This window comes from Magallana gigas, chromosome 2, assembly GCF_963853765.1.
Source record: "Magallana gigas chromosome 2, xbMagGiga1.1, whole genome shotgun sequence".
Classification (NCBI taxonomy): domain Eukaryota; kingdom Metazoa; phylum Mollusca; class Bivalvia; order Ostreida; family Ostreidae; genus Magallana; species Magallana gigas.
The window spans coordinates 8,276,286-8,536,608 of NC_088854.1; the positions used below are offsets into that span (position 1 = coordinate 8,276,286).

Consider the following 260,323-nt stretch of genomic DNA (forward strand, 5'->3'; position numbering starts at 1 on the left):
AGAACAAATTCTGTAAAAATCCCAAGTGTTTTGGCATGGTCGCTGCTTGACAGGTGTTTGGAACAGTGAACTGTTTAACAGATCGTCGACCCTTTGGGGAGAGGTTATTGTTGCTACAGAACTGGATTCCTTTCCTGGAGTCTCTTTGGGAGATTTTAGCCTCTCTCTGTTTGGGGTTGAGCTCAAATGTTCACAAAAGTCTCGACTGTCAAGTTCATTTGAAACAGAAGATTCATTCATATCTGACAGGTTTAGTTGGTCCACCCCCTGGGTCAGTCCAGTGATATTGTCTGTACTTAGATCACAAAGAACAGCATCCTCTGTCTGTACTGTTAGCTGGATGACCTTCATTTGACATATCTGCCCAAAGTAGGTCAAGCATACCTCACTTTCCAGTCTCAAGCACTTACAATCTAAATTGACAAATCAAAATCAATTTGAAAATTAAAATCAATCTTTAATGGAATGCTACACTTTGAATATATTATAATACGCACAATCATGTACATGATTTTTGTACCATGTTTGAAGTCTTTGTAGCATAATTTGATTTCTTTACTTTGTTTATGACTATTTGGTTTTTATTTAATCAATATGCTTCTTTAAAAAAAATGCTTTTACTTACAAAGAGATTTTTGAAGGTAATTGATAAAATCTTCTTCTTCATAGAATTGTTTCCAATCTCTGAAAAAATTAAAAAAAAAAATTAATAATAGAATGTTACGATATGTCCAATTTGACATTTGGGCAATAATGGTGCCCAAGACCCATTGATGAGGACAACATTTCTTTTAAAATCCCTTACTCATCACATGTTGCCTGTTAAAGCCCTGATTGTTAGTCAACCACTATTGGTTTGTTTGTATCCTTCACTAAACATATTAGTATATTTCTACATAGCAAAGGCCAACTTTTTCATGTCAGAGTCGTGTTGCGGCTGGTCCAATAATTTTTATATTGAAAGCAGACTGATCAACTGCTTAAAAGTAATCACAACTTGCACTTGTTTATTAATTTGTTAAAATATATATTGTTTTTAAAGCCATTCTTAAAATTTGATGTCTTTCTGGATTATTTCTAATATTATACAAACAACTGTGCTACGATTGATGAGTCTCAGAGATTGAATTAATGAAATGTATCAACCTCGTGCAGGTTCTGATAGATGGATGTTTATTGTTAACGATTTATTTTAATGAACTCAAAATGTTTTGCTGACTAAGCCTGAAATTTATTTACTCTCTGTTCGGGCAAGTTTATCATGAAAACTATCTTTCCAGATATGACATTTCACTTGCCCTGGGAAAAGGGAAAGTGTAATTCTAGACCCCTGCATTAAGGTCCCTGATTTCAGTATACCCAACAGCATTTACTTACTTTGGTTTGAGCCTTGCCTCTGCTGCTCGAACAGGACACTGTGTAATGGATTGTACAGTCACATGATCCCCTGAACCAAGGTGGAGTAAAGTCATCAAGTCTTGTGTCAAAGCGACTTGTGAAGAGGGAGAACTGGACGAAGGCCAAGCAATTCTTCAAATTAAATATATCTTGTGTGGTGAAAAATATTCTTAATACCGTTCAGTAGGTTTGACATTCATAAATAACAATATGCATATATAAAAATGTGTTAGTTCGAAATCTAAGCAGTGTTATTTTCATTGCTAATAGTCTCTACACTATCGAAATACAAAGCATACATGTATTTCAGATAATATTATTTTTAATTATCATTATATTAATAATAATATATTCTTGTGCATTTATTCTTCCTCAATATTCATTCCATACAACACTTACCCGACATGTGTCTCCTGAATGATACATTCTTGACCAATGGAGAGTCCACATAAACTCATCACAGAGGGATGGACAAGGACCACATCCTTTTTAGTGGCTTTCGGAACCGATGGTTCTACTGTTGATGTTATAAAGATACAAACAGAGCAATCACGGGAAATCATCAAAAATTGGATCATAATCATTTACTGTCTACATATATGAATGATAGCACAGGATAAGATTGCTACTTACCCGTGGCGACAGAAACAACACCATGAAACACTGCATCCTTAACATATGCATGCGATAGTGTGTGATTTTCAACACCAGAACATTCGCTAACGTGTGTACTTAAATCTTTACTATGAACAATACAATGACACTTAACACATTCGTGAAACTCGACACGATTTGATTTCGATTTTGCAGGCATGCTGTACCAACAAAAGTCGGATATTCAACATTTGAAATATGCATAAAACCGGATACGTTTTTGTTCCGGAAAAATAACGACAGGGAGACACTTAGTCTCGTTCAACCAGACGCTCGGCTGTCTCCGTATGTCTCTGCTCGTTGGAGATTTACGGAGACAGCCGAGCGTCTGGTTGAACGAGACTTATAGACACTATCATTCAATCATATCCCACTAAAGTTAAGGAACTAATGGTCTTTTTATTGCCTAAAACTTATACTATCCAGGCACGTAGCATCGGGGGGGGGGGGGGGGGGGGGGGGGCGGGGGGGGGGGGGGGGGCCTGGGCACCCCACTTTTTCTCGCAGCAACGCATTGCATTGTTTTGAAATTTACATAGATAAAATTGAATTAACATGGAGTTGCCCCCCCCCCCCCACTTTTTTGGGGAGCATCACGGTAAGAAATTGATATGAAAGTAGGGAAATGAGGAGTGAAATTGAAGTTATATACTCGGCCCCCCCATCCCCCCCCCCCCGCCCCCTCGCCCTCCCCCCACACCACGGATTAGGATTTTGAAGATTTTGGGAAACTTTAATTTCCCCTTTTTTTTTTTTTTTTTTTTTTTTTTTTTGGCTTGTCAAGATTTTTTGGATGAGTGTGGCCCTTTCAAAAACGAGATGCTACGTGCCTGCTATCCATGTATTTTGTATTTGTAACAGTTTGTATATGTGGTTTCTTGTTTTTCTTCTTTTTTTAAAATTTACTCTCATCTGGTAATTTTCCCAAATGCATTTGCTGCCACGGTAGATTTTATGCTTGTTATATATTTCATAGCGTACACCATGTATTGAAATAAAATACTTTTCAGAATATGCATGCCCCCTTCCCATTTTTAGCACTCCGTAGATAAAACATACAATTTTTTCTCCATATTGACTTTATCAAATGTGCAAAAGAATAAAAAATATTCGTTTTTTTCTTTTCACCGCTTATATAAAAACGACAAGTTTAACACATCTTTTTAAGTACATAAAGCAATGAAAACACTTAATACAAGCATGCTTAAAAAACTTTTTTTCATAAAAAATGATGACAAAATATATGATGAAAAAAAATCGTTTTTAATATGTAGTAATTAATTTAAAAACAAAGTAATAAAAACAAAGAAAATAAACGATACAAAGACAGTCTACAGAAAAAATCAATCAAATAGCCGGATATATGAAGAATAAAGATATAAAGCAATTGAACATATTTTGGAAACAATAAAATAATGCAATAATGTGTTGTCTCTTGCTTTTGAACTCTCAAAATGTTTGAATGGTTATACAATTAAAATAAACACGTTTATTACGCCAATGCAATACAATAATTGATGTTTTTACCACTAAATTTTTTTCTGAAATCTACAAAATCCTTGATATTTTTATTTATCAGTTGATAATGATGAGGAACTTTGTTGCCATGTTGCCAACCAAGTCTAAACTACGATCATGACTAATGATAATGATATAGTTGATGCGGGATGTCAGTTAGATAGTCTTTATCGAAGATCTACATGTAAAGACTCAGAGGACAGATAAATAGGGATGCGAACTCCGTGAAGCGTTGCTGGTCTCCAGGTGACCATATTGATGTCCCAAATCAGTGGGTTCTGAAATCAAGAGAGACACGTTGTTGGTGTAAATAGTCTACGGCTAATAATATGCAAAACTCTTATAATCCGAATTGGAAGAATTTCGAAAATACCCCTATACTAGATTGTTTCCGTATGATTGAACTATTAATTATGTAGCACTTCTTATATTACAAATGAAATCAAGTTATACAATCGATCATGTCAGGTTCTATATGTGGAGTGATACTCCCATTTACAATGACAATTTATCAGACCAGATGCATAGAACTAACTGACATACCCAGATTTAAGGTGGCGTAGTTATTACCCTGTGATTCTTCCGCCGGAAGTGTTCCCTGATATGCAGCATTCACATGGGACTTAGACGATTTGCTTTTGCTAAAGAAAAGTGTAAGTAATGATATTAATGACTAATATTATAAGGGGAATGGGTGGGGTGGGATATCAAACCTTTATTTTACTATAGTATTTTGCTCTTAATTATAATGTTCATATAATAAAGAAAAAAACCAACAGTTCTAGTTTCTATGATATGAAGCTATTGGGTCCTACCGAACTTTGTACAGCAATGCAACGATGATCACGATGAGGAACATCAAAATCACTCCGAATACTATAGCTATGAACACAGCATAGTTGGACGGGGGCTGAGAACTAATTGGTTGGGGAACGGATATGAAAACAGTTGTAGCTACATTAAAGTAAACAATAGATCGGTTTTGACGAACTGCATGGCATATTGATAATAATTTGAGATAAAAAAAAATTGTTATTTTTTTTCCCCGCGCTGTCACACGTTAAGAGACACATCTCTTACTTTGATTGCAAAATTCCCCTTTCCATCCATCAACGCAATGCAGGCAGACCCCTGTCTGCACTTTACACAGATCATCTCTGCAGTTTTGCGGACAAGGCTCGGCACAATCGTCTCCGAACACGCCCGTAGAACATCCTTTATAAGTACATATTTTGCCATAAGATTTATGTTTGATTTTCTCAGCCTTTAAGTTTGGTTAAGTTTGATATGAATTGGCATGAGGTTACATTAGATAATTGTTTTTTGAATAAAAAAAAGGTGTTGTATTTGAATTAAAAACTGCTTACTTAATTTGTTCCAAAAATTCATATAGCTAATATTAACATGTACATATGCACTGTGGAACGGTTAGTAGTGACTTCAGTATACTACAGTATACTAAACTGAAAAAAGACTGGTTTCTAATGTATGCCCACCAAACACCTGGACCTCGCAAAGTTCAGCTATGGTCTGCTCCGCATTTACCACGCCTGGAGGAAGGTTCGATCCGCTTACTGTTCTCTCGTTATAGTATGTGACGTAACGCCCGTGAATTTGACATATGTGATCTGATTGAAGTGGAGGTTTGACGTCATCATTTTTATAACATAACTGTCCATCTGTTGGGTCGCACTGGGTGTTTGATATATACAGTGCAAACCCAGCGTGATAGTCCACTCTTGTGTTTACTACAAATCAAGTATTAGTACATAAAAATACATATGCACAGATCTGTCTTGATGTTAAAAAGACAGTTACCCGTTGCCATGGAATCAGATTAAAAATGTTAAAATGAGATTTATTCTATGTTTTAAAGCCGAAATAAATGATTATTAGTTTATATGTTTTATACACAATACACAAAATGATGTTGATATGGTTAGAAACACAGGGGAGAACACAAAATTCTTGTTAATTTGAAAAGTTGAGATTATTGTTTAAAATTATCAAATTTCAGTACAACTTTGTGTGTGTTTAATGAAAAATTGCCATAACTTTTATATTGAACAAATTTAAGAAACTATTTATATCAGACAACGTAAACATTTCTATGGGAAAATGTAATGAAATTCGTAATTTTTGAAAAATCCAAAACAACGACCGTTCTTTTTATCCAATGTTTGTTCTCCCGATTTGCCTACTCATGCATACGCATGAATAGTACCTTTTTTTTAAACCACCAATTATTTTAATAAAATTGTTACATGCGCATAATTAACGCGCATGTAACAATTCGTTGTGTTACCCATGTAACAATTCGTTGTATTACCCGTTATCAAGTGATTGCGCCCATGAGAAAAGGGTGCTTATGACATTTTTGACAAAACAGAGAAATAACGTTACAAACATGACTTACGTCATAACGTCGTCTGAAAAGCGTAAATTATATAACCTGTCATTTTCATCCCGTAAAGTTTTTATACCTTTTCCTAAATTTAATTTTCAGATTATTTCAAATAATCTCATTTTTTACTCTATTTGCACACAAATTTGATTAACTGCATGTATTTCCGTTTTTCTCGATATTAGCTTATTGCTCCAAATTGGCTATGATTTGGTGAAGTTTTACAGAAATATTTTGCTATTAATTTTATGTGTCTGCTTTACCTTTTTTTTCAAGCGCATTGATAAAACATGTTTACATCACAAATAAAAAAAATAATCTTATTTTAAAGAAAGGTAATCATTATTCAGACCACAGACTGTTGATTCCTTATTTTACGCAAGTACTTAATTCCGCGATTCAGCAGTTTTCCATCAAATTGCGAGAACATAAAATCGCGAATGCCGAATTTTTATCATAGTTTAATATAGGTTACATATGTCAAAAAATAAAAGCGAGATTTTAAAATTCGCGATATGCGCTTCTCGCGATTTTACGCGGATATTAATTACATGTAGGAATCTACGCTAATAGTGCGTGGATTATGAAAGCAAAAAAAATGAACCTAACAAATACATGTTCTTGAATCGTCTTAATTCAGCAAGTACCGGTGTTTTTTTTTTTACTTTCAACTTATTTTCCTAAATCAATTTCTGATAAATTACTAAAAATGCAGTTACTAGAAACATTTCTGGTTAAACAAGCTATAAGAACACGGTAAAAATCTACATTGTATTTAAAAATAAGACAGATGAAAGTCTGCAGTTCTGCACACATCTCATAGATTTGGTAAATACTTGTATTGTTTAATTTCTCATAAGTTTAGTGCTTGTTTTTCCTCACACACTCATAATATTAAGTAAAACGCTGCATTTACATGTACAAAATGAATCTGATATGCCCTTAAAAACACAATTCCTTGTCATTCGGCGCACCTCGGCCGATTCCGGTATAGATGAGGTACGAATCTGCCGAGGTGTGCCGAATGAATTCCTAGTTTTTATTCTTAACGAGGGCGAGTCTACGTATTTCTACCCTATATATTTTGATGATATAGATGTATCTCGCATGAAGTTTTACTGGTATATCAATTGTTTTCAGATAAAAAAAATATTAGCGACCCCGATTTCCTATGTAGTCTTGAATGTTTTCAAAGTTTTAGAAGTCACTATGGGAATTTGTTGAAAATGCGCTAAATCTCACTTTTTCCGCATATATTTTTTAATCTCTGCCCATGATTTTTTTCGACCGATCGATTTAATGTTTAGAACTGGATCGTGAGGGTTTCAGTTCTGTCAGTAACTATAGAGCTATGATTCACACCTGGTTTTTATGAATTGGAGGGGCAAAACTGGGTGTGTATAGTAAGCCCAAATCAAACAAATAAATGCTTTCTCTGGTGATTTATGCACGATATGAAGGTGGCAACATTGCAAAAAAAAAAAAAAAAAATAAATAAATAAATATAATTAAAATAAAACGCCCTAGCGGTTAATGTATTTTTTTCTGCGATGATCGCTACCGTCATAACCCGCATGAATCATCAATGAAAGTATTTTGTTGTTTCTATTTACATCCTCCTTTTAACAGATTAATGAATTGATCGTAAATAGTAGGTAAATTAACCAAAACATTATTATTAATGTACATCAATACGTTAAATAAACGGAAAGGGTAAATCATCTTAATTAGGAGGTTGAGTCTGACATCATCGTGATTCTTTCGTGCAGTCCAGATTTGTCCTCGCTATGTGTGTAAGTCGATTAATGTTTCGACCAATTGATAAACGGGGTGTGTATATTTCAGTCCTGTCAGTTTCAACAGAGCTATGAATTCCAATTAATTTTCTTTAGAAATAAAGGGAATCATATATACTTGGTTGATGTGATTATAAACAAAGAAGTTAACCCAATGTACAACTTAATAAAAATACACCATTTCATGCATGTTCCTATCGGCTGTATTTTTGTTAAAAAGAACGTTTTAAATAGAAGTTTTTTCTATTGCTATGTTAATATTTAACTTTTGTTTTTCATTCTTTCCTTATGATGTCGATTTTGTTTTTAATATTTTTGTATGTGTTTTAAAGGTGTTAAACAGTCAAAATCTTTAGTGGTCCGATTCAATATAATGAACACGAGTGAATTTAAATATGCAGAAAGTCACTATCTGGATGTTGGTTCCTGAGAATGATTCAGAAATGATGTAATCATACTCTTATACTTTTTAAAAAAAATTAAAACTTCCTATTTCAAGTTATATATTTAAACAATGAGCCAGAACTAAAATGGTCATGGAATAGTATCAAATATATAGGAAATCTTGAGTGACTTCTATTACCTCTTAATAATACATTGACATAATTTCTAAATATACGTTACAAACAAAAACTAGACGATAAACAAAATTGTACATTATGTTCATGCATGTTTCTTTTAATACAAGATTCTTTAAGTCGCACTCAGTATGCTTAAAAAAGTGATAAACTGTTATCGTGCCAGTACCTACGGTGTCGCAAGAGTTCGGAATATTTTTCCAAACATGAGTAGCCAGTGAAAATGTATTACTAAAAATGTTTGACATCATAATTACAGCCTATATTTTTACTACCATATATAAAATTATTGACTCGCTATTTTCTGCTTTAATATCGATAAATCATGATCGAAAAAAAACTGTATAATATTATAAACGTTGAACCTACCTCATGATTTTTATCGGAACTTATTTTTTAATTCGATTAGTATTAATTAATCAATAACTTTGTGATCGTCAAGACCAATCTCGATACTTGTTCATTTTCTTGTGACCATTACTGAAGAACTTGAGAATATCAGACGGTTTCACGATCCCGTCCGAACCTTGGCTTCATTTTCATATTTATTTTAGTCGATGGAGCGGATTCATTAAATTATTTACGACTTTGATGAAGTGTGTAAGATTTACAAATGATTTTGGAATGTCCATGTAGGATACATAAAGACTAATTATACAGCTTGAATACAGCGCGCTGACGTGTATTTATATGCATGCATAAGCTTTGGATTATGGGTAATGGACGGTTGAGAGTTATCTTAAACCGATGGTGAAATATACATTCAAAACACGGAATCAATCTCTGCATACTGCATGTTTTCTCTATGATGCTAAACCTACATATTTGCTGTGGAATAGTCACACACAGATGATAAGTGTCTGGATGTTATTTTTCAGGTGTGGGCACGCCCGAAAAAAGCAAAGCCGGGGGGGGGGGGGCTTAACAATTGGAGAAAAACAATCACAGTAGTGTCTAGAAGCGACCGGAAAGTAAAAATATCCCACATACACTAAAAAATACCTTTTTAAATTATGTAAAATTTATCAATATTGGATGGGTGAATATCTGATCCAGGGAAGGGGCGCTCTTTTACATAAATTCTGCATAAAGTCGAATGGAAAAAATCTTTTGAACAGAAAGAGTGGTGTAAAGGGCATGGTCCCAGCAGTGGTAGAATTAATTATTTTTTTCTTATTGTGTTTTTCTGTGAGTATACCGGTTAAAGTCTAGTTACTGAAAACTTCAAAAGAATAGTTCAGTGCTGATACTATAATTGCATCAAGTTGTACAATGGATCATGGATTAAACAAAATTGTTACGTTACTTCTGATATTGTTTTCAAAGTTCATTACTAAAATATGACTTATTTAATAATGCCACGAAAATCGCATAATTTATGTTGTTTAAGAACAAAAGCTAATAATATATTTTAGCTAGTGATTAGTTATATGGAAAACACATTATTTATATAAATGAAATATGTTCACATAGAATACGCCACTAACTAGTTTCTCGTTGATATCCAAAAATAAACTGAAACTATACAACCGCCATTTTTTTTTTAATAATCACTTTTCACTGGCAGACAACTGCGCTGACAGTAGAAATATTTATGATTTAAAAAATACCCAATAACAACAAACCTTTGTTTCTGAAATAAATGAATAGCATAGATGCAAGCATACAACTTTATGCAGCAATGTGAAAAGATACTGATAACAAAGTACTGTATTTTACGTTTATTAAACGACTAATTCACAGTAATGATTTTTGACGTTGCATACTTGTATGTGAAACACGACGTCATGATTTTCCTATTGAAAAAGCATCACTGTAAACGGGCAAAAAACTCTACTTAGAATTAGCGTATAGCCATAAAAATTTAGATTTGAGAATTTAAGATGTGTTTAATTCAATTATGTAAAAATCTAAAAATGTGCAAAAAATGTCATAAGCACCCTTTTCTCATGGGCGCAATCTTAGTATGTTGCTAACGCTAAGGTACCTAATAGAACTGATTATAAACTGCGTCTAAACCAAATTTCTGTATTTAACATGACAGCATTATAAAAATATATGTCTAACGATACCACTTTACCATTTGCATCACTGTCGTTTCGATAAAAGACTTGGATATCGTAAATACTCTTAATTTCTCCTAAATCTACTCGCCACCAGACTTCCTGTTCGAAATTCGTGCGCATGCAGCTTGAAACACTTTGGTCCGTATTGTTGTCCACGGCCAGGCCGGAATGTTTGCTTCGTTCAATGATTGAGCTTTGTTCAGTTTTCCTATTGACCGCCAAATTTTCTGAAATTGGAAAAAGAACCCACTTACGGTCGTTTCTGATTATAATAAAATAGTATAATAAAATATTTTTTTAGTGCATTATGTTGGTATAAGGTAGCTACATGTAGCATTGAAAAAAAAATACTCAATCTGCAATGCTAGCTACTCTCATAGACCAAATGAAGCACCAAAGAAAGCATTTTATGGTTTATATACTAGTAAACATTTATTTTTTAATCATTAATCAATTCTTCATAAAAATTGAGGAAAAGTACGAAAATTATCATTATTGTCGATAAAGGAAAAGGAACAGCCAATTTTCCATACATGTGAAGTTTTCATGGTAACTGCAGCTACTTGAGAGTCCGCCAAAGTCCGTGGAATTCGTGCTCTCAATGTAGCTTTAGATTCAATCAAACAAGAAATTATCCACGCAAAGTTTACAGTATAAGTACAAAAAAAAAACACATTAATGAGTGATGTTAAAGTTATTTACTTTAGCTACAAGAATTCAGTTGTCATTAAAAAGCTAAACAACACATAAAAAGCAGTTAAAAATGTGTATATTCTTACGCAGACAGTAAAGTCATTTCATTGGATCGCTAAGAGTTTTGTTATGTTATCCATGTATGAATAACAATCGATTATCGTAAGAACTAAAGGGGAAAAATATTTGATTGATGTAAATACATGTTTATCGCATTAACACACATAAAAGAATCACAATGGTTGAAGCAGTTGATGTAGAGGAATACAGAACTTACCATAAGTTTGGCTTAGTTCGAAAATCACAGAGACAAAGAAAATTAAAGTGATGTTAAGCATAGCTGCACTAGTTAGTTTTAAAAACGCAAATTAATATGCACGTTCAGGAAAGTGATCTTCTCATTATGAACAAGAAGTTAGTACTTAATGATACATACAACAGTGTGAAGTCAATAACACGCGTACGGAACAAGAAGTTAGTACTTAGTGATACATAAAACCATGTGACGTCAATAACACGGAAACACTTAAATGTACAGATAGTTTTTAACAAATAAAATGCATGAATCTGGCCCGTTGCCATGAAATTAAGACGAGCTCACTTTTGATCTCAGTCTCACTTTAACAAAAGCAATATAAAAAGTGGAAATGTGTTGAAGTTAAGATTTCTGACGTCAAGACTTGAGGTTACGTCACGATTACGAAGCCATGCAAGTATATAGGCCCTATTTATAGCTACAAGTTGTATAAAACTAACACAACTGTTATATGGCATGTGTTCTCACTACGTAATTCTTTATTTACGAACTGCATAACAAGAAATGAAATGAAAAAGAAAAAGAAATGATGTGAAATGATTCATTTCACATCTTGTTTATTAATACCGAGCGCAGCGAAAGGCGGGCGAAGCCCGCCTAGCGAAGCGAAGATTAATAATCGTAACACGTATACAACGTGTAGAATCACACATAAGGGGGCCGTGATCGGTGTAACACGGGGGCCGTGATTTTGAAGCGGTGAAGGTAGGTCATCAAGTATTTAAAGACTTATTATGTTTATTAAAACCAAAAGTATCGCACAGAAGACAGTGATTATTGATGAACTACCTCTAGTAACATGGGAGTTGAGATATCTCTGGAAAAGCTCAAACACTTCAATAATATGCAGGTGGGGTAGGCGCCACGTATTATTTTCAGGGTGTTTTATTAAAAATTTCGAATCCTACCGCAGAGCTTCCAAGTTTTTTCGTCCAAAATCATTCCATGTGAATAGAGAATATACATTTATAAAAGAAAACCAACTCACACATGTGAATTGAGGAGTATTTGATCGAAAACCCGATGTGGCGTAGGGGGCTGTGATCGTGTGGGGAAGGGGGGCTGTGACTCTTTTTTTATTTTAGAAACTGTCAAACAAAAATCCATATGTCAACCACTAAGAATATAATTTCTTTATCAATGTATATATCTATCATAACTATTTTCAGTGTAAATATATAATATATTATATTTTCTCAAAGCGCTTTGCAAAAATGGCGATTCACTGTCACAACAACGTTACGTTACGATCTCAATCTTTAAAACAGTATTTTAGCGTTACTATAGTTTTTAAAAACACCATGTGTAACTTTTGAATGTGCTTTATACTTTCTGGACTATATTGCGAACAAGATATAAAGGTTAGATTAAAAATCAAATACAACCTTCGGAAAATAGAATGATAATAACATAGTTACAGTAGCACATTTAGGCACAGTGGAGGGGAGGGGGGCATATATGTTGAATTACTAGGATTGTTTGTTTGTTCACCTTTTTAACCAGTCTTTTGAAACCTGCATCGACCGAATTAAGACAGCTATACTGTTCTGATTTAACCCAATTTTAGATATATCAAAAACGAACACTGTGAATTAAATGTAAAGCTTTGTCTTTTTAATAACAATTGAAGAAATTGTAACTACATGTGTATAAATATATGTGCTGTATGCAATAATGAAGTTTTCTGTCAAAGTTTTTCCTTAAGCACGTCGAAAAAAACAAAGATTGTTTAATTCATCATTGTCGAAAACATGCGATCTGTCTCGCATACGCTTGCTGTCCATAGAGGCAACTCGGTGTTTTTTCCGTCTCACGAACAAATCATGCTATTTTTCCATTTTTACATTTTAAAAAAATTCAGTCAACCCAGGCTTACATCTGAAATTATAAATCCAGTCGTTCTCAATTAAAATATTTTGGAATTATTTCATTTTGGATCCTCGATTTAAAAAAAACCCCACATTTCTGGATCTGTAATGTGTTTATCGTTCTCGGGATATTAAATTGAATTTAATATCAGCGCACTCACGCAATCTAGATAAAGTTCTATCCATACATTTACTTATATGTTATACATTTACTTTTATGACATTTCTTATTTTAAAAAAATACAATGTTTAAAAGAATTCCTTTTTATTAATCCCCTGTCACACCGGAGCTGCGTCCTCATGGCGATGCCGCTGCGTCCTTAAATAACTAAAATCGCCAAGGTAAACGCAGTAGAGTCTCCTACAGCGCCGTAACAAAGCAACGGCATCTTCATTTGTCGCGGTAGGATCGCCTAGAATATTTTAGAACGCCATGCGACGGCGTGCACTTTGAACACGCACAAAGTACGCGCCGTGGCTCTGCGTTCTATGAACACGCCGTAGAAGCGTAGTGAGGTCGCCGTGACAGCGCTGTAAGGTCCCTAACAGCGCCACGAGAGCTTCGTTAGCACGCTCAAGGATCCCAGCTAATCGCAATGTATAGTACGCAGTCATTAGTCAATTCCACTTGCACGGAGACCTCTCGGAGTCCTTTGGGATCTCACCGCGTCTCTATCGCGCTCTCACTGCGCATCCACAACGTTTCAACGAGTTGTTTTTCATTTGTCTATGTTCACACAGCGACCCATAGAGCTGTTGCTGCGATTATCGCGCTCTGTTGTCGTTTCTTCTGCGTTTATTAGCGTTTGTACCGCGCTCTCACGGCATTTCTAGTGCGTTGTCAGCCAGAGCACGAAAACTCGAACAAGGGCTGATGTACAATAGCAAGCGATGTGGTATTATCAAACTATGTAAAACTATGTAAAAAGTAGCATTTGCGAATATTCCAGGATTTACCAGTTGTAAATTCTTGTTCGTTCCCATACAACTATACAAATTATCATTAACCTACCCAGAAGAAGAAAACGTCTTGTGCACGTAGTCAGCGTGCTGAGCACGCCGTGGACGCGCGGTAAAAACTCCTAGTACGTCGTGTGCGCTCGGCGGAGACTCAGCGAGAGCGCAGTCAATTGCCAAGTAGAACTCTGTGGAAACGCGTTTACACGCCGTGGGAGCTCCGTAAAAACGCCTCGGTCGCCGTCAGGACGCCTTGACATCTTCACTTGTAAAATTTTTAAATAAAATTGTACATTTTTTTTCAGAATTTTTCTTGCGAGCCTACTGCGATTCCATGAATTTTACAATACCGTGAACACACTGTGGGAACGCAACTTGGTGTGACAGGACCACAGCCCCCTACGCCACATCGGGTTTTCGATCAAATACTCCTCAATTCACATGTGTGAGTTGGTTTTCTTTTATAAATGTATATTCTCTATTCACATGGAATGATTTTGGACGAAAAAACTTGGAAGCTCTGCGGTAGGATTCGAAATTTTTAATAAAATACCCTGAAAATATTACGTGGCGCCTACCCCACCTGCATGTTGTTGAAGTGTTTGAGCTTTTCCAGAGATATCTCAACTCCCATGTTACTAGAGGTAGTTTATCAATAATCACTGTCTTCCGTGCGATACTTTTGGTTATCAAAATCGATTTTAATTATACATAATAGGTCTTTGAATACTCGATGACCTACTTTCACCGCTTCAAAATCACGGCCCCCGTGTTACACCGATCACGGCCCCCTTATGTGGTATTCCACACGGTGTGTAAGTTCTTCTGATGTTGGTACAAATATCAAAAACACGAATAAGCACGAATAAACAATGAAAGTTTCTATTTCCAATGGCACCGAACACAGGCGTGTGTGCATTTATTTTTGGCGGACTTAGTAATGTAGAATGATGGCAGAATCATCTAGAGATAGAAAATGTTATGATGTAAGAAACTAAAAGAAAAAAAAATATAGAGATACTTAGCTTGAAACATTGGGCGAGTGAAGAATTATCACATCTTGGAAGGAACGATTCCTCTTTCTATGATCCACTTCATCACAAAGATTTTTCAAGTCTGTTGTTGGCTGACCAAGTTGGATTACCCACTTGTTGATGGAAAGAAACTTTCGATAGATGAATCAAATAATTCTTCGGGTAAGATAAATTATTTAAATGGGAAATTAATTACTTTTGCATGATTATTCCTAGAATTATCCCAGATTACACAAAAACTGAATCAGAGCTATCCTTTTGCTGTTTAAAAAAAAGTAAGGTTAATTCCACAAATAAATGAAGTAGTTTTCTATAGAAAAATAAATAGAAAACAATTTTCAGACACTTTTATTTTCAAAAATGTTGTAAATAGTCAGGCACTGATCCTAAAACATTGGATAAACAAGAGACTACGGGCCACATCATACATGTATATGAGCAACAGTGTTGTTTGATGGAAGTATACTGTATATATTTACATTACATACAATCATACATTTAGTTATTTCAGATTAAAATTTTCACAATACTAGTAGTGGATAAATATGCCTCATGTAAAATTCTACTAATTTTGGTAGCATATTTGTTACATATTGTTCATTGAAGTAAATCCTCTCAATGAAAATGTTGTCTGACTTTGCCGCTGTCCATACTACAAAGTCCACCCAGGGGAGTCCAATGATGGCCATCTCACCTTGAACCTGTGCATAGTACTTATGCGATTTTTCAATGTAGGACTCAATTCACCAACTTCGAGACAAAACTTTTTTGAGTTCATTGACATAATATCTGATATTCCCAACAATGTTACATTTTGTCCTGAGATGGAGTAGGGACATCTAATTTCTAGCAGCTCAATGCTTTCATTATCAACCACTCTTCCATCACTGGAAGCCCCTAGAAAAGAATGTGTTGAACATAAAGTAAGACCAGACTCTTGTTCATCAATTTCCATTTGAATAGCTCTTCTGATCTGTAGGTAGTCTTCCTTAGTATCCATCTCGTGGTCAACTCCCCACTGGACTGCCAGAGGTAGCTTAGAGTACCTTCAATCATAGAAATTAGTTTCTAATATCAACATTCACTAAGTTTTTTGTTCTATTTTTGAAATAAACAATGTCAGTATTGTGTTGTATTGTGCTACTTGGACAGTGAGGAAAATTTAATTACTTGTCTAGATTCGATCCATATAAAATCTGTTGGATAAGGGATGTTGGTTTGTCTCCTGATTGAAGAACATCACCAAATATGGAACTGGTAATCCTTCCGAGATGAAGCTTTTTCCAGAGGTCACTAAGTCTCTGTGCTCTTGTGTGTTTCTCTATATAGCTCACTAACTCCTGGTCTATCATAGGTGGTGGCACTGACAAATTACAAAAATGTCCTTATCGAGCTTTTTAAGAATTCATGATTGTTTGCATTAAATGCATTTTTTGAAATATAGATTGTTTCTATTATTGTATTGTATTATTTTTTTGTTGTATTATACAGATTCGGTAGTTTAAATGAGAAAAATATACTGTGCAATGCTTGTACATGTATTATTGATTTTCATTAACTCAAAATATATGTCACATTTGTACACTTGTGTGCTTTATCTTATCATAGACGGAAGTGAACGATACCTTCGGAAGTTGAATATTGTTTGATATCGGTTCATAATGAACAGCATTAAAAGGGGGCATGTTTTCCTTGAACGGCACTCCGGCTCCGGCTCCAGCACCATCAACGGCAGATAACGACTGAACAACTGGAGTTAATGATACTTCTGGTGCTTGACTGGATAATATGTCGCATATTAAATCATCTTTCTTCGTTTTCTTTGAATTTATACCCAGATCAGATGCTATGTTACGTAATACACTTATGTTTGTTTTCTTCAAGTTTTCGCGGGTCTCCATACTTGTTGCTAATGTAAACAAGGTTACGGTTAACAGGAAATGCTTGTCACTCGTAAAGGAAGTGAAAAAAAAAACCATAGTGTATCATAAAATGATTTTATTCAGTTTATTTTTATTATTAGTTAAGTTGGGTAAAACTTACATATTTTCGATTTTTTAAAAGCATATTTGGCAAAAATATAAATCTTTGACGCTTCACAGAACAACTCGTGCTTTAACCACTCGGAAGTTCTTCTGCGCATGTCTGCATATATTATTAAAAGGGTCAATTGCCGAAGACAAAACGTGTACGTTTTACGTCTGAAACATGAAGTCATAATGTAGACTGAGCACGCGACGTTTAGTTAAACTTTGGCCAATGATTTGAGTAGGCAACCAGGTGGATCCTACTGTGTGCGTTTCAAATAAATTTTGTTCTACAAAAAACAAACTGCACTAGTACTGTGTTGAATCTGCGCTCGGTCCAACGGTCACACCGTTTACATATTAGTGAATAAAATAAATGTTAGCATTCATTCAAATGAGTGCAAGTTACAACCGTTTATCTGAAGAAATGTCCTCATTCTTTAGCTTTGCAAGATTTTGAAATAACTTCAGTAAGAGTAATTTCCCCTTTTTGTGACGTCAAAGTTCACGTTGGCTAAGTGTCGTCTGACTCTTTAAAGCTCCCCTGAGAAATAAAAGTACGCGAAGTATACTGTTTTATTTACTTATTTAAAAAGCATGATGTTCTCAAAATTACTTCTAAAACTTTTACTTTGATTATCCCGAGAACGTGAGGTTGGAAACCATTTGTTCTATGAATTGTGGGTCAAAATTTACTGACGCCGAAAAAATCTATCGGATCAATGTGTAAACCTTTGTGACGTCACTCGATTATTTTTGATTGAGTGTACTGAGGTGAACTTTAGAGGTAACATTGATTGTATGTCGTATACATCGCTATTGTTTTTATTGTCTTGCTGGTTCTCGTGAGAGTGTGAGTGATAAAAATTGCCATGATTACAGGGAACTACTGGGACGATTAAAACAATGCATTACTGGTCCGAATTACTGACGCCAAAAAAATCCGTTGAATGAATGTGGAACTAGTCCGAATTTTCTATTCACACATCCCTTGCCGGTAGAGCTCGCTTCGCGCCGACGAGCTGCACTCACTATTATTCCACAATATCTTCTCTGTCTCATCCCTGCGAATGTGTTCGGAATGTTTTCTTTATCGTTGCTAAGTATGTAATAAATTCAGAGGTGCTCGAATGAAAGTTCACGAGACTTCACCGAGATTTGTTCAGTTCGTGTGAAATTTCGAGCGGATGTATAAATGTTCGGATCATATTCTCAAAATACGTAAGTACTTGTCGATTTTCATATCATATCCTATTTTGATTTATGTTAAAACATCAACATCTTTTAAGATGTATGTCTTATTTTACCATCTAGCGGGTTTTTTTTTAAATTAAACGATGATATTCAGAACAGAGTTATCGTTCGTGTTCAACCATGTGTAGATAATATAAACATTGGGTTGCTTGATAAAATCATAGCCATTATGATGCTTGTGGTGTGCAATACCATGTTTTAAAAAAAATAATGCGTGAATGTTTTGTATAAAACTTAGTATATCGAGCCATTTTCAAGGTACATTCTGCATAAAATAGTACAGTCTGTTTCACTATTAATGTTATTACTAGGTCAGGCGCGGATCGAAAAATAATTCTTAGAAGAGATCTCTACTACGCATGTTAATTGTCGCAACAGCTGAAAAAAACTATTTTTTGTATTGTCACATTTATTTCTAGAACACATTTTATCCACCAATTAATGAGGATAAAGTATAAAATCAATAAACCTCTAGAATATATATTTGACTACAAGTACCTAGATTCTCTAAAATTGACTATAAACACGAGGCAAGATTTTTACTGCGAAACTGAAAGGGTAAAATAAAACCACGTGATCTAAAATTTAAATGACAATAACATTCGCAGTTGTGTGTCTTGCAGTACGAAAAATGCTAACGTTAGAGTGAATTTTTGAAAAAAGCGATCTACATTAAACCCAAGGTTTATTACAAGTACACATTGATCCACATGTTGATGTATATTCATGAAATACACCGAGAAACATTATTTCACCGAAACTTTATATTTCGAAGTTTGTAAATGCTTTACTCAAGACCAAAAGAGAAAATAAGGGATGAAAAACCTTCTTTTTTTTAAAATGAAAACATCGTAAAGTGCGAGGCACGCTACTAAACAAACAAGTTGAGAAAACAGGATTATCAACAGACTCGTTTGAAGTCATCTTTCCGTAAGTTCTATGGTCGATACAACAACCTTGTCAGCAAATACAATCTTCTACTGGGTCGAATGCTGACTGACTTTTTCCGTTTTTTCCCGATTATGACAAAGAGCACACGGCGGGTGTGACTGGTCAGCAAAGGATGCGTACTCCTCCTAAGCACCTGATCCTACCTTAACTTTACAGAGGTCCGTGTTGCTCTGCTTTAAATTTGTATTTCGTTTTATGGATTTTTGACACTTTGTTATTGTCATTTTTATCATTTCAACATGAACGATTAAGAAAGTCATTTTTTCTTTGAGGAACGAATCTGCGAAGCGGTTAAATCTTAACGATTATAGCTAACTTTTTCTCGTGATTGAATCCCGTCTCCATGCCATTGGAGTGTTTCATCTTACAAAGCATCAAGAAATTCCAACCGACTCAAACAGGTTCTAACAGGAAATCACATGCCATACCTCTACGCTTGGTGGCCCTTAGCTGAAAAAACTGTATACAATGGAAAGTTTTCGACGTCTTAAATATGTAGGACATGTTAAGGGAAACGCCCAAATATCTCCACAATTTGAATATCCATTTAAAGGCTTAAGCGACGGAAAAGTAGTAGATGAGATACTAAAAATTGGCTAGTTTTTAACAAGTCCGAGTACAGAACGAGTACGCACGCTTTCGCGCAGCGTTTCATTTGTATTGTGACATCATCTCTTTGCTTTGTTGACGCCATGGTGTGATAGTTTTAATTGCAGATATTCAGCAAAATTAGTTGAAAATAGCTCGTTAGATGCGTAAAATTGATATTATATTGTGAAATAAACATAAAAGTCTCGAAGTATAACTTATATTTGGGCTCGGGTCGAAAATGTGAAGAGGGTTCAGCAAGCCTAGCCCTCTGTCATGTTTTCATAACCCGCCTAAATAGAGCTTAATTCAGATATTTCAAGACAGTAACCATGTATTTTATATTAATGACCCTTAATATGTGATGTTATATATATATTCATGTATTACTTAAATATGTCTGAATGTTTTAATAATACTATAAAGATCACCATTCCCGTCTTTGTCAAATAAAAAAAGCCATTATCTGTCAAACTGGGGAATTGGGCATACAAAAAAAAACAACTTTGATAAGACCCCTGGAACAAACCAGGAGGTAAAAGGTTTTTTTTATTTGACCATTTGATGCCTTTTAGCAATAACTTTTAATATGTAGAGCAGAAAAAGAAATCCCTATGACAGAAATTAAAAAAAAATGTTAAAAAATGTGCAAAATTGATACACTTCAAGCAAAATCACATAGGGTCCAATGTTAAAAATTAACAAACTTTGAGATGACCCCTTCAACAAACGGTGTGGTAAATGTCTTAAAATAATAATTATATCAGTTGAAATTCATTTAAAAAATTTCATTCAAAAATTTAGGGCAGAACAAATTAGACGCGGCCTCGTTAAAGAAAAGCAGGAGTTGATGGAGTAACAAGGGTGTTAATAGCAGACATATTTGGTAACATGTTTAACTTAAACAAATCTTTGATAATACGAAACTGACACACTGGTATTTGCAGATTTTACATACAGTTGTTACAGGTAATTTTCAATGTAACACTTAAACTTGTTGTTCATTTATTTTCTTTTTTTAAAGAAGCTTATTATTTCAAGATGGCGCCTTGGTAAATGTCACCTCTGTATTAGCAGACTCGTTTGCTTATTCTCATAAAAGAGAAACAATTTTCATTTCTTAATGACTGGATTTTCCCCCACACACACATCTTTAGTCATGCGTCCAAATCTGTTGAAGATGTATTGATTTATATCCTTAACAAAAATACTTCACAACAAGTTTTTACGCATTTACATGACATCATTAAAATGTACACATCGATATTTTCATTCAGTCAGAAATACCATGAAAATAAATATAAGTACCAATACCAACAAACATTTGTGAAAGTAATTGGTAATACATATTATCAACACAAAATGCTTATTTCCTACCATTGCACTGCTCTAAACTTCTATTTTCAGAAATGATGAGGTCGATCCGCGTCTCTATGCACTGAGTTCATGTCAGGCTTGAAATTCAATTCATTCTTGAACAAACAAGTGCAGGTTTAAATGCAGACTGAAAATGAATTTTAAATTAACAAGTTAAGAATTACATTGATGGTAAGATACTATTTTCTGAATTCATTTACATTGGTGCTTGTTGTCTTGAAGCATAAGGGTAACGTTTCAAACGCAATGTCAAGTGTATAACCTTTTGTATTGGTGTGTCCATGTGTGAATGATATATCATGAGATAAATGCACTCTCATGTAGGAGGAGAGCAAAATATCACATTTCCGTGTTTCCTATAGAACAACTATTAATATGCATTATTTATGACATAAAATTTACCTCAGCCCCTACCCCAGAATTAAAACAAATATGTACGAAAACAAACCAATAAAAAATATCTGAACACAAAAATGATAAACTGAAAACAAATACTCAACTAAAAACAAATAGTCTTGTTTTATTAGCATACAAATTAGAATCTTTGAGAACAATCTGAAATCGACGCCTTTAGTTATTTATTCAGCTTACGTAATAACTTATAGAGTGTTGAGTTCACAGTTGCATTGTACCTTTATTTATGCTTTAAATGTTTTTTATGCAATTATTCAACGCATACAGCACTGTATTGAGCGTTGAATTCTCAGAAGTATGCCTTGCATTATAACTGGTTTGTATGCTCGACAAAACAGCAGTACTCTTTAGGAGAGATGACTCTTATCATCATCAGAAGTTTTTAGACCTTCTCGTTGGGAAATTTGTTACCTGAATTTTAAAAATCAAATCGTGAGTAAAATTATCAGATTTGTTCGATAGATTATCAACTAAAAACATGTACTTTGGATACAAGTCGTATTGATAGTATTGATTTTTTGGGAGTTACCCATTTTACGTTGCTAGTATTATTTATTTCAAGTATCCTATGATATTAAAAATTCAAACAAAAAAGAATCAAAAGGTAAAACTAGAGTTAATTTAAAAATCTTCTTATTTTAGACTGTGTTGTTACGATAAAGTTTGATGCGGCTTGTTATATTAGTTTAAATTTTCGAATTTGAGGGAAAATATTTTTTTGCTATCAGTCATGCAAACGATGGGTTCAAGTAGAAAGTTTTATTTAGTGATCCACATTGCAGAGAACTTATGCTTTTTTTCTTTGTCTTCAGTGTAATTTATTTTTTTTAAATGACGCGTTTACAGATCATTTTATTCTTTAGTATGAAACACATATACACTAGTTTTGTTATCAGTAATCAATTGATTTTTAAGTTTGTGGCCTTGAAAATGACGCCCTTGACATTATATTCATCTAATTTAAATAAAGAAGCAGCGATCATTTAGAGCGTCTTCCGTGTGTAGTGAAGATACAAAGAACATTTAAAAAACACAAAATTAGCATTTTTACACGAATATGTGTTGAAAAAATTATGAAATGACTGGTTTTCTAAAGTTATTTGATAGATAAAATGCGCATGGTAATTTTGATGAGTTTTTTCATCTTTCATATCGACATTGTTCGTTGCAGCGTTTCAAGATTTTATCGAAAATATGAAGTCTTTCATCCTATTTGAAACATTAACTAACCTGTATAAATAATTCATGAGTCAGTGTTCATTTGCAGTGAAGGTTCATTTGATATGTAATATCTCACTTGATTATTTCAAGGGTAGACTTTTTCGTGCTGCTTGATTTCTATGCATCAGGTAAATCCAAATGTAAAATTCCTTACTGAATTCTCTTTTCCTCGGTACGGTGCACGGTATAAATTGTTGTACCCTTCTTAATTTGTCAACATACAAGATGAAAGAAAACTTAAACTTATAGATCTTTCGACGTGCAACTTACCTATGTCATTATGCAACAAAGCTCTAAAACTAATGTGTTATTTGTTACGGGTGAATAAGGTTTAATGGCCGTCCATTACCAACATGTTAGAAGATGCAACCTGTATAAACATGCAACTTAATTTTGTAAACATGTAAATTAATAATGTTAGCACAGTTTATTTAGAAATACAATCTAATGATACAAACATGCATTTAATTTGATATCCATCTATTTACATATGCATACATCCTTTTTTGAATTTTTTTGGTTTTCATCAAAATACCTTGCGTATTAACTTGCGCATACTTATAACAACTAAGTATTTTTATGAAGTATAGTAAGAAGTGGATCGTACTCATATACTCACACTAACTAATTATATATGATAAAACCCAAAATAAGTACCAAGTTGACCATTGATGATATATTTCGATGTCGCATTAGTGAGTTGTCTTGAATCATTTATGATATCATTATGTATGAAAACTATTTCTATTTTGCTAACATGCATTTTTTATGCCTCTTTTGTTAGTTAAAACGAGATAAATTATCTATCGGTTATCCAAATGCATCGTTTATTTTCATTTACTATTCTAGTCGTGATTGCCATTTGACATACCTCCTTAAGTTTTAGAGCTAATATGTTAGAGACAAAACTGATCATTTCATAAAGTTAATAGACATATTAATCTCAAAGATATATAGCCTAGAATGTGCATGAAGAAAATCATATAAAACAGGGCTTGATTTTAAAAACAAAACGAAGACAGGTGTACTGTAAACCATGATAGTAGTTCTGCTCTGCCACTTCTTAGTATTGCTACAACTCAAAGTAAACAAATTTGTAAAAAGGATAGGGATTTTAAACGTTCAATATTCGATAATGCTCTGCTTTGAAAATAAATAATTACATAAAGATACTTTTAAGACAATAGTCAGCACCTTATATCTTCTTACTGAATGAAATCTTGCGTAATAAAGAGGGCTTTAATTGATATTAATTACAATGTAACTGAATAATAGTAAATGCATCAAAATGGTACTCTTTTGTTGAAAAAAAGAAAGAAAAAGCCCATCATCAATTATTTTCCTGAAACTGTCAGTATATGTACCAATTTAAAAAAGTGTTGCAATGCGTTATATGTGCACGTAAAGTAATATTTTTCCGTAGCTCGTATGGAATCAGCTATGATCGGACAAGCTGATCACAGAATTCACTCATTTGGTTAAAATTAACTTATTTGAGGTTATATCAAAAATCTTACATCACTGACCCATACTATTGATCAGTTTGAATAAAACCTCGAAAATTAAAATTTTCTTTTGCTTGTTGATTCTTTATTACCCCCGCCCCCATCCCCACAAAAAAATCAAAACAAGAACAAAAACAAAACAGCCTTGATTTATGCAAAAAGTTCATCTGAATAATGACGTGATGTAATTTGGACGTTTTTCTCCGCAAATGTTTTAAAATATTTGTTTGAAAATGAGCAGGTGAAAAAAGCGAGATATTTTTAAGGTCAAGATCTAGTAAATGATTCCAGAGTTCGTTTTGGTTCTAGAACCATTATGAACGTCATAATTGATTTGTAGAATCTTTTTCCCGTACTTTAGGCTTTAAAGTAATTATGTATCATTTAATATTTATTCGTTTGATGAGATATCGGCGCTTCTGATTGGTTGAAAAATTTCTTTGATACCTGCATCAATAAAATTTTCGCCGGATCTACTTTTCTGAACTGCTCTGATCTAACACTATTTATAGAACGGGAATTTCCAAGATAAACACTGTCAACAAAATGTAAAGTTGTGTCTGTTTTATTGTCAGCAAACAAAATGCAAACTTGTGAATATAAAAACTTGAAAGTTTAACCTTCAAAAATAAACAAAACACTTTGTTTGATTCACGAAATAAAAAATTAAGCGTCTTCTCACGATTTCGTCTGCTTGAGATCAATCAACATTTACAGCGAGGCTGGCTGTTCCTTTTATGGATTTCAATATTATAACGAACATATAGGCATATAAACTTTCACGGTAACACTGCTGTTCAAATTTGGTAACGATAATTTTTAAATTTACACACATAGATGATCGGTCATCAAAATAAGCGTCGTAAAGAAAAGCTATGAGTAATGCATCAACTCCTTCGGTGAATTCCAAGCGGCAGATAATATATATACCATTTAAGTACATCACTAGCTATCTAGTTACCACAAAGTTTACAAAAGTCGCTTACACATACTATTCTTTGTCGACATATCAGCTATTTTCGTCCACGATCGCTTTTCCTTGGATGGTTATGTCCAGTTGCATATTCCAGCGATCTCTGACACATGAAAACTATTATAGTTTTTAATTAATACGAGTTTTTCTGCACAGTGAATGATATCACAAGCTATCGCATGTATTTTCCTTTCGTTTTCAATTCAGCCGGTTCAGATTTTAACTCACTATTTGTGTTTAATCCATTAAATTCAGCCCAGTAGCTCTGCATCAGCTGAAGGCGAATCCATTTTGAATATTGTTGCTGTTGTTGTTTTGTATTCATACGCGCCGCTTCATTTACATTATTTACATTTTTGATCAATGACACTTCACATTTTTTTTATTTGAAAATGTTTTATTAAATGATAAGAAATGAAGATAATAATTTTTCTATTGATCGACGTATCAAAGAAAAAATTGACCGGAAAACTTTTTCATCAATGCGCTACGCGCATTGATGAAGTTTTCCGGTCAATTTTTTCTTTGATACGTCGATCAATAGAAAAATTATTATCTTCATTTCTTAAAGAAAATTAAACAATTTCCAGAGATCCTATGTTAAATTATGGAAAAAGTAATCCCGATACCTATATTTAATTTGACATAATTTTAAAGAGGAGGTGAAGAGCTTGATTAATTCCGTTTTTGGAGAGACTGTAGCCATTCTAGATACATTTTATTGGTCAAAAATAGACAAAACTCTAAAATTTGTTCCTTATTTCATTTATATTTCATTAAAATGACGGTTTAAAACATGATATTTTTTCATTGTGTTTACCAAATATTTAAGCCCCAGGACACCCTATCAAACAAAGCTATTGTTATGAACCATTCTTGAAAGAATTTATATCTTAAATTTTATAAACTTGTAGGCACCTTTCATTTACTAGATCTTGACCTTAAGTTGAAATTTCATTTCAAAAAATGTCAAGTTAAATGCACAATAACGCCAAAAAAGTTATAGACACCCTACTGTAATTTTGTTTTGATTTTGTGTTAAGCTGTGTGTGTAAATATAAAAAATACTTTAAAAACTTAAAAACTTGTATTTAAGATCCAGCCCCTTTGAATAAAGTAAACACAGAGAAGCATTAACGTTTATTTTTGAAAACGAATCTATTTTTTAGGTCTGTACTTTCATTGATTACACTGTGTCATTGTATATATTTTCTAGATGTATTTTCTATTTCTTAAATATAAAATGTTGGCAAATCTAAATTATCTATATTATGTATAATTTCGCTATATCAGAATATGTTACATATCAAATGGTACAGGTTTTTATGCAGGTCGGGGACTTTTTTTTTGGTAGATCAGGAGCAAACCATATTAATTTCATGATAAATAATTAAATGATTGGGTATTTTGTTTTTTGTTTTTTCAGATGACACGTTCAATTTTAATTCAGTCCGCCATATTGGCTTGGATAGTTACCATTCTTCTCTCAGTAAGGATTTTCTTCAGAAGCACAAATTAAAACCGTGGTCCATATTTGTACTATTCTACATATACATTAAACTTTTTAATAGATTAATTTTTATCCTCAGCAATTTAATACCTTTGTGTTTGGAAATAATTTATTCACATGAATTTTGTTTTTATCATATTCTATAGATCGCAAGTGGGCCAATGCTAAAGATGTCTTATTCAATGGAGGACTATTCCAATGGTCTCAATGTTCATAAAAGGTTACAGAACTTGAACATCATATCCAGTGATTTTGGTGGCATCAAAAATACAACCAAGCAATTTTTTGCTTGTTTGACCAGTTTCTTAGCTTGTGTCCTAGGTCTTAACATAGTTGTGACAATTTTGACGATCTTCCCAAAAATGTTCTACAAGAAGATTTTATACGCAGCAGTCGTATTCTTTTCTTTAGTATGTATTCAGCATACCTTTCTCAACCGAGCTTAAATTTATTAAATGTTTAAAACTCTTATTATATTGACAGAAGGAAAAACACTCAGGTATTTTCAAAATAAATCGAACGTTTTTTTTTAAATTACAGTTTACCGCTGTCTTCATAGGTTTGACCATTTGGTCGGTTTTACTTTACGTGGATCTGAACGATGAACAAATCGATCCTAACACCAAAACGGTAATGTATATGTAATATATTGTAATATTTTCTCATGTGATATTTTATTTTGTTGACTTTTTTCATTACCTCATAAAAAGAGTTTCTAACTTTGATTTTTGACACATTTTTCTATTCTGTTCCTTGTGCTTACATCTCATTTTACACCTCTCATATCTGCAGTGTATGCAAGAGAGGGATTAATATAAGCCGTATGGCTTGTTTTTCGATCTTACAATTGTAATTATCATCATGTAAATGTATTTGAATTTATAATGAATAAATATTGTTTAAACTAAACGGTAATGTTCTTTCAATACAACCTCAGCTTTTTAAAAAGTGTGAATATAATTCAAACAACATCTTTTTTTTTTTATCAAAACAGAGTGATTTGCATGGTCAAATGATGTCTTCATTAAAAGACAATTTTCGGAGTGACAACTTAACCACTGGAACTAAGATCTCCAATGAGTGGAATCACCTATTTATGGACGTAAGTGAATGTAAAACATTTCAGTCACACACTTTGAATCTTCTTTCAAAAACATTTGTTTTATTCAATATATCAGTATAAGCTAATCATAGAAATATCGTTTGGATTGGTTTAACAGTTTGAAATGAGGATTTTTCGTTAATTTTCCATAAGAAACATTTTATTACTTTAAAAAATAAAAAAAAATCTGAACAGTTGCAATTGTACGCGCATCTGCATTCAAAACTTGTAGTCATAACTGATAACCAGTTGCTCTTATGTACTCCGTAATTCATTTTTGTTTTAGTTTTGCTCTTAAAACTGAGATGATATCATAAAAATATTTAGTGGAGAGTTACAGTCGGTTGCTCTCCGATCGAGGCTTAAGGTTGCACGAACTTTTAATTACACGAATTTTAATGTGTACGATAAGAATAGAAAAAGGATAAAAAAAAAAACCCCACACAAACCGCCATAATAAATAATATTCTAATAAGAATTGTAATAATATTATTTTTTTAGCACAGAAATGGTACTATTCTAAATAACATACCAGGTATATATGCGATATATAATCTTAGTACATAACTACTTGTGATATTTGTTTTTATCACGTAAACACACCCTGTTTCTGTGTGATCTTTTCCAGTTTATGCTTTGCACATGTGCGACGCCATATAATTAGAAGCTTGGGTCTTCCGGTTTTATTATGAAGTAAAGAAAAAAACTGGATCATGATTTCAGCTTAGTATTAATCTAAAATATTGCATATGAGAAGTCTCAATCGTTGCACTTCAAGCCAATTTAGAACCTATCATCAATTTTCAAATAAATTTTGAATAGTCCATAAACTCTGACCCCTTTTTATCTCTCGTATGAATAATCGAACATACCAATTATGCAAAGCCAGTTTGCATTCGGTAAAAATTTGAAAATTATTGGACATTCTAGATTACCATACATCGTTTCTTTCAGTGTACGTTATGACGATATGTCTGGATATTATTGTTTGTATCACATGTATTTTTAAAAAGCTTATTTTTTCTAATACTGAGAAAAAGAAAAATCTTTTTAAAGGGATGAAATAAGAGACATACACTCTATTGTCAAGTATATTTATGCATTCGTATTACTAGACCTCTTAGGCACAGTGCTATGGCTATGCATGCAATATTTCAGTTCGAATGTTGCGCCGTGAACAAAGTGGTTGGAACTATCAACGACTTCGAACCCACCTACTGGTGTAGGACAGAGGGGAGTTGTCATGCTACCTCCTCGCAGATACCAAGAACGTGCTGCAAAGGTTATACAGAATATGATTATCAAAATGCTCCTCCTGAATGTAAATCCTCCGTTGAATCCGGCTCTTACTATGACAAGGTAACCACACTCACAAATAGGAAAAATATAATGTTAAAAATAAGATGGAATAGATAAAAGAAAAAATAGGTAATAGGAAAGGAAAAGAAAAGAGAGATGATTTTGAATGTGTAACAACTTTTTATTCATTTTTTTTGGTCGTGTTCACCTGTTACAAAGATAGACTTCATGCTGCTTAATATTAGTTAATTATTGAGTTACTTGTTTACCCAAGTAAATTGATATGGATGATGATTTGATAAGATAATTGATTCTATTCTGTGTACATAAATTGTGTTTAATTGGTTCAAAGTATGATATGTATATTATGTCAATAATTGTTTCAAATGTAAACTAATGTTTTAAGAATTCTTACAAAATAGAAAAAAGCAATTAAGATATTTTAGTTTTTTCGGTAAAGATATCTAATAATCCTTATTTCCTTTAAAGGGTTGTTTCTCTGTCATCATGAAAGAGGTTATAAAGGAAAGGATTAACTTTGATTCTTTTACCGATGACTTTCTTACAGAGGGGCTAAAAGTAATTTTAGTCATGGTGGGTATATTTACTTAGGATTTTCGGAAAAAGGAAAAAAATTTCGGAAAAAGGGGAAAAAAATTTTTGTGAAGCCATCTACTGTAGATTCCCAATGAAGCGCGAGGAATTAATATCTGCTTAAAAACATCGCTTTTATTTTTCGGACTGATGTAAACTTTAGGAAACTGTGATAAAAACTTGGCGTTTGCCATTTTTATACTCTCGCCATTAGACGCAAAACGGATCAATCGCAGAATTAAGTACTAGCGAATAATAGAGTCTACAGTATTATATCCGCTTATTGACCTACACTTCATCCAAAAAGAAAAGTTACATGTGCAATGTAGCTGTCAAATAAGTTTCTGAAAAGTCTATCCATATGTGGATAGAACGCTTTGACCAGATCGATATTAACTGGCGGCAAAATATTAAAAGTATATATCTATTTATATATTTATTTATTCGTAGATTAGTTTTCTATTTTTTTTTTCAATAAAAGTCTTCTTTTCCGTGCAAGAAAAAGGGAAATGCGGAAATCGATTAATCTTGTCACATCATAACTGCAAATCTCTAACTTTACGGGAAAATTCGGAGTGGCATGCCATATGATGTCTACAGCATGTCAACCCAAATTTTTACCTGTAGACGGATCTTCGGCTAGTGACATCTTACATTCCCAATTTTATCATACCCCCGCTACGAAGGGGAAGGGAATATACAGTTTAAATCGTTGTGTGCCTGTCTGTCTTTCCTTCTGTCTGTGTCTATCGGTAGCCAAAATTTCTGTCGCATTTTTTCAGCAACCATTTATCGCAGTTGCTTGAAATCTAAAGACTTTATATGTTTAGGCATGCATTAAAGTGGGATCCATTTTTGTACCAATTAGACTTCAACTTCTTGTTAAATGACGATTTGGTTTATTTTTAGCCTAAATGTAATATTAAATTTGCGATAAAAATGTCTATTTCTCAGCAACTATTTATCGCAGTTACTTGAATTTAAACACATTATTTGTTTAGTCATGTCATATGGTGAGATCTATTTTTGTACAAATCGAACGTCAACTTCCTGATAAATGACGACTTTGTCTTTTTAAGCCTTACCTTTGAAATATTTCTCAACAACTATTTATTGCAGATGTTTGAAATTTTAAGACACTCTTTGTTTAGGTACGCCATCTGGTGGGATCTATTTTTTTACTAATCAGACATCAACTTCCTGTTAAATGACGACTTTTTTTATTTTTAGTCTAAATTTTCGTCAAAGATTTCTCAGCAACTATTTAATGCAGATGTTCAAAAATCTAATACACTCTCTTTTCAGGAATGTTATTTGGTGGGATATATTTTTGTACCAATCGGAAGTCATCTTTCTGTCAAATGTCGACTTTGATTTTCTTATTCAGATCAGAGCAGGGGTATTACTAGTGAGCATTGGCTCACAGATATCTTGTTTTTTGAAACTTGAAGAGAACAGAATCATGCGTGTTTACTTACTTAGAACATACTTACGTACTTACAATAATATTTGAGCATGCTCAATTCCAAACATGTAACAGCGCTGTATCAACGGTGTTTCAACTTAGGTATAAGGTGGCAACTTAAATGATTTCTTAACCTTAAACTTAAACCGTTGTAAAATCCCTGTCACATCAGTGTTACATCCTCATTGAATTCCTCGGCGTCCATGAATACTGCAGATCAGTAGAGTCTGACACCGCCGCAACAGCACGGCGACATCTACAGTTGGGTCGCTTAGAACGCCATGCTCCAAAAGCGGACAATGTCTATCTCGATCCTTTGCTCAAAGAGTAAAGGATACATCCTAACTTCGAACACATAGGTGTGACATATATTTCTTCAATGATCAAACCTATGCATTTACTTTATTTAGCAATAATAAGTTAAACTAACAGCAATACCATAGTATATCATTGTCCTAGAGACCACATGTTATAAAGGAAAGTGAAAATTAGCAGTTTGTGCCGTTGAATATATGTTTCGTTAATTTTGATCAACATGACCATATTTTTACCTTATAATGTAAAAAGTCTGCAAATTCCTATAAGGGTTTGCCTGTCCGTTACCTTTGTTTATAAATATGATCATACTTGAAAGCCGCGTATACTGCAGTTAACCCAACTAAAAATCATCAAAACCTAGAACCTAATCATATTTTCGTACGTTTTCGGAACAGAAACATGCAAATTTTATTGGGATGTTCCAACTTTGTTACATGAACTTATTGAATGACTTTATAATGATAAAAACTTCATGTATGTTTTCAGTGGACCTGTTCATTCATAAGCTTGTTTGGAATGTGTCTTTTTATTGGCATATGTTTGACGAAAAAAGGTAATGCCAAAAAAGGTAATGCCGAGAATGGAGATACTTCGCAAACTGGGAATGCATCACCGAAGACCGAACACTTGTATCCGAACTATCAAAGATCTTCGCAAATCTTCACAAAACAAGAACGCATCAACTATGACCGACCAAACAACAAATATGACAGACACTGGCAAGATATCTGTTACAGTTATAGATATTAATTGTCTATTATCATAAAATGATTAGTTTTCAAAAACTATATTTGTAAAACTATTTTTATGAGCATCAACATAAAACCATATACCCATCCCCTCCCCCTCCCCCTCCCCCATTTACTCACCCCCTTTCTTTATCTATCCTCTCTCTCCATAAAACCCAATCTCATTGCACGTTTACATACAATACATGCCTTTGTTTGTAATCTGCGATATACATATATGTATTGTATAGTCTTAGATAGGCATATTTTTGTGGATGTAAGTTTTCTCTACTATATATTGTGCTCAAATCAAAATAGAGAAAGCAAATATTATGTACTTATCCTATGTTTATATGTGCTTTGATATTGATATGAATAAAAAAATTATTTAAAAAAACAACTATGACTGACCACTTGTATCCAGATTAACCAAGAAACAAACATATTGATTCAACTATGACTGAACTTGCCCATGGACGTATACGACACAATACTTCATATTTATATATATATGAATGCATAAAAATAATTGGAAACAATTTAGTATCAGCTTTTTTTGTATAAGAAGTTTATATTAAAAGCCAAAAATTTCTTGAAGCATGGTTGGTTGAAACTTTCAAATTACACCGATACAGTACACATCGTACCGGTGTACTGATGAATTTTGAAACTTGTAAACCATTAAAGGCAAAGTTTTCCCATTGAAATATATTGTGGTTATCACTTATACATGGTATATATTCTACTATACAAAGAAATATGCATATACATTACGGATTTCAACTTTATTTGGATATCCTAGTCCAATAATTAGGATTTTCAGGTTGTTCTTAAATTGTATAGGAAAGGTTTTTTTTTTCTAAACAAAATCTAATTGCAGATATTAATAGTTCATCTAGATGTATGATATATAGCAACATTATTACTCATTTTTAACTACAATGTTATTTAGAAAAATCCATTCCTTGTATTTACAAGAAACAAATTAGTAAAATTTGCTTCATCACATCACATTTAGCTATAAAAAGTGGACGCCATTGAAATATTTTGCGTATTAACCGAATATTCGAATTTTGAAGATCTGAAATTAAGGATGAGTATCACTTTGTTTTTAGATAATAGTTCACGCTATTAGAAATTAAGAATTAGTTATGTTGTATTGTGTTCTCCATTGATATGATTATCATAATACATATCTATTGTTACTATTACCTGTATACAGATTGTTAATCATATTATTGCGGTACATATTTTGTTTAATATAAACAATTTTCAGTAAGATGTTTATCTTCTAAAACTTTTTAAATTGAAACTTAATCATTTATTTTGAAAGAATACACAGAAGATGAATGGCTGTACTGTCATGGCTTTATTATTAATAAGTATGATATAATTATTACAAATTTAAGCACAGTTAATTAAACACAGTTGATAACAGATTACACAAAATATACAAGCAATTCAGATATTACAATGCAAATGTCAAAACAACGGATGGCGCCGATCCTCAACTGGCATTTGGCAGCCATCAGTTCAATTCAATGTCAATGAGCCATAAATTGCTGGTAACCCTGGAAGGAGGACAGCAGTTAACCAGCGATGGCTTGTATAGCAATTCTGCCATATGGATCGCTGAGTACAAGCATTGAGACCAGCGATCCAACCGCCATACGCCATACGAACGGTAATTGGCATACAAGACGAAGCTAACAAAAATATACAAAATTCTTCAACTGCAAACGTTGCCACAAGACAACATTAGCAACAATGTACAAAATTCCTGATCAACTGCAATCGTTGATACAAGACTAAGGATGAAAACAACAGGGCGAACTGCAAGACAATAGTTGGGGGGGGGGTGGTTGTGAGGGTGGAGGGGGTGTTGTGAACAAGGACACTACGAATGGTGAGGTTTGAGCCATGACAAGTACCGAGCTATACGGGATTGGGATATTTTCTGGAGTTGGACGACAAAAATTTAGTTAAAGCAGCTTTTATGGAGTTTATGAACAGTGAATTGCCTAGGTTGGACAGGTGTACCCCATCACAAAAAAGTTTTGTTTGGTATGACTTAATATCAGGGTGCATAATCAATGCGCCCCGTAGTACACGGCGCATAAATGACCCAAGGGAGCAATTAATGCGCTGTCTACCGTTTTCAGCAGCAATGTCAGATATCATATGTCGCTAGGATTGACGTGGCAGAATATCCGACCATATAAGTAAGGTATTGGGCATTAATGTATGGATTTTGGGGAGTAATGATTTCATTTCGATCTGTAATTTTTTAAGTGATTGTAGGCCAATACTGTTCCCCCCACAGTGGATAACCAGTGCGTGAGGGGCGTTACCATTAAACCTATGTAATAAATTGTTCAAGTAAAGCTCCAGGTCTTCCCACTTTAAACCGCTGTGGCCAGCCCATATGACATTGATGTGTTGAAGGTCCAATTTTTCCCCACAAGTGGAATTAGAGTATTTCTGTGCCCTGGAGATGATTGAAGAGCCAACGATCCATACTGTCCGCAAACCTGCAAGCTTAGCTTACAATTAGTAAGATTCAGATGCTTACAGGTAAACAGATTGCGGGCGAATATAAGATTTAAAAGCGTCTGAACGCCATCTACCCTTAGATTTGATTATGTTCTCTGGGATGCCCTGCAAGTACATGTGGGTTGCAGCACCAATTCTAAGTGAGTGGGATTTGAAAACTGAAGTGTCTATGTTGAGAAATGCCAAGGCCCTTTTGAAAACTTGGTTGAATTGGTAGTAAGTTAGAGGGGAGCCATCAATGTGACACAAGAGCTGACCTGGGTATTTAGGTCTAGCATTCAAATAAGAGTGCAAGTTGTTGAATAGCAAGTGATTGTCATCAGAAAGGGTTATGATTAACGCTGTACCTGCACCATTCTGGTCAGTTTTGGTTTTTCCCAGAATTAATTTAATTGAATTACTTGAGAACAAAGTGGTATGGATGGTTAGAGCATTGTTTGTGTAATCTCACCCACACGCAATATAGCAAAACAAGCTAAAGAGAAGGCTGATGCAAACATTTTTTCTTCAAATGTATTGGCACACACATGCGGCAGAGCGTTTCAAATGTTTATAAGGGTTGGGAGGGTTATGGGGCATCTAGAGTATCTTGACTGAAACATACGACGGAAACCCGACAGCAATTTCTTAACAATGAAAAATGAGCAAGGGTCATGATAGCTATTAATCTTTAAGTTGAAACCGATTCCTGCTAAGTAAGATCTAGCTGTTGCGTAAGATGTGCCCTTACATGACAAGAATGCTATATAATTAATAAAATGATCAAGGGGGGGGGGGCACAATTTGGGCAAATTGTGTTGAGATTGGAACTGAAGGAAGGAATTGATGCCTTTATCATATGTTGCTTGGGTATTGTTGGAGATGGAGTTTTGTAGCAGTTCCTCTACTTTGGGTTTAAGATGTTGTAAAACTCCCTGGGTACTGGACAAGGATATTGGTCCGCATGGGGGGCCAACTGCCTGAATGTGCGCCACTGGAGACGAGATATGACATCGGGTATGTTATTTGTGCAGCCAGGTACATGAACACATTTGATCCTTTCGGATTTTGATGACTTTTGATTTAGAATATGGACCACTGCTTGGTTGTCAATGTTCAGAATAAGCTTTTAAGATTCAAGTGAATGACCCCATGTGAATATGGCTAAAACTACGGGAATGAGCTCGAGGTAGGTTATATCTTTTCTTATGTCTGATGACCAGTGCTGGGGTCACTGAATGTAGGCCCAATGCCCACCAAAGATGACACCGCAACCCAAGGAGCCTGAGCTATCGGATGCCATAAGTAGGGTATCTTGATCTGATTAATCGGGGTCTGACAATGGGGTTGAGCCATTGAAATTTGCTAGAAGCTAGAAATTCGAGCCAAACCTGCATATCTTGCTTTAGAGTTTTTGTTACTCTGATATAATGATACGGTTTAGCTGCCTGAGATAAACTACTATACATTCTCCTGCAAAAAGCTCTGCCTGCTGGAATGGCTTTGGTTATGAAAGCTAAAGACCCCGCTAACGACTGCATTTGTTTAAGGGTGATTTTATGTTTAGAAATGGAACTAGATAACAAAACTTGGAGGGCTTTGACTTTGTCAGGGGGCACAAATATAGATTGACTGATGGTGTCGATGCCAAAGCCTAAAATGTAATGCTAGTAGGGCCCTCGGACTTCTCGTGCAAAATAGGTACCACCAATTGCTGGCATACTTGATAAAATGTATTCATTAAGTGGAGGCAGGTATTGTTATTTGCTGGGCCCGCAAACAAAAAAATCATCGAGGTAGTGGACCATTGTATCGACATTTGCTGTAGTTTGGATAATCCAGTGCAGTGGAGCAACCGAAAGGCAAACCTTTATCTACGAAGAAATTGTCTTTAAAATGAAAGCCTAATAATGGGAAGTCTTTGGGGCAAATTGGAAGTAGTCGGAATGCATTAGCTATGTCTTTTTTGCCCAGCAAGGCACCACGGCCTAATTTGCTAATCATTGCAGTTGTCTCGTCAAATGACGTGTACTGAACCGAACATTGTTCAGGGTTGATGAAATCATTGACACTTTGGCCCTGTGGTGCGGACAAGTTGCAAATCATTCGCCAACCCCCTTGGTTTTTTTTGGTACTACCCCGATTGGACTGCAGCGAAGGTTTGAAATCGGAATATTTTTGAAAGGGCCCGCAATACGACCCAACTGAACTTCTTGAAATATTTTTTGTGTAACTGGTCTGCATGGTAATCGGCAGATAACATGTTTTTTGATATAATTGAGGATCTAATGCCTGTGTAATGAATGCTAAAGCCAAAATTAAATCCATGAACAAGTTCCCTAGCTATGTTACGATCAGGATATAGTTTTAACATGTCTTGTAATACACCAGGTTTAACCGATGTAGGCGCTAGGTCCCACAGGTCTGGGACGCAAATTGTGTTGTGCCCTTTGCTGACGCACAGGGGCAAGTAGTGGTTGGGGGTTGGGTCTGGGTTTTTCGTAACGGTAGGGAGAGTTTGATAGCTGGGGCGAATATTTACAAGATTGTTCTGGGTGGGGGTTACTGCACTTAATGCAACTGTGCTGGTCTTAGGCAAGTTCCCTTGTAATTGTACTCAAAGCATTTAAGAGACCTCTGAGTGGGATTTGCTTGGGTTTGTGGGGACTGGACCACATACAACAGCCAGAGTTCTGCGTCTATACAGTGTCCAAAGGGAGTAATCGGTTGCGGGAGCGCTTGAGCCTAAACTGGATGTCGTAATCCAACCAGCTGCTGCTAGAGGACCTAGAAGCTGCAGTACGGACAATGTTTATATATTTAAGGAGCTGTTGGGTTTGGTCGGGGAATTTGGCCAGATAAACACTGGTAAATATGAGGAATGCGTTGGTCCAAGTTTCAACATTGGCGATCTTAGCTTTTTTATGTTTCGGCTTAATAACTATTTCCCCATTAACTAAAGCCAATTGTTGCTTTAAAAATGCAATTCACATGTAATTTTATGAACAACAATTGTGGTTTTTTTTAGATTTTCACATCTCAAAACCAATCCGTCCGCGGACGCTAATCATGGAAAAAACTTGGAAAGGCCTTATAATGTACGGATCCTAAGAAAAGTTGTCTCTGGGTGCTTGGCACTGCCGTTCCTTTTGTTGTCTTGATGAAAAAGAGGAAGCTGCTATTTTTGACATGCGCATGTGCGCAAAGATTGGGTGAATCAGGATTATTATAGTCGGGGGAGTTATCTCGCTTGCCACCATATGTGCATTCTTCTTCGATAAATCGAACTTACCACACAGGGTAGTAAGTTCACTTATTTGAGCCAGATAAATAGACATAAGTTTTTTTTACCTCTTCTTAAAGAACGATTCGATATCGGACAACATATTATCCAATAATAAAAAGATTTGTAATTAACATGTAACAGAAAAAATGAGTTTCAGCATCCAAGCCTGTGAAGTGCATTAACATCACCAAATACATTAAGTATCCAAATTTGGTAAAGATTGAACACAATTTAGTAATATCTTTCTACTAAAGAGCTCCGAATTCTTTAATTAGCTCCAAAAACCATGACCTCCTCCAGTTTCCGAAACCTATGGCGCAAATTCAGTATTCAAGCCTTTGGAGTGCATCAGAATCGTAAGATGGACCTGCCATGAAGAGTTGGTGAAAATACGACTATAGTAATAACTAAGCTGTGGCCATCAAAGAGCGCATGCTTCAAAAATCTTTCCCTGTTCCAGCATATGAAACCTAGTTAATTTAAGTTTAATATTTTAAGTTTTAAAATAAGTATTAATTTTAGTTTTTTGTATCATAAAATGCACTAGCCATGAAAGTTTGGTAATGTAAAGGGAAACCCCCAACAGAAGAAGAAACGTTTATAAATGGCCACAACCTGAATACTCATTGGAAGGTTTAAAGCGACGGAAAAGATGTAAATGAGATATTGAACGATTCATAACAACAAATAGTTTGAATTGAAACAGAAACCTTTACATTGTTTTAAACTAAAGACGAAAGATTGGTACGTGATAAGTAAAGAAAGCACCACCCCTCACCCTCTTATCAGTGGAAAATAATGTGTTCTCCAGAGTAGTGATACAAATTATTCCATATAAATGTTTATATTGAGAAGACACGTGACTCCATTCAAAAAGAGTCTTGGCATATCATAAAGTTCCTGGACAAACTGGTCAAAATTGTGAAATTCCTATTTATTTCAGTCATTTTAATTTTAGTTCTGGTTCAGGGTAACAAAAGGAGCTATTCACAGTTGCACAATATCTTGATTCCTATGTTTGCTAGTTTAAGACATCATAATAAAGAAAACTCTGAAAAAGATAAAAAAAAAAATATTAATCAATCAGATAAGAATTAAAATGATGATAAGATAGTATTTTTACCAGTTGGTGTATATCAACTCAGTATAGTCACATCATCATACTCAGCATAGTTTCCAATCACTGGGTTAAATCACATTTTCGTATTGATGGTCAAACTAATACATCATTTATCAAAATGCAATGATATGAAACATGAAAGAATGACCTCTTTAATCGGAGGTAAAATTTGTTATCAAACAGAATCTAAGAGGAGAATCTGAAATCAACGACTTCGATCGGTTATTTTTAATGCTTCATCATTCAGTTTTCCCATTCAGATAATTTCGTAATAAATTACCTGTACTTCATATATTAAAAGTGTTAAGTTCACTGTTATATTGTGCCAATATTTATTTAGCTTCAAATGTTTTTCATTACGTTCAATGCTTACAAACACTATTTTGAATTCACTGGAATATGCCTTGCAAATTGAATGGTTTTGCTGCTTGAAAACACAGGACTTGTGAACACATAGATTACGTAATCGCTACGAGATACGACTTAAAACAGAACAGGAAGTTTATAGACATTTTTGTGAAAAATACGTAGGAAAAACTGACAAAACCTGAATTTTACAAATCAGAACGTGAGTAATTATGCCAATTATTACATACTTTGATCAAATCATCAATTTGAGACGTGTTCTTTGATATTAAACTTTCGTTTTGGTGGATATTGATTTTAGGGAGTTACCCCTTTGTTGCTAATATTCATATTGTTATAGTATTGAAAAATTTAAACGAAGTGGAATCAAAAGACAAAACTCAAATTTATGTAAAAGTTTATTATTTTGGTACATTTATTTTGAATAAAAGTTGATGCGGCATTGCATGGTAGTTTTAGATTTGGAATTTGAGGAATTTTTTTTTCGTTTAATATCAATAATGCAAACAATTGGTTCAATAAAAAGTTTTATCCATAGATCCGTCTAGAAAACTAGTGTCTTTGTCTACAGTGTTTTAATAAAAAAAGAATGGTTTTTACAACATATTTTATTCTCTAATATCCAACACACATACACGAACTTTGCTACCCCTGATCAATAGATTTTTTAGTTTGAAACGTAATTTACAAGGACCTTGACTTACATTAGATTCAGGTAATTTAAAAAACCCAGAGATCTCTTAGAGCGCTTCCGATTGTGTTAAAAAGACAAAGAACTTTATTTCAAAGTAGCTCTTTGTCACAACTGTATTTTGCAACGAATAGCATTGGTAAATAAAGAAATGAAAGTTTATCTTTAGCAGTTTCTGTTGCATAATGTCTTGAATTAAATCTATTTCATGAAGATCAAAAATGAGAAAAAGGCCGATGATATCAATAGAAAAATTTAACTGTAGATTAGTTTTCCAAACATATTTGATAGATAGAAGGGCATGACAGTTATAAGGTTTATTTTTTTTAGTCTTTAGAATCAACATTTGTTTGTATATTTGATTTTATCGAAAATATTGTCTTTCATCCTCTATTAAACATTGACTGAACTAATTTAAAACAAACTATTCATGAATCGGTGTTTATTTGTAATGTAGATTCATACAATATTTAATGTCTCACTTGACTTTTGCCAGCGTCGACTTTTTGTGATGCTGCTTGATTTGTATGTTTTTAGGCAAATCCAGAATTTCATTTCAGACTTTCCTTATTATCGGTACGGTGGCAAATTTCTTTCACCTTCTTGATTTTTGTTAACATATGAGATTAAAGAAATATCAACTTATAGTTCTTTCGACGTGCAAATTTACTATGTTATTATGCAACAAAGGTTTAAAAGCCATGTGTCATCTGTAGAATATAGTTAAATGGCCGTCCACATGTGACACCCAACATGTGAGAAGATGCAACCTGCATGAACATGCAACTTAATTTTGTAAACACGAAAACTAACAACATTAACGTGCCGTTTATTTAGACATGCAGTTTAATGATGTTTACATGCATTTATTTTGATATGCATCTATTTGTGTATGCACGCATATCATTGAGTTATTTTGGTTTTCAACAAAATACTTTAGTATCTTGCGTATTAACTTCAATGCATGTTCATGTACATAGTTATATAAATTAAGTATTCTCATAAAGTATAATAGGTGCTTGTTGGATCGTACTCATAAATTTACATTAGCTAATAAGATATGTTAAAAGCCAAACTAAGTTAAACATTAACCATTAACAATATACTTCTGTGTTGCATTAGTGGATGGCTTATAACCATTTATGATACCACTATGTATGAAAAATATTTCTAATTTTTTCTTGCATTATGTCTCTTTTATTAGTTAAAACGAGATTATTTAATCGATGGTGTCTTCTTTGTTTTTATCAGTCTTTTGTGTACGAGGCTGGATTGTCGTGGCTGTTTTAGACTTTATCTTTATAAATCCCCTTCGAAGAACTCTGTTAATATAGGATTTAAAATACATTTAAAATTTAGCTAACATTTATGGTATTTTTTCTCTACTCAATGAATTTAGTTTATATTTTTACAAATCCTTTTTTACAAATTTTAGGTAGATCTGAAGGTTAATTTTGTATACCACCCAGTCTCCTTAAACAAAATTCTCTCTTAAACACACATGTACAAGAACTATAACATGCTGTCATATGGAAGTCCTTTTTGAAGTAAAGAGGACACATTCTAATTAGTTTATGCCAAATGTGAAGAAAAGGAAGTGAAATATGTTTTATACTTTTGAAATATATGCATCCTTGCCAAATGCTTCGTTTAATTTTGTGTAATTGATATATATATATATATATATATATATATATATATATATATATATATATATATATATATATATATATATATATATATATATATATATATATATATAATTTTCCTATCTAAAAAGTAAATTTTTCATGATTAATTCTGTGGACCACTCAGCCCCCTCAAATAATGTTTAATCTTAAAGGCACGTGCGTTTAAGGACCATGACATCTACTTTTTCGATGAATGGGGACACATTCTAGATAATTTATATCAAATGTCAAGGAAAAAAGTAAACAAAGAATGATGAATTTAAGACTTATGAAATGTATGCATTCCTTCCAAATGCATTGTTAAATTTTATGTACCATAGGATAGTCTTGATTGTTTGATACATTTGGAAAGCTTATTAAGTTTTAGATCTAATATGTTATAGACAAAACTGATATTTGATGAAGTTTAGTTAATTGATACATTAATCTTTATGATATACACTAACAAATTTGACTCCAAAAATACAGATTTCGCATGAAGGAAAATCCACTAAAACAAGACTTGATGTTTTTGATAAAGACAGAAGTAGGGATACTGTAATTATGATAATAGTTTCTGTTCTGAAAACCCCTTAGTAATGCTACAGCTCAAAGTAAATTAAATGGTAAACAGGAAAAGGATTTAAAGAGTTCAATAACACTCTACTGTGTTAAAATAAATAATAACACGAACATATGAAAACGAAAATTAGCTCTTTTCATTTCCTTATCTAACAGAATTTGATGCAAATTAATCCTTTCTTTTTACCAGGTAATAAAATACGAGGATTGCGAAATTATTGAACCAACTCGAAAATTTCCTTTTTACGTGAAAATAGGCATAAACATAGAAAACAATTCGACAAATAATTGAAGAAAGATGAAAATAATATTTCATTTTTTATGACCGTATAGAAACAAGTTTGTGGTCGAATTACCCGGCGCAGACATAAATTTTAAGGTTAAAAACTTAAACAATTTCTTCCTAAGTGTTGGTAGACCAACAATTAAAAAACTCATATATTATATGGTCATTTTCATATTTATTGTGACTAACTTTTGTGCAAGTTTCAATAGTTTTCAAGTTAAAATATGGCAAAAGTACAAGCAGGTTTATCAAGCAAAAGAACTCTGACCATGATATTTGTTAAAATTTGACGTCACGGCGGCGCAGCCAATCCAGCTCAAATTGGTGAGAATCTTAGAAGAATACCTTTTTAGGCCAATTAATTGCTTAAACAAATACTATACAATGTAAAGGGGTCAAGGACTTCTTTTTATCGGATTTAAAAAAATTAATTCAATCAAGCGAACTAAATATATATTACTTGAACAAAAAAAACTGAAATCGACAGATCTAAAATATAAACAATACGACAGTAAAAACACAGAAAGTTGACTTTTGGGTAGATTTCTATTCATAAAATATAAAATACTGGAGAAATTATGTAAATGTTCATACCTTAAAATGAAAACAAAAGACGAGAAATTAAAAAAAATAATCCATGTTTTCCGTTTGTGTGTAAGACGTTAAAAACAAAGGAGCAAGGAAATGCGTTGAAATGACGTTGTGGTGAGTTTGGGGTTGCTCCGGGTCACTGGCTTTAAGCAAGTTTGACAGCTTACCAGGAATGATCTAACGATATCTTTGACTGGAAATTTTAATTCATAAACGGTATCCTGGTTTACTTTTTTAAATTTTACTTTTTAAATTTTAATGGTTTATCTTTTTTCCCAAGGGAGTAAGGGTAGATGTCTCAACAATTTCCGAACAGCCCTCGTATATGTATCAAAATCTATTATAGCCTAGGTGGCAAGAATTTATCAAACAAAAAATAAACATTTTTCATATTTCAATATATTTTGAGGAACGTAATTTTTTTTCTTGTTTTATGGACACATGTTTGGATAAATAATCAATATTTATCCAAAAAATTAAGGCATGATCGGCATGTTATAAATAAATAGATTAAATCTCACTCTTTTGTTGCTTTCCGAAATACATGTACCAATTATGAGTAAATATTTTCTGGTAGGGAAGGTGCATTGTTTACTTACATTTAACTTCAGAATAAAAATCTTGTGCAATAAAGGCAAACTTGATATCAATCACAATGTAACTGTTTAATAGTTAATGCATCGAATTGGTACTTTAAAGTTATCCAAAGCGTTGTATATGCACATATAGTAATATTTGTCCGATGACAGATACTAAATCAGATGTGGTCGGACTAGCTGATTACAGTTTGAATATCGAAGTGAAGTAATTTGGACTTTTTTTTATCCCCATATAGTTTAAATTAATTTGCTTGAGATTGAACAAGACAAGAAAAAACAGGAAACAACGAGTTATCTTTAGGTTGAAATTTCAGCGCAAAAGGTTAACTAAGATGAACCATAACGCCAAAAAGCATTTGAGTTTATTAATCTCGAAAACGAATTAATTCTTTTCTAGACCTATACTTTCACTGTTTACACTGTGTCATTTCATATAATTTTCTAGATGTAATGTTTATGTCTAGACGTCTATGACATCTAAATCATGTTTAATTTTCCTATGTTAAAATATGCTACATATCCACCGATACAGATTTTAAGCAGATGCATTTTTTGTAGATCAATATCAAACCATCTTTATTTCAAAATAAATGGTTCAATGAACAGGTATTTTGGGGTTTTTTTCAGATGACACGTACATATTTAGTCCAATCCGCCATATTGGCTTGGATAGTTACCACTCTTCTTTCAGTAAGTATTTTCTTCATTACGAAAATTTAAATTTTTATCAGTATTATTCTTAATTTAAATATAAATTAATTTTTGTCTTCAACATTTAAATATTTTTGTGTTTAAAAATCATTTATACACATCATTTTCTTTTAAAATTTATATAGATCACCAGTGGGCCAATGATAAAGATGTATTTATCAATTGAGGACTGTTCCAATGGTCTCAGTGTTCATAAAAAGTTACAGAAATTGAACATCAACACATCCAGTGATTTTGGTGGCATCAAAAATACAACTGAACTATTTTTTGCTCGTTTGACATATTTCTTGGCTTGCGTCTTAGGTCTTAGCATAATTTTGACAATCTTGATGATCTTCCCACAAATGTTCTATAAGAAGATTTTATACGCAGCAGTCGTGTTCTTTTCTTTAGTATGTATTCAGCATACCATTCTTATTCAAGCTTAAATTCATTAAATTTTTGAAACTATATCTTATAGGTAAAAGGAAAAACACTTAGAAAGTTTTGAAGTTAATCGAACGTTCTTCTGTTACAGTTTACCGCTGCCTTCATAGGTTTGACCATTTGGTCGGTTTTACTTTACGTGGATCTGTACAATGAACAAATCGATCCTAACACCAAAACGGTAATGTTTTTTCAATACAACCTCATTTGTGATATGGGAATATTATTCACACATCTTTTTTATCACAACAGGGTGATTTGCATGGTCAAATGGTATCTTCGTTAAAAGATTACTTTCGGAGTGACAACTTAACCACTGAAACTAAGATCTCCAATGAGTGGAATCAACTATTTATAGACGTAAGTGAAAGTAAAGCTTTTCAGTCACAGACTGATTTGCCACAAGAAACCGTTTAATTAGACAAAAAAAAATCTGAACAGTTGCAATTTTACGTGCATCTGTATGAGATACTTGTAGAGTCGTCAGTGAAATCTACTCCTTTTTTGATTTACCTTTGCTCTAAAAGCATATATTTTATCATAAAAAAAGAGTTACAGTTGGTTGCTTTCGGATCGAGACTTAAGGTTGCACAAACCTTAAGTATATATATTCTTTTGTGTACGATAAGAAGTGAAAAGGATAAAGAAAGCACACTCAAAGCGCATTCAAATAATATTTTATTAAGAATATTCAGACTAGTCTATAAACTCCGACCCAATTTTATCTCTCGTATTACTAGGCATGCAATATTTCAGTTCGAATGCTGCGGCGTTAACAGAGTGGCGGGGACTACTAACGACTTTGATCACACATCCTGGTGTACCACACATGGAAGTTGTCAGGCCACCGCCTCGCAGATACCAAAAACGTGCTGCAAAGGTTTTACAGAAAATGATTATCAATACGCTCCTTCCGACTGTCATTCCTCTGTTAGCCCCGGCATTTACTATGACAAGGTAACGACACTTAAAAGGGGGTAAAAATACAATATAGAATTGAAAAAGGAAAATACATGAGATATGATCTGGAATAAACTTTTATTCAATTTTTTTTATCGTGTTCACTTGTTACAATGATATGAGACTTAATGGTGCTCAATATTGATCAATTATTGGGTTACTTGTTTACCAAAGTAAATTGATATATGTGTATACATGATTTTTTTGATAAGATAAGTAAGTCTATTCAGTGTACATAGATTTTGTCTTATTGGTTTAAAGTGATATGCATATCTAATGTCAATAATTGTTTAAAAAGTATACATGTACTACTATTTCTTACAACATAGGTAACAAGCAATTAAGATGTTTTCGGAGTTGTTTTCGTAAAGATATCTAATAATCAATATTTTCTTCAAAGGGTTGCTTCTCTGTCATCAAGAAAGAGGTTATAAAGGAAATCGATTCTTTTACCGATGAAATTCTCACAGAGGGGCTAAGAGTAATTTTAGTCATGGTGGGTATATTTTAGAATATACCCATATATTATATTTATATGATATTATATTATCTATATTGTTTTAAAACATATATTTTTTCCTCCTATCGACCTACACCTCATCCAAAAAGTTACATGTGCAATGAAGCTGACCACTAAGTTTCTACAAAGTGAACAGAAGGGGTGGAACGATGCAGCACATGGTCTCAATTCATTCCGGATTATTTAAGGAGGCTGGGGGGGTCCAAAAAATAATTCTCCAAAATTCACCAAATGCAGAAATGTTTCATATAATCTTAATTTACATTTTAATATGGAAGACCACATCACAATCATCGTTAATTTTATCATTTATTGCATCTGAAGAAATTGCACGTTATGTAAAAAAAAAATATGAAAAATATTTGAATCTTGATTTACATTTTAATATGGAAGACCACATTACAATCATCGTTAATTTTATCATTTATTGCATCTGAAGAAATTGCACGTTATGTAAAAAAAAAATATGAAAAATATTTGAAATATAAATAAAGGCAAAAACATACCAATAACATCACAAAAAATTAACACAATAAGAAAAACTTAACATTATTTGTTATAAAGAAAAATATCACAATTTTACCCAAATGTCATACAAAATGTCATACAAATGCAAATATGTAAAACAAAAAAAAGTAGCCACAAGATTATTTCCAAATCTTAACATAATAATAATCAATACATATGTAATAAAGATTGAGCATTTAAAAAAAATTTCGATGGGGAAATTAAAAAAAAAAATAAAAGGAAAATATTAGAACAAAATATTTGAAGTTTTACAAGTTACCTCCCGTTGAAAAGTTAGAAAATGCTGAAAAGCAGCTGAAATAATTTTTTTGCATCTTGTAAACCTTGGTTTACCATCAATTGACTCTTTAAATAATGCTTCAATACCATCATATCAATTTCTTTCAAAAGACAATTTCAGTACATTGTTTGAGTTATAGAACATTCAATTGAAAATCGTTTTTGTATAGAGATAAAAACGCTTTAAAATGGCAGCCTCGTTAAAACAATTTATACATATTACCCAACAAAACTAGCCTTCTGCCTCTTAACTCATTCAAACAGAGTTTACATTTAGATTCGTTAACAATAAACATTGCTTTCCAATTTACAACTGATTATCTCATTTTCAAATTTGCCAAGTATCCATATTTGGATAGAACACTTTGAGAAGATCGATATTAACTGGCGGCAAGATCTTAAAAATATATATTTAATTATATATTTATTTATTCGTAGATCTATTTTCTTCTTTTAATTTTTTTTTTCAAGTGTTCTTTTTTGTGCTCGAGAAAGGAAAGTAAGGAAATCGCTAAATCTTGTCACATCGGAGCTAGATCCCTAGCCCCACGGGAAAATTCGGAATAACATGCCGTATGTCTACAGTATGTCAACTGCATTTGTACCCGTAGACGGATTTTAAAGCTAATCACATTTAACATTCCCGATTTTATGTTTTGAATCTTGTATAGAAGATTTGTACCAAATAAGGGTTGTTCAGGAATTTTAATCCGTCCTCACATTTGAGCATGCACAATCCCAAGCAGGCAACAACGCTGTCTCAATAGCGTTTCAACTTAGGTACAAGGTGGGAACATTTATGATCAAGTTTAAATGTTTATTTCTTAATTTAACCGTATCATTCTAATTGTTATTTATGTTCCCCCGAAAAGTAAGTGCAAATTATAAACAAGATCAGAGTAAACCTGATTGAAAAAAGTGAACGGAGTTATTAGGATGTGCGTTTTTAGAATTAGACAGTTTTAGTTTACACTGAAAAATAAATTTAAAATGCTGTGGTTTTGTGTGTTTAATAAGAGTTAATTTCTGTCGTAGAATGTGAGCCGTCACGTTGTTTTCACGTTGTTTCTCTGTCGTCTTTCAAACATCACCTCGCAACAGATTTTTAATGTTAAACAACTTAAAACTATCAAAACCAATGTTTATATAATCCAATTTCTACTTATTGTTATGGGACAGAATCATGGAAATTTTATTCCGATGATTCATCATTGTTACATGAACTTGATAAATGACTATAATTATCAAACAACATGTATGTTTTCAGGGGTCCTGTTCATTCTTAAGCCTGATTGAATTGTGTGTTTTTATTGGCCTATGTTCGACCGAGAGTGGAGCGAATAGGCAAACGAAAAATGCATCAACTATGACCGAACATGCCAAACACTTGTATCCGGATTTGCAAAAAAATAATCATAATTACTCATCTATGACCGACCATGCCCAACACTTGTATCAGGATTTTCCAAGAAAAAATTATAATTATTCAACTATGACCGACCATGCCCAACACTTGTATTAGGATTTACCAAGAAACAATCAGAATTATTCAGCTATGACAGAATATGCCGATGAAAGGGTACGACACATCACTCCTCTATGAAATAAAAATGATTTCATAGCAATATTTGCAAATAATTTGGAATTTATTTAATGTGTATCAGTCCTCTTTATAAGTAGTTTATATTAAAAAAAAATTACCCGAAGAATAGTTGGTTAAGACTTGCGATTACATAGGTTTATCCACGGTATTCATTGTACCGGTGTTCAAAATAATTTTATTAACTGGTGGACAATTTAATGTAAAAAACTTTTCCATTGAATTATGGTTTGTGGTTTTCTTCTTATTCACTATACATTCTACTATACAAGGAAATATACATATATATTATGGATGTCAAATTTATTCGGATACTCTATTCGAATAGATAGAGCTTTTAGTTTGTTTTGAAAATGTTTAGGACATGTTTTTTCCAAACACAATAATGCTTCTGCCACAAACAACCAATTTATAGATAATGGATGATTAATAACATAATTGTTCGTGTTTTTCAATTTAATAATGTTGTTTTTTATTTTATCTAAATACCCCTTAACAATGTTCTTGTCTTTCCTTTTTTTTCTTTTCATTCGATGATGCTTATTGAGCTAAACGTATCAAAAGCTACTCAAACGTGTCTAGTTTTAAGGTCAAGATCTAGAAAATATATCCAGAGTGTCTTTTTGGTGCTAGAACCATTATGACATCATAATTGATTTGATGAATCATTTTCCCGTACTTTACGGCTTTAAAGGAATTATATAGAAATTGAAACAGTTTCTTGACATTATATATCAAACTATGGGAGAAGTAACACCGATACCTGTATTCAATTTGACATCAAGAGGCCAAGAGATTGTTTAGGGCCGATTTTTGAGAGACTGTAGGCATTCTAGATACATTTCATTAGTCAAAAATGGACAAAACTACGAGATTTGTTACTGAATTTCTTCTTATTTCATACAAAATGACTGTTCAAAACATGATTTTTCATTGTGTTTACCAACAAATTAAGCCCCGGTACACCCTATAAAACAAAGCTATCGTTATGAAGCATCATTAAAAGAATTTATATCTGAAATTTCATAAACCTGTAGGCACCTTTCATTTACTACATTTTGACCTTAATTCGGATGTGTTTGAGAAACTTCATAAGGAAATATCCCAAAATGAAATAGAGACTGCAATATTTTACCTTAAAGAGACAAAATCCACGGAACAGACTCATTTATCGATGAATACTTTATTAAATTTCAGCAAAACTTTCTCTCTTTTGTACATATTTTGGCTTACTGAATTTTACAATCTGCAATTTTACCTAAAATGTGGGCCAAATCAGTAATTATTACTATTTTTAAAATACGGGTCAATCAAAATATTTTTTTTTAAAAAGTGACAGAATAATATATTTACAGGGGCATATGTCTAATAGGTTGCTTCGGTAAATTTTCACTTAATTTCTAAATAATAGAATTATAAAATTGGCTAATGTAAACATTGTTATTGCATACGCTTAATGTGGGTTTTACGAACTGCAAAGGCTGTTATTTTGTATGTCTTAATTTTTTTAGTATGTTTCTACGCAAGAAAAAAAATGATTATATTCTTTAATAGACACCAGAAAAGCATTCGTCACTGTACAGCGCTTTAAATTTTCGCAGAACTTGGAATGTGTGGTATCAGAGGAAAGATGCTAAATGTTATACGCTATAAGTTCTTTGTATAATAACATGAACTCCTGTATTACGTCAGCAAGAATGTTATCAGATGTTTTCAAAGAAATCACTTGGTCTTCTTCCAAGGCAGGATTTGTTCCCCCTCAAAATTGAGTTTAAAAAGAATTGTAATGTCCATTAACAAGTACAAGAATCGAATCTTTTTACGTTGATGCATGCTGATGACATTTAAAATGAAATTTACAAGATCATTTGTTGCTTCAAAGACTTCATAAAAGCATTCATCACTGTACGGCGTTTTCAACTTTTGAACTGATTTTCAACTGATGTTAAACACGTTACATGATTACGCATAAAATGGTGGGATCTGGCCATTAATACCGATAAAACTAAAATTGTTGTACACAGAAACAGAGGTAATAAAGTACAAGAAAACAAAAAAGGCATAATATGCACACTGGCCAAATAAAAGTTGTAGATAAAATCATGTGTCTTAGTGTTTAATTAAACTATAATGGAAATTTTAATGTAACATAAATACAATTAACCAATCAAGGTAGGAAAGCAATGAACTATCTTAGATCAAAGAAAAGTCAATTAATTTTAAATTTTAAATCAATTTTCTCTGGGTGTTTTTTACATTTATGTTAGTAGCATTTTGAATAACGGATGTGAAGTTAAGTAAACCACAGTGCATGTAATAGATTAAGAAAATACCTTTAAAATTTATATAAAAAAAGGTTTTGTGTGTTAGAAAAATACAGATACGTCTTAGGTGTGTTTAGAAACCGGCATGCTACCATTGAAGCTATTTTCAAATTCTTAAGTTTAAATTAAAACTTAAATTATTACAAAATAGAAATTGTATCATAATGTCACGTTATGACAAAATGTTAGAAGAGTATGAACAAAAATGAAATAATACCACAAACAGAGTGTCAAATGTCAAAGACTAATTGTTTGAAATTGGATTAGGCTACATCTTTTTTACCATGACAAAATATGGTATAAAACACATTTTTTATTTATAAAGGAAAGAATCCTTGACATTTTTGGTGCAAAATCTTATTGCAGATATCATTTGTTAATCAAGATGTTATATACATGTAGCAACGTTATTGACCATTTAGTGAAAAATAACTTGTCCATGTATATACAAAAACAAATTAGTAAAATTAGAATGTCATCACATCACAATAAGCAATACAAAGTGGACGCCATATATTTTTTTGCGTAATAAGAGAATATGATAATATTGCAGATCCGAAATTGAGGATGACTATCAATTTGTCTTAATAAGTCAAAGCTATCAGCAATTTCAAGCAATTTATTTTAAACTAAAATACATGTTTAAATTTTAACATCTATTTTATGTAAATAATGTTAAAGAACTCTGTAAGTTAGGAATGGTTTTGCACCAGATTATCTCCAAAAAACGCAATGATTGACAGGATATTATTCAAACAACTGCTGTACATTCTACATTCTTCAACATACTATTACCAGTATGCAGATTGTAAACCAAATTCTTGCTGTACATATTTTGTTTAAAATACATAATTTGCAATAAGAAATCTGTCTTAGCAATATTGTAAAAACGTTTATCATTTACCCGTGTCAGATAAATAGATGAAGTTTATATTACTTATTTTAAAAGAATAATTCAATTTTGGACAACCATCTTATTTAATGATAAACAGATTTAATAAAACAAAGCTCGAGTCTTGTTATTGTTTACATATGTGATGTGATTGATATGAGTTTTAATGGAGTAGTGTTGTTGGGTTTTTTTTAATAATATAGTATTATCAAACATAAAATTTTAATCTCAAATTGTGTTTACGTCCCTTTAGAACATTTTTGTTTAAAATTCTTTGTTCTATCGGCTTTTCATAAAAATAAAATGCTTGAAAATTAAACAACAATCCAATAAGCTACCTGTAAGTGTCCATTATCAAAAATAATGGTTAAAAACGTTTGTTCTTTAAGATAATTGACGGAGACAGGTAAGACTGTTTACATATAAGACAGCTTCAGATGAATTTAAATAAGACAGTACATTTGCCAAAAAATAGTTAACACATTGGGAAAGGTATGAATAGCGTGATACAGCATAGAAACACTAGCATACTTGTAAATAATATTATGATATTGTATTTCTCTACACCATATATTAAAAGGTAATAGCTTTCCAAAAAGCTTGCCTGACTAAACAAACTTATTCAATTAAAGCAAGCATGTATCAATTAGGCTATCTTATCAGTTATGAATTTTAATTTTCGCTGCTGATCATAAATTTATAAAAGGAACGTGCAAATTTAAGACGAGATGTCAGTCTTTTCTTCGATCTAGAACATGTACATATATATCACTTGAAATTCAATTATTTCATAAAGTTAAGAAAAGTGTCTGTTGCAAAAGAAGCAGTCCCCCCCCCCACCCCAACCCCGATGCTACGTGCCTGTAATGTAAACACACGGTTTGCTTTGGGGTATTCGCATGATCCCATCGGACTCGTCCACTAATCGGCGCACAAAAGCTATGAATGAGACATTATGGCGCGAAATCCCGCTTTACCATTCATGATTCACGCAACGGCTGAGATCTTGATCCAATTGTTTGAAGGTATCACACCGGTTATCCAACAATCAAAATGAACTTCAGTTGTAGTTCCATATATACTTCAGAATTATTTTTTTCCTCGACTGCATTTTTACATTTTCCTTTATTCAGTTTTAAAAATTTTGTACCACTGAGAAGGATATTTCATGTATTTTGTTAGGTGGTGATCTTTTTTCACAGGGACTACTTCTTTCAGGGCACATGCAGCAGCTTCCTGGGAAAGTGGAAAATGGAAAACACGTGGTTTTGAGGGTAGGCCTGTTTGGAGCTAAATATTTTGTGAAAATGCCGTATCGCTTGCCCTTTTTATGGTGTTAGCTGATGAGATAGGTAACAAATAACATTTCCTCCGAATATTTTGTCATAAGAAATACAAACTGATTTTTAAGAATGTTCCCCTCTCTATAGTGATATATAGTTAAACCAATTACCGGTGTGATACCTTGAAGGGCTGTGTGCTAAATTGTAAAATTGCATGCAGATGCCAGTTTTCAGTATTTTATGAGTTATTTTATGTCAAATCTTGTTGACAGAAATTAGTTTCTGCAGTCTGAAGATAGAAAAATGCTTTTAAAATTTTGTAATGAAAAAAATATGAAAAATGATGATTTTTGGTGTGGAAAACATATAATTTTCAATATATAATAATAAAACCTTTGGAAATTGATGAAATGAAGTCACTAGAGCTTAGACTATTGGTTTCTGTGTTCTAGCTGCTGTAAAAATGTGCAAATCAGTTGTTGCAGTCATATATGATGCCCTCAGACTTTGTCGTAAGAGTATGCAGTGACTAGTTTTTTATCGAATGACCAATTTTGAGCTTACGTGCAAGTCTCAGAATTAAGCGACAAGTGCGAAACATTGCAAAGAAGAACATGAACATTCTATCGAAGGATTATTTTGACAAAAACTTTAATTTCTTTGATTTCTGCTCACGTTATGTGAGATTTAATTTCATTTCCTACTTATTCATGATTCAAGGAATGAGAGGATTTGGACAAATATGTGCTATGTTTATGTTTATTTTACATTGAATATCCCATTTGTAATAATTTAAGGCAAACCATGCTTTAACACCATTTACAAGATCACACAGATGCATATTTTGTGTAGAAAATAGGTTTCATGCATTTAGTTGAGAAGGTCATTATGAGTCAAGTATATATAATATCATCATGATTGAATCTAGGAGCTTAATTTTCATGGTTTTCATCCTTAAGAACTAATGAATTTCAGTTTACCAGAAAATGTTTTTATGCAATATAGCAAAAATAAATCAGTTTCTACCCACATTTTAAGGGGAGTTCCTTATTTACAAAATACAAATACTGATATTTATGTTTGAATTACCTAAAATATTGAAATATTAGTCATTGTTGAAATGTTTAAAGTCTGTCCCAAGTTATTGCTTCCATCACTTTTTGATGATTTTAAATAAAATTACACATACCTGTGCAAGAAATACAGTTGAAATCGTTAAGGAAATATATCCAAGATATCGTCATTGAACAATTATCCCTTTCCACTCAGAAAAATTCACAGGAACGAAAACAGATTCCTTACGGAGATTTATAATGGGGAATGTTTACATCTTTTCTCCATTCGGAATACACTCGGAATGCATCGCGCAATTTTCTAACGTTATCATCCGGGCTTATTAATGGCTGTTGCAATGCAAAATCACCGTAGACTTTCAATTTCGGGATGTGTATTGAAACCTGGAGTGGTAGAGGGGGTGTTTCAAAACAGATAATCTGGACATTTTTTTATATTAGTGGATGAACTTAGTTTGAGCACAAAGGTATTTACTTTTATTGAAAAATCAAGCAAAAAGTGATGGAAGCAAAAACTCGGGACAGAGTATAGAAGGGGATATTACTATTTTTTATATGGTAACCCCAGCACACTTGTTCTATTCTAAGTAATGAAAATAATTTGAATGGAATCATATCATGTAACATGTATGGGTACAATATAGATGCCCCACCCATATCCACAGCTATGGGGGTTGGTTTGATTCTTTTTTTAGTATTGTGATATGGCATGCACTTGTGATTTCTCTTGTAAATATGCTTCAGAAATGCATTGCTTCATTGAATTACTCCATTTATGTGCTTATTGCTCTTGCTGTAAATTATCTAAGATGTGTCAATCATCATTGTTCAGTAATTCTCTTCAAATTCTATAGGGATGGCCTGATGAGGGGTACAATTAAGTGTGTCCAATTGAAATTTCATTGCTTCTTTTGCTCTACATATAGAATGTTACATAAATCACAGAATGAAGTTGCATCCCAGTTGTTTCTTTTATATTTCTTATCAAAGCAAGATTTATGGTTGTCAGAGCAGATTTGAGCTCCATTACATGCTGATATCCTTTTAGCTGTCCTGTGTTACCATGCTGCTTTTAGATAAAAGTGAGTATGGCAGTGTGTAGACAAGTAAACAGGCTTTATCTGATATAAAAATTTACCAGATACAGATTTCATTTTTTACCTGATAATCCACAATATAGTCATGAAATGTATGAACAATAGTGTTAAATATCTTCTTTGTTATGCAATAATTGTACAATGAAGTGATTCTAATGGAATATTTTTATTTTGATGTAAAGAAAAATGTATATGCTCTGATTTGGTACCAAGAAGATTTTTATCTCATTGTTTTAAGGATAAAAATTTGCTTCGGATCATAACATTGCTTTGGTGTGAAGCTCCAAATGTTTCATCTGTGCTATTTTCTTCAGTCCGAGTAAGAGAGATAAATCCTCAATACTTAAAGAAATAGAGGGAGCTTGGTGACAGGGTTTTAGGGATTTCGTGACAGTTGATTAAGAATTCTTTCGTGCAAATTTGAAAGGGAGGGGGTCTGACATCTTTAATGTCCCTTCAATGAACTCATACATTGGCAGAGATGCACGGAGAGGGTGTCAGATGAATATTTTGACATTTGTTTTGTAACATCTACAAATGTGAATAATATACTTTGGATTGGATGTTTTGGAAGAAATATATGGAATTAACAAAGACGCTTGATTAGTAATTGTTAAAGGGGCATGGTCACGATTTTGGTCAAAAATTATTTTTCCGATTTTAATGTTTGCAATGCTCCAGTAAGACATTTTAATAGGCAACCAAAATTTGAGTTTCATTTGATGAGTCATAAGTGAGTTACAGAGCTTACAATTCTTCTCTAGGTAAACAAAGCGTTTGTTTACATTTTGAATGTTGAAGTGCAAATTCCAGTTTTAGACCTAAAATGAATGTGTTAATCGTTAGAAAGTGTTTATTTATGCTCAAAATGAATAATAAGGTAGACAAACCAGCTTTTAAAAGATTTTTAATGTAATATTGAACCTATGTAAACAAAAACAGGGCACGAGCCTTGTTTACATGACGAAAAATTGTAAGCCCTGTATCTTGCTTAAAACTCAACGACTGGCACCCAACTTTCATTTGATCATTAGAAATGCATTCCTAAAGCATTGCAAATAATAAAAACAGAAAAATAAAATTTGACTAAAATCGTGATTATGCCCCTTTAAATGTAGTAATGTACATTTAGTAAGACACGCGAGTTATGATGATCCCTTTTTAAGATAAATGAAATCGCCCAACTGAACGAAAATCGGACCACACCCCGCATTGGCGATTTAGTTCTTCCAGTAAACATTCCAGCTGTATAAATATATATTTGTTTTAATCCAAACTGATGACTCTCTTGTAATAATGATAATCCAACCCCAATTATTACTTACATTGTATAGTAATATGATACAAATTGTTGCGATGACCCCCTCCCCCTATTCCACCGTTCAAATATGGTGGAATGCTGGTATATTTTTAAATCAGGATTACACACACGTGCACTGCATGGTGAACATCGGTTAATCTTTTTTGTGAAATATCATGATATTGCTTGCTCCCTTTATCTGCGTTGTTTCGGAGAATGCAACTTTTAAACCTTAGATATGCCTGAAGTCATAACGTCAGGCAATCACGAAAGATCCAATTAACCAAATTAGATATATTCTTATTTACTGTTAGGCCTACCACAAATCATGTCAGATATGTCCAGAATATAGTTCTAGACAAACTTCACTTTACATTCTTTACTTATCCTAAAATTAGTTTTCGATCACCCTGACCCCATCCCTCCTTGAAAAGGTCATAAAAAATAAATTTTGATCTTCAACCTTCTTTACACCCCTAAAACAAATTTGCATCATAGCCTGTAAATGTATTTTTTGTTTATGGTTGGCTTTGTTTAAATAGTGTATGGGGAATTAAACTTAAACTAGGTACTTTACAAAATATAATCAAAGTACTGAAGAACTGACGGGAGTTGATTTTGTCGATGTTTATTTATATTAAAATCAATGATATGTTATTTTGCATGACAAGTACATGTATACGTATAAAAAAAATAGTTTCTAATTTGAATTACGCATATTTTTATAATATGAATTTTTGAACTTTTTCGACTAGAATGTCGAGAAACCTCCATATGAATCATGTTGAATAATATTTAAAGATAAAATTAATTCAATCAAACTATGTTTCAGTGGTAGAAATATTTCTCGAAAATTGTATGTATCCAAGCAATATTGAACTCTTGTCTCGTTCAACCAAACGCTCGGCTGACACCGTAAATCTCCGACAAGGGTTTACGAAGACAGCCGAGCGTCGAGTTGATCGAGACTATATTGAACTCTGGCGTAGGAATACATACGACTACAAAAAATATTTAAATCGTTCGTACCATTTAAAATCTGACTATTTCTAAGGTATTTGTAAATAAGTTTCCTTGAAAAACAATGCTTTAGCATACATTACATCGAATTCATCAATTATTTTCAAGAACTAAGTCTTGTCAGGAGCAATGATTTGTGCTGAGGTCCAAACACTGTTTCACTTTCGGTTTGTCCGAGTGACTGCATAGGAGAGTTGATTAAAAATCAACTCCCAAAAATGGAACAATCTTGAATAAGTTTAAGAAATGACATTATGCTACTTACAAAGCATGATATTAAACACTAAGTGAGGCATATTTTGTTCCGTTTAGTATCATCTGAGATTGAAAAATTCTGTGAATTTGCTTTATTCAGAATATTAAAGTAAGTCCAGTCTTTTGTGATGACATAAGTTTTTGTAAAAGTTTTAATTAAATTAAATTTGTGCACTATAATTTAATAATTTCATGTGAATATTATCACACGGATTAATTAATATCATAATTAAGTTGAAGATATTTTTAAAGCTGAATTGTTTCTTTAATTTCTATTTTGTTTATCATTTTTTCTCTTTATTGTATGTCCAAATGTTATACCATTTCTTATACCAACAATGAATTTCAACATCTGTTTGTAATTATAGCTTTCTTACATTATTGAAAAAAATGTTAAAATAGATAAACCAGTTGATGCCCACTTGGATTTTACTTTGAAACAAAAAGTAAGACTTTCTGACGCTAAAAGGTGCTTCCTTTTATGTTTATCTGGAATTTCAAAATATGTGATGTGTTTTTTTGCAAAATTATTTTTATAATTTGAGTTGAAGTCAGTTCTGTTTTTCAACTTTCATCACACAAATTTAGGAGTATTAAGTTACCTTAATGTTAAAATTAATAAACATTTAAATCAAATGTAGAAGACATCATCATCTATTCAAATCTGGTAAAGAATAAACTGAAAAAAGTTATATTTGTCTACAAAATGCAACCTGCTCCAAAAACTTTAAACCGCTCCAAACACCCTAGTCCAGCATCCAAAAACTACGTCTTAGGCTCAGCATTCAAACCTGTGAATTCATCAGTATCATAAAATGCACCACCTATGAAGGTTTGCTGAAAATAGGACAAATATGGTGGCATATTTCTGCCATCTACGTAGTTTTAGTCAACATAACATATCACGTCAAGTCGAGATAACTATCTCGCCAAGTCAAGATAACTTTCTTGTTTCTCAACAAACTCCGACTTCTTTTTTGTCTAGTCTACATAAGCTATCATATTTTGTTGTGATAGCTATGAGATAATTTATATTGTATCTTGACTAAAATTTGTTGGATTTGCAAATGCTGCCATCCACAAAACGAGATGATACATGTATAACAATTGTATAAACGTGTTTTGGAACTCATTGTTCAATATTCCCTTACGTTTCTAGAAAGGCATTTGTGCGTAGTCAAAATGAAATATACCGAATTGCCCGGCAATTGGTGTCTGGTCAGTTATCTTTTAGTTGATCTTCAGTTGCAAAATTCATAAATGAATCGGTAGTTAACATGAGTATATAAATATGCTGACTATAGAGCTTTATGCACCTTGAATAAAAGACTAATGACGCAAGGTTGATATTGAATTACATGTTAATTAGATTAACTCATACAATTAAAGATTATAATACTTTTGAAAACAATATCCAGAAAACTATTTAATATGTTTTAATTAGCAAGGAAAACAAAACAAAAATATTAGGATAAAGTAGAAATACACACAATACATGTAGAACCATATACGGAAGGTAAAAACATGTTTATTTTAATTCTTAGCACAACACTTTCAATTTCATGTAGTTTTAAGTGTTAAAGACAGTTCAACTTTATAAATATGATGAAATGACGTACAGTGTGTAATAATAGGGAAAATGAATATCAGCATATTTAATATATATTTTGAAGACAGCCTTATAATTTTCATTTATATTCCTCGATGCAGAATAAAGGAGTCCTTGGTAATGAGTTCCAATATTCTATTATCAAATATCTATTCATAACTTATCTTGTTTTGTGAATGGCAGTATTTGCAAAGGCCATGAGTTTTATTCAAGATACAAGATAAATTATCGAGATAGCTATCCCAACAAAAAGTCGGTTTCGGTTAAGAAACTAGAAATTTATCACGACTTGATGAGATAGTTATTTTGACTTTACGTGGTATACTATGTTCACCAAAAATAATGTGGGTGGCAGAAATATGCCACCATAGACCAGTAATAATTTGGTTATGACCATCACAGGGCACCTGCTCCAAAAACCTTGACCTACTACAGCATATAAAACCTATGGCTTATTCAAGCCTGTCAGTTGTATATGTATCACAAGTTTGGCTTTAAAAAAAATTACCGTCTTTAGAGCAAACTCTTAACAGCATTAAGATATAAAAGACAATTTAATTATTTTTTATATAAATGTCGCCTTCTTCTCCAAGCAATGGCGTGCCGAACTTTAAAAAAAATTATTTCAAAGTAGTGCCAGTTTCAAACATTACTACACCTTTTGGTTTAGAAAGAGATTTCTCTCCAGTTAGGACTTATTTTTCTTTGTATATTGAATTTTGTTCAAATGAATATAAAAATCAAACACTTTTGTTCTATTCCAGTATTTTTTATTAAACAAAACATGTAAAAACAATGTCTGTAATTGACTAAAAAAAATATGAATAAAACTAAAATATTATTGTATTTTAAACATAAGATAAATCATATTAATACTACATGTTTGTGTAATTAAAAATATTAAATTTATATACAAGTAAAACCCATATAACATTTGTTGAGAATCCGCTATCTAAAAGTATGTGGTAATTGCGGATACCGGCAGAGCATGCGCAATTTAGATTATAGAAAAAAAAATAATGCAGCTCCTCGGTGTATGTATAGTGGAGAAGGACAATGGATATGCAAATATTTTACATATGGTGGTTACGTGTCATTATAAATGCAACTTGTTTATGATTTATTATCTTTTTAAGAAGAGTGTTACTTATAAATAGCGCCTTGGTAAATGACGTCTCTTAGTTAGCAGACTCTTGTTCGCTTATTTTCATCCAATCATGGGTACATTGAAAATAAATATTAGTACCGAATCAAATGTGAATTGATGTGAATTGATGGACAATACTTATTTCAGACAGTGTTCTATCAAATACCTTTCTGCTGCTCCAACACTTCTATTTTCAGTTTTGAGGTAGTGTTTCATGACTACACACAATATCAATTTACTGAGTTCATAATAGATATGTAATCGGATTCATTCTTGAACAATCAAGTGCAGGTTTAAATTCAAACTGAAAATAAATTTAAAATTTTGTCAGATATGAATAACATTGATGAAAAGATACTTTTTTTTTACAAATTCATTCACAATAGTGGGTGTTGTCTTGAAGCTTAAGGGTATAATTACAAACTAAGAATAAAACCTTTTGTATTAATATGTCCTTGTGTGAATGATAAATTATGAGAAAAATCACGCGAGAATGAATCATCATTGAAATATTTAAAATGCACTATTGTATAAGAGCAAAGGAAAAGAAAAATCATATGTCTGTGCTCCGTATACAATACCACTAATACTCGGCATTATTTGTCGTTATAATTGGTTCTGACCTCTACCCTAAAAAAAAAATACAAATCCAAAACAAAGAGACATGCTTTTTAAAATCTGATCACCAAAAATCAATGCTAGTAACTAAAAAATAATTGTGTTTATTAGCAAACAAATCACAATCACAGAGAACAATCTAAAAACAAATCAACTACTTTCGATATGGATCACCAGAAACATTAGACGGTATTCTTAGAGAACTAGATTTTTTTGCGGATATATCAGGACTAAATATTAACTTTTCTAAGACAAAGATGGTGTGGATAGGAAGTAAAAAATTCTCAAAAGAAACGTTTCATCACTCGAGATGGAAACTTGATTGGAACAATAAAAACTTTGACTTGCTAGGGATAAAATTTTCGGTAAACTTAGATGATATGATAAACTTAAATTACAATGTAAAACTAGACAATATAAAAAAAACTAATAAAGCAGTGGAACCTACGTAAATTAACAATATTAGGAAGATTAACTGTCATAAAATCCCCTATAATTCCAAAAATGAATCATTTGATACTTACATTACCAAATCCAAGTAAAGACTTCTTAGAAAACTTTGAGAGAGAATTATACCTTTAGCTTTGGGGAAGCAAAATACACAAAGTAAATAAACAAACTATTATACAAGACTATAGATCTGGCGGTCTTAAAATGGTAGATTATAATGACTTTATTCTGGCCTTGAAGTCAAGCTGGATAAGGAGACTAACTCACTCAAAATCTATATGGGTTAATTTGTTAGAGACAAGTCTAAATACAACAGTGAACAATTTATGGCTAAGAGGAACAGACTTTCTGTCCAGACTTGGTAATATAATGCATAACTGTTTTTGGAAAGAAGTATCATTTAATATTTATTCGTTTGATGAGATATCGGCGCTTCTGATTGGTCGAAAAAATTCTTTGATACCTGCATCAATAAAAATTTTTGCCGGATCTACTTTTCTCAACTGTTCTGATCAAACACTATTTATATAACGGGAATTTCCAAAATAAACACTGTCAACAAAGTGTAATGTTGTGTCTTTTTTATTGTCAGCAAACAAAATACAACTTTATAAACATAAAAACTTGAAAGTCTAACCTTCAAAAATAAACAAAACACAATATCTTATTCACGAAACAGAAAATTAAGCGTCTTCTCACGATTTCGTCTGCTTGAGATCAATCAACATTACTGCGAGGCTGGCTGTTCCTTTTCCAGAATAATTATAACGAACATATAGACCCATACACTTTCACGGTAACACTGCTGTTCAAATTTGGTAACGATGATTTTTAAATTTACACAGTACCCTACATGATCGGTCATCAGAAATTCAGAATAAGCATCGTTATGAGTAAAATGCATCAACTCCTTCGGCGCATTCCAAGCGGCAGATACTAGTATATCATTTAAGTACATCACTGGCTATCTAGTTACCACAACGTTTACAAAAGTCGCTTATACATACTATTCTTTGTCGACATATCAACTATTTTCGTCCACGATCGCCTCTCCTGGCCTTGGATGGTTATGTCCAGTTGCATTTTCCACCAATCTCACATGAAAACTAGTTTTATTACGAATTTTTCTGCACAGTGAATAATATCACAAGCTATCGCATGTATTTTCCTTTCGTTTTCAATTCAGTCGGTTCAGATTTTAACTCACTATTTGTGTTTAATCCATTAAATTCAGTACAATAGCTCTGCATCAGCTGAAGGCGCATCCATTTTGAATATTGTTGCTGTTGTTGTTTTGTATTCATACGCGCCGCTTTATTTACATTATTTACATTTTTGATCAATGACACTTCACATTTTTTGATTTGAAAATGTTATATTAAATGATAAGAAATGAAGATAATAATTTTTCTATTGATCGACGTATCAAAGAAAAAATTGACCGGAAAACTTTTTCATCAATGCGCTACGCGCATTAATGAAGTTTTCCGGTCAATTTTTTCTTTGATACGTCGATCAATAGAAAAATTATTATCTTCATTTCTTAAATTTTATAGCTGGCAGAAAATAATAAACATTTCAGCCCTTAAAAATGAAAACATTCACAGTGAACACATATGGTATAACCTACATATTAGAATTGGTAGTAATTCAGCTTTCCTAAAAAGTTATTTTAATGCAGGCTTCATATTTATAATTAATCTTTTTGATTCAGAAGGCAATTTCATAAGTCCTGAATCCCTTAATAATTTACATGTAAATACAAACTTTTTAGAATATGCTGGACTTAAAAAGGCTGTGCTGGATAGAATTGGTACTTACAATATTAAAGAGGCAAGAATTAAAATACAACCACATATACCAAATACAATTGCAATTTTCAAGAAAGCAAACAAAGGCTGTAAAGATATGTATAATTTTTTAATAAGTAAAAAGAAAGAAACAATCAACGCAGTTTATAAATGGCATGAAGAAGGTTATAGATTTAGTGACTCGGATTGGGGTAAAATTTTCGAGCTTCCTTTTAAAACTACAAAGTAATCTAAATATCACTGGTTACAATTTCAAATATTACACAGAATAATTGCAACAAACTACTTTTTAACGAAATTAAAACTAAAGGACAATGAGCTTTGTACATTTTGTAAGGTAGAAGTGGAAACCATTGATCATCTTTTTTATGATTGTCCTAATGTTAAAGAGATATGGTGTGCAGTTGAAGAAATGTTTTTATCAAAGTTTAATTTTCCAATAGTTTTTGATAAGATAGGTGTATTATTCGGTAAATTTAACAACAATATTATTTACAAAGTTCATAACTTACTAACACTTGTTGTGAAACAGTTTATTTTTGCCTATAAATACAAAATGGTACCCAAACTGGATATGAGTGCATTGTTTACCATAATAACCAATAGATTACTTATTGAAAAATATTTACTTTTAAAAAATTGTAATTTCACTCAGTATGAAAAACACTTAAAACAGATTTGTGATCTACTCTGACTGATGAAATTTTCAATGAAAAATCGACTTTGATAAATTTATGTATGTCAATAGATTGACAATTTTACTTATCAAAGTGCTCCAATACAATGTTTCTGTACATAATACTATCAGTCTTTCTTTCTTTACTTTCTCCCCTATAACTTTCACTAATTGTATATTTATATGCATATATATTGCTATATATATATAAGACACTGGCTAATGAGAACTTTTTTTTTCTTTGAAATTGTAATTTCACTTGCTATTATACCAATGACATGTTTATATGCAATTGTGAATTGAAAATATCAAAATAAAAAAATTATAAAAAAAAAAAAACTACTTTCGATATATTTAATGCTTCATCATTAGATTTCCCATGCAGGTTTCATGTAATGATAATTAACTTTTACAAATATGTACATGTATCTCATACATTAAACGTGTTGAATTCACAGTTGCATTGTACCTATATTTGTTTAGCTTTAAATGTGTTTCATCATGTTATAATTCAATGCTTACAACTATTTATAAGCGTTGAATTCACAAGAATATGCTTTGCACAATAACTGGTTTGTCTGCTCGGCAACACAGCAATTGGGCACACACAGATTATGCAATCGTTATGTGACATGACGTAAATCAGAAGAGGAAGTTTATAGACCGTATTTTTGTGAGAAGTGTGTAGGAAAATCTTACATCTTAAATCTTACACCTGAATTTTACAAATCAAAAAGTGAGTAATTATGACGACTGACAAATAGTTTGATAAAATTATCAATTAGGAGGTGTTATTTGGTTAACTTTCGTTTTGAATGGTATTGATTATTAGGGAAATACCCTTTTACGTTGCTTATATTCATTTTGTTATATTATTGAAAAAATCTAAAGAAATGGAATCAAAAATTAAGATTAAATTTACTTAAAAGCTCCTTGTTTTTGAATGTGTAATTTACGATGGAGAGATCCGCCATGTTATATTAGTTTAAGGTTTGGAATTTGAGGATTTTTTAAATCAATCATGCAAATAATGGGTTCAATAAGAAAAAATTATTCAGAGATCAGCATTATAGAAAGGGGTTTTTTTTTGTCTACATTGCTTTAATAAAAAAAATTATTTTTACAGATCATTCCATTCTTTAATATCAAACACACACATGCACGATCTTTGCTATCACTGATTAATAGGTTTGTTCAAGTTTGCGACGCAGTAAACATTGACCTTGACTTACATTAGATTCATTTTATTTAAATAATAAAGCAAAGATCTTTTAAAGCGTCCTCGGTGTTTGATAAAGAGACAAAGAACATTTTCTAAAAGTAGCACTTTGCCGAAATATATGCACTTAAGAATGTCACTTATAAACAAAGAAATGAATGGTTATGCAAAACAGTCTCAGTTGAATAATTTCTTGAATCAAATTCATCTCATGAAGATCAGAAATGGGCACAAATGGCCGATGATAAGAAATAAATTTTAATTGCAAACTTTTAAAGATATAAAGACTTTTATTCTCTATAAACTATTCACGAATCGGTGTTTTTCTTTTTATTTTATGGTTTGTTATGTAGGTTCATATAATATGTAATGTTTCACTTCACTTTTGACAGGGTCTACGTTTTAGTGATACTGCTTACATTGTTTTAATATTCATTACAGAATTTACCTCATGGATAGTGTGGTGAATTGCTGTAGCCTATTTGATTTATATCAATATAAAACACCAACTTATAGTTTTCCGACGTGCAGCATATCTATGTTATTATGCAACAAGGTTTTAAAAGTCATATGTTATCTGTTACGATGGAATAAAGTACGTTATAATTGGCCGTCCTTATGTGACACCTAACATGCAAGAAGATACCACCTGTATAAACATACAACTTAAATTTATAAACATCAAAACTTAATTATGTAAACAGACAGCTTACGACTTAAACATACAAACTGATGTTTTCAACATGCATTTAACTTGATATGCATCTATATCTATATACATGTACATACATTTGAATTACTTTGTTTTTCATCAAAATATCTTGCACATTAACTACATGTACATTGCATGTCCTGTGTACATACTTATAACAAATAAATATTATCACAAAGTATGATAGGAGTTGGATGGTATTCCAATATTCATATTTGCTAATAAGATATTCCCAAACTAAGTATCACGTTCAGCATTAATAATATACTTCTATGTTGCATAAGTTAGTGGTCTCGAGCCATTAATGATACCATTATGTATGAAAAATATTTCTATTTTGCTCACATGCATTTTTGAATGTCTCTTTTATTATTTAAAACGAGATAAGTTGTCTAATCGGTTTCTATTTCGTTTTTTATCAGTCTTTTGTCTAAGTGGATGGCTAGTCATAGCCGCTTTAAACCGTATAAACGATATAAAAGATATAAAAATACATTGAATCTTAAATTTAAATTCCAGGAATTTTTCGTTGCTAAATAATTATAGTTTATATCTTTACAAATCATATTTTAAATGTAAGTTAGATATGATGGTTAATTCTGTAGACCACCCAGCCTCCTTAAATAATGTTTAATCTTATGGGCACCTGTAAAGTACATTGTATACCTACATATAACTTCCAATTTAAATTCGTGCGCATTTAAGACAAACTTAATATTGATTACAATGTAACTATTTATTAGTAAGTGCATCAAACTGGTACTCTTCTGTACAAAAAACTTCAATTATTATATTCATGAAACTTTAAGTACACTGTGCATGTAGCTGTTGAATAAAGTAATGCAAATATTTTTATATGTACACGTAGAATTAGTCCGATGCCTCTAATTGAATCAGCTGTGATCGGACAAGTTGATCTCAGAAATAGATTCATTTTGTTTAAATTAACGTATTCCATGTTATATCTAAAATCTTACTTCACTTACCCATACTTTTGTACTTATTTTTTTTTTCTTTTCAAAATTTGAGACCTTGAATTTTTAATGTCTTTTCCCTGTTGAATCTTTAATACCCCCCCCCCCCCCAACAACACACACATAAATCAAAACAAACATAATCAAAGTACTAAAGTACTGAAAGTCGGGCTCTTTTGGTGTGTCTTTGTGCATATTGTGTTGTAAAGACTGAAAATCTCTCTCTCTCTCTCTCTCTCTTTCTCTCTCTCTCTCTCATGCTTTTAATGTCGGCAAAGCGTCAGAGAGCGCCTACATTTTGTAAGCGGCTATAAACAAAAATATGTCTGTCTAGTAGAAAAAAGTTCAACAGTTGCTGCCTTGAATTTTGCAACAAGCGTTTTATATTCAATCCCCATTTCTTCAACGCGCAGCAAAGTAGTTCATGGAAATTCATGCGCATTGTATGTGTCCAATATGCATAGTCTTGTTTTTAAAACACGTTATTCATAAGAAAACTAAAAAAGATAGACAATTCTCTCGAAATTAAAAAAGAAACAAAATGCCAACACTTTTGACAAAACGTGGCTCTTTGTGTAACTATTTGGTATAGCGGAAGCTTTTACTTTGACGCTGTTTGGTTACTTTGACGCTGTTTGGTTTTTTGTTTACTTTTGAAGTTGTGCTATTTATAGTAACATTGGCGATTTGCCTGCCTACAGCCAGGACTCTGTTTTCAGCAGAGCCCGGCTAAAAAAGCATTGATTAATGCAAAAAGTTCATCTAGATAATGAAGTGATGTGATTTGGACTTTTTTCTCCTCAATTATTTTAAATTGTTTTGTTTGAAAACGAACTAGTCAAGAAAAATTAAAATAGAAAAAGTGAGTGATTCTTATGTCGAAATTGCAGTGCAAAAATACGGTTAAATGCAACGTAACGCAAAAGGGAAGTTAGAGACACCCCACCAATATTTCTGTTTTGATGTTGGGTGAAGCTGTATGTGTAGATATTAAAAAAAATGAATTCTTTTAAAAAATTTAAAGACTTGTTTTTAGGATACAACCCCGTTGAATACAGTAAAAATATAGAAGAATTTCAGGTTATTAATTCCAAATACAAATCTACTTTTTCTAGGTCTACATTTTTACTTTTTCACTGTGTCATTGTATTTATTTTTCGAGATGTATATTCTATTTCTTAAATGTAAAATGTCAGCAAATCACCCCATGTAAATGATGTTTAATTTTTGTATGTCAGAATACGTTACATATTAAATAATACAGGTTTAAGGCAGATGTAGTAAAGGGGCATTGTCGTGATTTTAGTCAAAATTCATTTCCCTTTATTTTTAGTGTAAATTGAAATATGCAGATTTGATAATCAAAAAAATAATTGAGTGTTAGTTGTAGAGTTACAATCAAGATACAGAGCTCATAATTCTTTGTTTTTGTTTACATTGATCCAATATACCAGCAAAAATTATTTTTTTACAGCTGATGTTTCTATCTGCTCGTTCGAGCTTTGTATATAGCTTTTTACTTGACGATCGACACTCAAGTTTTTGTTAAAAAATTAGAAATGCATTATTGAAGCATTGTATATATGATTGGCATTTAGTGATAACAAACATTGTTTAAAAATCAAAAGTCCAAAGGAAAAATACGAAACAGGAGCAGAGCAAACACAGACCTCTAAAAAATTGGAGGTAGGATTAGATGCCATAAAGGAGTGAGCATCCTCTGCTGACTGATCACACCCTTTGTGTGCTTTTTGTCGTAATAGGGAAAAACGGTAAATTCGTAGAAATGGTGTGATTAATTATGGCTTAACAATAAGTATGAAAATGTCAGTCAGCATGCGACCCAGTGGAAGATTGAATTTGCTGACAAGGTCGTTGTATGAACCATAGAACTTACAAAAAGATGACTTTAATCGAGATTGTTGGCAGTCTTGTTTTTTTTTTAACTTGTTTGTCAGAAGTTTGCCTCGTTTAAGGGCCTGTTGATGCGTAGAACGTGCTCATGCGTATCAAATTAACTGAAAGGCAAAAACTATATATGCAGGTGATAGAGGTATATTGGTACATAAAAAAGGGAAGTTTACTATAGAAAAATTGAAGTCATCGCGTTTATCATAAAGTTTTGTTATGTTACCATTAATATCCCTTTCCAGTAAAATATCCAAATATGATACAGATGAGTCTGTGGTATCTTTTTTTTCAAGTTGACTGGAATATATCGAGTCGACGTAAGAATGCAAGTAACAATTATTAATTGATAATACGTCGTCGATATACCTGGATGTAGAGTTGACTAACATATGATTTTGGAGTAATTCTTCCTTGGAAAGAGAGATATAAGTTGGATTGCCACTTGCGAAATTAAATCTAACTTCTAATATACAATTTATATGAGTCTTACAAACAAAGACAACGTTGTTTCCTGCTTTGTCAAAGGAGACCAGTACAAACTGATCATGTAATCTGTCTAGTTCTTTTTTCACTTCTAAATTATCAAATATAGAAGGATAGACTGTTTTGTATACTGCACTTGAATGGCTTAATGCTAATTTTTAACATGCATCGAACACTTTTACTGCACTCTGACAACATGTCAATGTCTCCTTTTTCATGTTTGGCACATCGTTTGGCGTATTCCTCTACAGATTTCATAGTATGTATGAAATTAGACTGCCAGTTGAAATATCAGGGTTCCCTAAATTTTGGACCTTTAAGAATAAACGATTGTGTACTATATTAACGTAACCAGTAATGACATGTTCAGCAGGACTATAGTTGAAGGGTGAAGAACAAAATGTTGGATGACTATTTTGCAGGTGCTCGATATTGAGACATTCTAAAGTTGGTTTTTTTTCTTTGTTATTGAAAAGTAGATCAGCAACAAACCCTCTTTTTTATGTTAGATTATCTAATGGTTTGGTAATTTTTTTTTCAGATGACACGTTCAAATTTCATCAAATCCGCCATATTGGCTTGGATAGTTACCATTCTTCTCTCAGTAAGAATTTTCTTTTAGTTGTACTAATTAATGTCTCGATCAATATTATTCTACATGTACTTTTAACTTTAAAAAAATATTTAAAATAATTTTGTGTTTAAAAATCATTTATACACATCAATTTTGTTTTCTTCAATTCTTCTAGATCGCTAGTGGGCCACTGATAAAGATGTGTTTATCAATGGAGGACTATTCCAATCGCCTCAGTGTTCATAAAAAGTTACAGGACTTAAACATCACAACATCCAGTGATTTTAATGGCATCGAAAATACAACCGAACTATTTTTTTATCGTTTGGCCATTTTCTTGGCCTGCGTCTTATGTTATAGCATATTTTTGACAACCTTGGTGATCTTCCCACAAAAGTTCTATAAGATGACTTTATTCGCTGCCCCAGCAATTGTGATCCTTTCTTTAGTATGCATTTAATACACCATTTTAAGTACAGCTTAAATTCAATAATATTTAAGATTTACTTTAAAGACATAAAGAAAAATACTTAGGTATTTTTTAAGTTAATCGAACGTTCTTCTATTACAGATTACCGCTGCCTTCATAGGTTTGACTATTTGGACAGGTTTACTTTATAAGGATATGTACCGTGAACAAATCGATCCTCATAACAAAACGGTAATTTTCTTTCACTACAACCTCAGTTTTTTTAAAGTGTTAATATAATTCAAACAAGTTTTTTTTTATAAAAACAGAGTGATTTGCATGGTCAAATGACATCTTCATTAAAAGACAATTATTGGAATGACAACTTTACCACTGGAACTAAGATCTCCAATGAGTGGAATCATCTATTTATAGACGTAAGTCAATGTCAAACATTTCAGTCACACACTTTAAATCTATTTACGAAAACGTTTATTTTATCTATCATATAGGTAAACACTTATCATATAAAATATTATTTGAATTGATAAAACAGTTTGAAATAAGGGTTCTCATTTCATTTTAAACAAGAAACCTTTCACAAAAAAATCTGAAACATTTAATGTGCATCTGCATGAGATACATGTACAGTCATCAGGTATATTTAGCTGCTCATATGTTCCGTTATTCATTTTCTACGTTTGTTTTTAAAGCTGGCCTGATATTTTCAAATATTTGGTCAAGAGAGTTACAGTTGGTTGCTTTCAGATCGAAGCATACAGATGACAGGAACTTCTAACTGCATGAATTTTTATTGTGCACGATAAGAATAGCAAAAAGATAAAGAAACCGCACCCAAAATACACTCATATTATACTTTGTTTTACAAGAATTGTCACAATGTTCAATTTATCGTGGTACGTTTTCTTACTTCCCGTGCACATCAAACACGTAGGCATTGGCCAATGAGTGCAAAACGCAAAACAAAACGAAATAGTATATCAGATATATGCGATATTCGATCCAGTAGGTAACAACTTATGATTTTCTTCTTCACATAAACACTCGGTTTTTGTACAATGTATTCTAGTTTATGTTTTGCATATGTGAGACGCCATAAAATTAGAAGGGCCGTATTATAACGATGAGCAAGGATAGCAGGTTTTCGTGTGTGTTGTCTGATTGGATATTTTTTTCTAACGCAATGTGTTGTATTCGAAATGCCTTTCTATAATTATATTATTGCGTCAAACGTTACATGAATGAAATATGTTGTGTGACTATATATATATATATATATATATATATATATATATATATATATATATATATATATATATATATAATTATATATATACAATTTATATCTCTTGTAAGGAAACGGCAATTCAAACATACGAATCCTGCAAGGACAGTTTGCATTCGGTATCAATTTGAGAAATATTGGCCATTCTATATCATAATTCATTTTTTCCTTTCGTGTAGCATAGCTGCAATGGATGGAAATTACTGTTTGTACCACACGTTGATAAAGCTATTTTTGTAAAAATGCCCAGCAAAAAATCACATGTATGCAAGGGGATAAAATATGAAACACATATTTTAATTGCAAGCATTTATACATACGTATGATCTCTCTAGCATAGTATGATGACTAGGCATGCAATTTTTCAGTTCGAATGTTGCGGCGTAAACAGAGTGGCGGGGACTACTAACGACTTTGACCACACATCATGGTGTACCACAAATGGCAGTTGTCAGGCCACCGCCTCGCAGATACCAAAAACGTGCTGCAAAGGTTTTACAGAGTATGATTATCAAAATGCTCATCCCGACTGTCATTCCTCTGTCAGCCCCGGCTATTACTATGACAAGGTAACAACACACATACACACACAAATAGGTCAAATATGATTGTGAAATAAAAGAAATAGTAAGATATTTCAAATGTGTATCAACATTTTATTCTCACAATTTTAAATTTGTCATGTTCGATTGAAAAAAATAATATGACCCAGAGACATGACGGTGTTCAATATGAATTTTCAATGGGTTAAATGCAATTAAAGTAAATATATACAAATGATGCGTGTGATTAGATATTTAATTCTATTCGAGTTTAATTTTGTTTTATTGGTTTCAAATATGACATGTTTAGTGTCAATAATTATTTCAATTGTATATTAATCTTCCAATAATTTTTTACAAAGCATAGAACAAGCAATTAGGATGTTTTTCAGTGGAGAAATAAAATATTTCCTCTTTTCCCTTTATAGGGTTGCTTTTCTGTCATCAAGAAAGAGGTTATAAAAGAACGGATTCAATTTGATTCTTTTTCCGAAGACATTCTTAGAGAGGGACTAAGAGTGATTCTGGTCATGGTAAGTAAATTCCTAAAGAAATTTGGTGAATTGTGAAAGTTAACAAAACCCATGTATATCTAATCCTATTTCTACCTTTTGTTTTGCAGAATCATTCAAATTTTTTACATGAACTTGATGTGTGATTATATATCATAACTTTTTGTATGTTTTCAGGGGTCCTGTTCATGCTTAAGCTTGCTTGGAACGTGTGTTATTGGCATTTGTTTGAAGAAAACTACTTCAAAACCTAACAATGGATCAACTGCCCATGGGTATGTAGAGCTCGTGTGTCCAACTTCGCAAACTAACAATGTATCAACTACGCACGGAAATCTTCAGCCAGTATGTCCAACTTCGCAAACTAACAATGTATCAACTACGCACGGAAATGTTCAGCCAGTATGTCCGACTTCGCAAACTAACAATGTATCAACTACGCACGGAAATGTTCAGCCAGAATGTCCAACTTCGCAAACTAACAAAGAATCAACTTCGCAAACTAACAATGTATCAACTACGCACGGAAATGTTCAGCCAGAATGTCCAACTTCGCAAACTAACAAAGAATCAATTGGGCTGTAACATTACCAGAATGTGGATCCGACTTCGCATACTAACAATGCATCAACTGCGCCCGGACATGCCAAAAACTAGATTTCGGAGTTAAACGAAAACGATTATTCTGATTCAATTGTGACTAAACATACCGATGAAAAGAGGCAGCAGATTACTGGATTGTGAAATAAAAATGATTGCACTGATAATATAATGAGAAATGATTTGATTTTTTTTAAAATTATTAGCTGTCTTCAGAAAATGTTTATATTTTAAAAAATATACTTGAAGAATAATTGGTTGGGACTTTCGAATAACATCGGTATGTCCAATTTTTTTTTTGGTGCTGGAGTTCAAGATAACTTTAATACTAAAAACCCATTTAAAGACTAAAGATTTAAATTTAATCTTTAACTTAAGTTGTATCGTCGGAGGCCCTAACTTCGCTTCAGCCAATTCTCGCCAAGGACCATTTCTCATTTTTAAACAAAATCGATGTACATGTAACAATGCACTGGCGAAAAATGGTCCTTGGCGACAATTGGTCGGATGGCCGCACGGTTTTGGAGGTGTGTCCCTTCTGTTTTTCTCGCGTATCTCTAGAAACTTAGTACGAGGTTGATAAAATAATATAATATATATAATGCTAAGTCATACGAAGAAATAAAAGTCCTTTATATGTAGGCTATTAATAATTTTGTGTAACAAGTTTCACCGATCTACTAATGTGGCACATTTTCTTAGGTAACAACTCATGTGCCTTCGAAAATATATATTCTATGTACAAAGAAATACACAAAAGATATGATACTCTAGTCAGTTGATCAGAGTGTTTAGTTAGCTTTAATACTAAGTACCGTGTTGTTGGTTTTTTTTCAACAAAGCAATGTTTCTGCTAAGAACAACTTATCTTTACATCAAAAATATTTTACAACTCATAAATACTTGTACTTAATGCGTTTTTTAATTAAATGCTTTTAAATTAGATTGAAATAATTTATCTTAATGCCCCTAAACAAATGTTCTGGTTTTTCATTTCTTCCTTCAAGTTACATTGTATGCTTTTTGAGCTGTATGTCTCACAAAGCCACCCAAATGTCGCTCGTTTAAAGAAGGCTGACTTTGGGGGGGGGGGGGGGGCTAGAAAACTAAAATATTTATAGAAAAGTACTATATATCTATGATATGGGTCAAACTTGGCCCCATAGTTCGCCATTTTTAAAGTGTTTCCGGTACATTATTATAATGCTATTTTTTTTTTTAGAAGAGTTGATAAACGATATATTTTGTAACCATTTATTTGATTTATTTTCACTCACTTTATCTTTAAGAGCCATCTCAAAATACATGTATATAAGAAATTGCAATTTTTTGCACTTCGAAGCAGATTATAGAAATGATACACATTTCCTCAAACTGTAATATGTAATTAGTAATATTGATTAATATGTAGAAATAAAGTTCTACTATCTTGTTATTTAAATTCATCATATGAAGATATCAAAACAAATCAAACGTTTTGTTTGGAGTATTACAGGTACAAACGTAGACTGGTACATTGGATTTAGTCAAGAATTATGAAAAATACCCAAATGATAGCGTATTTCTGTGTGTAAAACTCCCAGATCGTACAATTTTTACTTTTGTCAATATCTAATAACATTTTATTACAAAGCTTCGTTTTATTATAATAGTCATGAAGCACAACAGCATTGCACACCTACATAATAACCAAACAGCCGTTTTAAAAATAAAATTTTCTTGAACAATCTAAAAATAATTGTGTTCTGTTTACTATGAGTTGTTTTTTAAATTGTATCCCATAGAATTATATTTTTTAAAAGATATGAATATATACGGTATTATTCTAGGATGTATAAAATAATAACTAAAGTTGTTTTTTACAAATATCTTATTCAGTAATAAACAGATTTTCTATTTTCCTGTAAAAAACCTTTTTGTATCTTGTTTGAAATGTATTTCATTTTACTATATCATAACCCCCAATCCGAAGTAGAGGGGGTTATACTGTTTTACATGTACCCTCGAGTGTCTGTCTGTTTGTATGTCTGTTCTTAACAAATTTCTGTCGCATTTTCTCAGCAACTATTTACCGCAGATGCTTGAAATTTTATTACACTTTTAGCTAAGGTATGACACATAGTATAATATTCTTTTGTACCAATCAGATTTTAACTTTCTTTTAAATGGTGACTTTTTTTTTTCTCAGCAACCGTTTATCGCAAATACTTGAAATTCTAACACACTCTTTGTTTAGGCTTGCCATACGATGGCATGCATTTTTTTAAGCAAATTTGCTTTCAATTTCCTGTAAACTATGGACTTTGCTTATTTTGTATATTTACATCAGAACGGAGGATATCACTTCTAGTTCACAGATATCATGTAGCCTTATATATCTTTGATTTTGTTTCTTTATTTGGTTTATTTTTGGCTTCTTTCATTACCTTACCTTTGTGGTAGAGGTTGAAATATAATCCATAATATTTCATTGTAATGTAATTTTAAATTACGTGGTTTTATTTATTCCGTACAAATACATGTATACCCAAGTCAGTGTAATAAATTTTCAGACGTATCCATTTTTTTGTTTTGTTAATTTATCATAAACATTAATACGTGTTAAGAGTTTCAGCTTGAAACTTTACAATATATTATGTTTATGACATACTTTATGAGAAAAAATATATTTATTAGCTGATTAGTATTATTGTTGTTGTCCTGCACTTGGTTACATATAATCCCCAGCTCTTTTATTGACGGTTCACCAACAATCCAGAAAAAATAAAGGGTCATGTTTTATTTTCCTACAGTATTTTAAAATTCGCGAGATGTGCTATAATTTCTTGCTTTTAGCATTAGGATGTGTGTGTGTGTGTGTGTGTGTGTGTGTGTGTGTGTGTGTGTGTGTGTGTGGATATATATATATATATATATATATATATATATATATATATATATATATATATATATATATATATATATATATGTGTGTGTGTATGGGGGGGGGGGTTATATGTGATATCACATGATAAAGTTATAATGTGAGGTTCATCGTGAGCGACAACTGCGGACATATTTTTCTGTTCAAAACAACACTAAGTAATTAGTGTCTTCTGTTCAGTTTTATGAAAATGCACTGTTTGTGATGTCACAATTAAACTTGTGGAAGTCTAATCGGCTTACTATATGTAGATTCTTAATCTATGGGTATTCTTGTGTAAACAAACGTTGCATTTCAATTTCTTGGGAGATTTTTTAAAAATCACTCTAAAACAGGGCAAAATATGATTGAAACTGTACCTAGTTCTTTAGTTCATAAAAAGAACATACATAGACATATGAAATATACCTTATAAAATGTATTGCCTGTTTTGCTTACGAAATTCTTAATCAATTCATTTTTCGAATCAAAACGTTTAAGATATTATTTAATTATGGGTGTTATTTTAATCATCCCCAAAAAGCAGTGAAAGTTTAACAAAGTAATTTAAACATACATTGCAAAATTTATGTGAGATGTACATGTTTTAATTAATAATCACGATCGGAATTATAGGTTCACCTTTCATATGTATTTAATAAAAGGAAAGAAAGAAACGCCAGTGTTTTATTTCCATTTACTAAACAATATTTAAAAAAAGCTACAATACGTATATAAAGCACTAAAAATGGATAGAGATACACGACTATCAAATCTTAAGGACAGCCAGTCCGTTCTTCAGGACAAGAAATAAATTACATAGAAAAAAGGAAAACAAAATCTAGTACTTTAACTTACACTACCAACTTAATAAATTTTAAAAGAAATAGCAACTACATTTTATACGGCTTTGTATTTCAGTGTAGGGATTGTGTAGACCGTGCAACCGACTGCTCTGGTGTAATCAATCAATCAACATTGGGCATCTTTCAAGTGTCGAATCTTGATTTTAGATAGTTTGCTAGCTCTATAGTTTTTCTAGTAGTGTAAGTTGTGATGCAAGATTTTGTTTTCTTTGTTTTTGTCCTTGGTTGTTCCGAAAAATTGACAATTTCAGTGTTTATTTGTATATATGTGTGACACATATGTGTATTCTGTGAAATTCTCATTGTACAATTATGTACTGAAATGCATGTTTTATAATCATAATTAAAAACCTAACAACATCAGTATCCTAGTTTAATGGTCTCTATATCTATTTTCATGTATCTGTCCTGATTTTTTTCCTTGAATTCACATGCCTCTGATCTACACAGCGTGGTTTTTGTCTCCAGTCTGGCAGCAAATTACAAATGCAAACACAACTGCCAGTAACTGAAAAAATAAATCAAATTTTATAAGCATTTGTAACCTAAAAAAGTTTTAAAAAATGAATTATAGATTAAAATGTGCAGCTATATCAAGAAGTTGTGGGTATATATTTACCTCTATTAACAAAATGGTAATACCAACACCAACAAAAATGTTCCCGTATGTCGTTATCTCATCCTTTAAAGCAGCGTAACAACCCTTTAAACAAAACAAAATTTGAAAGTTTATATGCGTCTAAATGTTTTCTTCTAAGATATACTATTTTTAACGCAATATTAGCTGCAAATTTTAGGGTTTTTTTTTTTACGGAAATGTTATTTTCTACTAAAATTACAAAAACTATCACGGTTTTAAACTTTCTGTAAGCCGTATTTTTGCGGGAAAAGCCATGAAGAAGCCTTAATAGGAACAAAATTGAATTATTGTCGTCCTGCCCCCCCCCCCCCCCCCACCCCGTTTTTCTCGCAGCAACTAATTTTTGGGAGTTGATTTTAACCGAAAGTGAAAGTGTTTGGACCTAAAGCACAAATCATCACCGCTGACAAGTCTTAGTTCTTGAATATAATAGAAAAATTCGATGTAATGTATGCTGAAGCATTGTTTTTCAATAAAACTTGTCTATAAACACTTTGGAAATAGTAAGATTTTATATAATACGAACAATTTAGATATTTATGTAGTCTCATGTTTTCCTACGCCAGAGTTTAATATAGTCTCATTCAACCAAAAGCTCGGCTGTCTTCGTAAATCTCCGACAAACAGAGAGGCTCTCTTGCTTGTCGGAGATTAACGGAGACAGCTGAGCGTCTGGTTGAACGAGACTTGAGTTCAATATCAATAGTGCTTGGATCCATACAATTTTTAGAATTGTTTGGATTACTAATACATAGTTTGAAATCTATCTTTAAATATTACACAACATTATTCATATGGGGTTTCTCTAAATTCTTGTCTGAAAAGTATAATTAATATTCATATTATAAAAAAGTGCGTAATTTAAATACAGACTATACTCTGTCCCAAGATATTTTGGATTCACTTTTGGCTCAATTGCTTGATATTTATAAATACCTCAGGATTCAAACGATATTCATTCAAAAGTATGAAAAATTTCCAAGATTTCTCAGTCAAAACGCTCCTGTTAGCATATCAGGTTTCAATACAATGCTAAAAAATGTGATGTCTACGGAGATTTTGTATTGCAGCAAGCCCGGATGATAACGTTGAAATATTGCGCGATGTATTCCGAGTGTATTCCGAATGGAGAAAAGATGTAAACATTCCCCATTATAAATCTCCGTAAGGAATCTGCTTTCGTTCCTGTGAATTTTTCCGAGTGAAAGATGATAATGTGACAATGAAATTATCTTGGAAAATATTCATTTCAACTATTTCAATTTCACTTTTTCACAGGTAAGTGTATTTTTACTAAAAATAGTCCAAATGCGCGGCATAAATATCTTGGGACAGACTATAGAAACTAATTGCCACGCAAGATACGTTGATTTTAAAATAAATGATAATCAATAAAATCAACTCCCGTCAGTACTTTAGTACTTTGATTTTAAATTTACATTTCAAAAATTGAATTATCATGTAGTTCCCCCTCCCCACTTTTTTAGAAGTATGTAAAATATTAATATGAAAATTAGTAAATTAGGAGTGAAATTGAAGTTAGATAGAAGTCATAGATATATACGCTAGCCTTTTTTTTTTTTTTTTTTGCTTGTCAAGATTTTTGGATGAGTCCGACCCCCTACTTTCAAAAACGATGCTACGTGCCTGAATTAATCTGCTATATATTCCATAGAAGAGAAATCTTTCTTCTGACAAAAGTTTTTTTTTTTCAAATCTTATTTATCGTGAAAGTTAAATGCAGATTCATAATCCTAGCAGATTTTTACAGCATAAAAAATTCTAAAAAATACAGCTCATATTGCTTTACATTGGGGATTGCAATGGCTACATATATTGCTATTAATTTTTTATTACGTACAACATTGCAATCCTTATTAAATGTCGTATATGATAGCTCGAAATCGTATTTCAATATTTGATCTTCGCATTTTGCAAACGTCTAAAGGACACGTAGCCATGTAACAGACCTTTATATTGTAATCTGCAGTGCCCGGTTGACACGTAGAAAGTTTGGGGTTTGTCTTATAGTTTGAGGAATCCGCTCCGATGCAGCATGTTTTGGGGATTACGGTAGTCGGGGAAAGACCTGTAATCCAAGCGGGAGTACCGGTGCCGAAGTCTGTTTTAATATCTACAACCCCACAGCATTGTAGCTGATGGAGTAAATGAAAAACAGAGGTAGAGAGTATATATAAACATGTAAATAGCATTAGAAAACATAAATGAAAGCTGTATGGTATCACAAATCATGTTTTAGTTCAGTAGATATACTAGTAAACGAAAATAGTTCATACTGGTAACTAGATTTCATGCTTGAAGTATACTTACTGACATGAACATATAGTTCCAAGCATTTGAAACAGCATTACTGCTGTCAATAGTGTCTGACTTGTAATTATCTTTGAGGGACTTCAACATGCCTTCCTTCACTACGTCTTCAAACTTTAATTTAAATCACAAACAAATATATATAATGAATATTAGTTCTTTTAATTATGTTATATTATTTACTTACTTATATATATATATATATATATATATATATATATATATATATATATATATATATATATATATATATATATATATATAACTTCATCACCATGAGAAGATAATATCTACCATTCAATATCTTATATTGTTATACTTTCATGTTAAATACTGAAATCTGATTGGTTTAGACGCAGTTCACAATCCGTTCTATTACCCTCAGCGTTAGCAACGCACTTAGCAACGGGTAACATTACAAATTGTTACATGCGCGAAAATTATGCGCGTACGGTTCGCCGTAGAATTCACGTTATTCCTATGTAAATGCAGTAAAGTTTTCTTTAAAATTAAGACATTCAGTATAATAAAATAAATAGTGCCTGTTTGGGAGGGTAACAGTTGAAATTGACACCCCTCGAAAACCATTGTCAACCTCCGCTTCGCGTCGGTTGACAATGGTTTTCTCGGGGTGTCAATTTCAACTGTTACCCTCCCAAACAGGCACTATTTATATACTAATAATTCACTTCCTACATTTTGTTAAATCACATGGTCTCTTACCCCACTCTTCATAGTAAACCAGAGGGCAATCGCTGCGATTTTCATCACAAAGAGTATCATGACAAGAACTGCATACTGCAAAGAAAGCACAATTGTTACAAAACTTGACGATGACCACATGAATTGTCAACATTGAAATATTGCAATTTTTCATCAATTTTCCTGACTCTTACATAACGTAACGAGAAAGAAATAGGTTTCAATTAACTTATTTAGAATATACGATTACGATACATTTTGTATATTATACTTACAGTAACCAGCATGCATTTGACCTCACAACACGCCCCAAACAATCCAAGACCGGATACAATAAGAATGAAGGCCCCTATAACTATAAATAATATGGCCAAACTGTCCACCAAGTTTCCCAGTTTGTAACTGGCAACGGTCACGCCATTCAGCGCGGGTTTGACGTCATCATTAATGGCGGAAACATTGACCTTCATCAGGATTCCAAGGACAAAGAGACCAAGGCCGAGAATCTGTAATAAACAGAAAGAATAGTAAGATACGGGTCAAAACTACATTATACAATGCATATGCTTACAAAGAAATCAACTGTAGCTAAATTTAAAAGCTAAATCGTCTCAAATTTGTTTTCTATATTAAACTATAGCACTTTTAAAAAGTTTAGTCATTTTCTATTACAGTTATATACAAACTCACCTTAAATGTGCTTATGGGAAAATTAAGCTTTAACAAAAACGTTATATGGATATGCCTAGAAAGGAAGGCATATCCATGACTTGAACAAGCAAGATTCAATATAATCAAAATGATTTGGAATGTTCGGGCGCAAGCACTAACACTCAAAGAACGATTCCTTATTTCAACTCAAAAAGAACATCGTCGAAGATTATGGTTTCGAGCTTTCAATATTTAAAAAAAATGGATAGATTCAAAGACGGTGATCTAAAAAAGAATTTCTGATAAGGCTCTGATCTGAAGTTTACTGTCGAATTTTGCGATTTAATTTTTCAGATAAGTGTATACTGTTTCAAAGGTATTGTGCTGTGTCTTATCTCCTTCTTATGTCGACAAAACAAACAGAATGTCACAGAGTTTCAGAAGGTAACGTCCTACGAAATAAGATGCAGATCTACCTACAAAGTCACAGTGATGCCATAAAAAATAGATTTCATTAATACTAAAATTATATACCGGTAGTTGAAAAAAATTATCAACAGTAATTGTTCGAAAAAAGAGTGCATACTATGAATAGGCCCAGGTGGATGGCTTACCATTTCTGAAGGATAAAAGATATCCTTTTTTAGTTTAGATACAAAAGAACCCTAATTCACTTATCCAAACTAATCAAGTACTAATTACACCTTAAATACATTGATTTCTTGAATACCTTGATAAGAATAAATGTTATTTTGATTCAAGTCCGTTTAATACTTTGCACTACTTTAAAGTCACATTTGATTTTGATTGTCATATTATTGTAACAATCACATACCCCATTCTCACCCCTAAGAATTAAGTTTGAAATTTGTTCTTTATTCAAATATGTATAATTTTGATTTCCTAAAAGTGTATGATTATGAGATTGGCGAAATGCAGAGAAAATGTAGAGCATACGGATGTTTATGAAACCTGCAAATAAATTCAACAAAATATTCAATATCGTCGAAAGTGGATAATAGTCATAAAGAATAGTTTACCAATTAATTGTTACCATAACACAAAATTATGTTATACTCACAAAAAAGAGAATGTTGATAGCAACAAGGAATCCTTTCCCGAACTTTCCACAGCCGGTTAGTCCCATGGCGTTGTTTTCAGTAAAGAAGGAGGTTAAATCTGTTCACATTTAATAGATTGGAACTTGAATCTTCTATAATTTTAATGTATTACATAATTTGATGCCCGTTGTATAAATTCATAGTCATAATCTTGCTAAAATGTAAGACCTTACCTATAGCTGTAGTAACCTGTCGCCCTTTCTGTTATCTTTCAGAGAGAGTTAAAAGACCCGTATCGGATATGTTCTTTCTTTTTCAAAAGGAACGTTGAACCACGTTATCAGAAAATATTTAAGGGGGAATTTTGAACCACCGCTTCAAAGCAAATGTCCACAAAGTTGGTGCATGCATGTTAAAGGTCAGGATATACCTTCATCTACCTTTCACGTTGCATGTATTACTCTTCTGTTGCCAAGAGGAAATAATGTTGTTCATCTGAACAAAAGATTACATCGAAGTTGGACCAAAGTCTATTCATAAAACATAACTTTTTAATGTTAAATGCCATTTATGTTACTAAAAAAAACAACATTTTCCATGAATGATTAATTGTAATCATTATATTTTAGTTAATACATTCTCTTGGTTATCAAAAGTTTGATTGTGTGTGTGTGTGTGTGTGTGTGTGTGTGTGTGTGTGTGTGTTAATTTAAAATGAAAAAAGATGGTCAGAAAATCTAGTCATCATCACCATATTTAAATATATTAACATAGAATTCGCACCTTAGCAAATCAGGAATGTTACATAAGACGCATATTATTGATCAATCCCTCCCTTTCAACGCTCAATTCCTTATCTCGTTTTCATTTAAATAGACCTTTTAGAAATAAACACTTCATATGATTGTTTGTAACTAACGTAAAGTTTTAATATGAGCCCGTCTTATGATATCGCGGCAGTTAAATCATTTTGTGGAAAAATCTATCAATACTGAAATATACCCAAAAACTAATGTTATTGGGGGATTCCTCTATCGTATACCTCAGTGGTGTTCAGTGTGCCTCTGTTTACAATGTCTAAAAATATCCCGACATCAAATGTCAATTTCAGCGCGTGCTACTATTCGTAAACAGAAATACCGCGATGCCATAGAACCCGCGATATAATAGGAAACTACAATACTAAATAACAATGTCAACAAATATAAATATATTTCGCAAAAGTCTCAAAGAAATAAAATCAAAATTAACTGTAGAAAATTAAACACTTTCAATTTGTTGGAAAACCCATAATACATGTATGTACATGTAATATATTCTACATGTCACAATCTGGCCGTCTAGATGTGGACGAAATAAGGAATCATTCTTTTAGTATTATGAGGTGATAATTTCGGTCGGGGCGTGATCAAATCCGATAAAGCCCGAAGGGCTTTATGACAGATTTGATCACACCCCGACCGAAATTATCATCTCATAATATTCAAAGAATGATTCCTTATTACTTATATTTATATAATTTTAAGCCATCGTACGATCATATATTTAAATATTAATAAGCAAACCCCGCTGGCGCCTCGATTTGGCGTCATTTGTATTATGGGTTATATAGTACAAAATCGATACGTAGTGTTATCACAGGCAAAGACTGGAAAATGTAAATATATATGTATAATGCTCATAAGTAGTCTATGCAGTCATTCAATGTGTTGCTTTAGTAATCATGGTTATCTAAATTTAAACTTAGTAGTACAAGACCTTAAGTCATAATGAAATTGCAAACAATCTCGGGACTCCCTTTTGAAAACTTATGACGGAGATAACAAATCTTTAACAGAAATGAGTCATTAATCTTTTGTTGTATTTATAGAGAATCGTATGGTATAAAGAGCTTACTTCATTTCACACAATATCTGCTAGATAAATTTACTTACACCAAAAGACCGTAGCAATTTTTAACGACACTGATAAAATGAAACGCCTTGTCTTGAAATATTCAAAGAAATAAACTCCAATAACATGCAATGTTTACGAAGGTTTTCAAAGATAGCATATTTTAAGTTCTTACAACAGTCAAATATTCCCAAAATTTCTCAAAATTCTGTTTGAACTACAAGATGCCGTAAATTTTATTCAACTTTGGCTTTATTGAGCAAGTCACCTACAAATATATAAATATTATAAGATCCTTAAACATCAATACATTTAGCTCTAAACTGCAAGGATACACCTATCTAGTATATGGCTGTACATTTCTGCCACAATTTATGTGAAAATTGCAATAATATAAATGAATTTAACAGTAGCTCAAATACCAACGGATAGCAACGTTGTGTTCTCTCTCAACAAATGGTCCGGCCAAAGGACAACCCACAAACAATACAAAGAGAACATTGATTCTCACCCTGACATTCAAACCCACGTATAATCCTGGGATTGGCCGGGGTCTGTAAACGATACATTATATAAATAGTGCCTGTTTGGGAGGGTAACTGTTGAAATTGACACCCCAAGAAAACCATTGTCAACCGACGCGAAGCGGAGGTTGACAATGGTTTTCTCGGGGTGTCAATTTTAACAGTTACCCTCCCAAACAGGCAGTATTTATTTTTTTTATTAAACTTTCATGTTATTACTAAAATCTTATTGGTTTACACGCAGTTGGTAATCCGTTCCGCTTCGCGTCGGTTGACAATGGTTTCCTCGGGGTGTCAATTTCAACTGTTATCCTCCCAAACAGGCACTATTTATTATAGTGTTACCCGTTGCCAAGTGTGTTGCTAACGCTGAGGGAAATAGAACGGATTATCAACTGCGTCTAAGCCAATCAGATTTCAGTATTTAACATGAAAGTATAGTAAGTTAAAAATAGTTTAGTTTCATTCCTTGATATCTACTGAAACACAAATGTTTATATATATAACCATATAACCTCTTTTGGACAAATAATGATTGATGTTAATAATTTCCTGGCCATTAGTAAAAAATCGATGTCAGTGCCAACAGCTGAACAATCATACACATTCGTGGATCTACGCGGATGGGGTCGGGGTACAAACAACGTTAGTAAATTAACAACGGTTTAAGCTGTTAGAGATAGACAACAAAATGGACACCACATTCTTCATATTATAAGAAATAAGATTTTAAAAAAAGGAGAGAGAGACTCTCTCTCTCTCTCTCTCTCTCTTTCTTTATTTACACATATCATATATTTTTCCTACTTGAATTTATTAGGGTTTTTATCATTTTTGTTGCTCGTCAAATTTAGTAATTATTGTTTTCCCTTAGTTTTATTTGGGCAGAGAATGTGGGTTGGGGAAAGGGCCGTAAGAGGCAAAGCCGGGATCGAGTAGACCCGCAAATTAATGTACCGATATGAGAAGATAAAAAAGGCTACGTATTGCTAGACATTCAACTGAATTGTAGTTATCATTTTTCTTTACAAAATAACAACGACGCCACTGAAATCTGAAACTATGACTTGACTTTTCCCGGGACATTCATAGTTGTATCGATTGGTTTCTTTTCAACTAATTTTTCACACCTGTAATATCCGGTTTTGAATGATCGATTCTTCCTGATCTCCAAGTGAGTGAAAAATTCAATATGTAGCTCAATAAGAACGAAATGCTTAAACTAACAAACTTTTAAAGAAGCAGAGTCTAAAAAAATTGCCATGCTCTGTGTCTTGCCTCCTTATTTATCCCTGTAGCAACATTGCTACACGGGAAGCATATTCAAATACAGTACTGCGTAACAGAAAGGTCTTTAGCTGTTTAGAGTGACAGGTCACTGATGGTGAGTTATGGCAGGGGACATGTTACAAACGTTTAAAAACTGCTTAAAGTGAAATAAACGAAAAGCTGAGTTCGGTCAACATGGAGTCTGACGAGCTAAATCTCCAGGAAATGCTGGTAAATAAAAATAAAACGAACAACGATGACTCCTTTATACGGGACATACAGGACAACCTGCCTTCATCCTCCATCTACGTGTTCTTCTTGTCGATTTTCCTGGCCCAGGCCTGGGTTATTTACATCACTCTTTACAACTCACGGGTATTTGGGTTGGTAATTACCTGGATTCTCAACAAGTTTGTCAAATATGGACACATAAGTTTTGGTAAGTACATGTAATATTTGTTATCTTGCTACATATTTTCTGCATTTACGGCTAAAACAATAGAGAATTTGAGATTTCAAACATGTATGGGTATGAGTACTTGAACTAGGGGAATCACCTAAATTCTTCGCGCATTACGTCATCAGTTTTTGTGACAACATGGTTTCTACACGTTTTCTAAACTTGTGTCATCTACAGGAAAGTACAAAGTGTAGCTTTTTACAACAAATAAAATCTTATTGATGAGTGACTGTATTCTACATTATATAGATTTAAACTTTATTGGCATGAAAATTGATAAGAAATTTACCATTTATTTGGAATTAACTAAATAAATTCATGTCACAAAACTGCGTCGATCTACGTACATGTTTATATCCTACAAGTTAAAAAGTCTCAACTGATAAATTACAAAAGCGTGTACGTGTAGTTTTAACACATGTTCGCGTTCCCGTACGTGTTTTAAATCTCAACCTCTCTAATGTTTCCAAAAGGACTTCACACATATACCACAAGTATCATTATTATTTGTATAATGTAAACGGTTGCCAAGCTCCTTTAGTTTATATAAATTTTACATCACTGAGATTTAATGCAGAAAAATATTTTCTATTTTAGGATCATTTTCCTTTTCTGTTTTGTCTGGAAAAATCATGATACGAGATTTCCATTACATAACTGAGGATTTCTCAGTGAGAATACAGTATGGGTGGATTATATTCAAATGGTGGCAGAAATACATTCCAAAAGATCTTACTGAAGGTATGTTGTTTATATTAAGTTTTCCATATGACTATATTTTGAATGATTTTGCAAACTATCAATTAAAAGATTTTGTTGTGTTGAAGTATTTAGAAGCAAGTGCAATTACATGTATTAGAATATCAATATTTTTCATAAGTTGTATAATTTCTTAAAGATATAACAGGAAGGAAAGGCAAATTTATAAATTTATAACATGCATCATTTTCTTTCTTGGCAAAGTACTGTAGATTTCTTATTTTACCTGAGTACTTATAAATTCTGCAATTCAACCATTTTGCATCAAAGTGTGAGAATATAAAATAGCAAATGCCAAACTTTTATAATAGTTATGCTTAGTTTATATCTAGATTTATAATTATCTGGATTTTAAAATCCACAAAGTGTTCTTCTCACAATTTTATGCACATATTAATTCCTCGCATTTATTTAGGTATCTACAGTATTCTTTCCATAAGTGAAGTAACTTACTTCAGTCAATAAAATAAATGGTTAAAGTTTACTACCAAAATCTGCATGATCTTTGTTTTCAATTCAGAATTTATAATATTGCAATATCATGTCTGTTATTTAGGTAAGTGTAATCTTTTTAATACCGGTAACATTTTACAACTGTTAATCACAACAGTTAATCATACATTTTTGTTTTCAAACTAATTCTAATCATTGATCAATTGTATTTTTAGACTTGTCACACATGGAAACAAGGGTTCAGATGTTTTTAGATGGATTTCAAATACATGTCTACAATAAAGTGGGCACATACGACAGACTAGATAAATTGTTTGGCAGCAGTGCAAATTTGACTGACCCTGTGGAAGCAAACTCTAACACTAAAAGCAGGTAAATAGATTGATTTCACAGGGGTTGTCGATATCTTTCTAATTTCCCCACATGCCTTTGTAAACATGAACAATTTTGAAAGGAAGACATTCTATTTGACAAGGAAATATTTATGAATTTTATGTTTGAATACTTGCAAAGATTGATGTATATATTTAAATAACCTTGAATATCTGTGAGTTCTTATGTGAATAAGTATATAAAAAAGTAATGTCACCTTGATTACAGCTTACTGCTCTAATATGATATTCTTTAGGTCCGCTCTACACTGCCCTATAGTTTAACTTAGCATTTATGTCAGTTAGCAGATCATTGCTTCTTATGTCAGTCATCACCAATGATTTAATCTCAGAATGAAATCCTAGTAATAAAAATTCATTGCTTTTTTTTCTGGTTCATGCAGATATATAGATTGAAGAATTTGCTGGAAAACAATACAAAATCAACACTCTTTAAATTCTCCTAAATCAATAATGAGTACTGGTCAAATACATCAAAATATTGTTATATGTTAATATTTGAAATATTTCAATCCTGTCTGTATGAGTTGTTAAAATGTAGTTAAGGAATTCATTTATTAATACATGAGCAAATTGGTTTAAAATACTTGATCTTACCAGATTGTTAAATGGATCATGAATAACAATCATTTTATTTTGGAAATTAATATTCAGTAGATGTAAACATTTGATATTTTAAATTGAGGTATCAAATGGCAAATAATATTAAGCCTTTCACAATTAAGTTTTCAAGTAATGAAAAACATTCAGTATTGCCACAGTTCATGTATGATCTTTATTTCTGTGGCAATTTTCTCCTTACATTGTATATAGTCAAAACGTGCACAGGAGATGATTTAATTACCTGAAATTGGATGCACTCTATTTAAAAATTAATTTTATAGTGTAACTTATTTGGGTTAATGAACTTAAAATATGCATTTCTCTTTGACTCCAGCGCTACAAATGTGTCCAATATAAACTGGAGGGATCTCATTCCAGTCATCAAAGTGGAAATGTCATCAGTAAGTCCCCCACTGCTTTCAAATCAGTCCAAATCAAATTTTAGAATCATTTGCGATTATTTACATAAAAACATAGTAGAAAGACATCTCTTCAATATGAAATATTATTAATTCATTTAGGCATATTTTGTTCATGAAGATGATATTTTAAGCTTTTAAAGTATTAATGTTTCTTGTTTTATTAAGTAAATGTATACTGTTGCGATATAGCGAAAAGTTATGTTAATTGTTATAAGCTATCTTTGCAAATTATATTAATTTTATGTTTGTTGTGGTCATAAAGATTTGTGAATAGTTTTCAAATGATAAGAACCATGTAATTTATGAAAGACATATGTGATATTATTTTCTATATGCAGTATGTTCATTTGATATATTTTGAATATTGTGTGTACATACATGTACTGTAAGAAACAAGATGGCTAATTATTCAACAAATTAAAAACTGGGATGGAATATAATGAATATTAAAGATATTCACACAATTATTGTAGGGAAGAATCATTTTTGGAAACCACCTAGTTCCACATTCCCTGATCTTCAGTTTTGAGGATGGTCACTTTACCTACACCACCAAGCCAGCTTCCACTCCATTTGACCAGTTCATGCACGACGCCACGGGGAAAGCAGAGAACTTCAAGCTCATGTTTGTACAGAGCAACAAGTACACCGGCCCTTTAGATGAGTGAGTTAATATGTCCCCTACATACTTTATACAATCATGCAGGAATTTATTGATAATGAATTTTTAAAAATCATAAGATAATTTCAGATGTTTCACTTATACGTGTACAATACATGTGAATGAGTTTAGTGTGTGTCATAAAATTTCATTTTTTAATGAACATTTATTTTTGAAACTTTTTTACTGCATGCTTTGAATTCAGAGCACCAAGATACATGGGAGAAGGATTCATAGTTCTACAAACCAGAAAGATTGACATTCATTTTTATATGGATGAACCAGGTATTGTTGCTACAAGTAGTCAATCACGTTGTTTCCTTCTTTGTCTTTTTGCATTAATTAGCTGTATAAGTTGTAATTGTTGAATGACCCTTTGCAATTATTTCCCCCAGGAATCGTTCCATATGAACCAGAGAGTGTGGAGCTGGCTGATGGAGAAACCGTGGTCCGCAGGACGTACCCCTGTCTGGGAATGGACGTAAAGTGTGGCAAAAACACAGACATCAACTATGGCCCTTGGGTTGATAAACAGAGGTACATTGTTCTTTGAAATGCTATTATATTATAAATTGTTCCTTTTAATATGTCTGTCTTTTGGAGGGCTTAATCGTGATGTAGACTCACCTATTCCTCTGGATGTCCGGTCTTTCTGATAATCTGTTTGTGTCTGGTTCATACTCTGAGCAATATGGCAAAGGCATAAGACTGTCAATTTCTTTGTATTTGATTCTTTACATATGGTTAGTTGAAATTTAAATTTTCTTGTTTGTGTCTGGTTCATACTCTGAGCAATATGGCAAAGGCATAAGACTGTCAATTTCTTTGTATTTGATTCTTTACATATGGTTAGTTGAAATTTAAATTTTCTTCATAATTTTTTTTTTCAGGGAGTTGCTATGGTTTCAAAATTTTGGTCTTTAATTCTTTGGAGGATTTATGTACTTTTCCTCTTTGTTCCTTTACAGGGAATGCTGTGGTTTCAGTCTTTTGTTTCGAGCTATGTTTTCGTTCCATTACAGAGAGTTGCTGTGGAAGTTTTTCTACCCCGCCGACTACCAGGACATGGTCCCCACAGAGGAGGCCAAACCGGGGGAGTACAGGAACTACAAGAAGTTTGAATTCATGATGAACCTCATGCAGACTTCAACCATCGACATCCTGTTTACAAAAGATTCTGTAAGATTGGAGTCCTGTTACATTTTCTTTTATACTTAAAAAGGAGATTTCAATATCAGACTGTGTTTAAGGAAAATGGAACTTTTTCATTGTACATCCTATTTACATTATACTTATTATATGTACTGTGTATTGTCTTAAATTTTTATAGCATTTGGAAAAGATATCTAGTAAATTAAATGCATATTGACAATTCTGAGTTTACATTAAGAAAACTACTGGAATGATAATTACTGGCAAACATCACAATTTCTGTGCACAGTGAACCTGTGTACTACTTGTATGTACTAATATATCTGATTATCAATTTCTGATTGCAGGAGACCCAGGCCATTCACATGAGCACCAGTCAGGGGTCGTATGTAGAGGTCACGGTGCCCTGGATCACCAGCCCCGATGGTTTCACCAGTACGGTCCATGGTCAGTTGCTACTGGTGGATGCCACCACTAGTCTACAGTACCGCTCACTGGTCGAGTGTGAAACTTTTGAGGTACTAACATAATATACAAAGTACAATGTGTTTTATGTTGTAGAGCTCTAGGATGTGTATACATAAACTACCACTGTCTTAGTGAATGATTACAAAATGTCAGTTTACTGTGACACTGTTGATATGAATGTATTTATATTGATTTTCATTCATATTGCTGTTAAAAGATCTTATTGAATTTGTCCATATAACAAAAAATTAACTGAATTATATAGCGAAGGTCTAAAGTTTGATATTGTTTCACAAACCTCACTCACAAATTTCATGTATAGATTGTATAGATAACATTCACTTAATAACAAAGTATTTATACCTGACAGTTTACAGTGAAGGCATCCTACCCCCCCTCATGGAACAGCCATCAGGACTGGACGTGTGATTTTATCGCCTGCAAAACCGCCTTTTGTCTGATATTTGATCACAAACATTTTTTCTCAGGTAAAGAGAATGACATCTTTATAGTCAATTGTACAGTAGATTCTTTTAGAATTTAAAGCAAACAATTTTTGATAATAAAATATTCAACATTCTAAGTTGAGTTTATTTTAAATATTATTTAAAGTATTTAAAGTCAAACTTCACATGTACATGTATTTTAGATGTCGCAAATACATTGTACAAATAACTGTTTTTAAATCCAAACTCAAAATTATTCTTTTATATGCCTTATAGTTAATCTTAAAAAAGTTTATAATTGAATTTTAACACCTTGTGATTTTTTTTTTAACAGACCTGATCAATGATTGGTCAGTGAAGACGGTCCCGGACCTTTATCACTTCGTGCCGTACACCTGGACCATTAACTTTCAGATCAAGGAGTTTGAGCTGATTCTGGTGACCAATGAGTACAACTGGATTGACACCTCCTCTCATCAGCCAGAAAATGGTAGCCATTTATCGGTCATGCATAATGATAGACACTTTACATGAGCATGTAAAAATGTTTCTGAGATAATTTTTCTTTCAAAATCTTAATTTACATTGACTAGCCCTTCCATGTAAATTTCTTGCTATGTGAGCATTGATTGATTACTTCTACTTACAGCACAGATAGCTTTCTGTGGAGATCTTCTGGACATGTCCCTAGTTTTACCCTACACCGACTTTTTACCAGATACAGTTCATGTTGGACTTGTCTTCAAGGTCAGTGATAAAGTCCCATCAGCAGTGTGTAATATACTGTGAAGTTATTATATATAGCGTGTACAATATTTGGCAGAAATGATTTTTTCAATGAGTTAGGTTTGATTTGAATTAGCGTATTCTGAGTGTGCCTATTCTTGCACATATATGAATGGCATAATGTGATGTTCTTAAGTTAATAGCAGAAGTGGCTTTAAGCCAAAAACATTAAAAAGAATACACAGCCAAATGTAATGTTTGCAGAATTGTCCTCTTTGAATGTTCTAAAAACTATTAATAGTAATTGCTTTTGATTAGGGAGAGAATGCATTTTGTCGCCTGTATCTGCCTGTTAACAACACAAGCCGCCATGTTCTGGAGGCTTTGTCTAAGAACGTGAAGCTGATGGATCGTAATGGGAAAATCATGGAGGAACCGTTCGGTTCAGAGAAAAAGCAGTGGAGAAGGATGACTCAAAGGAGGTCTGAAATTATACAAGACATAGGTTTATGATAAAGTTGTGTGTTATGTAGAAAGTTTTGCTGCAATGCAGTTCTCAACAGTTGATTTGGTGCTCTGATCTGAAATTCTTGATTTCAGCTGAACTCTAATATTTTATTTCTTGATGCCAGTATACATTTCTGGTAGTTATTGAAAGATTTTTAAAAGCAATGTTTATCAGAATTATTATGATAAATTCAGAGCACAGACCACAGTTTCTCTTTTGATTTTTGACAGTGACGGCTGGGTTGACTGTTGGACCACCTCCAATGTGGCCATCAGCATTGGCTACAATTACCACCCAATGCCTGTCCTCCTCCAGCAGGCCCCGTCGGATGAAGAGTCCCTCACCGCCCCCCTCCGACCCTCCAAGTACCTCCACCTCCAGCCTCCAGACAACTTTGACCCAGGAGAGATGGATTCTGACTTGATTGCTGTGGAATTAGAGGTGGCTCCCTCTATGCTTTGTGTTTATGGGTCATTGCTGAGAAACTTCCTCCATGTCAAGGTAACATTGCTCTTCTTTTGGTTTCCATACAGTATCTATTAACATACAAGTAAACAACCAGGATATTAATATCAATGGTACAAACTACAGATATAGGAATTGAAGAAAATGGTAAACTGTTAAGAAAACATCATAAATTTTGACAAATTAATTCTTTTTCAGGAAAACTACTTAGGAGAAGATCAGAAGTTTACAGATTTTGAAGATGCAAACCAGACCCCTAGGAAGAGTGGACAGGGTAATCTAGGTCCCCTGTCTGAGGAGAAGTATTCACAGCCAAAGCCATTTGATGAGAGATATTATCGTCCATTTGCTGTCACTGTGTCTGTAGCTATACATGAAATTCATGGCCATCTAGTGAAGGTAAATAATGATCTATACATCTACTTTTACTTTCAATCTACATACATGTACATGTACATTTTCTTCAAACATGCATGTCAGACAATTGTGTACACATGAAGTTTATATGGATATTTTTCAATGAAATGTATATTTAGTTACCTTCATGAAGAATACATAATTGATATACTGTAGAACTGTAACATGGATGACTTGCCATGCCCAAGTATCATGCTGGATAGACTGTGCTTTGAGATGGACAAAGCGTACAAAGAGACCAAGCTTCAGCTACTTCTGTCTCCAGTCATCCTTATAGCCAAAGACACAGTGTCAGTAAGTGTCATTCCATTGTGCCTGGCAGTATTCTAAAACTATTTACGTTAACAACAAAGAAGGAAGATTTCAAATTTGCTTTTACATTTGTCTGATATACATTATTTCTTAAAATGCATTTACTTGTGAATAAAACTTTATTAAATTTTTATGTACCGGTAAATATTATTTTTTAACTTTAAATTCAGTTTAATATGTTAAATCCTATATGTACATTTTGTAGTTGATTGACCTTTTATTTTCAGAGGGAGAATGGCTCAAAACAGCTCAACGAGGGTCATCTTGGGTTGTCAGGGTTACAGGTCAGAGGTCATGCTATGTTCTCACACGAAGGCCTGCCATTGGACAGTGAGACGTTGGAATATGGTTGGTTGGTGGAGGCCATCATAGGGGACTTCACTGGCAAACTGACCTCAGCCCAGGTAATCAAAAGTATTTCTATCAGTTTCTTGTGGACATTGTATATGTATTAGCTGTTTTCTTTTGATATTTACTGACATTTACATGCAAATATGCAAAGATAAGTTTCTTATTTACATTATATTTCTGAACAGCTTCAGAATCTGGTGGAGTTTATCCAGACATTTATCATGTTGGTGGAGGACCCAGAAAACAGCATGGAGCGGCCCCAGCCCCATAAACTGTGTCAGCACATGCTGCCCCAGCCCCAGTGTCGCATGCTGACCCAGTACAACTTTCCATGCCCCACTTCAGAAGAGATCAAGTATGAGATGGTCCGACTGTCACTTGACTCTGTCAACTTCTGTCTGGTGGAGAGTGGCACTGCCCTCAATGTACAGGTATGGGGAGTCATCTTACCACCTCAACCAAAAAGATAACAAAACAGTTTGGTGCTGTCTTCAAAGTAATTGGGTTTTTTTAGCTCACCGAGACGAAGTCAAGGAGAGCTTATGCTATACCCTCGGCGTCGGCGGTGGCGTCGGCGTCGGCGTCGGCGTCCGGACCTGGTTAAAGTTTTTGTTGCAGGTCCTGTATCTAAGCTATTACTTGTCCTATCTTCACCAAACTTGCATGGATGATGCATCTGGACCTACTTATGGACTTGAAAGACTTGGATGCTGAATCTGGGTCCTAAATTTCAGATGCTGGAGGAGGTTAAGGTTGTTGGACCAGGTTAAAGTTTTTGTTGCAGGTGCCCTTTGATAGCAGTATCTTAGTTACTGCTGGTCTGTACTTCACCAAACTTGCATGGATGGTGTGCCTTATGATACTGATGCACCAGACAGGCTTGAGTGCTGAATCTGAGCTATAGGTTTCGGATGCTGGAGGAGGTTAAGGTTGTTGGACCAGGTTAAAGTTTTTGTTGCAGGTGCCCTTTGATAGCAGTATCTTAGTTACTACTGGTCCTAACTTCACCAAACTTGTATGGATGATGCGTCTTATGATACTGATGCACCTGACAAGCTTGAATGCTGAATCTGAGCTGTAGGTTTCGGATGCTGGAGGAGGTTAAGGTTTTTGGAGCAGGTTAAAGTTTTTGTTGCGGGTGCCCATTGATAGCAATATCTAAGTTACTACTGGTCCTAACTTCACCAAACTTGTATGGATGATGCGTCTTATGATACTGATGCACCTGACAAGCTTGAATGCTGAATCTGAGCAATAGGTTTCGGATGCTGGAAGAGGTTAAGGTTTTTAGAGCTGGTTAAAGTTTTTGTTGCAGGTGCCCTCTGATGATTAATCTTAGTTACTACTGGTCCTAACTTCACCAAACTTGTATGGATGGTGCGTCTTATGATACTGATGCACCTGACAAGCTTGAATGCTGAATCTGAGCAATAGGTTTCGGATGCTGGAAGAGGTTAAGGTTTTTAGAGCTGGTTAAGTTTTTGTTGCAGGTGCCCTCTGATGATTATATCTTAGTTACTACTGGTCCTAACTTCACCAACCTTGTATGGATGGTGCGTCTTATGATACTGATGCACCTGACAAGCTTGAATGCTGAATCTGAGCAATAGGTTTCGGATGCTGGAGGAGGTTAAGGTTTTAAGAGCTGGTTAGATAAAGTTTTTGAAACAGGTGCCCTCTGATGATGATATCTTAGTTATTACTTGTCCTTACTTCACCAGACTTCCATGGATGGTGTGTCTTATGATACTGATGCACCTGACAGGCTTGAATGCATAGTCTGGTTTCGGATGCTGGATAAAGTTAAGTTTTTAGGAACAGGTCACATGTTTAATAGATGATAGCACTATTTCAAACTTGCATAGTTGATTTAACTGTAATATGAATGAATCGCAGAGGTAGCTTCAGATGCAGAGCTTGATCTCCATTATCAAGGATGCTAAAAAATAAATCTTAGTTATTACTGGTCCTAACTTCACCAAACTTGAATGGATGGTGTGTCTTATGATACAGATGCACCTGACAGGCATGGATGCTGAATCTGAGCCATAGGTTGCGGATGCTGGAGGAAGTTAAGGTTTTAATTGCTAGTGCCCTCTGATGATGATATCTTAGTTATTACTGGTCCAAACTTCACCAAAATTGCATGGATGATGCGTCTTATGATACAAATGCACCTGATGGGCTTGAATGCTGAATCTGAGCCATAGGTTTCGGATGCTGGATGAGGTTTAGTTTTTTGGAACAGGTCACATGTTTTATAGATGATAGCTTGCATAGTTGATTTAACTTTATTATAAATTTAATGCAGAGGTTGCTTCAGAAGCAGAGCTTGATCTCCATTATCAAGGATGCTAAAGAAATCTCCTACCTCACTCAAACCAGCTCGATAGATAGATGTGTTTGTTGATAAATGATATAACATGATTCCTATGATAAAGTATTATATGATATGAAACAATATTGTTTGATATGATACAATATGATATCATATGTTATATTATAAAAAGTTATACGATACAATATGATATTGTATCAATTTTTTTGATATTTTATGATATGATTATGTATCATGATATTGTTATGTATAGTATTGTATATTATGATACAATATTGTATAATATTATATTGTATTTTTAATTTATTATTTTATCACATGATACAATTACATAAGATATTGCAAAATATTATATTGTATCCTATGATACAATATTGTATATTCTATAATATTGTATCATACAATATTTTATAATATGATATTGGTTTCAGTAATATAGAATTATATCACATGAAATTGTATTATATGATATTGTTATATTATATAATATTGTATCATACGATATTATATGATATGATATTGGTTTATATGATATATTATCATATCACATGAAATTGTATTATATGATATTGTAATATATTTTATTGTGTCATATGATGCAATATGTATAATATAATAATGTATTTTATAATATTTTACCATATCACATAATATTGTATCATTTGATAAGATACAATGTTGGAATCAAATTATATTGCATTATATGATATAATATCATATAATGTATCAAATATGTTTCAGTTTCATTCAATACAATATCATTCTATATTATACAATAAAATATCATGTTTCAGTGTTATGATGTATTATGTAATATGATATTGTAATATGATACTATATTGTATTATATTTTATGATATTGTATTATGTGATCAAATACAATAAGGTATAACACAATACAATGTCATATCATACGTTACAATATCAAATCTCATTATTGTTTATTACGGTATTTTATTTATTATATGATATATATTATATTAGAAATATGACATGATGCAATATTTAATTTTATATCATTGTATTGATTAACATATTAACATATGATTATCATAAAAAAATCAGATATCAGATGATATACGATATTTTGTCAAAACAGAATCCATGAATATCCAAGATCATAAAGTATGATTTTCATATAAAATGATAAAGGTGGTCTTATGAAGGTGATGTCTCATAAGGGTGATGCTCCGTCTCGGTGAGCTTAGTAATCTATGATTACCTATGTTTTAAATTAAAAATTAGATGTACAGGTGAGAGTAGTCATCTAACTTCCTCAACCAGAAAGGAACGATGAACAACACTCTTAAACACAAATGTTCTTATTTTTTAATAAAAATGATTTCATAAGTTGTCCCCAATATTTGTGTACGGTTATTTTGATTTTAATAAATTAAAACATAACATGTATTTTTTAAAAAAAGTTTTGAGATTGATGTCAATCAATTATTTTAATTTGAAGAACATTGACTGACATTTAATAATTCTCTGTAGGTCAGTACAGTGAAAATGTCAACCTGTAACCTTCATGGAACCAACACCAGGGCAGGAATCACCGGGCGGGTCGAGAACATTTCACTGCGACAGTTCATCGCATCATCTGTCCTCAAATACCAAAACACTCACCCAGAAATATGGCTGGAATCTGGAAGCTTGATATTCGGACCTCTTGATGCTGAAGCTGCTATGGCTCTGCCAAATCCAGATTTTCATGTTCTGCAGGACAGATTTTTAAGAATTCATGACAAAAAAACAAAACGGTTGTGGTTTCTTTGGTCAGTGAATGAACTGAAAACTCAGCCAACTGTTGTTGGAAAATGTGGTTGTCATGGAGGATGTGCATTTTTTGGAAGAAATAGGAATGGAGTTGGATTTTTCAGTCATCGAAAAACAAAGGAAGCTACCTCTAAAGCAGTTCTACAGGTGTCCCCTCAGGGACAGGACCCAGGGTTTGGACAGAGCTTGTTAGTCACAGACAAGCTTGTGTTTGATGTTTTACCAAATAATGGGGAACTCTCCCCAGCAAAGAATTTCTCTTTCACAAGGGGTTATATGAGTGATGTATTGACTCCTGAGTCTCCCGGAACCAACATTACTGTGATAGAGGACCGCTCACTGAGCCACAACAGCTCCACACTTACTGTCAGCAAAGCTGAACAGGATGCTTCTCTCACTGAAAATAAGGATCATGTGGACTCCAGCTCAGTGAGAGCAGATTTCTCGGACAAGACTGTGAGTCCAGGATCAGAGTCCCTGCCACAAGACTCACTCACTAGTCCCGTGTCGGAAACACGCAGTTTAGTATCCAGACTTAGCAGCATGGAAGAGGGCCTTGCCAAACAAATGCCCAGTATCTCTAGTTCTCCTCTGTTGGAAGGCAGGCGGAAAGTATCTATGGACTTGGGAGATGTCCATTTAGCAAGAACTTCGAAGTCTAATGTTTCTTTGCCATCATCAAGTAAGAGTCTAAGACAGGAAAAGACTTTTTCTGTTGTGTCATTGGAAAGTGAGAGATACTATTCGGCTGAGGAAGACAATCTGGAGAACACTACCGCTGTGTCTGGTGGGAGCATTGATGACAGCATGTTATCCACCGGAAGTCAAGATCAGACCCTGAGATTGGCAGAAACTGATATGTTCAATGAGACAGTTGTACCAGGAACAGTCAGGAGGCCAGTGACAGAAAGACAAGACAGTGAATCAACCACAGGATCCTCCTCATCTTTTGAGTCAGCTGCCACAGATCAGAGTGATTCAAGTGATGATTTGGATGAAATGGACTCCCCAGAATTCATGGAGAATATATCCATGGTTGATTTACATGGACAAGTGAACAAACCAATCACACAGTCTCCAATACTCATGAGCTGCTACTCTGGTCACCTGACTCAATACGAGTGCAAGGATTGGTCCTCTCCTCAGCCAATCCAAGGATCTGGTGAGATGAAGCATGACCAATCAGCTTACTCCTTGTCCTCGGCCTGTCATTCTCTTCAGTATATTCACAGTCCAGCATGTTTACCACATTTTAAGAGATTGAGACAGGGGTTTTCTCCTGGACTTATGACTGCCAAAGAAAAACTTGTCTCTAATGTTCATGATCAGGGGACTGCTGTAGATGGAAAAAATTCACAAGGTAAAATTTTACACATATGTAGAAATTGGTATTCATTTGTTTTAATTAATTTTAATGTATTGATAAAGTTGATCTTTTTAGGGGATACAGTGGAAGAAACACTTTTGGAAAATGCTTCCATCACAACAGGGGTAGTCAAACTTCATGGATCAATGGATATCACACTCACTCCCCTATTTCTGGAATCTTTTCAAAGGTAACATTAAAACATCTTTCTGGTTTATAACAAAATCTAACTACTAGTAGTACCATGGGACCAAGTCTTGGCAAGTACCACTTCTTGCCATTTCAATGAACAGTTACAATAAAGCAAGCAAAATTAAATGGTGGAAAGTGAAAGTACTTCGCAAGAATTGGTCTTATGCCAGTAAGTCTCTGAGACTGAATTATAACTTATTTTAATGGTGGATAGATATACTGAGGCTGTGACTCCCACTCTGATGTTGCTGCACCCCTCCTCTATTGTTGATGGCCTACACAGCCAGTGTCTGGAGCGCCTGAAGCGTCAGAACCGCTTGAAGAAGGGCAAGACATCTGGAGAGGAGGACACAGAGAAGCAGGTCCCAGAGAGACAGTTCAGTACGGACAGCCGCAATCAGGAGGGGGAGATGAAGACCTCCAGTATTCAGGCCCTACTCACCGTATCTAAGGTTTGTTGAGTCACCCAAGAAAGCATGTGCATCAGTATCAGTCATTAACAAATGTTTAAGATCTTGATTTTTGTTCATTTGGTAACAATATACATGTACAAGTTACTGAAAGTCATCGATCTATAACCCTAAAGTAGATGCCAGAAAATGGTTCTTAGATGTGCAGTTTCTGTTTTCATGGTTCATACACATGTTAGTATATGGATATTATTTATGATTAATCTGTATTTCTGTGGGTTTTTTTTTTTTATAATGTAGATCAACATTTGTGTTCTACAAGCTGGTATAGTAGAGGAGGTGATCTCTTTCTCTGCCCTGGATAACCTTCATGACCTGACGTGTGTATCACTGCTGGCTCTATGTATCGACAATGTGGAATGTCAGCTACTCTCCAACAGTCACTCGTGTAAAACTTTCACTGATGTCTCCCAGGTCAATAACCCACAGATGTCCCCAAAGAAACGGGCCGGCCGAACAAACACTGAAGTCAGTTTTGCAGAGAGACAGACCGACAAACAGCTGATAGAAGTGTGTCGGGAGGAGGATGTAGGAACATTGAATATAGCCAGAATCCATCTACAGTTACAGAGACTGTTGAAAAACAGCAACTACCTGGATGATGATATTCATTTGACAGCTATCCCTGAACACAGGTCGAAGGTTCTGTTTAAGTTTGATGAGTTCCCCTTCTCTGGGCTCATGAAGATGAGGAGACACAGTAGTGCTCGGCGCGAGTCCATGTTACAGTCCCCAAAAACTCGTGTGGGCAGGAATGCATCGTTCAGCAGACAGTCAAGTCGAGATAGTGATGGTAGAGGGGGAACTCTTCCCAAACTTTTCAAACAAGGTAGCATCGAAGAGGAGAAGAAAACTCCTAAGCTCAAACGTCAGGAAAGTAGGGAATCTTACCGAGGTCATGATCGAGGTATCGGATACATCATGTTCGAGTGTGGCTTGGAGGATATCAAGGCCACTGCAGTTAGAAGACTTGGCTTCAAAGACATTGCTGATGCAGATTTTCTGAAGAAAATGGACAATATTTCCCGTAAATTGGAAGACATTCAGAATTCTACCAAACAGGACATTGAATGGCATCTGGGAGAGAAGAAAGAGCCAGTGTCTCCTACCAAGAAAGCACCCCCGAAACGTCAGGATGCTACAGAGGAAGCTTCACTTCATTCCTGGGATTCAAGGTAAAATATTGTTTATATATTTTTATATTTGATATAGATAAAAGTTGGCAAATATATATGAATTTGGAATATCCAGATACTGTACTTAATAAAAAGTAAGTTTTTGTTTAATGGTGTCTCCATTTGCCTATCTGACCGTTCCAGTACCTTGCTCTTTGAATTTTTTCATGACGAGAGTTCCCCCCATCATCCTTTTGAGAATAACACTATCGTATATGTTGTAACCAGAACTCCCCTTAATAATATTTTTAATTTTAAAAAATCATTGTTTTCAAATGGGTTAAATGTTAAAAGCAGATGGATATTAAGGTGCAGATTTTTTTTTCTTTTTCACTCTTTGGTCATAAATCATATACTTTTATTTCATGCTACTCTCTATACACAGATTATCATGAAAACTTTGACTGTCTGTTGTGTATAGTATGACTGTATGACTGGTCACATCATACAGATGTATCATAAAAGATGTAAGAACTGGGCATCATGTAATTAATTTTTCCATTCTCCCCCCAGGGTGTCCATTCCCTCCAGCTGTTCCAGTATTGGTGACCCTCACATTGCTGAGGATCTTGAGGGTGACGCCTCCAGTGGAATCCTGGAACTCAAAACCATCTGGCTTAACTTCGCTGCTCCTCCTCCAATCTCCATCAAACGGAAAGTGGACTTCACCAGGTTATTTTTCTACATTATCATATTTTAAAGGAGAAAACCTGAATCTAAAAGAAAGACTTCGATTTTCTTTGGTGCTTGATGCAAACTCTGTACTGCACTAATGCCTTAAACATTAAAGCATCTAGATTGTTACCTACCAGATCTATTAAAAAGAGAATGGTTCGTAAAGGATCTCTGCAGATTTAGACATAAGCATGTTTTGTTAATTCTTGGTTTAATGTACATTTCATATGAGTTTCCCACACCATTTCATTATGGGATACATGTGCTATTTACTGATGACCAAATGAGTTTCCCACACTATTTCATTATGCAATACATATGCTATTTACTGAACACTGACAGGTTGGACTGGAACTTGCTTAGTACTGCAACCACTGCCATCAATGCCTGGCTGAATCCTGCTGACCGTCTGATGTGTGAGATCCGCTGTATGATGCTGACCCTCACTCGGAGAACCAGTGCAGTCATCGCCTGTATCATGACCAATGCACTGGAAGTAGAGGGAATCAAGCTCCCAAACAAAGTAATTTATCCAGTCAAACATTATTACTTTCATTCAGAATTTGCCTAGATTATCCAGCACTCATTTCGTATTTTTTTATTGCTCAGTAGAAATCAGATATTTTTATTTGGCTCTTTAGAGTAAGTACAGCAAAGTAACAACCCTAGCCCAGATTCTACAAGAAGAACCTTCTTGTCAGCTCCTCACAGCCCTGAGGCGGTACCTTAACAAAGTGGGAACAAAGCCAGTGGAGGATGCGGTAAAATCGGACACCATGCCTCAACTGATCACCATCCAGAAAGGCATCCTTGCCCTCACCAGGCAGTGGAAGAACCTGCTGTACATGCCTCAGACCAAAATGAGTTTCAAAGACCGGAAGAGTATGAGACCGTACACAGTGAAGTTTGCTGCTCCAGAAAATGGGGAAGACCATGAGATTTCTTTTGATATGGATAGCAATACTGAGTTACTGGACACAGTGGATGAGCGGGCCTCACTGCTGCTGTCAGAGGAGAGGTCTGTCCACCAATCCGCATCCATCCCAAGTCTTGCAGAGCACGTAGAGGTTCCTGAAGGGGAAAGCAGGAATTCCTCCTTCAAAAAAAAATATTTTGGAAAACTGCACCAGACTGGCTCGGGAACTCCCCCAACTACTAGTTTGTTTGACTCACCAGTCAAAACTAATTTGTTTAGTAAAATCAGTGCAAACCTCCAGACCCCAAATTTTGCCAGGAACGATAGTACCTACAGTTTCCACTCAGCAGCTGCAAGCTTAAACAGTATGGAAGACACTCCTCCTCCAACCCCAATGAAACCAGAATTGCCCAAGTCCTCCATCTTGAAAAACAAGGAAGATAAGATCAGTGATCTGTACCAGTGGATGTCCATGCAGAAGGACGACTTCAAACAGCCTTTTGATGATAACCCTACAATAAAGCGGCATGACTCTTTGATCAATGCATTTGGAAGTGCTTGGAGTCAGGAGGACAGCAAACTGGATCTGACAGATGAACAGTTTGCTACCCTGACGTCCATCATGCAGCTAGCAGATGCACAGAGCTTGTTCAGACCTTTCTTACAGAGTGTGGGTTTACATGTTGAAGGAGTCAGACCCTCGGCAATGATGAAGAAATTTGGTGGAGCTCTATCTTTGGAAGGGAAATTAAAGTTCTTGAAGATTGAGATTTCTGATTCAGGAAGAAGAAAAGGGAAAGGAAAGAGCAGGAAACATCGCACAAAATTGCTGAACTTGACAGATGAAATGCCAGCTTTCCTCTGCCAAGATTTCTGTGTTAGTGTTGGAATGAAGGATGTAGTAGATTTTGAAACCAAAGAGTCAGGAGAAGCTTTTGATCCAAACTGTCAGCTTAATTTTGCGATGCACAAACTTGAGGCCAAACCAACAACTCTACAAGTAAACTTCTCAATCAACTGTAATTCAGTAACACAACATGTAGATATGCCTCTCCTAAGATTGATTCATCAGTTTGTAACAATGGCTGAAAATGTGGAAGAAACAAGGAATGAACTGAAACAAAACCATACTGCTGATGACTGGACCAAAACACACCGAAAACAGGAATCTAAGGGGTCGAACTCCAGTGGTGATACCGATACATCAGATGGACCTAGCCCAACAGAAATGGTCCAAAGTACATGGAAACCAGAGGCAAGGTTGCCTGTTTCTGTTAAATCTGATATATTGGAATCAGATTCATCTCAAGAATTAGGTAAAACAGCACCAGGAGGAGTTGAGGGTAGAGATGGAAGGGGGAACCAGTCCAGTTGTGTCCTCACCCCTCCTCAGTCCCTGAACCTCAGTAAAACTGTTGCAATCGACATTGAAGAAACGTCCTCACCGGCAGTGACTGAGAAAACATTTATAGATGAGCTCAATGCTACCACTCCCAAGTGTTGGAAGACCCTGTGTCATCTCCTGGAACTATATTCCACCATGCCAGAACCCAAGACAGTCAAGAGGAAGCCATCCTCAAAGTTGCCAGTAATTGAGGAGGAACCAGAGGCTGAGGTACAGGAGGAGGGTGAGGAGCAGCTGGAGACGCCCTCAGACACGAGTAAGACAGGAAACCATGCCAAGCTTGAGGAGCTAGATGAGGAGGAGAAGAATATTGGAATGCCCCGTAAACCACGGCCATCCATCAGCCAGTCCAGGTTCAAACAAAGTAAGATGTTGTATAGAACTTCATTATGATATGATATAAAATAGCAGCATGGATAGCGTCTATAATTTTTATTCAAAATGTAATACAAAAACAAATATTTGCTGTTCAGTTCCTCTGAATTTTAATAATATTAATGATGTTAGGTAAAGTGATCAATGACATGTATCAGATGACCATGAGAAATTTTTTAAGAAAAATACATTTATCTCTTATGATATGGTTGTATGAATTTTACTGAGCTGGTTAAGCATCCATATGTCAGAGTGTCACTTTTAAAGCATACTATATTTCCCATTAAACTTAAACCAGTTCAGTGTAACTTCATTATGTACTTTTATCCTGACAGGTATCTATGTGGGGGAAACAATTCCATTGGTTGTTTTTGGGATTGCCAAAGTACAGGAAGTGAAGATCCTAGCTGTTCTTAGTGGTCTTAAACTGGAAGCCTCACTGAGAAATGTCCACGCCAGCGGTACATACAGGGAAAAGGTCAAAGGTCAGTGGTCAACTGCACATGGGTTTTCTCAGGGTGACAATTTCACTTGTTGCCTTCAAATACAATGGGTAATTTGTACCAGTAATTAAATTTATGTTTGATCTTGTATATCTAGGTTTTGTCCAAAGGAAGTCTTCAGAATCGTCAGTCACTGCACACATCGGAAACACCCTTGTCCAGCTATTTGAGGGCATCCCCCCAGAAATGAAGTAAGAGATGTGATAGGTAGAATACATTAGTCTGGTGGGAGGGGGGAGAGAGGAGATGTAAAAGTATGGGACAGAGGAGTTTGAAAATTAGGTCTATTTAAAATAAGGTTCATATAAGCCCTTATGGGACCAAGCTTTTGGCTGGATGGGGCAGTGCAAGGGAGAAGGGTTAATTACCGTAACCTCCATGAGATAAAGATTGTAGAGAAAGTTATTCTAAGCTTATGTAAAATATGGTCTAAGGGAGGTATTATAAGCTTGTATGGAGAAAGGTTCTTAATCCATAAAAGTACATGTAAGTATTGGATGGAGATATTAGAGGAAGGTAATATATTTTTGTTTTGAAGACGGGATAAAGCTTTTTGGTAGAGAAGAATTAGAAATAAGGAAATGGGACTGTGGGCCAGATATTTCCATAAACTTTTTGATAGAATCATAATATTCTCAAAATTTAGATAGATTTTTTTTTATCACTTAGAAATAGATGTATAAGCAATATTTAATTTGTATAAATTGTTCCTACGACGACTCTAAAAGTTATTTTTTGTAATTTGAAAGAATTTGTAGTTGTTATTTATGCCCCTTTTGAAGAAAAGTATTTTTTGTGTGTAAGTGTACCGGATATAAGTTTCTCTGCTGTTTGACTGACTATCAATCTTGAGAACATTTGGTGCTAAACTCATGAAACTTAATACACAGATTGACCATGACATATTGATGACCCCAAAATTCAAGGTCATTGTAACAAGTGCTCTACTAAACATATGTTAGATAATTCCTAGCTGATATTTTATGTCATCCACTGCAGTTGACCAAGGGGAGGATCTCCATTGTTTTTAAGTCAAATATCTCCAGGTTTAATTTTTTCACTACCAAATCTTGTCAATTTAATATTTAAGGCATACAGTATATATTTCACAAACATTTATTGTAAGTAATATGGCATTGTTGATTACTTAGCCAATATATTCGACTGTCCAAATTGTAAGTAAACTAAAACAAATCAAATCAACCATAAACGACTTTGTATTGATTGAGTGTGTAATACTTGACATATTATTCATCTACTTAATACAAATTACTCATTGATATGAAGTGTGTATTTTGGCTTTTCATCTAAATCTTGTAAATATACAATATCATAATTTTCAATGTGTTAACACTAAGATATCAATATTTTTGTTACATGTATTTACTAGTACATGTATAAGTGCATGAGAATATTCTTGATAAATACCCACAGTGTATACATACATACATAATAAATAAAGTACATAGTACAGGTATTACTATTTGTACAGGAGTGTATTATGCAAAATATCATTGATATAACGTTGTGTAACTATATAATTACTCATTATAAATCCTTAAATACAATATACATCTGACATTTTATTATCATAATGATTATAGTATTGGTTTTGATTTTATGCATTTCAAAGTTTGAGCAAATGAGAGGGAAAGTATTTTTGACTTTCTTTAAAAAAATAAATCCTGAAATAAAAAGAAAACCAGGATAATTGTATGTGACTTGTTGCTATAGAACTGTGGTGACCATCACCATTGATAAGACCCAAGCTCTTCACACCACCATTCTGAGGAGGGGCAAGGAACATAACTCTGCCATGATCTCTGTCGGGCTAATTGAGGTGGATATCCCCCAGCACCCTGTCGTCTTGCATGGAATGATGACCAGGGGCTCCAAGCAAATATCTAGTACCCTGCAAGAATTCAGGAGGCCAGTTTCTAGGTCAAGGTTAGTCTCATGGAGGTCAGAGGTCAAGGTTATTAATTTTGTTTGAAATATACTTGTGTCAAGAGGATTATAATGTACATGTACCTTTTATACTGAAAAGAAGTAAACTGTATAAACTTTTGTTTGGATTATTTTGCAGTCGTAATTTGGATACTGTACAGGAAGTTAGCAGTGCAGAAACATTTACTGGGGAGGCAGTCAAGAAACCCAAGACACCAGCCAAGGAAGGAGAGAAAATCAATCGACCTAAATTCCTCCACATTCATGTCAAGGCCATATTTCAAGGACTCATTACAGGAGCTTCTCTCCTGCCCTCTTTAAAGGCTCAACATAAGGTTATTTCTCCTAATTAAATACATTCTAAGTTCCTACTGAATACCTGTTAATTCAATTAAGAACACTGTATAAATGAGTTGTATACCAGTAGTAATAACTCTGTTTGGTTTCTGACTGACAGACCGGTTCCATCACTCTGAGTGGTATGACCGGCAAGAAGTCCAGGTTCACAATGGATCTACAGAAACATCAACTCAGCTTCAAGTCCAAGGTAAGTCCAGCTTTATATTGGATGTAACAAGTCTATTATAATGGTATCTTCTACAAGGGAGCTAAGGCATTTGCTATCTGACAACTATTGCAGGGTTTGATTACAAACGTTTTATGTTTGTTTATTGGGAGTTTTTGTTTTGATTTTTTTAGGGGGGGCGTGTGTTTTTGTTCTTTTTTCAAGGGGGTGGTTTGAGGGGGGGTGGGGTTGAGGGTATTTTATCAAGTGTAATTTATATGAAAACATCATATATTCTATCTGTTCTGACTCCTACAGCGCTTAGAGACACAGGTAGGTAGTCACACCTGAGTGATCTCATGTCTGGTGATTATGCATTACTGACACACCTTCTTAATCTGTGGAGAGAAACACCTCTTGCTTCTTTACAAGTTCACTACAGCAAAAATCTAACTTTTTCATATTGCCTTAAATCTTTCAAGATTTGATCTGAGTGTATCATTTGTGCCAATTTTACCCCTAAAAATATTGAATATAGAAATAATTTTTTTTCAAATTAATTTAATTATTAGTGTAATAATGCTTTGAAAGGTGGAGAGGGGGCTTTTTGCTTTAGATGAAATTATGACATCAAGAGTCAACAAACACAAAGTCCATTACTAGAGATTATAAAACTAAGAATATGGTAGTTACATGTTTCAATTTTAGTCCATTATTTATGTGTTTCACTTTTAAATAAAATTTTGCGTAAAATTTAAAAATGTATGGAATCTGCACTGAAGTGAGAGTAGAATTGTGTGTTTTCACTGAGTGGGTAGATTTGGTAAAAGAGAGTGATTATTTGTCCACAGGTGTTACCAAATACAGCGTTTACCTTATCAGTAATTTTGACAGTTAGGGCTTTTTATAATTCTGTTGTTCTCTACAAGGCTATGCACACCCAGTTTTCTGTTCTCTTGACACTCTGACAAATCAAAAGATGTTAAAGTAGGCAGATTGTTGCTTTATTAAAAGTAGTCAGCTATGCAAGAATAACTCTGAAAATTTTGTTTCGTTCTTCATTCATTTTCAACCAATATACAAATTATAAACAGCGACAGGTTTTTGTTTTTTTTTTAACAATTAGTTAAGGAATATAACATTATTGAATTATTTTTCTTTCAGGTGCAGACAACTGAGACTTCACTTCCCTCTGAGGCGGAGATAGAGTTACCTCCCATCCACATGTATGCAGACTACCGACCCCACAAGCAGGGTGAGACCCCCTCAGATAAGCTCGGGGAGGGACTGGTGCTGAAGGAGGGGGATTTCCTGCATGCTGTGGCAGAGATAGGGATGCTTGAGCACAGTCTCACCACAGATCTGCTTAATCACCTTGTCTTTGTCCAAAAAGTTTTTATGAAGGTAATATTTGTGTACTGCTGACAGATATTTAAGATAAGAAATAGGCGATTTATGGTAGTACATCTTATTTCCTTGTTTTCCTTTAAATCCATGAAAAATTAAGCTTTTGTTTTATCTTAATGATGGGAGTTTGGCATTGGAATGAGATATAAATATGCATCGTTATTGATTATGTATGACACCATGACCTATGCATAGCATTTCATTGTATTGTTCATCAATGAATTATTTTGATGATGAGTTTTGTGTTTGTTGTGTAGGAGGTGAATGAACTGGTACAGAAGGTTTCGGGGTCGGACCAGCCCGTCCCCCTGTGGGAGGAGGGGGAGGTGGAGAAACACACCACCCAGGATCTCCTCTACTCATTCAGCTTCAGGTTCAAGGTCAGGGACTCTACTTTTGTACTGAGCTGTAATTTGTACTGAGCCTTGCAGTGCAGTACTTAACAAGACTGAAGATAAACCACATTGTTTACATTATATCATTTATTCATTAAAATATAAAAACATATCACTTGATAGCACTCAAACAACTATAAAACTGCACTTAAGATGAGCTTATAAATAGTATCTTTTCACATTTGAAATGTGGCACTGTACATGTATCATCACAATGTCTCAGGTGTTTGATCACTGTTACTGAACCTAATCCTGAGCTAGTCCACTCGGGAGAATGAGCACTGTGCAATCATCATTGTCTGAGCGTACTTCTCCACTTGGAGTACTTCATGCCTGGTCTCAGGTTCCATGTCTGGTATAATTGCATTCTCCCTGAGACTAGGAATGGTTAGGGACAGGGCTGACACGAGTTGTTGACATTTCCTCTGTCGGTAGAGAGAGTACATGTGTTTCATGCCATCAGCAACACACCTCCTCTTCATCAGCAAGAGTGCTCTCCCTCGATTCCCGATCAACATGAAGTTACGGGCCTTGGTCGTCAGCTCCTCTCTGTAGTCATCTAACAACAAACAAACCACAAATTAATTCATTGATAACTTAATTCATTGTTATTGAAAAGTGAACTTATTGATAAGTTCATTTTACATAGTTTGCTGATAAAGTTTAAAATATCCTTACTAGAATGTACTATATTTTTCCTTGCATCAAGAAATGTTGGGAAGTGTTTTTTGCTTTTATTTAATATTGAAGTCTTGCTATGCTAGATAAACTCTATCAAACAGTTCAATTGCTTACTTACTCAACTGTATGGTTTGCAGAAGTGCTCTGTCATGCAGGGATAGAATATAATAGACATCTCTCCCAATATCTGAGGGAATTAGAGGGTCCATGTTCAAACTTTGGATCTTGCTTGTTTGGGATCTGTATTGTAAATAGCAGTGAGGGCTCTGTGTACCACAGGGATCAAAAGGTCCACAGTTCTAATTATCCTGCTCTATATTACAGTAGAAAAGTGAAGGTGTTGTTTTAGTGGGAGGCATATTATAATTACAGTGTACAGGTACCTATGTTTGGCCTAATCAAATACATGTATTACAAGTTTTTAATTGCTTTTGATCAAATGATCACATTAATTACCTTAATTGTAAGAACAACAAAATCTGTATCAAAAGAATTGCTTATTTTGCTGAATCTGTATACCTCTCTTTTGTTAAACATTGAAACAGTAATATATGTTGGATAATTTATTGTCCAAGCAGAGTACCATTTGTTTTACGGACATTATATCCCCAAATACATATAATACAAATATACCGGTACTACATACAACTGACATCAGGCACACAAATATTGAATAGTCCAAGCATGCACATTATGAGATAGACAAACTTAGGTGATGGTTTACTGATGAATGAATCTGTTTATTACCAGGGCGTCCAGATCACGGCCACTACCCCCACCTCTAGTGCCGTCAGGCTAGAGACGGGCTCGGTAGAACTGGAGGTGTCCAATCGTGTGTTGATGGCTACAGCGGAGGCTAAAGATAAACGTAAATTTTATACTTTATATATATATAGGAAAAATAAAATTATCAGGGATGTTTATTATGAAAGAACAGAGTAATAAATAAGAAAGTGTAATCAAATGTATATTTTTATTTTCTTTCAGCTCCTAAAGTCAATGAGAAAATGTTTATAAAGGCCCAGGTGAAACTGAATGTTGCCCTTGGACAGCTGATAAAGGTAAGAGGTCATCAGCGGTGCTGGACATCTCATCGAAAGACAAGTAAAACTCACCGACGCGACATGTCAACGAAAGACAACTCGTGGATGAGGACAACTCATCGATATAAATTGAAAAAAAAAATATAAATGTTTGAACACCTTTCAGTCACAATATGGCTGAGGGAGGAAGCGGTTTTACATTTATTCCTTTGCAAAGGAATAAAATCAAATTAGCTTACAATGGTTTTATTTACATTTGTGATCGGAAAAATGAAAAAAAAAAAGTTATTGGAAGCAAGGGTTGGCATAAACGGTTTTCGAATGTCGTCGATATTTATAAGTTCTTCATGTCACTGAAAGGTGAACAAGCACAAACCCAAATGATCATCGGTGTCCTAGTCCGAGGCGAGGAACCTGATGGGCCGCGAAAAAAAGAAATTACAATAATCAAATAGATTTACTTGATCGTTTCAACATTTGGAGAACGAGTCGCGAATGGCAATTATTTACCATACCTTTAAGGGCCAGCACACAATATAAGGTATTAATGTAAATGCTATCAGTGCAAATACAATTAAAATTTTTGATACCTATTAGTTATTGTGTTTTACTTTTCACTTTTAGTGTCTACTTTTATTTTCACTTTCAATAAGTTTCAAAGAGTTTCAATGAGTATCGATGTATTGTCGTATCCATGAGCTGTCCATTCGGTGAGTTGTCGCATCGATGAATTTTTTTGTTGAGTTGTCTTTCGATGAGTTGTCATAAGATGTATTGTGGTCACTTCTGCTGCCTCTGTGCATATGATGACACATATCCTCTATATATTATAACTTTGAGTGGATGGTATTTTTAGAACCCCATGTTTGAAGAAGCAGAACCAGAATTTCAGACCATGGCTTTCTTCAAGACAAAGATTGGAATCAGGAATGCTCTGCAGGTAAACGTAACTTTAGGTGAAACTGATATCTAATAGAATGCACACATTTATACATGAGTTTGAGTTCTTGAAGGGAAAAAAACATAATATTAGGTAACTGTCATCCATATAAAATAAGCATACATAATGTAAACACATATTAAAATGCCTCTATTATAAAGAAATGAATCAACAATGATGCATGCTTTTAAACATTTCTCAATTTGACAGAACATGCATTAAAAATACATGTATTCAGTGATTTTGATAAAACAGAAAGGCTGATTTATCTGCATATAGTCTTTGTTCTCTCTATTGGTTGTGTCCGTGGTTTATTTATTACACAACTGTTTGATCTTGTTTCAGGACGAGCTGATCCCCGGGGCGGCCCAGGATCAGGAGGCCCTGTTGATTACACTGACACGCCCCATCATACTGGCCCAGCCCCAGGCCTTTGATAAAGGTGAGAGAAACATATCCAGGTAAGTAAAAATGCAGGTAGGTTTCTCTCATTCTTAAACTGTTCACTAAACTCAACGTTATATTTTTACAGCTGTTCTTGTATGGTTGAATTACAAGAACGCTTATGAATACTGGACAGAACAAAGGATGGCCTTAAACACAGAGGTATAGAAATCAAACCTTTAAATGTTGTTGTACCTGTACATAAAGACGTGTCTTATGTAACTTGTATGATATACCAATACAAAATAAAAACATATATAGAATATGGTCTGTATTTTTGGGGATATTTCGTAGTTGGTCTTGACTCTCATATTACTGGTATATCAGTTATTTGTCATAAACACAGTGTATAGAATGTTAAATAAACATAAAACATTTCTTGTTGATCTTTCTGTCCAGGTGTTGAATGCGACAAGACAGGTGATTGACAGGATCCCAGCGGTCAGGTCCCCCACCTCCCTCAGTACGCTGTTTCTCCAGCTGACAGTCGACGACATGGGGATATGTGTTCCTGTCACCTCTGTCTCCCAGGTAATCCTCATCAAAAACTTCAATATTCAATGTATTAAACATGCATGAATTGAGGTGTTACAAGAACTAAATTTTTACTTGCAGCTTCAAGTGCTGAAAATAACTTAATATTAATACTTCAGATTGACTGTGTTTACACCTTATTGCTTAGAGTGGTTAAAGAAATGAATCTTGACTGTGTTTACAGCTGTACCCTACCACCCCTCAGACGGTGTTTGTGGACAACGAGCCGGGGTCAGCGCTAGTGTTGACCATCAAGAGCACTCAGATCTCTGCCTGTTCATCTGGGTCACTGGTCAGCAAGGGCAGATTTCAAGGTCAGGAAGTCAAGTCTTGGTTGTCATAGTTATTTTTATAAAATTGTTTAAAGTATGGTAATTAAATGAGCAACTGTTTTTTCCTGCAAGTAAATACTAGTAATTTTATCTATTACTCAGATTTCTGTTTGAGATTTGCCGATGATTTCGAGACGTCGTGGGATGATTGGAAGCCCGACCCCAAGGAGAGCCCAGTGATGAATGCCTGCGTGGTCCCTGAGGGGACTTATGAAGTGTGCTCCCGGACCATCAACAAACAGGCCTCAGGTAGTGTTAGTTCACAGCGTGGTAAATCACAGGTGTTACCTGTCTTAGAATTACAGAGGCTGGTATTTGTTGATGGAGTTTGTAATCTACCAGTTATTTATCTACAAAATTTGTTGGTTTTAAAGACCAACATATGTTTATTTAGTAAATTGTAAGATTGATTAGCATTATTTTAATCCATCAATAAGGGACAAGTTATCTTGATCTGTCTATATGAATATTCTCTTTAAAAAAAGCACATTTTTAACAGGAAAATTAATCTTTGTGAATATTTTGTCATTAGATCCATTGAGTAATGCCAAGTGGATCCTGAATGTGAGGTGGGAGATGCAGGGAATTGCAGTTCACCTGAACACCAATGTAGGCAAATGTTTCTCCTCCCTGGGTAAGACACTGACAACCCTGGCTGGGGAACCGGATGAGGAATTATCGGAGGATGAAATGGATGCCAGATCTGACCATGTCTTCTCAATGGATAGTCCCTCAGAGGTTATCTCCCCTTGAAAATTCAAATGAGAATTCAATAGTGATATCTAAGTTGCATTAAGTAGTAGATGTTCATTAGATTGAAGATAGATGTTATTCTGGTACCTGTACATACATGTATATTTGAGTGGTGGAAATAATCATTTTAAAAAGAAAGGAGACAAAGAAGTAAAAACTTTGAAAGAGAAGGAATTTTTTAAGAATGTCTGCGTTGAATTCATGGACAACAAACTTACTTTTCTTTGTGTGTTTGACCTGTTTACAGTCGATGACCTCCATTAGACGACCCAGTCAGATGATGGACACTCTCCCACCCTATGTGTACGACACCACTATGGACCCCAAACTCAGGTTCCGCCTGATCGAGAAAGAAATGAATGAGCAGGCTCGAGTGGTGCAGGATCTCAAGTAAGACATAGTTATGTTAATATTGTTTAAACATACGAGTACACTGTACAGGTAGGATCTTCCATGACTTGTGATGGTACATGTATATGATATAATAAGGCATGTTTTTATCCAACAAATTGTGTATTTTCTACATTGAGCCTTGGTGAGGGGATAGAGAACACTCAACACTTAGGATAAAACACATATGGCATCACACATCTGGGGAAGTTCCTTTTATCACATGTTTTGATTTGTTTAAATGTAGAACAATATGCTCTTATTATACATATATATATATATATTAGGAATGTCAATTTTACTCGGTTGGCTTAGTCGGTTAATCGGAGGCTTTAGTCGAGCGGTAGTTGAGTACTCGATGATTTATTTGAAAATGGGTGTCCTTTTTAAATCAAATAATGTTACTGTCATATACACCTTAACTTGGAATAAAAAAAATTTAAAAACTTATGATAATACATGTATGTATTAGATGTATTTGATTTAAAATAAATTGAGAAGTATTTTATTCAAATATCCGTTAGAAAATGTCCTGGCTTTTCCTTTTTTTCTTGTGACTCTTACACATAATTGAGCTCCATATCATCTTAATAGGCAAATCAAATATATGACCTGTTTCATGTTGATTAAATAATTTTCCGTGTCTAATTAATAATCAAAGATTAATGATTATAAAAGCAAACGCCTTGACAAAATCAATGATGATTTAATTTTTGATTATGCAAACATCTAATCAAAGAAATAACTGATTAGTGGAAACACAAATTGTTCTCAAGTACATGTCTGCCCATGTAATTCAAAAGAGATCAATTATTAGCCGCTTTAAATATACACCATGGACACCGATGGAAAAGAGTTTAACTTGCAGTTTAAACATGTGGATAAAAAAAACTGCTTTGTTTTGGATTTTTTTACATTTGTAGCCAAAAAAACTGCCACATTAAGAAAAAATGAATAATATTTTTAAATTCTATTCACTTTATTTCTAGTAATCCACTAAGAAAATTTTAGTCGATGATCGTTATGACCGAGCGATAGTCGAGTACTCGTTGACATCCCTAATATATATATTATGCTTTAAATACAAAGTTTTTCACTCATAAGTCTTTTGAAATTGTTATTTACAGGCAACTTGGAGCTAGTTTACAAACAATAGAGGTAGAGTCCCGGAAACTGGAGGAGCTGAAAGCCATTGTGTTCCAGGATTTCCGACGGGAAATGCTCAACAAACTTAAGAAACAGAGTGAAAGTCGGGTGAGTTACATACATATTGGTCGAATTGTCTTACATGGGGAAAGATGGATTTACAAATATCTGAATTCAAAAGCTTTGTCTTCATTTAGCCTAGGCAGCTTATCAATGTAGGGGTTAGTATCAAATTAATATTATATGGTTTTAAATTATTATCTAATTGATAATTAGGTAATTGATGTATTTTTCTTTAAATCAGGCATCTGCTCTGAAGGACCAGCTTGGTTTAGGCAATAGACCAGCCCATGTAAGGTCCAAGTCTTACGGAGGAACAAGGGAGAGGAAAAGGTAGAACTGTGTTTACTCTGTAGGGTAATGTTTAATGTAACCAGATTATCATTAACAGTAGCCAAGTTAGAATAAACAACAGCATGTGAAAGAGTATTTGGAAGCCTCATTTTCAAAATTCATTTTCAATTTGACTATGAAACATTTATTGCTCTCTGTTCACCAAGTTTTTCTGATTGTGTTAATTGATTTTTTAAATCTGTTTGCAGTGCCTTTGATTATGAGAGGATCGCTGGTCAGAACAGGGGCATCTTCAACAGAAACAGCGCGTGGGATGGAACACGCACCCTCCCCAGTAAAGTCCAGTTTGGGGCCTCTATCGCCTACTCTCCTCCAGAGTAAGTAGTTTGTCTTTACATTGGTAGAAGATAATATGATTTAGCTGGAAATAAACAGTTTAGCACCGAAACATTACATCAGTTTTTTGTTGTGAAATAAAAGTTGTAACTGTTCTTATTTGTAGGACCCCTGATTCCAAATCTTCCCACCCCTACTCCCAATACAGTCCTCAACTTGAGGACCACTCACTGCTCTTCAGTGACTCCTCCTTTACCTCAGACACCTCATCAGAGAGTTCCTCAGAACCAGAGGACAAAGGCACACTCAAAAGGGTCTCGGTGATAAAAGAGGACATCCAGTACGTACAAGATATTCAAAATGTATTGTTTGGTTTTATTTTGTTATTCAACAAATATTGATTTAAAATTGATAGGACAGTGATTTATTACCATATGAATTTAAGGACATGAAGGTTTTGAATCAATGCTTTTTTCTACTGAATATGATATATCTTTTCAGAAACTTACTTTTTATGAGAAGGTACTCTGTAATATTGATTTCAATGATTTTTGAAGTGATTATACATTTTATTGGTAATATGTAAACTTCAGGGCATCAACAGAAAGCCTGGACTTTTCCAGTAAATACAACACCCTGACCCCCAGTCTGGGGAGTGGGGGGTCATCTTCACGGTCCACCACCGCCCCCGAACCCAACATTGACTTTGAGCTGGATGTAAAAGTCTTTATAGACAGTGGAAAATGTGTGCTGCACCCCAAGGACACCAAGGAGGAAGATGCAACAAAGAAGTGGGTGGTTCAGTAGTTTTATATCATTTGAACATTTGTATATTTACAGAAGTTAAACCCTAAGCTTTACGTTACTGGTAGTTTATTTCATCACTTAATATTTAAAATATTATTTTCCCACCTCTTTCAGACAACAGAAGAGGGAAAAGACACCAGACCCCTTACTGTCTCCTTCTTCTAAGAAAAAGGGCAAGAAGATTGAGATGACTTCCACTCCAATGTCAGTGCCAGGGAAAAAGCCACAGGCACCCCAGCAGATCGAGGACACTGTGTTCTTCCTGCCAAGTATTGACCTCAAGGTAAGGGTCAACATCCAAAACACATGAATTTCATTTTGAATTCCTACGATATACATGTATGTGTACATATTTGGTTACAATAAACTATTCACATTGTTTTATTTTTCTAATCAATTTTTTTTCTATATTTACATGAACTTTCAGGTGCATTACAATTCCAAAACTCATAGCAGTGACCAAGAGATGAAGTCCAAATCATCTGCCGACTCATTTGAAGGAGAGGAACCAGGGAGGAGGAAATCCCCCACCCCTGAACCAAGTCCAGGATCCAGCCCTCTGGCTGAGGAATCGTCCAACTACAAGACATCATGGCCACCGCCAGACTTCCCTAAGGTGATAGTGAAGATCGATGAGGAGCAGGAGGAGGTAATGATGAGGAGGAAGTTCAGCCCTCCTCCACCTCGAGTCCCACCTCGGCCTCAACCTCCGTTCAGTCTGGAGTCAATAGAATCCAGGGAAAGTACCTCATCTGCACCCTCCAAGAAGTCAGGGGTCAAGAAAGCAAACCTATATGCCTGGTTGTCCCTGCAGTCCCTACCTGAGGTAGGTTTAAGCTTCATGAAGCAGCAAGTACATGTTCTCTATCATGTGATGTGTACTAAATATGTGTATTTAGTTAATTTAAGATCAGTTAAAGATACATGTAACCTTTAAGTTTTTATCAGTCATTTTAACAGCATGTATTTGTAACATTTTGTTACAATGTCATGTATTTAAAGAACACTTTTATGTGTCTGCAAAGTTTATTTATAGTTTACCGGTACATGCTTTATCTGAGACTTTTTTCCTCTTCATTTTGAAATATGATTTAGAATTATGATTACAAAATGAAAAAAAAAATTGAAAGTAAATATTATGTACCAGTAAGAACATTGTATGGATTCTTACATTTTGTGAATCAAACAATTATTACAGAAATCTGATGCATCTATGACAAGGAAGGTTTGTAGTGTAAATCTAATGAAACAGAACTTTTAGTCTCCCATCATGTATACTCCAGAAACAATCATCTCAACCTTTTACCCTCAGAAATTTTCTAAAGTTCACAGCCTTCTATTCAATAGACAGAAAATAGAAAGGGCTCTCTATCGAATTTATATTTTCATTTTGTGATTGGAGGATACTGGTAGAGTCCAGGGGGTTATCAATTTCCATTTATGAATGTTGAAGGAATTTGTTGGAGATTTTTTTTCAATCCCAAAAAGGAAGTTCTAGTTTCATGTATTTTGTATTTGTTGTCATTTGTTGATTTTCCAGTGTACTTGTATTTTCTGATTTATTACCATAATGGTACATTCTGTTTTTAACTTCTTCATTTTTTTAAGGTTTGTTTTCAGTTATTTACTGAAAGAATAAGTAAATATTAAATTTTTTGCACGAAACAAAAAATTGAAGTTCATAATCATTTATAATAACAAAATTCTTGACACTCTAAGTTTACAGTATTAGAAAATCTCTAGAAATGACGCCTATTCCAGCTACATTGTATATTTATTTCAGTTTTTAATAGCCTGTTTTCTACTGTATTGACATTAACTTTTGGAAATTCCTCTCCAGGAAATGGTTATCAGCCCATGCTTGTTGGATTTCCTTGAGCAAGCTTTGGAACCAATTCCAATTGGTCTAACAATGCTCCAGCAAAGCAAGAAAGGTCTGTTTTCCCTGGCAATTCATTTCTAACCAAGAACATGAGTCTTAAAATTCAAAGAGTTTTATCTAACAAAAGAGGAAATTTATCTTAGTAATTCCATTTCATACATTCACCAGAAGAGGGCAGCACTGAGCACCTGGAAGCGATGGACAGCTCCTACAGTACCCTGGGTAATATGGTATATCAGACATCGTTTCCTGTGGATGTGGTGGTGTTTATCCGTGTGGAGCCCTCCATCATCCGCTTCAACTGCCTGCCAACCTCTCGAGTGGAATGTTTGCTGAAGTTACCAGCTCTAGAGACAGTGTTCTCCACAAAGAGTACAGACATTGAGTCAGGACTAGCAGAAGGAACGCCTCCACTGAAAGCAAAAGGTCAGGTTCTGCTACTGTTTGCATTTTAAGAAGGATTTGAAGGCTTGTTATTCAGTAGGAGTGAATGTAAATGTGTATAACATAATAATTATATATATCATAATAATATCCTTGTAGCTTTTGAAGTACATGTATGTGTAAAACTATGGCAGTTTAAAATGTCTGTTTACAGTCTCCAAGCTGCGTGAGAGGCACCCCAGTGGATCCCGAGTCTATGGTGAGGCCCGACCAAGGGCCAGTAGCACCACCTCCTCCAGTGACAGTGGTTCGTTGTCTGTTGGGGGACTTAGTTTTACTGGGGCCATGTCCGACTTCTCCCTGTACATCTTCCATCCCTATGGCGGGGGAAATCAAAGGAAGCCAAACATTGGTGCCTCTCCTGGATACAATCTTGGTAAGATTGACCAGTGTTAATAGGGATATTACCTACAGTCTGACTTGCAGTAGAATAATTGGGTTTATTTCACATTAAGCCTCAGTGTAAAGAATTTCTACAGACTTTTTTTTGTACATGTAAATCATTGTTCACTGAAAGAAACTGTTTGTTATTGAATCTTGTTTAATTGTTTTTAATATTCTTTCTAACACATTGATTACAGGTAGTATTCAGGAAAATGAGCCCGCCTGGTCAGAACAAACTCGCAGAGATATGCTCAGTCTGAATGTTGAGTTTGTTAAGATAAACATTTCCCGTAGTCGTAAAATTGAATTACGGAGCTCAGACAAGGAGGCGAAGTCTAATATTGTCAGATTTTCAGGTACAAACATCCACTTCATATTCTTGAGCATATTTTTAACACATTCTCAAATTATGTGTCTCTTCACTTCAAGAGTGATAAACATAAACATAAATTGTAAAAGAAACCAATATACGTTTACTTACATGTACATTTAGATGCGTGAAATTTTTTTTTGATAACTTAAAATATTTTGTCTGACTCTTGCAGCTATCTGTGACATTGGATCTGCTGCATTTAAATATGACATGAGAAGGTTGTCGGAAATTCTCTCCTTTCCAAAGGCCTGGTACAACCGGAGTCTTGCTCGAAGGATGTTCCTTGGGGACGAGAGTTACACCCAGGTCCCAGATGAAGGTCAGTGTCTGTTCTGTGTAGTTGGGCTTCTCCTGTGGAGTTGTATTGCTGTTGTTAAGTGCTAGACAAGTGCTTCTTGGTGTTCTATTGTTAATCTATTGCTGAATTCAAATGAGTTTATGATTTTAATGCATGCTCATATTTTAATTCATTGATATTTTCACTTTTGAGATGGTTCATTTCTTTAACTTGCATTTTAAAGAACAATTATGCTGAGTTTTTTCAAATTTCATTTTCAATTGTAATTTTCTTTTGTGTACAGTTCCAAGCAGAATATATTTCATTAGAAATGATGAAAGTTCTCATATTTTCTCAATGGCAAATAACTTTTTTACAAAGCTATGAGTATTGATTTTTCTTAAATTGGATGATATTGAATAATTATGTAGATTCCAAAGAAACCTTTTCATTATTTTCCTCCAGGAAAGGTAAAAGTAATAAACTTCCACAGAACCAGAAATTATCTACTTTTAGCTCAGTATACCTACAAACAAAATTTGTCTATAAATGATTAAGCATTATGTGGTACATACTATACAGACTTTTGATAACAAATATTTAATCTGAATCGGTCACTATACACCAGTACATAAATTATACAACTTCTGCTAACTATCATATAACTGCATCTTTCGGTCTCTTAATGAGATTCATTGTACACCGACCCCTGCCAGGAACTGTACAGCCCTAGCTTGTGTAATTAGCCTGCGTGTTGTGTGCTGCTTTACAGAGTATGACACCACCTCCACCGACAGCTCCCAGGGGGACAGTCCCGTCCGACCCCCCGTCTCCAAACTCTTTACCTCCTCCCCCTCCCTCTCTCAGTCCAACAGTCTCAGTGTTGTAATCCCAGGCCACCATCGGCGGAGTTCCTCTGGGGACAAGATCAAAGTCCAGCTCAGCATGGACCTCAAGCAACAGATCGACAGCAAGCTCCCGCGGACAGGTCCGGTATTTTGTGAATCAGGGAGGGAAACTGGTCATAAAAAGACCCACAGGTTTTGTTGGGCAGTAATAACTTCCTTTGATAATGCTAATGAAGGAAAGACAAACTTTAAGATAGATAAGTGATACAATACCTCTAGGAGATTCCACTGTCAGTGAACACACTGTTTGCTCGTTCACTAGTCTATAATCAGAAAACGCATCAAAAACTTAAACATTTGTAACAGGAATATATAATTACAAAGTTTAATAAAAAAAAAAATTTGATATACCTATCAACAATTTGCATGGTTATACTGATATGAAATATTGAATTAGGGAAAAGGTTTCCAGAAGAGTATGTATCAATAAAATAGTATATTGATATTTGCAAGTATTATGTTCTGTAGGATATAAGGTCATATGAATATTGAGTGTTACAGTTATCTTTGCATTGTGTTTCTTAACTGCATTAACTGTTTTTATTTGTTATAAAGACTTGAAAAAATTTAATCAATCAGACATATATATAATTTACATTCTCATTTACTAAGTAATCTTTTTAATAAGTGCTGAATTTAAGCTTTAAATTGACTTACATGTAAGTTTAAAAATTATACTATACAACTGTAAATTTGTATAAACTCAATTTTAATGAAGATAAGAAGATTGAAAGGTTTTGTTTCACTTTTATTAGTGTACTTAAAAAAAATTTCTGGCCTCTTTCCTGTAGCTTACTTATCGATCTCATGCTTTGATGTTAATGAATGATATTTTTGTAATGTTGATTTGTAGCTTCCATGCCCCAGTCCCCCACGGATGGACTTCCTTCAGAGTCGTTCAGTCACACACACACCGGGACCCCGGGCTCCACAGCCAAGACTCCCGGCAAACAGAGGTCAAGTGTCAGCCATTCAGAGGGCAGCAAACACAAGGGTCATCATAGCAGCAGTCACCTTACCCCTAAGTCTGTATCCTGGGAGACGCTGGTGTTGTTTGCCGTTAATCTGGCCAAGCTGGATCTCCATGTCAACATGAGCAACGTGATGGGCAATACAGTGTAAGGGCCTTAGTGTGGTCTTATATCAAGCATGTCTAAAGCAGTACTTATCACTGTTTTATGAATTTGTAATGATAATAGGGGTGAATCGTGAAGTACAATGAGTTATGGATATAGTGAAGTTAATTCACTGGTCCCCAAGAGTTTACTTTGAATAGATTTCCCTGTATTTACATGATACTGTATATCCGGTAATTTTCGTGATGATCTAATTTTCACTTTTTTTGTGATCTCTTTTAAATTGCAAATAATTTAATACGCAGAAATTATATCCTGTATCATTTTCTACATGTATAAGAAACTTTTTAAATCACAAAAAATGACTGATGCAAAATAAAAATGTTACAGGTTTTCTCCATTTTCGCAAATTTTGTGACATAAAAACCCCCAGGATATACAGTATATTCACGTACTAGTATTTTGAAACTGGAAATATGGATATTTTTGTTAGGAAAATTTTCAGATATTTTAAGTTAAAGAAAGTGATTGCATAGAAGCATTTTTTAAAAGTGAAGAAGTATTTGTAAAGGCTTTTGCTTTGCAATTTAAAATCAGTTGTCAAGAGTCTCCCCAATTTCTTCACAATATTCACTGTAAAAATCTGTTCACATCAATGCAAAGTCTTTTTCACATGAAAATAAATTTTGCTCTATAATCTGTACTAAAGATTAACCCCTCTATACATTTTCCAGGTGGACTACAGAGCAGATAAAGAGCCAGGGCAGTCTGTCTATTCATAGTAACGGCCATCGAGACCTGAAAATTACAGCAGGGACAGGAAATTCCCACTTTGACTCCAGGGGCGGAGTTGTTGGAGGAACCATTGATCTTAATGACCTTAACCTTTTCGGTAGATTCATTTTCTGTACATTGATTATGAATTTAAATGTCTTGCGTTTTAACAAGGTTCCCTTGATTTACACAAACCATTTTGGGTACTGCATGTAAAATGCAATCATCCAATATTTTACCTTATAAGCAATACCAAAATGTACATTTATATATGTTTATAGATGCTTGTAGACATCTTTAGGAGTTTCTTTTTTGTTCTATTATGGTAATTATATGGTTGTATAAAACATACATGCACATTTTATGATATGAAACATATATGTACACTAGTCTTACTTTCTATGTTATGAAACATACATGTACTTTCTATGTTATGAAAAAATACATGCACTGTTTCATTAAACATACATGCACTGTGTGTTATAATACATACATGTAGAATGATGTTGATTTTGTAGTTGAAGTAGATGAGGATCCAGAACAAGGAAAGCAGCCCCTGCACAGTATGGGGGTCTCACTGCACACGATCGAGTGTCGGATGGACTACATGGGCTCTAGTGTACTCATGGCTCGCCTCAACGAGCTCAGGATCTCAATGAAGGATGAGTGGCATGTTCAGAACAAACCCAGTAGTGATACCCCACTGGCTACAAACAGGTGCTCTTATAAGAGAACTCAGTGTCTTTATTAAGTTGTAATGTATAGATATCTTTACGATATGTATTCATCTAATTCAAAGGTAACTATGGCATTGTAAAGTAAAAAAAGGGGCTTGTTCAAGATTTATTAGAATACCCTCATACAGAACTGTTGTAGAACTCAATTTGAAGACTGTATAGAGATCCATGTTGTTTTCTTTATAGACCAGCCATTCTTTTTGCTCATGGAGACTTGAACTGGGAACAATTTCACATGATGATCTCCCGCTCCACCACGCCCGACATCATCAAAATGGTCTCCAAGATCGAGGAGTTCTTCATGAATCAGTTTAACAGTAGCAGACGCGTCCTGTCAGCATTTGGTCCATTGCCAGTGACAAAGAGAGGATCTGACCGTAGGAAGATGTCTGATGATCTTGATTGTAAGGGCATTCTCCATGTTCATGTCTAAAGATTGTTTTTTTTTTTTATTTCTTACCATTAGCATTGTGATGCATGAATAGGGATTTCAAATTTGAACATATATTTTACATAAATAAAAAATGTCTGTATCATACAATCAAATACCTTGTAGGCCATTAAGGTAAATTTTCTGTAAAGTTTTCTATAAAACAAACTATACAAAATCTCTATTACTATGTACCTTTTAGAAGGTTATTGTGGAAGATATAAAATTTGTTAGTGATTAGAACAATTTGGTATTAATCACAAAAATTACCCAGTTTTAACATGATAGATGAATAAATCATAAACCATGTCAATTTTTCTCTTTGCTAGGTATCTGGGACATTCGGCACCACCGACATTGGCAGAGAGCCCTAGAACTGGTGGTCGGGTGTCGATTCTCTATGCTGCCAAGCATGATCCCTAAGCAGGGCACCATTCTAGGTGGCAATATGTCCTTGAAGGGTAAAAACCTGACCTTGGCCTGTTTCCATGGAATGAATTTTAAGGCCAAGTCCTGGGCTCTTTTTATCATGCATGAGCCATACATTATATTTGCTACGGAGTCTCAGCAGCTTCCAGAGGGAGGTATGTATACCATCGTATATCATGTATACCTGTAAAAAAAAAACCGTCTGAAATATGAAGTTGATTTCCTCAACTTTTATTTCATGCTATGTTGCCTTTGCTGATAGCTCTCCCGCTAATTTTGCCCCAGTAATGTTGCGTATGTAGCCTATAATGTTTAGTCAGGGATCAGTAGGATACACCAGAGACCTGTTCAGCCCAGCTATAGCTCTTAAGTGTCAGCAAAACGCTCTACTATGAGCCCTTTCTCTGCTGATCAGACCTCTGAACTTTTACATTGGACATTTTAATGTTGTTTATGATTTGTGTATATCATGCATCATGTATTCTAAGGAATCCACGTGATCCAGAACTTGCCCTTTAACTTGGCCACTTAAAACTAGTCTTGTATTTAAAATTCTATACGTGTCACGTTTTGTCAGAAATCCATATGATCCAGACCCTGAACTTTTACATGGGTCACTTTAATCTTGTATATGGATAATTGGGTATTATATATCAAGTGTTTTTTTTCAGGAATCCACGTGATCCAAAACCTGAACTTTTATGTGGGTCATGACCTGACCCAGCACACACAGGACCAGCACAACGCCTATATCTGCATGCTGAGTCGCGGCCACTCCATGCCCCCCTCCTTCACCAGTGTCCAGGAATGGTTCCACTACACCCTGGCCGCCTCTGACGTTAAAGGTAGTAGACAAATCCTAGTGGTCATCACTAATGATATTATTTCATTGTAAATTGCAAAAATGTGTTCAAACTCCATGCAAGATTTTATTTTGTAACGAGACAGATATGATAGCATTTTCCATTTAAGAGAGAACCAATTGATTCTTTAATGGAAATGCAATTTCTACCAAATACATGTAAATGTAGTTACATGTTTGTAGATTTTTCTTAAAAACAGATAACAGACATTGTGTACATACCAGTATATGTATTTAATTTGGACATAGGAAGTGCTTTATGCTAAGCTGTTTTATACTTGCTATGCACTGATGAGTTGGTCAGTAATCAGCAGTAAGACTGATTAAGTAAATCTATCCAGGCTTAATATGTACACTTTTACTTGGACAGTCATAGTATTTTTTTTGTTATTCTGTCATTAAACATCATTTCTTTCTGTACTTGCAGGTCTTGACTGCTTCCCCCAGACGGCCTATGAAGACGATGCTCTAGAGGCTCGGAGGATCAGAAAGGTCCAGGCGTACAGCCATGACACGGAGATTATCTTCCTGCTACCATCACTTCAGCTTCAGCTCAAGACCATCCATAACCAGTCCCAGCATGAGCCCAAGGCTGACGGTATGCAAACCTCCTACGTCATTGTCCTTTTATCTTAGTTGTAATGATTGAAATATGAATGAAACCATCAATGTCTCTCTATTTAGGTTAAAGCAATTGAAAAATATTAAAAGAGGGAAATATCTAACCATCTTGCTCCCTCCTTTCAGCTACAGCCATTGAAAGATTTGGGAAGCATCTGACTTTCTTTTTCTCCCTATCTTAGCTGAAGCAAAGAAATTTTGGGGGATAGATTGTCTGTCTTTAAGATTATTATGCATTTTGAATTTGTATTAAGTACATTCTGATACTGTGTAGTACTTGACTGAAAAGGTGAATAGCTTTAAAAAAATTAAAACGATGCTTATAATACACTCTGGAAAATGTTATCCTGAAACAAATATCTGCTTGTGGTATATCAGTTCAACGCTAGTAGTTAGTTTAACAACTGCGTGACCATTCCTACGTTGTACAATGTCATGTACTTGTACCAAATATCACTGTGTGATGTGTCTGTATTAGTAATTTATTATCCATTCTGTACAGAGCCCCGCCCGGTGGTGGAGTGTAGTTTTGTGACGGAGTTTGAGGACCACATCTTTGTTGCCATGGACGCAGAGGTCATCCTCTTCCTTCATGACCTTATCTTGTCTTACATCAAGGAGAAGGATAAAGGTAAAACTTTAGAGGGATCCATGTTCTGTGCATCTTATTATAAAATAAAGATTCAGAAATAAACCTAAGAAACAATATTTGAGTACATTAATTGTTCATATGAGTCAAAAGATTATAAATGACTGATGATTTATTTAAGGAACAAAGCCTCCATATGGCACAAGTGCCAAGTCACCGAGAACTCCGGAGTCGGAGAGGAAGAGAATCACTGACCCAACTACAGCACTGAAGGAGGACTGGAGAGTGTTCGAATGCAATACTTGGCACCTGGAGCCTACTGTCAGGTAGAAAGTTTGATATAAACCGACAGAGGTACTCCATCAGACTATATACAACTCAGATATTAAGATGTATAATTGTACTAGTGCAATGTACCATTCATATCAAAATGTGCATACATGAACGTGTTAGCTGTATATCTGTAGCTCCTTGGGGGAAATAAGGATGATTGACCAGAGAACTTCAATTTTTGTTAAAAAATAGTGCATACCCAGTAGTTCTGTATAATGTATAATTTCAGCTTCCCATGTCTTTTTGAATTGACTTTTCTATAGTAAGGCGTCTAAGAAATACACATGTAAGTACATGTATTTTTCATCATTGTTGACGTGCAGGCTTCTACACTGGGCGAGTAAAGGGAAGGAGATTGACACAGTGGTTGTAGATTACGTTCTACAGAAGCTGGGATTTTCTCACGCCCGAGTCACCATACCAAAATGGATGCAGAGAGGGTTCATGGATCCCCTGGATAAACTCTTGTCCTTCCTCATAGAGAAGCTGATTCTGGCCCTCAAATCCCCAGAGGAGGAGGTTGTGGACGGTGTCTGAGAGGGACGGGCCTGCATGTCTAGTTCCATAAAGGCTCTGCCGGGGTTTAATTAAAAGCGGGTCTATAGAATGTAGTACATAAGAACAATTTTTTGAGAGAACTATGCAGCTTTTCATCGAAGAGATTTAAGAGAATGAAGTTGTTAAAATTCAAATGCATGAATAGATATATAGATAAATAGGTGAACTTGAATTGTAAGGCTTGATTAAAAAATATTTGATGTGAATATTGTAACTAAATCAATGTTTTTACTGTAAGGTGTTCCTAGAAGCACCTGTATATAGCTGTCAAAAGAGATACCTAGAAAATGTTCATAATGTATCTGTCTTATATTAAGAGTGATTAAAAAGTGCATACCTATTGTAAATACTTGTACAATTACAATGTACATGATTTCACATGTACACCTGTATATTTTGATGGCTTTGAAATTTACATCATAAATACCATGTCTATTGAACATGAAGATGTGCCATCAATGCTTCTCAAATTTATTTAATTTTGTGATATGTGTACCTTATATTTTCATGGGCATAGTCAAGCTTATTTATTTGTGAATGCAATGAAATGGAATTTCATGTATGAATGTCTTCAATTTCATTTTCATTTAATATTTCAAAATGTATATATGTATTACCAAATTATGACATGGTAACTGTTGGTGGGTTATGATTTATAGGGGTAAATCTTTATTGAATTGTCATTGACTCCATCTAGCACTGAGATTTTCATCATTTTTTTGCACAATGTCTATGTTGCATAGAACATCATAAGAAGATAATACTCTAACTCTCTGTGATTAGTTTTTGGCTTGTGCCTCCTTCAACCACCCCCCACCCCCCCCCCCCCCCCCCAGCCCCTCACCCTCGTTCTAGGAATGGAAAATGACCAATATTTGTTATCTACTCACAGTGCTGTTTCAATGAGCATATTTAATAGAGGTTTATTGTTTTCAAGTTTTTTTTATTATCTAAAACTTGTATCTTTTAATCATACAAATAGATGTTCTTTTAAAGCAGTGAGAATCAACATCATCAAGGCTGTCTAATAGAGCTAATTTAAAAAATGGTCTGTATGACTCAATGTACTCAATACAATCAGAAAATGATTATAATATATGTTTATATTGCGAACAATTATGTAACTTAGGCTCAAAATGTATAGAGTTATTTTATTCTACATAATTTTTTTTATTGTCTACCCATTCCTTGTTTTATTTACCTCTACCTTTTTTTTTCTTAGTTATATTTTATATGGATCTCATTTTGTATGATGTAAGATGTCACATGATTTTACCATTCATGATAGTCAGATGATGTCGTGAGACATTAAGTCATTTGAGCTAAATTTATATTCTACTATATTCCCCCCTATTAGTCTACGGCTGATAATTTGCAAAAATAAAAAATTTTGTATATTACACTCATTATTCTATTCTACAACTAACATTTGTATTAACCACAGTGAACTACTGTAATATGTACTGAATATTACTTTAAACCAAGCACTAGTAAATGTACATATATATGATACATGTACATGTTTTATTTAGAATAAGTAATCATCCTTCCATCTGTCTGTCTGTGTTTATGTGTATGGGCGTGTCTGTATTAGTGTGTTTGTATATGGTTCTTAATGTGATGACATATATAAAGGTTGTAGAATAAGGGATGTCAAAACAATACAATAGCTGTCACTTGATAAAAGGCAACTAATTAGTATTATTTTACCATTGTTGGCACTAAGTGTACTTGTATATCTTATAAATTAACTACAGGACCCATGACACATTTGCTACAACGGTGTATACCAGTATGTATTTAAATTTAGTACAATAACAGTCATATAACTAATTTAAAAGTGTATAATATCCAATTAACAAGTTATTTAATACAGTGTATATTTTATTATCGGGGTAATTTTGTGTTTAAAACCAGAAATTTACAAATGAGCTATGGTATTAAACTAGTCGTATATATAGCTACATCAAATGTTTTCCAAGTTCATTATCAGTCATGTATTCTCAGTGTTTATTTACCCAGTTACTCTAAAAGTATGTAACTTCAGTGTAAATTCTCCAAATTAACTACAAAACCAGTCGTGTACTATATTCTATGTACATTAACTACAATTCGTGGTTTTATGTTAAGTCAAGTCACAGGCATGACTAAATATATTTCTATTTCCTGACCCCAAATATGTAATAAATCCTCAGTCAACAGTTTGTGTTGATACTCGGCCTTGTAATATCAGGCTATCAGGATATGTACATGTACAAGTTTGTATTTTTATGGAAACATTGTGTTGTAATTATATACCGGTACCTTAAACTTGCATAATATTTCCTAATTTTTAGTTTTAAGTAATATTGTGGAATCATTAAATTTCGTGGGGGCCAATTTTCGTGGATGGCTTAAATTTTACAGGTTCATGAGGACGTAATTTCGTGTATTCTCATATATCTACAAAAGGAAATATGACTTTATTACCCTAATTTACAATTCATGGAGGATGTTATTTTGTGGATGAGAGGTAACCACTAATTCCACGAAATTTGAGCCACCACGAAATCTATTGATTCCACAGTATGTACATGTATTGAACTTGTTCTTATCTTTACAATTGTCAAATTCAACTATGTGTGTACCCTGTTTGCTAAACTAGATCCTTTTACAATCATGTAAATTCCCAATACAGTTATAAATTATATGTACTATTCATAGGAAAGAAATGAATACCTATACACTGTACTATTGATGTAACAAACCCTTTTACACTGTAGATTTCGGTTTTTAGGCTCTCCTATTGCTGCTGCATTGTAGAACAGCATGGTCCTCTCCCAGACAGATACCCTAATTACCCACTGTACTCCCTTGTTAAATTGTTATCTATTTGTTATAATATTACCAATGAATAAATTATTGTAAAAAAAAATCAGATTCTGAGTTGTGACACAGATTTATTTTTCATGAACTTTCATCAAGACTGATTATCTCATGCTGGACTGATTCTGCAAGTTCACTTTATATTTACTAGTAATCTGTATGCAAGATAGCTTACTGTTGTACTTGAGTACCTTATTATAAAAAAAACTAATGGAAGATTGAATTTTGTAAATCAATATATTGTACTGATTTTGATTTCAGCTAATTTATGAAAAAAAAATACAAGCTTTTGAACTTAGTCATTTTTTGGCAAAATATTGCATATAGGGTACCCTCATTGTATGGATAACTCCTCCTACAGTTCTCAAGATAGGAAGTTGTTCTTTTGCAGATCAACTATATATACATGTATCAGAGGTGTGCATATTGCTAGTATTCTGATTTCTGATAATTTATGAAAAAAATACTAGCTTTTGAACTTAGTCATTTTTTGGCAAAATATTGCATATAGGGTACCCTCATTGTATGGATAACTCCCCCTACAGTTCTCAAGATAGGAAGTTGTTCTTTTGCAGATCAACTATATATACATGTATCAGAGGTGTGCCTATTGCTAGGATTTTGATTTCCGATAATTTATGAAAAAATACCAGCTTTTGAACTTAGTCATTTTTTGGCAAAATATTGCAAATAGGGTACTCCATTTCACTGGATAAGGGTTGACATGGATTATGGATACAGTTCACATAAATGAAAACCCGGTTTGCTGTCACATTGACAGCTTTTCACTTGTTTAGCTCACTGAGATGAAGTCAAGGGAGTTTATGCTATATCCCCGGTTTTGGCGTATGCATCCGGACCTGGATAAAGTTTTTGGAGCTGGTCCTGTATCTAAGATATTACCTATCTTATCTTCACCAAACTTGCTTGCTTTTGATAGTGCACCTAGACCTACAGATGGATTGAAAGACTTGGATGCTCAATCTGAGCCATTGGTTTCAGATGCTGGAGGAGGTTAAGATTTTTGGAGCTAACAGGTAAAAGCTTTTGGAGCAGGTGCCCTTTGATGGCCATATATAAGTTATTACTGATCATAACTTCATGAAAGTTGCATGGATGGTGCAACTTATGATCCTGATGCACTTGACAGGCTTGAATGCTGAATATGAGCCACAGGTTTCAAATGCTGAAGGTTAAAGTTTTTGGAGCAGTTGCCCTTTGATGACCTTTGATGATGTTACTGCTAAAACTTATATGGTTGGTGCATCTTTATATGATACATGTTCAACTGACAATCTTGAATGCTGAATCTGAAATGTAGGTTTTGGATGCTGAAGGAGCTAAGTTAAGGTTTTTAGAGCAGTTGCCTTTTGATCTTAGTTATTACTTATTCTTTCTTCACCAAACTTGCATTGATGATGCATCTTGTGATACTGATGCACTTGACAGGGTTTGATGCAAGATCTGAGCCATAGGTTTCAGAAGCTGGAGGAGGTTAAGGTTTTTTGAGCAGGTTAAAGTTTTTGGAGCATATGCCCTTTGATGGCCATATCTAAGTCAATATTTGCCCGACTGACAAATGACTTAGTATCCCTTATTTTTTACTTTCTTAAGGTACCTCAAAACACCTAGACTTATACTTTTTAGGACTCTCAACAAAAGATGGCAATTTAAATGTTTGTATCATTTGATTTGGTTGAATATCCTTAAGGATAGCTTAGTGGTTAAAATATTGGGACTGTGAACCGCAGATCATGAGTTTGAATCCGCCTGGGGCTTTTGTTTGCATTCTCTGAATTAAATTATTAAAAATATAATGTTTCATCCAAAATTGTGCATTTTTTTGCAGATGTTTGATTTAAATACTTCTTTTCCATTATGCTATCATAATCAATTTCCTGCTGATTTGAGAAATTATTTCAAGGTGTAGCGAGCCACCTTAAGGCCAAGATCTAGTAAATGAAAGGTGCCTACAGGTTCATAAAATTTAAGATATAAATTCTTTCAATGATGTTTCATTACAATAGCTTAGTTTGATAGGGTATACCGGGGCTAACATTTTTGGTAAACACAATGAAAAATCATGTTTCAAACTGTCCTTTTCAATGAAATATGAAGAAATTGAGGAACAAATTTCGGAGTTTTTTCCATTTTTGACTAATAATTTTTTAAATATATCTAGAATGCCTAAAGTCTCCCCCAAAACGGAATTAAACAAGCTCTTGACCATGTCAAATTGAAGATAGGTTTCGGGATTACCTTTCCAAGGATTTCACATAGAATGTCAAGATATTGTTTACTTTTACATATAATTCCTTTAAAGCCATAAAGTACGGAAAAAAGATTCTTCAAATCAATTACGACTTCATAATGGTTCTAGCACCAAAAAGACACTGTGGAATCATTTAATAGATCTTAACCTTACCAGACAATCTTTAAATTGATCATTTTTAGCTCACCGAGACGAAGTCAAGGGGAGCTTATGCTATACCCCCGGCGTCGGCGGTTGCGTCGGCGTCGGCGTCCAGACCTGGTTAAAGTTTTTGTTGCAGGTCCTGTATCTAAGCTATTACTTGTCCTATCTTCACCAAACTTGCATGAATGATGCATCTGGACCTACTTATGGACTTGAAAGACTTGGATGCTGAATCTGGGTCCTAAATTTCAGATGCTGAAGGAGGTTAAGGTTTTTGGAGCAGGTTACAGTTTTTGTTGCAGGTGCCCTTTGATAGCAATATCTAAGTTATTCCTGGTCCTAACTTCACCAAACTTGCATGGATGGTGTGTCTTATGATACTGATGCACCCGACAGGCTTGAGTGCTGAATCTGAGCTATAGGTTTCGGATGCTGGAGGAGGTTAAGGTTTTTGGAGCAGGTTAAAGTTTTTGTTTCAGGTGCCCTCTGATGGTAATATCTTAGTTACTACTGGTCCTTACTTCACCAAACTTGTATTGTTGGTGCACCGTCTTTTGATACTGATGCACCGGACAGGCTTGAATGCTGAATCTGAGCCATAGGTTTCGGATGCTGGAGGAGGTTAAGGTTTTTGGAGCTGGTTAAAGTTTTTTGAGCAGGTGCCCTCTAATGTTATATCTTAGCTACTCCTGGTCCAAACTTCATCAAACTTGTGTGGATGGTGCGTCTTTATTATACTGATGCACCTGAACGGCTTGAATGCTGAATCTGAGCCATAGGTTTCGGATGCTGGAGGAGGTTAAAGTTTTTTAAACAGGTGCTCTCTAATGATGATATCTTAGTTATTACTTGTCCTAACTTCACCAGACTTCCATGGATGGTGCATTTTATGATACTGATGCACCTGACAGGCTTGAATGCTGAGTCTGAGCCATAAGTATCGGATGCTGGATAAGGTTAAGTTTTTTTTAACAGGTCACATGTTACGTAGATAGTAGTACTATTTTAAACTTATATAGTTGATCAAACTGTAATATGAATGAATCGCAGAGGAAGCTTCAGATGCAGAGCTTGATCTCCATTATCAAGGATGCTAAAAAATTTATCTTAGTTATTACAGGTCCTAACTTCACCAAACTTGAATGGATGGCGTCAGATGCACATGATAGGCATGGATGCTGAATCTGAGCCATAGGTTGCGGATGCTGAAGGAGGTTAAGGTTTTAATTGCTGGTGCCCTCTGATGATGATATCTTAGTTATTACTGGTCATAACTTCACCAAACTTGCATGGGTGATGCGTCTTATGATACTGATGCACCTGACAGGCTTGAATGCTGAATCTGAGCCATAGGTTATGGATGCTGGATGAGGTTTAGTTTTTTGGAACAGGTCACATGTTTAATAGATGATAGCTTGCATAGTTGATTTAACTATATTATAAATGAAAAGCAGAGGTTGCTTCAGATGCAGAGCGTGATCTCGATCCATTATCAAGGATGCTAAAGAAATTTCCTACCTCACTTAAACCTGCTTGATAGAAAGATGAGGTTGTTGTAAAATGATATAACATGATTCCTATGATAAAGTATTGTACGATATGAAACACTATGATTAATATGATACAATATAATATCATACGTTATATTGTCAAAAGTTATATGATACGACATCAAGGATGCTAAAGAAATTTCCTACCTCACTTAAACCTGCTTGATAGAAAGATGAGGTTGTTGTTAAATGATATAACATGATTCCTATGATAACGAATTGTATGATGTGAAACACTATTGTTTAATATGATACAATATAATATCATATGTTATATTGTAAAAAGTTAAATGATACAATATGATATTGTATCAATTTTTTTTATATGATATTGTATCATGATATTGTTTTGTAAAGTATTGTATATTATGATACAATATTATATTGTATCATACGATATTGTATAATATGATATTGGTTTCTGTAATTCACAATTATATCACACGAAACTGTATTATATGATATTGTAATATATATTATCGTATCATACGATATTGTATAATATGATATTGGTTTATATGATTTATTATTGTATCATATGATATAATATGTATAATATAATATTGTATTATATAATATTTTTCTTTATCACATAATATTGTGTCATTTGATATGATACAATGTTATATGAAATTATATTGTATCATATGATACAATAACTTATTATGTATCAAATATTATACAATATAATATATTATACTATGCTATACAATATAATATCATATGTTTCAATGTTATAATGTATTATGTTATATGATACTGTATCATATAATACAATATTGTATTTTATATAATGATGTTGTATTATGTGATCAAATACAATAAGGTTTAACATTATACAATGTCATTTCATATTTACAATATCATCTTTGTTTATTACAGTATTTTATTGTATTATATGATATATATTGTAAGTATGATAGGATGCAATATTTAATTTTATATTATTATATTGATTAACATATGAACATATGATAATCATACAATTTTTTAACAGACGATATATGATTTTGTGTCAAAACAGAATCCATGAATATCCAAGATCATAAAGTATGATTTTCATATAATATGATAAAGGTGGTCTCATAAGGGTGATGCCTCGTCTCGGTGAGCTTGGTAATCTGTGATTACCTATGTTTTATCCTTGCCACATACATGTACATGTATATAACATTTCTTGTGAAGAGTAGATTTCCTTATGAATAAGTGGAACTAGATGGTCCACTGTGTCTTCTCAAATCACATTGATAGGATTTTTAAAACAAGCTAAAAGTAATTTTTCATTAATATTTATTTGTTAACATTAAGACAATTTAAAGAAATACATAAATTTAATTTTAATGAATGATTTTTTTGCTACCCCCTGTAGATAGATTAGACTTTCTAAAATGATAAAAATACATGTACTAGAATTAGAAAAATTACGAAAAAATTTACGTCCTTATCAATATCCATCATTTCAACCACTTATAGAATGTGTAAATAAACTAGAAATAAGAAAAAAAAAAACCAAATCATTCATCAAATAATAAAGTAAGTCAATATAAATGCACTAAATAATTTAAGTCAAAAGGGACAAAATGGATGGAATTCAGCTGTGACTAGTCACAAAAAATATCACAAATAAAAATAAAGTAATAAATAATTGTTACATTTTTCTCACAAGTAGCAACTTGATGTAGCAAGCCAATGTACAATAAAGTCATTTGAATCCAAGAAGGAAGTTCTACAATCAACAAGTACATGTACTAGTTGTGTACATCATTGTCTGCTGAATACTGATTGTTTGAATGGAATTAGTTGTGTATCACTAAAAAGAAGTGTTTTTGTAGGATAAAGGTTGTCCAGCAGTTTGTTATTTACAGTCTGAGTATGACGGCTAACTCAATGATGATCAGGGTCCACAGTACGGCAGCAAGTCACTGTATCACATCCTCTATATTCGCCTCCTTCTGCTTCCTACAAATCAAGGAGGACAACTTTTAAAAGATTTTCAACACTTGAAGCAACAAAAGTATTTCTCAACATAGCAGTAAAAAAGATGCTCTAAATTTATATCTTATGAATAAAGTTCTGCCTATGGTCACGTAAGAGTGGCTTTTTTCCCCCCCCAGTAAACTTTTTTCATTAGCAAGATTCATGAACCTTATTTATATACTTGTCTCATTTATTTTTCCTTGTGTTTTTCACAATAATAGCATTAACCCAGCATATCATAGCTTGGTGAATCTTTTTGTGTATAACAATCACATTTAAGAATTATGTAAGTGGCTGATACTAACTTTTTGGAACTTTTGGGTCGGCTTGACTTGGGTCGACTGGACTTTGGTCGAGCTGACTTGGAGGATTTGGGTCGCATGGCTTTCTCCATTGCTTTCTCTGCCGTCTCTGCTGTGTAAGCTAGGTATACATTGCTGAGGTCTGGAGCTGTATACTGTAAAACAACCATAGAGTTTTAAAGTTATTTGTACATGTAAGGGACTCCATACCAAGATCCACAGTCAAAGAAAAAGTCTCTGGATTTGTCATAAAATTGTCAAAGTAAAGTTAAAATGGGTTCAATAGCGCATCAGAGCAACACTGCATTAAGATTTCTTCACTCCCTCTTCCCTGTCAGATAATGAATAGTGAATCAATAATAAAGACTGTTGAGGGGTACACCCCTAACCTGTAGACACTCACCTTCTCCTTATCTTTGTCTGGTTGCGGTGACTGTTTCCTCATGTTGTTACCCGAGTACGCCACACAGCGCAACTGCCACTCCCCAATATCGTCATTCCATGACACATTCTGTTCAATCATGTCCTAATAAAATATACATTTACATGTGTTATCTTATGAACACTCACCTGGCAATTGATAGGTTCAGATCAAATGTATACAGTCATGTAATAATGACTGCAACACAAGTTCTATGTACATTTTAATTAGGAATCTACAGTATCATAAAAATGAACATAAGAACATGTGTTACCTGGTACTCTGGTGGTATAAAGTTGTCGATGATGGTCATCTGTAGCTTGAGTTCGCGACTCAGTTGTCTGACATTTTCCAACAAACCCTCCATCTCCCGCTGGTGTTCCTGCTGAAGATCTGCTATCTACAAGTAACAACACAGTTAGCACCAGTCATCTGATATACTCAACAAAGGGAAATAATAAAAAGTATTCCACCAAGTAATAAATGCAAGCAGTCAAATAAAATACATGTATAGTACTTTTGGGTAAACAATTTGGGTAATTCAATCAAACAATACAACTCAGTGACATAACACATGAGGCGACCCCAGCATAACTACCCCAGACTTGGCTTGCATCAAGCAACCCCAGCATAACTACCTCAGACTTGGCTTGCATCAAGCAACCCCAGCATACCTACCTCAGACTTGGCTTGAATCAAGCAGCCCCAGCATACCTACCTCAGACTTGGCTTGCATTAAGCAACCCCAGCATACCTACATGTACCTCAGACTTGGCTTGCATCAAGCAGCCCCAGCATACCTACATGTACCTCAGACTTGGCTTGAATCAAGCAGCCCCAGCATAACTACCTCAGACTTGGCTTGCATCAAGCAACCCCAGCATACCTACCTCAGACTTGGCTTGCATCAAGCAACCCCAGCTTAACTACCTCAGACTTGGATTGCATCAAGCAACCCCAGCATACCTACCTCAGACTTGGCTTGAATCAAGCAACCCCAGCATAACTACCTCAGACTTGGATTGCGTCAAGCAACCCCAGCATAACTACCTCAGACTTGGCTTGAATCAAGCAACCCCAGCATAACTACCTCAGACTTGGCTTGAATCAAGCAGCCCCAGCATACCTACCTCAGACTTGGCTTGCATCAAGCAACCCCAGCATACCTACCTCAGACTTGGCTTGAATCAAGCAACCCCAACATAACTACCTCAGACTTGGCTTGAATCAAGCAACCCCAGCATAACTACCTCAGACTTGGCTTGCATCAACATGGTCCAGACTTTCTTCAGTTTTTTGGTCTTTCCTTGGATTTCTTCCTGAAGGGAGCTGTATTTTTCTTCAATGTCTACTTGTTCTTGCTGTAAATGTATTATAAAAACATGTAACCTTTTTAAGTTTTATCATTCCTCTGTTTCAGTACACACAGAGACACAAAATTCTGCTTCTGTTATAATGGTTTACTGAAAGAAATCAATCATGAATATGGAAACAATGTCAGAATATTTTTTGGAAGGAAAATTTGCCAGTATAAATCATCTCCTATATCAGATAGTCATTGTACCAATTGATACACCACAATGTTACATACTGAGAACATAAAACTTGTAACAATGTACTGTTTTCAATGTACAATATACATGTACCTTACTGCATGCTGTATTTGAACCACGCCTACCTCCTTCTCCAGCAGTGCCTTTCGGAGCGCCTCTTCCTTGACCTTCCTGGCCTCCAGTTCCTTGGCTGACTCTTCCAGCATCCGCTCCTGTTCTTCCGCCTTCTCCAGAAGATTCTCTCCCCCCACTATTATCTTCTTCTCCAGGGCAGCCAGTTTATTGGTTAACTGGTCCTGCTCCTCTCTAGAAGAGACAACACATACAGTATGAACATCAAAAAAAAAATTCCATAATGTTTTAGTACTAGTACATGTATTAAGTTAGCTATCATAATGTTCATAACATAGCTGAACTAACAGTTCTGAAAACATAGATAAACACAATATTTTTCTGGTGATTGTTGTGAAACATCTCCATATTTATCTGCAGATTTTTATAAACATTAGTCAACATTTTTCAATGAATCTAGTGAAAATTTCATGAGCTCCATCTATTTTTCAGAACTTTATAGATATGTGTAATCATTAGACAATCTCTGGGTGAACCTACTGGAATTTCTTGAACTCCTTTATTTTTCAGAAACTTATAGATATGTGTTATCATTAGACAATCTCTGGGTGAACCTACTGGAATTTCTTGAACTCCAACTGTTTTTCAGAAACTTATAGATATGTGTTATCATTAGACAATCTCTGGGTGAACCTACTGGAATTTCTTGAACTCCAACTGTTTTTCAGAAACTTATAGATATGTGTTATCATTAGACAATCTCTGGGTGAACCTACTGGAATTTCTTGAACTCCAACTGTTTTTCAGAAACTTATAAATACATGTATGTGTAATGATCAGACAGTCTCTGGGTGAACCTACTGTAATAACTTATAGATATGTGTAATGATCAGACAATCTCTGGGTGAACCTACTGGAATTTCTTGAGCTCCATCTCTTTCTCCTCCAGGTCCCCTTTGACCTTATTCCTCTCCTCCTCTGCCATGTCCTTCTTTGATTCCAACATCTTTCTATCCTGTTCTATCTTGCTCTGAATTTGGGCCATCTTTTCTTTTGAAATATGTTTGTGCTCTGAAATCAAACAACATTATGGACTAAGATTTTCATTAAGATTTGAAAAAATCCTATGGGTTACAACAGTAGTAAACATTTGAATAATGGAAAAATATATACTTTCTATATGATGAGGATTGCTTAAAAAGATTTTACACATAACTGGTGGATAGGAATGCAGTGTTTGTAGTATTTTACCATAAGCAAAACATTCCAATTTCTTAATCTTTAGACTACAGTTAAACCATTGCAAAAGCATGAAAAATGAATCCAGAATTTAAAAATCTGGGGCAATAAAATCATTAAGAAAGCACAAGCCATTGTATTGTCTTTCTATAATATGATGGAACAGACTAAAAAATATTCCTCATATCTGCATATCTGCTAAAATTTGGCCAAGCTTTAACTTGGACCATTCCTATTCAAACATTTAAGTATAAATTTTGCATGCCGAAAACATTCCTCTATTTTATAAAACTCAATAAAAAGCAATTGAATTTACCGGTAATTGCCCTTTCATTCAAAATCAAAATGCGAAATTAATACCACAAAGGGCTATGCAATTAACCTAAAAGGAACTGTTGCATTGTGGGTAGACTTACCAATCTCTAACATGTCTGAATGTCCAAAAGTTGAAAACAAGAAATGTACATGTTAATTATAATGCTCTCTCTCTCTCTCACTCTCTCTCTCTCTCTCTCTCTCTCTCTCTCTCTCTGCTGGTAACTAGACATATTTAATGTATATAACAAAAGTCATTGCAAACACATGAAAATGAATTATTTTTATGCTTGATATAAAAATATTTTAAGGGTGGATCCCTGAGAATAAAGATAGTGTATTAAATGTGTGCTGCATGGCATGAAAAAATTTATTCTTTATTGTGATGAACTAAAAGAGAAAATTGAAATCAAATTAAGGAAGGACAGGCTTCAGAAATAAGGACAAGAAATAAATGTTTACCTGGTGCACATAAGTGGCGATTTTTAATAAAAAGGGAAGGAAGTATTGGAATTAACCAGTGTACAAAAGGTATGGTGTAAAATTAACAGAGTTGTAATTAAACAAAAAAGAATGGAAATCTATGAAAATTGAAGATAAATAAACTTAACAAAAATAACTAAAAATTCTGTAAAAATTAAATTATAGTAACATTATAATTTCAATAAGCCAAATCAGTAGAAAATGACTGTTACTACTGACGACATTAACTTAAGATTTACACCCCACAAAACAAAACTGTGAACACAAAAATAAGACAATGTTTTGACAGAAGATAAAGGTGACTCTCTTAGACTCTGACTTTGACATCAAAGCTGCTTAATCTCTTCAAGAATGGTAACTTTATTCCTTACAAAACATTTATATTTCTGGCCCTATAAGCTGGCCAGAGAAACCCAACATTTATATTTTTGGCCCTATGAACAGTTTGACATCAAAGATACAGCTGTGCTGTGCTTTGTGAAGAATGTTGTTTTTTTCTGCCACCATGCCCAAGTGATAAGCTGATCACAAAATATATTGCACAAAACAAATGACATATCTAGTGAGTATAAAAACAATTAAGTAATTTATATCATTTAAATTAAATATTTCCACTATCTTTCAGTGTATGTTTTTAATAAAAATAAACTGATTTTTTTAATAGAAACCTGCAAATTTTTAACATTTAATAATCTGCCATTTTTAACTCATTACCCGAAACACCAATTTTTCAACTTTTTAACAAACTAAAATTGTTTTCTCTTTTGGAGCAATCCGATTTTGAGAGTCACCTATCTATAAAAAGCTTGAAAGAAAGACTGATGTTGACAACAGATTAAAGAGCCACAATGAAGTAGAGTTGACAACAGAGAATGCAGTGTGCTGTACTCTAGTGAAAGCTGCTGAACAGGATGAGAGGGTTACCTTTCTGTCCTTTCCCTGCGTGATGTGAAAGACAAATGTCATCATGATGTCATATTTTAAGGTCACACTGAGGTCATATTATATGTATTGACTACATTATATGTGAAATAAATGAATTTTGATGTACATGTACAGGTACCAAAACTAAAATATTTTTTATATTTCTTTTTTCATACAGAATATAATGATGATTACATTGAGAAAATATAAATAACATTTGATGTTGATATCTCACCTCGCTTCTTCTTCTTCTTTTTCACCCTTCGGACCACACCATCCTCACCCACCTCTTCCTCACTCTCCTCTTCTTCACTGTCTCCTGACTCATAATCAGACCCTAGAAAAACCAGAGAGTTTAGTTAACATGAGTTTTGAACAATTTTTCAAAAGAAAATTAAAGAGTAATCTTACGAAACTCCAAAGTTATTAGACAACTTTTCCTTGGCATGTGATATTATGAAATTACTTCATTGTTATCATTTCAGTATGCAGAATGCGGTGAGTTGTTTGTGATTAAAGTACAAAAACCAATTCATTTTTTTAAAATGGATTCCTCAACACGTACCTTCGTCCAGTTGTTTACGGAGTTCTTCGATCTCCTTCTGGAACTGTCTCAACAGTGCGTCCTTTGGATCCTCATTGATCTTGGCTTTGTTCTGGATATTCTTAGCTCTGTTGGCGTAGCGGAGAGTGCTAATGGACTCATCATAGTTGTAATCAGCTGGTCCTATGTTGGCAATCTGAAATTTTAAATCAATATAAAATGATACCATTTAAAACTAACCTCTATATGTACCTGTATGTATACCAAGTGATTTCTGTTTCAAACCATAAATCTATATTTATCACAAGTACTGACAACTCTGAAGTGAAGTTTAAGAAAGAAACAGTGTGTATTTCATACAATACAGTAAAACACGCTTATAACGAAGTCCCAGGGACGGGCAATTTTACTTTTTACCATTGCTGTTTTAGAGTTTCCCCCGAGTGAGTCCTGCAGCAGACGGGTTAGCTTGGAGTTTCTGTATGGAATGTGAGTACTTTTCCCGTCCACCAGGGCCGAGATGACGTTACCCAGGGTGGAGAGGGACAGGTTAATCTTGGTGGCCTCCTTCAGTCTCTGTCCTGTGGCTCCTGTCTTGGCCTGTCTCTCTGAACCCTGTAATATTTGAATAGTTAATGAATTATCCAAAACTTTTTTTTTTTATCTATTTGATGTAGCAGTCTATTACTTGCTCATACTGATATAAACAGTTTTTTTCCCTTCTGTCTATCATGTTTTTAAACACCGCATAGAATTCTTTATAAAAATCATTTTTATGTAAATTTTCATGTTCTTAAATGTGACCATTTACCATATTTATAAATGGAAAGAACAGATAATGTTTTCAATATAATGTGTTATTACCGCTAGATCGACCAAATGTAGCTTGCCCACTCGGACATGCTGTTTACCATCAGGATATTTCTCACTACATTCTATAGTGACTGTGAAGATGGCGTGAGATCTAGAACTATGGAGATTCATATTGGTGGCTCCAACATGTCCTGTTGAGAAAATCATTTTAAATGGAGTCAAATTTTCATAATATCAGATGATATCATTTACTATGCAATATAAATGCATAAGTTTCCCAATCATTTAGATAGTAGTTCTCAAAACATTTTCATTCTGTTTACTTTGGTTTTGGCTTACTTTGGCTTTACATGTTCATACAAGTACAGACTAATACTGACTGTTTTTGTTCCCGATGGTCATGATTCTGTCCATGTCATCAGCATTATTGACACTGAATGCAGACAGGTCCTTCACATACACCCCCACATCTGGTCTCTCCTTGACCTGCAATCCAAAATCCCTTATTAACAACTGCTATATAAAATAAAAATGTACAGCTCATGCATAAAAAGAAGAAATGCACTGAAATGTAAAGTTTACAGTAACAAGCTAACCTCCAGCCTAGCGGCTTGATCTTTACCCAGCAGATCTCTAACTTCCTCATTGTAAATTTCTAGATATGAAACTCGCACCAAAAATCTGCAAGAGAGATAGAAAACATAGATGCACAACTATTACAGTATTTACACAAACTTTATAAGCAATTAAAGTTTACAACTTGGCAATCTGCAGCTACATTACAATATCATAGTCAAGAATCTTAAAAAAAAAGAAAAAGAAACTAGTGCATGTAACACTTATACTGAGACCCTGACCTAGTATCTCCTTCTGCCTTTGCAATGTGACCAAATATATGGGCAAATGAGTTAGGAATGATCCCCCTTAATTCTGGTACAGATCTAACCCCCTCCATGGTAAAAGTCTTCCCTGTGCCTGTCTGTCCATACGCAAATATGGTTCCTGAAAATAAATATTTGAAATATGCATATTTGACCATAAATCAAATAAAGTTCAATAAACAATTTCACCAACTTTAGCATATTTTTAAACTTCAAAGGCAGTTTATTTTAATGAATTTGAACATTCAAGCAATGCTGTAAATTGTGGATGAACCATTGTATCCCTCCAGTACACAGTCTACAATAGGCCTGGCTGACTTGTTGTACACATCAACCTGTTTACAGGTTGTGTCAAACACTGTGTCAAATGTGAAGGTTTTAGGAGGTTCTCCAGAGCCTGTGTTGGGGCCTTTCACTGTGATGGTTCCTCTCATCTCATCTACCTGAATGTATACAAGTACCGGTATATAAAACTTTGAAATTAGTAACAAGAATTAAAGGTTCCAAGATATCTAAATATGTATAAAACTAGATAATCCTATGATACAATCAATATTATTGTGCTTCTTTATATAATATTGATTTTCTTCAGTTTAAAGTTTTGTCACAAATTTATTTTTAATCTCTTTTTTGAATTTAGACAATTTATTATGACTACCACCTTTTGGAAACCTATGATAAGTGAGAAACATAATACATTTTATCTTTTTAAAGGCATCATACTTAAGTAGAAAAAGAGCATTTTTGAGTGTTTCAGACCTTAACACACATTGTACAGCTCTGGTCCTTCTCCTTGTCATTAAGTGGTCGACATCTGACACACACCTGCACACAGTCTGACCCACTTGGGCCGTTTTTCTCCTAAAAAAAAAGCTGACACTATATGATTTGTTTTTTATCTACCACTGTCAGAGAGAGAGAGAGAGAGAGAGAGAGAGAGAGAGAGAGAGAGAGAGAGAGAATTGAGATAATTGAAAGAATCTTCACATTTTAAAATAAAACTCAATTTTATAGGAAAAATATGCATTGCAGTTAATAAGTAAGATAATTCTGATACTGCTTGAAAGAATAGTCTTGAAATGTTTTACCGGCATGATGGACGATCAGCTAAATCATACACACAAACGTCGAATGTACTCTGGATGTTTTCTTGGCTGTTTCAGTTTCTGACTGTCACAAAAATGTTTGCAATACCTCGCACTAATAGTTATCTAACTGCTGATTGGTTGAAATCATTTAAAACTCGGAAGGCCTCTAGAGGTTTTAGTGAAGTTATCTTACGAAAGAATAAATATGTCTGCGCCCTTGAGTTGACAATATTTATAAAGTTTGGTATGTCGCTATGCGAAATTTTGCTCGCATACAATTTTTTGCTTGTTTATTGCTTTTCAAAGTGTTCAAGTATCGAATCTTTCAGAATTTTCTATGTGTTGTAGATAATGTCATCGACGGATGAAGCGAAAGAAAAAGAGAAATCCATCTTTTTCTGGAGAAACTGGGGAAGGAAATGTGACAGAGTGAGGAAAGAATTGTACGAATGTGTGATAGTTACAGACTGTTGTCAAAAGGTAGGGATGCATTTTGAAGACTAACATGCTGATAACTTTTTCATTTTTAGAAGATATCATTCTTATATGATAATGAGTCACGATGGTTACAGTGCTGTCTGTCTTCAAAGATGAATGCTGCATGCATGCTTCATTCTTCTTCAGAATCATCCAAACCGTTCAAACCAAGATGTTGATTTTTATAAGTCATTATAATCGGGTTGTTCATTATTGCAGGAAAGAAAAACACCTAAAGAGTGCCTGAAAGAGAAACACCCCGACGTAGAACATTGTCAGAGTCTAGTTTACTCCTTGTATCGATGTAAACATGGCACTGTAAGTATGACAAGCATTAACATCTATTGAGTATTTATTCCTTTATTTCTTTGATAATGAACAGTAGAAGAAGGTAATATAAAAAAAACATTTGATTCGTTCTTAACAGAATTTGTAATATTTTATCAGTTTCATATAATTTTAAGATAAGGGGATTTAAACTGACCTTGATGTGAGTTTGTTATGAGCATGTTATGAGCATGTTTAACTTTAACATACTATTAAATTGATAAAACACTTTTTTTTTTAAATAAATGTATAAATATTAAAAGGGAAACAAAAATATGAAAAATAAATGTAGTTTTATAAGGATTTATATGTATTCTGTGATCACTGAAGAAATATCAATCCATGGAAGTAGGTTATATGCATTTTGCCTGCAATGCCTGCTGCAGTTATATCCCAATGTACAACATCAAAGAAAGACTTATCATTGAAGAAAAGATCCACTTTTCCTTTCTTAATTCCAGTAAAACTAATTTGCAATTGTTTATACTTATTCTCAAATGAGTAGTTTTATCATATATGATACATTGAACTTTCATTTGTTTTTTATATTTAATTATTTTCAGTTTGATCGAAGGCAACAGTTTAGAGGGATGTCTAAAGACTACTAGACTAAAATGAATCATGTGAATTGTGTGGAATTGAATGGAGTAGGCTGAGTGTGAAGTGTGAATGAAAGTAACTATAATTCATGTTAATATTGTGTGATACTTTAAACATTTTATACATGTACATTGGATATACAAAAACTGAAGGAAACATAATAAAAAATAATAACTTCAAATGTTTGTTTATTGTTTATTTATTGTATTTTTTTTAAATATATCATTGATATATTTTTCATAATTCAAAAATGCCTTTCTGGGAAAACCTTGTGAGGTGAAATGAAAGTGTTAAAAAAAATTGTAATTCTTGTATAAATAGTTCTTATAAAGACTTTTAAATTAGTTTTTACAGGATAAAAATCAATGATGAGAAAAAGATATTAAAACAAAGTGAAAAGTCTACTACTTAATCATCAGAATATTACAGAGATAAAAGAGTAAAAGTGAGAAAAGAAATCAGTAATAGAGATATTAAGTTGTTTTATTAAGAAAACAACAATACAGTGACAATGTAATGAATATTATTACATGTAACAAATACTTATCTCATGATTGCATCTTTTAGCAACTTCTTATGTAATACAATCATTTAGACTTTTAAAACTTGTTATAACACTTTATCATGAATTACTTTTTATTTCATTACGACCCCTTATCTCGTAATAACGATATTTTACTTTCGAAGAACGACCATTTACTTTTTTCCAGTACTCACTGGGCTCTCGTACCGTTGACCAAGTAAATTATAACGTTTAGCTTTTTTTCTCTCATTCAAACCTGCTTAAAATGTGGACCGTCAAGGGTACGAGAGGCTAGTGAGTACTGAAAAAAGTTTAATGTTAGAGGAGGATTGGAAACTAGGCACAGCCTATGTATATATCTTCTTCTCGTACATGTATAAGCATGTCTGATAAAGGAGACTGATAGATGTACATCGAGAACTTTTATTTATAGGGAGGAACTTCATATGTCTTGTCCGATTGGAAAAACAAATTACAATGAATTACCTCAGTATGTTAATCTCCTGTGAGCTCACGTTTGATTAATGACACAGTCACTGATTACCATTTTACAGGTTTATTAACCTTTTAGCGTAAAGAATTCGAAATCTGAACATCTTTGACATGTGTATTAAATTGAATTCTTTTCTTTTATCTAAAAGGGCAGCAAAACGAAGTATTTCATAGTTAAGAATCAGCAAACAATTTTAAGTTCATATTTTATTATGTTTTTGAAATATATAAGCAACAATGATAATTTAGAAAAGCATTCATTTTTATGTTCTATATAATTCGTTGCACCCAAACAAACATAAATTGTTTACAATAATAACAGAGACGTTTTGGGTTTTTTGTTTGTTTTCTCTTTTTTTTTTGGGGGGGGGGGTGTAAAAAAAAAGATGCATGCATTTATTACAACGTACTAATACATAGTCTTTCGCTTTACTTCTTTCGGTAATAAAAAATACAAATTAATTATTCAAGCACAGTAAAACATCGATTTTTATAAACAGTCTTTTATGGTGTTATCTATATTTGCCTCAAAACTTGGGTGGGTTGCGCGGGGATAATGTAAATGCAGCAAAGTGAATGAAACTAGCGCTTATTAACTTGTTATGAATATACGTTCTACAGGGTGTAGATACTAGTATGAATAGTAATTTACCCAAAGCCATGGCTTTAAATAATTCGACGAAAATATAAAACACGTGAAACAAGTATCCATGATAAATTAATCTATACTATGGTGTACATCATTGAAGAGAAATGTTGTCATTACAGTAGTTTAATTGTGAACACTCTCCAATTCTTGTGCAATATTAATAAAGTTTCAACAAGCTGAAAGAATTAGAATACTGTAAGCTAAAATATTAAACAGTAAGTCAATCATCACACAACATTTTACGTTGAAGAATGCGTGATGATTAGTAGATTTACATGTTTTAGATAATAAATAGCTGATTTCCATGTTGCGAATAATTATAAAACATGTTTGAATTGTTAATTTGTTTTGATATAGAACCGACAGTAGTTTATTGGATGTGGAGAATATAATGTATTCATGTATTCTGGGTGGTATACAATATATAAATGCACCCATGAGTACACCTGCTAAACCCAGTGCTTTCAATTTATAATTCAGCTACAGTGTACCATAGATCCCAAAGGTATGAGCTACATTGTATCTAATATACATTTGTTGTTTTTGTTTGTTTGTTTTTGTTTTGTTGGATTTTTTTGTGGTTGTTTTCTTGGTATTCATGTACCTTTAAACTTTTTAATAATTTTTTATCTCCACTATAGATGACATTAAGAACTCTCCTGTATGTAGCCGCTGTTGTCTTCTTTTTGTGTTACGTCAAAGGGGGTGATTATGGGGGCCATAATACGTATACCGGATACGGATCGAGATACGGCGGTCGGTCAGTCCGCCCCATATCTGTGATTTATCCGTCTTTATACCAAACACAGTGGAGTAGCCTCCCTTACCAGTACCCGACATCCTATTACTCCCCACCGGTCAGCAACCCGAGCTACCCCCAGTACTACCCCTCATACTACCACTCCCACCACACCCACAACCTAGACCCATTCCTCTTCTCCACCCCCAGCGCGGGATTCGGCGGGGGAATTTTCAACAGTGGTTGGATCCCACTTATCGTCATGTGTAAGTATATTTTTTTTTTTTACTGATAGATTAAGTTCTTTTGTTATACTTTCATGTTAAATACTGAAATCTGATTGGTTAAGACGCAGTTAATAATATTTACTATTACCCTCAGCGTTAGCAACGCACTTGGCAACGGGTAACATTAAAAAATGTTACATGCGCGAAAATTATGCGCGTACGGTTCGCTGTAGAATTCACGTTATTCCTATATAAAAGCAGTAAAATTTTCTTAAAAATTTTAAAAAAGACATTCAGTATAACAAAATAAATAGTGCCTGTTTGGGAGGATAACAGTTGAAATTGACACCCCTCGAAAACCATTGTCAACCTCCGCTTCGCGTCGGTTGACAATGGTTTTCGAGGGGTGTCAATTTCAACTGTTACCCTCCCAAACAGGCACTATTTATATAATAATAGATTGGATACCCCGTTCATTTGTTTGTTATGCAACTGTTCCACAGTTTTCCTGCTGGCTTTCTTTGCGCCCTGGTTAATCTCCTCCCTAACCATGAGTAACGACATTTTATACTAGACTACTCACAGTAAGTTTTTACAAATACCTTAAGCATATTTCATGAATGTTTACGAGTCAAGGTTTACCAATATAATTTTGATGAGATTAAAAAAACCGCATAGATTTAATCCTTTATCGATCGGTAAATAGTTGCCATTTTAATCTTCCAGAAAGACGAAAACAACGAAATAGAAGATACATCGGATTGTGCAGCTGTAGTGCATGGCACAACATGCACGGTGCTTTTTACAATGCACATAAAAATAGATCTAAAGGATTTTTATTAGACTAAAGAGTCGCTCTTCACTACTATATATACTAATTCAACGGGAATAAAGCATAATCGTGTTCGATTGAATATATGTGTATTGCTGAACCGTCTCTTTGAAATAAATTACTGTTGAAAAGTGTTATTGTTTAATTGTTCAAAACATTCTTACAACTTTTTAAATGGTGTTTGCGGGAGAACCATTGTGAAGAAATTCAGCCTCTTCATTGTTTCAATTTGTTATAGGCATACATGCATACTGCGGGGAGGGGGGGGGGATGTTTGGATTCCAGTCTTGTATAGATATATTTATTCGCCACGTGATATAAATTTGTAAGATTTAACTGTTAAGAAATAAAGAAAAAACTGACGGCATCTAATTAAATGGAATGTAAAAAGACTATTTTAGTCGATGCTTATAATTTTAAAGATTTTATCACTTTGTTGGACATAAAATGCATTTTAAACAGTTAAGCTTACTAATGTAAAACTCTTTGTGCTTGGGGCTCTCTCATCTCCTTTTAATATAGAAATACCGGCATGGAAAGTTCTAAATAAATAAAATTAATGTCGATATTATTTTCTATGGCATTGAATAAAGATGCCATATAATCTTGAATAATTAGATAGACAAAAAACGATCAAATACCTTGGTGAAGAGGAATCCCCTGTTTAATTTACACCATTACAGATAGAATTATTAATACATACCGAGTTATCAGCTATTAGTCGAAAAACAGTACACGTACTACACATTCCCAAGCAAGAGTTTACCAATGCGTTCGCTACATTTAGAAGCGCGAACATTGAGACTGGTAACAGATTCCAAAATGAACCTACTTATAATGTACAGTATCATATGAACCGATGTTATATAGTGCCTTTTCCCCCTAGCCATCTTTCCCCCCGGAAAAATGGCTATATAGCAGTTTTTCCCCCACGGAAAGCTGACTATATAGTGGGCTTTCCCCCTTTTTATAGCCAGATTACCCCCACGGAAAACCTACTATATAGTGGATTTTCCCCCATTTTTACTTTCCGGCCATGTTTATTGCGGACCATTCGTGACAATAATTTGCAATAACGGATATGATATTAATTTCACACAAAAAGGATAATTATGGCATTTATTAATGCATAGAATAAAATACATGGTTTTTCAACCCCAAATATGAACTAAGGCATGAGCCTTCATAACATTCATGTGTCATCATCGTTTATTATACCTGTTCTCACCCCATTTTTGAACACCTTTTACACGGATTTCGGAATACCTCGAATCTTTTTCATCTAATCGATGCTTATCTACAGTTTTGACTTCGACGTTATGAACACGTGAGAACACATTTGAGTGAAAATACGCCGGTTTGGAAATTTAATTTTCCAATGTATTACCATCAATGTATAAGCTTCTCCCAGGGAACTAACTGACCAATCTTGACTTAATTGTGTAGAGGAAGGGGATAAAAAGTGGAAATGTATTACTCCCTTCGTCAAAAAGGCTATCAATTTTAAATTAATACCGTTAGAATTGACGATCTTAAAAACAATTATATATATCTTCTTCTAATTATCGAACGGGAGACAGGATGCAATGATATGAAGAGAAACTGAAATGTTTTACCAGTAGTTTTACTTTGATTGATGGGGTTCTAAATCATGGTTAAGGGGTATTTTAATTATGTATTAAAAGCATGTGTAAAGTTAGTGTTATACCATTTCGTTTTAAAGTTACGCATATTCATATTTTAAGCACATTTCTACAAAACGCGAGATATTATGATGTAAACATTTAAAAAAAACAATGAAATGTCTTCACAACCAGAACAATGTCGGTATCTTTGCTGGTTACTTTGGAAAATGTGAAATGGAGCCTAAACTAACTTTATGTCTATATTGTCACTCACTATTTGCTAATTTTTCCACTTTTAAGTTTGCAACGTGATTTATAACTATACAATTTTGAAAACGATGCTATATAAATCAAGATATACGATTCAATTACTTAAAAAATTAATACTATTTGTTTCATATTTTTGCAATAAAGATTTACTTGTGTACCATAATAACCATATTCTTTCTTCGAACAATTAAACAAGGGTAATTAAAAAAACAAAAAACAACCAACACATATATTGTGATGAGCTGACTTTTTTTTTTATAGATATAAGCTTGTTCTTCTAATCAACTAACAAGTAAAAAAGTCGTATATGCGCTTAGGTTGGTTATTTATTTTTGATTTTCGGTTTCTCCTTTTATGAATAAAAGTTCATTGATTTATGTATCTATTTATTTATTATATCATTAGTCATCTTATGAATTCATTAAATGTTTTGAAGAATAATGAATTTTACCCGCGTACCTTTTTAAAAAATTTTGTTCGTAAATTTATAAAAAGCAGCAGAATTAAACGTAATTTTCAATCATTTTGATAAAGAAATATATGAGTGATTGAGTATTTTTAAATGATGTTTTTACTTTTAAATGACCGTAAAAATATGATCATGTGGTCATCTATAGTTTTTGAGATATGGGGCCCTAAAAATACATATTCTTTTAAATGGATTTCAAACATCGGGCTCGAAAACAACAAAGGCTCCTACCCTGCATGGGGCTTAAATTTTCGGTGTCATCTACTAGTGGTATACCACTATCACTGTGAAAATATGGTTAATTGGTCATCTCTAAAATTTGAGATTCGGGTCCCCACTTATAGAACACTATTCAATCATTATAATGGGGTTTTAAACATCGGGCCCTGAAACATCAAGGGCCCCTACCCTGAGGGCTGAAATTTTCAGAGTCATCTTCAAGTGGTAAACCACTGCCACTATAAAAATATGGTGATATGGTCATCTCTAGTTTATGAGACATTGGACCCCAAAGAATATGCACTATAATTATTATAATAGGATTTTAAAAATCGGGCTCTGAAACATCGGAAACAAAATTTCTCTAAAACAGAGGTTTAGCCTGGATGAAATTTTCACAAACAGACAAACAATCTGATAAATTTATCAAGAAATTCTTAAAACATTCTCGTTTAATACAATTTCAGAACAAGGATTTATGCATATAAGTGTATAACTTGTAAAACTTTTTTCAATAAATTACCTAAATTAAGTTCTATGTGTAATTCCATTACACACATGTTCAACTTTCAGCAATGTCTATAAAAATTATTAAATCGGCAAAACAAAACTTAACCTGTACAGATGAATGCAGATATACATGTATGCAACCTGGGAGTGTAGAAACATTGATTTTAATCCCTACTGGATTTCCATAAATATTTTGTATAAAATCTGAACCAAAAACGTGAGGGAGAAACCCTACTATGGGGGAAAAGCTACTATATAGTAGGTTTTCCCCCCAGGGGGAAAGGCTACTATATAGTAGGTTTTCCGGGGGGAAAAGCTACTATGGGGAAAAACTGCTATACAACACCGGTATTTATTGTACTGTAGCATGATTTTGAAACTCACATATGCACTTTTGTTTAAAAATGATATACCTCTATTAACTTCCCACCAGTCATTATGAGTGAGAGAATTTGCATGGAATAATGGCTATATGACCATATATCGTACATCCACCCGGTTGCTCGACGTCGTATGTTACGTCAATAAGTAACGTAATGTGCGACAGTCACCCAGTGCCATTAACCCGTGCTATACTGCGATTGTACGCATAATACAATATACTGACCTAACATGAACCCACCCATTGCCGAATTTAAGTATGTACGCCAGCATGCGGATCATACTGCTACAAAACAAAACAACATACATGTATATAATAATTAAAGGTATATGTAATGCGTTCTACAATTTTCTCATATTTGTTTGAAAAATTCCTTTTATGACATAACAAAAAGAAATGCAAAGACAGAAATATTACTTTAAATATGCATGTAGTATTTGAGCATTGTCATTTTAAAAGTTTTGTCCTCGCGCAAAAGAAAATTTTCTTATATTTGTTGCATAATGGTATGCCACACATATATACATGTGCATCAGATACATTGTATATCCAGTCTGGCGAGCACCTGTCCTTGTTCGCCTGGTCAGCTGGAGATGTCTATCTCTCAGTTCTCTTTGTTCCTGTAGATGTATCTGCTGATCAACCTTTACATACAGCCGACCTGTGCAATGTCTTCCGTTCTCTACACGTGACGTCGATTACTGTCAAAAGAAGACCTCCAACTCCAGGAAGGGCTTAACAGGAAACAACGATCTATCGCAAAAAACAATGCCATAGGTCCGGTGGCAAGCTGCTGTGTATTGATGGAGGAGGACTTTGTCACCAAACTGCTCCGGAACTCGGGAAATTCCGCTCCGGACCAACAAAATCGAGGAGCGTCCGGAAACACTTCTGCTACTGGCCCTTATCAGAACCTGAGAGTTCCGGAAGTGTCAGGATTGTGGGATTCGACCATCGACCTCTCACGGAGTCATGATGCAACGACTACAAAAACCGCTCAGGTTTGTTCACTTGTTATCTTTAAACACCATTATACAAATCAAAGATATTGATAGAAGTGAGTAAAATTAATTATAAAAGTTGAATGTAGCTTTAAACAGATGCTCAATTACAAATGGTACTCGTACTGAAAAATGCATCTTATCGATGCAATTACAGAGTTGCAAAGAGTTTCGAAGTTAGCAATGCTAGTAAGCATTAGTGCCGTCAAAAGAACGAACACAGAATTATCTTCACTTGAAGTTCTGCTTCAGAAGAATGTGTTTGAATTGCTTGTTTACTAGTCTATATCAAATTAAATAAATTGAATTTTAAAAGAACTAATTGTTAAGATTTTATCAAACAAGCAATGAGCAAAAAACGTTGAAGAAACCGTCGGTTTTTTATGATATAGAGTTAATCTAGTATAGGTCGTGCAGTTTTCTGCACCGAAGACCCCATGCTGTATTGGGAGGATGTGTCCAGATTGCTCCAAACGTCAAGTTTAACGGCGTCTATGTGGAAGTTTAAGGTGATTGACATCGTTTGACATTGCTTATATACAGAACTTGGCCTTTGAGGATCAATATTACAGACTTGTAGACTTCTTCTGATCTGACGATGATCAATGTGGTACATGTAATTGATATTACATATGTGGCACGCGGCTTAATGAAGGCATCTCAACACAACTCTGCGCCCCTGAAAGCATGCACATGCTGCTATACAGTTCATCATTACTTGTTTCAGGAGAAGGAGAGGAAAATCAAACCTTTTACAAAACATAAAACATTTGCTTGTTTTTATAGACCTACACTTTCAGGTTTTTTCCCAAAATATAAATGTTCTCTGTCGATTTACTGTTCATGTTTTTTTGCTATAGTTTGGAAAACCAATGAAAATTATAAGAGAAATTTCATTATTTATATACTAGAAACAAAAAACCATGAGATCATTTGTTTTGAACATTTATTATTTAAAATAATAATGATGGTTTTGCAGAATTGCAAAACCGTGTAATGTGAACCGATATTGCTTGCAGAGGTGATTGTATATATTACGGGTTAATGTTCGTGTTAACGGGACGTTGGCAACAGGTGGCAACAATCAGTATAAACAACAACAAAAATCGGCAACTTGGTTTGCACCAAAACGTTATATGGTTAAATATGGTTGTTTTCTCTTGGAGGTGGTATATTATCCTTTCCTATTTCTTGAATAAGATCTATGCTCGTATCTTGGTACTCTATAAACTTTTAGAAAATCAATTACCATAAGGGGTGCTGCAATGTGTTTGTACAACCCACCTCTCGACGTTTTGAAATTACATTTAGTTTACTTCTAGAAAATTAGAGTATTTTCTTAACCGACACTTGAGGAGCACTGAGTACTTTTGATCTTTTACTTGTTGAGAGTACCACACGTACACATGGGTCACTAAATTCCAAGCAGTCCATGACCACTAGATCTTTATTGTATGTTTCAGCCCCGCTGGATGGAGGATACAGAGTATGCTGTGATGGCCTACAGTATCTACGGCTGTATTCTCTTGGTTCTCGCTTGTGTTGTAACAGCACTTCTGGTCGTGTATGGAAATATGAGATAGGCTGCAAAACGCGTGTTTTCTCCATAAAACGGTTTGACACAACCCAGGTGCCAGAGAACTTCCTTGTCACGTGGAAAAGACTAAAGCAAAATAACCTACCTCCTCTGAAGAATGAAACAATCACGTTATATACCAATGTCATATATATATATTTGTACATGTATACATATATACTTATTATTTTGAGTACAATAAATGTTTTCAAAAACGAAATGTAGTTGATGTCAAATATTGGTCTCGATGGGTTTCTTGGTGGATAAAGAATAGATGGTTTACACTCTGCGCTAATCAAAGAGGTACAAAACAAGACACGAAATGCTAAAACTGTTTAATCTACGATACAGAAGAGTTCCTGATTGTCAGAAACAAACGAACATTGAATTTAAAGAAGGTCTTAATGAGAAAATGTTATAAAGTGTTTGCCGGCGGTCTCTCCAAGACTTGTGGACAAAGCGAGGCGGACTATGGCCAGTTTTACGGTATTTGGGCTGTAAACGAAAATACCACTGGGATAGGAAATTAAACTTTGAAATTATCATTTCCTTGGAGCACAGCCAGGGCATAAACAACAAATATAAACCAAGAATAAAGATGCAAATAATTCATTGATTTTGGCAGGCAGTTAAAAATCGTTTGTACGAAGCTCGGGCGGCCGTCTTAATTCCACTGATTCCCCCGAAAATCTCCCTGTCTTAGTGATTACACAGGGGTTAGATCCATCACGGATAAGCGGTAAGTATATCATATATTTGTACAGCTCTTGTGTGTATTGATCCATTGACAATTGCAGTTGCTTATGATTATTGAATATGTCAACAGTGAAACCAGTTTACTTATTGGGATAGTCCAAGTCCGGATGACAAACCAGCGGAAAGATGGAAGTTTATGTTTTCTACCACCCAGGAGCAAATTAGTAAAGATTAAATAGAGAATCACTATAATACCGCAACCATCGCTCGTATATTCTAAGAATTCTGTAAACGTTGAGTTTGACTTCAGTCCCCGATTGTGGTTGGATTTTAAGGTGAACATGTATAGTGCCCATTAGATTAGGCTGTACAATGGAATCTAATGGTGAGGTCCCGGAAGAAGACTTTATAGCGACACTTCTGAAACAATCGTCTGGAGTGTCACATGTCAACAAGGCGTATTCCACGACACCGACAGGAACTTCCGGTCCCCCGGATCTTGTCAGAAATTGCCACCACCAAGTTAGACACAATGGTCACCACCACGGAGGTAACCACGTGACGATATTGGCCCCCAAGGACAATGCCAGCCCCCACGCTAGTCACTCAAGTCTGACGGTGAGTAGCTTTCAGTTTTCCATGACTTGTGAGATGCAACGTTTCTTTACGGTATGAAATGTACCTAGTGTATGATTTTATAATGTATTGATTTAAGGTGGCTCTATACACCACTTTTTGATGACGCAGTACGCAAAAAAGTAAATCTGGAAGCATGCAATCCCGGTACTGGCTGATTTAAACTGAGGCGAATTGTATGGGGACCGCTCTTTTGAAAAAATTGTTAAATGAATAGGTTTAATTTGATAATTTAAAAATTCATTACTTACAAGTAATGTGGTACGTGACACCTTCACGTTGTTTGGTATTTTTATCAAAATAAACAATAAAATCAACTATAATAATTTCTTTCCCATCATCGATATGTTACACCGTAGCGCAGTGGGTTAACGGGTTCACTACAAATCTGTAGGTCATGAGTTCGATCTCCGTTGAGAACAATTTTTTAAGACATTTTTTAACTGTACAAGATTTTCTAAAACGTATGTTTTAGTTAAAAACTGTGAGAGAAAATTCTAAACCGGTGAAAATATTTCAATTATAATACACTTTAATGCACATTAATATCGACACCTTAAGGGTATGGGGGTTGCTTTGAATTTCTCTCAGGTTGGGATATATAAATCCTATTAGCCAAGTCAATTTTCCCCTTTATTCATATGACTTAGTTTTGCATTTAAGCGAATATATTCATTTATACATGCCTATAATGAAATATGTATGTATTTATCATTCCAACATTATATTTAGGAAATTTTCTTCAACCCAAAAATGAAAAGTCCCCAAGGTGTTTGGGCCTTGGGACTTAGGAACGATAACCCTTATCTGAGGAACTTTCATACTAAATAAAATTTAAAATATTTTTTTTATTTATTTGCAATGATTTTCATTCAATTTTTTATGTCACATTTATTAAAGTACATTTTCTTAAAACATCAAGCAACTTTTTCAGATGATTTGTCAATAGAGTAAGAAAATATGAAAAATTATGTTTTGGGGAAATACTAAAAAAAATTGCAATAATAACATTTTTGAATGTTAAGAAGTGTTATATATTTTTTTATGTGTCCGAAGGCAATATCCATCATATGATAAAAAAATTCTCTCAATTTGTTAATAGCTGTCTTTTTAAAAAATATTTTACAAAAACACAAAAAAACATTAAAAAATTCTTTAAAAATACATATAGTATCCCTATCATCATTTTAATATTTGATAAGTATATGTTTTGTGATCTTCTATTGATAATTGGAATAAACTGTGGGTGTATAGAGCCACCTTAATAATTTTATGTAACTTTTGTTTATCATTATCTTAAACGATATCTCACCAAGATATCCCCCACTCATATAACATTGTTCGATCGGTTCATGTTCTTTAATTAGGAGAGATGTAACAGGTAATTATCTGCGATAGTCACTTTTGCTGCTTTTGTGCGGATTGAAAATTCCTTGTGTTGGGGGGGGGGGGGGGGGGGGTTAGTTTGGGTTAACCGAGCCTCCAGCTATCTTCGGCTTCAGGTGGGTGTGTCTTCTAGTGTAAACACATCTTAGTTGATGTTGGGATAAAAGATGATAATTGAAAACAGAGTTGGAGGCATAAGAGAATGGACTTTCGAACCGAATACACATGTACATTGTACTTGTATAATTACCTTCAGGATATATTTTATCCCGTAAAAATGAAATTATTCATTCATTCATTTTTTGTCAAAGTAAAACGTTGGCTGTTGTCTAAGAACAATTTTCTTGACTCTATATAACCATTAATGTACATGTACATGTATAGTAATCAATCGACTTTCCTTTCTGTCAACAAACATGATTGGACACTCTAAATGCTTGTGTAATTTATATAAACGTTAATGGACCCATTGGCAAATCCGAAAGGTCTTTAATAATTGTTTGGACATTTTTGTAAGCTTCGGAATTTATTCATTTTGCTAAAGATTCTGTAACATTTATTCAAAATTGTTAAAATATCCCGGAATCGAGAACGTGAGACAGACTATAGACATTTTCAACAGTTGCTAAAATTCACCGCCTCGCAAAAACACTTTTTAACAACACTTGCAATATATTAATAATATGGATATGAATGATCATAGTATATTTGCCGTTTCTTTAAATTATCATTATTATTACCATTTACAATTTTTACATTTTTTGGCTAAGTATTAATTGTGTGAGATTAATCAATATCAAGTAAGGAATAAAAAAATAGATTTCATAATACGCTGTACATGTATCCTTAGACAAACAGATGAAATTACTAATACATGTAGAGTGTATCTATGTACCTTGGTTAAAGCATTGAGATTGATTGCTATACTTTCATTTTTATGTCTGTTCATATGTAACACTATAGATTCTCAATCAATATTTAATCTCAGATCAATGATAAGAACCTGCCCAAGACAATCCAAATTAGAATATCCACTCCAAGGGTCCTCGCAACAGTTATAACTCACAATTAATGTTTCATCGACGGTTAAAAATAAATTTCTTAAGTGGTTCATAGTAATTTGTATTTCTTTCAGGATCCCTTGTTGGATGACAAAGTTTATTCAGCTCTAGCTTACGGCATGTACGGTCTACTATTGTTTATCCTTACCATGGTAACGACAATTTGCTTGATTGTATTCACGTGAATTACCCCGTTTTCTCATTACAAAATCATCAACATGAGGAAATTAATTTCATGGCATCGTGATATTTCCTTTAACTCCTTACTCAGATCACGAAGAAAAATAAATCGGATTTTCCAATTCTACACGCAATGGCAAAAGTCATTGTACCATCGATTCGGGATCAATGACAGCATACCTAGTGCAAAAGAAACTCTGGACAACCTTTACAAATCTGCAGAAACCGCCTGTCTTGGCGGAAAAAACATCCAAAGATATGTTCCCTAATTCTATTCAAAGGTACAACAATGCGGTGTAATGTGCTATACTGGAATGAGAAATGCTGGATCTGAATAGGTTTACTTAAACGGGTTTTTTGCTGGAACTTTTAAGTGAAAGACTGCTTAGAAACTGTCAGAAACGGTCCTTTAAACAATGCTTTATTTTTATTTGTTAATAAAGAAATATTTTACTTGATTTGTTTTGTTTGAAATTTAAGTAAGATCAATGTCTTCCTTTTTAAATTAACATATGATAGGAAACCAGTCAGTCACTTTATAATGTATCTGTATTAATCGTCGACGTCCGAGGTTTCTTCTTCCGCTTGATCCTCGCCAAACTCGGCATCAAATTCCTTATCAGCAAGCGCAGCTTTAAATGCCGATTCCTCTTCCGGTGAAGGGTCATCAGCCTCGGTGATTTCCGGTCCACTAGGGAATTCTTCCATAACATCCGGTGGGATTTCAGGTTCGAAAGCTCCACCTAGATTCTTTTGCCCCCAGCCAATGTATAACGATGTAAAGTATCTACAGAAGAATTTTGATTACTTTACTATGATATCACGTACTATATTAGAACGCCATGAAAGATGTTTGACATAATCATGTGTTCAGTACGTCTAATACAAGTGTCGATTTTTCACAGAACTGACCTCCCTCTCTCGGCCCCAAACGTCCACGAACCTGGCCATGTGTTGGACTGAAGCATTGCTACAGCAAACTCCGGCACTAGTCGCGAGGAAATACGCGGAATCCAGGCAGGCGAATCATGTACAGCTTAAATAATGAAGGAAAAATCTTACAAACCAAACACATATACATGATCTTAAGATCTAAAAAAAAATCACAAACAAAAGTACGTTGGTCTTCCGAGACAGGTGTTAGCAATGGCGGTCCAACTTCCGGCTCTGGTTCATCCGGTTCATTTCGTTCCTCCTCATCAGAATCCTCCTCACCACCTTCACCGGACTTTCCTTCCATTGGGTTAAACCACGTGTTTCTACCCTACAGGTATATAGACATTACATTATATACTTTTTCTATTCCATAAATAGTTCAAGGGGAGGGGAAGGTGGGTCGTAACATACCTGTGGTAAGACGGACTGCATGTGGTGGCACCAGGTCTGTCCTGTAGGGTCACAGAGGTCACGCAGGGGCATTCCCTCAAATTCCTGGTCTATGATACAAGTGTTCCTACCGTTTGATCCTGAAACATATTTGTAGGTACGGCACTTAACGTTAATATTTTACACTTATATATTGTAAATAGTAGCTGCAAAACTGTTTCTCTTCATGAACAGTCGGGTGGACAAAGCGTATAGCTACAGTACAACTCTCTATAAATTTGAATTTACATGCTATATACATGTAATTTGAAATCAATACATTGGTACACTTGTAAAACAACTTGTGTCTTAAATTGGAAATTCGCCACTCACAGCAAGATTGTTAAAAAATATCTGAACCTGATTCTTCTGCATCTTCCTCTTCTTCATTGTCGTCAAACCGGAAATAGCCTATTGGTGATACCGTTGTGGCTGCGCTAATACGTGCAATTTGCGCACGCAATAAGTTCTTTTCCAGACCGGGAAATGGAGGATGACTCACAATCTGTTTTATTAAGAAAAACGTTAATACCTTAATTTGTTTGCAAATTCATCAATATCAAACAAAAAAATCAGAGAGTGGCGGAGCGATTATTTGAGCATGTTTCAGAAATCCAAGGAGTCTTACGTGTTCACCAAGGTCCCCAGTAAAGAACCGCCTGATCTTGCGGGCCGCGACGATCTGCGCAGGATTTATGTGTGGAAGTCTTATCCAGGGTAATCCAGCTGAAACCATTGAAATCAAATATTGTTCAGAGCTTTAGAATAGTAAAACATTATATTCAAAATGAAACAAATCACGCCTGGAGACAAGCCTTAGATCTGCAAACCCATGAGGCACGGAATGATAATTATTCCTTTAAAATATATGTTGGAATAGAGTTGCAACATTGCTGTAAATTGAAATGACAAATTGTACACTACAGCCAAATACAGTTGAACCTAATAATGAGAAAGGAAAAAACCCAATAAATATGAGTAAATGCGCATATACCTTTTATTTTTTAATTGTACTTTGATATGCGTAAGAAATGTCAGCTTTGAGTTTTGCTGTGATCTTATAATGCATGTATCAAGAATGTATCGTTATCTATGCAGCAATCATTAAAATGTTATTTTCTTTCATACAGAATTGAAGGATGGTGATGAGAATGTGATTTGATAGATTTCTTTTTGATAATACTTACGTTCATTGCAGACAAAGTACACATGCTTGTTCAGTCCGGTTCCCATACTTTCGCAAGGAATTCTGGGAGGTGGTTTATAAAACGGTTTAATTTCATCTGTGACTGTCGTCGATTCATCTAAAAAACGGCCATACACAGCAAAGTCAGACATCGATACCATATATATTTATAGTATTAAATGGCGTCTTTGGTAATTACATATGGTTCTATACCTAGTATGCTTGTATGACATCTCTTCATTGAATATGAATTGGCGTCTACGGTTACCGGAACTATATCTTGCATATATTTTTTCACTTGATTTTAAAAAGCTATTGGCAGTTAATTGTGAATGTAATGTCTACCACAGTAAAATACTCAGTTTGTTGCAGTTTTCTGATTGATGAAGACATCAAACTCCAGAATGACGTCATTCGATTTCATTGAGATTGATGTTCAAGAACGCGAGTATAGCGATGATGAAAACCGACAAAACGTGTGGTAAAGTAAATCATTCATCAAGTGCCAAGAAAAAAAAAACCCGCATGCCTTTTGTTTTGTTAAATCTTCCTAGCACGTATATTATACAATCAATACATATAAACAAAGCTTTCAGATGGCTTATCTTCTTGTTCGAACGTATTGCGTGAGAACATCTTGCAAAAATAAACGTTACCAAAACAATTCTAGCATATTTATATACGGTCATACATACCATCAAAAATCATGCTATCCTCAATCTTGAAATCATCAAAAAAATAATTGAATTAAAACATGTTTTGTGTGTCAATGGAAGAATTTTGGATACATTCCCTAATGTCTAATTCAATTTTAATAACAGTCTCCCCCTACTTCAATCTCAGCATTCATTAACATGTTCATTAAAATCAGTTAAGATTTGAAGGCGGGTGTTGCAAAGAGATTTATCTCTCTATTTGTAAACAATATTTTATTTACACTACTATGACCGTGATGCTGTAATTTCTTTAAAATTTTGTTGATCCTTTAAAATGCTGAATTCTATTGATAAATCGCATGATTTATTACGATTAATGTACAAAAGTGTTCAAGTATGACTTTTCAGTTAAAAAAGGGTAAGATCCAAGAGCCAGAACAATGTTAATTTCTTTTGATTAGGTACAACATAATGCAACCTTGAATGTTCATTAAATATAAGGTTAATTTGAAACTAGAATCAATTTTTTCGTCGAGTGAAATGCGAAAATTGCGTGTCCTTTAGATGCTTAAATAGTTAAGTTGCAAGGGCATGTAAGAATTGTAGTGCACTACCTAGATCTAAAGGGTAGAACGAAAATCCTCGCTGTGATGTACATCAACAATGGAGATTTACCTTGTCGTTCGATGACTTATCTTCGTCGCCCTCGTCATCACTCAGATCGCTCTCATACTCGCCATCTTTAAATTCCGCCTCCACCACATAATAGTTTTTCCGGGTACCTAAAATTTTCCCCCAGAACCTCAGAGTTTCAATCGGCCATTTTTCCACCAGTTCTCGCATGGCGGTAGTAATCCGAATAAATTCCTCCCTCGGCAGCCCGACTCCGGCCTGTTCAAAGAAGAGGGCCTGCTTCATCAGGTTTGGTATCAGTCTATAAATGTCCTCCTCATCCTCGTCAGGTAAATCTGGGAAAGTGTCACACTACAGTCATTATATATAGGAAGACTAAGAACATACGGTATGCTATATCTTTTGTTCCATGCAAATGCTACTCACCAAAACTTTCGTTGGGTATAAATTTTGGGTCACCGCAAGCGGTCTGAAAAATGTAAGTATTTCATTTGTAAGAATTTGTTCAGTTTCAAAGAATAGGGTGTTTCGCATTAGTAAATTATAACAGTTTAAATTCTTTTTCTTCAAAGCTCCGCAATGTTACCTTCATCATTTGCCATTGCGCATGAGCTAGAACCTCGGATGGCGTTCTTCCTGGGTTGTCTTTGATGAATGGTTCTTTATAAGTAAACTTTTCGCGCTTGAAATCTTTACTTTCATCTTCTAATTTGTTCAGGGCATCATCGGACTTTTCTACGAGGATCTTAGTTAGAAGTGTGCTCAAGTGGTTGTACCTGCATCAAATAAGCAAAATTGTAATAGTGCGTTCAGGTAGAGAAGATGTATGCTGAGCATTCCTAGCGTCAAATAATAGCAATATCTTTAATTATCTTGTATGAAAGGTAAAGGTTTTGTTGTTGTCAAAAATATGATTTAAGAGCACTGTCTAACAGAGTGTCGAACCGTTTGTTGAACGTTGTTTCATGTATACTTGAACACTTACAAGTTCTGGCCATCAACTTCGCTCCCCTCTCGCATTAGAAATAACTTAGCGTTGACACATCGTTGCTCCTCGGGAGGTAATTCTCGGAATCCCTCTTCCTCATTGTCGTCGTACCTTTGGGACTGGTTAGACTGATCTTCGCTGACGCTGTCGTCGTGCGGCACGGTGCTCCGTCCTCGCACCTTTCTCGACTCTCCCTTCATCTTCTAGATTAAAAATACATCAATTGGCATTAACGTTCTTTCTTTAAACTCAAAACTGTATGCAATCGTTTATAACGTTTTTTCGAAGTGAAAATTATGAATCCTACACTTGAAAGATTTCAATTTTTTTTCTTTAGTATTTCTGTAACATTTCATTGCTTCTTTAATTTCATTGTGCTTTATTATTATTCAACGGACTGGTACAACAGAGTCTCTTCAGTTCATGTGCACTGGCTTTGGTCACCAACAGCGGTAAATTTCTCAATATGTGCATCTTCGCTAGCCAAGGGTTTACGATCCACTCTGCTCCTCTACAACGTAGAGGAGCAGAGTGGATCGTAAACCCTTGGCTAGCGAAGATGCAATATGTGTATAATTACAAATATTCTAGAATCTAGAGTGACAACAACAACAATTGATGATTGAACAATAAGCAGTTTCCCGTGTACATCGTTTTGTAAATTTTTTATTTCATTCTTGCTCTTTTTTCTTTAAAAGATTTGACAACCTTTGCAACATAGCTTCGTCCAATAAACGTTCAAATCATAACATTTTTTTTGTTAACTGGTTGCAGTGTGTAACTGTGTGTACTAGAGTACATGCTTAATAATGATTTATTGGTATGACCAACATAAAAATACATTATTTTGTTTTGGTATCAATATCATTTTTATACCATGGACCGTAAGGTAATGTATATTTGACACAGCGATGTGAGTAAAGTCCTCACTGACACAAACAAAACATTGCCAATAACCACATATGAGCGTGTTCATTTGTCGGGGATCATTTTTACAGCTATATATTCTTTATCAAGACCCAGATATTGCGTCCTTGCCATAGATCGATGTAATTATATACGATACTGTAGTGATAATCTTCCTCTCTGGAGCCGGCGATATTGAACACAGCGGCGAGTCCGCTCCATCATTGTGTCGCTTTGTATTGTTTAACTTATTGTTATTGCAAATATCGTACTAGTACTAGTGACAGTGGTTTCGACACTGTGTCGTTTTTATGGTGAATGTATGAGTTTCTACTTCAATAAGAAATAGAGAATAGTATATTGAAATAGATTGGCTGGCTTTGAAATTATGGGTGTTTTGCTTAAAATCGCAACACTTTCAGACAAGAGAAAATAGATTGAATAAAATAAATAAATAGAAAATAAGTAATTTAATAAAATGGGCACTATATGTTCGCATATTATTTTCTCCAGAAATAGTTTTTCTTACCTTGCAAACGTCGAGTCTGGTAACTGAGGCACAAATCAAACATTTATTCTTAATCGTTGATTACATTGAAAACGAGGGACTAGAAACTTAACAACCAGATAACGTATCGAAGCCGATTCGGGGCGGCAACATTTCATGAAGGGGTAAATTGTTATTTTTATGTGAAAGTTTGAATTTGGAGAGATTTTTGGATGAAAATTACGATAAATACCTGTTAGCTGCAAAAGCCTGCACGCGCAAATAACAGATAATTAAATGAAAAGAATAGTAAGCAAATAGATTTAAAACAAAAAAACAAAAAAAAAACCACCCAAAACAAAATCAATACTAAAAAACCACTCAACAAAAGGCCGAAAGGAAAGATGGCTCAACAATGAATTACGTCCAACTCTGATCAAAGTAGCTAAAACTGTTATCTAATACAATTCAATATAAACATACATGTAATACTACCGATGGTGACATTTTCTCACTTATGGGTACACTAGCTTTGATTTGAACTTGAAACCTCTTTAAACCATTCTGCAGCTTTTTACTTTCACAAATTTGAAGATGGGTGGAAAAGGCGTGTAAAATGCACATACACGGTCGGACAAGCTACTGAAAAATTAAAATATCAATAAATCTGATGTTTTGTTTAAAAATCATTTAAAACAATATACATCTACATATCATTGATTTTTAACCTATAAACATTTTCAATACTTGGAATATGTTGACTCAAACAGGCGTATACGTATCAAAACCTGCAAATACTGTCATTTTTTAGAACTTCAAGGCATTTTCTTTTATAGAGTGGGTCTGTGCTCCATATTTTTCTCATTGTCTAAATAAGGTCTATTGGAAAACAAACCGATTTCAATCAACAAAAACGTGGAGAGATGACCCACTATACATTATAATCATCATTATCATTTTGTATTCCAACAATTGAACGTTTTTGAAAAATAGTACAAGTCCGTAAATTCGTGGTAAAAGTCACACATAATATTTAAACATCCTACTTTGTAGTGTCTGAAATAAGCTAACCTTATAAACCTAGGGTTTTTATGTTATGGGTTCGATACCGCAAAAATTTCTGGCAATATTTTTTTCTTCTTAAATTATCTTTGGTTAAATATATTAAAAACTGAATACCCATGTATGTAGTTAGAAATTGTGCTTTTGCAAACTTGTATTATTATACATGTATATTGAATATATTTAATTGGGAAAAAATAAATTTTAAATTGTATTTCACTTACTACTAAACCGAATGGGCATTTGCGCCATCTTATTCCCCCATCTTCTTCACAAATTTTAGATTTTGCTTTATTCACAGTTTTTTTTTATCCATATTTCAATGATATTTAATTTAATCCCTCTTGCTACCGTTTTTAACGAATTATTGCTTCCCTTTTTTCTTTTAGAATAATTCGCATATATACCCCCCCCCACCCCCCACCCCCTTAATTTTGATCTTTCTTGGTCGCATATAGCTCTTCTAAATATATTCATTTGAGCACAGTTTGGAGAAAAAAAATCATAATAGAAATAATTTTTCCGAAAATGTTAGATATCCTTAAGGCTTAGTTTTGATTTCATAATAAATAATGTACATCATAGAGAAACGGTGCACTGGCTTAAATGTCAGAACTTTTCCCCTAGTCTCATGTGAATGTGAAATATAATGAAATATCTGTAATAAAAACAATACTTCTGTTATTGCATATATTATATTGGGCCCTGCCTATTATTGCAATTGCGATTGTGCCAACAAAATATTTGTATTATTTGTATTACGATTTGAATGAACTTATTATGAATGAAATAATTTAAATAATAAATTCTGTAATGCACATTAGACACAAAAAATATAACATGATCGAAACACTCCCCCGCAACCTTCTATCCGTGGCTTTTTGAACGAATTTGATATTTTACTTGCACATTTCAGACGTTTTCTCGGCGGTATTTCGTCAGATATTTCGGACTACCTCTAAACCCCACCCCCGAAAAAAAGGACGTAAAAAAAAGAGCCCGGAAAATATGGTTCGATTTTGATTTTAGCGTCTTGAAAATAACATCCGATATTATTCGGAGGATCTATTTCATCGTGGCGAAATCTTGTGTCAGTTGTGAAAGCTTTTAAGTTATAATTGCTCAATCATAACCATTGAAAAATTAATAAATATTGTTTCCCATTTTACAAAGTAATTGGACTTTGAGTTATATCTATTTAAAGTGATGACGACAATATCTCAGCGAACGGAATTTACGACAGAACCTGCTCACCCCCTCACCGACTTTATTGAAACAGTCCTCTCGTGATATACTGGCCTTATGTCAGATCGATCTACTGTAGCCACCAAGTATGTAGTAGTTTTAAGAGGTTGGGGGAATTTAAAGTTGGGAAATTGCAATATTAAAGATTTTAAATAGATGTATTTTTAATAAGCAAAACTGAAAAATGACCGCTATCTTACTGCATAATTGATATACTGATAACGTGCACGTAGTCCACTAGTCGGTGCATCATGCATAAAATGAAGTGTGATATGACATAGTTTTAAGTAATTTGTAATTGCAGCTGGATTTTCTGAAGGAAAAGTATGGCGGCAAATTCAGTAGATGGGCGAAACGTGCAAGTGGATGTCCGAGAGCTCTTCAACTTATTAGAGTCAAATCAGCTGAAGACTGTGGATGAAATCACAGAGGAAATTCAGCAGCATCTTAGTGCTGGTGGGTGCATTCACCAGCTCTTTTATAATCTATGAACTGTGTAATGTCTGGCAGAATTATGAAAGAAGTTGTCGGTCTGGCTGTGTTCAAGTAACTAACTTAATAGATTGACAAATAAAAGGATTAACTATACACTGTTAATGAGATTCCCTTGCATAAATTTCATAAAAATGATATTTGAAATTCAGCATTCAGGGTTATTTTCACCCTTCTACATCTTCGATTGGTTTCACTCCATCTTTAATTTGCCCAGACACAGTTGTGTTGAAAAGAAACAATATGAAATATTTTAATTCACCCAGTGTTTAATTTGCCATTGACAACAAGGGCAAAAGGGGTAAAAATAAAACGGGGGCAAATATTTTCCCGTGTACAGTACCTAGTACTAGTAGTTAAATTATTTATACCTAGTTGGGTGTCTTTAAAAAAAACTTTGACCATCCCCGACAAAATTCATGGGTACTGGGCAGCTGTATCCACTGTTGTTTCAAACATTAGGGATATATCATATTATATTTATTTTCATAACGTCGTCTTAAGATTGTAGATAATTATGCTGTGAAATTCCTGTCAATAAATGAATGATAAATGTTTTTGGCAGTTAAGGAAGCTTGGCTGATCAACAGTCTGGTGGACTACTTCTACATAGCCCAGACCGATCGTGTGATTGACATCCTTACCTCTGTCAGGGAGCCACATGACAAGGTGTGCAAAATCAACCAAGCAATTTCATTCTTTTAACATGTAGCAAAGAGAACCAGACACATTGCTTTTATAAGAAATAATTTCTTTCATTTTACTTCGTTATTGCTAATGATGCAGAGTTGTCTTTGGTAGAATTTTAAAAAATCATTTTCTTTCTACAAGTATAAAATGTGCAGATTAATATTTCCTTGCCACATTTCTAAGATTTGATTCAATCATGCCTTGAATATTTCAGCATTTGGTTGAAAAATTAGCCGAGGGGATAAAGAACGACAAGCACCAGTTGTTGGCAATGAAACTTCTTCTCCATGTTGTGTGCAAACAACCTATGTGGGTCCATAAACTGATCAAACCACCAATATTTCCAGCCCTGATCAAATGTTTGAAGGTCAGGAGACTTGCACTTATCATCAAAATATTTCACAATAGGATAATGACAATAGCAAAATTGATAAATTGATAGCATTTTATGAGTGATTTTGATTTCATACCCATCTTTCTTTTATTTTGCTGTGATTTTACATGTATATAAATGTGACGGTCAGACTGGATTGAAAACTGGTACCAGATAGTTCAGTTGCTTGAGCACCTGACTAAAAATTTAGGGGGCATGAGTTTAAATCCTGTTCTGGTCTGACATTATTTCTCCCATCGCATTACCGGTACATATGTATTCATATTGGATTTTAGTTAGATATATTTTGAGATACCACCTGAAAGGCAAGATTTAAGGGTGTGTTCAAAACAAGAAACTTTGATAAAGTTGTAAACTGTAGAGCTTTATAAAATTACCCCCTTATTTTAGAAATTTAGAAATATGTATTTAAAACCTTACTTTACTGGTTTAAAGATGGAAAAATTTGTCAGTTTGAGAAAAAAGCCTTCACCGATTTGGTTGGATGTTGCAAGTAAAATAAACCTCTAGTTTAAGATATTACATTACATGTATTTGTTTACAGACAGACACTGACATTCCGCTTCTGATGACGGGCGTCATGGTCATCACCATCCTACTTCCTGCCATCCCGTCTCTCGTTGGAAAATACCTCCCTGATATTTTTGACATTTTTGGTCATCTGGTTAGCTTCAATATCAGGAAGCCAAGTAAGTTTCATTAATTTGGCAGTTTAAAGCACTATATTCATTCAAGCCCTGTATTTTGGTATGTTTGTACTTGATGGATATGGATATTTTACTCCTGGCTTTTGGTGCAGACAAATTGCACCATGGGAATGATTTACAATTACCTAATTAGCTTTTATACTGTGCAATTGTTCATTCTTGTAACGAACTGTCTGAATCTTTGAAATCTGAATTCTTAAGCACTGGAAATGATATTGCTGTATTAACAATACATATTACATGTATGTATCACCTATGCATGGGTTGTTTTGTTTGTTTTTTAAATAATTTGATGTATTACAATAGGTTCTCCCAAAGAGGGTAAATATGGTGTGTATGGTTTTCATAATAGCATGTTTCCATTGGGTATATGGAAAGCTTTCTTGAATAACATTCCTTTATTTCAAATTTACATGTGCATCCTTTGTTGGTACCGGTAATTACAAGAAATGAATTGGGATCCGTTAATATAAAGTTTGTTTTGAATGAAGGATACAGCAATTTTATAAACATAGTGAAATTTTTTGAAGTTCCTGGCAGCAGTCTTAGAGCTATTTTATCAATAATATAGAGTTTTGGTATGATGCAAATACATGTAATTATTTATGTTATGCATGAAAACCGTGTAGAATTGATAATGTCCTCAATGAAATCTAATTTCTGTTTCACAACTACCTAAAGTTCATGGTCTTGTTAAATTTGCTCTTGCGGTTTCTTATTATAACATATATTATTGTGTTGCATCATACATGTTGTAATTTTCTTGTAGAAGCGTTGTGTTGTAAAAAATGTAGTAATAGAATTCAATTAATATTATTAAAACTATATTAGAATTTAAATAAAATTGTAGATTTGGGGAATAAATGAGAGTTTGTGGCTTGTGTTTATGCATAACAAATGAAGAGCCGTCAGCCAACCATATTTGTATGATGATAATTCACTCTGTGTTAGATGAACTTGAATACTGGTATATTGAAGTTTTATTTATTATAATAAACAAAGAATGTATCTATGGGTGGGTGGGGGTAGAATCAATGAAAGGATTCACTGTGTATGGCCTTCTAGTTGCCTGCTTCTCACTGCTCTGTGTGTGTGTGTGTGTTCATCTGTGTGTAACTGGTAGTGTAGAATCAACAGATGTGCTAAAAGTAGGTCAGCAGATTTACTGGTACCTGTATATGCTTTATATGCAATAAACCTTCAGCTGAATAGTAAAAGACAATAAATATCCAACCTCATCTTGTGATACATGTATTGTTTTGATTTGAAAATGTTTTTGTTTACTGCTTGTTTCAGTTAAGATAAGCACAACTTATTAACTAAGTTTTAGTTAATGATTCTGTTGTTTGTCTGTATGTCAATTACGTGAATTGGAATGTGAATTTTGTTATTGATTATGTTGATTGATTGATTTTTGTATTTTTATAATATATGGTAATCATGTTTACAAATAAGTAAGATACCCATAATCCGGATCTTTTACAAGTGGCATAGATACATGTACTTGTAGTTGGAAGTTTGTAGAAATATTGTCTATTTTTAATGATGATGATGATGATGATGACAGATTTATGAAATAACAATCTGTATTATACATGTACATGTATATGAAGTATAATATTTGGAATTTAAATTTTGTGAGGTATGATTGCTACAACTACTATATATTGTAATATTGCAATTCAAATTCAAATTCAAATTCAAATTCAACCACTATTTGAACAGATTATTAAATTAGATTGTCATGGAAAAAAGTAAAAGTTTGCATCATGGATTAAATGTTGCAAGACCAGTGTTGGGTAGTTGAAATTATCAGAACTTGTGATGGCTTAACTTTCCTGGATTTCATGGCTTCAGTCATACAGCATAAAACATGGCACTAGTTGACTTTCGAATGTGGTTGTAAAGTCAGATTTACACTTTAATAAGTATCAAAATTACAAGTTAGTCTCTTCAAGATAATGGCCAATATCTGGCTTTCTTGAGATTCTAGATATATATATATGACTGGTTTTTTTTTTACAGGCAATGCCCCGGACATTTTCCTTTTACATCTACAAGTGGCTCTGTATGGTCTGTTTCATCGCCTCTATGGAATGTTCCCCTACACCTTCCTTACTTACCTCAGGCATCACTACTCCAAAAAAGATAATGCGGCAGCTTACGAAGAATCCATTAAAGTATGTTAATTTTAATCCTAGGGTGCCTGTTACATAAATTTTAAGGTACACACTGGACTTTATTAGCATTCTGTGACATTTAACCACTGTGTGCCACAGATAAGCTATAAATGACTGCACCTATATCTGTTTCACATGTATTTCTTTTTGTCTTCCAGCCAATGCTTGAGAGGGTAAGGCTTCATCCCCATCTCATCAGTGAAACAAGAGAGAAGGAAATGGATGGTAAAAGGTAATAGCAAGTAGTCATTTGACTCTACAGCTTTTGATACACCTGTCTGTTTTCTGGGTTTGTTATATGGTATGATTTTTTGTTTTGTAGGTGGAAGTCTCTTGAGGACCATGACGTGATTGTTCTATGTGCTAAAATGTCCATTGACCAGATAGAAGGGACTTGGGAGGAGATGTCTTGTCCAGTCGTCTCTTCCTCCTACAGGTCTATCATGTCGGTGGAGGGAGGGCGGAAAACATCCACCAGTGGTATGTCTGGAGTTCTCAAGAATCTTGCTTACCATTTATTATAATCCTTTCTATAACTGTCCTGATCAAGGATTATCGATAAACATGTATCTGAAGTTTATGGTTTGAAATATTCTGAAATAGTCCTATAAATGGAAATCTTGTAAATTTGTTATGTTACTTGACAGGGCATCATTTTCAGATCACTACAGAGAAACATACAGATTTTAAAAACAGTGTTTTGTTTCTCTGTAATGATGACTACTAAGATAATCTGTATATTATTTAAATCAAATATCCTGATTGTGTGGTTCCCTAGATCCTTGATAATACATATTTATTAAGTACTTGTTGTAGTGTCCATTTGTTTTGTAGATGGGAAGAAATCAAGAAGCTCAATCTCCTCACCCCCACAGCTGAGCCCCCCAGTTATCTCCCAGGACCTGATCTCCTACTGGAGCCCCTCCCTGTCTGTAGGTCTGTCCACCCCTCCCTCCTCCCAGAGAACCACCCCCGCCACCAGTGTATTAGAGAACAGCCTTGCCAGCCTACATCAAGCCATACCAGGTACAAGGTTTATCTAGAGCAATTATATTTTCTGTTATATGTAATTCTGAAAACTCGAATGACAAGTGAATTTATTTGGTATAATGTAAATATTCCTGTATTAATTTGAAAGGAACCAGTGCTAACACCTCCACAACTGCTACTCCAAGAGCCACGCCCCCTATCACTTCAGAGGACGACAAGGTACTGCAGTCTTCAAATCTATATGTTAAGTATTTCATTAATGATTTTGATGGCTTACATTACTTAACTGTATAGGAGAGCTGATATTTTACTCACTTGTAGAACAAAGGGAGACTGAAAACTTACAGAGAAATGCATGTCAAGAAGCTGAGTCTGTCCAATAAATCCCTCCCAGGGTCAGCTGATGGTAAATCAGGCTCCTCCAGTGTCCCTCCCTCACCCCTGAGGGCAGAGTTTACTACAGAGCCCCCAAGAGGAATCTTTAAATCACTCCCTGTGAAGCAGGCCGCCAGAGAGTTGCAGTTTGATCCGGGATCAAGAAGGAGAAGTCTGGGCACGCCTGATCTGTCGTCTGAGAACTTCCATGACAGCTCCCTGACAGGGGAGGGGTCGTTGAGGGACGTGGAGGGGGAGAAGTCGCAGGTAGACCTCATGGAGTCATATTCTAGAGATGCCATAATCAAGATTCAGACTGCTGAAGAGGGTAAGAAATTTTAAATCATAGGGAATTTCATCATGCTAATTCCAGAATGGCAGACAAAATCTTTGGAGTTATCACCATGAGCTTGAATTGTATTAGGAAATACTTTTGATTTTGACAATGTATTTAAAGATAAAAGCAAACTTTTCTTACACCTTTTATTGATGAAAAATATTTGTGTTATATTGCAGTAGATACAGAGGATCAAGAAGTTTCAGACATCACTAAGAATCCAGTTCCTCCCCAGTTCCAGACTGCAGAGTCTGTTGCTAAGTTCATGAGGAGTGTAAACCGTATCAGATTCAACAGTATGTCAAATGAAGTAGAGTCCTTTCTTGCCCAGGAAAAATTTTGTAGCAAGAGAAATTCCAGGTCTTGTCCTAACTTGGATAAAATGGCTGTTGCTGAGGAAGAAGCAGAAGATCAGATGTCGCGATCAGTCTCGACCACGTTTAAACAGTCATCAGTGGTCAACTTGCCAAAGGTCGGTGGCATTAAAGACTCAGAACGAACTTCTACCCCTAACACCGAGGCTGATACCACCAAGGCCACCAATGTGACCATAAACCTGACATCCAATGTAGTCAACAACATCGCGTGCCAGAAAGTGGATGCTGGGAGCGGTGAGAGGGAGAGGGACATAATCAGCCTGTTAAGGTCAGTCCTGGTCCCAACCAAAGTGGCTGTGTGTCAGAGGTGCAGTGCTCAGTGTTTAACCAATGAATCTCCAAACAAGTCAGGTAAGATTATCTATGAAAACATTATGGTCCTTTACTAGTGATTAAATGTTCTTAGTATTTACAGTTTATTCATTTATTGTATGTTTTTTGTAATTCAAGAACTGCCAATCCCGGTGTTTGAGACTTTTTCACCCCCAGAGCTACTAGACAGGCACCTACAGATGGGTGGAGAAATTCATGCCAAACAGCTCAGCAAGATTCCCCTCACAAACCAGGACTCCATCAACTGGACACACTTTGGAGGTAGAATGGGAAATCGTGAGCAAACAGCTAACCTGAATTTTCATTGTTTGGACAGAATTAAATAATAGGGAAGATTTTCATTGACTGATTCACTGTAGGCATGCCACCAGCTGATGAAGTGAACATTTTGCGAGGTCAGATTTTCATGATGAAGAACCAGATTCTCTATGAACGGAACAAGAGAGAACTTCATGCCAAGCGGAATCGACGTCTGCTCCGAAAGATCACTACAGCAAATGCATTAGAGGAACAAACCAAAGCTCAGGTGAAACTTTTAAACCAATTTTTTACTGGATGCAATTTTTTTAAATCCATGGTCGGTGTTTTTGTACGAAGTTTGAATCTCTCGAATCAGAATCAAATTAACAATGATGTTCAGTGTATATGACACGGCTTTGCTTCTGTCATTATAAACTGTATATTTTCAATCAATGTATATAGCTGCCAGCAGATCTGTTAGATTTATTCCTCAGCGAAACCTAATGAACAACAGGAAACATTTGTAGAATCATAGTGAATTGTTAAAATAAAATTCATGTTATTTTCTTGACATTCATTATTCCAATGAACTGACTTGAAATGAAAAAGATCATTAACGACAAAATCATGGTTGTTTATATTTCATCCTAAGGATTTTTCTTTTTTCAGGCTGAGCAGATTCAACTGATGAACACAGAGATCCAGAACCTGACGCTGTCAATGAAGATTCTACAGGAGGAAAACCGGCGGCTGAGGCAGACCAATGAAAGCAACGAGTACGAGACGCAGGTCAAACTCAGGTAGGAGGTTATACTGGGGCAGTACGAGACAAAGGTCAATTCAGGTAGGAGGTTATAATTAGACAGTACGAGACGCAGATCAAACTCAGATAGGAGGTTATACTGGGGCAGTACGAGACAAAGGTCAATTCAGGTAGGAGGTTATAATTAGACAGTACGAGACACAGGTCAAACTCAGGTAGGAGGTTTTTCTGGGGCAGTACGAGACAAAGGTCAAACTCGGGAAGGTGTTTATACTGGTACGGTAGCTGTTTGACTTAAAAGTAATTCTGTACAAACAGCAGCAAGCACCTGTTAAATGTTGGGTTTTATATTACCTGCAAATGTGTTTGATATACTGGTAATGTACATGTAAGTCATTTTAAAATATGAGCCGTTCTAAAAAAAGCCAGTTGCACTTGGTGGATTGGGGAATTGTATAAGTACAATGTACATTACATGTACATTTATCTCCTTGCTTAACCTCTTTATTAATGTTGGTTTACTTACTAGTCTGATTAAAATGCTTTTGGTCAGAACTGTTTAGTGTCATTCACATTTACAGGAAATAAGTATTAAAATGTAATTGAGGATTACCATATTTACATTATTAACATATTTTAGGTCCTGCCTAAATGAGCTCGATGAACTGCGATCAGCCAAGACAGAGATGAACACACTCTTAATTAGACAGAGGGAGGATCAGGATGCCCTCAAAGCTGTAAGTCCATCTCAGGTGGTTCTGAAATGCCAACAGATTAACATGTTTTACTACATGTACGTGTATACCAGTGTTAGCCGAGTGAAGTGACATAGTCACCATGAAGTAGCTCAACTTTTATAATAAACTTTTGGGGGGAGATTCATGGAGGAATTTAGATCTTTATGCTTTGTCATTTTGTTCAATAATTATCTGACATTATTTTACATGTAAATAAGCCATGTAGTTTGGTCAAATTTCTAGTCACCAATTTTAGGTATATTCACTACTGTTAGTATTCAGTGAATTCCTGTGTGTGTGGTCATAATGCATGTACACATTTCTTTGAATTTGCTGTAGCCTTTATGTTACAATTTTCTTTTGTCTGTCATTTGATTTCATTTTGACTGTATGCCAACATGGTGATGTCAATAAACCATTGAATTGAATTGAATTAAATTTAATCTTTGTAGAAGCTTCAGAACAAAGAGGCCGAGTTGTTTAAGGAGCAGAGAATAAACCAACATCTCAAAGAACAGGTCCAGATGACACAGAGGCTGAAGGAACAGGTAAAAAATTCACCTGGATTTACTGTAGATTCCTTTTTTTACGCGAGATCTTCATTATGCGTTTCTATCAATTTGCATCAAATCGCTAGAATATAAAATCGTGAACACCAAATTTTTATCATAATTCCTAATAGTTTACATCTGTACGAAAAAGTAAATCGAGATTTTAAAATCTGCAAGATGTGCTTCTCGCAATGTTACGCGGATATTAATTCCTTGCATTTAATTAGGAATTCACAGTACCCTCAATGTTGAGCAAATTCAAAAGTTCTTACAGCCACTTACCATAGATTCCCCTCATTCATCAGAAACCTACTGTCAATCTTTTTGTACAATTAAGGCACAAAGGTGCAGTGTATGTTAATAATGGTCTTATATTTAAAAAAAAAATGGATTTAAATATACCTCCTCATTTGCTAGTGTTTGAACTGTGTAAGAATTGGAACTGGTTTATGTTGACCTTGACCTTTGATCTGTGATCCAGGTTCTGCAGCTTCACAAGGAGCTTCTATTGATGGGAGAACTTCAGGGTAAATACGAAACCAAGCTCCACGTCATCCGCAACAGCCATCATTCCAAGCCAGAGCAAGAGAATATGATTGCCACCCTGAGGGCAGAGAACAAAGGTAACCCTTTTGCCCTATAGTATATATGACATGTATCTTAAGGAATTTAATCAATATTAATCACATGCTACACTGTATGTAAATGACTGCTAATGAACTTAATCAATTCAACAGATAATTAAATGTACATTGAATAAAGAACAAATATTGAATATTATGCTTATTTTATGCACATGGAATTTTAGCACTAAAAGAAAAGATGAAGACAAATACATTGAATCTGGATGGATTTGGGAAGAAACTTCAGGACATGGAGGAACACTTACAGAATAAGGTAGTAAACCAGATGATCATATCTATTCTACACCTGTCTGTAATTTATGTACCTGTACTTTACTCAGAGTTAAATTACATTTGCAGCAATTGACTATTGAAGAGTTACAAAGGCAACTTCATTATGCCAAAGTCTGCCATGAGGATGAAATCAAAGTATGTAAACATAAACTATATTTAGTTTAGTAAGATTTCTCAAGGATAAAACTATGCTATAATTGATTTGAATATGATGAAGGGGACCTTGCATTTAACAATTGAGCATTTGTTCATATAGACATTTGTTACTATGTGTAAGCCTTCGGGTACTTGGTTAAGTATGACTATTAATTTTGTAGGCCGTGGAGGACAAGTACAACAGTGTGTGCAGCATCAACCAGAGACTGGAGGCTCACGTCATGTCCCTGTACGGACAGATCGACCAGATGGAGCGGCCAAGACAGGCCAAAGGTAAAACAGCACGGTCACGTTATACATGTAATGGGCTTCACTTTACACATGTTATATACATCAGAGGGGTCCTGTAACACATGTAATAAATCGGAGGGATTTTGTAACACAAGTATTGTAGTATATCAGAGGGATCATTTAATGAAGTACATCAGAGGGATCATGTAATACATTTAATGTAGTACATCAAAGGGATCATGTAACACATAATGTATTACATCAGAGGGATCATGTAACACATATAATATAGTACATCAGAGGGATCATGTAACACATTTAATGTAGTACATGTAACTTAATAACTCGGAGGGGTCACATCAGAGGGATCATGTAACACATATACTGTAGTACATCAGAAGGATCATGTAAAACATACAATGTAGTACATCAGAGGGATCATGTAGTACAAGTAATGTAGTACATCAGAGGGATCATGTAACACATATAATGTAGTACATCAGAGGAATCATGTAACACATTTAATGTAATACATGTAACTTAATAACTCAGAGGAGCCACATGAAAAAACATAATGTAGTACATCAGAGGGGTAATGTTACACATGTAAAGTAATAATTCAGTTGGTTCACATAACACATGAAATGTAGTGCATCAGAGGGGTAATGTAACACATGTTATGTAATCCTTAAGTGCGGCCACATAATGCATGTAATGTAGTACATCAGAAAGGTCACTAAACACATGAAATTTGTACACCAGAGGGGTCATGTAGTACATGTTATGCAATATTAAAGGATTCACACAACACATGTAATTTTGTATATTATAGGGGGTTATGAATCATATGTAATATAATCAATCAGAAGGGTCTCGCAACACTTAATGTAACACATGAATGTAGTACATAGGAGGAGTCATGTCACACATGTAGTATAGTACATCAGAGAGGTCACATGATATATGTAATGTATTATAGCAGAGGGGTTATGTAACACATATAATGTAATACATCAGAGGGGTCATGTAATACACATAATGTAATACATCAGAGGGTCATTTTGTACATGTAATGTTTTCTGTAAGATGGGTAATGTTATACATGTAATTTATGGTATACCATCAGAGATGTCATAGAATACCGTAATGTGGTCTGTCGGAGGTACCACAAAAACATGTGATGTCATTTTTTGTAATGTGTTTAACAGAGTTTTATGTTGCACATGTTATGTGGTGACTTTAAGGAGTCATATTGTCCTTTATTGGTGTTATCTCACAACTCTTAAAGCAGACCAAAGTTACACAAAAAAAATCCTAAAAGGTCTTGTTTTAATATTATTTGATATAAAGATGATTTTAGATGGAGATATTAAAGATGTGATGCTAAATCTAATTTTGTGTCACAGACATAATTGTATTCCATGATCATGTTACTTTTCAAAAGTTTGAAATGTATGTTGAATTTGAGGCATTAGTATGACAACTTTGTTTCTCTTAGCAGAATAATGCATATCAGGGGTGTGTAAGTTTTCATGGCATGAAACAAGAACTGAAAAATCTGCTTTATTTCATCCTCTTTTCTTTTTTCAAATTCTACAATATTTTTTTTATTATCAAAAGCATGCAATTTTCAGCAAGTTCATGTATGCACATAGAATTGGATAGTGAAAATACTCCTTGTATGAACAAGGACAGGACTTTGTCTTTAAGATCCCTGGTATTGGAACACGGTACATAAAGCTTATATTGTTTATAAGATGGAGAATAATGAGCATTCCCTGACTGTATAATAATTTATATGGCCTACATAAGCTTAATCAGATCTTACTAAAAGATAAATGCACACCTGCATTGTGATCCTCCTACCTTTACCTGTCTACCTGCCTTCTGCATGCTCTTCTACATACAGTAGATGAACCAGACAATTTGAAATTGTGGCACTTCATGAATTCAGCTCTCAATTTTTTGCATTTTGAAACCAAATTTTATTAAATACCAGGCATTAATTTTTCTTATTGTCATGCCTTTAGGAAAACTAATTAAACATGTTTTGCTATTAAAAAGTATGAGATTCTGGCAAGGTTTATGACAAAAATATATTGTAATATTCAATTTTCTTTATAAATACATAATGTATAATGTATGTTTAAGTTATTTATGATTATAAAAGAATGTAACTGAATGAATTTTAACTGCAGCATCCAAACGCCTGCCTTCACCTGAATCAAAAGACAATGGTGCCAGAGAGAGGACAGGGTCATTTCCCAGAATGCCTCCCAATACTAAGCCACCTCTGACCAAGATGAGCAGTGTCCCTATAGGGTGTGGGCTAGCGGGATCTACTCCCACCACAGGAAAGACGGAGCCTGAACCATCTTTATCTCATCAGAAGGAGAAAGGGAAGGTCAAATCGGACGTGACAAGAACGGTGACCAGTGGACGTGTGGTCGTGGATCAGTCAGAAGACACAGTCTCCATCTCCTCCGTAGAATCTGGTGTGTCTGTGTCACGCCGGGGGAATACCCTTTACAGTGATGGAGAGGAACACTCTCAGTCCTCTAAAGACAGTGGCTATATCAAGTGACCAGTCTTCTACAGGTTGACAGGTTCTTATTAAAGGTGTTTTGGTTTAATTTAGCCAGTTGATATCTTCTGTATCATTATAAGTACCTGAGCCAGTATTAAATAAAAGAACCTTTTTCATCAAGGGCCATTTTAAACTAGGAGTAGATGAACTTTTGTTGATGTTATTTTACCATGTTGTCACTTCTTAGCATTCAGATATTAACCAGGATATGCATCTCAAATGTGAATACACATAACTGAGTGGTATATTTGTAATGTGTTAATGTATGGATATATAGTTTTGCTTGGTGTTTGGCAAACTGGCATTTAAAAAAAATATTTTTTTTAAATTGCATTATTAACTTATTGATTTATTTTGAATGTTATAAATTGTACCCGTTAAGAAGAAAGACTCCATTTATAATAAATGGATATATAAGATACCGGTACTATATGTAGCTTAGATGGAGTTTAATTTAATTCTGAGCTATAATAATCTAGTCAGCTGGAATTGTTGTCTTTTCAAGCCACGCATGAAATTTGTCGGACTGTATGTACTTGATGTGTGTAATTTAATAAATGCATTTATAAATATGTATGCTGGGTTTTAGTTTTTTAGCTCACCTGAGCTATTCTGATCACATTTTGTCTGTCGTCCGTCTGTCCTTAAACTTTTCACATTTTCAACATCTTCTCAAGAACTACTTGGCCAATTTCAACCAAACTTGGCACAAATCATCCTTAGGCAAAGGGGATTCAAAGTTGTGAAAATTAAGGGCCACACCCGTTTTCAAGGGGAGATAATTAGAAATTAATGAAAAATTTCGAGAAATTTTCAAAAATCTTCTTCTCAAGAACCAGAAAGCCAGGAAAACTGAAACTTGTGTGGAAGCATCCTCAGGTAGTGTGGATTCAAAGTTGTGAAATTCATGACCCCCGGGGGTAGGGTGGGGCCACAATGGGGGGGTCGAAGTTTTACATAGGAATATATAGAGTAAATCTTTAAAAATCTTCTTCTCAGAAACTAAACAGCCAGGAAAGCTGAAACTTGTGTGGAAGCATCCTCAGGTAGTGTAGATTCAAAGTTGTGAAAATCATGACCCCCGGGGGTAGGGTGGGGCCACAATGGGGGGTCGAAGTTTTACATAGGAATTTATAGAGTAAATCTTTAAAAATCTTCTTCTCAGAAACTAAACAGCCAGGAAAGCTGAAACTTGTGTGGAAGCATCCTCAGGTAGTGTAGATTCAAAGTTGTGAAATCATGACCCCCGGGGGTAGGGTGGGCCCACAATGGGGGGGTCGAAGTTTTACATAGGAATATATAGAGTAAATCTTTAAAAATCTTCTTCTCAGAAACTAAACAGCCAGGAAAGCTGAAACTTGTGTGGAAGCATCCTCAGGTAGTGTAGATTCAAAGTTGTGAAAATCATGACCCCTGGTGGTAGGGTGGGGCCACAATGGGGGGGGGGGTCGAAGTTTTACATAGGAAAATATAGAGTAAATCTTTAAAAATCATCTTCTCAAAAACTAATCAGCCAGGAAAGCTGAAACTTGTGTGGAAGCATCCTCAGGTAGTGTAGATTCAAAGTTGTGAATCATGATCCCTGGGGGTAGGGTGAGGCCACATTGGGGGGGGGGGGGTGTTAAAATTTTACATAGAAATATATAGAGTAAATCTTTAAAAATCTTCTTCTCAGAAACTATTCAGCCAGAAAAGTTGAAACTTTTGTGGAAGCATCCTCAGGCAGTGTAGATTCAAAGTTGTGAAAATCATGATCCCTGGGGGTAGGGTGGGGCACAATGGGGGGGGGGGGGGTTGAAGTTTTACATAGGAATTTATAGAGTAAATATTTAAAAATCTTCTTCTCAGAAACTAAACAGCCAGGAAAGCTGAAACTTGTGTGGAAGTATCCTCAGGTAGTGTAGATTCAAAGTTGTGAAAATCATGATCCCTGGGGGTAGGGTGAGGCCACATTGGGGGGGGGGGTGTTAAAGTTTTACATAGGAATGTATAGAGCAAATCTTTAAAAATCTTCTTCTTAGAAACGGATCAGCAAGATGATTCTTTATAATTGTTAAGACTTTGGCTCCAGGACAATTTTTCGGCCTCACAAGAAGGTTCAGAGTTTGATGCAGCTAAATATCCCATATATAAACAATTGAAAAGGATCTTTTTGAAAACTGCAATACTCAACATGTGATATGACTATAAAATTGAGGCAGGCAGCTATTTCTTCATTAAAATCTTTTTGTATTTCTGTATTGAGTTATTGCCCTTGATTTATTGATTCTTGATTATTTTAATTAATGCATCCACTGTTAACCAATTATTGTGATGATTATTTTTATACAATAATAAATATTCAATGTATATAAGTTGTTCTGCATAAGTAGTTTTGGGTTAGGCCGGAGTAGTTTGTTTATTTTTGATTTCCAATTTTTAGATACTATGATTTATTTTAGGCCGGCACATATATAGGGACAGTGTCTCTTGCAATACCATGTGCAACTGTATGGGGTCAAACTTGAACAGATACGGATAGACTGAGTGTGTGGACACCCCTGCTCTATCTAATCTTTGTGTTTTCTAACCTATGATACAGAGTGTGCGCTCATTCCTGCCCTGTATAGCATTGATACAAGTGTGTGGTCATTCTTGCTTGTGGTGGTTGTGGCGGAACACTAGTAAATGGTCATCTCTGCTGGTGTTCTGGCCTTTCTAGCGCAAGTGTGCGGCACTCCCTGCTTGCGTTGTGTTGAGCTGTTGGCGCAAGTGTGCGGTCATTCCTGCTTGCGTTAACGATAGTACCTGTTGAGTTGCGTAGGTGTGCGGACATCCCTGCCTGTGTAACGTTGAGTCCCTATACATGTGCAGGAGCGGTAACTAAAGTCTGCTCTTGTAAATATTGGCAGCAATCAGGTCTATCCGAGTTCCAAGGGGGAAAAATGGATTTTATTTATACAGGATCTACATGTATTATTGTACATTGTCCAGGTTGTTTGTATTATGACTCCATTAAGCTGACTTTATCATACCTATTGTTCCTCAGGTGAGCGATGTGGCCCATGGGCCTCTTGTTTCTAAATGTGTTGTCTTTATTTCAATCTCCCAAACACGTGCTTCTGTAAACGAAATATTCCCATTATTAGGGCCCTGCTCTGTTGGCGACCTACAGTGATCATGTCTGCCAAGATCACTTGTTCACAACATATCTTCTCTTCCCTTTGCCCAATCTGGGTCATGCTTCACCCACATAGTGCCTTTAGGTAAAGGGTGCACTGTGACCTTGAACAAAGTTTCTAGGTCAAAGGTTAAGGTGGTAGAAGAATCGTGAAAAATCCTTGTCCAGATCATTATATTCCCTCCCTCGGGTCCATTCTGGCTCATACTTCAACCACAGAGTGCCTTTGGTCATATGGTGTGCAAATGACGTTGAGGTCTAGGTTGTATCAGACCACACAAAAAATCTATGTTGAGAGCATATATACCCATACTCTCCTCTTAGCCCGATTTTGTTCATACTTCAAATAAACTAGCTGAGCTATTTGATAAAGGTTGTGAACCAAGTTTCAAAGTAAAAAAATGTCATAGCAGATCTTTATAAAATCCAGTTGACAACCATAAATTACTTCCCAGTGGCTTTATCTTGCTAGGATTAAACAACGAGGGATGTACAATGAACATGCATTAAATTCTAAACGGCAAGGGAAAAATGTTTTTGCTATCCGTTAAGGTCAAAGCAAAACCTGATGAAATACATTTCATTCAAATGTTAGCTATATAAGCAGGGCCTTTTGAGATGGTCACCTCTCATTGATGTCTAGTTTTTATATGCAAATGACCAACTCACAATCAAAGATTATATGTAATTTTATCAAGTTCTTTTGCAGTTGTTTGTGATTATAACTATCTGTGATCAGAGGTTATTTGCTCCTTACATAAATGTATGTCACATGTGTATAGCACTAGGTTTACTTTAGGACATAAGCAAAACCTTGTAAATTAGATGTAGTCAGATAGTCCAGGAGGTAGTTTACAGTTTTCCAAGGAATGTGACAATTTTAGAGCATATGGTACATCTTAATTCTAATAAGGTTTTTCTGTGAGTCTGAGCTGTTGATAGCACTTTTAAGAGCTTGAAAAAACTGGGGGTCTGAAAAATGCTTCGATGCCCAAGTTGATTATAGGGCAAGGGAAACCATACGTGGGCTTGAGCAATAAAAAAAAATACTGAAAGGGATACAAAGTAACATACATACAAAGCATACAAAGCCCTACCAGTACTACAGCAGAAGCTTGTCAGACTTTGTGGTAAAAAAAATTGCAGTTATCCTGATTTAGCTTAAACCAGAAAAAAGCTGTCAATGTGACAGCAAACCTGGTTTTCTTTTGTGTGAACAGTATCCATAATCCATTTGTCAACCCTGAATTGATAAACACAACCTATCCAGAGAAACAGGGTACCTGTGCTCTATATGCAATATTTTATCCAGATATGATTAAGTACAACAGTTGGTATTTTTTTTCTTCATAAATTATCAAAATCTAGTAAGTAATATGCACATTTCTGGTATATGTACATTGATCTGCAAAACAACAACTTCCTATCTTGAAAACTGTAGGAGTTATCCATACAATAGGAGTACCCTTTTGGCATCCTGCCCACATTTTCACCATTTCAATAACCGAATTTTCCTTTTGAAAACACATTTAAAAACACTGCTCCAAAATATTGGCAAACCGTTGATATCGTAAAGGATAACAAGAAATGTTTAAATTAAGAACAAATTTACACAATCTTGCTTACTAGATAATCTTCATAAACATATTTTAAATGTTTTACGAGCCTTGATTGCGTTAAGAAATATTTACGAAAGTAAGAATTTCTAGATAACAACTTTTAATTAATCACATTTGTGTAATTATGGGGTGTATTATTCCATAACGAGAGAGCAAATTCTGTCAGCATGAAGAATTAAAAACCAAATAAAGTATTGAATTAAATAAAAAGCCTTTATTTACAATACAATCACTTTATCTTTTCAAATTTTGGTGTTTTCTCTTTCTTCTTTAAGTTTTTCCTTTCTCTCTTCTTGCTTAGCTTGTGAGTATTTCTTAATAATGTTATATGGAAGTAGCTCTGGGTTTAGGATTTTGAATGGAACGTCTGTCTTTTCCTCTTCCTCTGTTTTGTTCAGCAAGGATCTGTAATATTCCATATCGTAACCTCTAAAGGTCAGAGGCCCTTCCATGAACCCTAGGAAGAAACAGTTTCAAAATTATTTGCAATTAACTTCTTTTAAAAGTTAACATTAAAGCACCATTGATGCATAATATGGACAAGTTTTTTTAGTCTTTCCTATCTGGCACTGTTTGAAGGTGTAGCTTATTATAACATTGAACACTAGGAATAAACCATTCTGTTCATGTGGATTTAGTAAAATTTGTCATTTTAAGGGTATGTAATTAAGAGACCATGGTTAACCAATAAAAACTTATGTTATTCTGTTTCACTGAGTGAAATTTGGAGCTCAATCTAGATTAATAAGATCACAATGGTCAGAGATTGACCAAATTAACCTTGAATATTGCATCAAATCACAGTTTACCAACATGTTAATATTTCTGGTGTACATTTATAGAATCAAAATGATCCATTCCTAGTTTGATCATGTCACATATTACACATTTTAAATGTACATGTACATGTTTTGATGGATATTACTAGTCCTATCAAAATTCACTCCGTTATATTTCCTCAATGTCAAACTTTTCACTTTCTCACTTAAAATAAATTTTGGGAGATTTGTCACAACAGATTTCGTAATTGAAAAATTGAGAAAGTCCAAAATAAAATTGATCGCAACAGACTGGGTAATAAGATAGTTGAGACGAAAAATTCTTATCCACATTAACACCAAAAGTGTCCACAACATGATAAATAACAGCACAACTGCTCATCTTGCATACTAACCTTCCTCAATTGCCCTTTCTGTCGCTCGAACCAGGTTTCTCTGCTGTTTATTACAAACTCCAGTTTTCATGTTGTCAGCTACATGAACTGTGTTGGTATCTAGGAACTGCTTTAGAAGCTCAATGTGCTGTAAGCAGAAATGGGTACATGCACTTATAGAAATGTTAAATTTTTATCAAGTACACTTTTATTATCAATTGCTCTGTTGCCCTATTCCGCGTTTTAACCTTTACATATGATTTGTGCAATTTCATGGACCACAACACTTTGCATAAAAAGCAGGAGTAATTTCAAAATATTTGTACATATGCTACTACAATTTACTTTTAAAATATGAATAAACAAAATGAAGATATATGATTACCCTGTGGTCCACAACAAAGTAGATATCTCGGCATACTGGACAAGGGTTGTTGGTCAAGAAAACTCCTTTATGCTGCAAGAAATGAATGTCAAAAAAGTTTGATATCAATATAAAAGATGATGAAGAAAAACGAAAATAAAATTCTGGAACTCTCAGCAATCAAATAATCCAAATTTGTAAGAGATGTCATGGTTCGATCCCTGTAATAACCTGAACTTTGATCCAAGTTGTTCTTTATGGTTTTGGTTCTGTTCTTCTGGGTTGCTATTCGAGGTGACTTCATTAACTTTTATAACATTTACAAAACAAAACACATCTGGGACATTTACTTGGTAGATGGGTAGTTATAAAGTTGATATAGTGGAGGTATTAAAAATTGAAAAAAATCAGCCTTTCCTTTTTTACATCACTTAAGGTGGTATGGGACACCTCCTTACTGTGACGTACTTTCGATCGAAATAAACAATAAAATCAAGCATAATTTGATAAACTTCTTATTTCCGGAAATTATCATCGAACATCGTAGCATTTTTATTAATTTTAATCTTTTCAAAATTTTTCTTAACATTTTTTTGGGTAAAATTTTGCAAACTTTGAAAATTCTAAATCAGTTTAAGTATTTTGATTATAATGTACTTTAATCCACATTAATACTGGCAGGTGTCCCATACCACCTCTTGAAGAACTGAGCCATATATTTAAATTTATGCTGTTTCTCATTGTCTTACATCAAATTAAAGATATCCAAATCACATCATATATAATTTTATGTCAATTAACAAGCATTTTTTTTTTGGTTCGTTGGTCAGTCATATTTAAAAACCTATGTTGTCGAGAGGAGATGGGGAAGTGCTTGTTTTGGAAAAGACTTGCTACATGCCATCACCCAGGGTCAGAATAATTCTACCTTATTGTTCATGAAATGTCGTACTCATTACAGCCCCGAGTGTCTAGTCATTTGATAAATACATGCATCTATACACATGTTCTACTATTTGAATCTATTTTTGACAAAAGTAGATTTTTTTATCTTCATTATTTTCAATAAATGTTCTATGCAGTATTGTAGGGGCGTGATATTTACTTTAAATGTTTGCAGTATTCTAGCCATTTGTAGGGGTATGATACTTACTTTACAAGAATAGCGGGGCTTTGGCATGATGTTTCCTCTGTAGTTCCTCCTGTATCTCATCCAAACTTTGTCTGTGCCATAAGCTTTCCTGTATGCTATAAGAAAAATGAGAAACAAATAAATCCCTTTATTGGTTCTTGCATTCTGAAGATGAGGCCAGCAGAGAGACAGAAAGGTGAAAAAACAGTTTTCACATGCCTGCACTAGAGAAATACTCCATGCTCTGCTCTAGCGTGACATTAGGTGTTTTCTTCCTCTTATATTCAATTCCTCCATAGACACTTGGCAATTCATCTGATTTCTTTTCATCTTCTTCATCTTGCCTCCATTTTAGTCTCATAGATCTATTGCATGATACCCCTAGCTACAAATAAAACACTTCATTACACCAAGGCTGACAGTGCAATATATACAATAAAATATGTTCAAATCCAGTGACAAACTAAATCTATTCAGCAAATGTCTTGTACTCTATGGATGATAATGTGGTTATTCTTTACACATATTAAGTCGTTCATAGAATTATTTATTCAATACTTTGTTGAACTTCTTTTTTTATTGAAATATGGAACAATAATATTTCTTCTAATCATTGTTTGGTTTTGCATTAAAGTTTTTTCTAAATAAACAAAGTTTTATATATACTTTTTTTTGAAATGATAGTTTAATTCTTATATCTGTTAACATCATTGCTGGTACAAGCTTCCGTAGTTTTCATCGTCTTCCAAAGATCCAAAATAAACACAATTTCTGCATTCATTTTCAAATTTCTCTTGCATGGTCAAGTTGAGTCAACTCATTGAACACAAACTCTATATTATGTGGTTTTTAGGCAGTAAAAGCAAACTGTCAATGGAAAATTCACAATCAATGCAAGACAGCTCATGATTTCCAAGAATTCAAAACCGTCTTATATTCGTTTGCAGCAGTGAATGACTCAAGTTTAAGGCCATGAAGATCAGTTGTATAAAGTACTTAACTTTAGTACCACATTGCATTTCTCATGCAAGTATTTTTATTTATAAGTGGGATTTTTCTCATTTATTTTGCACACATCGAGAAAATTCCGAATTTGCAGGAGTTTCTTTTTTTTTTTTTTACTGAAAAGAGGAATAGTTCCCGTTTAGCGTAATCATTCCTCAACAGGTTGGGTACAGTTACCCTATTGAGGAATGTTTACGCTAAACAGGAACTATTCCCCGTTTAAGTAATTAAAAAACTCCCGCAAATGCAGAATTTTCTCGATGTATGCCAAATAAATCAAAATCCCACTTAAAATCGCATGAGAAATGCAATATGGTGCAAAAGTACTTTATACAACTGACCTTCGTGGCCTAAAACTTTAGTCCTCTACTGCTGCAAACGAATATAAGACAATTTTGAAGACTTGGAAATTGTGGGTATTTTTGCCTTGATCGTGAATTTTCCATTAATAGTTTACTTTCTCTGCCTAAAAATCCCAAAGTTTCAGAGTTTGTGTTCAATCACTTGACACAACTTGACCATGCAAAAGAAATTTACAAATAAATGCAAAAATTGTTGTTTATTTGGGATTAAATATTTTGATCTCGGGAAGACCATGAAAACTACAGAAGCTTGTACTAGCAATGATTTGAACACATATCGTAAAGTTGAACTATCATTTTATAAAAAGTGATATAAAACTATGTTTATTTAAAAAGCTTCAATCTAAAACCAAACAATGATTATAAGAAATTATTGTTCCATATTTAAAAAAATATGAACAAAATATTGAAAGAATAATTCTATGTGCGACTTAACATGTGTACAGAATAAGGTGGCATGGGAGTTTTTTTTATACATTTCATTGTAGCCAGCGGAACTCTGTAACTAGTCTAGAGTTTCCTCAGTTCCCATTCATCACAAATACCTTTAATTCACTCTTTATAAGGCCAATTACCAATTTCTGAAGAAAATAAATAGTCAAAACCTGTAAAATTTTCTACATTCTGGTTTTCATGAGATTTTGACCCTTTCATATTTTGCTAATTTTTCATGATTTTTCAGATTTTTAGACCTCCCACAGCCAATTCCCTGCAAAGGGCTGACCTTCCGTTTCGTGTGCATGTTGCACCATCACATGTCAGAAACTTCCCGGTGTATAGTTTACAATGTCCCATCCACCTACTTTTCGTGTAATTTACCCTCCAATCTGTAACTTGCAAAGTCACTGTGTAAAGTCAACACAACAGTCATAGCCGCAGATTTTGCATTTTACTTCTGATTCTCATGTACCTAACATATGGGGCCTACATATTGAATAAGAGACATCCCTCTAACTAATGATAATCATTAAAAATCATTTCATGAATTTTAGCATCACTCATTTTCATAAGCCTTCAAGTACTGCAATTCTCAATTTTACAAAAATATTGACGGGTACTTTATCCGAAACTGTCCCTTGCTACCTAACCAAATTATGATCCATAGAGGCTACCGTAAGAAATTTGATAAATAGATTTTGTTTGTTACTGAATTTCAATGAAACGCAGCTGTGAATATGAGAGTTTGAAGCATACACATAGTAAGTGGGTCCTTGTTGATAATAACATGTAAAAATATTCTTGCACTTATTGTTCAGGTTAAAGAAAACAAGACGTGAGTGTAAAAACAGGTCAAAATTCCGCATTTGCTGGAATGTTTTTATTACTGAAACGGGGAATAGTTCCCGTTTAGCGTAAACATTCCTCAATATGATAAATGTGCCCAACCTGCTCAGTGTTCAATAGGGTATTGTGTCCAACCTGTTATGGTCAGATGGCTATGGGTATGGCTACTGTGCCAAAATCAATCTAGTAACACATGCTCCCGTCATTGTAAAGACCATAATAAATACTTTGCTCAAATACACTTACCAATTTAGCATCCAGTGACAACAACTGAGAGCACGCTTTCTGAAAAACCTTCAACATGTTTTACTTTCACTTTGACATTGTCATCTCGATCTTGAGAACGCTTAGACGAGTCAACTCTGAAGAAGGGGAAGTTATATGTATTTTACCCATTCTTATTGAATAGAACCATCCGTTGTGGAAAAGTGTTGCTGAATGCAAAATAAGAGTATTCACAAAATATCTTTTTATCATTTTTCAATTTGAGTATTTATCACAAGAATGCTAAAAGCATTGAAGATTAAAATTTCTACTTGTTTTAATTGCAAATTATATATGTCAATTACCTAATTTTGTGCAAAAAAAATTGAGAACCGGAGGGAAATGTTAAGAATCCGGATAGTGGGTGACAGTTTCCAGAAAATAAACATGTTTATTTGAATTATCAAAAATAGCTACATGCGTTTTGATATTACTTTGATTTATTTTGAATGCACCTTGAAGCTAATTTTTTTGTTTAAAAGATTTTTTGTGTCTTTGTTTTATCTCCATACTGTTCCCATTTTTCAGCTCCGTCAGTGACGTCACAGTGTTAGCCGACGAAGAAATTCATTTGATTTCTGTAACCGTTAGGGATAGGTGGAAATGTACATGAGATGATAGTGTAATTTGTACTCGATTTTGATGATTATTTCTTAAAATTTCTATTTTATACTTTAAGATAATCATTTAATCATCCATATTACTCGTTACATCTCCACATGTGACAACGACCTCAACAGTTGGATTTTTTGCGATAAGAAGACCACATTGTTTGAATACTGCTGTTTTGATCTATATTTCTTATGTATAAATTGTGGAACATAATAATTCCACAAATTCTCTTTGACCATTAGTAACCGTATAAAGGCTGAACATAAAGCCTAGACAGGACAAGGATTCACTAATTCGATCGTAAGTTGGTTGGATACCATATTGTATTTTTTGATAACACGTTCACTTGAATATTAACCGTTAAACTATAAACATGTATTTTATTCATTTTTATATAGCTAAATTTTTACAATGTTAATAGGTTAAATGTGGTTGAAACCACCATTCTGAAGAAAAGAGTTTTGAACGTGCAGTTTTCACAAATGTTATTTTACTGGTTATATACCGTCACCTGACTTGATATACTTGATTTTAACGTTATAAGTATAGTATGTACACATTTTTTTATGACATGTCTTGTGTTTTGGTATACAATGAGTATTTTTTCTTGAATGGGAAGGGGGTTCAAGTTATGCAAGGCAAAACAGCCAGAGGGTGGAGAAAATATGGCCGCCGACACGTGGGATCTTGCGCAGGCATGGTTAGGCAAGAGCAAATTATCCGAACACGATGTAATCTCTGAATTTCTAAAGACGGCGATTCAATGGTCTTTTACTTTAAATTGTTGGTCATCGAAGCAACATTTTATGATTTTAACAGTGCTAATTCTATACAAAACACGTAAACACGAAAATGTCAACAGGTGTCGGATATATGTAAAATTATAGTAAAGTACTATTTTGACAAAAATGCATATGCACAGTCGGGTTGCTCATCTCTCTCTCTCTCTCTCTCTCTCTCTCTCTCTCTCTCTCTCATTTTTGCATATATTCCGTACATTTTAAAAATTCAATATTTTGCACTCAATTATTTACATTTATTTATTAAGCTTTACTAAAATTAAGATTTAAGGAGTGGAGTAGAAAGTATTAATATTGTATTGTGCACTTTATACTGTAAAAACAATATAACATATTTTTAAATTATAAAAAATGAAATATTTGTCCATATTACACACAAAACAAGGTCTACCACATATTATAAACATAAACAACTTTTGAATTCCTATCCACTACTCATTCATGATCAAGGTCTCATTTGCAATGTCCTCATTATAGATGACATGCGACATGGTGACAGTTCAACAAGGGTGGTTTTTAGTTATTTTCTAATTTCTATGAACTGAGCTACAGGTGTGTACCCCATCAATACTGTCATTACCGGTATAGTAATGTACCATCTCCCACTTTGAATCAATGCACACGATGGATAAACTTACTCAGATATTATTTGTTTTTATCAATAATGAAATCATAATCTACATGTAGAGATGAACAAATTTGAGTTATGTACTGTATATTATTATACCTGGTATTATTTATTATGAAAGGATGTTGATGTGAGCATTTCATTCATTTATTACATGCGTGCATTGCTGTACATGTCGTGCAGATCCAGAAAATTTATTTTTTGGGGGGGGTGGGGGGTGGGGAGATAGTCCTTTTATGGTAAATGAATTATGTGAATTTTCCAGATCCATGCATGCCTATAATGTAACAATGAAGAAAACACCACTGAATTTTTAACTGTGAAAAGGTTTTAAGTAAAAAATAATACAGCATAATCCACAATTGATAAAAAAAAATTTAAAACTTATTAGAAAATTAAATAAGTCAAATTTAAAGTTTTAAACAGTAACAGAAAACAAAGATAGAGTTATCTTAATAGACATTAATGCTGTCATATAACCAATTCTTGCCAAGTATCTTTTCTTGCCAGTGCATTCACTGCGTTGTATTAATGTTACGGTATGAACACCTAACATATAGTGGTGGCAGAAAGTGGTACTGGGCAAGGATTGGTCTTTGGCCACTACAGAATCTAAAGTCTAGCACAGCCTGGACAAGAGATATTTTTACCAGATGTTCGCTTAGGCTTCATTTATTTACAGGGTACTCAAACTTTACTCAAACCATGTCTAAAACCAAAATTATTACTTGAAAATAAGAATTGATTGTAAACATTATGATTTAAGCCACTCCTCTGAAGTTGTGAATTATGGTGACATGGTCATGCTATAACTCCAAGGTACATGAATAAAAATTTGAATACAATTTAAAAATTTATATAAAAAAAATATGGGTTAGAATATTTTTTTTGTATGGCTTTTTAAGTTTATTTAGCTGATATAAAAAAGAGAAATATATATTTGTAATTATTAATTATTAATCCTCAAATCATAAGTATGTTTGGGTAACTCTGTACATGGACATATATAACTGATATGACGTTAGTACATGTATGTACATCTCTGCTGTGTACAGTGCCAATGCTGCACTATTTTAAAATTGGATTGAACTTGGAATGATCTTTTGCAATGAATTAATGAACATATTACTTACAAAACAGGAAAGAGTAGGTTATATATTTATAAAAGCTTGACATTCTAAAACGATCAAATGTTTTATGCAAATGTTTGATTCATTCTGATAAAAAATGTGTAGAGCAAACCACACATACACATATTTTCATTTCAGTATATAAATTCAAAGACTGCACAATTAATGTATTAAAAAATGTAGGCATATTTATTATCAGAAAACTAGGACAAAATCACTCAACAGACTAACCAAAACACAAAGTCAAATTGATAAATGGAGAACTTTTTTCAATTTAAAAAAAAATGTAATGAAGCAGGTATTTTAGTTTTATTGCCATTCTGAATAAAAGATTTAATGTTTTCATCAATAGAATTGGGTTATCCCCCTTTTCAGTTATTGGCTTATTGCACAACATTTTAAACAATCAGGTGATGGCAGATAAACTGATTACCGGTAATTTTTCTTATTTTGGTCCATATTTTTACCTAACCCCTGTACATTTGATGCACATTTCTTTGTTTATCAATGTCATTGAGTTATCCAAATACTTAGTGTTAGACTGTAATTATATCCACACTTTCTAAAGAAAGTTAAAGTATATTGTTGTTTTATATTTGATACTAAAATACCTTTTCTTTTTCTCTTTTCAGATTGATGTTGCATCCCATGTGGAAATCAACAATGGTTGATTAAAAGCCTACAAAGCAAACTTTTTACCCTGCTATCAAAAAATAATCAACCAGATGAAAAATATTAAAATAAAATGGTAATTTTATATGATAAAAATATTCTCGCCATAAACAATAAAAGAAAAAAAGCTGCCAAGTTGACAAAAAGAAAAGAGGAATGAATGTGGTGTGAAAGAGATGAATCGGGCCTTGCAGCAGATTTTTTTATTCAAAAAAAAAGATTTGAATTTAAATATTTACTATTCACATAATATTAGCATAATTTTGATTGCATTGGTCATTTTGATAGGATAATTCCAGTATTTTGAGTTCAGGTTGATATATTCTAAAGGTATGTATTTGACAAATTGAAAAAAAAATCATGCTGGGTCAAAGGTGTCGCACCTAACTTTCGAGAATGTGTACAAGACAACCAATATATGATAAGCATATGATGAGAATTATTTGCAGAAACTATGAAACAACAGTGCCACAAATAATAGATAATAACTTGGGCTCATAGAGAAAAACTATCCTTAATGTGATTTTGTTTTACAAAGAGACGGATATTGGCTACAATCAATAAATTGAAGTGCCACCGCCATGCAAATATTGGCAAGCAATTAAGTTTATAGTGACAAAAATTTAGACAGTTATTGCACAAACATAAAATTAGGACAGATATATATATTTTTATTTTGTTGATTTTGTTTTGGAAAGAAGGGGGGGGGGGGGGAGCGGGGCACAAGCATATGTTATTGAATTGGTCTTTTGACCCCACCTCCACCCCCTGGAAAATTCAAATGAATTAAATTTGAAAAGTAAAGTTACAGTAAATAGCCACATTGAGACCCCCCCCCCTCCCCCCAGGAAAAATTTCTTGATCTGTGCATGCTTTCTAGTCTATGAAAAATTGTAAATCCAAATGATAATGTGTGTCCAAAAAAAAAAGACTAATGTGCTAGTAAAGCAAAGTTCACTGGAGGTATCATCTTTTAGTCCCACAAGATATCTGAATGGCAAAATTCCAAAGGGCTTTATTTGGAAGACCCATCACATAGGCTTTTTCGTGATTCTCTCCCTTGAGACAAGTTATGAAGAGTAACTTTTGTTTTGTGAATTATGGGGAAAAAAAGGCATATTGTATTCTCTCTGCTTAATTTGTTTCCTAAAAAAACCTTTTTTTTAACTTATCTTGTAATGACATATTACACTTTGGCAACAAAAACGCCCAGAGGCTTTGTAATAATTACCATTATAGATGATAAACCCAGTATATTTCTATTTATGATACATTGTCGAGGATCTTTGGAACATAGGAAGGATATCTACTTAAATTTATTTCCTTTAGAGAAAAAAAGTCAAGGCGACAACTTTTATGAGTACTTGAACTAGACTTTAAAATTCCATGAATCTACACACAGAATACATTTTATTTATGCATTGCTTCATGCATTTGATAAACAGCATATACACATAACATCCTGGTTTATGGGGTTACTGATGGATAAGCAAACAATTTAGGACTTGAATATAACACCCTGTTTATCATTGAAAACATACAACTTGATATTGTAATAATTGGTATTAATATCTGACCGAGTTGTAAAATGAGAAAGACTTCTTCAAAAAGTTAAAATGTAGAGTGCATAAAGAACAGGTACTGGAATTATCCCTGTTAATTAATAAAAGAAATTCTGCATGCAAGGCCAGAAAAAAAAACCAATTGTGTGGAGGTCTATATCAACATACTGCAGCACACTAATTGGTATAAGGCCAAGAGCAAATTTTTGATTTCCTGCGAAATCAAAGGTCTGACTCTTCATGAGGCCAAAATATATACAGAAACACACATAATGGTCAATTTTGATGACCCCAGGATCTTGTAATATTAAAGATAGCATGTTAAATTATGGTTTCTGGAGTATATATAAATCAAATTGCCTACATAAGGCACATCTTGTTCTGTCAAAAATTTTAGTAGTTTATTATTGGGAGTAGACAAGAATTGAAATTCAAAATAAGATGAAAGAATAAGATAATGCAGCATTTCAATTGTAGAAATTGATCGATTACATAAACTTTTTACAGGCCCCAATAGATCCCCATCAGTTGTTAAAGGGATTAGCTCCCTTGTTAACTCCCAGTGGTGCTGTCAAAAGCCCAACAGAAACCCCTAGAATTGTTGGCTTGATGAAAGAAGCAAACAAACTTGTTAGCAGATGCGTTTACATCAACATACTTCGAGCTACAGAGTCTGAGAACACTCTTGAAAAGTAAGATTCTGCACACCGTCTACATAGCTTTTACAGTGTAATATGATAAAAAGTCAAAGTTTACATGCTGTATGTTTTTGTTACTTATTTTGTGTATGCTTTTGGTGTAGGTTTATAGAGGTTGGAGGATGGGAGGTCCTCAACACATGGTTACAAGACTGCAAGGAATCGGAGAATTACCCAGTCCTTATAGAAATGCTTAAAGTGTTTCATCAATTGCCTGTCACAGTAGAACTTCTAAAGAAAAACAACTCAGCAAAGACCATCAAAGCCTTTTCCAAAAGTGAAAATGATAGTGAGTTTCTTTAGATTATTCTATCTTGCTTTGTTGACTAAAAAGGCTATGATTTTCTCAAATATTATTCTTTTTGGAGCATGCTGATTCCATTTACATTTGAACCAACTGAAAGCATTGTTTGTACTTTTCATAGCGGTGAAGACTATGTCCGCAGAGATAGTAGACAAATGGATGGAAAAAGTCAGAGGAAAAAATAATGAAAACTCAGGTGAGTAAAACCTTGTTTCACGTAACCTTTGATCAGTGTGAAGTGTTTCATACATACATGGAAAAATCATGTTAAGCTTCACATCTACCATAATTTCACTGTTTATAGGTGATTCCAAAAAGAAGAAATCTGACAAAGAGAAAAGTAAAAGAAGTGACAAAGATAGTGATGAGAATCGAAAGAACAGTGATAAATCTAAAGACGATAAACATTCCAAGCAAAGGAGTAAGGAAGAAAAAAGTGATGGTGTGATTAGCAAAGATTCACTGGGGGTGGTCACTCAGACAAATGGACTTAAACTTCATATCAAAATAGAAAGACCTCCCTCAGCTGACAGTGACAGATCAAAAACCGATGCCAAACCAGACAAAAAACGGGCTTCCACAGTAAAAAGGCCCAACACAAAGTTCAGGTCAACAGGTAGGGTCATTTGGCATGCAGTAGCAATATAGCTTACATAAAAGATTTTTAAAAAATTTCTATGTCATTTTATAATGATGATTTTCAAGTTCATAAAAATGATTTTCTGCAGGCTTAGAGGAGGACTTAGTCACCAAGCCAATAAAGAAGCCTTCCAATGACCAGTCCAAAGCCCAACCAAAAAGACAAGGGTAAGAAAATATCTACAATGAACTCATTCAAAAACCTTATTGAAAGACTTTTGAACAATTATCACTGTGAGATTATTGACATTGACATCTGAATTTGATATACTAGAACCGGTATTTGTATCATCAGGTCAGAACTGAAACCCAAAGATGAGCAGCCTCCAGGAAAGCGGTCACGGTTGGAGGGTGGGTCCACAGAGGAGGCTGGGTCAGAGCAGCCACCCACACAGTCTCCGACCACTGCATCCCCTGCCGACGTACACAAACAAATCAAAATAACACCCCCAAAACCCAAAAGTAAGTTAACTTTGTAAAGAAAAAGAAATCTGGATAAAAGCAATGAAGCTTCAACAAGCCTAATTCACTTTATTTGTACATAAAAAATGCATCTTCACAAATTATGGTTGGTATACACATGTAGCTTTCTACATACGTACCATAGCCGTTTCATCATCATCATACATGATGTATTAAAGAATTGAATATTTGCTTGAAATATGTCACACCATGTTCAACCAATCAAATAAAATGTTTTAATTTAGCTTTGTATATACATGTATTAGCAATAAACAGCATGTTTTATATACATGTACCAGTAAATCAGAGGTCAATCTCTAACCATACTTTCTCATATTGGTCAATATTTTAATGAACTTCAAGATGTCATGTAGTGTTAAACATGTTATCAACGGTTTGACATGCATGTCTATTTACATTTCCAGCTGTGATACACGAGAGTACAAACTTCATTGACTCTCTCTTACCGGACCGTCCCACTGGAGTCATACGCAGGAAAAAGAAAACGGGGGCTACTGTCGCAATCACATCAGTGCCTGGTGCTGTCAATAAAACTGGTCCCCCAACCCCTACTACTGCCAAACCCCCAACGCCAACGTCACCCCATGTTCCAATCTCACCAACAACTGCCATCAAAAACACACTTCCTATCGTTCCATCTGTAAGCATATATTTACCTATATGGTTCAATTCTATGCAAAACAATCATGATCTTCTCTGTAATGAGAAATATACTTTTTAAGATTTAGACTTGAATAAGCTTAAAACATTCAAATGTTTTAACAGTTTTATAAAGACACATTGGAGACACCTACTGAGGAGAAACGAAGCCCCAGTCCTCCTGAGCTTGACAAGAGAAGCCCGTCTCCCACTGAAGACAACAAAGAGTCTGCCCCTCCCACTCTAGAGGAGACCAAAATGACAGAAGATGTAGAAATGACAGATACTACCAAAGATGGTAAGTTTATGGATGTTTTCATTGAGTGGTGCAACATTGATAAGATAATCCAAGGCTTCTGTGAAAAGACTTCTCTAGCATTATACAATACATTCTATATAAATGATAAGTAGAAAATGTAATTAATTAATGACTTGAAAAATAAATCACAGGTGCAGAGACAGGTGAGGAGTCTATGGACACCAGTGAAAAGTCGGAGGAAGTCAAAGGTCTCCTGACTACTGGAGCCACAGGAAAGAAGAAGAAGAACAAGAAAGTGTCCTGGGCAGAAGACTCCAATCTTAGAATTTTCCACTTCTTTGAACTGGATGAAACAGAAAGAGGTAAGCTAAAGTTCTGTTACCTTGTATGCAACAAGGGCAGTCAATGTCCAGTAAACTAGGGAATTATTTTGAGGTGTAATTTTGTGCTGAATTTTATGTATCATTTTGTGTCTTTATAGAAAATGTAAATAGACCAAAAGACTTCAACCAGCTGAAGAAGCAAGAGGCACATTTGGATAGAAAGGTAAAAAAATCTGAAGAAAATATCAAAGCTATTTGACTACTATACAAAGAGAAACACTGTGTTGATAAATGACACTTTTAAACTCAACAATTTGATTAAAAAGTTTGTACTTCATTTGAATTGAGAAGTAAAAAAATATTTAAGTACAGTATTTTGTAATGAGAGAATTTGAAGATGTATTTAATATGTGAATTCACAGTTTATAACTTGGGTTATTATTTAACAGGTGATGGAATCAGCCAGACGATCAACCAAAGATAATATGAATGAGGCTACACCTGTAAGTACTAATTTATATATAACTTACCATCTTCTCTTGATTTCAAGTAATTGTGACACTTTTTTGTGATTTTGTTGAAATAGAATGAACATGTGTATTTTGTTTCTGTAGTGGAGGAGGCCACCTTTAATCACCGGGTTAGTGACAACTGTGGAGCCAGGATCTCTAAGTAAAGAAAAACAGATCCAGAAAGAACGAGAGAAGGGGGTTCTACAGGCCATCTTCTTTACCAAAGAAATGTAAGTATATTTGAGCAAGCATTCACACAGGTACAAATTTTGGGAGGCTTCATGGTAAATATTATCACTAATTCATGAAATACATCTTATCACTGATTCATGAAATACATGTACTTTCTTATGTATGTTTGATATGTTGACAATGAATTAGAACTTAATGATAATATCATTTATTGTAGGCTTCCAGACACCCCAAGTGAACCAGATCTGGAAACAGTAGAACCAGCTGATCCAAAGTTTATTCCACTGGAAGATGTATGTACAAGCATTACTTATTTTCAAATATTTTACAAGTGCTTTCAATAGAATTAGTATACCAAGTATTCTTCAGACAAACAAATTTACTATTTAATTTTCCTTATATTGACATTGCAGGAGAATTCTACTGGGGAAGAAGTTATCTCCCATGAAAAACCAACAGTACCTGTGTCCACTGGTGCGGGTGCACCCCCTGACCCAAACTCCCTGTTTGGTCAGCTCAATCTACCTCCAGATTTGGCCAATGTACTTCATTCATTCCAACAGGGAGGGACTCTCCCACCCAATCTTGACCAAGGCAGTGCCCAGAATATACTGGCCTCCATGATGGTGAGTAGACATTCTAATCTTGTGCCATGAAAATTTTTTATTTATTGATCAGTTTTATAATTATAGATACATTGTATGAAAATTTTTTCTTTGTCACTTACAGGGAACTGTTGGGGATCCAACCACTGGGGATGCTTTTGAGAAACTGAAACAAATTCTTGAGCCCTTCCAGTCCATGCAAAACCATGGAGGTATTCATTCATTATCTTTTAGTTAACTCTCTAAGTCGTATATAATTAAGTTAGAATGTATAATTCATATGATAGACAGGTTCTAATCAACCCTCTTTGTTTTGCAGTGATGGGACCTATGCATCCTCCAGGCCCAATGAGAATGATGGGACCACCTCCAGGGGGGATTTTAGGAGTAGCTCCCCCAGGATTCAACCCAATGATGGGACCAGGAGGCCAGAGATTTCCAGGTGTGTAAAATTATCCATTACAGTCCTCTGTTTTAGAAACTCTATGTTGAAAATTGTCACTGTTTGGGATGACTATGTTTACATTTTATTGTTGGTATTGTAGGTGGCCCTGGTGGTGATGAATGGGGAGAGAACATGATTGGAGGACCACACATGAGGGGCAGAGGAAGGGCAGGGATCCCTATGAGAGGTGGAGGTTTACGAGGTCCACCTCCTGGAGTACCAGGAGGTCCTCCAATGGGACCTCCAATGAGAGGAGGAAGAGGAGGCAGAATTAGACAAGGTCAGTATTGCTGATATTTTATGAATACAACAGATTAGTTAGTTATGTAACTATTTTAATGTGCAAATTTGTTTAATAAGTATGTTAAGTATTTCTTTAACTGATGGTATAATAATGAATCATAATTTTAATATTTATTTTCTTTTCAACTTTCAGTGACGGGCGATCGAGCCGTATGTCGACATTTTGCAGCAGGGGGCTGTAGGAGAGGAAATACGTGTTCATTTCTACATCCTGGTGTTAACGGTCCCCCCGTGTAGCACAACCAGTGCAATACACTTACTACTGAACTTCATCGCAAGGCAAAACTTTGCCCCATTGTTCATGAAATGTGTATTGGAATTGTGCACAAAACATTTTCAGTCAAAGAAGATGGAGAGACCAATTTGTACAGGCCAAAATCAAAGATTTTTTCCAATAGAATTTATACAGAGCTGCCATGATTTATAACATGACATAATCAAAGACTTCCTAAGCAAGGATGTTATTAAAATGCAAATTGGATAAACACTTATTGAGGGTTAATTGTGACCCCTGCTATTTTGATTTTTGTTACGATTACATAAGGTTGTAAAGCCAGAATAATATTTTGCAAATACTGGAACATAGAATGTTCATTGGTGTTCAGTGCTACAACTATTTGGCAATGGCTACCCTATCAGTGGATGCTGGAAATTTGCTTTGGGCTTTTTGAGATGTGGCATTATTATTTGTACATGTCAATAATCATGATTTTGATGATATTATGTATATAAATGAAAGGAAGATGTACATCAGTGAGATGTTGGTATGTGTATGTATCAGTGAGATTCAAGATTGACAGGTGTGAAAGTTTATAATGGATGACAGTCTATATTGTGTGGGAGATGAGCCATTGTGTGACAAAGAGAAGAATTATTACGTGTTAATACTCCATCTGATGGAGTTACTGTTCTTGTTACAAACTTACATACAGGAGATGCCAAAAATAAAAAAGAACTCAACATAAAAACTTGCATCTTGGTCCTTTCTTGTCCAATTTAAAGATATTTATGCTCTAACAAAGACCATTTTTAAAAAGGAGAGAGTCTTGGAATAATTGTTGCAGGTCTGCCATGTTTTATGACCTTATTTAGAATTTGTAAATGTGTTGCATATCATCTGTAGGGAAATAAACATAAATTGTGAGATTCATTATCAACACCCTGAAAATGATTTTTTTGGCAAAAATCTGCATGACAGTAAATGGTTTTATTAAGCTAATGTTGAAATCCATGGACCCTGCTTCAAGATTTTTGTTACAGTCTCGGTTGATCATATAGTGCACAAGCTACTCTGACAAGAGCGTCAAGTGGCAATGTTTTTACTATCATATGAGTTTTGGGGGCCCCTACTCAAATTGTGAAATTGTTGACCCTTACTTAGGGATTTTCATGCAAAAATGGGTTCAATCACTCATGTATAATGATCATGGAAACAGAGTGTAAGATAACCGTGAAATGCATGAACTCATTGTAAGAGAGGTAACTCGCACTGGAATATACACATTTTACACGTATTTGTGGAGAAGATTGTCAAATTCCAAGGCGCCATTGTGTTTGGGGGAGGGGTCACGTAGTTCATGAAATTCAGCATTGTGACTTGTTCTTAATGTAATTACATATACGTTGGTATAATCTTTTGATATTGTGTGGGAGGGGGATTATATTAATAATATGCGTACATGTACCGGTATTTGAATTCTCTGTTGTGTTACCTGATTTTTTTTTATGACATACCGAACTTAATTTCCCGTGTTCATTATATGTTAAGTTTAGGAGTTATTAAAAGAACAGTTGGAAAATTTGTTTCGAAAAATAATGCGTGTATTTTATTTATTTATTTTTTACCTCCACGAAAGTTGTGTCAAACCCATTTTAAAGGATTAGTAATACATATATAGGATTAGAATGAAGAGAGTTTCCATGTGACATTAGAATCCAATGTTTTTTAAGCCTTGGATGAAATCTGGGTTTTTTTTATGCCATATAATCTTTTATGTATATAAAAGAAAAGGAAACCAAGGCTAAAATCTTGACAGCTAGGGATATGATGTTGATTTGTCCCAGGTTAAATCCCAACTACTTGGAGTAGTTGGTCACAAGCTCAGTCCTGTTTCAATGTTCCACAATGTGTTGAATGCTACCCTTTTAAGCCCAATGCCAATCCAATTATTTTGCTCTTGAATTATATGTTATGGAATTCTGATACACTATAAAATGTACATGCATCTGTATTTAGATAACAAAAGGTGTTTACATATATTTTCATAGCCTTTTCCGGATCTTTAAGTACTACCTTTTAACTTGGGATTTTAAATAAACATTTGCACTCAATGTCTTATAGGTGGAAAAAAGTAAATAAATTATCTGATATTAATCCTTTAAAATTACAGAAACGCAGAATTTTAACGTATATTATACTGTGTGGAACTTGGTGCTCGTATTTATCGAGAATAAGTACCAAAAGGCGGATAATCTCTTGCCAAGGAAATCCATGTATAATCCAAATGCATTTAGGTTTTCACATATGTGTATGGATTTTTTAAAAAGTATTTGTATATACTCATATTTATCATAACATTTAATCATATGCACATGCAAAATTTTGTTTTTTGTGAAACACTATTTGAACATTTCAAATTTTCAATGTACGACTGTCTGAATGGTTATTCATTATAAAAGAAAATGTACTTTCCAGATTATAATACACTATTTTAACCTTTGCATGATTGTTTATTTGTAATCACTTCGTGCACTTCGTATGAAATCCTCATTGTGACTATTACTGTATGCTACTACGTGTACATTGCTATTATGATGTATTACTATTTCCTGGTATTTATATTTCTGATCTTTGTCGACGAAGTTAAGCATACTTTCACCTCTATATGCATGCTTAATTAAGAGGATATGACGATGATTTAGCCTACATAATATGTAACCGGGTAACATTTCTGTGTAAACGATATTATTCATGACAATGTATTTGGTGAAATAATAAAGATTGACACATTTTAAAAACATTTAAATATCCGAATTTCTTGTTAGCCAGACCTATGTAGCCCCCCCCCCCCCCCCCCCCCCGGCCGTAGAACAACCCAGTGTTTCCATTGTCATACAGTTATTCATTATGAAAAATTTGATTTAAAAAAGGCTTTGTTTTTGTGTATTAAACTTTTGTTTTAAACTTATAACAATAACAATGCATGTGTTATAATAGCAATGTATTATATACCTTTTTAATAAACAACTTGATATTACAAACTATATTTATTTTTCTAATAATGTTATTACTGATGATGATTCGAACGCTCTTATTGACATTTACACAAGCTGAGGATATCGGCACGAAACTTCATGTCAAAATACCCGTATATGATTGGGTTAATCACGTGATTAATGACGTAGAATCTCTGCAAGATGAAGAAGACAATCATCTCAGCAGCTGAGATGTTGTACCAGAGTTCCGGCGAAAGTTTGCTTATAATAAGAAAAATACACGTCGGCGTATAGGAGATTAAATAACACACAATAATGGCGAAGAACATCATGTTAAAGTTAATTTTGCTTTCTTTGAATGTCCGCGACCTGGAAAAGTCTTTAGTGCTGCTTTGACTGGGTTTGTTGTCAGACAGGGAGTCAAACTGGAGGGAGGGAAGGTCGACACTCTGCCGCTGGCGAGCCTTCCGGAGCTTGTTGTGGCGGTAGATGACGACTCCGATCGGAATGTAGAGGAAACCCACAGTCAGAATGTTAATTATCATGAGAATAAAGATGATGTAGTAGTATATCGCCTCGTAGGTAGGGTAGTTCCCTGCCCCCGTGAAACACGTCAACCCTGTGACGTTCTCCCCCTCAAACACTCCCTCCACTCTCATGTTCCCAGAAAACAGCAAAACCGGAGCTGAATACAAGATAGAAAATCCTACAATTATTCCCAGACATAGCTTTCTTTTGCTCTCGTTCATTTGCTTCCCGAGTGGTTTGCAGATCTTTAGATACCTCTGAACGGCTATGGCTATCAGCAGCAAGGCCGAGAGGCCCGAAGTCGCCGTCATGGTGTATAACATCCCCTTACAGAGTCCGGACGATGGAAAATCCACGAAGTACATGGACTCGAACACGTAAAAAACGGAAGCCACGGTGCTTGCAAGGAGATCGAAAACGGCTAAGATGGGTATAAAGTAGCGGTCATCCCGACTTGCCTTCATCCGTAAAATGTACACAAGAAGCACTAAAATGTTCCCTACCAGTCCAACGAAGCAAACAATTGCCTGGAATACAACCGTGGGTAAAAGTTTGTCGGCATAGTCAGAGTTCCACCGCAGAGTGAGGTTATTGGTTTCATCCATTTTGTATTCCAATATTGAAATATTGTTCATTTACGAAAAACTAAAAAAATTATATTTCGTTAATATGTTTCCATCTGTTTTGGAATTTCCGGATAAGAATGTGGAGCTCTACATCTTACAAGACAATCCAAATACCCTTGGGTCTTTAATACCAGGGTATATCACAGCTAAGTACCTCCATCAGAGCCTTTGTCCTCCTTCTGTGTAAGACCTGCAATTGGAACAGAAAGTTTTATCTTCTATTGCCCTACTTAGTTTGCCATTATTCGATTTCACTGTGTTGGTTTTGTATATTTTCATTGTTGAACCACGAAGCGTGAAAACTTCGGAGACCCTTAAGTGTTTAAACTGTGAGCTACTTGTCGGATGTAGAGATTACGAGGTTCCATGGGGCCTCAATTGAATGAACCTATGACGGACTCGCGGATACACTGCTTACATTCCTTCAGCCAGTCATCACTTTCTCACCAGCTTTATTGTCTACAACTCTGATATTTCCTACTGGTTCGAAAACTTTATAATAAACTTTATAAACTAAGTAAAATATGCAGGGATTACCAACTGTTATTAAATGACATTATAGCTGTCATAAAATGACTTTTATACAAACTAACACGACCGTGGCCTCTGTATATTCCTCTGGCGTTGGACAAGTGAGGATGTTAAAATATTTAAGATATTATGTAAGGGCATTGTTTTCTTTACCTTAATAATTATATGATATGACTAATCTTTAGCTTTGAAAGTAACATAAGGCCAGCGTATAATGATAACGAACTAACTTAGGAGTGTACCTGTATTTGTAGATCAAAGTTAAGTACAATCCAAACGACATAAAACAGTCAATTTGAATGTACTTATTCAACTGTAGATGTGGACAGCAAAATATCACTCCCACATACCATGATAATAAATAAAATTAGTTACCTTTGATCCGGTGTATTTTTCCAAAATGTGAATTAAAACATTTTTGAGTCTTGGTTTGTAATACGTACAAGTCAGCTAACACCCAAATATAAAATAGACTTACCATAATGTGCATATTGTGTTGATCAAACAATTATACCAACATTGTATAACAAGATGCGGGACATTACATGTAACTCTCCAGATGATGCACACGTTATATCAATATTTGAATCATATACCTTCATTTATCAAATGTTATATCGAAATGTGAGAAATATGAACACGATCCTTCATGCATGATTAATATAATTAATCAACTTGTACATGTTTAATTAAACATGTGTAGTATGATTTTTAAGATTTGTAAATTCAAAATGCTTTTAAACTATATATTGTACCATACATATATATGGAACCACGTGACTCTCCCGTATCTCAGGCCGCCGTCCCGCTTATGTGATGATTAAAAGCATATCACGTAACAGACCGCTCCCTCGGAGAGAGAGAGAGAGAGAGAGAGAGAGAGAGAGAGCGAGAGAGCATGCATTTCGAAATTCAGAATCTAATGAGCATTACTTAAATTATTAAGAATAAACTTGCACAATATCACATTCCACGCGTTGAGACCAATTTAAAAATATATAATGCGTCAGAACGACGGCAGAACCGACATGCAAAATTCTTATAGCATGTTTTAGACACACGTGCAAATTGTCTTCAACATGTGTCAGACCGACATGCGATATCTCTATATCATAGTCGTATTGTATTGTTTATTAGTCAACAGCTGTACAGCTCATAGACATATACAATTAATATACACATGTTATAATACATATACTGGTCACTTGAAAAAAGGCAAGTTTATACATGAAGTTTTCTGATTACAAAAGCATTTTTAATATATTTACCTAAATTGCACAAATCCTTTACATTTTGTGTTGACAATAATAATATAATAAAACTTCTTAAGGAATAGTCAGACCGACGGGCAAAATTTCTATATCACTAAATGATATCCAGCGCAAGCACGGGAATTAACACTTCACGCATCAATATGACACAACGCTTAAAATAATGAACCATATTTCTTTGTTCATTATTGTACATGCTTTGTCCTAATTTTTTTCTTAATATTGCTTTCTATGTTCAGACAGACGTGCAAAATCTCTCAATCATGTTTCAAAACGACGTCAAAAAATTCTATATCGATGATAGATCGTCGTGCAAAATCTACTGCTGAATATATCGTGTGTAATCGACGTGCAAAACTTCTACATCACATGTCAAACAGACGTGCAAAATATCTCTTTACGAGGGATACTACTCGCATATTGAAAAATGATAGTTAATAAAATATAAAGCAAATAATCAAATATAAAAATAAAGACAAGATCTGCAATTCACAAAAAATGAAAAATAAATGTGTATGATAAAAAGGAAAAAGGAACAAGAAAGACAAGTTCCTTCTGATAAATAATTACGTAGTTACGAGAACATAAGCCTTCATATTATTATGAGATAATCATATCGAGAAAGAATCTCGTCAAAGTCCAAATATTTAAAATAAAATCGTTTTAAAAAATAATTCAATTTAGATATTTCATGATAAAAAGTTAAAGCAATGATCAACATAATTTTCTTGTTTTTCCGTTTTATTTTTGGGAGTTGATTTTAATCAACTCTCCTATGCAGTCACTCTGGCAAACCGAAAGTGAAACAGTGTTTGGACCTAAGCACAAATCATCACCGCTGACAAGTCTTAGTTCTTGAATATAATAGAAAAATTCGATGTAATGTATGCTGAAGCATTGTTTTTCAAGGAAACTTATCCATAAACACTTTGAAAATAGTAAGATTTTATATAATACGAACAATTTAGATATTTATGTAGTCTCATGTATTCCTACGCCAGAGTTTAATATAGTCTCGTTCAACCAAAAGCTCGGCTGTCTCCGTAAATATCCGACAAACAGAGAGGTTCTGAGCATCTGGTTGAACGAGACGTGAGTTCAATATCAATAGTGCTTGGATCCATACAATTTTTAGAATTGTTTCGATTACTAATACATAGTTTGAAATCTATCTTTAAATATTGCTCAACATGATTCATATGGGGTTTCTCTAAATTCTTGTCTGAAAAGTATAATTAATATTCATACTATAAAAAAGTGCGTAATTTAAATACAGACTAGAAACTTATTACCACGCAAGATAAGTTGATTTTAAAATAAATGATAATCGATAAAATCAACTCCCGTCAGTACTTCAGTACTTTGATTTTTCTATCTACGCTAGTCTACTTAAGCTTGTGTTCGGTTCCGTTATTTCAAAGGAAACTTGTCAGAGGACTTCGACTTAAGGCAGTCGAGATTTTTTACTTATATTACTTGTATCAGTCTTACCCAACCAGGTTTTTTGTCCACCATACAATTGTGTGCTGTCCTATACATGTATGATATTCGATATGTGTTTGCTATACGCTTGGCATAAGCTAGAATAATCATCATCTTCTACAAACTACCAAAAAAGGTCTAGAAAAGGGCGTTGCATTTTAGGTACATTTCTGATAAAAAAAAATTAAAATTCCTCTTGTTAAATGAAAGTTTAACGTCTCCAATGGCGAGTGGATACTATGACAAAGACCCTCGGTGCTTACTACCAGAATTGTGTATTGTTATACACACCCATCTGAGGGGTTTCTAACAAACGCCCATCTCCACTGTTGGGTCATTGGAACAACAACTCTATACCTTCACACATAAAATTCATTCAATTCCATGAGTTGGGTATTTTTGGATTTTTTTTATATCAGACATTATGAATGGGCATTGGAAACAATGTCACATATATACAAACTTTTGAACAACACATTGTTATGTTGTATAGTCACTTTTCAGCGAATGAATGACAAATACTAAAGGGTCACTCAGATAAAGGGAGAAATAATGCATGTTATTTTTTTATTTATGAATCATCAATAGCACATCTCTCAGCAACAATAGACTTAAAACATATATCACAGATTTCAGTGGAATACTTCAAATAAATAAACAGATGTCAAGTGCATATTCAATAAATCTGTATAAAAAATACACTGAAATAGTGATCTCAATACAATACAATACTGACTGAACTTAAATATAATAAAACTTTCCTTAAAGTAAAGGGCATATTTCAAAGATCTGTACTAAAACTGTTGACAGTACAAATTTATACAATGTATAGTCATTACAAATTCATCAACAAAACTATGACCAGCAGTATTCATCCATATCAACAGTAACAAAAACAGTTTATTCAGCAGTTGGCAGTAAATAAACCACAGACACAAGGGTACATGATCACTGATGTGTAGAAAGTACCTACTTCACCATATAAACATTTATATTCTGTTCTTACATTTAAATGTCATTTAAAGAATTATGGAATCACTATAAACATTTAGAGTTATTTGCCCTTCTTTGATTTTCCGGATTTGGAGCTGGCTTTAGAAGCCTGGGACTCTGGTCTCTTTTTCTCCTCCTTTTTTTCCGGAGATTTATCTTTTGCCCCGGACTCATCCCTGGGGGTAGTTGGGGTGGCAGGGACCTTAGCTGGGGTCTTGTCTCCAGCAGTGGAATCCTCATCTTGCTTCTCTAGTTTAGCCAATCGTTTTTCTAGTTCGCGGATTTTCTCGTTGGCCTCTGCAAGATCAGACTCGGCCATAGCAGCTCTATCCTCTGCTGCCTGTGCTCTCTGTTCTGTGCCTCTGCGAAAATTCACAACAATCCAAGAATTGTACACAAAATCAAACTACTCTACACTCATTATGTGAGCTATACATATATATTTGGTTAAAGTAATTAATTTTATTTTCAAATCGCCTCACATCAAGTCAGATACTGCCTTATTGATAAATTTTATTGTCTTTGAAAGGGGGAATAAATGAATTTTATGTTGGGACATGTATAGGAAAAATGAGTATTTCCCCTTTGCAAATCTTGCAATAGATGTGAGAATTTTTTAAGCTTTGGTTCCATTTTTTCAGCTAAAGTTGATTACCAACAAGTTTCTGACTTCTATTTTACATTCTGTACTTACAGTAGCTGGTTCTGTAGGCTCTCAACAGCTGCTAGAGCTTCATAAGACTTCTGTGTATTGGGAGCATCAGGAATAAAGGTGGAGGATGCAGTGGGCTGAAATCAGGGGGGATAACAGGAATAATCTCATAACCTCAGCAAATGGTTTAATAATGAACAGAGAGAGAGAAAGAGAGAGAGAGAGAAAGAGAGAGAGAGATTTACCTTTGTTTCAACTGAATTAAGATTTTTCATATGAGTGTTTTCATCAAAGCCAATCACTTCAAGTTTCTCTTTACTTGTTTCTTTTTCCTGTAAGAAAAAAAATGACCATGATATGCCAGTATACACTAAGATATAAAGAACAAGGAGGTATCATGTATACATGTATCGATATCAAGCTTGACCTTTGAACGAACCTTAGGTGGCACCGACTCAGGAGCTGGTTGTTTCTGCTCCTCTCCCTCTGTGGCTTCCCTGACTGGTGGTACCTCTTCCTCTGCTTTTTCTGTTTGATCAACTTGAGCTGAGTCTGATGGTGGAACTTCAGTTTTCTGACAGAAGAATGATCATATGTGTGATATTGATGTCTATTTTTGTTCTTTTCACTTATGAGCTCTTTTCGCAACAATAATTTGAAATACATGTTAACTATAATCTTAAATCTCTACTCATGTTATTTTTGTAATCCAAAGGTGCTTTAGAAGAAAAATCTGAATTTGGATTCCTAGGGAAATTTCTCGATAAAAGGTGGGTGGTGGTGGTGATGTTGCTTACCTGCTCTGACCCTGGGGCTGAGGGCTGGAGTTTCTCTTTGTCGTGGAATGTGACCATTGGTTTTTCTGGGACCGGCTTTTTAGTGGGCTCATCCCCTGACACAACGGTAGGGAACAGTGTCTCGACAGGGTCCCCCAACAGGTGGCAGGTCAGAAGCTTGGCCGTGTGGATCCAATCTAGACACTCAGACTACAGCAGTAATAGTAACATATATCAATAAGCCCACTTTTATCCTTCTCTTTAACTAATTAGCATGATAAGTTAACAAATTTGAAACAAGCTTTTATATGCATTACTGGTAAATTTTAAAGTATATTAGCATTTACTTTTATTAGTAGCATGTAGGAAGCATTGCAAATTGGATTAAAACATAGGTAATCACAGATTACAAAGCTCACCGAGACGAGACATCACCCTTATGAGACTTCACCTTTTTGAGACCACCTTTATCATATTAAATGAAAATCATACTTTATGATCTTGGATTTTCATGGATTCTGTTTTGACACAATATCGTATATCATCTGTTAAAAAATTGTATGATAATCATATGTTCATATGTTAATCAATACAATAATGTAAAATTAAATATTGCATCCTATCATATTTACAACATATATCATATAATACAAAAGAATACCATAATAAACAATAATGATGAGATATGATATTGTAGCGTATGATATGACATTGTATTGTGTTATACGCTATTGTATTTGATCAAATAATACAATATCATAATATATAAAACAATATAGTATTATATTACAATATCATATTACATAATACATCATAACATTGAAATATATGATATTATATTGTATAATATAGTATGATATTGTACGATACTGTATCATTTTGGATACATAATATGATATTGTATCATATGATACAATATTATTTGAAACAACATTGTATCATATCAAATGATACAATATTCTGTGATAAAGTAAAATATTATATAATACAATATAATATTTTACATATTGTATCATATGATACAATAATATATTTTACAATATCATACAATACAATTTCATGTGATGTGATAATATATCATATTGTAAACCAATATCATATTATACAATATCGTATGATACGATATTATATAATATAACAGTATCATATTATACAATTTCATATGATATAATTCTATATTACAGAAACTAATATCATATTATACAAAAACATATGATACAATATTATAGAATATACAATATAGTATTATAGGATACAATATTATATTTTGCAATATCTTATGTAATAGTATCATGTGATTAAATAATAAATTAATAATACAATATAATATTATACAATATTGTATCATAATATACAATACTATACATAACGATATCATGATACAATATCATAATAAAAATATTTTAAAAAATTATACAATATCATATCGTATCATATAACTTTTTATAATATTACATATGATATTATATTGTATCATATTAAACAATATTGTTTCATACTATACAATTCTATATAATAGGAATCATGTTATATCATTTATCAACAAACACATCTATCTATCGAGCAGGTTTGAATGAGGTAGGAGATTTCTTTAGCATCCTTGATAATGGAGATCAGGCTCTGCATCTGAAGCAACCTCTGCATTTCATTTATAATACAGTTAAATCAACTATGCAAGCTATCATCTATAAAACATGTGACCTGTTCCAAAAAAACTAAACCTTATCCATCATCCGAAACCTATGGCTCAGATTCAGCATTCAAGCCTGTCAGGTGCATCAGTATACATAAGACGCATCTCCATGAAAGTTTGGTGAAGTTCAGACCAGTAATAATGAAGATATCATCATCAGAGGGCACTAGCAATTAAAACCTTAAGCTGCTCCAGCATCCGCAACCTATGGCTCAGATTCAACATCCATGCCTGTCAGGTGCATCTGTATCATAAGACACACCATCCATTCAAGTTTGGTGAAGTTAGGACCTGTAATAACTAAGATATATTTTTTAGCATCCTTGATAATGGAGATCAAGCTCTGCATCTGAAGCTTCCTCTGTGATTCATTCATACTACAGTTTAATCAACTATGCAAGTTTGAAAAAATACTATTATCTATTAAACATGTGACTTGTTCCAAAAAACTTAACAATATCGAGTATCTGAAACCTATGGCTCAGACTCAGCATTCAAGCCTGTCAGGTGCATCAGTATCATAAGACGCACCATCCATGGAAGTGTGGTGAAGTTAGGACAAGTAATAACTAAGATATAATCATCAGAGGGCACCTGTTTCAAAAACTTTAACCAGCTCTAAAAACCTTAACCTCCTTCAGCATCCGAAACGTATGGCTCAGATTCAGCATTCAAGCCTGTCTGGTGCATCAGTATCATAAGACGCACCATCCATGGAAGTCTGGTGAAGATAGGACAAGTAGTTACTAAGATATAATCATCAGAGGGCACCTGCAACAAAAACTTTAACCAGCTCTAAAAACCTTAACCTCCTCCAGCATCCGAAACATATAGCTCAGATTCAGCACCCAAGCCTGCCTGGTGCATCAGTATTATAAGACACACCATCCATGCAAGTTTGGTGAAGTACAGACCTGCAGTAACTTAGATATTGCTATCAAAGGGCACCTGCAACATAAACTTTAACCAGCTCCAAAAACCTTAACCTCCTCCAGCATCCGAAACCTATAGCTCAGATTCAGCACTCAAGCCTGTCTGGTGCATCAGTATCATAAGACACACCATCCATGCAAGTTTGGTGAAGTACGGACCTGCAGTAACTTAGATATTGCTATCAAAGGGCACCTGCAACAAAAACTTTAACCTGGTCCAACAACCTTAACCTCCTCCAGCATCTGAAATTTAGGACTCAGATTCAGCATCCAAGTCTTTCAAGTCCATAAGTAGGTCCAGATGCATCATCCATGCAAGTTTGGTGAAGATAGGACAAGTAATAGCTTAGATACAGGACCTGCAACAAAAACTTTAACCAGGTCCGGACGCCGACGCCGACGCCACCGCCGACGCCGGGGGTATAGCATAAGCTCCCCCTGACTTCGTCTCGGTGAGCTAAAAATGAACACTGCTAAGACAAAAGAAAATTAATCTTTGGTTTCTCAGGCAAAAATTTCAAAATGCAGCAGAGAATTTTAAACTATCTATTCAAAAGATCTTTTTCCAGACAATCAATTCATGTTGTTGTTCAACAGCTGAGAAGAGTAATCTACCTTGAGTCGCTGGAGGTCCCTCAGTTCATGCTCTGCGTTGTCCTCCATGTTGTCGCGTCGAGCCTGCGTGTTGTCCATCACAACTCCACTACAACAGCTGTAAACAACACACAAAATCCATCAAAAATAGGATAGGGGATCATTCTGTACAAAATCTTATTGGTTTTACTTGATAAAAATTGTTGAATTTCTAACTATAGATTGATTTGTATACTACATGTACATGTACTTCATTTCTCACCAAACAAAGCAAACTAATTAAACTTATTTTAAAGTTGTGGGGAAAATGTATAGCTTATGGCAGTCTTGGCAGACCCTTCAATTTTGTTGCTTTGAAAGCTCTAAACTGTAAAGGATGATCATTCAATGACATGAAGTAAACAGGGGATATGTTAGAGAATGAAATGGTTACCTGTCAGACTCCAAGACATCTCTGATGTATTCCTCTAGTGATCTTAGATCACTGATCCCAAATAAGATATCACTAGAGTTTCTGATTGAGACAGACAGAACAAAAAGACAAAGGAAGAGAGAAAGTAAGACAGAGGGAAGAAAAAGAGACAGAAACTTCTATTTCTGAATAATGTTCATTATGTAGACAGTTAGGAAAATGTGTGATTAAATAAATCAGCTACATGAGAGAACATTGAAACTGCTGAGATGATAAGATGAAAAACGTGGTCAAATCATGTTAAATCTGAGATGAACTTGTCTGATGCGTGTTTTAAAATTAAAACAAAGTTTTATGATGTTCAGACTTACAGAGCTACATAGTTTGTGAATTGCTGGAGTTGTTCGAACAGCATCTTGACATTGGAGTGTAGCTGTCCCAGGGTCAGGCTGTTAAGAAGGACCATATCCGCAGCCTCCTTGGAGTTGCCCTCGTGATCCGGGGCCAGTCTCAGCAGCATCTGTACCATCCACTGGACCATCTGGGAGTGGAGCGTCGACACCTGAACAAAGACAACAACAGTCAGGATTGTCAGTCATGGCAGGATACAATCAATAAATAGTCACCTTGACCACCTAAAAGTAAATTGCCTACCCCTACACAAAGTCAACGGTCAAGTATCTTATATTAAAAAAATTACAATTATAACTTTTTAAAAATTTCCAATCTGCTATTAGATAAGTTTTGGGTGTTTGTTTAAGGTGGTATGGGACACCCCCATATTGTGATGTACTTCCTATGCAAATAAACAATAAAATCAAGGATAAGATTATGGTGTTTTCTTTCCCAAAATTGTGACCTAACAGCATAGTGCTATGGGTTAGAGTGTTAACTATGAATCTGTAAGTCATGAGTTCAAATCTCACTGGGGCTTTTACTATTATTATTTCCTTTCCAAAAATTTGTAAAACATAGCTTTTGGTCAAATATATTGTAAAATTTTAAAATTCTAAGCCAGTTATTCATTATCAAGTACTTTTATCCACATTAATTTCAACAAGTGTCCTGTACCACCTTACATAAAATGCTGAATCCCTGCAAATAGCTTGATCTGACTTTAAGATATTCTTGCTGAGTAAAACATTTATCTACCTGTTCCACTAGCCTGCCATCTTCACTGTCAATAGCATTACTGGCTGTAGTGGCCCACTTCTGGACCTTCCTTACTGTGTCCATGACATCAATCCTATAGGTCAAGGTCATATGATGAATTTTGACATTTATGATGCAAACAATCTATGCTTATACATGTTATAGTTATTTTTGTTCAGCATCAATGAATTGTGAATTAATTTCTGTTACAATAAATTTTAAAAGTATTATATGTATGTACTATTTGCAAGTTGTAAAGAATGAAAGCAGGTTTATTGATTCTTGATTAGTCAAGACAGAAAAGTGAGATCAAAGCCACACAGTAGTGAAGATTAGTGAAATTTAAGTGGAGCAGCGCATGGTAACAGCTAATGTAGACTTGACTTTGGGTCTTTGGAGTCCAGCATCCTGAGGTATCTTCTGATCAAAGATGGGAACTGGTTTTCAATTTATGGTAATAGGGAATGGTTATAAAAGAACAAATAAAGGACAGTTTAACTTTTCCACAGTACAATTCTGGGAAGTTTACTGTAACAATTGAATACATGTTAATTTTGGGGGAATAGAATACAGGGCAACACAGTAGTGGGATCTTATACTCTACCTCCTGTCGTCAAGGAAAGTGACCGATCTGTTAACATCAAAAAGCGCACGTAGGTTAGTGCAAAACAACTAAACTCAGTGAATGATGTATATAACTTCTCTAAGCAAGTTAACAAAATGTTTAACTACTTCACAATTCGATATGCATAATTAAAGTTTATGAGAAAAAGAGATGCAAATTGAAGCTGTAATTGGTAATGGTGGCCCTTGCGACATGCCATACATGTGTTGCGTATATCAACTGCTGAAAACAGTGAGTATAAGTTCTGATACACAGTGAATAATATAGAAGTGGAGCTGTGCATGTGAGTCTTTCACCCAGAGTACAGGTTAGGAATACAGTCAGTGCTCATCTGGTTAAATATTCAAGTAGGTATAGCTGACAGCATGCCCAAGTTTAAGATTATCGTGGCAACCTCAGGTTACCATGACTACCTAATGTGTGGTTTTGACTCAATCCTTTCTTCCTCCTTTTGGGTGGAGCCTACGTACTGCACCGCCTCGTCGATGCCAGTCATCCATTCCTCCATCAGGTTCAGGAGGCCGATCCACTCGTTGTCGTTGATGAGCTGGGTTCCATTTAGTGCGGCAGCAATCTTCATGTCCCAGGTCTCCAGACCATGCATCAAGTGGATGGCGTGTGGAGCGACCCCTAAATAAAGATTACCGGGTAGTTATAAAGTTTAAATAAAAAATTTTGGTAATTAAAATCAGTGTAGCTCTAACCATTAATTTTATTGTGTTAGATAAAATCATTATGAATTTATCTTTTATTAAAATGAAGTTATTGGTATACCCCCCAAAACATTTTCAAGCAACAAAGTATAAACATTTAAGTGTTTTCTTTAATTTTTTTCATGAAATTTTTAATCAAAACATTTGGAATTCAAAAGCTGGAAAATAAACAAACAACAAATCAGAAAAAGTAATAATGAAACCATAATCTGAAACACAATAAAAAGAAACCAACAACAGTGTGGTAGACAGAAAGTGAACGAGCTTTACCTACAGGTAAATAGAAACCTTCTCCAATTTACAATCCATTCAGGTTCAATAAAACCTAGGACACAGGTTTGTTACATTTATTAGAAATAACCTGGCAATGACGCCTCATGATAACCAGAAACCCAAAACAGTAAATGTACTGAATGTATTCAGCACCAAAACAAAGGGAAGAAAGATGTTTTAATGATAAGTTTCTAATGGCCAATACAGAGGTTTAATTTGTCATTATGGAGCCGTTCATTGGCAAAAATTTATCTGCACACGTTATATGAAAATGGTATGTGTGTGCAATACATAAGGCAGCATTTTACAAGTTTCCAGTCAAATTCAGACTGCAAAAGTTAACATAGCTTACCATTTTCTCCAGTGATCCTGTTGCTAAATTGTTTCAGCAATTCCTCTACTTCCTGTTGAAGATTAAAATATCTATTAAGAGAATATGCTAAGAAAACACCATTATTTCCCTTATCAGGTAGATATATATGTAAACTAAAACAGAACACTCTTATGATTAGACAGTGTACTGAATAATATCAAATAAATTTAGACAGTCTTCAATTAAAATGAACATCAATATTGTAAACAACCACGTAAATCCTTGTTGGATTAATCAGAAGAAATGGTAGAAATGCATGATGAAGATACTAATTTCTATACTTAAGGAATTCAATATAATTTATATCAGAAAACTGATCCATTCCAACAGCAATAATGTCACTTGATAAAGCAACATGTATATACTAGAGTGCATGGAAGATCTGATTGTATGGAGCATTAAAGTGATTGTGTGGATGATGGATGTGACTTGCCTCATTGAGGGTCATCATCCCCTCCTGGTCGGGGTGACTGTTGGCCCCCTCCTTCCTGTGCCGGCTGAAAACTTTGAGGGCATTGTCTGTCCACCCATCCATCTGTTGACGGATGATTGACAGCTTCTCCTGACCATTCAGAAGGGTGTCTCCACCAAACTTCTCCGCCTCCTTACCAAGCACCTGTCACAAAATGAAAACAAGTCTTTCATTAGAAGTTGAGATACACAAGAAAGAAGAAGAGGTGGGGTGGGCTACTGTAATAAGCATTATTTGTAAACAAAACTTAAAACAACAGCAAATATACATTACTCACCTCCTCCCAATTTCTCACATCTTCCAGAAACAATCTCAGTGTTGCTTCATCCGGCGACTTCTGAAAATGTCCTTCTTTTGTACTACAAAACAACAGTTACAACCAGCATTAAACACACATCTTCGTTGACATGGACACATCCTTCATTGTACAGTTTATCTTTGACAGAGTAAAACTAATTCCAATGTTAATTGACAAAATAGTCAGTGGCATAAAAATGAATATCATGATTCAAGTTAACTCTTTCAAATAATCAAAAAAAGATCCCAAAAATGTCTGCTTTCTATACTACAAGACTTTGCTACTTTAAAACTAAACCTCTAGTAACCATTGTTGTGCTTTTATCACAGTTGCTGTTTGCATGCAGTTAAGGCAATCCAGTGCAATCCAAGTTTTTTTTAATTATGTTTAATTATGTTCATGCAGGTTATAGCTGTCTCATTGTTTTTGTATTTTGTTTGTTATCTTTTACATGCAAAATGATAAAAAACCTATCAAAATGGACAGACAGATCAAACTGGAACATCATCACAGAGTTCTGTAAACCATTCTTTATTCGCATCAATTCTACGTTTTGACTACTTTAAAAAATAAACCAAAACAGATATCTTAATTAAACAGAAGTGCCATCAAAAAATTGGTTTCCAGTATAAGAAATGTTGGTAATGTAAGGTTTTTACAGATCTTTTAATTGGAGTAATTTTACGCAAATAAAATTTGGTTTACAGTATATTATATTCTCAAGTCTTATACAAAAATGTAATACACATGTAACACTCTATTATTTTGTGTCTAAAAACTTAAACTTATTACAAATATTACAGACAAAAAACCATTTTAAAAAATATCAGCAAAAATATTAGGAATTGTAATTGGAAACTGTACGATTTTTCTATTAAACTTTTTTTTAAAGATTGGAGAATGTAAACTTTTCCCATTTTTATTAAATGTTAGACAATAAATCATAATTATCAAAATATGTTAATAAAAGTTTGGAAAGAAAAATAAAAAGAATCTGAAGTATAAATCAAGAAAAGTAGTTTAAAACTACTGTTATTAATGCTGAGGTAATAATCAAAGGCTTAGGTGTATATAGAATTTGATGTTAAAAGAACAGTCAAAGTAATTCTGTGTCTTAACTGAATAAAGATGTGTTAATATATGGGTCTTTTAAATATTTTTCTTCTTTGTGGTTTTATAATAATAATAATAAAGTCTTTTATTTATACAGTATAGCACAATTAGTAACAAAGTACCATAATGTCGCGTGTATAACACACACTAGTTTACTTTCTGGTCCTTTTGTTTTCCGGAAGTTTAATTTAGATTTGTAAATTAATGCATGATTTCAACTAATCTATGTATGAACTTAATTACAAAAAACAAAATAAAACATTTGATTTAATTTCACTGGACCATAACAAATAAAGCTTGATCACAAAATCCCACGAGTCATGCCATTACACTTACTACTCCAGGCCTCTACTATGGAGCAACCTTAATCAAAGTTCAAAAACTTCATTAATTAAATTCAGTCCATGCAAATGTTGGCTTAACCATGCATGAATGCATGACATGAAAATGCTGTTAATTAATGCTTCTTTGATTTTTACTTTGATATCATATTTTCCCAAATTAAATCTATATACATGTAATGTTTTGATGTGAACTGGAAAAAAAAATAAACATTAAACCTTAAATAGAAGAGAAAATCCCATAACCACAGAGCAATTATTCTAAACTATAACGATGAAATGTTTCTAAGATCTGACATTTTAAAACGTTCAAAAGATCTAGCATTATTTCAAGAGAAGCGAAGATCTATGATGATGAGATGATGATTTGATGATGATGACGGGGTGACCATATGATCCCTCAAACACAGCTTACCTCTGCCTTATTTTTCTATAATAATTAAATCAAGTCAAAATCATTAATCCCCAGCTCTTCAAAACCTTCTTATACTTATAAATGTTAAATACTGTTAAATTCTTTTTCATTGTTAACAAAAGCATGCAAAACAGATTTTTTATGATAAACAAGTTAGTACAAAAAGCTGTAACAGAACAATTTATAGTTTCTGTATGTGTTCTAAGAACACAGACCATGATGTAATTAGAAACATAAATCAATTTAGTAAAGATACATCTTCTCCTTCCCTCCCAAACAAAACATTGAAAATATAAAATGGAACAGGTGTTAAATATACATTGACGCTTATTGTACATATAGTTTACCTCAGCGTACTTATACTAGCATTCTCATCCACGTCACTGAAATTCACATTGTCATTTAAATTGCAGCAATAAAATGCATTCCCTAGTAATTCAAGATAGTTTCATGCTGATAAACAAATATTTCCCCCTGCCAATGGTGAAAATTTCATGTTAAGATTTAAGGTGAACAAACCACCATATATTGTGCCAAGTTCAGATACAGTGCACAGCTAGTATTTGATTTAAAGGTGCCCTTGTAAGTTGTAACAAATCAATTTTCATCCAAACAATAATAGAATTTTGTAAGATTTTATACTCTGAACAGCGAAATGTGATTCTAGTAGTCAAAGTAACTTACAAGCAAATTTTGCGGATCTCATTCATCCATTTTTGAATGCTTCCTTTTAGGGAGCTGATGTTGACTTTCATTTCCTCCTCGCGGGTTTTCAGTATGATGTTGAACTCCTCCACTAGGTCGCGCCACTTCTCTACATGGGTCTGGAGGTTTGTCAGGAGCTCCGTGTCCTTGTCACTCAGGAGGATGGTAAAATGGGTGGCCAGTTTGGCCCACGATTTTTCGCTTACATGGAGCTTCTTAGCTGTAGTCAAATTGGCCTCTTCTGTTACCTGATGAAAGACAATTATTATTTTCTTTGTTTTTTCATCCATACATCAAAATCAAAATGTACACATATAACATCAGCCATCTTTTTGCTAAACAAAAAAAAAGAACCCCAAAAATTGGATACTAATTATAGAAAATATTTATCCTTCTTACTGAATGAATTGTTAAAAAATTGCTTGTTGCTTCATTCCTTTTTATAGATACCATTGGCATCTACATAAATATTTGTTTGTTCTATCTGTTTCTATCCACCCCTCCCCCAATACACACCTTCAGGGCCAGACTGTAGGCGGCATTGCTCCAGAGCTCTCTCTCCTCAGTCAGTAGATGGACTGAAGTCTCCAGTCTCTTCCTCTGGAGCTCATACAGATCGTGGTACTCAGCCAGAAGGCTGGCATTCTTCTGGGCCTCAGAGAGAGCAGTTTTCAGCTGGAAATGAATAGATTTAAGATTAAAGTGAAATTAGTTTTTGATTTAAAACAATCAAGACAACTAAAGGGCAATAACTCCTACTCACGTCTTCCTGAGCTTGCTGAGCTTCTTTTGTCACTTTTTTGTCATGTTCCTTTACAGCAGAAAGCTCACTGAAATATTTAAGTAACATTAGGTTTTGATAGCTTCATTCTGTTGCCTTTTACTTGTATTGTTTGCATTATCTGATTTCCAGAAATATTGTTCGTCTATTAGGAACAGAGTTAAAGGGGAATAACTCCCTCTTCTTTAGACCTTATGGCTACTGATTTACCTGGTCAGTATTCCAATGGTGCCTTTGAATCTCATCAGCTCCTCCGTGAGTCGTCTGTCCAGGGCCCTCTGAGCCATGACCTCCTCATGTAAACTAAAGGAAAAGAAAATGATCATGTTGCAAAACACAGTTGAAAAAAAAATATAAATAGGTAGCATTTCAGAATAAAAAAACCCAACAGCATGATTCATTTAATTAGAGTCAATATATATAGTTAATGGGCACAATAACTATCTTGAGTTATTCAGCAGCATCGTTTAGTTGCGTACCTCTTGATCTGTTGAGGGACTTTGTTCAGTAGGTCGCTGTACTTATGGCGGAGATTGGCCAGCAGTTCCCCCCTCTCCACACACTCTATGCTAACCTGCAAACACACAAAACAGTTCTTATGTTAATACGATTTGGAATTTTTAATTTTTGGTTTACATAGAGAATAATGCTTACCTGAACTTAATATCAAATTTGCAATGGATTCTTCTTTATAACAAAATTTAACCTTTAAAGTGTTCATTTACCAAACTGTAAAATGTATATACATGTATAAAAAATAGGCATTTCATTATAAAATGTACTAGTAAACCTTAATAAATAACTGCTGTTAGTTTATCATTTTTTAAATACATGTAAATAGAGCAACAGACTTGTTTTGTGAACATTGGCAACTCTTACCTGTCGGATGACTTCATGAAAGACTGTGTTGTAAATGTTCTGTTCTTTCTTTATCAACTCCAGCAAATTGTGCATCTGTCAGATATTGTAATATGTTTCATAATTTAATGATCAAGGCAAAAGGTCTGAACAATGATTTTTTACTATCAACCATTGTAAACGGAAGATTGTCGATTTGATTACACCATAATTGACTGAAAATGTGTAAAACAACATATAGATTTAAAAACAAATGTACTAAGTGACCTTTTAGTGCAACATGCATGTAGTACTTTATTTGCCTGCCTAATACCAAAAATAAAATATTATTTGAATAACTTTAATCATGCAACTTTATTGTGAAATGAACAACCGATACAATCAAATTAATTTATATAGTCTACCATATTTTCTGTGTCAACAATTTGCATACGAGAAAACATGCAGTACACATGTACAGTACCAGATTTACCTAATGGATAATATTCTCTGTTAGACCCTTTAATTCAAATGAACATGATTTTCACGGAACTAAACATTTCTAACAAATACAAATTACAGGCCTTTTGTTCTTTAAGAGAACAATGAAGTTGTCTTGTAAAACTGAATACAAATGCAGCCTTTTGTTGATGTGAACGGATGAGGCTGGTGTTTCTCACCTGTGTGGGTCCCTTGATCTCGGCGTCCGTATCATACACCCCCGCCTTGTCCAACATATCGTCCATCGTCTTCTTCAGCTGCACCACCTCAAATCGACTGGCAGGTTTCCTTAAACATTTCAAGCAAAATATTAATTACAGCTATACTCCAATTCAGCAATTCTGTATCTGCCATTTCTTGACATAAAGAATCTATCTTTTTATTATGGTACAAGACGTTCATGAAAAAAAATCAACGCTCTTTCCTGCCCTTGATTCTAAACTGAAATAAAAAGCTGTCAGCTAAAGTGTTCTGATTCCTAATGTTTAGCTCTGATTCATGGGTTTTTCTGTACTTTAATATCAAACTTGTACAAAACTGTGCATCCCTGAGCAATTATTGATTACAATCCTTGTCTCAGTTATAACTCAATTTGCTTAATAATAAAAAAAAAATCCAATAATTAAAACATTTCAACCACAACTTACTTGCAGGAATTGCAGATTGGCTTACTTGTTATACATAAAGGTAGGAATATTCTAAATATCTCTCTCTCTCTCTCTCTTACTTTTTATTGAGTTATCTGCTTTTTTATGCAAAGATTAAATTGTATAAGATGCAGAATTACATGTACTCAAGCTATCATACTACTTATGTTTGACATTAAATGCAGGATAAAAAACCTACATGGAGGGAAACACAACAAGATGCTTTTCATGGTCTTCAACTTGGTTACTGTATTTACTGAAAAAGATATCATAACATAACATGATTTGTTTTTTTCTCAATAATTTGTTAATGATTTCAAATGCTTTGATAAATTCAAATTTAAATGTGTAAAAAAATACTCAAAGGTGGTATGAATTTAAAATTTTAAAGTTATTTCCAACTTATTTGGACATAATTATGATTGTTGTACAATGTAGATAAAGAACTTTCAAGAATTTCAGCTTTTTTATATACACTTACTCCTCATGAAATTCAATACCCATGACCCCTTTGTTTTTGACAATGTGATATTCTTCTGGAATCAAGGTGTCTGGGAGCTCCAAAGGCTGAAAATAAGGATTGCAAATGGGTCTCAGAGGTTTCTTCAACTCCATAAAGTATATTAAAAAAAATGACAGTATTGATGGACTAGATCCTGTTTACGGTGGTTTTTACTGTGTCTTCAACATTGTCTCTATCTTAATTGATGCTTTAACTATTGACCTTAAAAAGGGACCTTGAACCCTACCTTACATCATAGAGTAGTGTACATTTATTAACTATTGCATGAAAAAGTACCATACTTGATCAATATCAAAATAGGACCATGTACGTGTCATCATAATTGTACAACTATTCAGCATTTAATACTTCCTTTGCTTCTTTTGTATTATTAGCTTTAATGTAAAAATTGAAGAAAATTTTCATGTCTTTTGTTCAATTAGTACTGTTCAATATGAAAAAAAATTCCGTAGCGATATCATATAAAAACAAGCTATAGTTAGTGACTTATAGGAATTGATCTTTATATCAGAAAAAAAACATACATTATACCCTTTCCCACAAAATGCAAAGTTACTAAGACCTAAACACGATTGGAGATTACATTTTTTATATGTATAAATTGGTTTACTTCTTTGTTTTGAATAAGTGACCAAAATTTGAATGTTGGAAGTCAAGTTATAAGAGAAATACAGAGGTAAGGATTTACTGTAATGTAAATAAAGCTTGAGTCTTATATTTGTTTACAAAAAATGTAAATAAAGAATCATCATTCCCTTGGTGAAATGACCAGTGGCAAACAAGATACCAGGATAAACAATAACAAGACTTGAGCTTTGTTTACAAAACAAAGAATTTCAAACTCTGTATCTTGGTTGTAACTCAATAATTGACTTTCAAATTTTGAAGAAGCATTAAAAATACATGTAGTAACCATTCTAAACATTAATCAAGGGAAAAAAATTGAAAATTTTGACCTCAAATCATGTCTAGGTCCCTTTAATATAAAACAATGCTGGTTTTTACTTTTAGTGAATGCAAAACTCTCCATGACTCAATTGGAACAATCAAACAACTGACATTTTTATCTTGGTCACTCTAAATATTCTGATTAATTGCATGTAATTACTTTATCATCCTTTCCTGCTGGTCTCTGAGGAAACAATTTTTTAATCATCAAAGCACTATATTGTACATATCATTTCCAAGAGAGAATTAATTTGAGTGCATAAATTTGCTGTGATGCATTACTTTAAATATCATAATGATATTTGACAATAATTTAACTGTTAAAATAAAGAGAGAACTGACCTTCCTCTGTTTGTCCAGGGCCTCTTTTCTGGCAAAACTCTTGTCCAGTTTGTCTGGTCGCTCCAGCTTCTTCTCAGGGAGAGGGACATCGTAGAGGAAGGATATATCACTAAAAGAAAAAAATAATGTTATTCCCTACAGTATAAATCTCAAAAATCAAGTGAACACCATTGACAAACATTGATATGAATAGGGATCGAGTTATGTTAATCATCTTTTCTCTTCAAAACTGCTCACACATGTGTGTACACATGAATACATACACGTAATGTGTTAAGTTTGTTCCTGTGTATTAAATAAAAGGAGTAAAAGTAAAGAGATATTACCTTCCAGCTCCACAAATACATGGTGTGTTTTCTGTGAGGTGCTTGAACCTTTCCCTTCTTTTGTGACTCCATAAATTGGATGGTGGAGCTCTAGGAGGCACCTAGGAATAGACCAAAATAAATCCAGGTGAAGAAAAGATCAACCCAACCTTTTCTTGCAGTTTGTGTTCGGGTACTGTAAACAGCTTTAATTTGTGACAATTTTATTTTGCGATTTACTGGAGATAAAGTATTATAAAATGACTAATTTTCACACACAAGATATAGATCATCCAAAAAATATATACCCATGATATTTGAGGACTGGCTTGTGGTGAGAAATATTTGCAAAGACAGGGCTCTCACAAACCTCGCAAAAATTAATTGCACGCAAATAAATGTTAGATTACATTAGATATACTGATATTCCAACTATTGATTGTTGACTCACTGTAGTAACATTCAGATTCCTGTTCCTGGTTGGGGGTCCTAGTTGTTCTCTGACTGGAGGGGGTTGAGTCAGTGCAAATAAAACATCCTCAGGGATGAAATCACTCTGTAGTGAAGTAGGGAGAGGCTTCCTCTTGTCCAGAGCATTGCCACTGTTCCTGAGCTCTGGTAAAGCTATTGACACAAATATTTAGAATAATTAGAAAAGATACAATTTCATGACATCTTGTGATCTATAATGTAAGTACACAAATCAATAACTTTCTTGATCGTTAAGGCACAAGTAAAGCTTGGTGTAAATTATTAACTTACAATAATCAAGATTTTGTTTTCAAATCTGTTCTTTAAGAGTAATTGATAATATTGTTGTAATGTTACAAACACATAAAACTAAGCCTTAACTTTAATATACATGCATCATTAGCATTATCATTAAAATTGCAAATCTGAGATGCAGCATAAATGTCCATGTAAGTATTCTATGAATTATACATAAAATTTTACCATTTTTGCCATCAGAGGAAACCAGAGCTTTTCTATCTTGCTGTCTTGGGGATCCAAGAGACTGGCTAGGTTGCTGTGTTGCTACTGCAGTGCTCATTATTATCTGAAAGTTTTAAATGAAAATTCAAACGACTGCATTCATTCACTTTGAACAACACGAAGGTATGAAACATAATCATAATGCACAGATGGAATAAATGTAATACATTTTTATTTATTGGATTTCGTCAATATAGATATATTGCAGTATATGTCATAAAGATGTTTTGAATTTAATGATAAAAACCAATACAAAACACACTGTAGTGTATAAGAATATCATACACCAGGTTGGCTTTCGTTTGATACCCATTCTTTTATTAAAATAAAAGGTTTACCATTATTCTATGAATTTCAACAATAAAACTTGGATTGTATAAAGAGGGAAAACTATGAATGAAGTAGAAATACCTATGCTAAGAGGAGATATGTAGAAAATAAATCAGCAGATCCTATCGCCTTTGGTAGGCGCCATCTTAATTTACACTTGTTGTCAAGGTAGGAGGAAGCGGAAGCACAAATGTAAAACATAAATAATGGCGGCTTCAGTAACCTCACATGTTTCTCTGTCGAAAGAATTAAAAAAGCTTTTAAAGCAATATCCCAATTTAACAGTTATGAATGAGAAGCCAAGGGTAAGAATTTATTTTCATTAAATGTAAATTTTGAAGTAGGTGAAGTAAATTCACATTTTTCGATGCTAATCTATTTAATTTATGTGTGTGCTCGAATTTCCTCTGATTTTTATTGTTTATGTCACTGTTTATGTTTATGCCAAAACTGCAAACTTCATTTTATGTTGCTTTTTCTGAGTAGTATTGGTTTTCTTGCGTTTTCAGGTTAAGTGTTCATTATCAGGCCACGAGATGCCATGTCAAGTTGAAGCAATCCAGAACTACATCAAAGGCAAAAAATTCCAAAAGCTGCTTGCCCAGAACCAGTACAATTATGAAAAATTTAAAGAACACATAGTGCCCAGTACAAAGAAAGGCAGAGAGTATGTAAAAAAATGTCACATTCTATAAAATATAAATTATGAATGTACTAGTATCAAGGTTCCTGAACAGGTTGGGACCAATAGCCCAAATGGGATATACCGGTAATTGCCTTTTGGGGATATAATAGCCCAAATGGGATATTTTAAAGTGCAAAAAATAAAAATGTTTGATTTTGAAATTTTTATATTGCAGACATCAGCTGTTTTGTTTGCTTACACTGAGACATATAAACAAAAATCCTGAGCACATCAAAAGACACATAGAGGGACGCAGATTTAAAAAAGCTTACGCAAGATGTAAGAAAAGTTTGAACTACCTTTTCTGTTTACCTCACTTTTAATGAAAATTGCAGACCCCCTTAAAATTGTTTTATTTTCCTTCTCTTGAATCAGTGTTTGATTTGAAGGTTGGAAAATTAATTTGTTTTAAATAATGTATTTTATTTAAAGAAAAAAACCTATGATTGTATGAGAAAAAGTGTAAAACAGAACTCATTTTAAACTTGATGAGGCTTGATGGTCAATAAACATCAGATCTGCCTTAAACTTTGACATATATAATAATTTTGGCCATAAAGTACATGTAGCATTTAGTAAGGAAATATTTAAATATTTTAGCTTTAAATTTTTGAGCATTTTCATTTCTTCAAAGCTTTAGCTTTAAATTTTTGAGCATTTTCATTTCTTCAAAGCTCTTCATCTAAAGGAGGTAAATAAAGCTTTAAAAAAGGCACTGATCATCAAGCCCTCTTAAAGTAGTAAACTTAAAAAAAGATATAACATTGTATTTTCATAAACTTAATATCAGGGGAAGAATGTCAGAGAACCGGTGAGAAGTTTCAGCCCATTGGAGGAAAAAAGAAAAATTATGACATGGAGGATTCAAATGGAGATGAGACAGGAAGTGATGTTGACAGTCTCAGTGACCTATATCCAGGTAGTAGGACTGTTTAATAAAGTACAAAATTAATATAGTCTGAGTGTGGGATTCTGTGTATGTTATATTAGTGACCGATATCCAGGTAGTTGACTGTTTATCCAGGTACAAATGTAATCGGAGGGGATGATGTTGTGTATGTTACACCTGTAATCTATACAGGTGCCAGTAGCCATTGGTACTCAATGTGTATTTATATAAAAGAAATCCAAGGAAGGGGGAAGCTTTTGTCATATCATTGGCCTTTATCTAGGTAGTCAAGAGGTAATCATCTTGGATGAGATGTATGTTCATTCAGTATCTTATTCGGGTATTCAGTTACCAGTCATTAGAGTCCAAGATCCATGATAGGTTTGAAATACATGTACACATTTTCACCATCAGTCAGTTACGGTAGTTTTGTTAGAGAAAATTTACTATTGAATTTTTTTTTCAATTTTATTCAGATTTGATTACATGCATGTGTAGAAAAAGAATGACTTGGTTCATTTTAAACTGACATTCAGTACATGTAGTTAGTGCGAAATTTTTGGAAAGTTCGTGATGTAAAACTCCTTTAACAATATAGGGCTTATTGTAAGATATAAATTTCCATCCTTCAACTTACCTCAGTAACTCTATTTCCATTCGTTAAATTCCCTTGGTAACACTTTTTCATATTACAGCAGGTAATCCAGAGGAGGAGGAAGAAGATAGTGCCCCAGATTATGAATCCGAAGAAATGGAAGAAAACAAAGAAGAAATTGACCCAGCACAGAATCACACTCAAGGGGAGAAAAGGAAACAAGTGGAGGTAAGGAATCTTGTGCAGAGCAGTTGAACAAGCTGCTGTATTACAAATGAGTCCACTCCGCCTAAATACAAGTTTTGCTTACTGTGATAATATTTTATATTTCAGAAAATTGTTGTAATGTTTATGAGTAGCCTTTAATTTCCTTACTTAATGAATCCATACCACTCATTTTGTTAATCAATCATGTAATATCTCTTAATATTTACAGGGAAAGAAAAAGAAAAAGAACACAAAAAAGAAAAAGTCTTGACACTCTAGCTGTTTTATCTATTATAAAATGATAAAGAAATAAAGTTTCTTGTTTATTTATTATTGGTCATGTGCATATTTAAAGACGTTTAAATAACGGGGGGAGTTAAGGCTTTTTTGTATTTTTAGACGTTATATGTATATTAGTATTTGAGCAAAATCATTTGGGATGGTTTTTGAAGAGGAACAGTGCATTCCATCAATGAATGATATTGTGAAATTGACAGTTCTGCATATTTTACATACAAAAAAATTAATAAGAAAATAGCTTTTTGCAGGTGCATAGGGCAAAATTTGCTATATCTCAAATGACCAGTCTGAATATTAATTCAGAAATGGTTTAGACAGTTTGTTTTTAAATTAGAAATTCCAGTTTGAAGATATGTGAAACCAGCTACAGAATCTTTATATCCAAATAAAAAATCTAGAAATTTCTTGCAACATTTTTGTTAAAAAGTTGTAGAATTATTAAAAGTTGATAAATATGATTTTTTTAAAAAAGGTAATTCAGTTTTTTCAATCACTTTAAAATATCAGCGGTCCATCCCTAATATCTGAAGTTTGCATTTTGCATTGATTCCAACCAATGTTATCGACTTAAATTGAACGTGTTGTGAATCTGTTTAAGGATCCTTGTGGTGAAGACTAACTCCTTTGTTTATAAAGACTTGTTTAATTAATTCAACTCGGGTTTTAAAAAACAGATCACAAGGATCGTGACTTGCTTGTTTGTAGTTTTTACCAAATCCGTAAAAGAAATAAAAAAGTTGTTTGTAAAAGTGCAATTTTTTTTATGAGATAGCTGTTTACTGTCTCAATGATTGAACGTAGCATTATTTTTGAAAAGGGGGAGGGGGCAGACTTGCCCGAAATTTCGACATGCTAAATATCGGGAAATTATTCATGATAAAAATATACCTAATACCTATAATTAGGTATGGGGTAATTTTTTTCATGAAAAAAAAATGGATAATATTAATGATAGGTACCTGTGCCTAAAAATCCATTGTAATTGTTTTGTTAGTATTTGTTATTTGTTAGTATTAGATAAGAATTACACATGCATGAACACATTGTTGCCCACCAATGTCCAATGAATTCTTTGGATCTATTAAATTATTTGTCTTTTACACGTATATATGTTCTCTCTCTGCAACTTGCTCTGAATCTCAGATGTAATTGTTTCAAGTCTCGACGAGGTCAAGTTGACTGCAATTCTAAACAAGCATTGAATGCTTGCATATTGTTATCATTTTGATGTAAAAGTTAAATTGTACAAAAAATCAAATGACAAATTGATGATTAAAACAAGTGGTAAATTATTGTTCAAATTACACTGCATGTTTTCTAGATAATAAACCACATTGTTTGCAACACTCCCAACCCCAAAACAACGTAACTGTTACGGTGACGCGCCATTTGTCATGTAACATTGTCCGTTCCACCTGAAGGGTTTATTTTTTTCGTAAAAATATCAGCTAAACAAATCCAGCCTTTTGATTGGTGCATGTTGACAATCCTACATCCTTAAGTAGACGATAAACCGTATTAAACGCTACTGTTTTAATTTAATTTTTTAACGAAGAACAGTTCAGATCCATTGAAAAACATACATATTATATCATGCATTCCATGAACTGTATTGTGATTTTGGTCGTTCATATCTATTGTTTCAGGTGAGTAACATACAAGTATATGGGAATATTTGAAGTTTTATCATAAGCCATTTAAATGTTAATCACAACATATCTTACCATAATGATTTTCTACAAAATATCTTTATCCATAAATAAAAATGACTAAGTTTTGATAAAACTTCTGTTGTAGTTTTTGTAATGGTTGGATATTACATGCAAAATCTTTGTGTAAAGAAATGAATGACGATAGTCCAATAGGTAAGATCTTATTATCAAGTATATTTCTTCAGAAATATTTATACTCAATTTAACTGCTATGAGATTTAACACATTTGAAATGACAATCGCTAGTCTAATGTATTGTTTAAGATATATCTTCATCTTTTTTAAAAGTATAATGATTTGATTTGATTTACCCCCCCCCCCCCAAAATAAAAAAACCAAAAAAAAAAAACCCAAAAAACCCCGTAAAAGAGCCTTTAGAAATCGAAGTTTGATTTATATAAAAAGGCAGATTTAGACAACAGCATTTTTCTTCCTCATAAACTTTCAAATGAAATTTTAATGACGCTTTATAAAATTTATTCGTCAAATTTTCAGTGAAAAACATCACTATTACCTACACAATACGTAACACATTCTCGGAACCTTGGTATGTGTATGAACGAAACGTGACGTCGTCAGATGGTCAACCGTTCATCCGGTTTATGGAGCAGGCAGCTGATGACGACGACGACACAAATTACGAGTGAGTACTTGTATATTTCAAGCATATTTTAATTATTGACTTCAAAATGTGTGTAGATTTAAGGTTGATCCTTTCAGTGCTAGAAATAACTTACATGTACGAATTTCGAAACACCTGTTCTTCCCGTCAAGAACACCTTGACAATCATTGGCTCATAGCCCGTAAACGTCGCGTGTGGTCATTAATATCCATCTCGACTTCTTGAAGCTCCACCATCCCGTAAAGTAATGAAGTTCATAGCCCTTTCTTTACTATTCTATCTTGTAAAACAAAGATACAAATCTGGTCGCAATTTAATATGCATAGGATAACGACTGAAAATAAATTTTGCGCCAATATTTCCTAACATCAATATATAATAGGCAAAGAGTCAAGGGTACATCCATACTGGTCGATAGTGCACGAATTTTCACACTTTCCCCAACTTCAGTATCGATTCTTTGTAAAACTAAAACTTTATACTGGGATTCGGGCCCCGGCACACATAGTTTTTGTAACATCAAGGCACCATTAAATTGGTTGTTAAGAGGATCCGTTGCCAAGGCGACGAAAGATTAAAATGGAAAATTATAGCTATATTTAAGCCATACACAAACAAAGAATTCAGGCTCCAGGATCACGGACTTACGTCAAAATTTGTACACTGTCTTATTGTCTTGTGATTGTAAACACAAAAAAAAATAAAAAATGAAATGCGATTAAAATGTGTCTCCATAATACCTTGAAAGTTACAAACTTTTAGCAATGTTTATTGATGTATTATAATTATATGAATGAGTGAAATTTCGACTTAGTTCTAAAACGCTTCATGATCTCGAGGCCAGAAGTTGTCATATTGTCAATTTTCAAATTATAGAAAAAATGGTCGAGAAAGGTACATGTAACAGAATGTACTAGGTCTCTGAATATTTTCATTTTTTCAGAGCAATAATGATTACTATAAAAAAAAAATCCTTTTTAATATGTTTATAACATTCATAGTAGTTATGAAATTGACACTTGTTGCTACGATAACAGAGTAGAAAAAAAAAAGATTGAATTTAAAAGGTTATCATTTAAACACATTTTAGTATTTGATTCTATGTTGCTGTTTTTATTTAAAAAAAACATAGCAATGGTCTTCTTTTAGGCAAAATCCACTTTCAATTCATACTGTGTTCAAGTTATTGACAACACTGGCGATTTTACTTATCACATAATTTCAAAATTGGTATTTTTGCGTGGCTACGAATTTTCGTATTTACCAAAATAGACCTTATATGAAAAACTTTTCATGAATGAAAAAATATATTGCTTTCTTTGTTCAATGGGATAAATGGGTTGCAATCATTGTAGAAAAATTAGCATAACTCGCTGACGCATGGGACTTTAAAATAGATCATCTCTGGTCAGGGTCAAAAGCGTGCACATTTTATTTGCGCAATATATACATGTACTATTGTTCAAATAAATTTTCTAATCGGTCTAGTTAAGAATTTAATTTATGCCAAAACGACTATAATCTGTCCCAAGTTATTGTTTACATCCCATTTGGGCGATTTTTAATTAAAAGAAAATCCTACATGCATGTGAAAGAAGTACAATTGATATCGATGAAAGGGAAAATATTCAAGATATCTTTAATAAAACTCTATCATTTTTCCCCTGGAAAATTTTAAGGAACAAAAACAGATTTCTTTCGGAGTTTTATAATGGGGAATGCTGACATCTTTTTTTTTTTTTTAATTCGGAAGTCACTCAGAATACCAATTTTTTATCGTTATCATCCGGGTACTTTTATATCCCTCTGCAATGCAAAATGCCCGTATACTCCTTATTTTTAGCCGCGTATTAAAACCTGATAAGCTAGAGGGGGCATTTCAAAGGAAAAACTTTTTAAAACTTTGAATGAACATCGTTTGATTCCCAGATGTTCATTAATATCGAGTAGTAAAAGCAAAATGTGAATCGAGGAAATCTTGGGACAAAATATGATGGATTTCAAATTATGAAATTTTGTGTAATATAAATAAAACGTATGCACGTTTGCCAGAAGTTAGTCAATGGAAGTCATAATCCCATTTATTAAATAAAAGATTAAAAATCTTAATAAGAAGATTTAAATTATAATTAATCCTTATAATTTTTTAGGTTTTCCACAACATACGACAGTAAGCACGGGTATATTATTCTAGGCTTGGGTAAAGAGGGGCAATGTGGTGGCTCCAGTCTCACTTCCTGGCAGTTCAAGAAAGGGCCATCTACAATCCTTTCTACCGGTAAGCTTATACGTTTTAAACATAACACCCCCATGTTGTTTTGAATCATAATATAGGAATTAATATAAAATCAATACTAGCAATTCAAATTGACAGTTGTAATTCTATCTAGTAATTCATTAATTTCACGAAATGCTACCAAATAAATTGTATTGTACACATCTAATTACACTTGTGTTGCAGACGTGAGTCGGTATATTCCCGAGGACGGAGACCACCTCATCATGGATTGCGTTATGGCGGTACTCTAGCCAATCAGATTGAATTGGCACCCAAATCAGAAATCCACCATTTATTTTATATTTATATGTCATCATTATTAATATGTATGAACTTATTATAAATGAAAAATGAAGTGATTGTTAATTTGTTGAATTATTAAATTCTTTATGAAAGTGTAATAATTTAATAGTTCAAATGTATGGAATACTTTGCGCTTACCTGATTTGCTTTCTTTAAAATGAGCAAGTTTCACTTTGAAAAGTGATTTAAATTGCGCTTGGTGGAAAAATTTGTTGCAATGTTTTCTTGGATGGCAGGATTGAAAAGAATAGGAAACCCGATTAAACGGTTTCATTATCTAAGACGTAGCAAAGGAACGCAACGACGTTTAGTTAAGGGACAGTGAGTCTTAGAGGTGTTTCTTTATCAGCGTGTACATGTATATTTATCACCGTTCCATGAATCATTTAAATTGGTGTAAGATTTTTAATAGATCAATAAAGAAGGAATTCGACAATCAAAAAGTAAAGATGAACAACACTTAAATGTATGTATTGTTAATTTATTTTATATTCATAGTAATTTTGTTTCATACATTATAATATTATAATATCTATTTTACATAACAAGTAAATGTTAAAATCAATACGTGCAAACAATTTGAAAAAAAGTTCGTAACATATTAAATAAACTTGAAAGTCTAACAAATCGAGTACTCGCAACAAAGGTCCTGCGTATAGCAAATTTATATGTGTACATGTTAAAAAAGAAACAATAAAATAGTACATACATGTACACATACATGTATTTTGATACAAAACAAACAAAAGAAAAAAATGACAGGATACCAAACTTAAGCTGTTTATTATTACATGTAATAGATGGAATACTAAGGTAATGCTTCACAAAAGCGTGGGTGTATCATAATTATCTTCCTACTTCACGCGATATAGCACCTGGTTTTCTGAAAAATCGACACACTATTCACATTTATAACAGATTTGCATACATGGAGCGTTCGAATACAGCACCGGGTAGTGTCAGCATTCTTCTGAAGGAGCGCACCAGATAAAGCGTGAATACTGATGTAAATGCCAAACACCACAGGGTTTCATAGCACCAATGTCAGATGAAACTCGAGCTTCGATCTGCTGTTACTATCCGGCTGATCTCCGTATTTGCAGGGACTCTTTCTCGCAATGGGCGTATGACTCGCAAGAATTATTCCCCTTGTCATGAAGTGAACATTTCATTTACTACAACGGAATTGACACGGATTTACTATATCATTGTGTTAACGTATGCTTGCTGGCGCTTTTGAAAGAATCTTACAATTTTTCAAAATAATAATCTTAATACAAGTACAATACCTTACCTTTGTAGCTGAAATGCTGTTCTATGGAGCAAATGTCATTCTAAAAAAAAGAATAAATAAATTTTAGACTAGAATGAGGACTGGAAATTAACTTTATAAGGTCGTGCATTGATCGTTTTTAAAGACATCACAGAGACTATTTTTCTGTAAATTAAAAAAAGGTCTGTAACACAATTGATACTTATCTACCGTCTGATGGTAGATTCTTGAATGCGGGTCTCACAAATATGCAAATATAAAAGCAGAGCTTAGGATGATAAAATTCTTTTTCAATCAAAACTTACTTTCTGTTTGACATTGATATTAGTTCTAATGACTCTTTGGTTTAATGGCATCACCGCCCTGGTGTTTGTGTGAATCCAACGCATCTCTGGTACAGTTTGGAAGAGCTTCATCTGTAAACAGGTGGGTATAACAATAGAATTCTAATGTCAAATCGCAGGTACAAACAAAGAATATTATGGCTATTTTGTGTTTGTCACATCTCATTTAATCAAGTTATAACTGTGGTTTTGCACTTTTGGGATTTGAAGCATAAGCCAAGATAAAATATAGTCGAGGAAAAATTATGCAAGGTCCGCTGACTTTGGCTTTGATTGGTAGTATAAATTGTTAAACAAATTCTGTTTAGTATTGACAAATCACGACGCACTTGGTTGATAACAATAATGTCCATTGTCACAAGATACCATAAACAAGAGACAGTGAGTTCATGAGCTGAAGGCAAACAATGTTTGGTTATGTCCTTTTGGTGATATTTTTTGTACTCATTTTTTATTTAGTACTTTTTTGCATTTACTTATTTAAAATTCTACAGCAGTCTTTTTATACCTGATCAGCAGATAGGTAAATTGGTTTGTTAAATATTATCCACGTCACACTCTCTTGACATCCGGGTATCGTTAACGATCCTTCATACGTCATATACTCCGTGGTGTTGGGAATAAGGTCAATCAGTGTGAAGCCACTAATGTTCGTGTTGTTACCTGAACAAAAAAAAAATCCATTTTAAAAGATCATTTGTTTTTATTGATGTAGAGGATGTTTCTTTTCATAATCGTCTGCGATAATTTCGAATTTGCATGTCAGGATCAAGGCAATGTAATTCATTACACGTTTGACAAATGCATATCACAAGAGGGCAATGATATCGACAACTTTAAGAAGAGTCTTTGAAATACAAATTCTTAGGTGTGCTGTTTGCCATTTTCTAAGCCATTTGACAAAGGAACGATTGTTAATGACATAATGGGTTAATAAATACCTTTTGTTGGTATATTCCTCAGTCGCTTTGTTATTAACTCCAATGGATAATTCGATACCAGTCCTATCTAGATATGGAAACAATTTGTAAGGTTTGAGTGTAACTTCTATGAACAATTTACAAATTACATGTAGTTCAGAAACGTTTTGAATAGCATGTTCTCTAATAAAGCAACAGCAAATGTTACCAAATTTCACTAATGAAAAAAAAATGCAATGTAAGTATATTACAGTATATTGGAAAATTTTAATTGTTTCCGGTTTTCTACAATATGTCATTAAAATGGTTTTGGAGTTGTTGAACTCTACGATCCCACCCCACCCCAAATATGTAACCGACGATCATTCTTTATTCAAAAGCCTCATAGAACCATAGAAAATTTAATCAACAATGAAGCAGCATCCTTTACATAAAATGTTCTGAGGACTCTCTAATAACAGAAGCGTGATTCATTAATTGTTGGCAATACCAATAAGACATCACCATTGTGGGACCCAGAATCATAAACAAGCCAATACCAGCATCGTAAAATCAGACTTAAAATCACAGTAACGCCATCTCCCGACTCTTGGATCACAGTTTTCATATTTATAAAAGTTTTATATATATTCTCATTCAATCAAAAATGTTTCAGCTTGAATATGGTGGTGTCATTAAATCTACAAATGGAAAATTAGAAAGAGATGGAAATACTTTTAAAAATATTGCTTTTATGATTAAACTAAATGGTGTTATACAGATATGGAAATTGTAGAGAATTGAGGTTTATATAAGCTTAGCATATTGCACAATCGTTAAATATAACAGTTGTAATTTACTGGAATAACTAGCTTAATCATTATTGTAACATCTGTGAATCAAACCAATACAGTTCTTGCAATTAAGAAAAGTTTTTTAAGACCAATTAAACGTGTTCATGTCTTTTATTCAAATGTCTACGGCAAAAGGATAAGTCCTTCTAAGGTTCTTCTCTGTTATCAAAGTAAGATCGGATGAATCACAGTTGTTAGGAGATTAAAATGTTGGTACAATATATAATTTCAATGATCATGTTTTTTTTCCTTCCTGTATGTCCATGTACACAATGTTATATTCAATATGATTTTACAAACAAATTATACTCTCACAGATTTGAATAAAAAACCCAGTGAAAGCACCTTTGCTCTCACTTACGGTCGCGTACCTCTTACTTTAACAAAACAGATAAGAATAGATTATTAGAGCAAGTCGGGTTCATCCTTTTTACGACAGGTAGTTATCAGGCTGCCCAATGGACATCATGCAAGAACAGAAACGCATGGATTCCTTACAAAACTCTTGTCTAAGTATGGCGGTATCAGTTTAAAGGTTTGAACAAGGATCTAATTTTCTGCGGGATGGAACGGACTTTACAAAGCCTTCAAAAAGCATGTTTCTTGTTACGGCGTTCATTCTGGCCCCGCCGTCACCAAAATTTTTAAATCACTCATCTTAGTCATCAACTCATCTTAGTCATCAACTCAAATCCTTAAAAGAAAAGTGCATGAATTTAATTAAGGTCAAAACTCAGACTTGAGGTTGAGTATTGACTTTAAGAAAGTTGATGACGGTTGGGCCTGACTGAATTAAGAATTTCCAAAATGCAAGAAAAAAAAGCAATTTTTTTCATTACCTCAATAAAAACAGCGATAGCAACGAGGCCCCTTACGCCATTTACAGCCTCGTCCATTGTTCTGTAAACCTCAGAATTGTATCCTATTATGTGCATCTGTAAAATAAACATTTGAAAAATGAAATTCTTCATATGTAGTTCCATTTCTGAGTTGTGACTGCTTGTCAAATGCATGTTAAGGAAAGTGCAATCACGTAGCATAATTCTTTTGTCAAAGAACAAATGGAGTGGCCAATTGCAACAACTATTGGATTGATCATATATTTTGCTAAAGAAAAAAAATTAAGAACATTTAATTTATAACGAAGGAGTGGCAACCGCCGCCTGTTGCTACGTGCCCGAGGTGTGAAAATTGATTATGAATGTTAAAAAAGAAGTGAAAATGATTATGTAATATTTTTAAAATTTTTAATTTTAAAAAGAAATGGCTCTTTTCACACCCATGCCACTCTAATTCTTTCGCAAAACTCCTACAAAGCACGAAAGAGAAAATTAAAGGAAGGACATTTAACAAGTTTTACGTTGGAGTGAGAAGATTTGTGATAATTAAGTAAAGTGGCTGACACAGAGTAGCGCAGAAGGACTTCTATAAGAACAGTATTCACTTTGGACACTATCGAGATGTTCTTCTCTCCACGATGATATTCACAAAATAATGCCCCAATTCTCTTGTATATCATTTTTTAAAACATTAAAACATGCACTATGCTTAAAGCGTTTTAAAAGGTTCCTGATATTATTCTGTTAAGGTTTCCCAGAGGGTTTGTCACTGACACAGACTAATCAAAGCCGAAGAGATGCGAGCCACCGACCTCTTGTGGGAAATAAAAACTTCAATTACATGCGTTCTTTTTCTTCAATTTTGTGAGAGCATTTCAGAAATTCTTTCAAAATTTCATAAAACATTTAAAAAAGAACCAATAAAGTAGGTTCAACTCATCTTGAATGACTAAGTCGAAATCGAAGCCAGTCTTGCGTTGTTGTATTCCTGGCGGAGTTGAGGGATAGAATCATGCATTTTGTGGAAATCAACAAAATATCATCGACATACGAAGCGTTTAGTTTTCTTCGTTAAAATGCAATTTTCTTTACAAAATACCAAAAATCATAAATGCCACAGCTTGGTGTTTAGTTATTCTTTCGTAGGCAATTTTGCCAAATATGTTTCATATACAATATATACTACTATGATGCCCTTCTTAAGATTTTCAATATATTCGTCAGTGCTTACTATCTGTTTAAGGTATATTACTATAGTCAGGTTCTCTTTACACAATTGCGCCGAAAAATTTAGTTCCATCATGATCAGCAAATGCAACATTATAACAAATGTTTAAAATATCGATGTATATATGTAATACGTGGAGGAAAATTAAACTAACGTTAAATTATTTTTTAAAAAAACCACCTTTCCCCAAGAAATGTAAATGTTAAGTATTAATATTCCTACGCCAGCTGCTTCCTCGGTCTTTTTCGCTAAAATATAGATTTTTCTTCGACTGACTATTTTTTCATTAATGCATATTGATTATATTATAACAATAATTATATTACTTTCGTGATTATTGTTCGTTGCTTATCACACAATCTCTTTTATTTATTTGTTGTGCATGAATATGTTTCCCCCCTTTTTTTAATGACTGAATGGTTACACAAAACCTGCACTCGTGTACACTGATTTTATGCACTGATGCATGCACTGTTTGCGAGTGGGGGGTTACAGTATTTGCTACGGATATGAAGAACTATATACGCCAGTTTCTTAACACTTTCAGCGATTTTAACTTAAGAGATCGGCTGAGCACAATGAAAATTCAAGTAATTTAAAAGTCGAATATCTTGGATATGGGGTAACCCATATCTGTTCTTGTTATATGACACCAATCACATAATCCGCATATGATACACATATGCGTGTCAATGGAGGCGAAGTTGGTCGTATATATCATTGTAGTTTAAAATAAAATCAAAAATTGTTTCAAGGACCTCTGCTGTAAACGATTTGTTGTTTATCTGGTGTTCGGACGCTCGTTGTCTTCTTCCGAAATGAAATTTGACATCTGTGATTCGGAACATATAAGAGAGGGGACCACCAGTGACGTTGACCTGGTTCTTGACGTCATTCATAAGGGTCAATGTGATATCATTTCCTGTATTCTGTAGTTTACCCTGCACCTGCAAAATTGAAATAAAAATGGTCTTTTTGTCTTTTGAAATACAAAAACTTATTGAAAAACAAATGAGACATCTAATTTTGATGGTTACTAATAGACTAAGAATAAATATATGAAATCAAATTGACATTAGAAAAGGTGTAATTAATGATTTTTTCAGATTAAATTAACAAAAAGTGTGTTTTGCAAAAGAAAAATCAAGTTTGCTTTACTAAAATTGTAAATTTTAAATTCACATTGACTTACTGTAGGCCCTATAAATCGAAGTTTATTTTGTACAACAATATTTCGCGATCTTCTAATAAGAGATTGGTTCTTGGCGATTTATTTTCACGACCAAGCTTGTGTAAATAATTTTTTTATTTAGCAAACACGCAAAACATTAAAACAACTGTTTGCGGCGTGAAATATTTGTCAAGACGATCTTTTGCTGCAAACATAGCGAAATTTTACCGCAAGCGAAATTCAATACAAGTCATGTAAAATCTTTTTGCAAGTAACGACAACCCAAGTAACAACTACAGAAATTGAATTGAAAAACACTACTAAACAAATCAGTAAACTGATAGTAACGTTGATTTAATGTGCAAGGAATAAGGTTGAATATAGACAAAAACACCTTTAAACAAATAAGTAAACTGATTGTTGCGTTGGTTCAATATGCATGGATTTAATCAAAAAGACAAAAAAAAAAAAAAAAAAAAAACAACGAAAAAACAACAACAAAAAAACCCAAAAACAACAACAGTCGAGACCATTAAGTAGACTTACAGGGGGAGAGTTGACGACCAGACGCCCTAGGTTACTATCATAGAGGAGTAGATCGGGCTCGATGTTGATGGGAGACTGCTGCTTCCCCTTAGAACACATGTGCCAGTTACCAGCGTATGCTTCACCCCAGTACTCAGGACCTACAAAACGAAAATGAGAGGTTCACACACGTTATCAGCACGACATCTTAGACTATCTCTTGATTTTAGCTCGAGTCGAACCTGATTTAAAACAGGACATGAATCAAATTCTTACATAGGCAATGTTTGTCTTTGTAACATTTGATGGTTGGTTCGGACACTTCTTTCTGCAGATCAATTTATCATTGTTTTACTCACGGAAATATTTCTTTAAAGAAGCAGTTTAAATTTCAACCATTGCAATGATATACACCATCAAACGAATGCTATCCTACCTCAAGGCTGAACAATGACTAACAATGTAAGAGTACACTATATCATACTTAGAAACAAATGTATATTCTTTCCATTCATAAAATAGTATTCCAAAGTAACAAATCATTCCCAACTTTTTATACAGAGGCTAGATAATGTCTAATCGTCCAACACATAGATGTCCCCTGACGGACATCAAGCAATGGCCTCACAGACGAAGAAAGATCACGATCTCGTCACTGCGGTGCGAGGCCAGCAGGGCTACAAAGCGGTTGTACGGTGACATCAGATCTATCTTAGGTTTGACTGTATTGATTCCATCCTCATCCGTGCAAATTCTAACCTTGAATGGTCATTATCTCGCAGTATTGCTTTAAACCTAATGTAATCATCTTTACTATTAGTAAATTAGTGACACCATTGTACACTTTTGAGTGTCATACTTTGATTTTATTGGCAGTTTTCTGTTTGAGTGCCTTTACCCTAATCATAATGCAATCATAACAATCAAATCTCTCTATTTTTGTTAATAACTAAATAAGTTTTTCTATTCATTACACAAACATCCCATAGCAATCAAATTTCTCTACTTTTGTTAATAACATGACTAATTACATATATAGAATAATGGTAAATCATCATAAGTTGAATTCAAACTTGTTAAACAAAAATCTTGGAGCTTAATGAAAATAGAACCAATCTAGCTGATTAAGAGTCTACAACAACCATGCAACAAGAGGCATGCGATCGGAGCGGGGAGAAAGTCTAACTTATCAAAGAGAGCAGTTTATCATGATTATGTAAACAAGTCCTCTAATGAAACGCTTTCTATGGAATTACCGAGCAGATCACGTTACCCCTTCAAAGCCAGAGTGAGCAACATTCGGTGTTCTCGGAAATCTAACAAATTCTATCTCATTAGGTGACATTACATTTGTCGGGTTTCTGTGCTATCTTTGACGAACATTTCAATCCCATATTTAATGGAAACCTGTCGCCTGTAATCAGGGAATGTAATAACTTACTGCTCACGTAAAGGAGAGCTGGTTCGGATTCGTTTGTGTCGTGTGTCACTCATCTGTCCTATAATTAAAGAACGGCAAACACTCTGGAGCTGTCTTGAAAAATGACTTGTCATCGCGTTACGGGACGTAGGGGGGAAACAATGCAAAAATTAACAGGCGGCGAAATCAACTTCTTTCTATGGAGACAATGACTTTGGAATGCCTGGTTTGGTTTGATATTTTTTCATTGATTAATGAAACTGTTTACAGATTTTTTTTATTATTTGAAAAAATTCAGTAAAATTGATTTCAAAATAAAATTTTGACATTGCCAAAGTGAACTCTTAGAATTATACGAGTTAGAACCGATTCTCTATAACAGTGTACATCACGGCGGTCCTTGGTAATCATTACTTATATTAGATAGAATCAACAATTGCGATTTTAACTCCATAAATACAAATGCTCCCAATACAGTGTACAAAAATTAACATTACTAAAGAACAACATTTATTAATAATCGAGAGAGATTTAACAACGTCATTTCAATAAGTTGTTTGGTGCTAAAATATTTCACTAAAATACAATATGCTCTAAATGTAAAGATTTTGTATTTTTTCACATATTCACAGAGTCTGAAAATATTACAACCGTCTTCAATTTTTAATGGTTGCAATGAGATAATAACATTACTACTGAAAACCATTTTCTCCTAGAAAAATGTTTCATGTTGGTATACAACTTTGGCTGGTTTCATTGCAACATCGGACTAATTTGAGGAGTAGTAATTTGCTTCCCAAAGATCAAATCAGTTTTGTGTCTGGCCTTTCGTGTTTCGAAGACATAGTCAAAGTCATAAATTTTCCACCATCAATTTCCTCGACGACTTAACATGTAAAATGCATTTTCCCCGATTTTGATATGTTTTCATGTAATAAAGGCTTCACAAAAACGCAATGTTCACCATTAAATCAGTGTTCGATCAATGCTCGGGTCAGCCAAAAAATCTCTCAATCTGGGCTCAAAAGCCTCTCAAGAACCGCTTGGTACTCAGGGCAATAATAAAGCTGAGAGCTACGTCGTTTTAAAACAACTATTTCTTGATGATCACTCTAAAGAAAATGTTTTGAAAGTGTGTTGTTCAAACACTGTTAGACAGTCGGGGTAAAAAAATCAAAATTAGATTAAAAATGAAATAAACACACGCATGTTCGCAATTCACATGCTAAACGAAACTCGCACACTCGGAGATTTCATTAATGTGTTAATGTTAATCAAAGTCGTAAGAGATATATACGCTCTAGACAATAAAGATTGCAATAAGGGACTAAGAAAAAATCACATTTAATCTGACCAAATAAACACTGACCAGAAGAGGACGACCCAAGACAAGGAATAGCCTGGCTACCCTGTTTAATTAAAATAACGAGCGGCGTGCGGGCAGGACTGGCGGATTCAGGTCTGCGAGGGCTCCACCGAACCATAATCGATCCCCGTCGTAAGAAATAAGGCTAATGTTGGCACAAGGACCAGAATTATCCTCTGTCGTGTTTTAACACAAAATGAAAACTGTCCATCATCTGAGAGTTTTCTAGAGTGGGCGACTTATTGGTTAAACGGCCGAGTTTACGTCATATACGCGTGTTGTAACTTTCAGGATCAAGGTATTATAGTTAAAGCTGCTTGGTCCGATTTTTTTGTAATTACAGTATCAAATTTTTTCCCATACAAATCATTCATCTTAGAAAGTTATGGACTTTCTCCTATTTACACCAGCAGAATCAGTCTCCTTTCAAAGTTAGAAATATTCAAAGTAAATAAAAATAATTTCTCTTTGGGCAAACGAAAAAACAAACCAAAATGCATCACGGGAATGTTTAGAAAAGGAAACCGCTTGGTTTCGTCCCCCGAATGATTGGGGTTATTCAACCCGCATGCTATGCATCGATTGTAAAGAAAGCAGACTTTGGAAATATTAGCGAACAAAACGTACACATGTTTATTTGTAATTGTCTGATCATTTCGACCTTTATTTAAAGCGATGTCAAAGTCGTAATACAACCATACCCGTCTCGTCGTCAGGGGTGAAATTTAACATGAGGCGAAATAACGCGGTACCTTTTAATGTCGTTTGTTTTGTTAGCAAATTTTGTACGTATTTTTCTTCATTGAAATTTGGCATAATTGACGGGTAAAACTACTGCAATGTTTATTATTATACATATACTAAGCATAGCCATCGTTTAAAAGCGTGCATAAAATTTGATATAAAATCGGACCAAGCAGCTTTAAAACAAGTAAAAAGCTATCAATGTGACAGCAAACCGCCCGGGTTTTCTTTTAAGTGAACAGTATCCATAAATAATCCATTTGTAAAATCTGAATTGATAAACACTACCTATCCAGAAATATGGAGTACCCTTAATGCAATAGTCTGCAAAAAACTTTTAAAAAAGAGCAGGTAGTATTCTTGGGAGTTGATTTTAATCAACTCTCCTATGCAGTTACTCAGTCAAACCGAAAGTGAAACAGTGTTTGGACCTCAGCACAAATCATTGCTGTTGACAAGACTTTAGTTAGTTCTTGAAAATAATTGATAAATTCGATGTAATGTATGCTAAAGCATTGTTTTTCAAGGAAACTTATTTATAAATACCTTGAAAATAGTCAGATTTTAAATGGTACGAACAATTTAATTTTTTTTTGTAGTCGTATGTATTCCTACGCCAGAGTTCAATATAGTCTCGTTCAACTCGACGCTCGGCTGTCTCCGTAAATCCTTGTCGGAGATTTACGGTGTCAGCCGAGCGTTTGGTTGAACGAGACTAGAGTTCAATATTGCTTGGATCCATACAATTTTCGAGAAATATTTCTATTACTAATACATAGTTTGATTAAATTAATTTTATCTTTAAATATTATTTAACATGATTTATATGGGGGTTTCTCGACATTCTTGTCGAAAAAGTCCAAAAAATTCATATTATAAAAATGTGTGTGATTCAAATTAGAAACTACATGTACTTGTCATGCAAAATAACGTATCATTGATTTTAAAATAAATAAACATCGACAAAATCAACTCCCGTCGTCAGTTCTTCAGTACTTTGATTTTCATAAATTATCAAAAACTAAATATGCACATCTCAGATATATGTACAATTGATCTGCAAAGCAACAACTTCTTATCTGGAAAACTGTAGGGGGAGTTATCCATACCATAGGTGTACCTTGTATGCAATATTCTGCGAGAAAATGATTAAGTTTAACAGCTCGTATTTTTTGCATAATTTATCAAAAATCTAAATCCAAGTAATATGCATACTTAATATGTACAATTGGTCTTTAAAAGAACAACTTCCTTTCTTGAAAACTGTAGGAGTTAACCGTATCAGGAGTTTAAAAAATTCTTTTTTTGATCAAAGTAACTCTAAGTTATTCAAATGAAAAAAATCAGTATATCATCTCCATAAGATTAAGATACCTGCAATTATACATGCAAGTACTTCAGTTTGTCCAAACAAACGCAAAAGTACAACATCTGAAGACATGCTACTTTACCATTATAACAAATAGCTTGCGTGTGAGAACGTATTCCGTGCCGCGGAATTACCCAATCTTTATGTTGCAATATGTCCTTCTACTTTAAAAACAAATTTCAAAGACTAGGATACACGTATTAGAAGTCCCGTGGGCCGCATAGCTGATCTTCAAGGACCAATGGAGAAAGATTAAAACGAAAATCAACGTTTTTTTAAGAAAAAAAAGGGATATTTGATTACGGAAATGAAACAAAAATTCGTTAAGCACCTACATATAGAAACATAAACGATGGCAAAGTGATGATTTATTAAAACTGTATATACAAGTACCTGCTCTTCCTCCATAGCCCCACCAAGTATCCCAGGGGAAGGGGTACATTCTGGAATCTGTAACAGACAACACAGACTATGTACAAGCAAACGGAACCTGTTAAATAATGCTTATATAGTATACGTATATGTTAAATTAAATTGTTATAAGACCACATAGTTAATACCATTATTCTACAGTTGATATGTTTAATTTTTTCCTACGATTGCTAACGTCTTCCATTAAACACCATTTAATGGACAGCGGCAGTTTTGTTTTTCTAATGACCGTACCATCTCAGACAGGAAATGATTTGGGGTGTATACTGCTTATGAAAGTCTACTCAAAGTAGTCAGAAATGTCAAAACAAGAAGAACTAAGTGGCTCTCCGTGGCTATCATTGATATTTAGGAAAAGAATCGCCTTATCTTTAATCAGAGTTGTTACACGCTTCTAAATCTGACATGATAGGCCCTATTCATAAATGTCATGTTGCTTAGAATTCATTGCCTTCTAACAAACTAACATATAACGAAAAAGCAATGAGAGATTCATGCTTAATGATGCGGAGCACACATACTAGCGTATGCTCTTTTTTAGATGAATAACCAGCTCACGCAGAAATGAATAATATTATAATTGGACGATGAGAAAATTAAAAGACTCCCCGAAACGAAACACATTGACAAACATATGAAATTAGTTTTAAAAATGCAAGCATTATACGTAAGTATTATGCAAATCAATAAATGACATGTTGATTTTCTTTTTTAAAACATTTTCGTATAGAACCCTGGATGAATCGGAGTTTTCCCCATTCTTACACAGTACTTCATTATCTTGTCGCAGCTAGAAGAAATAGAAATTTGGAGCAAAAGAATGCAAAGCCAAAAAATATGCCTTTCCTCAACAATGTCATCGCATTAGCTAGCCGATATACCAATCATAGTTAACAGGGTTAAGTATAGTTACACGACATTTCCTTCAAATTCTATTGAATTACAAGCCCTTTGAAGCATGTAGGGGATATTCGATCATTGCGATTGGCATCAATCGAGGTCTAATGAACGCTTTATCAGTAGCTCACGTCGACGCTTGTTTAAATTAAGGAAGCTCTGCGATGTAACCAACCCTGCTGTCCATATAATGAGATTATAGGAGCAGATCTCATCTTTTGATTCGAGAATGGAGTTTGAGAACAAGTATGATCTTGTCCGGCAAATATGATCTGTAATTTGCACGCAGATTTATCTTGACTTCTGTGACATTCCGATAACGAGATTGCTTTATAGGACTTGATGAGGAGAAACCGCGGAGTGGATGCTTGCTCTTTGTGTTCCTGGATAAATGAATTAGATAAAAGTAATAAATAAAATTGTTGATTTTCTATCATTTTTATTGAAAATTCCTCGAACTATTCCACACTCGATGACTGGGCCAAACACAACAAAATTGTGTTCTTTAAAGGAACAAAATTTTAAAACATATGACATTGATACTTGCATACAGTTTCTAAAGCTCAAACTGTAATTGATTTCCCCTATACAATAATTAGCTATTTGCATGGTTAAATCAATCTAATGCTGCAGTTTCACATATTTACTTCTCCTGTTTGTAAATATACTTCAAACTGTATCTTCCACTTTAATTATCGGTCCTTTACTCACAGCGTCTGGATCAGACTCGAGTACCGTCTCAGTCAATACTCACAATCATACCCGATTAACAAATTAACGGATCAATAGATTAGCAGCAGCGATCGCTAAATCGGCTAATTATTAGATAAGCTACCTGCTGAATCTCAAAATGATACCCTAAGCAAGGTACAACCGTATCCTCAACAGGTATCAGTTGTAAGAGCGCTAAGTTTGGCGACTCCTAGAAAACTTCAGATCGATCCCAGAGCGATCACAAACTTGATTGCTGGCATCAAGTTCTACCCAGACTAAGTAAATCCTGGCATTAATCAGACTCGCCTGTCTTCACACCGTGCAACAAACCCCCAATTGTCTAATGACACAGACAGAGTCCAACTAATTCTTGCCGATTACGTCACTTACTGAAACAGTTAATGTTATACATACATTGCATTCCAATTCTGCATATATATTTCTATAAACTTCTTTTTGTGATTTTAAATACTAAATATTGACTATCCACTCCCATGTCTACTGCCTCTCTAACCATTATATTAACCCGCTTTGAACAATAAATTAATGAAATATATTCACGAAACGGATTTCGTTGTTCAAAAGCAATAAAAATATTTCATAAAAACAGACTAGTTCTGTGCTGCTCTTTGTAAATTAAATTCGAAAAAATACATGATATAAAATATTAAAGAATACCGGTTTATGCATTGACTTCAAAAAGAATTTCTATATATATACATAAGTAGAGAGGATCGGTGTTTATTTATAGACTGCTGCCTTAATGCTTTCAGGTAAACACGCCATAGAGGTATGTAAAATACTTTTATTTGAAATTCCAGCGAAAACTCCGTTTCTCGCGACAACGCTGTGTCGATGGAAGCCGAGAGACTCCGAGTATATTCAATTTGCTTATTGCCTGGCGCGCTTGATTACTTTTTAACATCAAAATGCATTACACTGGATAAGTGGAAATTTCAGCTGAATGGTCTGACTGTGGAATTGATTCTATGGACAAATTGAGAATGCTTGTTCTTCTCCATTAAACATACTAAATTAGGACATGGAGCGCTATTGTAGGCAGCCTCATGTTAAGCACACGGACAATTGAGTTCCTATTAAAGCGCTGGATTTTGTTATATTATTTAACAGTTTATCCGCATTGTCACACAAAGCTTTACAATGCTCAAGTGTGAATTTCCGTTTTACTGATTGACAACTTGTATTCGTTGCCCCATTTACAAAGAAAATCATAAAACAGTATAAGAGTACCAGAAATACGCTTGGATGCCAAGACAAATAGACAATATGTATTCATACTTACGAGCCTTCATCAAACTGGGTGGATTCTCGCTGTCATCTTGTCCTTTTGAATTCCCTTTGAAAAGACAAAAATTCAGAATGTTACAATGAAATATTGATTCAGAAATTCCATTTTTTCTAAATAAAAGTGGGTACTACCTGTTGTCAGGCTTATAGGAATCAGAACGCACAAAAGTTCAAGGATCACCATCATAAGATTCACAGTTCAGATGCTTGTTTTCGACTGAATGCCAAAAGACATGCGGATCAGAGACATTTGACGAAATAATCAATTACTGAAAAACTTGAATACTTTCTGAGAATTAGAATCGGATTGGCACGTGAACCGAGTCTCTGCTTTTCACAAGAAATAGGCGGGGCTAAAGAAAATGCAAATAAAGCAAACCATTGCGTCACAGACGTTGATGAAAGCAATATCACACATGACAATAATATTACCAATAATAGATCATTGGAAAGGAGCTTTTGCTATGTTGTAAACAAAGTTTAATATCGTGTGTGCATGTAATCTTCAAAGCAGGTCTGTCCGCTTCATGCTCTCCGTTATTGTGTTTTGGCACACACAACCAACGATAAAGTCGCAAATCTAAAGATATCAACTTGATAAATCTATCACAATTACTCGAAAACAATTTGTTCTAACACATCTATACCCATTTTCTTAAGTAACAAAACCGTGTAATTATTTGAAGCTTTCTTTGTTCTGTGATATTTGAATACACACAAAACTAATTCACAATCAATGGGCCCGCACCTGAAACTAGGCTTTGAACTGATATTGACTAGCACAAAGAATCGGATACGGAAGGAAGCCGCTTGTTTCCCGGCTCAAAGATTCGGCAGAAAAAGGAGAATATAATTTCGATACAAAATCATAAATGGAGCTATGTTATCGGTGTTTTAATTAACAATTTTTTTCTCTCATCGATGCCGACATTGATGTTAAGTATAGGTTCTAATGAATCCCACAGGAAGCGGGGATTACGATAACATGCATTCGCCAAGGATCAAGTCCCCTTATATCCGCTCTACGTATTCCACATGTCCTAATGCTTAAAAGCTTTTTGTGAATGGCCGCAAATTGATATTAATTGCAACTGAAACATCAAATTTACACAAGTGCATGTTTACTCATTTTGAAAGTTGCTATATGCTTTTCAATCAAAATAATATAAGCCGGTTAGGTAAATGCAATACTATGTTTGGGGGCGTCAACAAGCAAGCATTTGTAAACTTGTTACATGTACTTGATACTTCATTTCTACAATTATCTCCTGGCTTGTTTACCATTTATCACCGCCTTTTCAGATTTTGTTCAAGTTTTCCAATTGTTTTGTTCTTCTTTTTATATGGCAAATATATGCCATGTCTAAGTCATAATATGTTAAATAACACAGCATTGTTCCCAATGAAAAATTGTGATTTGACAATTTGTATACTAGTATATATACATTGTCTGTATTCTCACATGCACATAGCTTACATGTAAAGTTTTAGATTGCATTTTGTTACTGTCATTTATTATCTATTGCAATAAATGACCAATTCTACTCTTTAAAGAGTTATTGTTTTATAGGTGAAGACAGACAGGTATAAACGAGATTTAGATATGATTACTTTAAAACGAATATGTGGCAACACAATACGTAACAATGAAGAATGTAATTTCAACTCTGAATTTTCAAACATAGTTTTGATTAAGATCAACTTATATAAAAGTTATTATGTTTTTCCCTTTAATACTAGTATTGGTTTTTTCACTTATCAATATTTTAACTTTTGAACAGGTTGTAATTTTACTATTTTCAATAAGACAAAGTCTCATGGCCTATTGGTTTCATCGGCGATCAAAGATGTTTTGTTTCCATCAATACTCACTCGTTGGTTTCATCACTAGATGATATGTGTTGGTTTCATCAGTCATGATTTCATCATTCTCTTAAGTGTCTTGATTTATGTCTAGTTTCATCCCGACAATGTGAAAACCTTTCTGTTTCATCACATGTCAACATGTTTTGGTTTCATCATCAATCAGTGTATGAAAATTTTCTGTTTCCTTTCCACTCAATTTTCCTCATAAATGTTTCCGTGTATTTTCTGCATCGTATATCAACTCTTACACAAGAACCGTTCACGACCAAATGTTGCAGGAGAGTTGTAAATTTATGGCATCAGAAACACAGCGTTAATCGTGCGTAAAGAAGTAAATGGTGTTCGATTGTCAAAACGGCTCTTTCTGGTTGTTAATTACATCTTGTTGATGGGTAATTAATAAATTTCTTCTATAACTGATAAACGAGGCTTTTTGTGATCACGAATAATCGACCTAGAATCTATGAAATTTCTAAGTTTCCCCAGAACGAGCTTGACAGTGGCGGCGGTGAACTTGGTTTTAAAAGCTTTCTAGGCTTTGATTTGACCGCCAATTATCCATTTTAACTGCTGAAGTTAACAGAAAATCCTACATCTCAAATCCAAATCTCCATTGTCATTTCAACTACCAACAAAATGTTTGCTTTATTAGGCTCTTATAAGCGAGCAAAAAGTCAATGAATGTGTTCTTCAAAAAACAGTTTAAAAAAATTCAGCAGGAAAGGGCCAGGGTGAGATTGGGTTGGGACAAAAAGGATTTTTGAGAAAAATTAATATGAACAGAGATTTTGAATGACAGAGTTTAACGTAGGGAACAAAACATATGTTGATTTAATTATATTGTCATTTAAAGTCCTTTATAAATGTGATGCCGTCATTCAAATCAGTGCTCAATTATCGGGGTCGACAACTCAAGTTTGTGAATTTTTGACTTTTAAAATAACATTCCTTTTTCTTTTTTAGAAAGTTTGCTTGTTTTAATTTTATTCATCCGGTATTATTTTAATGGGTTTTAGAAGATATTTCTTGATATCACTAAAGCATACAACCCTAGAATATGGCAATTATGTATGTTTACAGAAATCTTGAATTTGTATGTTTATATTCATAAATATGTCGGTTTATTGGTCAAAATGTTCACCGTTTTTATAATTACAAATCATGTTAGCATCCATTTAGCATACCAAATTGTTTTTTTTTTTAATCATTTTTTCGATTATTTAAAGAATTGATGTCATTATTTGCTTCATTTTTTTACAGGCGTCGTTTTACTTAATTTTTTTCTTTTTAATTGTTTGCATATATCTGTACACTTTTTTGTTTTATTTTGATGTAGAAAAATAAAGCCCATAGAAGATCAAATTAAATGTTTGTACCAGATACTTGGATACATGTATATTGGAAACTTTAAGATATACCCATGTATAGATATGTGCTTTCCTTTCTCTGTAGTTTATGTTTGATATGCCAACCGACTAGTATGTTCTGAAAGCATCTACATTTCGACCGAAAAGGGAAATGCTTTATAGGCTTTAAATATTTAACAAAACTTATCAGTTATATCTACGAATTGAAATTGACGACATTAATTTAATAAATGTTACAGAAGAAAAGTCTAAATTTTTTCAACACGCCAAGGGATTAGATAAAACCCTGCATCACCCTGCAGATTGCACATCAAACGTAACCACGGCGAGATATTCCGTGTGTTTTATAATTCAGGGCCCCCTGGGAACCGATCGGTACCTGGAACTAATTGATACACCTGTGTGATTGCGCGGTCGGTGCGTTTATCGTATGTAAAAGTGATATTTTAGGAAGCAGCGCATATGTAGAAATACACTGGGAAGATGAATTTGCACTGCATGTGGTCCTTATCACAGCAGAATTAGCCTGCCAGCTATTTATGGTGTATATAATTATCTATGTGTAGAAATAATTGTATCACGAGTCAGAGTTAACGCCTTTTCGAGTAGCTTTAAACATCGCTCTCTTCCCAAAAATCAAAGGTTAAATTTTTAAAAATAAAAAATTAGATAAAATTTCTATTTTTTCATAGCGTGATTCATTTGAAGAATTTTATACAATCGAAGAAATGAATGCAAGTCTACGGAGACATATACCGTAGCAATTACTCGGGATAAAATGACTAGTTTCCCACTCAGGAATATTCCCAATTAAATCTAGGCCATCATTCCGGCACGCATATTCCTGAATTATTGAAAGAAAACAAGTCCCAGGTCAGCCATTTCAGCCAGGATCAGAAATTTGTTTTGGGACAAATATATTGCCGTGATTTTTCGGAGACGTCGACGAATTAAAAGATGCTAAAATTGTTTACTCACAATTGTCAGTAACAAAATGAGAAATAATCTACGGGTCTACGGAGATGTCAATCACAAGTAGATAATTCGCACAAGAAAATGTTAAAAGCTTTCAGTAGTTTTAGTAGGTATTTCATTGAGAGTACGGCAGAATAACGATCCTTATAATGTTACATTAATGGGTAAACAAAATAGATAAAATTTAAAAGTAAGATGTATAAAAAACATTTTTTTTGAATTCATGTAAATTATTTCTCCTAAAAAAATTATAAAATCATTTCAGACAAAGTCAATCCAAAAAATACGTAACTTTCGACATCAGTGAATTCAATAATTTGTTAATTTGAGGAAAATGATGATGATATCAAAATGGGTATAAATGGTACAACACACTAGAATAATGTTTCAATTAACCAACTTCTTACCTGTAAATAACAAAAGGAAGACCACAAATCCCGGGTCAAATACCATTTTTGTCTTAGCACTAAGAATCTGAGTTTTCTCACTTCTAGGCATAGAGACAAGAAAATCCCCCATAAAAGCCCGTATCCATTAACGCTACAAAATCTCGCGAGACCCAATGGAACAAGTCACACACAACCGAACTAAGAAACGGGGATCTCAAATTAATGTCAATCAAATCAATAACCGCCAATTATATTGATCCTCTGTTTACACGTCGCAGCATCACCCTCCCTAAAATTGTTAAAAGGACGAAACTCATTAATTGGCGCTCGTCTATTTCAATAACGCGAACTGGTTAAATGAACTAAGGAAGGCATTCATTTCAGTGGTGTCATTATTGCAGAATGACAAATTGTTCATCAACGGGATCTGCTTCCTTCATCAAGATTATTTGTCTGATCACTGTACATCTGTTCGTACATAAACAACTTCAAAAACTACCCAAGTTGTTTTAATCAGTAATTCAGTTTGAACATGTAATTTTCTGGGACGCTGCATCAGCAACCTTTACGCCTTACAAGCGAAAAGTCGTAAATTACCTGATGCTGTTATCAAAGAGAATTTCAAAACGCTACTTTTTCTGTAAATAAATAAAGATAGGCATCGTATAAATTGGTCGGAATACAGAACCTTCTTGAGATGCATTTATCATTACTTTTTTAAAATGAAGTTGTCATTGATGTTAATGGCTTCGGTGAGTTGCTAAAATGCTATAGCTTTCAGAACCGCAATACTCGTCGAAGCAGCGCATAACCTTGTCAATTTATGGGTGCACACGATGAAAGAATCGTTACAACAAATCAAGTGTGATATGAACGATTGCAAACTGTAATGTGTTCAATTATTACGATGGCACTGGTGTTATGTCTGTCGTGCCAGATGAAAATAAAAGAGTTCAGATTTTTCAAAAATGCCTCATTTGAATCACAATGTATTGATCTTGGCATACATCTTCATCACTTGCAATTTGTATTGCACCGTAAACGGAGCTGATAAAAACCAAATTATACATAAAGGTTGGTTACCGGAAACAAAGTAATTATTTATCATAAAGTCTTCCCATTGGAGGCGAAATGCTCATCCGAGCGCTATCTTCAATCTGTCTACCTGACAATACCTGAGCAATTGACGACCAAACTGATAAAAAAATCCCCAATAAAAACCCTTTTAGCGGCATTATAGCGTAGTTTGCTATTTCTATCATATATTTTGTAAAAGCTCTATTGCTTTTGCTTATGCGAAACATTTCAAAGATGTCAAAGAGAATAGTCATAATCGGAAAAAATATATACATTTTGTAAGGAAATGTAAAATTAATTTTTGCCCAATGAAGTAATAAAATAATGTGTATGAAGGTTTGGATACTCCCAAATTTGGGTCAAGCAGGGGATATCAAGCTTCATCAAGATTTTTTGGGGAATTGAGTAGCTGCCTATGGGACGCAGGAAGAAAGTAAACGGAGCAATTTGTGTAACAATCATGGCAACAGAATGATCAACAACATTGATTCAAAGGAGCCATGTTTCTTATAATGCGTACTTTTTAAATATAGCACGGTGGGTCAGTCTCCGATTGATCGAAAGAAGGAAAAAGAAGGAGTCGTGATCAGACTCCAAATTTCCTACCATAATTATCAGCCGGAAAATTAAATATGAAATATGAATAGTCCGCGGTAAATTTGCGCTGGTGACTTTACATGGGATGAGATCAGAAATCGATGGGAGTTTGGAGATGAGGAGCGCGATAAACATGTCATGTTCAAACCGTTTTCTCTTGTT

At 34.0% G+C, this 260,323-nt stretch overlaps 17 protein-coding genes and 2 long non-coding RNA genes across 48 annotated transcripts in view; 10 read left to right on the forward strand and 9 right to left on the reverse strand.

Moving 5' to 3' along the window:
• The window catches only part of LOC105348739 (ATPase family gene 2 protein homolog A), a 15,480-nt gene extending 13,171 nt beyond the window's left edge, over window positions 1-2,309 (reverse strand). Inside the window, exons 1-5 of one of the 2 annotated variants that reach the window (XM_066074830.1) lie at window positions 2,032-2,309; window positions 1,798-1,915; window positions 1,378-1,509; window positions 626-684; window positions 1-413 (exon numbers count right to left, since the gene is read on the reverse strand). The exon at window positions 1-413 is cut by the window's left edge and continues 163 nt beyond it. In XM_066074830.1, the coding sequence (XP_065930902.1) occupies window positions 1-413; window positions 626-684; window positions 1,378-1,509; window positions 1,798-1,915; window positions 2,032-2,212 (903 nt within the window). In that variant the 5' untranslated portion in view covers window positions 2,213-2,309. Of the gene's footprint in view, window positions 414-625; window positions 685-1,377; window positions 1,531-1,797; window positions 1,916-2,031 lie in introns of both variants that reach the window. The other variant, XM_011458299.4, reaches the window with a different exon arrangement.
• A 987-nt stretch (window positions 2,310-3,296) lies between these two features.
• LOC105336880 (uncharacterized) lies at window positions 3,297-11,560 on the reverse strand. 2 transcript variants are annotated; one of them, XM_011441358.4, is made up of 7 exons: window positions 11,385-11,560; window positions 10,429-10,641; window positions 5,067-5,318; window positions 4,651-4,785; window positions 4,386-4,524; window positions 4,114-4,211; window positions 3,297-3,848 (listed from the first exon to the last, which is right to left on the reverse strand). In XM_011441358.4, exons 1-7 carry the CDS (start codon window positions 11,443-11,445, stop codon window positions 3,763-3,765), a joined length of 984 nt encoding a protein of 327 aa, XP_011439660.3. In that variant the 5' UTR covers window positions 11,446-11,560; the 3' UTR covers window positions 3,297-3,762. The 2 variants fall into 2 exon arrangements, with proteins under 2 accessions (XP_011439660.3, XP_034299960.2); XM_034444069.2 differs by lacking the exon at window positions 11,385-11,560 and adding an exon at window positions 10,948-10,969.
• Window positions 11,561-21,560: 10,000 nt separating this feature from the next.
• On the forward strand, window positions 21,561-33,795 carry LOC105336878 (uncharacterized). Of its 2 annotated transcripts, none has more exons than XM_011441355.4 (8): window positions 21,561-21,650; window positions 27,019-27,081; window positions 27,249-27,512; window positions 27,643-27,732; window positions 28,097-28,204; window positions 29,363-29,563; window positions 29,993-30,097; window positions 32,367-33,789. In XM_011441355.4, the coding sequence occupies exons 1-8, from the start codon at window positions 21,648-21,650 to the stop codon at window positions 32,628-32,630; spliced, it is 1,098 nt and encodes a 365-aa protein (XP_011439657.2). In that variant the 5' UTR covers window positions 21,561-21,647; the 3' UTR covers window positions 32,631-33,789. The 2 variants fall into 2 exon arrangements, 1 of the variants encoding a protein (XP_011439657.2); XR_002200504.3 differs by lacking the exon at window positions 21,561-21,650 and adding an exon at window positions 22,152-22,325 and having other exon boundaries at window positions 27,249-27,322; window positions 32,367-33,795.
• Window positions 33,796-39,840: 6,045 nt separating this feature from the next.
• LOC109617040 (uncharacterized) lies at window positions 39,841-76,714 on the forward strand. 4 transcript variants are annotated; one of them, XM_066074833.1, is made up of 8 exons: window positions 39,841-40,114; window positions 44,959-45,021; window positions 45,168-45,434; window positions 45,560-45,649; window positions 45,721-45,828; window positions 46,225-46,425; window positions 46,829-46,924; window positions 48,227-49,016. In XM_066074833.1, exons 2-8 carry the CDS (start codon window positions 44,959-44,961, stop codon window positions 48,320-48,322), a joined length of 921 nt encoding a protein of 306 aa, XP_065930905.1. In that variant the 5' UTR covers window positions 39,841-40,114; the 3' UTR covers window positions 48,323-49,016. The 4 variants fall into 4 exon arrangements, with proteins under 4 accessions (XP_065930905.1, XP_065930904.1, XP_011439659.2 ...); XM_066074832.1 differs by lacking the exons at window positions 46,829-46,924; window positions 48,227-49,016 and adding exons at window positions 73,469-73,573; window positions 73,730-76,714 and having other exon boundaries at window positions 39,845-40,114; XM_011441357.4 differs by lacking the exon at window positions 48,227-49,016 and adding an exon at window positions 49,023-49,856 and having other exon boundaries at window positions 39,847-40,114.
• Window positions 76,715-78,168: 1,454 nt separating this feature from the next.
• Window positions 78,169-83,693, reverse strand: LOC105344893 (leukocyte surface antigen CD53). 2 transcript variants are annotated; one of them, XM_011452804.4, is made up of 8 exons: window positions 83,539-83,693; window positions 83,326-83,423; window positions 81,869-82,099; window positions 81,615-81,689; window positions 80,892-81,005; window positions 80,531-80,716; window positions 78,540-78,623; window positions 78,169-78,428 (listed from the first exon to the last, which is right to left on the reverse strand). In XM_011452804.4, the coding sequence occupies exons 2-8, from the start codon at window positions 83,389-83,391 to the stop codon at window positions 78,363-78,365; spliced, it is 822 nt and encodes a 273-aa protein (XP_011451106.3). In that variant the 5' UTR covers window positions 83,392-83,423; window positions 83,539-83,693; the 3' UTR covers window positions 78,169-78,362. The 2 variants fall into 2 exon arrangements, with proteins under 2 accessions (XP_011451106.3, XP_034299961.2); XM_034444070.2 differs by lacking the exon at window positions 83,539-83,693 and having other exon boundaries at window positions 83,326-83,448.
• Window positions 83,694-86,819: 3,126 nt separating this feature from the next.
• Window positions 86,820-130,868, forward strand: LOC105344891 (bridge-like lipid transfer protein family member 1). 5 transcript variants are annotated; one of them, XM_066074835.1, is made up of 67 exons: window positions 86,820-87,430; window positions 88,049-88,192; window positions 88,879-89,035; window positions 89,993-90,059; window positions 90,554-90,744; window positions 90,947-91,026; window positions 91,137-91,278; window positions 91,764-91,920; window positions 92,241-92,411; window positions 92,732-92,849; window positions 93,142-93,297; window positions 93,457-93,554; window positions 93,852-94,015; window positions 94,272-94,542; window positions 94,705-94,905; window positions 95,080-95,217; window positions 95,463-95,639; window positions 95,772-96,017; window positions 99,419-101,060; window positions 101,142-101,256; window positions 101,473-101,710; window positions 101,969-102,903; window positions 103,417-103,575; window positions 103,921-104,101; window positions 104,220-106,263; window positions 106,610-106,759; window positions 106,875-106,968; window positions 107,929-107,952; window positions 108,512-108,724; window positions 108,864-109,059; window positions 109,182-109,271; window positions 109,548-109,562; window positions 110,394-110,633; window positions 110,894-111,016; window positions 112,463-112,580; window positions 112,700-112,773; window positions 113,612-113,695; window positions 114,041-114,137; window positions 114,228-114,301; window positions 114,539-114,670; window positions 114,858-114,987; window positions 115,108-115,254; window positions 115,538-115,743; window positions 116,006-116,148; window positions 117,276-117,402; window positions 117,599-117,687; window positions 117,897-118,025; window positions 118,151-118,324; window positions 118,578-118,775; window positions 118,906-119,074; window positions 119,219-119,617; window positions 120,632-120,725; window positions 120,842-121,099; window positions 121,272-121,493; window positions 121,699-121,857; window positions 122,047-122,193; window positions 122,924-123,139; window positions 123,913-124,177; window positions 124,870-125,027; window positions 125,428-125,626; window positions 125,833-126,050; window positions 126,406-126,660; window positions 127,177-127,350; window positions 127,795-127,965; window positions 128,491-128,619; window positions 128,759-128,903; window positions 129,234-130,868. In XM_066074835.1, exons 1-67 carry the CDS (start codon window positions 87,187-87,189, stop codon window positions 129,445-129,447), a joined length of 14,895 nt encoding a protein of 4,964 aa, XP_065930907.1. In that variant the 5' UTR covers window positions 86,820-87,186; the 3' UTR covers window positions 129,448-130,868. The 5 variants fall into 5 exon arrangements, with proteins under 5 accessions (XP_065930907.1, XP_065930908.1, XP_065930911.1 ...); XM_066074836.1 differs by having other exon boundaries at window positions 120,845-121,099; XM_066074839.1 differs by lacking the exon at window positions 122,924-123,139.
• A 6,795-nt stretch (window positions 130,869-137,663) lies between these two features.
• LOC105327458 (kinesin-like protein KIF3A) lies at window positions 137,664-147,054 on the reverse strand. Of its 3 annotated transcripts, XM_034444064.2 has the most exons (19): window positions 146,912-147,054; window positions 146,583-146,684; window positions 146,098-146,266; window positions 145,800-145,944; window positions 145,539-145,623; window positions 145,323-145,428; window positions 144,994-145,133; window positions 144,547-144,744; window positions 144,151-144,325; window positions 143,821-143,922; window positions 143,586-143,600; window positions 142,280-142,294; window positions 141,539-141,695; window positions 140,678-140,858; window positions 140,250-140,360; window positions 139,274-139,399; window positions 138,982-139,104; window positions 138,582-138,733; window positions 137,664-138,258 (listed from the first exon to the last, which is right to left on the reverse strand). In XM_034444064.2, the coding sequence occupies exons 1-19, from the start codon at window positions 146,915-146,917 to the stop codon at window positions 138,219-138,221; spliced, it is 2,148 nt and encodes a 715-aa protein (XP_034299955.1). In that variant the 5' UTR covers window positions 146,918-147,054; the 3' UTR covers window positions 137,664-138,218. The 3 variants fall into 3 exon arrangements, with proteins under 3 accessions (XP_034299955.1, XP_034299956.1, XP_034299957.1); XM_034444065.2 differs by lacking the exon at window positions 142,280-142,294; XM_034444066.2 differs by lacking the exons at window positions 142,280-142,294; window positions 143,586-143,600.
• Window positions 147,055-147,069: 15 nt separating this feature from the next.
• On the forward strand, window positions 147,070-148,496 carry LOC105327459 (cytochrome c oxidase assembly factor 5). The gene is made up of 4 exons (XM_011427950.4): window positions 147,070-147,155; window positions 147,260-147,391; window positions 147,608-147,706; window positions 148,279-148,496. Exons 2-4 carry the CDS (start codon window positions 147,263-147,265, stop codon window positions 148,321-148,323), a joined length of 273 nt encoding a protein of 90 aa, XP_011426252.1. The 5' UTR covers window positions 147,070-147,155; window positions 147,260-147,262; the 3' UTR covers window positions 148,324-148,496.
• A 1,916-nt stretch (window positions 148,497-150,412) lies between these two features.
• LOC105327460 (uncharacterized) lies at window positions 150,413-151,909 on the forward strand. The gene is made up of 4 exons (XR_004595798.2): window positions 150,413-150,484; window positions 150,621-150,984; window positions 151,449-151,529; window positions 151,672-151,909. It is a non-coding gene; the product is annotated as an uncharacterized lncRNA (long non-coding RNA).
• Window positions 151,910-155,618: 3,709 nt separating this feature from the next.
• LOC136269515 (uncharacterized) lies at window positions 155,619-158,043 on the forward strand. The gene is made up of 2 exons (XM_066074842.1): window positions 155,619-156,253; window positions 157,717-158,043. Exons 1-2 carry the CDS (start codon window positions 156,056-156,058, stop codon window positions 157,834-157,836), a joined length of 318 nt encoding a protein of 105 aa, XP_065930914.1. The 5' UTR covers window positions 155,619-156,055; the 3' UTR covers window positions 157,837-158,043.
• Window positions 158,044-158,334: 291 nt separating this feature from the next.
• LOC105327462 (uncharacterized) lies at window positions 158,335-162,246 on the forward strand. Its single transcript, XR_010710706.1, has 3 exons — window positions 158,335-158,568; window positions 158,656-159,143; window positions 161,683-162,246. It is a non-coding gene; the product is annotated as an uncharacterized lncRNA (long non-coding RNA).
• A 29-nt stretch (window positions 162,247-162,275) lies between these two features.
• On the reverse strand, window positions 162,276-168,531 carry LOC105327464 (radial spoke head protein 6 homolog A). 2 transcript variants are annotated; one of them, XM_066074840.1, is made up of 13 exons: window positions 168,493-168,531; window positions 166,614-166,819; window positions 166,215-166,404; window positions 166,055-166,097; window positions 165,671-165,963; window positions 165,035-165,059; window positions 164,341-164,457; window positions 163,782-163,879; window positions 163,514-163,658; window positions 163,136-163,254; window positions 162,908-163,052; window positions 162,701-162,824; window positions 162,276-162,575 (listed from the first exon to the last, which is right to left on the reverse strand). In XM_066074840.1, exons 1-13 carry the CDS (start codon window positions 168,514-168,516, stop codon window positions 162,341-162,343), a joined length of 1,764 nt encoding a protein of 587 aa, XP_065930912.1. In that variant the 5' UTR covers window positions 168,517-168,531; the 3' UTR covers window positions 162,276-162,340. The 2 variants fall into 2 exon arrangements, with proteins under 2 accessions (XP_065930912.1, XP_011426256.3); XM_011427954.4 differs by lacking the exon at window positions 168,493-168,531 and adding an exon at window positions 168,052-168,111.
• Window positions 168,532-170,127: 1,596 nt separating this feature from the next.
• LOC105327465 (hamartin) lies at window positions 170,128-183,947 on the forward strand. Of its 10 annotated transcripts, none has more exons than XM_020066905.3 (24): window positions 170,128-170,161; window positions 170,276-170,402; window positions 170,621-170,772; window positions 171,374-171,477; window positions 171,713-171,865; window positions 172,437-172,581; window positions 172,906-172,929; window positions 174,625-174,779; window positions 174,938-175,011; window positions 175,102-175,259; window positions 175,614-175,805; window positions 175,918-175,988; window positions 176,091-176,472; window positions 176,661-177,209; window positions 177,309-177,467; window positions 177,551-177,717; window positions 178,101-178,231; window positions 178,835-178,931; window positions 179,384-179,479; window positions 179,964-180,105; window positions 180,291-180,379; window positions 180,466-180,534; window positions 180,717-180,828; window positions 182,985-183,947. In XM_020066905.3, exons 3-24 carry the CDS (start codon window positions 170,643-170,645, stop codon window positions 183,368-183,370), a joined length of 3,585 nt encoding a protein of 1,194 aa, XP_019922464.3. In that variant the 5' UTR covers window positions 170,128-170,161; window positions 170,276-170,402; window positions 170,621-170,642; the 3' UTR covers window positions 183,371-183,947. The 10 variants fall into 10 exon arrangements, with proteins under 10 accessions (XP_019922464.3, XP_019922468.3, XP_019922470.3 ...); XM_020066909.3 differs by adding an exon at window positions 182,285-182,308 and having other exon boundaries at window positions 170,138-170,402; window positions 182,985-183,126; XM_020066911.3 differs by adding an exon at window positions 182,288-182,308 and having other exon boundaries at window positions 170,138-170,402; window positions 182,985-183,126.
• Window positions 183,948-188,346: 4,399 nt separating this feature from the next.
• LOC105327466 (uncharacterized) lies at window positions 188,347-193,842 on the reverse strand. The gene is made up of 6 exons (XM_011427964.4): window positions 193,699-193,842; window positions 191,021-191,186; window positions 190,823-190,917; window positions 189,691-189,762; window positions 189,327-189,453; window positions 188,347-188,609 (listed from the first exon to the last, which is right to left on the reverse strand). The coding sequence occupies exons 1-6, from the start codon at window positions 193,753-193,755 to the stop codon at window positions 188,395-188,397; spliced, it is 732 nt and encodes a 243-aa protein (XP_011426266.3). The 5' UTR covers window positions 193,756-193,842; the 3' UTR covers window positions 188,347-188,394.
• Window positions 193,843-194,280: 438 nt separating this feature from the next.
• Window positions 194,281-205,494, forward strand: LOC105327467 (serine/threonine-protein phosphatase 1 regulatory subunit 10). The gene is made up of 20 exons (XM_011427965.4): window positions 194,281-194,628; window positions 197,519-197,634; window positions 199,628-199,812; window positions 199,923-200,107; window positions 200,244-200,318; window positions 200,427-200,738; window positions 200,851-200,929; window positions 201,057-201,223; window positions 201,649-201,884; window positions 202,010-202,181; window positions 202,334-202,504; window positions 202,624-202,688; window positions 202,915-202,968; window positions 203,080-203,207; window positions 203,387-203,462; window positions 203,583-203,795; window positions 203,899-203,986; window positions 204,094-204,216; window positions 204,320-204,499; window positions 204,656-205,494. The coding sequence occupies exons 2-20, from the start codon at window positions 197,632-197,634 to the stop codon at window positions 204,757-204,759; spliced, it is 2,616 nt and encodes an 871-aa protein (XP_011426267.3). The 5' UTR covers window positions 194,281-194,628; window positions 197,519-197,631; the 3' UTR covers window positions 204,760-205,494.
• Window positions 205,495-207,728: 2,234 nt separating this feature from the next.
• On the reverse strand, window positions 207,729-209,881 carry LOC105327468 (tachykinin-like peptides receptor 86C). Its single transcript, XM_034444081.2, has 2 exons — window positions 209,799-209,881; window positions 207,729-209,082 (listed from the first exon to the last, which is right to left on the reverse strand). The coding sequence occupies exon 2, from the start codon at window positions 208,899-208,901 to the stop codon at window positions 207,834-207,836; it is 1,068 nt and encodes a 355-aa protein (XP_034299972.2). The 5' UTR covers window positions 208,902-209,082; window positions 209,799-209,881; the 3' UTR covers window positions 207,729-207,833.
• A 3,177-nt stretch (window positions 209,882-213,058) lies between these two features.
• On the reverse strand, window positions 213,059-231,137 carry LOC105327469 (axonemal dynein light chain domain-containing protein 1). 4 transcript variants are annotated; one of them, XM_066074844.1, is made up of 32 exons: window positions 230,997-231,137; window positions 230,547-230,649; window positions 230,044-230,216; window positions 229,614-229,714; window positions 229,288-229,396; window positions 229,106-229,129; window positions 227,956-228,041; window positions 227,674-227,730; window positions 227,007-227,115; window positions 226,369-226,443; window positions 225,969-226,063; window positions 225,700-225,792; window positions 225,472-225,538; window positions 225,225-225,383; window positions 224,688-224,956; window positions 224,351-224,386; window positions 224,004-224,018; window positions 223,584-223,610; window positions 222,114-222,195; window positions 221,798-221,980; window positions 221,344-221,395; window positions 220,419-220,635; window positions 219,985-220,011; window positions 219,381-219,474; window positions 218,600-218,790; window positions 218,250-218,330; window positions 217,838-217,934; window positions 214,619-214,807; window positions 214,261-214,395; window positions 214,067-214,153; window positions 213,864-213,958; window positions 213,059-213,531 (listed from the first exon to the last, which is right to left on the reverse strand). In XM_066074844.1, the coding sequence occupies exons 2-32, from the start codon at window positions 230,641-230,643 to the stop codon at window positions 213,231-213,233; spliced, it is 3,423 nt and encodes a 1,140-aa protein (XP_065930916.1). In that variant the 5' UTR covers window positions 230,644-230,649; window positions 230,997-231,137; the 3' UTR covers window positions 213,059-213,230. The 4 variants fall into 4 exon arrangements, with proteins under 4 accessions (XP_065930916.1, XP_065930918.1, XP_065930917.1 ...); XM_066074846.1 differs by lacking the exon at window positions 219,985-220,011 and having other exon boundaries at window positions 220,476-220,635; XM_066074845.1 differs by lacking the exon at window positions 219,985-220,011.
• On the forward strand, window positions 231,075-238,564 carry LOC105327470 (surfeit locus protein 2). Its single transcript, XM_011427973.4, has 10 exons — window positions 231,075-231,220; window positions 231,425-231,582; window positions 231,776-231,879; window positions 232,391-232,519; window positions 233,185-233,312; window positions 233,521-235,237; window positions 235,389-235,456; window positions 235,799-235,946; window positions 238,077-238,204; window positions 238,388-238,564. Exons 1-6 carry the CDS (start codon window positions 231,122-231,124, stop codon window positions 233,560-233,562), a joined length of 660 nt encoding a protein of 219 aa, XP_011426275.3. The 5' UTR covers window positions 231,075-231,121; the 3' UTR covers window positions 233,563-235,237; window positions 235,389-235,456; window positions 235,799-235,946; window positions 238,077-238,204; window positions 238,388-238,564.
• A 498-nt stretch (window positions 238,565-239,062) lies between these two features.
• On the reverse strand, window positions 239,063-258,751 carry LOC105327472 (putative carbonic anhydrase-like protein 2). Of its 4 annotated transcripts, none has more exons than XM_011427975.4 (11): window positions 258,506-258,717; window positions 253,886-253,939; window positions 250,933-250,989; window positions 245,662-245,801; window positions 244,703-244,891; window positions 242,717-242,812; window positions 241,066-241,132; window positions 240,633-240,787; window positions 240,086-240,196; window positions 239,802-239,841; window positions 239,068-239,682 (listed from the first exon to the last, which is right to left on the reverse strand). In XM_011427975.4, the coding sequence occupies exons 1-11, from the start codon at window positions 258,615-258,617 to the stop codon at window positions 239,660-239,662; spliced, it is 1,044 nt and encodes a 347-aa protein (XP_011426277.3). In that variant the 5' UTR covers window positions 258,618-258,717; the 3' UTR covers window positions 239,068-239,659. The 4 variants fall into 4 exon arrangements, with proteins under 4 accessions (XP_065930920.1, XP_065930921.1, XP_011426277.3 ...); XM_011427976.4 differs by lacking the exon at window positions 258,506-258,717 and adding an exon at window positions 254,023-254,181 and having other exon boundaries at window positions 239,071-239,682; XM_066074848.1 differs by lacking the exon at window positions 250,933-250,989 and having other exon boundaries at window positions 239,063-239,682; window positions 258,506-258,751.
• Between the last annotated feature and the right edge of the window lie 1,572 nt (window positions 258,752-260,323).

Excerpts from the sequence above, each read along its gene's own strand:
- LOC105327458 (XM_034444064.2), bottom strand. Across the intron at positions 143,923-144,150 it reads CCGTAAACAACTGGACGAAG|GGTCTGATTATGAGTCAGGA; the intron begins GTACGTGTTGAG and ends TGGTTTTTCTAG. Across the intron at positions 138,734-138,981 it reads CAGACAAAGATAAGGAGAAG|TATACAGCTCCAGACCTCAG; the intron begins GTGAGTGTCTAC and ends GTTGTTTTACAG.
- LOC105327466 (XM_011427964.4), bottom strand. The coding sequence starts at position 193,755 with ATGTTGAAGGTTTTTCAGAAAGCGTGCTCTCAGTTGTTGTCACTGGAT. Across the intron at positions 189,763-190,822 it reads AGCCCCGCTATTCTTGTAAA|CATAAAGGAGTTTTCTTGAC; the intron begins GTAAGTATCATA and ends CATTTCTTGCAG. Across the intron at positions 189,454-189,690 it reads ACTTTGTTGTGGACCACAGG|CACATTGAGCTTCTAAAGCA; the intron begins GTAATCATATAT and ends TTCTGCTTACAG.
- LOC105327467 (XM_011427965.4), top strand. Across the intron at positions 200,739-200,850 it reads CACAAAGTTCAGGTCAACAG|GCTTAGAGGAGGACTTAGTC; the intron begins GTAGGGTCATTT and ends GATTTTCTGCAG. Across the intron at positions 200,930-201,056 it reads GCCCAACCAAAAAGACAAGG|GTCAGAACTGAAACCCAAAG; the intron begins GTAAGAAAATAT and ends TTGTATCATCAG.
- LOC105327464 (XM_066074840.1), bottom strand. The coding sequence starts at position 168,516 with ATGTCACCATCGGTAGTATTACAT. Across the intron at positions 163,659-163,781 it reads CTGGGGACCTTGGTGAACAC|ATTGTGAGTCATCCTCCATT; the intron begins GTAAGACTCCTT and ends TTAATAAAACAG. Across the intron at positions 163,255-163,513 it reads GGAAGATGCAGAAGAATCAG|GATCAAACGGTAGGAACACT; the intron begins GTTCAGATATTT and ends AATATGTTTCAG.
- LOC105327469 (XM_066074844.1), bottom strand. The coding sequence starts at position 230,643 with ATGAGCACTGCAGTAGCAACACAGCAACCTAGCCAGTCTCTTGGATCC. Across the intron at positions 228,042-229,105 it reads CAGCAGGAAAGGATGATAAA|CCTTTGGAGCTCCCAGACAC; the intron begins GTAATTACATGC and ends CCTTATTTTCAG. Across the intron at positions 213,959-214,066 it reads TTAATTCAGTTGAAACAAAG|CCCACTGCATCCTCCACCTT; the intron begins GTAAATCTCTCT and ends CCCTGATTTCAG.
- LOC105344891 (XM_066074835.1), top strand. The coding sequence starts at position 87,187 with ATGGAGTCTGACGAGCTAAATCTCCAGGAAATGCTGGTAAATAAAAAT. Across the intron at positions 109,060-109,181 it reads CTTTAAAGGCTCAACATAAG|ACCGGTTCCATCACTCTGAG; the intron begins GTTATTTCTCCT and ends TCTGACTGACAG. Across the intron at positions 128,620-128,758 it reads CATCAAGGAGAAGGATAAAG|GAACAAAGCCTCCATATGGC; the intron begins GTAAAACTTTAG and ends GATTTATTTAAG.
- LOC136269515 (XM_066074842.1), top strand. The coding sequence starts at position 156,056 with ATGGAGGAGGACTTTGTCACCAAACTGCTCCGGAACTCGGGAAATTCC. Across the intron at positions 156,254-157,716 it reads CGACTACAAAAACCGCTCAG|CCCCGCTGGATGGAGGATAC; the intron begins GTTTGTTCACTT and ends TGTATGTTTCAG.
- LOC105336878 (XM_011441355.4), top strand. Across the intron at positions 27,082-27,248 it reads TAGTTACCATTCTTCTCTCA|ATCGCAAGTGGGCCAATGCT; the intron begins GTAAGGATTTTC and ends CATATTCTATAG. Across the intron at positions 29,564-29,992 it reads CCGGCTCTTACTATGACAAG|GGTTGTTTCTCTGTCATCAT; the intron begins GTAACCACACTC and ends TTTCCTTTAAAG.
- LOC105327459 (XM_011427950.4), top strand. The coding sequence starts at position 147,263 with ATGTCATCGACGGATGAAGCGAAAGAAAAAGAGAAATCCATCTTTTTC. Across the intron at positions 147,392-147,607 it reads TTACAGACTGTTGTCAAAAG|GAAAGAAAAACACCTAAAGA; the intron begins GTAGGGATGCAT and ends TCATTATTGCAG. Across the intron at positions 147,707-148,278 it reads ATCGATGTAAACATGGCACT|TTTGATCGAAGGCAACAGTT; the intron begins GTAAGTATGACA and ends AATTATTTTCAG.
- LOC105344893 (XM_011452804.4), bottom strand. The coding sequence starts at position 83,391 with ATGGGACTAACCGGCTGTGGAAAGTTCGGGAAAGGATTCCTTGTTGCT. Across the intron at positions 82,100-83,325 it reads CTATCAACATTCTCTTTTTT|ATTCTCGGCCTTGGTCTCTT; the intron begins GTGAGTATAACA and ends TGTTTATTACAG. Across the intron at positions 81,690-81,868 it reads TCAAATGCATGCTGGTTACT|TATGCAGTTCTTGTCATGAT; the intron begins GTAAGTATAATA and ends CTTTCTTTGCAG.
- LOC105327465 (XM_020066905.3), top strand. The coding sequence starts at position 170,643 with ATGGCGGCAAATTCAGTAGATGGGCGAAACGTGCAAGTGGATGTCCGA. Across the intron at positions 170,773-171,373 it reads TCAGCAGCATCTTAGTGCTG|TTAAGGAAGCTTGGCTGATC; the intron begins GTGGGTGCATTC and ends TGTTTTTGGCAG. Across the intron at positions 175,260-175,613 it reads GCGGAAAACATCCACCAGTG|ATGGGAAGAAATCAAGAAGC; the intron begins GTATGTCTGGAG and ends TTTGTTTTGTAG.
- LOC105327472 (XM_011427975.4), bottom strand. The coding sequence starts at position 258,617 with ATGGGGGATTTTCTTGTCTCTATGCCTAGAAGTGAGAAAACTCAGATT. Across the intron at positions 240,197-240,632 it reads TTTACCTATCTGCTGATCAG|ATGAAGCTCTTCCAAACTGT; the intron begins GTATAAAAAGAC and ends ACCTGTTTACAG. Across the intron at positions 239,683-239,801 it reads ACAGCATTTCAGCTACAAAG|TAAATGAAATGTTCACTTCA; the intron begins GTAAGGTATTGT and ends ATTCCGTTGTAG.
- LOC105336880 (XM_011441358.4), bottom strand. The coding sequence starts at position 11,445 with ATGCTTAACATCACTTTAATTTTCTTTGTCTCTGTGATTTTCGAACTA. Across the intron at positions 10,642-11,384 it reads CGAACTAAGCCAAACTTATG|AAAATTTGGCGGTCAATAGG; the intron begins GTAAGTTCTGTA and ends TTCCAATTTCAG. Across the intron at positions 5,319-10,428 it reads AAACGACAGTGATGCAAATG|TAAACACAAGAGTGGACTAT; the intron begins GTAAAGTGGTAT and ends CTTGATTTGTAG.
- LOC105327470 (XM_011427973.4), top strand. The coding sequence starts at position 231,122 with ATGGCGGCTTCAGTAACCTCACATGTTTCTCTGTCGAAAGAATTAAAA. Across the intron at positions 232,520-233,184 it reads TCTCAGTGACCTATATCCAG|CAGGTAATCCAGAGGAGGAG; the intron begins GTAGTAGGACTG and ends TTCATATTACAG. Across the intron at positions 233,313-233,520 it reads AGAAAAGGAAACAAGTGGAG|GGAAAGAAAAAGAAAAAGAA; the intron begins GTAAGGAATCTT and ends TAATATTTACAG.
- LOC109617040 (XM_034444067.2), top strand. The coding sequence starts at position 70,751 with ATGACACGTTCAAATTTCATCAAATCCGCCATATTGGCTTGGATAGTT. Across the intron at positions 71,630-72,866 it reads GGAATCATCTATTTATAGAC|TTCGAATGTTGCGGCGTAAA; the intron begins GTAAGTCAATGT and ends GCAATTTTTCAG. Across the intron at positions 73,574-73,729 it reads TAAGAGTGATTCTGGTCATG|GGGTCCTGTTCATGCTTAAG; the intron begins GTAAGTAAATTC and ends GTATGTTTTCAG.
- LOC105327468 (XM_034444081.2), bottom strand. The coding sequence starts at position 208,901 with ATGAACAATATTTCAATATTGGAATACAAAATGGATGAAACCAATAAC.